We start from the raw sequence: 215,073 nt of genomic DNA, 5'->3' as shown, positions 1-215,073 counted from the left end.
CTAAAAGCTCAATGCCAGAGATAAAGCTTTGTTACCTTTCTACCTCTTACCAATAGCAACAAGTCTAGATATCACACAGTTAGATGCAGGTGTTATTTTTTCCACTGACGAGAGATATTTTCCATGTTCATCAGTATTTCCCATCTCACTCCCTCAAAATATGCTTTTTTAGGAACACTTGTATCTACCTAAAATACATAAGAGTTGCAGAATTTTTATATTTGATACCAATCACACAGTACTCAAAACTGCTTGCAAATCTCCAAATTTCCAAGACTTACTGTTTAACAGCTATTTACAAACATAGCTGTGATTCTGTCTGAGCAGAAATTACCTGTCAGCAAACATTCCTCAGGAGGGAGCTTCACAGTAAGTTTGCTCATTGTCCTAAAATCTTGACAGCAAATGAACTTCTTTAACTGAGATAATCCAATCTGCACAGCTCAGGAACCCTGAGATCTTAGAATATACTTAAATTTACAAAGATATACACAATATAGGAACAAGAAAGTGGCATTTGTTTGTTGGGTTTTTTTCCCCACATACCAGACTAACATAGTTAATTATTCAAACTTTCCATATTAGTGAAAACCTATGTTTTAACAACAAAGAAAAAAATTAATCTAAGAGAACTCTTATAGTACATGAAGAAATCTTAATATCCTTCTAAAAGGTGGAAGACTCAGTTACAAAATCTAGGAGGGAAAACATAAGTAGTTTTCTTTAGAGAATGTAATATGCAGATTGGCAACCCTCTGACCTGGAAGTAGAGTAGAACTGCAAACTGATCAGTTTACTGTTTTAATTGAGAGAAAACATCAGTCTTCTTTCTACAGATAACCCTCCAGTTCCCAACCTTCCCATTTATCCTCATCACATTGATGTTTAGCATGTTCCATGGTTGTTGCCAAGTCCCGACTTGACAGAGTGAAAATTACCACAATCAGCTGAACCATTCTCACTGCTCTATCAAAGGGAGTAACTGCAGCATAACTCAACAAATTCAATCCTCAAGATTATTTTCTTTTATTATTGTTTTGAAAGGGACGATGTCATATTCAGAGTACGAATTCTTTTACTGAAAATTAAACAGTGAGTAGTTCAGGACTGCATTCATAATAGGCTTTTTACATGGGTATCTTGGTGAATTTTTTGAACATTCCAACATTCATGGAAGCTTCCAAGAATATTAAGTGTTTCAGGATACAAATGTTTGTTCTTTTTACTCTGGGACTCAGACCACAAATAATAAACACAACTCAATCTGTTCCAATCTTTATCTTCAAAACCAAACAAGCAACCAAACTCAGGAAAATTTACATCATCAGCTCATTCAATTTACATTTACTCTCCCAACTTCCTTGCTAAGACTTCAGCTGAACATGTTACTCAAAATTCTTTAAATCAAATGACATCCAAGTCAGAGACATCCAAGACATGCATTTCCTATCCCGATTCTGCATGTAACTTTCTTTCCTTCTTCCTCCTTGAGTGCAAACCCAACCTTAAAGAATTACATTTCAGTATTCAAATGGTTGCAATGATCCATCTCTACAGAATATTAGGAGGAACATAAAGAAACCCTTTCTGAAACAACAGCAACTTATAATTGCCCTATTTTTTCCCAGATCTTTACGCTACTCCATTAGAGAAAACCCCTCCTGTAGGAACATAAGGCATGACTAATCATTGTTTGAATTCAACTGAGCTAGTGTCTATCTATAATATAGGAAATAAAGGCAAAAAGCAAGGCATTAAATCTGATAACTGGCTGCAGTGGAACTGATTTTGTTACAGATTCTTACACTCTGATGGCTCCGTGTAATATAAAGAGATTCTACCCACTATAGCAGCCCCATCTTTGTTGGAAACAGAACTATTCATATAATAAGTAAAATATTCATTTAAATATATTGCATTTAGATTTTTTTGATGCATGGGATATCCACACTCAGCACAACTTAAGGTGGCTTAGAAGCAAATGTGAGGGACAATCTTTGTGTAAATACCTGCCTGCTCCACAACCTGGAGCAAAAATTTTCAGTCATATAGGGGATAAAAACATCTTTCTTACCAACTTCTGTTTACACATAAAAAAATTAGGTTAATCCAGAATATATACTGTATGTTTCAATAAATAATTTTTTCAGTATGAAACAGCATCTTCAAAAAGATGGCAAACAGCAGTCATCTTGAAATCATACTCTGAAAATAAATACTACCTGTAGAAAAAGCACAAATAACATGGAACTATTAAGATTAATTTGTGCAATTTTTTTAAGTGACTTTTTGTATAATCAAAATGTAAACTACAAGACTGTAGACTGAAAAATATCTTTGAAATATTAAAAAATAAAATGCAATGTATAATGTACAAGTAAATTAAAGAGTGCTCAGGAAACCTGCCTAGATGGAAGCAACTGAGTGTCTATAAAGATTCTATTCAATTTCCAAAAAACATTTTTGTCTAGCATACCTATATTCACAGCATGTTCCCAAATGCCAAGTCAGATTTAGTAACAAGAGTATATAAAGAAACATCATGTGGACACACAAAACATTAAGATAATTTTTTTAAACCACTGTTGTATTAATCACATTTATAATTTTTCTTATAGCATGTGATCAAATAAAACAAAAAACCAGAATGTATACATTGCTAATTTTTAAAGTAATGTTATGTACATTTTATTGCCAGTATATGCACAATGGTAAGCATAGAACTATAAATACACAATGTAATTAAACAGTAGAAAACAACAGGGATGTTACACGTAACAAAGGAAAGAAACAGAAGATACTATTTTCTTGATGTAGCTGCTAAAAAGGGCTAGTGACAAGTTTTGACAGTCTTGGTTTTAAGTCTTTACATATATTTCTACAACTTTTCCTCCAAATAAATTTCTGTTTCTTTAACAACCACATCGTAATCTCCTGCTATTGCATTCACTTCAAACTAAAGTGAAAACAACTTTTAACTACAAGCATCTCACTTAACTTTTATTCAGTTTTGCTTTCAGGGTTCCTAACAAGTAAAGTGTTTAAGTAGTTTCTTATGATATTTGGCTGCAACGCTGAAGAACAGAGTTTTGCATACACATTAAGTGATAATTCAGGAAAAAAAAAGAAAAAAAAAAGAAAAAAAAAAAAAAAAGAAAAAAAAAAAAAAATTTTCTGTAGATACTTCTTCCACTGGGTGCTATATGCAGCAGCTCAGTCAAAAATTAGTCACCCAGAAGAGGTAGAGAGAAATTTAGACTAGCATAGATCATCATCCTTGGCACCGCTATTTTCTCTTGTATCAGGATACACTTTCTACAATTAGACAGCATCACAGTCAAAGGAAAAAAAGTCAAGAAAAATAAAGTTCAACCATTCCTGAGAAGGGCACTATTTCATCCCGGTTCCCAGTTAATTAGCTTGTTACTTATATCCAAGACAAAAAACAAAAAACAAAAAACAAAAAACAAAAAAAAAAAAAAAAAAAAAAAAAAAAAAAAAAAACACAACCAAAAAAGCCAAACACAAAAAAATACCCCAAACCAGACAAGAAAAAAAGAAAAAGACAACATTTAGGGACACATTTACTTGATCTTTGCTCTCTTTCCATCATCAAGTTCATAAATACAAAGAACCATTATTCACAATAAACTAACTCTTTTTCAAAAATGGAAAAACAAACCTTGGAAACATTTCCACACCTTAATCCAGATGGGTCTTGAGGATGCTATTCAAGAAAACCATGCAAATAATTTGGTGCAGCTTTCCCAACTCATCCAAAATATATATCTTTTTTTTTTCTTTTTTTTTTTTTTTAAATTAAAAGGTGGCAAGATCCATAGCATTTGTGACTATTCTCCCCCTCCCCCCTCCCCATTTAAATTCAATGCAGAAAATCTTGGTGCTTTTAGGAAGATAATGAATAAATAGTTTTCTGCAATGTTGTCATAAAATCCCATGTGAGTTACAATACAAGACTACTTGTTCCAGCAATTAGGTTGAGAGGAAACATTCTAGTGATAAATACATACTGAGCATGCTTGGGCAGAGCACTCCATTCTGAAGCATCCTGCTTGAAGAACGAAAGGTGACAAGGATGGTTCACCTCCATCAAGTGACCATTAACTCTGCTGCCAGAAAGCAGACTGACTGCCACACTATCACCAGGCTGGCAACACTACCCTGCAGAGGGGCTGCCTTCCACACCAAGAGGTACAGGGTGTACCAGCCCTCCACTGCGCACACGAAATTCTTATTTATGCAACAAACATACAACCAATGAACAATACCACTTTTACAGGACTGGATCGATCCAGCTTTTTTTTTTTTTTTTTTTTTCTTCTTCTTTATAGGCATATTTCTCAATCTCCAGAATATCCCAAACAAGCTGTAAGTAAGATGATGAACCACCAACAGAGTGTACGAGTCTCACTGCAGTTCAGACTAGTTCAGCCTTGTTTCACATCACTTCTTGTTTCTAGCGAAGGACATGGTACTCAAACAAAACAGCAATAAAAAAAAAAGTAACATTATTTGCAGCTGAATAAAAGCAACAGAATTTGTATCTTAACTTCTGAAGCTTAAAGCATACCTTTTTAATTAGCATTAAAAAATTTTTTTTTTTTAAAACAATAACACTGGCAAAAGTTAATGGGAAGACACAGAGGATTGCAAACAGGATAACTGATGGATTAGATTATTTTAAAATTTTATTCTGTTTTGATCAATTGATGTTAATACTGTTTTTCCTTGAATTTGGAATAATTCTATCGCAGCAGTCACATGCAGGCTGAGGACAGCCGTTGGTTAAAAGAGAAAAAAAAATAACAAAGAACAAAACCAAAACAACAAAAGAAAGGGAAAAATGAAAAAATTTCCAAAAGTTGTATGTAAGAATATTCCTTTCACTGAAGAGGGCCTTGCCCTTGCTTTAGGAGACCTGGTTAACTCTTGTCAGCTTCATTAGCTTTGTCCAGACAAATCTGCTGCTGTATCTCCTGGTCCAGAGCCTGTTTGTGCACGTTTGATGTAAAGGTTCAATAATTTCATCTGCAAACCAAGCCAAAAATTCACTTTGTTTAGTACTTCTAAACTGTACAGACTACACAGTCAGGGTACAAAGGAGACATTAATTTCCAAAAATTATTGCTTTCCCAAAAGCAAAAGTGTATTTTAAACAGATGTTTCAAAGGTAACAATATCCTTGTAATGAAGACATCAAACACAGCAAAATTTGTCACAAGGAAACTGCTCATACATCTTCAAGGGTGTAAAGAGGAGAATGATCTAAGGTAGCTAGTTTAAGACAGACAATTATTTTGTTTTAATTACGGTAAATAAGGTCATGGGTTTATTTTTTATTTTAAGCTAATGATCAGGTATTTAAATCTCTGGTTAGAAATTATGATGCTGGTACTTACTAAAGCTTCCAATATTGTCTAGAATCACATTCAATATAAGGACTACCCAAAGAGTGTCTTTAAGATAAAACTGTCTTGTTCAAAGATCTACAAACTTAATTGTCTTCCTGTCTTATTCCCAAGGACAAAGATTCACAATTAACATACTCTTTTTATATGCAAAAAAACTTATGCAAGAGATGTCAGTAAAATCATAAATATCCAGAACCAAAAAGAACCACAGATTGATTATTATTACTCTTTCAAATCAGAGGTAATGAAAAAATTGATGAAAACAAAATAACAAAGAAGGAGAATAAATAAAACTGCTGTATATAACACGTATATATTACTTCTACTGCTCTACAATCAGAACTTGAATGAAAAACAAGATTGGAAACACTGGGGAAAAGCCATGTTGAGTATAGCAATTACCATTATTAGCAGGGATACCTCCCCTAAATCAATTAAACAGGAGTAAGAAATATAATCCAGTTTTTGACCTAATTTTGTACCCCTGAATAAAGACCCATGGATTTTTAGTTTTCAGCACTTGATGACAAAGATATTAATTATTTGAGGGTTTCTGTAGTTCTGATACTCTCAGTATAGTATACACTTGTCTGAAACTTCCTGGCAATAGTAACCAAAATGCAAATTTATACATGCAATTATGAACCAAAATTTCTTTAAATCTTTTACTTACTTTACTGCCAGTGAGTTGACTGAGATGTGGTTTTAGTTCATCTCCAATTACTGCATGAATGGCTACAAGGCAGAAAACACATGCCTTACGAACACTGCTCTCTGAATTATCATAACCCTAGAAAGCAATAAAATTAACATTAATACCTTATCAGTTAATGATTAAAAACCTCAGAAATGTATTTACTTATTTATTATGATAAATAAATTCAAGTCTACTGTAAATGAATGCTAGAGTAACCTAATAAAGTGTTCCAACAAAAAAACCCTAAACTAACAAATACAGAACACACACTTAGAAGGCTGTTTACTCATCACCGTTGATAATAATTTTCCAGACTAAAATTAAAACCCACACAAACCTGTTCATAAATTACACTGGAAAGAAAGCTGGTGCCATGCAGCAGTGGAGTACATAAGAGGAACGATTCTAGATTAGAGAGATTTTTACTTAAAGCAGATGACCACTCAACTTAGAGCTTCCTTACTGTGAAAGAAATGTTCTCTTAGCAGCTTAAGATTCTTCCAGTAACTCCCATCTCATTTCTTAATGATTTTTGTTTCTTTTGCCACTTTGCTAATATCCCATGTCTGGGTGTTGTACTCACACCCCTTTCTGAGACGCCCCTTCTCTGCCTCTACCTTCCTGCTGATGCTTGATTGGATTAAAGACTCAAATCTGCAGAATGCAAATCTTGTTTTATTAATTTTTCTCCAAACAATGGCTTTTCACCTCTTGCCTTCCCCAAGCCCTGAGTGATAAAAGCCTACAATAATATCCAAATACAACATGGACAACATGACCACATGATTACAACTTGGAAAAAGATACAAACAACAACAAAAATAAGCTAATAAACTAGAAGTATCTACCAAGCTTAACTGTAACCAAGACTTTATATCCTACTGAAACTTCCTTTGAATTATAATTTAGTTACCTGACAATCATAGAGTTTGTTTCTGCTGAGTTATTTTGAGCCAAAGCAGCCACCACAGACAAAGAGATGTGATTTTTAAAAAGCCTTTGCAATTCTTACATGTAGTTTCCTTTTTGTTTGTTTCCTTTCTTTGTTTTTTAAATTCTCACCTTACCTGTATTAGACCTGGCACAATCTCTGGTAAAAGCTGAGTAAGGGTTTCTTTAGATACTCTTTCTATGACTTTTGTCTGCATTTTGATTGCTGCCAGATTAATTGGGTAATCTGCGGTTTGGATAATTGGACACAGAACTTTGATGCATTGATCTGGGCTAATGGAAGTGGCCAGCATGGAAGCAGCTTCTTCAGCAGATCTCACCACCTGTTGAAAGAATACGTAAAAGATAAGGAAAAATTATTTACAAGAGACTGTTACTATTGTCTGCTATTTGGCAGTAATCATCTTGAGCATAAAAATTTTCTACCAAGACCTCTGCAATGCTGTAAAAATATGTGAAGGAACAGCCCTTTGAAAATCTTTGTACAAGACTCCAGCTGTTGGACATACTTTGAAATATCATCACTTCGTAAAGCTGTAGTTTCTTGTGCTTTCATTTGTTATTGCTTGTTAGGCCATTGATCACTAACAAGAAACGTTTTCACATAACTGCCAAAAACATGTTTAATAATTTGCCTAAATTGATATTTCTAGGAGTCAATCTATCTGGTTTTCCTCCCCTCCAAGTCTGAAAGAAACTTTGACAAGAGAATACTTCAAACCTGAAGAATATGCAGAACAAGAAGAACAAGAGTAATAGGGCAAGAAGTCAACAGGTACAGAAGCTCAGGACACAAAATGGCCACAACAGAGAATTCACATCGTATTGGTGTCTGTTATCTAACAAGAGCAACTGCTGTACAAAATCAATGGCTTGTACAGCACTGATGTACAAAACCTCCATAAATGTTTCTTTCCATCCTTGTCTCGTTTACTCTCACTCAAGACTCTCAAACAAGAGAAAAAACACAGTAACATAGAAGGAAAGATGGGGACAAGACTCTGCAATAAATGCAGTACTTGAAACAAATCAAGTGGCTGCAAGGAAAAAGAAAACTGAGTACCAGATAAGTGACAGAAGTCATTGGAGGAACTGCAGTCAGACTTCAAAACCTAAGACTCTGCAGTATGTTCAATACAGATGAAGTGCCCTTGCCACAGGGAGGGCAGGGAGAGAATATACTCAGTCAATAGTAAACCTGGATTCTTTCCATAGAAAGGGTGACACTGATGTGATTTTTTCAATATTGAGGTTCATTACTGCACCTGTATTTCCTCTAGCTGCTGCATTATTCTTTATTGTGTATGCATGCATCAGAAATACTTCTGAGCAGGATTACAGTTATCCTTCTACTTCTGAAACCAAAACCAACTTCTCCCCCTCCCCTGAAAAATGTTCTCATGTGTTCTCCCCTAATAACATTTGAAGACATATTCTTGAATCGTGCTGAGCTGGCCAGAAATGGAAAGGGTTGACAACCCCTTAACATGTGAACCTTCATGAAATTCAAAAGCTTGTTTGTAGAGCTCCAGGATACCTGTGTCTGGCTTAAGATGTCACACAAGGAAAACGCTCTCTTCAGTTACTCTTTGAAGAGCTATGATAACACATAATTGGTCACTACATCCTTTTGGACAGCACTGAAGGCAACTGTAATTAGGAGTGATTTTAAGCATTTGCATTTTTTTTCTTTGCATACCCTTCCTAACCATTAACAGCTAAATGCTTGATTATTAAAGCAAATTATTTCTCAGGAAGATCTCAATTTTTCAAATGCTTTTTGGACATATGTTTCATTTCATAATAATTTGTCACAACCTCAAATAGAGGAGCTGATTACTTACCTCCTTATGAGGGTCTTTGTGAGCTTCTAATGTCTTCATGATTGTGAGCTCTGCGTAGTTCTTAAACCTTGCTGGCTGATTTCTTAGAATTTCTCTTAAAACTTTCAATGCCAAAGCTCTAATCGCATGCTAAAGATTTAGTATTAAAATAAATGAGTAATGTATCTTTTAAAGAGACATATGTTTTAACATCTTTTCAACAGTTGGGAGTCTTTCATAATGGAAAATTATCACATACTAGCTCATGAATATACGCCTAGTGTTAAAAAATAAAGCTAGGAAAAAATCTTCAGTTTCTCAGTCTTCTCTCTTTTTGCAGATAATTCAGGTGGCACATCACAAACACGTTGCCATCTCTATTAACTTATCTATGCTACCCAGAAGTTGGGTTTCAAACAATTTTACTTTTCAGAATTGCTGATAAAGTCTTCAGTACCACATCATGCAAATACATTTCTGAAACTTTTATTAATTTTTAAAAATCAAAAGCAAGTATTAGTGTCTTTTTGATCCTCAGTAATTTCAAAAACATGGTTCATGTAGAGAACATTTAGAAAGAACTCACACTTTTCACAATGAGCATTACTGTATTTTAAAAACATATTTTTAAATGTTTAACACACATGATGTTTTGCTATTCTAGATGCAACCAGACCAGGGGCTATTAACAGATAAGCTTTGAATCCCAGTGAGAAATGTTCTATTTTCTCTACACTGTGTGAGAATCAACAAATAATACTTCAGAAGGTAAGTATTACTGATGCCATTTTCACTTTGAGGGCATTCAGATTTCATGACATTTTTTGTATTACCATAGATTTTTTTTTTCCAAAAACAGGAATCTGTGCCCTTCCTACAACTGGTGCAAAGTTCAAAGATAGTGAAAGTAAACCATGTGCTCTGCTAACATTTGTAATGGGATTAATCTGAATTTACCTCTTTATCACCAAGTGTTTCAAGCAGCAAAAGCAGTATTGTTTTGAAGTGCTCATCCCAAACACCAAAAGATTCTTCTTGAGTTAACTTCATGAGCTCATACAAGGCAGCCTTTCTTTCCTCAACTCTCTCATTATGGTTTGATAACTCTTTCAGTAACTCTGCAACCAGATCAGAATGGTCCATAGGAGGCTCTGTCAAAAAATAATACAGAAACACAGTTCTCAGATCACTGCAAAGAAATTAGTACCTGCAGTACAACTGAAGGATACTTTCTAGGATGGCTATGACCCTTCTTCCATCCAAGATGATAAAGTTGTCTTTCCTCTGTTAGTATTACAGAACTGCTTAGACTTTTGTAAGCTGTGGTTCCCACAGCAAGAGCTGGGTTGTTAACACAAACAGGAACAAGAAATGCAGAAGAATGGTGTTTGGTACAAAAGAGCTGCAACAGAAGCAAACCAAGGCTGCTAATCCAACAGAAATTGCAGACGGCAGTCATTACGGGATGGGTGTGGAGTTTAGTTTTGGTTAGAGAAGACTGCAGCATGATGATGGAAAAACATAGTAGTAATACTGCAGAGAGTTTCACTGCACAAACAGTGGAGAAACTTAGAAAAGGACTTAATGAAAATTCAGTATCCGTCTGTTGCATTTATTCCATCATCAAGACCCATTTAGCTTTTAAGAAAGAAGACCTGATAGCTTCCATCTTTGTACAAAGGCTTTTGGCTAAATTAAGAGAAACTCACTTTTTTTTAAAAAAAAAAAGAAAAAAGTATAAGCATGAAATAAAATGCAAAAGTTCTTGCATTGCATCTTTCCTAAAACTATTCAATTTATTATCACAGGAAATTCTCCTTAACAAATTTATTAGGTCATATACTGAGAAACCTCAGCCTCTGAACATCTTATATCATGCTGTAAATTACCAGTACTGTACAAAGTACGTGTACAAAGGAACAAGCAAAAGCCAAATACCAAATTATCATGTATCTTAAAATCACATAGCAGTTACCTTAAAAATCGCACTGTTTTTCTATGATTCTTATTTGCATTCTATTTTTTACTATTAGGAATAATCAGGGTCCCCTGAGAGCAGACATTTTCTTCCGCAGGCATCCTACTGCCTCTGTATTAATCAAAGCTTTGCAGACTTTCTAAACTGATCACTAATGTCTGCCTAAAGGAGAGACTGAAACTGCACTTGGTGAAGTACAGATGAGCAGAACAGAATCGTTCTTACGGAAACAAGATCACAACTTTCATTACCAGAACTATTTCACTTTTTCTACCAAACTCTGAGGATTACAGCTCTAGTAAAAACCTGCTTTGGGGAATGCACATTAACACCTAATTAATAGAACTACCCATATCCGTTTTAATAAGGGTAAAGAGAGAGGTTAGCAGCCACATCCATGCAGAAACAGAGAGGAAAGATCTTTTAGTGGAGGAGAAGGCTGGAAATCCTGAAAAACATGAAGACAACTAAGAGGGACACTCCCTCACAGCCTGCATTTTCTGTTCCTCTGTATGACTTGGAAGGCAGTGTTTCACTTTCAAACATTCTCCAAATAAGATAAGTAACAAATGACAGAACACATATAACTAAAAACTAACAATGAGCAAAGGAATTAATGCAAGCACTTTGTTAAGATCAGTTAAAGAGTGGATATAAATAATGCATTGCACTACTCCTCCACACAAAGCAAAGACTGAATGACAATGTTTCCCTCCAGCCAGTCAGGAATTTTCACAAAACCAGAACATGCTGGCACAGCAAGAATTTCTTTTAGTTTAATGCACTATCCAGAAGGTACGAAGAGAAGGTATCCCATGTAACAACAGGATCCCTGTAATACACAATCTGAAGCATAAACTGGATCTCTGTGTTTAAATTATTGATACTTATATGACATGCTTTGTAATAACTTGCATCTCTTGTAATCAATGAGATGATAGTTTCCCATTAGCCTCTTGACTAAATAGAAAACAAAGAGAAATGTACCTTACTTGGCTTTGTTTCTGATTTAATGTAAACTTAGACCCAACTTATAAAATAGCTGAATAAAACCGGTCAGAAAACAGCTTTGTTTTTCAACAGCTTTTGTAACACATCTTTGCTTGATGACAACAGAAGAGGGAAAATTCATTTATCACTCACCATTAAGGAATTTGTTTACTTGAAACCTGATTTTTAATCTATAACTGAACATGAATTACCAACAATAATGAACACTGGATTATGAAAACCACCTACTACTTTAAAAATAATGACAGTAGCGATACTTCGGAACTTTGCCAACATTTAGATATTAAGAATTACCTGCAGATACACTGAGAATTATTAAAAAGAAGTTCCAGAAGCCTACAGAACAACAGCCCAAGCTCCTAGATTTACACAGGCTAAACGAACTACTACACCTTCCTGGTAAAAGCTGGTTTTGTGGGATTTTTGGTGCTTTTTTTTTTTTTAAAGGACTGTTTGATCAACAGAAAATGCCAATGTCATGTTTCGAACACAAACACATTACTAACAAAATACTTAATCTTCCACCTAATTCTCAAACTGGTTTGATCCTGTTTTACTTCCTTGCTGTAAACCTTTTTTTTTTCCTTTACATTTCAATCATAAAGGAATCTCTGATGAGTAGATGACAATACTGCCACAGGATATGCCACTAGAAGTATACAATACATTTCAGTATTTATCTCATTTTTACCCTTAATCTCTATAAACACCAAGTACAGCACCAATGTCACTCAAGAGGATTAATAAAGAAGAAACTAATTTGAAATACAGTATTTATCAACACCTCTCAAAGTGGCACTGGTGATTATAAATTCAGAAGCTGAGCTAAAAGATGGAAAACCTCACGTTTTTTCTTCTAGTACAGAATGCAGTCTGAAACTTACCATCAGGAAACTGCTCTGCATCATCATCAAACATGGCTTCTTTCAAAGCAGATTTATTAAATGCACTGATACCATCAGAATAATTATAGGGGTTATAATCTCGTGAACGTGGTGAAGAGTGGGGAGGCATTGTGTTGAGTAATGATGTTTTGTTATCAAGAGCTGTTCGGCCTGAGTCACTCACACCACTTCCTGCTCGTAAGTCTACAATCCCAGAAGCACTGCAGATCTGCAGGAGAAGAAATATCATATAAGAATGGGAAATACACACTTGCCCTTTTCAATTAACTACATTACTGATTGATCCATCTAGCAAAAAATTACACATTTCAAAAATGTCAAACTAGCCTTCAAGTAACAGCTTTTAGAAACAGTTCCCTAAACTTTGCTTTCTTTTAAAAAAAAGAGAAAGTGTACATAAAAAAAAACAAACTATGAACTAGAAACAGCTGCCAGTATATTATCTCAAAAGCTTGATGCTAACCAATTGAAAACATGCTGAAGGGCAAGCTCAACAAATCTGAAAGCCAAAGTTCTATAGAAACAGATGTTTCAAACACTCTGTGTACCACCAAAAGCCCACAGGTTCTGTACAGAATAAAATAAAACCTTTGGAAAAACATATTAAGGCACAGACCTCTCAAAATTGAACTCCAGATGTTTTGCAAGATAATTATTTTTAAATTGCTAGCATTAATACAAGCAAACAGCTAGTGCTACTTAGAATTAGTATTCACATTTCCAAAATATGGCTAAAGACTAGGAACATATTTCTGTAAAGCTTTAAAGTAATTTAGGAGAAAGGTCCCATTTCAGAAGTCCTCTACTCAGAAAGATACTTTTTCATCTCTAACAAATCAGTCACTGGCTTGGTTTGCTGATACTGAAGTGCACAGAGTTTAACCACTCACCGAATCGCCATCATCTTTTTTGGAATCTCTCTTTACAGGCTCATTCATATCTTCCTGACTACGAAAACTGAAATTCTGAATTGCTTCAGTCACTCCACGAAGAGAGCTATAAATATCTTCAGAATTCATATTTTCAGTGTCATAGTCAAATGCACTGTGGGCCATGAAGAAAGACATAGGAATTAAGATGGATTTGTTTTGTGACTACTTGGTTTTGAATCATAAAATCACAGAATTGTTTTGGTTAAAAACCAAACCTTTAAGACCATCAAGTCCGTCCATAAATCCAACTCTACCAATTTTGGTACTAAACCATCTTCCTCAACCACAGAGCCTCAAGAAATATTAATAAAATGATAACTTTTCTTGAGACACACCAAGGAAGAAAGCAGGCCTTCCATGTAACAAGAACTATGTTACAGTACATCTTATTAAGAGCACAGCCACAGCACTGGGAGAATCTAGCTAAGGGAAGAGCAGCATTTAGCAATAGCAACTGCCTGAAGAAACAAACTTCTTTTGCTCTGTTTTACTCTTACAAACATAAAACAACTGGGATTTTTATATTATTCTCTCTTTCTGAGAAAAGTCCCAAAGCAAGGAGGACTGATAAAACTCAACAGTTTTCACAGGAAGTTGACTGCTAAAAGCAGAATTAGGAAGTCCACTTCACTAGCAACAGTGGTACCACAAATTAAAGACCAGAGTACTAGGGAACTATTACTTTTATAGCCTCCCCACTATTAAGTCAGGTTTGACCTAGCTGACCTCTTTCTAGTACTTGCTAGAAATGAACAATTCCGTTCCTTCTCCTGCTAATCCATTTGCACTCCCCCCCCCCAAGACATACAGCCCTTCTTCCCACCTCAGGCCAGTCCAGGGAGTGTCAGACCCTTCAAGCAGTCAAGATGTACTGAAGCCTTAGAGGCAGAGCTGTAGCAACACCAGCCTACGTTACCTTGGTGACAGGGTGTTCTGTGATGTATTGGTTGGGGACGTGAGGGGACTTGACCAGCTTGCTGGGGAGCGTGGAGTAGGTCTTGTTAAAGGACTTCCCATTGTTCCCTAGAAGAGAAGAAGTGAGAGGATACACTCCAGCAGGACTTCAGCTTCCCTTTTAACTTATTATTATTGTATTTATTTTCTGGTGCTCAGAAACATATAAAAAATTTAATTTAAACCAACCAATTACTAGTAACTTCAATTGGGTATAAATTTGGAATAAGTTAAATATAAAGGATAACCACACATTTATATATAAAAAAAATAAACATTAAAACTTAAGTCACTTGAAAGCAACATGAATTTTGAAAGTATCATTCTCTGCAGGAAAAAGAAGAGGTATTCCATAGAGATACCTGCTACTAAGACAGATTTCCACATACAGCTTGTGTTGCTTATCCTCCTCTACCAACCATCTTGCTCTCACAAATAACTGCTGAAATGGACTTATATTCAAAACACCAGTAGCTTCAGAAAGAATAGTAAGACAGGTGTAGATACCTGACCACTGTTGCCTGCATTCCGGAGATGATTATGGAGAAGCTTGGTGGCTCCATCCTGAAATGTTTTTGGTAAAGCACCCAATAGCATTGTAAACTCTGGAGTGTTGAGTTCAAAAAGGGAAATCAGCACTGACTGTGCAGCCTAGAAAAAGAAAATTCAAATGGAAGACAGTGACTTGAGTTTCTGATGGGATTTTATCAGCAAGAGATGCTACAATGAACAGTAATCACAAAATATGACTTAAGTCTTGATCAAGCTTGAATGGTGAACAAAACCACTTCACATTTGCTGGTAAACTGGAAGTTCAGACATTGATAAGTACAGGCACTTCTTAAACCATTTTAATAAGCAGTCTTTCAAAAATGTGCTCCTCAACCTCCCTGGCCCCAGATCCCTACTAACTAAAGAAAGTGGTAAAGGAATTCACCAAATGGCTTTTAAGAAGTTTGGTAAGCTGAACAAACTTGGAGAGGAATGGAACACACCAGTCAGGAATAAGCCAGCAATTCCTTCTCCTGAATTCTTCAAGTGGTACAGATTGTTAGTAATCAACACATTAGCTTGAAAAGGAACATTTATCACTTTAGGAATTTTAAAAAAGAAAACAAAAACCCAACCAACAGACATTCTAAATTGGACTTAGTCAGTCTTGATTTTGAGTTGTGGTCACAGCATTTGACATTCTTTATAACTTAATCTACAATCAAGCTGTTTGGTTAATCTCCCCCCACCCCCTTCCTACCTTGCTTCCTTATAAAGACAGGCAAACACCATGAGGAATAATTTAGCTGACTACATTCTTAAGATGAAAACTGTTAATTACTGTTGGGTTTAGTCTACTAAATGTCACTTCCCACACCCTCTGTTTTACTAGTTCATCTTGAACAACATCCTCATTCTAAAGCATGTTTCAATATTTATTTATTTTAAAATAAATCAAACCCCAGAGCTCTCTTCTGACAAAGCTATACAGTAAGTGACACAATGCTTGGGTTCCCTCTGGAAGAGGGATGGCTGACTGCATGACTTTGTAATGTTTGTACAGTTTTATGAATATTCACTGGATAGTCTTAACAAAGCTGCCAACATAGCAACTAAACTAACACATACAATGAAGGGCTAGGGCTAGAGACTGAGTTCTCCAGAGGTGTTTATTAGTTTCTTTGTAATACAAAACTCTAATTCTACAATCAACTATGTCAAGTTTACAGAGCTCACCACCAAAGTCTGCCATGCACTGGAGAGAACCAGTGCCTTATGCTATACAGAATGATAGGCAGCTTTCTTAAGCAGCAATATACTTAAAGGAAATAGTTTAGAAAATTCTTTCAGGCATTTATTTCCCTCTTTTGCTTCCAGAGCAATGAACTGTAGCATTTTTTAATTAAAAGTGGAAAGCCAAGGCATGAGCCCACATACCAGCACACACTCAGTATTAGAAGCTTAGTGACAAAAATACTAGCATATTATTTTGCCACAAATTATCTTTGCACACCCACAACTGGCTGTTTTCTCTAACTTTATTCCCTTCTCCCTCTGACCCTTCAAGTCAACACCCTGAATTCCCTCTAGGATAAGTCTTATGTTTCTCTTTTCCTTGTTATTTCCTACGGTCTGTCTTTTAACAGAAATTAATACAAACCAAATAAAAAAGAAATCCAGCAACTGAGCAATGGCTTAGGAATGACCACTTTCCTTTTTCTGTCCTGTTATCCATGTGTTCACTCCATAATACTCTGTGTTTAAACTGTCAGTAAAATAACACAACAGACACTCCAGGATCAAATCAGGAAAGAAAATGATCCCATCATGTCTGCACAAAATGAAGCTCATATCAAAACTGATATTGCCTCACAGAAGGCTTTCAGCTCTGCAAGTATCTAGTTTCTCTTTTCCTTGACAAAAAAAAAAAAAGCATTTTAGAGTATTTGGAGGTTTTTCTCTCAGCATAAGTCTGAAGGAGAGCTTATTTAAGTCCATTCATTAAGATAACACCTTTAAAAGTTAGCACTTTTAAGATCTGAAATATTTTAGGTTTTTTTTTTTCTTCTTAGAAGAACTCTAAGATTTTAGTTCTTTCTAGAAGAGTTCTAATCTTAGAAGAAAGTTCTGAAGCACAGAATTTTACCTTTCAGAGAATTCCCATGTCACTGAACTGTACTAAGAGTTTTAAAGAGTATTAAAATAAAGGATTTTTAATAATACTTAGTACTCAAAATGTTTTCATTAAAAAACCCAAAATACAGCCATCAATTACACAAAAATACACTTGGCAGAAACTTTTATCCATCATACAAAATGCTGCAAGCTTATTAAAATAAAGAAAATTTTAAAAGCTTGTGACTGTAGGCTGTGATGCCTGGTAAGACACTTAAAACATAAAATCCAGAATAACCATAAAGTCCATCAGAATAACTTTTGACTACTTATTGCTGACATTTTATTTTCAAGAGCTATTAAAGGCTTTTGGCAGATAGTTGCCTCCAACAACTGTGTTATGGAATGAAAAAATTAAATGAGCAAACTCCATGTAATTAAGGTGTTCCAGATGATAAAACTCACTGGCAATTCCTTCCACTGTTCAGTTACTTATTGACATAAAAATGCTTATTAGAGATATGAACCATGAGATAAAGACAGCTTGCCACGTGTCTCAGCACTAAAACTTTACTGATTTAGAAGATAGTGCTACTTGAATTCTTCTGTTTGATGGTCTTATGTGTGTCACTAGAATATGGTACCAGGCAAGAAAAGTCCATAGGATATAATCTATTATTGCTTTCTTCTACTTATGAATTTATGTAAGAAGTGAACAACAGAAACATTATCTCCAGTATAAACTCTATGTTTTAAAATTACGTACTATATATATTGCACATATCAAGGAGTTGCACATTGCACACTTTGAGACACCTCCCACTATTTTCTCTAAATTCTTACACAAAACATCCCTCCTAAAGAGGGGAAGTTTTGGCACTCTTTCCAGAAATGAGGAAGTTGCCAGAACTCAAACCTAATTAAAAAAAAACAAAAGAAATTTAAAATAAATTAATTGTTGCAACTCTTCAAACTGCAGATATAAACAGAGAAAAAGAAACAGAGGAGTTTGTGCTGAAGATGCTTGCTCTTATGATTACCCATAAGGTAAGTAAGTTTATTTAGCATTCAGAAGCTTCTGATAATGGCAGCTAAGAGAGAATGGCTGGTGGCAATCAGAACAACTCCATTCCACCAAACTGCAAAAAAATTGCAAAATTTTTTCTCTAATAAGAAGGTCTATTTAGAAATCCTTTATAAAGAATGGTTATGCATGGTTATTCTGAATCCCCGATACCTCTGTGTAGCTCTCAAATAACCAGTATTAATTTTCATTTCACAACAGTTACATGGAAATTGGAGTTTTGCACTGGAACTGCAGCATTAAAAGAACAATAGTAAAGAACAAACCTTTTTGTCAACGGGTCAACTGTTATTTTCCTGCTTTTGTGTTAAATGTAAAGGATTCCTACCAAACTTAAAATTCCTGCAACAAATGTGCTATTCGTATAAGAGTTGCCCATGAAGAAATAGCAAAAATGCCAGAAAGTGCTTGAAACAAAGTTGTCTTTAGTATTATGAAAGACAATTTCAATTTATTAACACATACAGAAACAGTCCTAATGGTGACTTTCAAGATGTGTTAATTTGAAATTTTTACTTAAATACATAATTTTTGGCAAGGTTTTACTTTGTCTCTTCTAACACTTCATACAGCAAAATTAGATGTGCTGGCTCAGAAGGACATAAAAGTATTTTTCTCTAAGAGTAAGTTTGTTTTTAAATTGTTTAGTCAAGAAATATGTATCTAATTTTCCATGACGCTTGGAATATACTGCAGTTGTAAGCACACGTTAACCAACATACCTTCCTAACATCTGAGCTTTTAGGTTCTGTAGTCCAGGTGATGATTCGAGACACTGCTAATCTGGTTTCACTTGAATTCACAAAATCTCCTGGATCCATTTGTTGTGCCAGAGTCTCTATGTATTTAAGGATTGCAACTTTAACCTGCAAAGAGGAACAGAGTCAGGTGGCCAAAAAAAATGGTGGGCTGCAAGAACAAGTGTGCTCACAGAATACTCTCAATGCCCTAAAATAAAGATTTTTTTTCCCAATTAAACTAAGTATCTTTTCAGTATTGATGCAAACCTCAGTACAATAAGAACATTTACAAATAGATGTAATATTTCAAGAAGAGAGCTATTCCACAGAAATTAAAACATTAACAGAAATCTTAGATTTCACTGGTAGAAACTAAAAGATGCACAAATCACTGCATATGCAAGAGCTTGTATTTAACAAAAAGAAAACCAAAGCACTCAGAACAGTTAGGAATAATCAGGATTTAAAATAACTATTCAGAATTTTTAGGAACTTTTTTCAAGTATTAAAATTAAAAAATCAACCAATACTAAGTTCCTATTGGTTCCTACCATGTAGTTAACACTCAGCATTCTTTTATAAAAGACCACACACAGTTGAACAGTTCCTATCTCTGGGGATAAGCCACATCAATACTCCCATGAAACAGAAAAAATGTATGGAACATAATTTCTACAAAAGGCACACTTTTACTTTGAAGATATTTTAGAATACAGTGATGTGGATCTACCAGGAGATTAAAAAAGGTGCTTTACTCCATATAATTTATTTGGTGACCATTTTCCTACTCCACTAACTCCCTATACTCCTTATGCAGAATCTGCTCCGTACATCCCAGACTGCAGCCTCTCTCTAGCATCTCCAGAACTAAACCACTACACAGCTCTGGGCAAAGGGTTATTACACCTGTATATCCTTGAAACATTCATCTTCTGAACTCCTGCTGCCCCAGAGATTTGTCATGCCACCTATCAGTAAAAGCAGTGAACATTTATTTGGGCCAACTAGTTGATTTTGCAGCTTTTATTCATACTAGTGATTACAGTGAATCAGAAATATCTACCAGGAGGGAGACACCTATGTCCATCATAAGCAGAAAGAAAAAGACTTCTGGGTGTATTTTTAATTGTTCCTGGTTTGCAGTACAACTATTCTGAGCAAAGCTATTTATAAACTTCCCTCAGTCATGAAAACTTGTAAGCTATTGAATACAGTAAGTGATGCACACATGAGTGATAGCTGATACGTGTAGGCTAACAATTAATACGTCATTTTCACAGCAGCTCTTAAAGCTCAACTTCCCTGAAGTTGTACAAGCAACAGCTGGAAGCCTCCATCTTATGCAGATCAACTGATACAGTAAACCTCACATTATTTGCTATGCTCTTTCCAAGGAAAAAACTCCACTAACATCTCTGCAGTAAAAAAACTTAAGCTATTACTATGGACAAAAAAAACCCAACCTGAAGTAAATTCTGTAATAGCAGTACATCCACTTATGATTTTTTTTGGTCATTATTTCCAGTAAGTACGTACAAAGAAATAAGAAGTCTAACACAGTCCTCTTCAACATTTAACCTCTCCAAGAGAGGATATAAACAATTTATGACTGCAATGAAAGCAGCTCCAGGAATTCTTAAATTTACCATTAATATGAGGCCAAACTCTATGAAGTTGTATAATAATGTCTTGACTGTCTCTGCTCTTTTAGGCTGAATTTATTGTACTTTTGATGGACTATAAACAATGAAATATTTTTCCTGCATAGTATATAACACAGACATTTTGTTTAAAAAAAGCCCTGCTGTAAGGCTGAAATATAGCTCAGGCCACAATTAGCACTACTACTCACAAACAAGAAAGAAAGATTAGATGTAAATGGAACTAAGTGCTTCATAAACATCTTTCACAGATAATAAAATGACAAATTCTGGCACAAAATATGTGCAACTGCCTCCAGAGTCTCAGGAAATACTGCAAGGATGCTACACAGTCACTGCCAGAGGGCAAATCATTTTCCTGTCCTGTCAAAAACTTGAGATTTACAGAGTTTCATTTGCTTTATGAAGTAAGAAAAGAAACATTTCATGTAGCAAGAAAAAAAAAAAAAGCAAGGAATGTAGAGAAGCTGCCTTATTTTAACCACAAAAATTCCATCTCTTACCATGCTTTCTTGGGATGCAAGAGTCACTACTTTGTGTTACTCAGTTTGAACACAAGCAATCATGCCAACTGACTTTGAGATTGCCCCATCCCAGGTGTCTGTCCCTATGTTACTGGATTCATAGGAGACACTGCCTCTGCCATTATTTAACCAAAGGACTAAAATACACATGAAGCATGATTTTTTTAATGGCTCTCTAATCTCCGAATCTGTGTTATTGGTTGGTGGGTTTTTTGAATCAACAAATCAGTATTTCCCAAGGAAAGAAGGGTTCAGAATCTTGTAATGAACTTTGGTCACTGTGCTTAAACCAATTCCTCACTGAGTCTGAGCCATTTGATGTTCAACCTGAGAAAAATGAAAGTGATGACTTGAAGTGCACTTCAGGAAAACACCCATCCTGTGAAAAACCTATGTTCTGCACCTGTGAAAATAAGCTTAATAGATTATATCCTGTCTACAAAATCTGACTCCTGTGCCCTTCCATACATACATTTGACCAAAATAGATACGTGCATCTGCTACCTTTGCACTGAAACTCTGTTTCAGCAATACACCACACTGTGTGTAAAATGGTAACAAAAGAGAGGAAGAGAGGCATAGCATAACACACTGATGCACCCTCCATTGACTAGATCGCTAGAATTACTTTTTTTTTTTCCTTAATGGTCCTACAACTGACTAGCTATCCAAATCCACCTCTGTGGCCACTCCAAAATCTTGACTTTTATTGTCCAAGACTTAGTTGTGTTTATAAGTACAAGAATGACAATGACAGTTTACTCTAAAGCATCATGATTATTTACTACCACCACATGAAAAGAAAAACAGAGGGAAAGAAAAACAATGAAAAGAAAAACAGAAGGGAATCCACCCCCAGAGAAAATTTATCATCTTTCACCCCTTTTATATCTGACCATCTTTAAGGATGCTGAAAAATCTTCCTGTGATTTTTCCCATCACAGTAAATGCTGTTTCTCAGCATAACTACCCCAAAGGTACACTCTGCAACAAAATAGTAATTTCTCAGAGTAAGAACAGAAGATGAAGATTTAAAGAATGGAGTAGTGCTCAAGATCATCAATCGGTCTGAAATGTCTTAATTTAGTTTCAACTCAGCCTAGCAGAAGTCCACTCTTGTTTCAGATATACATTCCAAACTTTGTAACATGACCAATACCACTCTACTAGTTATACTACTGCATGGAAAAAAAGAACACTTAAAACCACCAAATTCACCTTCTTGGGGAGGAAACTGAAGTAAAACAAAACCAAGCCGAATTTGTTTGAAGGATCTGTATAAACAACAAACTGATTTTTACTACCTCATTTGCTGTCTTCAATAAATGACAGCAGTCCCTGTTAAGCAACAGTGGTCAATTTATCAACTGTCCTCAAAAGTGGAAAAAGAAGTTTATACATTTTTTTATACTGCAGATGAAAAAAGGCATATTTATCTGACTTCAGGGTCAACATAAAATAAATCCTACTCTTGTGCAGTATCAAATGATGTAAAATATTTCATAGAGAAGAAAATGACTGTTAGAAAATGCTTGCTATTTGCCCATTTACATCACTTGTAAATCTGCTTAGGATTTGATGCATTTATTCTAAAATCAACTCTCTTTGGGACCACAAATGTACTACAGAATATATTTTTACTTTACAGTTATACTGGCAGACCTGTGGACTATGTACTTTAGATTCTTAAGCAAAAAATGCATGCAATTGCAAAGCTACACACTGCTTACAGAAAAGTAAGTGTACCACAAAGGGAGAGAATTTTTAACGCAGTAACTCAAGTTCATATTAATATTAAAATAATTTAGATTAATTCAAGACCTATCAGATTGAACACAGAAAAAAATATATATGAACTAAGAAAATGCAACTGGGAAATCACAAACATAAAATTAGAAAAGACTTGATAGAGTGAGTTTGCATAACCAGCTTGATGTTAGGCGGCCACATTTTTGTTGCTCATTTTTACTGTACTGTGGTTTTATTAGATCTCTCTTGCAGCAAATATTTTCATACCAGTGTCATGTTTAAAACTGAACTTCTGCATGCTTAAAATTTCTCGCAAAGGTTAGTAGCAGCATACAAATGCATTCAAATAAAAATTATTGAAAACACTGTAAGAGGTTGACATAGGGTTAAGAATAAAGACAATAATTCAGACAAAAACCTTTGAGCTCCAAAAAGAGCGAAGCTGGTCCTGTAGTGCTGGCTTGACTGTCTGAAAGTTCACAAAAACAAAATCCACTAATTGAAAACCTTTTTTTTCTTTTTCTTTTTTTAACAAAACAACATTTCAAATTTTAAGACAAGCAAACATCTATCAATGAAGATGTTTCTTCGCAATGCAAGCCTCAAAATTCTTACCTTCAAGCTAGGTGTTTGGGTCTGGTCAACAGTAAATCTCATTAAAATACTGAACTGGAGGTCATTTGGAAAAGATTCCCTGTAAAAAAAACATATCAAATTGCAGTAAGTTACATGAAAATTTCTTTTATATACCTATACTTTTAAAATAAAAAGATTCTACTGTTTTATTGATTATGTATCTGACTTTCAGAAACATTCACCTAGCATGTAAAGAACAAGATTTAGATCACGTAAGACAGAAAATGGAAGATGAGAAGATCAAGTCTAACCATCAGCCCTCCACTGCTGTAACCACTACACCATCTCCCAAAGCACCACGTATGCCTCTTTTTTGAACACCCCCAGGGACAGAGACTCCACCACCTCCCCAGGCAGCCTGTTCCAATGCTTCACCACTCTTTCGGAGAAGGAATTTTTCCCATTATCCAATCTGAACCTCCCTTGGTGTAACTTGACCCTTTTTCCTCTTGTCCTATTGCTCATCACTAGGGATGAAGAGGCCAACACCTCACCTCACTACAACCTCCACTCAGGTAGCTGTATAGAGCAATAAGGTCTCTCCTCGGCTTCCTCTTCTCCAGGTTGAACAACCTGAGCTCCCTCAAGCCTCTCCTTTTACGACCTGTTCTCCAGACCCCTAAAATCAGCCTAGCTGCCCTTCTCTGTACCCTCTCCAAGACCTCTACATCCTTCCTATACTATGGAGCCCAAACCTGCACAAAGTACTTGAGGTGGGGCTTTAATGAGGCCCCTGAGCCCCTGCAACTCTACTTAAAAATCTAGCTCCCATTAGGAAATAAGTGGTGAGGGATGGGCACCTCTGAGGTACCTGACAATCACATAGGATGATTCTGGAATCAAACTATTACTGAAGTCTGGGGAGAATGGAAGGGAAAAAAAAAAAAAAAAAAAGCAAAACTACTATTGCCACAAGTCCTTGAAAGCCTGCTGACACCGAGAGATGAAAACTGCACAGTATTTTTATATCAAAATAAAGATTTTCAAACACAAGCACTGAATCACTGAATGCAAGGCAAGACTGCAAACATACATAGCCCAGGTGCACATTTTGGGATCAGGTAAGTAGTACCCTAGTAATTGTTCAGCATGAAGGACTCAAACCCTTTCAACCAGGAGTCACTTAGGAACCCAAAATGCTTAGGCAGCCAGGTTTAGTGAAGTTTCACAGTCTTGTTATTAGCTCTGTGTTTTTCCAAGGATTTCATAGCACAAAGCCCTCCCCAAACTCTTGAAAACACCATGAGGGTTGGGATTATTTCTTTTTAGTGTTGTCCTTTTAAAAGTGTTTTTAAGAACTCGTTACCTTGTGACATCAAGTGCCTTCTGAACTTTTGCTTGTACAGACCCAAGCAAATCAGCACCCATTTTTTTCAACAGCTGTGTTAGGAGTACAAACAGCCAGTCCTGCAGATCTTCTTTATGAACCTGGATGAAGTCTACCAGTGTCTCCAAAAACATACTGAACACCTAAAAGGCAGAAGAAGATGGAAAGAGGGTAGGATGGGGCAAAAGAGGAAACAGCACTGACGTATGCTGAACTTACAAACAAAGAAGAAAGCAGTAAGGGAATCAGAGGCAGAGAAAGGCAGTGTTTTTGCAGCCAAGCAGGAAAAAAACCAAAAACGAAAATAAAGAAATCTGTCTTGCTTTTTCATTGGATTTTGATACAAGAGAACACTGGAAATGTTAGCTCACTTCTGTAGAAGTTTGACAATTAGGTATTCCATGCAGTTTCATCAAGAAAGGAAATGCTTACTGTGATGGCTGGCGCAACCTCAATTTTTTCAGTAAAACTTAATTTTTTACCCTTTCAAGCTTTATCGTTAACTTGATTTGACATATTCCTTGTAGGCTACAAAACCCAGTTCCGCTCTAAAACAAAAAAAGCTCCTACAATTCTTTCACAAAATATTCATTGTAAATATCTGCATTACTAAATACTGCAAAAATAATGGAAACTGTCCAATTCCATTACATAAAATACTTGTGGACAGAACAATATTCTCCTGTTGTCACAGGTATTCAAATACAAAATTATTCACTAGAGTTGGGAAAATAGGCATGATTCATTACAGATTGGAAGTTGTTTAAGACACTAAAGTACTTTTCAAAAACATGCTATCCATTGTGTTCTTTTCAACAAATACTGTCAAATACAACAAATACAAATAATGTTGAAAAGACAGCATTAAAAAAAAAAGTGTATTTTTGTATTTACAGTAACTTCGGCACTCAGACCAGGAGGAAGGGCTTGCTGGAGGGAAAAGGTAAGGCAGGGCATGATGAATCAGTAACACTGTTTAAAAAGCCTTTTTAATATCTCATTAATTTTATGGTTTTTAAAAGCTAAAATCAGAAAGGCAAAAATAAAAAATTCAATTTAAGACTAAAATCAAATTTTTCAAGACTAAATTCAAGAGTAAAATCCGGATATAATTGTTCTATACTGGTGTGGCCCATGGGAGTTTTCCCGTTTCTCTGAAAAGAAAAATGGGTGTTTGGGCTGAAAATACTACCTTCACAACTGGTAAGAACTCTCCAGCTCCAGCACATAGCTGGGTAGAGAAGCAAAAGCATTGCTAAAATGCAAAGAGGGCTGGAAAGATACTGTCTCCTGAGTATTTCTGACATAGGTACAATGTTGTAAACAGCTGCTGCAGAGGAAGGGCTGGAACCGCACATCCTCCTGCAGCTGTCCTGGATAGTTGCAAGGCCAAATTCTGCTGATGTCTGTGAGGGTGAACGATCTCAAACTATCACCAGATCCCACATGGCTGCAGAAACCAGTCCACAGAAATGGATTTCCTGCCACTAGCACTCATCAGTATGGAGCATCTGGTGCGTGCTGTTGTATGCATTCGTCACTGAGGTAACAAGAGCTCTTTTCATGTTGATAATCATAGAATCATAGAATTGGCTGGGTTGGAAGGGACCTCAGAGATCATCAAGTCCAACCCTTGAACCACCGTTGCGGTTACCAGCCCATGGCACTGAGTGCCACATCCAGTCTCTTTTTAAATATCTCCAGACACGGAGAATCCACTACTTCCCTGGGCAGCCCATTCCAATGTCTGATCACCCTCTCGGTAAAGAAATTCTAATATCTAACCTAAACTTCCCCTGGCACAACTTAAGACCGTGCCCTCTTGTCTTGCTGAGAGTTGCCTGGGAAAAGAGACCAACCCCCCCCTGGCTACACCCTCCTTTCAGGGAGTTGTAGAGAGTGATGAGGTCTCCCCTGAGCCTCCTCTTCTCCAGGCTGAACACCCCCAGCTCCCTCAGCCTCTCCTCATAGGGTCTGTGCTCGAGTCCCTTCACCAGCCTGGTTGCCCTCCTTTGGACCTGCTCCAGGACCTCAATCTCCTTCCTAAACTGAGGGGCCCAGAACTGGACACAGTACTCAAGGTGTGGCCTCACTAGGGCTGAGTACAGGGGCAGAATCACTTCCTTGGACCTGCTGGCCCAATGAGGCAAAGGCAAACAAATACACATCATGAAGAGAAAAAATCCATACAGGTATCTTTAAAAGTGCCTCAAAATACAGATCAGAAATTCAATTCAGCTTCTTTCAGGATCTAACAAAGACCAGGCAGAATCTTCATAACAGATATCTCAAATACTGGAAAGCCAGCTTAGAAACAAAACAATACTAATCCTACTCAACATGAAGTCCAACAGGATGAGCTACTTTAATAAAGTTCCTTTTGGGGGCAAACTGCATAGAAAACTTTAAAAAAACCTAAAAAATCCCAAATTTATTTCTAACTCCTCTGCTATATGTCAAGATTTTTCTTCAAGCCTAAGGTTTAACCCTCCCAGTAGTGGAAAAATATCTTCATGGGATTAGAAATGCCTTCTGCATTGGGCTGAATTGAAACAAAATACCACTTTGTGCATGCACAAGTAGTGGGCTCAACTATAAGGCTTAAACAAAAGCTAACAAAAAAGTACTTTCTGTATTCTAATATAGCATTCTTTGCATTTCACAGCCCTAAAATAAGGGGAAGATATACTAGACTTAGACAAACAAAAAAAAAAATCCTGGAACTATGACAATTACACTGAGAGTCTTACAATGGTACCAAAACCCCTTCAAATTAAACTGCACAGCTCAGCAGAATTTAAAAACTGTACCTGTTCCTTTGAGTTTGGAGACACTGACAATCACATCTTTTTTGTTCATATGTGCAAGCTAAACAAGATGGTTTCAACTTCTTATTTAATGCAGAAATACAGCCTTGTTATGGTACTTGAAACACGTGAAGTGTTTTAAATTGAAAGCATTATGAAATTACCGTGGCAAAAGTATCCTGAAGACCCAGTGCCAATGTTTTACCTGTTAAAACCACACATACTGAGGACTCAATTTTGTTTTCAAGTTTGGTTTGAACATGTGGAGAAAACTCAAGAAAGCTGAGTCTTTTCGGTGTATTTGAAAAATTCTAAATCATAACATTTTGTTGTAGGCACGAAGAATTTAAGAAGTCTGTGAAAGCATTTAAGGTAAAGGATGAATTTGGAATGGAAAATGGAACTAAACTATGTTGAACTATGTATGTAGGTTCTGTAATTTTTGCAGTTCCCCTTTTTATGGTGTAAATTAAAATTCTGAAATCAAGCATCTAAAGTTTGAGTCTGTAATACTTTGGTAGTGGAAAAAATAAATAGATATGAAAATAATTGTATGTGATCCACCTGTAAAGTGAATTTGTTCAGATGTGCCAACCACCACAATATGAAGCAGGAATGCATAACCAAACAACGTCAGTTAATTAGTAGCTAAAGCACATCTTGAAACTTTACCACACAGTTTACATAATTGTATATAGCATTTTAAGATTGCAAGAGGCTTTACACTGCATGAACTCTTTGGGGAAGAAAAGTAGAGAAAAAGGATTAATTGCACATCCATGCAAGTAAGGTTAGGCTTCCAACGAATAGTGTACCAACTTACTCTCTAAAGAGAGTTCCAACACAGGGGACAGCATGCAAAATGAAACAAAAACAAAAACAAAAAAACAAAACAACAAAAAAAGGGAAAAAGATAAAAACACACAAATTAGTGGCCATCAATACAAAGTTCCTGTATGGAATATTAAAACAAAATAAAACAAAAAAGGTATTTCAAAACTTTTAGGATAAATTTAGTAATTCTATTGGGATATCCAATGTATTTTAAAACTAAGCACTTGGCATATCCTTCAAATCATTCTCCCATTTTCTCCTCCAAATGATATTACTCTATTTTAGTAAGCAATTCCCTGCATCCTGCTATCATGTTAAAGTAAACCTAAAAAAAAAAAAAGTGATGACAATAATTCATACACACACTTGAAAAGAGTCTACAGATGAATTTTGTGTAGCCATGTATGTGTGATAGAAATTTACAGTTCATGAACTCTTACAGGATCCTCATGATAATACATTGATGACTATTAATAATTTTGCAACACTAGAAAGCAGGCAAGGCTCCAGTGACTGCAACAGGTGAGCCCCGTGTGCTGTAACACAGGCCACATTTCTGGAATCAAAGCCACATTATTTTATGACAGAACGCCCAGTAAACAGAACAGAACAATCAACTAGCAGTATTCAATATAACATTTCTAATTAATGAAAAGATACAAAGCTTTTCTGACACCTACAACTAAATTTTGGAGTATTTTCATTATCCTTCCCTAACTCCCCTACTAGAAAAAGAAACATCCAGGGGAGTTCTGATCTATGCAATATTAATTAACACAGGAACAAGCAAAACCAAACCATTCAAAATGTTGTCATTACTCCATTTAGAAACTAGTAATATTTCAACATTTAATTTTCTTCCCTCTCCTCTGACTTAACTATTCTTTTTTTGTACTAGTTCTCTTTAATTGTTTTGTTTTAGTCTTCTGGATTTCTGCTATATATCAGCAACCTGAATACCATGCTGCTTTGTGCAATGCAAGTTTCTTGCTCCTACAAAAACTGTAAAAATACTCCCAAGCAGAGTAACTCAGTTAAAAAGATTTTAACAGACTTAGCAAACGGAAGGACTATTCTCCTTGTTATATCATCCATACTGGGTCACCACATAGAGAGAAGTGAATAAAACATCTCATTGTCTTTTATACCCAAACATAGCCTTGACCACACTCATTGAATACTAACAATGATGTAAAAAGTCTCAGCTGACAGCCCTTGCTATGAAATTTGACAAAGACATCATAGGACATGGTAACACAAAAAGTATAGTTCATAAAATGCATTGTGTACAATTTAGACCACTTTCTTAATAAATTTAAGATACTGCACCAGAGCCTTTAGTTTCTGAGAGAAAAACACTATTCATGTTAAGTGGCCTCTAGAAACAACACAGGTTCCTAAAAATTCTTAAAAATTTTGAGCACAAACTGTTAAATTACTTCCATGAGTGTTAAGAGCAAACTAACCTTTATTTCAATTATCCTGTCAAAAAGGTGAAAAATGATCTTGTTCAAAATTGCAAACCAAATCCATTGAAATCTGCTATTATCAAGAACTTGTAGAATACAGTCAGAGATATTTTTTTACATGCGTAAATACCACTGACATATTTTACAACAGCTGGCTAATGACATTTGTTTCAAATGTTTACTACAAGTAAGAAAAATCTAAGCATACCTTACTGTGAGGATCAGCAAACATTCTTGTGAAGATTTCACACAACCTTTTCAGTTCAACACGACTGTGAAAATAACAATACATTAGTCAACTCCTCTGCCAGTACTACTGGAACAGTAATTAATAGCAATCAGTGAAATCAACTGTTAATACTGAATCAAGTAATCTAGTAAACAAAGTAGAAAAAAAAAAGCATTTTAAGACTGAAATAAAAAATTTAATGGATTTTGTTTAAAACAACACTTTCAACCTAGAAATGTCTATTCAAACTAATGCATGCATTAAACCACTCCAAACTATACTGACAGATCAGATAATGAAAAAGGTATTCTTAGTAGCTACTACTAAACAGTTCCTTCTAAATAAATGCCCAATAAAGAATAACAACAATCAAAATAAGTAAAGGCCTTCCCTAAATACTAGATGCCAGCATTTTAGGAATATCCTATTGCAAAAATTCTCTTGATTTAAAATTCAGTTTGTTTCTTAAACTGTGTTTTTTTAACAGACGTATACATCAGCAGCCAGAAGTGACAACAGTTTCCTTGATTCCTTCTCCCATCTTGCTCTCACATGGCAACAGCTTCACTCGTTCCTTCTCCCACCTTACTCTCACAGACACACACCTTTCTTTTCCTTCTCCCTAAATTTCCACATTCTTTAAAACATAAGCTTCCTCTCCTACTTCCCTCGCCTCACTTCAACTCTGAAACAAAACATTTTTCTGTTAACAAGTCTTCTTACCTTAAAGTTCTCTGGTTCTTTAACAAATTTTGCAGGCCTAGAAGGCCTTCTTTTCTCTCCGACCAGTTGGTGCTGGCACAACGATTTAGGACTTCAGCCACGTCTTCTGTCTGTCTCATGTACGTGGGTATGCTCCCATTCCTAGAGCTATAGGACCTTTCTGAACAGGCACTTGATGCATCACTGTTGGCATCATCATCTGAGTACATCCCATAGGACTCGTATCTTCGTCGCACAGGCTTCTTCTAGGGTACAGAAACACCCTGCCTTACTACTGATTTTCCAAGATACTCTGTACCTACCCATCGTCAGTAGAAAGATCAACCTTTCAAATAATTAGTGTCACCCCTACTCCCTGTTGTGACAAATGTCTTCAACTGCTGAACAGGTCAAAACAAGTTCATAACAATAAAAAGAACAAATAAAAAGAACATAAATAAAAAGATATGGCTTGTATGGTATTCCAAATGTAAAGCAAAGCAAACAAGAGAAGACATCCGTTTGATGAAATGTTCAACTTAAAGTTTACTTGTAAAAATCCATAAAATTGTGTTATATGGTGACAGACTGTATTTAAATGAGTTATATCACGTAACTTTGTATGTTACAGAATACAAGAATCAGGTCTAAACCTACATACTCTCTCATTTTAACTTACTTTGTATCAGGCATGTTAATAGCAAAACATTAAACTATTGAAGAAGGAAAAATGATTTCTATACCTTAGTCCGTATGTCTCCTAAGAGCTGTTAGCAGTAAATTATTGAAAAGAAACAGAAATTGAGAACAGGAAGACAAGGCACACCAGCATTGTGACTATTAAACTACCTGCCACTGGAAAATATATAATCTTATTGTGAATTTTGTTCTTAGCTCTCTGTACCTGGCTAGAGTATTGTGGATTGCCAAGAAGTAGTTTGCTAAGCTTCTCTTTCCAGACAATTATTACTGATCATCTGCTGGCTGGTCACAAAGGATTTTCTGTCAAAATCTTTGTGTCTAGCACAGTGATATTTCAGCACAAAAACTTAACACATGCAGTCAGTTGCTGAGACCTTCATTTAAACTTTTTTTTCCCATTGGTTTCTGCATCTCTGTTAAACTTAATTTGAATACCTATATTCTGCAATAATTACTTTAACAAGTCAATGTACCACACAAAAATTCATTACATTATGCAAACCCCAAATCCCATAAAGGAAAATCAAGCCAACAAAACACTGCACATGCCACAGGAAAAAAAATCCCAACAAATACTTATCTTAAAGGAAAAGCTCACACCTCTGCAAAATGACTTCAATGAATTCAAACTTTGGAGTTAAAGATAATATTTAAAAAATTGGTTTTATTACACACTCAAAGCAGCAGTAGTGTGATTGCTTTCCCCTTAATTACCATTTGCAGAGGGTTCTCATTTTTGACTGTGCAATAACTTGAAGGATATCACAATACAACCTAACCAATACATCCTCAAGTAATCAAGCTTACTGTCAACAGAATGAGCATACAGATATATGAGACAACAGGAAGGGAACAATCATAGACATGAGGATTTTTAAAAAGAATCACATAAGTTAAAAACTTAACTGCCAAAGATCAACCTATTGTTTCATTTTGTTCATCTTATATTCAGACCAGATGTTAGAAAATAGCCCTTTGGTTTAAGCAATATTATTACTGGCTGAGCACTTTTCATGCTCTAACAACAACAATATAACCCAGAATATTTGCTATTTTTTATGTCTGTTAGGACTTTACATTCTGCCTTTCAAACCCACCATTCTGAGGAAGAGCTTCAGTCTAGGATAAAACAAAAGGGGTATTCATAACCAGATTTCCATTTAAATTGACACATTTGTCACCTGTACATCTGAAGCATGGCAGGCAACCACAACCACTATTACACTGCAATAATAAATCACAAATTCTAGCCAAAATATAGATTCAACTTCTAACATTTCTGGAAGAATGCTGCTATACCAGACTCGGGCAGTACAAAACAGTTTCTATGAACAAACTCTTACTTCCACAAAGCAGGACACACTCAGACCTCAAGAGCAGAAACACATGGAAGCATGAGTTTCTCCTCAATTTACATTCTTCACTACATACTTAGCCCAGATAAATTTGAACAAGCTATATAGCAGCTAAAAGTAATATGGTAATTTTCATGTAGCATCAGTGTGGATACATATATAGCACAGACTTTCAAATTATAGCCATAAATTTTCCTGTTTCACAGACTGCTATTCCACTGAACCCTATTCCTGGACTGACTTCCAGTTTACTAACCAGCATTTCCCATCAATGTTGAAAACTTTTTGTGAGTTTACAGTATCAGGAAGGGCAAAAAAACATTCAATCTCACCATAACCTCTCAGTCAAGATTTCACAGATACTTTGATTTTTGCGCCAGCAAAGGAACACTAATTCTAATACTGTCTTTTTGGCACATTAGATTAAGCAAGAAATCAATAAATTGCTACACTAAAACGTTACGGTTGTCATTTTTTCCCCTTTGAAATTTTGTTTCTATCCAGACATACGTGGCATTTGTAGTCTTCTACTAATGCTCTAAATAGTATTTTTGTTAAAACAAGTAGTAAAAAACCTCTTAATGCATTCTAAGAAACAAATAAAATTACCTATAAAGAATGATATGCAAATAGTATGCAACACCTATCTGACCCACAGTGCCAGTATTCTAAATTAATCAAAGATTCCAGCTTGCAGATGTAAATGTCAGAATAGACAGGTTTTTTTAAATGTATAGATACTAAACATTGTAAAAGTCTGTATCCAACACAAGATCAGCAAGAGGTTCTTACCAATGCATCTGCTACTGCTTCTTCCACATCAGAACCTGTGTTCAGAACCCGCATAGCACTAACTGATGATGATAATCTACTTGACTGACTAATTCCAAAGCCTGTCCCTGTTATAAAAACAAAAATCAATATGAAGAATTTAGTCAGAATAGAAACGTGGGACATTAATACCATACTCACTTAAAAAACCCAAGCAGAAGAAAAGTGTTTGCTTATTGTATCATTATGTAGTGGCTAAAATACTGTTATTTTCATTCTGAAGTCTTTAGTGGTGCAGCAAAAAGAAGCTAAGCAAAAAACTAGTTATACATGAACATTCTGTTCTGGTATCACAGAAAAAAAATCACTACAAAACAATGGTTTTAACTGAAAGAACCTTTCCTTATTTTTAAAATGAATGTCTTCTTCATTTTGGGTTTTTGTTTTCATTTAAAAAGAGAGCAAATACAATATGAAAGCTATTGACAATGCTGATGAGAAAACTACATGCATAAAGAATGTTCTACAAATACTAAAAAATGGAAACTAAAAAATGTTCTTCTTAAAGTAAAAATAAAATTATTATTGTTAAGGAGGAAATGGATTAACACTGGAGGGTGTGGGTGGAGACAATCTACCAACATAAACACATCTATCTGGACTATTAAAACCACAAAACCAAAATTAATATAAACAATGCTTTAAAAATTGAACTATGAGAATAACCAAGTGGGTGGGGAAAAAAAAAATCCAGGATGAATGCACAGATGACAGCAAAGTGTACTCATCCTTCACCTGTAGCTCCATAAACATCAGGAGCGTAGAGGGCACCAGTGGATCTGGAGTGATGTCTGGAAGCTGCAATAACAGGATTATATAAACCCTATCTATTACCATGGAATCAAAGTGCTGAAAAAGTTGCTTAGATGAACAAGAAATTATTTATTTAAAAGACTGAGCCTTAGCACAAGAAATTGAGTATTATACAGCAGGAAAAATTTCAGAGAAATTCTTTTGATTGCATAGAATATGATTACAGAATTATCTACACCAGACATTTCATGCATGATTTTTTTTTTTAATTTAAAAGATTAAGAGCAGATTAAATGCAAGTATGTTCAAGTTTAAGGGAGGAAAAAATGCGCAGACACACACACACACACACACACACACACAGAGCCATTAGAAATATCTAGCAAGTTCCATTTATGGTCTTCTGTTGTAGAGTTAACTCAATTCTACACATGGCAGCTAGAGTCAGAGCTTGTATACCAAACATTACCTGCAAAAAGTGATTACTGCACTAATTTAATGTTAGCAGATTGACAATTTCTATAATCTTCTTCCCTATGTGGAGACGATTCAACCTCAGTTAAACCTCACCACTATCCAGATGACAGTCAAAATTATTAAACTCCAAAACAAGTTAATGCAATTAATATACCAAATTTGTGTCTTTTCTTCAAATAAAATATGAAATTGAAACATTTATGTTAGTTACTATGACTTATCAAGATTCTTTAAAGTTACGGTAAGTGGGAACCAAAGATTCTCAAGGAATTTTGAAGAGAAGTGAGCACCCCTTTCCTTCTGGTACTTTTATAGAACTGATCTTTCATTGATTCCAAAGAAGCTGGATCACAATTGCCCTAATATTTTCTTCCTTAAACCAAGTAACTTTGAATGTGATGTGTTTTTCAACAATTCCTCTTCTTTCTTCAGTTCAAGATTGAATTTACCGGACAAGTAAGTGAAACTGGTTTTGACAATTTTAACTTGAATTCAAATGTCTACCCACAGTGATCTTAATGTTTCATAACACTGTAGATGCAAATATTTTACAACTTTTGGATACATGAGGTATTATAAACAAAAACCAAGATTTATCTTTTAGTCTGAGTAACGCAAACACTAAATGGTCTAATTTGAACCCTGAAGCACACCTCTTTTAACTCCAAAATGATCCTAAAACCTATAAAGAGCTCGGAAGCAACATAATGGATTTTTTCTGCATAAAGCTCTCTATTCCTTACATAAAGTACAGCAATGTATTTTCTTTCAAACTAGACCTGCATGAAGTTGTTTGGCTGGGGAATTTTATTTTGCAAATTATGCTTTGTAGATTACTTGTTCTTCAGAAACTGTATCTCAGCATGGAAAAGGTGACAGGACAGATGTCAAAATATAGGCATCAAGGCTAACAGGGCTTCAAGTACAAACAATAACAGGATAAATCTTTCTATTGCTTTCCATCAAAAAGCCCTGAAAATTAAAGGTACAATTAAAAATTAAAACTTCAAGTATATAATTCAAGACCAAGACAACCTTGTTCCCACGTAAGTTTGAAAACAAATGCAGAACTGAACCTTTGCCTTGTACCAGTGGAAAAAAAACCCAAAAAACTAGTTAATTGCATCCTACAAAATAAAACTGGTCTAACAAAACACTGACATTTGAAATCATTCAAATAAGTCATACTAGAAGACATGCTAGGAAACCTCATCTATTCCAGGTATAACTGTTGGCTTTTTTTAACAACACTGGATTCCTACTCGTGCTACTCTGCATGCTCTGGGCCATCAGACCATTCAACCTATTGTATTTGTATAGGCACTTGTTTTGACATCTGAATACAAAAAGAAAACTCTCCTAATAGAAATAAAACCTCAACAGCACCTGTCCCATTGACCCATCTTATAGTATCACTTCAATACAGACTTCCTAAGAAGCATTTGTCCAGCTAGATAAACTCAGTCTCAAATGCGCACGATCGAAGTCAAGTTGTAAGGCAGCAAAAGCAGCACAAAAAGATCTGGAAAATACACTTCTTTTTAAAAGAAAGGAAGTCTAAAGTGTGTATGACAACACAGTCTGCCAGATATGTTTTAGTAAAAGATAGAAGCTTACTAATGGATCCTGCATGATGTCTACTTTTAACTTGATTTCCCAATTAAATAGCATCTGGGCAAATTAACATTAGTTACAGAAGCAGTTTTCATTCAATTAATCTGTACTTTCCCAATAAAATGATGGCTGACAGGAAGCATACTGCCTTAACAGACCACAACAGATTTTCAGTGCTAATTAGGAGCACAGTTGGGTGCCTCAATTTGAGATGGAAACCAGAGGCTTACTATTTTCAGACTCTTTTTAACAGCTAGTATTACAAAGTTCTTAACTGTAATCTACGCTTGAACAAAAAGAGAGGGATATATCCTGAAGATGACCTCAAACAAAGATATGCCAAAAAACATCCATTTCAGATACAAGTGTAGAGACATTTTTCTATTACTGAACAATCAATAACATGCAAAAGACTTCTATCAAGATTTAATGCCAACTTCATAGTAAGCTTGACAAGGATACATGGAGACAAGAATCTTCCCTAGCCCTTAACCAACACTAAGTAATTACAAGCTAATCTGCCTATACCTTGTTGACATTTCAAAAACAGCTGGTTGACCATCTTGTGAAGTCTTTTAAGTATCAGGCCAATAAGCTGAAATACTAAGTGGAAACAAAACTTTTGCTTACAGCATCTCCAGGAATGAGGACTGAATGTGGCTATGCACGTGTGAATGCTCAAGTTTTTAATTCCACTCTTCTTCCTAAGGTAACAACAGCTGCTGCTACAGCTACTTATCAGTTGTTCTACACTGATTAAAAGCAACCCTACTTTTGTTCATCTATTTGGATAAGGACTTTGCTACTAGTTCATTTTTAGAACATGGAAAGGAGCCACAGAACACACTTGTGCTTTACCAGATCAGTCCCTTCTGTGCACCACACATTTTACTTGCTTTAGTAGCTAAAAGTTAAAATTTTCTTTTTTTTTTTTTTCACATATTACAGTATAGCTAAGGATGCACAGAATACACTGTATTTTCTTCTTACACACCAAAATGATTAATTGACTAGAGAGTAATTATGAATACTAGCAGACCCTAGTTGTTGAAGGAAAGAAAGGCAGAGGATGACAGCCACACTATATTCTTTGCTCTAGAGTTGGTCAGTGAGAAATGGATTATCTACCTGCACCCAGGCAACAAGTGCTGTAATAAAACCCAGAAACATGTAATTTCAAAAAAACTTTCTTAAAGCAGAACTGCCTTTTCAAAAAAAAAAAGGTATCTAGGTGCTGCATGTCACTCACCTTTCTAGACTTGGTATTTCAGATAAGGCTAAGACTAAGCAAAGCATTTATTTTTCAGCTGTGCAACCCATTCACACATTGGTCAATTCTCCATCGAGGTAAGTGGTGAGTGAGCCAAAGGGAAGGGAAACAAACGTGGCCAGCTACAAGCTAAATGGAGGCACGGATTCGTTAGGTGCAAATAATGAAGGGCAAAGGCAGCCATGCACAACAAGGGGCTCTGAGTACTTACCAAGGGGTGGAAAAGAGCGGACAGGGCTTGTGTCCCTGCTACTTTCACGGCTGGCTTCCCGACTGCAGCCCTGACTCACACTAGGCCGAGGAATGCGGCTGCCTCGCGCTAGTATGATTCAGGGTGCAGGCAAACAGCAGCACAGAAGGGAGAAGACATAAGAAAAGTTGCAGTTTTAATGCAATTCTGTTCTGCAGTAAGATCAAAAGACGTATTTCTAAGACAAGACACTGGTGATTATGTTGCACGAGAGGTCATAACTGTTTCCACGCGCTTCCCTGGTTGTGCTGGGTTACACTAAGTAAAGCCACTCCAATGAAACTATTTCTTCACGCAGCAAAAATGGGATTTACCAACTCTTTACAGAATGGATGAGAAACCTCTTGAAAAGAATGAAGAGGAAACAAGCAACAAAAATACGAACAGACTTCTGATTCATGATTCATTGTGCTCAAGTTAATCAACACTACCACAAATTAAAAAAAACTAAAACAAACCCACAGCTTTCTAAAGAAGGAAAGTACAAAGTTAATATAGCCATATCAAAACACAGAATAGCAGCAATGCCACTAGAATGACTGATGGTTTTCAATAATATTGCTTGTAACAAAGTGTAATTGGGTTACACCATGAGGTTTAAGAAATATGACAGTAACTTTAGCATCACAGAAGTATACACACGTACGCACACATACACAGAAGAGACACAAGTCGTGGAGAAAATGGCCTTTTCAAAAGCCTATCACACTTCCATTCAAAGGATATGGGTATTGTGGGGGCAGGGATAAAAAGTGAAGAAAACAGAGAATGAAGAAAGGAAGGTGAGGAAAATCACTGAGTCCTGACTGCAAAAAACCCTAAGGTTTCAGCCTAAATTTAAAACTCTCATGTATCAAAGACTAGCTCCAGAAAACAGGCAAGGTTTAGATTTTCACTGATATATATTCTAACTTTGCCATCCACCTATAACTAAATACAAGTCATAGATATCCAGCACTTACAGTAAAAGAAGGCTATGAAGAAAGGAACAGTAATGCAGTGATTCTTACCTACTGACAATCTGGAAGGACTGGCTTCTCTACTGCATCCCTGACTCCGTGGGATTTTGCTGCGTTTTTGTGCAGCTGCAGGATTCACCAACACTCTCTGAACACCCGTGTTCATCGTGGAAAGTGTGGTTGTTGTCAACACTCTTCCAGGAGAGCCAGATCTACTGCCAGCTGAAGGCAAAATGAATAAATATAAATACAGCATAGAACATGAACAACAATGGTTAAAAAGAATAAAATGCTTGAAGTTAGTAGGAAAGTGGTGACAGATTGAAATGGTCTGGAAAAACTTAAGAGGTATAAATGTGAAACAGAAAGCCCTGGTCCAAACTCTTTACAGCATTACATAAAAGGTACATAAAATTACCAATGCAAGGAAGCACTTGACATGGTATTTAGCACTAGATATGCTCAAGAAACCATAAATAATATCTCTAGTCTTCATCAGCAGTTCAAATATCCTTACCATTAACATTTTTTTAAGCTACATGGTCTTACTAATCACATTTTCTATTTAAAAAGGAAAAAAAAAACCTGCAAAAAGCTACAGAGAGCAACTTTAAACTAGCAAATTCATAATTAACCCAGCTCTTCCATGTATTTTATAATACCAGTATTATAAAATAACAATTTTCCTAAAATTTAAACTCTTCTCCCTTGCTTTCAGAAGACTGGTGTCTTAAAGCACTCTTCTCTCATAAGTTAAATGCCACTAAACAATTAAAATATTCATGTTCATGGCTGTGGAGGTTATCCCAAAAATTCAGAGATCAACTTAAATTACTCTTGGACTAACTAAAAATTCATCAAGACATATTTAAGCATCATTTTTAGTGATCAAAACTGTATATTACAAAGTACTGTAACTATTCATTTCAATACACTGTACCCACTACCAGAAAATGGTCACTGATCCCCAATTTTGACATTTGAGTCACAGAAAATTTAAGTTCTGAGCCCTAAGAAAGGATGCATTCTTCTCTAATTATAACCAGTCTTTATAGCACCAGCTGCTATACTGTTTCCAGCTGCAGAACTCAAGAAGTCTGACCAAATAAAAAGCAAAACATAATTTTAACCAGAGGTTAATTACATACAGATACAAACCTTTCAAAACTCTTTTCAAAATAAGAAAATAACTGTGTGACCACAGCTATGTTATCAGATCTATAGACTTAGCATGCAACATCTTAAGTGACTTTCATGGGTTACTTCTTACAAGGCATATTTAGAAAAAAATACAAGTTGATTAAAGCTTGACCATACAGGAAAAGAAAAAAATCCCAAACAAACTATATGCTGAGTGGAGGGGAGAAAATTAAAACCATGTACCATGCATATACTTTGACATTCATTGTTTGAATTCAAATGTCAAATGACTACTTATCAAAATTTATTTTCCAAACTATGGACCTATTCAGCAGAAACGATAAATAAATCATTAAACAGCCTGAAAAAAACAAGCATAACTACAGCAAACAAAAAATGGGCAAAGCTATAAAATTGGTGTGGTCAGCAAAAATTAAGGGTTTGGCAGTTTCTTCATATCAGACCATTTCAACTTAGATGTGATATTACTATGCCTTCTTCCTAGCCTCCAATATTTTGTATTTCTTTAAAACAGTAAAATTTTGTAGAAGTTTTCACCGTGGAGACTTTCAGAAGATTTTCTTCAATACATCAGAAACCTAAAAAAATTATTCTTCTTGGTATGCAGAGAAGAAATGCAATCTCTCATTCTAATACTTTACTTATTTTCCTATTGTCTGAACTGCAAGTGTACCACTATAGCAGCAAGAAACCAAATGAAGCTTAATATCCTGAAAATACAATGCTATTAACAGCCTTGGCATACTGTTGTAAATAGTACCACTAGTAGATCTAAGTGAACTGAATAATGAAAGGACTGCTAAAAAAGTATTCCAAAATGACAAGAGCCTCCCATATCCACTGCTTTGTAAATAAGAATTACATCCAATCAGGTAAATGCAGCATATGGAAAAAAGCAAGCCAGAATTTCTGCTGAATAGGGTCCTTAAATGAGATATGTCAAACAGGTGATCAAACAATGATGTATACACAAATTCTTTAGACTCTTACCACCAATGGGGTTAGCAGACTGTGATCCTGAACAAGTGTAAAGGCAGGATTAGGGTAGGGGTTTATAATCCATGAAGAGGGAGGGAGCAGAGCAGTTTAAAAAATGAATGGCAAATGGAAATAAGAAAGCTTTAGTCATTTCACACAGGAAAAAAAGCCACAAGGGGGTTATGCTAAAGCAGTGCTTTTAAGTAGCTTCCACAGTTGAAGAATTGAACTTGGATGCTATGTACAAAGCAGATGAAGCAAAGCTGCACAAGCAAATTACAATTCTTCAGCTTTCTAGTCAACAAGGGGATAATACTGAAGAATTACATTTCAATTAAACATGAAACTGTAAGCACACTACGTTGGCAAAATGTTCAAGTTCAAAAGCTAAACAAAATTAAACAGAAGGCCAGAACATTTTACTTTTTCTTTTTTTTCAGACAGACAGTAAAGGAACCGAGCTGCAGGTGCAGTGGATGACAAAAAAAAACCCAAAAACATAAAAACCCAAAATAAAACACACCAACCCAAAAAATTCACAATGGCAAAACTGAAAAGACTTGCATAGAATTTCAAGGTTTCCTCTTTAAAATCAATCTGTAGTATAAAGGTAAGAATTTGTTTTCATTCAGAATTTTAATTCTTTTCCTATGAGCTAAGATTGTAATGCAACTTTAAGTACATCTCACTGATTATTTTTTTCCATAGATAGGAACAGACTAATGTGCTGTAGATTGTATATGTTTATTTCATGTTTCAATTTAAAAGTAGAAGAGGAAAGGGGCTTCTAAAACCCTAAATGTATTTTTTGTAAAAGAATTCAAATTTGCAAGTCTTTCATAAAATGATCTTTGAACAAAAATGATAAATAGCTTTAAACCTCTAAACTTAGAAAAAACATCTGTGTTACAGTGTTTTTTTAAAAAATATTAGATCTAACATGAGGCTGTTCTCCCACTGGGGAACCCAAACAATCCCCTGGTATGGAAAGATCAAGCATCTTGCTCCTCACAATACTGTGAAGATTTTTTGTCACATGAAGAAGCATCACTCAAACAGCTGCAGTAAGTTACAATTCTCCTTTGCCTATCCATTGGTGATTTGCCCTGTTTATCTTCTTTAAAACATCTCAGAATTCTTGTTCTCCCCCACTGACAGGTTATAATGAGCTATCTGAAGCCACCAGTCCTGAGCAGAGGTGGTAATAAAAGGCTGTAAAGATGTATTCATGCCATTTAATTTTCACACAACGTCACGCAGACAAACCTCGTTATCTCAGTACCAATTCGACTTATTTCTTTAGAGATCAGTACTGTGCAAAAATTAATTCTCTTGGGGAAAAAGTTGACATTGGTAAAAAGAAACTGAAAAAGTTTGTTTGTTTCCCTGAGTATATGGTCAGTTCAATACTATATGTCAATGATGATCACAGAAGTCTTCTATTGTTACCTAAAACCCCTCCCCCCAAACAGCTTATCAAGAGCCTTAACTTTTTATTAGTGTACCAAATCTATTCACAATAGAAGGATGCTATTTCAGAACTTTCCTAATACTGAGTGCTACAGATACAGCTAAACTGTTCATAAAAGGACAAAGTGATTTGACAGAATTGCTACCTCCACTTCCCCTTAAATAATAAGTCCAAATATTCTTCCCTTATGCAGTGTAGTCATCTGAACACTGAAAATGTAAAATAAGTTTTGGAGAACCTCTGTCATAGCCAATAACTAGATTTTATTTTCAAGCTCTCCACTCCACAGTTGCTTGTGGAATCGATTAGAGCACTGTAAAAGCAAAAAACCAACCAAACAACAAAGCACTTAAAAGAACTTCTGTTATTCTATTTCATTATTCTTTATTTATCTCTTCAGATTTCATGAAAGTTTTATTTCACAAAATCTGAAACTATGGAATCAGGTTATCAAACTGCATTTGTTGGAAAATGAAGTAAAGCAAATCTGAACAGGAAGTACCTCAGGGAAAAATCCTCCAAAACTCTTCTGTCTTTTTTAAAAATAATAAATGCAGTCATTGCTATGAATAGAAATATTTCTGCCACTGAACACAGTATTAAATTATGTAAATTATTTTAAATTTAGCAATACTATTAAATTATTTTAATATTTTAAATCAATAAAACAAAGTTGATATGATTACTGATACAAAAATAATTGTGCTGGAAAACTCAAAACATGTATAATTTAATGGGTTTATAATACCAAACCTGACAAACTGACTGATTATTTTATTTTACTGTTAATTTCTCTTCCTTTCATTAATGTAATTGCATTTTATTTAATTAGACAAAGATCAGAACTGGAAATGCTGCAGAGCTGAGTCAGAAGATATCTGTTGGAGACATCAGATGTGTGAATAAACTGCTGTAGGTCAGCCAGTGCCAAATAATGTGAGGTAATCAGATCTTCTAAACTAATGATGTAGTGCTCATCTAGATTGGAAATTTTGCATTTGTCTTGGGTTTCTAAACACAGAGAAAATTACAGCAGATTAGCATGCAGTGAACTGCTGTTTTAACCCTTTCATTCAATATACACTAAGTACCTGATTATAAAGTTAGGGTTGTTTCTAAAGAACCACATAACCACAGAATTACTGAGGCTGGAAAAGATCCCTGAGATCAGCAAGTCCAGCCTATGACCTAACACTTCCACGTCAGCTAGACCAAGGCACTAAGAGCCACATCCAGCCTTTGCTTAAGCACCTCCAGGGATGGTGATGATTCCACCACTTCCCTGGGCAGTCCATTCCAATGCCTGATCCCCCTCTCCAAGAGGTGCCTTCTGATATCCAACCTAAAACTCTGAAGAAGAGTTAGGGTAACAGCTGTAATGAGAAAAGGACTATATGTACAAGAGGAAGAGTAATGCCTAGCTTAAAATGAAAAATAGGCATTTCTGGCTGAAAAATACAGACTTGTTAAAAAATGAAGAATTACGCTTTGCAGGTAACACTGAGGAAACCATTCAGCCTACCCACTCTTCCTTACTACTCCTCCATGTGTTACGTGTATCTGACACAAAAGTTTTCTGGTGTTTTGTGTTGGGGAGGTCAGAAAGGGGGGAAAAGAATGTTGAGAAGTTGTAATTGAAGACAGAATTTAAGGGTAGATTTCATTTCCTGTTATATTATTTAATTGGCAAACTAAGATCTAACCTAGTATTTTGTCCAGAGAGAAACAAGATGAATCAGAAAAGCATGCAAATACCACTGACCCAAAACACTGAAAAAAAATACCTTCATTTTGGTCTGGCGATGATGAACCTAAGGCACAGAACAACAACTCAGTATGTAGCTTTTTAAAAAAAAAATTAACTTTGACTGTAGCCATTGGTCAATGAATTTATGCTTAAGCATTTGGCCTCTTTATCAGGTGTAAAAAAAACCCTAACAAATAGAAAATACATACGCTGAGACTGTGACACCACTTTGGTTCTACTCCGTCCTCTGGAATCTGTTTTAGAACTTCCAAGACCAATAGAAGGCATTGAAAGCTTTGTTCGTACACGACCTATAAAAGAAAAATGGCATTAAAGCAGCTTGTCACAGTAATGTAGAAAGCAAAGAATCAGTAGCACTTACTAGTATTTCCTTAAGTTACTGTAGATAAAAAAGCAGCAAAGCACAACTCAACTGGTGAAAATTCGCTTGGGATAATTAGTAGAAATTTGAACACCTTGGATGACTTGAGGTACCAAAATACTTCTCTGATGCTACATGTCTCAGTAAACGATTTACACATTATCACTTAAAAACCCTGAACTAGCAAGCTAGTTCTTCCTACCTAACTAGGTTGACTAAATAAATAAAAAAGGAGGTTTATTAAATATAACAGGTAATGCATATGCCAATGTTGCTGTATCAGATGCACTCTTCTCATGATTACTTGAGGCTGTAATTCTGCTTTTGCTGTCATAAAACTAGAAAAAACAGCTTGGTTATTTTTTGAATAAGGTTCTGAGCTTTCTAACTTCAGTCCTCTTGTTAGAAGAGGAGAGTAGCCATGCTCCTACTGGAGGTACTCTTTATTTCCTAGCCACACTCACATAGACTTCTACAGGACTTGCCAAGCCCTTTGCAACATTTTGCCTTGACACCTCAGTACTTCTCAGTGAGAACATGATGTAAGGAAATACTACACTCTGCAACAGATAGAAGAACTGAAGAGGAGACAAATAATTGAGTATCTACAAGTAAAACAATACAGCCATTTCTCTCTAGAACACCAACTCATCTTAGCTTTGGGTTAAAACTTTCTACATTATTAGCCATGTGACATATAGCATCTGGAGTATACAATGCAACTACAAAAGAAAGGAAAGCCCCTGTTGGAAGAATCACAGGTAACAGAAAGAACATTTATAAAGAAGAAAATAGTAGTGATGGGGACTACACTTCCTAAGCTAACTCTCAAACAACAGGAAAATGAAACCAAAACCATGCTAACCATAATTTTTAAGTTGCAAGAACAAAAGACAAAAGTTTTGTACAGGGTGGATCTAGCTCAACAAGTAATCCACTTTTCAAACTAGCATAATTAAAATATTTTCTAGACATGTGGAGTCAGTATTTGACTCAGAAGAATTAGGCACGCAGACTGTTATTTAGTTCTAGCCACTACAGGCTTTCCAGAGCAGAATTTGGAGACCAACCAAGTTAATATTATTCATCCAAGTAGAGGGAATAGCCATAGATGAGAGTCTATAGGAAGAGAATCAGGATAAAGGAGGTTATTCACTGAAATATTAGAAAACATGCTTGCAAGAATGGTTAGATTAACTAGTCCAAACTCTACTAGTTATCCCTATGCAATGGCAATGTTTTCCCACTGAGTGGTGTGAGACTGCAAGGCATGTAACTGAGTTCAGATTTTGGCCAGAAAACCTAGGAATACAGAGTGCCACTATTTCACTACTATAATAAATTATTGCTAGAAACCTGGTTCAATTTTATCTAAGAAAAAAAGTTTTTATTTGTGAAGCAAATAAACCATCAACTCACTTGGGAGTCTCCACATCCGTTCACTAATGACAGGTTTAAATGTTAATAGTGTACTGAAAATTAATTCCCAAGTCTCAGAGAGATGAGTAATAGTAGCACCTGCTTCCCAGAGCATGAACACATTTGATGAAATATTCTGTGACAAGATCTTATTTAAAAAAAAAACAAAGCAAAATTAAAGCTCCTATATTTTCACACTAAAAATGTTAAGCAATGACACTGCAGATGAGTACTTGAGAATAAAAAGCAAATTTAAAAAACACTACATGATGACCAAGTAGTAGATGCATAAGCTATCTGAAGTGACAAATCTCCACACAAAGCCCCAGAAAGATCATATTCTACTTTTAAATAAATTCATTTGTATTAATGCTTGCTTAATTTGTATCAATGAAAATATGAAGCTGAAAATATTAGCTCTTCTAACAAAATATTTTCTTACCATCTTCAGAAGCTGTTCCTAAACAGAAAAGATAATAAAATACATGATATTTCAAACAACACTGTGTCTCTCCGTTTTCTTTTTGAGATTAATCTTATGAATGTTGACAAATTTTATCAAGTTAAGGGGTCTACAGCTTTTGTGTTGCAACTCCATTATTGAAATGAAGCAAAATCATCAAGAAACATCCATACTATAATGTTACCGACTTACAAGAACACAGTATGTAGCACTGTCTACCAAACTTGTTACAAAACAAATAAAAAATAAAAATTAAAAAACCCTGCAAGTCAACAAAGTGACATGTCCAGATCAAAACAGATATTAATATTTTAGAGTAAGCTCTTCTGAAAATATAAAACACACTATTATCATTTATCTCAGAGAGAAACACAAGGACAATGTTTTACACACTGGACAGTGATAATTTGACAGGAACTGCCAGCAAGCAGCATTTCTCTGAATTAAGTCCATGCTTATTCTGAAGATCTACACTTTTATGAAGATCCAAATGCACAAGATCAAGTTTTGCTCAGAGAACTGGAAGTAACATGAGCTTACTGAAATTAGATCAGACTTGAATTCAAGTGTGCCAAGCTTAACCAGGCTTGATTATGAGAGAATGAAAGTTGGACTAATCTCTTTACTAACATCAGTACTTCGAAACTGATGGAAAGCTGTCTAAAGAGCAGCCCCTCCTCTAAGTTCCTTTGAAGCAAATCTAATTGTGTAATAAAATACATATTAATAGTGATAGAAATGTTCAAGGCGTTAAAAAAAAAAATAATCCAGTTTTGTTTTCACTCTATGCTGCTTCTGCCTTTTAAGAGAACTATGATGATTGAAATGTGTCTTGAATAGTGTCTTTGGCTAGCCTGAACTTGTCTTATTCAGCAAATACAGCTATAGCTTCCTCATATTATACCATATTCATGGCACCATTAAAAAAAAAAGCCTCTATGAATTAATTCATTACAAATTTAAATGAAAAATCAGTTCTAACATGTATGTAGGAGTGCCTCAGAGTTTTCCTGATCAAATTTGCCACCCTGTATAAAAAAATCCCAAACCCTAAACTATCCCCCAAAATCCAACATTCTTCCTGAGCTGGGTCTTGGAAGGTAGGTTCTAAGCAACACCTAAGCCAGACTTACAGCTAACTGTTACTAAAAGGGGTTCTTCTGCTTCTCCTTCCTCCTTCCTAAAGGCTCACTGTCACTGTTGATAAGTTTTATCAAACTTCCGGTTTTTTTTTTTTTTGGTTCATCAAATCAGTTTTCAGTTTGGTTTATCAAATAAGTTGTTCACCTACAGTGATTGATAATGGAGTATTACAAGGTAATAGTGAAAGAAGTGGTAAACACATGTGTCCAAGATTAGTGGGAAAAGGAAAAATGATTAATTTCCTACTGGTGGTAGTTAGAACAGAGAAGCTGTACCATACAACCACAGCTGGAGAGCTAAGCTGTGGTCATCCTGTCTTACACATCATCCCTAGAGATATTCTGTAGAAAAAACCCAAATTGTTATGATCAGCTTGCCCTACTAGTTTTAAAGACATGTGGGACACCATTAGTTGTGACTAAAGGTCTGAACAAAAGCCTACACATGTGGCCTTAAGAACTTTTGTTGCTGGTAAAATTGTGCAATAGCTCAGGATTTCATGTTTAGGACTGACAGCTGTAAATAAGTCCTATTATATGCAACATAAGGAAATCTGATATCGAAACAAGCAAGAAACTATCTTGTACAAACCCCCCTCATTTTATTAGACTTATCACATGCAATACCAAAAAATGGCTCAAATTCTTCCAAGAAGTATCTTTGATTAAACTGATTTTCTGTGCTTTAATATGATGCAAGATTCTGTGTTTTAGAGATATACCTTCTCCCTGGTTTCATTTCTTTGAAAAACAATCTGCTTTGTTTCCAATAAACTAATCATTCATTGAAGCATGTGGCTGGAATTATCAAGTAATCAGCAAAACATAACTGACTTGTTACATGTTCCCCAGCAATAAATTAGAACCAAAACCATCAGGCATCAAGCTGGGACTCTGTCATTCCATTATATGAGAAGCATTGCTTATATATACAGACAATAGCTATGAGAAGCCTGATTCTTAACTGCTTTGCAGTTAGTATGACAATTCCATCCTTGTGCTTAATACAGTGAATTAAGAAAAAGTAAGCACTGAAACCTACCTGGAATACTTGCTAAGCTATTTTAATAGATAGGTCTTCTTAAAAATATGTTTTTTAATAGAATGACATTGTGTAACAGGATTTACAGGCATATACATTTATGTAGCTAGACTAGAGTTTGATAGAATACTTTTGAAAGAGAAGATTTTATTTTTTTTTAATCCTGAGTTATGTGGTCAATCATCTCTCTTCCATAGACAAGAAGTCAAAAATGACTTTATGGGTAAAACTATGAAACACAATTGAACTAGAGCTAGTTTTCAAAAAAAAAACATATATTGATTACAGAATTGCTCTGTAATTAACAGAATGAAGTAACATCCATTTCTGATGCTGACACAGACCAATCATCAAAAAGACTGACAAATACACCAACACCACATATATTAAGACAGATGACAGAAGTGAACGAAAACAGCACAGCATTTTGTTAATGAACAAATATATTAAACATCTATTATTTACATACAAGACACTTTATTAAATATTTAATAGAATTAGAGGACAGACTAAACAATTTCTTACCATCCATCTTGTCAGAAGTATCCTCTTTGTTGAAAAAGCAGGCAAAGAAACATGGAAAACTTAGTGTGTTAGAATAAAGGTGTTCACAGCAGAGTCATAAAACATTAATTAAGGAAAATACATTAATATTAAACACAGCAGACTTGTTTATCTAATTCATGCATGTATAAGCTACTTTAAGTAAAGCTGGTTTCTCTCATTGAGGTACAAAATTACAGAAAAGGGTATAAGTACCCTGCCCAGGGATGTTGGATCCCTCTGTTATTACCCACATTTTAACAAACCCTTATAGCAAAATATTTATAAATTGTTTCATGCTTCATGTCAACAGTTACTGCAGCATCAGTACATATTTTTATCTTTATAGAACCACAATACATTTCTTAAGAAACTTGTTACTGAGCGTAAGGCTCCACCTGGGCTACAGGACAGGAGAGAGAGACATCACAACACAGATAGAGGACAAACAAGTGAAAGTTCCACCCTGGTTTAATAACACTGAAGATTAACCAGCTGGAAGGCAGTGCATACATGTTCTGACAGCAACCATCAAAATTAATACTTAAGGATGTCAAAGATAGTCAACATTCAGACTAAAGTAGAGAACCTCCTTCTGTTTCTAGAACAGTCTTTACAAAAAAAAAAAAAAAACAAACAAAACAAACCCAACATAAATAAGTAACAAAGAGTTCTTCTACTAATAATAAAAGGGAAGAAAGGGCTGGAGACCATTATAGATTACTATACTTTGAACTTGTGGCCCTCAATTTAAGGCAGCTGTTTAAGGAAAAGGTGGATGCTTGAAAGTAAGGTGAAAATGAATTCAAGCTGCAGGGGAAAATGTTATTTACTTTGATACTGACTGTAACACCTGAGAAGATGTGGAGTGCATTATGGAAATAGTAGTATTTTCTAGGTGATTTAGTATCATGGTCAGCATTATCTTGAAAAATCTATCAATTAAGTTGCCACACTGGGATTGAGCAGAAACCCTTTTAAAAAAAACAATCTTAAAACCCCATAAAACCCCTTTGAAAAGGAACAGAGTGGAGAAGTTTACAAATTAGTCCAGTTTCTGAAACATGGCACTTGCCTGGATTCACACTCCATTCATTTTAAGGCTACCTTTTGCAAAGCAAGTAATATTTTGAGGTGGATTCCATGCTTAATCCCCAACACAAAACAGTCATACTCTTGACATAGGTAAGAGGGGGCTTAAATTACCTTACCACTATTTAAAAAACTGTTAGGAGGAGAAGCAAAGATCAGTCAAGCAACACTTCTTTTCTGTGACTGTAAAAAAACTTTTGGCTCCTCAGCTACCACCTTATACCTTCTGTAATAGGATTTGACTTTGCAAGACATTGCTTGTATCACATTATTTTGCCATTTCAAACTACCACTGTAATTCTTGTCCACAAGCGAATCCATCTGACAGCAAAACTAAACTTTGAAGCAACTCTATATAATCTTTCAAAACAACATGACCTGGAATTACTACCTATTCATTCCTCTCCCCTACACTTACTCACCAAAACCATTAAGAGAATAAGCTATTTCTTCATTCCTATTATTTTCCTGCATAAACCCAGCACTATTTACTTCCCTGAAAACCTCTGTGCCCTTCTCAAACCTTGCTTACAAAATTCTGAGTGTGAATCACATATTGCTTAAAATGTTCTGAAAGCAAACCAAGACTCCAATCAAAACCTAGTTTTTTGTGAAATTCTCAAGACCAGAGTAGTCCCTTCATTTCAGCAGTATGACTGCTCAGACTTCTCTTTTCAATTTCCATTTGACATTTTCTTTCTTCTTTCACCGTGCTCTGTGTCACTTGTATTTCTCGCAATAGCTGAGCTCCAGCTTTGTCTGAGGCTCAGAATATGTCCTGTTGCACACCAAAAGAGACCAGGCAATACTCTAATCTTGGAGAATAATCCCATCTCTCATGCTTTCAGGCACTGAGTTCGGAGGAACTGCAAATTCCTCAAGCAACAACCAAAAAGCAAACTTAGAAGCCTAACTTTGCTGTCCACCTGCTGCCCAGCAGGTTCTCTGATCTCCCCCTCTGTGAGCACTAGAGGGAGCCCACACCCGAAATTACTATTTCAAGTAGCAAGTATTCTTTCCAGCCTTGCTCATGCTCATAAAACTTAACCCTAAAATCAGGGTAGGCCTTGATAACAAAAGAATCAACTAATTTCTAATAGTTTAAAATTTAAATTTAAAAACAGCACAACCAAAACATTTGAAAACCATAGCAGAAATGTATCCTAACATCTCCCCAAATACGAGGTAATTAAATAAGAACTGTAACAGTTTCTCTGCCTCTCTTTTGTTCATCTTTGGCAATATTGACATTAGGACATGTCTCTTTGGTGATCTTGGTGTCACACAAGCTGAGAAGAAAACCCTGCCAGTTTTGTGAACACTGAACCTTACTTCCCACACTGCTACCCCTACAGGATGGTTAACCTAAAAAACCAAAAACACGAGCATATTTCTTTACCCTCCACACACAGCTGATTTCATTAAGACTCAGTGGAAGGTCTACTATCTACCACAATCAAATACATTCCTGCACTTATAACGTGCAGCACTGTCTGACAGCAAGACAGTGAAGACTGTCACCCTGATAAAAACATGCACATACTTCCACTTAGGAAGACATCTCAGAAATCAGTGTTGCATATTACTGTGTAAAACACTTCTGTATTGTGTGAAGAAACCTCCACTTACTGCCAGGATGTCTCTTTAGCAGTGTTGTAAAATGGTCAGAAAAAGAGCTGAGAAAGACAGAAAAGCAAGAGATCTAACTCTAGTCTAGAAACAAAAAGCTGCGACCACCACCTGCTGTTAAGCAAAGGTACCACTCCATCCAACACTCAATATTCATTCTAGACTATCCCAGAGGAGAGCATGGTACAGCATTATATTATATATATTATAGATTAACCCACTGAAGAGCATATATAGCAATTCTTTGCACTGACATTCTTCCAGAACAAGATAAACAAACCATCTAGCCAAGTTGGTAGCCTACATCAGAACACCCACTCTTTTGCAAGGCTGCCATGCTAATAAAAACAACCAACATTTTTTTCAAAGGTAGAAGTATTTTCCTTATAATGTTTTGATCCAAAACCTAAAAAAAAACATTTCATGGAGGTGTGGAGATGTCTGGCTTACCTAGTGAAGCATAAGATCCCGGAGGCAGCCCGGCTGCTGAGAGGCGCCCCGCAGCAGGTGTCTGTCCTGCGGCATGGCGCGCCTTGGCGCCCGCCGCAGCGTTAACATCGATGTCACTGCGAGACCTCTGCAGAGTTCCTGGGCCTGGAACACTCCTGCTGCTGCCTGAAGCTAGGATTAAAATAAAACAAAACAAATAAAATCAGAAATTAGAAATTCTGATTAAAATTAGAAATTCGGTTGGTAATTAATAATATTTAAATTAATAGAATATCGAAAAGGTCAACGTTTTCTATTATCGCAGCATACCAGCAGAAGTACAGAAAATGATGTAAAATAGTGGAAGTAAATATTAAACAAAATAGCATTGACATTAAGAAGCAAACTAGTCTTGGTGTTGCCATGAAATTCAAGTGAAGAACAGTTTACTTCACAGTAGAATTTATCTTCATTCGGCATGACATTTCAGCATAATTTAATACAAACTCTGTGTTCCCTTCCTAGAGCACATTATACAATTCTGAACATCTATGTGATTTATAACATTATTGAATGCTACATAAACATAAGGAAATTCATAGCAACCTTTATGAAACTGAGGGAAGACAATACCCCCACACTTGAGCTAAGTTAAAGCCACAGGCAAACCAAATGCACACTCTGAAATGTTTTAGGGTGTCATCTTCTGATAAGTATTTTCATGTTCACTTCCTATTATTTACTGATTATTATTTGCTTCAGTTCATTTTAACCTCTGGTTTATGTCTTCAACACTTGAATGCTCCTTAACAGTTTCTGTATCCAGAAAAAAAGCACTCCCAGTTACTGGCCATTTGTTATAAAGGGTTCAATTATTTACTCTGAAAGAGTTACAAACACAGTATGTGAAAAGAGAACAAAGATATTAAATTCTAAAAACTCAAGACAAATTCAGCTCCTTGAAGTACAAATCTGTGGATTTGGTTTTTTTTTTTTTTTGTTTCTTATAGAGCAGCAGTTACATGGGAATAGATCAAAGGCACAAGTCCTTCATTTTTAACTGTTATAAACGTAATTATAATGACCATACAAAAATATTTTGCTTTGCAAGTGACTGTTCCATGACAAAACTCCAAGACAGAGGATCAATTAACAGTACCAACACATAGCAAATTATGCCTTGTGCTTGCGACAGCTGAAAATACATAAAACATGAAGTATTTATGAGGCAATCTTAGCTCCAGGCACAGATTGTAGTGACACACACCATTATTCAACTTGGAAATAGGGCAAACGCTTAAGACATTCAGATTTTAAGCTCCACTTAAAACTTCCAATTCTTAGAAAATAAAGAACATTCCACTTTATAGCAACTACCTTACCTCTGCCTGCAAGGCTTGCTGGGCTGGCTGCAGACCATTTAGAAGACAGAGGCCGACTGGAAAAAAAAAAAAAAAGCCAGTAAACCCAGTAAGTCTCACCTATCAGATTCAAAAAGTAACAGTAATACAGAGAAAAAAAAATCTGCTCTTTTCTCCTCTTCAACTTTCTCAGCACAGTCTTTTTAAACACATTAAATACAAATTGATAAGGAAAACAAATCATCACCTCTTTCCTATTTTATAAAATTTTATCTTCATCACAAAGCATTAATCCGTGACCCAGCTGGCTAATGCAAAGTTCAGACTTTTCAGACTTGATCACAGAAACATTTAGGGTTGTCAGAACAAGGATTTAACCACTGGACTGGTCTAAATCAGCCATAAAATAAGAACAGCAGGAGCTACGCAAAAAGCTTGGTTTATGAAAGACATTCTGCAAAGTGCTATCTGCAGTAACAAGGAAAACAGGCATACAGTTCATAAGCCTCCTCCAGTCTTTTATCTCCCAAGAATTGAGTTAAAAATTACAAAGGAAAATGCTGGAACTCCCAAGCAGCTAGACTGAATTTTTCCTGTTTGAATGCTAGAGGAATCCACAACTTAAGATAGGAGAAAAATCCCATCTATTTTTCTCCATGTTTCTGCTCCATTTGCCACTACTCTTACTGCAAAAATGAGTAGCTGCTGAAGTAAAATGTGTCTTCTCAAATTTAACTGTGACACCTTCCTTCTGCCTGGTTCAGAAGGCTAAAATGCAGTTAAGAAAGACCAGAAAAAAGCAAAAGACTGGCAGAAGAAAGCATTATACTTTAATCATCCATCTGTATCTAGCCACTTAAATATATACCCATGTGGGAAGGTCTGTATTTGCTGAAATAGTCAACTATTCCATCAATACTCAAATTACAGCCCGAGTCTAGAGCATTGGCTTTAGTAAAAATAATCCCTAACTTTAAACCAAAAAGCAAACAGAAAAAGGATGTATAACCTTGTCTATTTATCTAAGTTATTAGCTGAGGAGCTCTATGATAATATAGAGCTCAGCACTGTTACCTCCTCACAGTTAGCATTAACTCCTCATAAAAGAGCATGTATTTCCACCTTTATGTGAATAATACCTACTTCCTGACATTACTAACTAGTGTTTTGGAGGCATTTTGCTGCAATGAAGTGGAGTAGGCCCAAGCAAATCTCCTCAGTGCATCCTAATCTTACAAGTTGCTCCAGTCAGAAGGCCCAGACAACTGTTACAACTTCAGCACTTGCACAACCTACTGCAAATGACATTTCTTTTGAACAGTTTCACATAGGAATATGGAAAACTAATTTTTATCAATAATTATAAGAGCTGTCAGTTTAAAAGGCTAAAAATCATGGCCTATCAGACTTTTAGGAAAGCCAGTCATATTTACTAAGCCTATAAACAGAGAGAAGTTAGCATCACAATTAGAAGCCAGAAATATAATTTTGGGTGACACAGGGAAAAACAACAGGTACCTAAATGAAAAAAAAAAAGAAAAATTAATTTAAAACTAATTTCCAATATAGTGAATCCTTTTGTACATCTCTTATTTTACTCCTCTTTCTGTACTGTAGTATTTTCATACTTTGCAAGACAGGAAGCAACACTTGAACATGTAAGGGTATTTTAAGATTCTAATTTATCTCTAATTTAGTTTATTATTACTAGAAATTCATTAAGAGCGCTCTGGCTTTCAGGCAGTAAATATAAATTGATTTAAACAAAACTGATTCATTTCTGAACATTTTTTTGTGGAAAATTACTGTAATAATCTCCATTATAATTATTTTTAAAATGTTTTCTATCATTTGGAAAGATACGATTTTACATAGAAAAGTGAAAGCCTCCAATATTTAAGACAGCAGCCAAAACCAGTAAAAACATTAATGTCCAATATGCTAGAAAGAATCTTTGCTTTCAAGCCAAGAATGAGCGTGTTACTGCTTCAGAAATGAAGCATCTTCAACTGAAGTCTTAACAGGTTTAAACACTTTGGGGGAGATTTCTAGAATTTAAAGGAAAAAAATAACCACCCTGCTATAATTTAGGTTTTTACTAAAAAGTCAGTAGATTTCTTCTGCTATTGGGAAATCTAAGCAAACTTTCATCTATCCAGCTCAAGACTGTTGGTACATTTTAATACACCACTGACTGCTGCACAGACCCCACTTCCAGTTATTAGCATAGCTGCAAAATACTGCTAATCCATCATCAGTACAGTCAAGACAGAAAAAAAATACTTCCCAGTGAAAAGGAATAAAAAAGGAGTAGTACCATTATGCCTTTGAGACTTAATCATCACTACAGAATCATCAAGATATGATCCTTGAAGGTATTTTAGTATACCAGGCTGCTAAGGAGTGAATACCTGAATAAGAACAGCCTGCTAAAATACAGTTAATAACTGCTGTTATTTTTCACCTTGATGTGCCAATACTGTCATACAGCAACACATAAAGACTTTATTTAAAAAAAAAAAAAAATTAGAAGTGACAAAACACCAATCACAGGTTTTTTGTAGACCAAAGAAGTCTGGCTCATTTGCTTTTGAGAAATAGTTTTTGTTTAGAGGCACAAAAAGAGTTGAACAACCCTTACTTAAGGCTCTCCTGTGAGCTGGAGGATGACCTGTCTGACTGAGGGAGAGAAGCTATGCTGCCGGAACTCTTCAAATATGTCTGGAGGCTTCTTTGATAGGGTGGCTCAAGAGAATTGTACAGAGTCTCAGCTTCACTAGGAAAGTGATTCCTAAGACCCAGATAAGCCCTGCAAAATAAAAGAATAACCACATATAATTGCTTTGTATTTTCTTCGAAGTGTGAAGTCAGGAAGTAAAGATTACAGAATGACCCAGCGACGGGAGGGAAAGGAATTCAGACTAAAAATAAGTAATGCATAAAATACTACTCATCACATCATAAGAAAGACACATCACATCAGACAGTGACTGAATTCTTTTCAAAAAAATTTAGTCTGTGTTCTGAAATTCTTACATTCACTCACCACTACTGTGGGGAAGCAAGAGGAATTATTTTCTGAACTACTCAACAGACAAAGTACTGCAATTGTTTAATGACTTAATTGAGGGACAAAAAAGAATAACTGTGCAGCAGTATCACCCTTTATTACTCATTTCAGTAGAATCCTCAAATGCTGCATGGCAGTATTAAGTGCCTCAAAATTCAAAACATCTTTTGCAAACAAAACTTATCACGACTTCAAGAACAAAACCAGTAATTTTCAGCCTAACTTGTGACCCCTTCTTAAACCATAGCTAATCATTCACCTCTGATCAGTGTACTAGCACTCAGGTAAAACATACAGGTAGTCAGACCAAAATGTAGTTAAAACTCACTTTCTTGCCTCCACTCTTGCTTCTGCATCAGCATCATGAATGCCCTTCTTGATGGTTTCAACCAGGACAACTGCATGCCTAGAAGGAAGACATTCTTTATGCTCTTTTGTAACTCCAAATTCTAAGTGATAAAGTTTTACACTTTAATTAAAATTCCTCTATGTAAAAACCAGTTGAGACAGAAGTCCTTTCAAAGGTATCAGGTAGATAAAGCACACCAATGATATTATTGCTCCTTCTGCAAAGGTTTAGGTAAGCTTCCATTTAAAAGACTTATAATTTACTTTTCAGATATTCATCCATCTACTACACTTAAAAAGTTATTTAGATATAACTTTAAAGACACCTTCCTCTCTGAAATTGAAAAACTATTTTTCCTACTATTTAAGAAGTAGTAAAAAGTTAAGGCCAGTAAGTTTACTTTCCTGGAAATTCACCTCTGAAAGGTTTTGGCCTTTGAGTTCTAAATCTGAACACCAAAGCACCCACTGGAACAACCAAAAGCATGGTATGTGATAAGCAGATTTTGATTCAAGAAGTGTTTGGTATTTTTGGGTTTTCTTGAGGGTGGTCAGGCTGGGCTGTTGTTTTGTTCAGTTTTTTTTAAATACATACATATACATAAGATATACACTCTGACATAAATGAAGCGTTCAAATCTATTGCTCCCTTTCTCAGGAGTATTTTGAGGGGTTAAAAAGTGGCTGTGGAGCTGGATGAGCTCTTCAGAGCATTCTCTGAAGGCCCTGTAGTCCCTTTGCTCTTACTCTGTGCTTACCATATCCATTCTCAGAGCTGATGCATGGCCTATTTTCCTGTCTACCTGGAGAAGCTACAGTCTGCTCTTTATCATTACCAGAAAACATCTTCTCACCTAATCCCACTTGACATCTTTCATGGTGAACACACAATTCCCCTTCTTTCAGGAGTAAAGGCAGATGCTTCTGTCCTTGCTGCACTGGATACACTATATAAGCATAACTCTGAGAAAGCATGGTATGCATTGCTCACATTGCAGCACAGGAGAAGAGACAGAGGGTAAGGAGAGGAGGCAACACGTAGCCAAGGCTGGAGCACTGAGTTCTCCTTCTTCCTGGCACTTGAATGAGGCACATGATCTGCAGTGCTAGAGAGACCTGACCACCACTGAACAACATAATCCAATTAAAGGAGCCAAAGGAAAAATTTCTGTCTTAAAATTCATTAGCAGTTTGTTCCTGGGAAAAAAGTATACTAGCTCATACCTTTCCAATGAATGTGTTTGCCACTCTTGTAACAACAGGTCTAAAAATTCAAATGAGCGCCTAAAAAGACAGAACAAAAAGTTTTAATTAAGACTCATTTCTCCAATGTGCTTATGAAATAAATAGTAACTTTATTCCTTCCACCTGAGGAAAACAAATACATAAAATAAAAGTATGTTTCCCTGTCAAATAAGGACACTGGTCACCTTATTTCAAAGTTAAAATATTCTGTACAGAAAGTAAACAGGCAGGCTGATCCTAAACTTCAAAAAAAACCCTGTGGTTCAATTAACTATCTGTCATGTTATTACATATATGCTATGTTGCTTTTAGTAGCCCAAAAATAACAACCAAAAAAAATCAATAAAGTTTAAAAATTGTACAAAATATGAAATCTTAATATTAAAAAAACCCTCACTACTACTAATAACTAATAACATGTTGCTATGGAAGTATGCTTCTGTCCCAAACACTATTCACATCTGTCATTACTGAGTGTGTAATATATAGGAAAACCCAAGACCATCAGTACGGGGCTTGGTGTATAGAAAACCCTCCTAAAGATCTGCTGGCACTGTACAAATTCCTGTACTTTCAAATATGTCTGAAGCCAGATCTTGCTAACAAATCAAAGCAACGTGGATTATGAAGGTATAGATAAGTCAACAAGCCATTTTAGTAGACTCTACTGTCTGGACCCATTACTTTTCCTAGTTATGTCACATCTTTGACCTGTTCTGGCAGGGCAAACTTCATTTTTTTCTGCCCAAATCCTTTGGACATGTCCACAACACAGCAAGAAATCCTGAAAGGCTTTTCACTATTACAACTGATCTAGTTTTCCCTTGTTTTTCCAAAGGAATGAGGTCAGTATGAAAATAATGCAATTTTGGCCACCTTCACTGATGCTCACTGGATTGTGAAGTGCAATACCAAAGCCACCTAGAGTTTTATGTTTCTCAACAAAGTCATGGTAAGAGAAGGTACTGAAACCCTATGAATTGTTTCAAAGTCAAACCAGAAGCTGTAAGCCAGTCAGTATAATTTGGGCTGAGATGACACATGCTTTGGATGCAACAGCAGCATAGATTCAGAGCAAGTATTTCAGATGCTCAAGCTGTTTCTTGCACATAGCTGTATTGCTTTCAGGGCTAGCCTAAGTCCAGAGATATCACTAAGTGCTCTGGTGAGATTCTGTGCAGAAAATGACACTGTCAGAAACCACTTAGTTTTATCAAGAGAAAATCCAAGTGGTCACATATGTTATTAAAAAAAACCCAAAACCTAACATGCTGAAGATGAGATGCCCAGAGAGGTGGTGGAAGCCCCATCCCTGGAAGTTTTCAAGGCCAGCCTGGACAGGGCTCTGCACAACCTGATCTAGTGGGAGGTGTCCCTGCCCAGGGCAGGGGGTTGGAACTAGATGACCTTAAAGGTCCCTTCCAACCCTGAAAATTCTATGATTCTACAAAGATGCACCTCAGCTGTTAAACATGACAACATACTGATCCACCATATCCTACATAAGGTAGCAGCCACTGTCTCAATCTCAGAGTCACCAGTGGTAGGTTTCTTGTTCTGGGTACAGCCTTGCTCCACGTGTTCACACTACATTGTGCAAAAGTTATGAAGTCCTTGCAGCAGGAGAGGACAATACTGTCCCAGGCTGCACACAGTACACTGTGGTGCCTTAACAAGAGCTAACCCCACTAGGCCTGTCAAGCCTGGCCAGAACAGTAACTGATAGGCTCAAGCAGGTTCTCTGCAAATCTGTTTCATGCTCTCCCAATGCCTCTCAATACCTGTGTTGTTCATTTGCATAAGACTGAGCAACACAGATACAACTACAGCTTTTTTTTCCCTTCTGGTTTTAAAATCAGAAGGTACTTTTTCCAACACATACATTCTGTAGAAGGATGCAACGCATATCCCCTGAAATGGCAGAAAGTACCATTCCTCAGCATTAACTGTAATAACTTTGCTGAAATTAATTTCTGGAGTTCACTGCAAAAGCTGGTTTTGTGTGTTCAGTGTTAACAGCCATAAAGCTTCAAATCTATTTTCAAAACACAATCGTATTTATAAAAGCAGCACCTTTAATAATTCACTATTTACAATGCACTCACCTTCTAACTGCAACTGATTTTGAGGTACAGTTGCTTGTTATTAAAGGTATCAGTCGTGGCACATGGGTATGCTGAAGAAAAAAAAAAGACAAAGACAAAAGCATTCTTGAAATTGTACTGTACTAATTATAACAAAAAAGAACTAGCAACGTAGTGCAAATTGCAATAATTTCAACTGCTTACTGGAACTAAATGTAGAATACAATTAAGTAAGAGACTGCTGCTAGCATATAAATTGATTAAACCTACTTTTTTCTAAAATGTCAAGAAAAAGCACTCCCAATACCATCAACCAATACACCGTGATTTGCCATATTTAGCTGTCAAAATCATGTATGAAGGGTCAAATACAACTGTCTCCTCAGAGGAGTTATAAGTTGATGATATTGAAGTTTTGCCAACGAAAAAAAGCAATACACATAGCAATCTTAAAAATCAAGAGTCGTGGGGGAAAAAAGCAAATCAATCCATCTGGAACTATGAGCATTCTTTCAGGGATCAATCAATACGATGAGTTGTACTAAGACCAAATTCCTTTTATTGCAAAAGATGTCAATAAATTAATAAAAGCATGACAAGTAATATAAGCAAGCTTTTGTATATAATCTATATGGAAACACTTATCATCCTCATGGAAAAAGACAACTCTTGAATTACCATTTAAACTGATTTATTGGGTTTGCACAGCAAAGTTTGGTAGCAGGGGGGGCTACAGAGGTGGCTTCTGTAAGAAGCTGCAAGAAGCTTCTTTGGTGTCCAACAAAGCCAATGCCAGCAGGCTCCAAGACAGATCAGATGCTGGCCAAGGCTGAGCTGCCAGTGATGATGGTAGCACCTCCGGGACAACTCATTTAAAGGGGGGAATATGTGACAGCAACAACTCTGCAGACACCAAGGTCAGCAAAGACAGGGAAGAGATGCTCCAGGTACCAGCGCAGAGATTCCCCTGCAGTCGGCAGTGAAAGACCACGGTGAGGCAGGTTGTTCCTGCCCTGCAGACTGTGGAGGAGCAGATAATTCACCTGCAGCCTGTGGAGGACCCCACACAAGAGTAGGTGGACATGCAAGGGAGGCTGTGACCCCATGGGAAATCTGTGCTGCAGCAGTCTTCTGGAAAGACTTGTGGAGCAAGTTTGCTAGCAGGACTTGTGACCCTGTGGGGGAACCAGGCTGGGTAAGTCTGTTCCTGATGGACTGCACCCACAAAGGGACTCAGGCTGGGGCAGACTGTGAAGAACTGCAGCCCGTGGGAAAGCCTCATGTTGGAGAAAATAATGGATAACTTTCTCTTGTGGGAGAGACCTCATGCTGGAACAAGAGAAGAGTGTGAGGAGCCCTCCCTCTGAGGAGGAGGAAGCGGCAGAGACAACATATGACAAGCTGACCACAACCCCTGTTCCCCATTTCTCTGTGCCACTGGGGTGGAGGAGGAAGTAGAGAAATCGGGAGTGAAGTTGAGCCTGGGAAGAAAGGAGGGGTAGGGGGGAAGGCATTTTAAGATCTAGATTTTCTTTCTCATTATCCTACTCTGATTAGATTGGTAATAAACTCGTTTTCCCCAAGGCGAGCCTGTTTGGCTTGTGACAGTAATTGGTGAGTGATCTCCCCCTGCCCTTAACTTGACCCACAAATTTTTCATCTTATTTTCTCCCCCTCCTGTCCAGTTGAGGGTGGGAGTGATAGAGCAACTTTGGTGGGCACCTGGCATTTAGCCAGTCAAGCCACCAGAAGTAGATAAGATGTTAAATACAAATGCAGTATTTAATTCAGAATTAGGGCAGCCTGACTTCAACCTTATCTTAACTAATTGTAGACACAAAGTATTAACATTTTGATTCTGAGTAACATGGTTCAATAAATCCATTTTCAGTTCTTTATTCTTCTCTTGATTAAACACATACCTTCTAAAACTGTTCCAAATAGAGTGTGAGACTGTAGCCTATTAAAAAAACTGCTTTACAAGTTCAGTACTGAACAATTCTTAGTATCCCATGCATCATACTTTCTTTGTAGGAGGATAAATATGCACCTATCACCAAGAAAGCAGAGAGATAATTATCTCAGAGTACTGCCAACTTCTGAATTAGGAGGGAATTAATCCAAAAATCTGACACAACCTTACAGCTGCATTTCTTCATACTGATATACTTTAAAACAGGATTTTAGGGTCTTTTTGTGCGTTTTGCATAGTTTTCCAATTGGAAAGCAGTACGTGACTGCCAGAAAGGGAACAGTAAGCAATCTTAGAGGAAAGAAGAAAACATTTTTACAGATGGAGAAACCTGTATGTTCCAAGTCTTTGGAGCTATCGACATTGTAATTTCTACAAAGTGTTTTGCAAAGGAACCAAAGCCTCAGGCTTGCTTTCATTCAATTTTAAAACTGCACATTTCATCTGTTACTCGCTTTGAAGCTTCCTCACAACACACCCTGCAGCTCAGCTGCCCAACCCGAATCCCACCTCTCTCTGAAAAATATTTTCTACCAGAATGCCATTGTGACTGCCCCCTTCCCTCCCAAGCCCTCTTTTATAAATTGGTTTTCTTATATACTAAGGGTCAAGAAAGAGGAATCAGACTACAGCATAAGAACTATGTGGAGAAGAAATATGAAATCAAATACAGGTACAATGACAAGATGGAGTTCTTCAAGACCACTGTTGCAATTCAGCCTCCCTCTTTTTACATAGATTCAATCTCACAGCAATTGGATGCTAAAGTACCAGGATCTGACCTGGATGTCACTGGATTTTGGTAGAGTTCTCCAGCAAAATGCTGACTCCAAAAACTGTATTGCTTTGGGTTCTAAATATTTCTCTGACCACGCTCTCCTTGGCCAACTCTCCATTAACCCAAAAGATGGAAGTCCAAAGGAGAGTGGGGCAGCATTTAGTTTGACTCATTTATTTTACCACTAAAATCCAAATTTTCTGTCCAAACACTTTTGCATAATCCATTTACTGAGTATTTGAACACTACGGATAGGATTTTCTTGCTCTTACGCTTCCAACCTAATACTAAAACACATCTGAGAATAAGAAAAATTTAAACAAAATCAGGGCAGTTATAGCTGATTAGTAGGCTTGCCCCCAGCTGAATTGAATCAATAAAGCCAATTCAATATAACTGGTGAAATTTTATTTCATTTTGATTTTTTGGTGCTTTATTTAGCTCCTGTGAAAAAAAAGAAAATGTTAGTTTCTTACAAGCTTGAACTCGCCTAATACTACTGCAAATGGTACTCTTCTCTTACAACTTTAATTATCCTGTGTAAGGTGTATTCCTTCTTGCTCTCTCAACTCTGTGCCATTAGCCATCTCACAGCACATTTTGAGAGCCTAGGGTAAAATGCCAATGGTTGGTAGCCTAAGTGCTGGAGCAAAGTTAATGCAGAAGTCTCAGAAGCACATTCTCAGAGGCATGGTTAGACAGAATAAGAGAAGATTCTAAACCATATTAAGGATGGCAGTAAAAGGTGTGATTAAACCACTAAGGTTTCCAACAACTTACAAAATTAAAACCATAGAGGAGATCAGTGAACAGCAGTAAGTGCTTTGCATTAAGATGACAGCTTTTTATGTAAAAACTACAGGCAACCTCCCACTTCTATTTGAAACTCAAAAAATCAGTATGAGCCCCAAAAAGCTAAGTTAAATATCTTGCCTCAGGTATGAGTCAGTAGCAGATGCTTAATGAAGGGGCAATAAAAAAAATACAGGTATTATATAGCATTTCCCTCTTCTTCATGATATAGCTTTACAGACTCACCTTAGGAAGTTTTTAAACCCAATCTCTGTTGAGCTTTTCTTACATGAACTTGTGCTTACTGAACTGATTCACATTTGCTCATCTTCTTCAACACCTGAACTTCACAGTTGTGTTAATGCATAGGGGTTTTTTGTTTGTGTTGGGTTTTATAGTTTGTGGTTTTTGTTTGTTTGTTTACTTTTGTGATTTTTAATTTTTAATAATATAGTCTGGGTCTTGAGATATTTTGGTGCGTGGTTGGGGTTTTTTGTCTTTTGTTATATATTTAAAAAAATATTCTTACTAGTTTCTTAACTACTAGTTTAAATTTGCTTTTCTTCAAAAAGACAGCTAATCACAGTCAACCTTTGAAATACACTTGCCTTCCTACAATAAACACATTGCAAAAACATCCTGAAAACATCCTTTCTTCTCATACCTATCCTTCCACCTTTACAATGGGAACACTTCCAATTCCTTTCAACAGTAAATACTCGTCCAACTGTGAGAAAGATTACTTCTCTGTAAAAGAATGTTTTCATAACCTTGTATTTCAGAGTTGTTATTATCTCTACTAAGAGCCATTACCTGAATATTCCAAGCAAGCAAAGAGAGAGAGGAACACCTACCCGAATAATGAATCTAATGGCTGCACACCCAGATGTTGCCATCACTTTGGCGCTGTTGGGAACCAAATTGAACAGAGTAGGCACAATAGCTTCAGCGCCATGATCAAACTTGTTTCCCAAAACAGTTGAAAGATGGCTGTTTAGAAAAAAAGGAATAAAACTTGTTAAGGAAAATTAATTTCTTAGTCTTAAAATAACAGTTATTTTACGGTGTTATTTAATTTACGTCAAAACGTTTTGACAATTTCTCTTTCCAAGCAAGAGAATTTTTTAATTTCATTACTTCCAAGTCCTTGCCACATCAAAAATGCAGGATTTGCAGAACACTTTCGTTACTTAGCAGACATATTAACAGGCTACACTAGTAGCTAGTGTAACACTAGTAACTTCATTTCATGATGAAAAAACAATACCACCATTTGAAAGGCTAAATTTTCATATCCACATAAAACACCGTCGTATTTCTGCTTTTTTAACACAATTTGAGAGCATACAATCTCCACAGAATTTTAAATTTATTGTTCAGTATTTCTTCCTTTTGAATGCAAGATGAGGATGTGTACAAAGTACTTTTAAGCTGCTCCTGACTTCATGTTAAGAAAGGCCAGCATTATTTATTTGAAGCCTAAATTTCCCTGGCAAGCACAGTTCTATGCTCCGATAGCTCCCCAGTTCTATGTTCCAATAGCTCCCATAGTCTGTTAAACCAAGAGACCAGAACAGCAAGGGTGAAGTGCAAAAGACTGCTCTGTTGTAAAAATAAGGCTCCCCTTCCTTGAATTTAATGAGGGTGCCAAAGATGATGAGGATGGAAATCTTTTTTCTGTTTAGTTAAAGCTTCTAAAATTATCATGGCCACTAAAGATATTACCTCGCCAAAATGTACAGTATTTTACTGTTTCACTTGGGTTTTATCTTTTTACATTGCATCTCAGACCATTCAACAGTAAAGCAGAAGGGCTCAGAACACTGTACGGCAGCTAGCTCACTTAGGTGCTACAAGAAGTCACAGTAAAGTTCTAAGCCAATCACTCAAGCATCAGTGCTCCTAAGACTAACCCCACAATATTACAGTAGTACTTAGAGCAGTTTGTAACTTGCACTAAGTGAAGTGATGGTAACTTCTCCTTCACTTACAATCTGTACAGTATTATCAGTTCCATATATCACACCTGAAAGAAGTTTCCTTCAGGTGTTTCTTTTTCTTTACAGTTTCAGGTACTAACTTCACTCATCACTCACAGCGTAGTCATCCATCAAAATATTCTTCCTTGCAACACCCAAACAGCATTTTTAAGTTAAATTCCTACTAAAATCCAGCAATGCATACAAAGGCACATCCATGATACTTACGCTACAGTAATGCATGCTTCCCTCACCACCTGGGATCTCAGATCCTTGGCTGACAGCTTGAAAGCACCATCCAAGAGCCGCAAATGCTGGAAAAATCCATCATACTGTGCAGCCCCAGCAACGAGCAATGATCGAACTTTCTTCAGCTAAAAAAAATTAAGGCATTTAATTTAGGACACTCCCACTACGCATTTCAAAATAAAACGACTACACTGCAAACACGGACGTAGGCACATCTGTAAAGCAAAACATCACCTTGAAGTATTTGGAAGTAATTTTAAAAACTTTAAAAAATAAATCATTCTATTAATTAAATTCTAGCACTAAAAAGTCTTGGATCCCAGTCTATACAAATACATAATTCTGTTCACATGCCTGTTCCCAAAGTCTAAGATGCTATAACTCTGATAAAAAACATACATGCAACACAAACATTTTAATCCTGCAGTGAAACGTAGCATAGCCACACATAAGAGGTACCAAATGCTAGCAGTTCACCTGCAGAATATGTAATTTTGCAAAATGCCAACTGAATTATACATGATGGCTTTTAGAAAAGCTTCCACTTAAATGTCAGCAAAAATATATTTTGGCCTTTTTAAAACACTTGCTCAAACTTCTTTGCTATGCAGAAATTCAAGCTTTAAAAATGAAAATGTAAATTTCTTCATTATGTAGAGTGCAACTGCTTTAAGAAAAAATATTTTGAACTAGCTAGTTGTTTGTGCTTTACAGAATGCACCAACCCAAACCTGAAACCAGATAAAACGTTTACCGCATTAGTTCGTTGATCCCAATCATGTTTGTCATCTGAGAGAATTTCCCTGATTTTGTTCAACGTTTCTTCAAGTTCTCGGCTAGAATAGATCTGAAGTGTTAAAAAAAAATTGTTAATATCCCCGGAAACCTTACAAAGCCAAGTAGCTTGAAGTGACTGAAAACAGGAAGAGAATAGTGTAAGAGCTATAAAAGGGCATTTGAAGGCTGATCTCTTAGGATATCACTAGGTAGTGAATAGTCACTCAAAGAAAAGATAAAGAATCCACATTTTCCTCAAGACATCATCTTTCACCTTTGTGATGAGCTAGTCATATCCACAATTTCACTTACTTCACCTTATCTTCCTGAGCAACTACCAAAGTTATTCCACCTACAGTCTAGTATTTTCTTTTCCAGAGAATATAAAATTAATTTAACTTAGACTAGATATCGGACCTTTACTCTATTGAAACTTAGTTTTGATTCAGTGCTTCAGCAGAGTAGAGTTATGGAGGCCTCTGCATTTCATGCTGGAATATTGAAGAGGTGGAAGACATCCATGCTCTGAAACACCTTCATATCCAATTTGTAGGATAAACAGGGTAAGAATCACTTCAGAAAACAGACGAATTAGTACACCCAGGACAGCTATGCTATCATGCAGAAAATTATTTCTGAATATGCTTTACCAACAAAATTGAAATTTTATTACCACAGCTCTGTGTAAGATTTTCCACAGTAGACTCTGGAAACAACTCTGCAGTTATATCCAGAGGACACAACTGTATCCATTAAAACAAAAAAGCTCATGATTTCTGTTTTCTTCTTCATTAAAAGTTAATAAACAACTGATGTGTAACTTTCTTTAAAATGAGTAAATTATATAATGAAAATACTTGGGTTCAAGCATAACAATCTTTCTACTTCACTGCCCACAAAATCAAACACGAGTTTTGTTTCACCATTTAATATATCTGTGTCTAGTGGAAGCTTGTAATTGTTACAATACACTAATTTACTCTAACCCTTATTCTGTAGGCACCACACTACAAAGAATCCATTTTAAGTGTCTCAGAGTAAGCATTTTTATAAAATTAAATTTCTGTTATCAAAGAAAATTCTTATTTTCATTTCAGAAGTGGGAGTAGTCACTGGTTAACTAAAGACACAATTTCACATTATGGTGACCATAATGCCATCGGAATTCATGATTTAATCCAACCTCCCCAGGCTCCCTGCTTTATTATCACCCACTTTGCCCTGTCTCCTTCCCAATTCAGACCTTTAATATACTAAAAAATATCCCTACTAGAGGGAAGCAAAAAACTTATCTGCCATCTCAGCTGCCTATGCTAACTTATCACAAAGAAGCAAAGTATGAGAAGGTAAGCAAGACCATTCCTTTTCTTTTGGTGGCAGCTAACTGAAATCTCTCTAACTGAACACTCAAAACTTAATCTGAGGTTCTGGTCAAGGTAAAAATACCTTTTGTAAGCTGTGCCATTAAGTAAATCCTGAAAAATAGGACATTTTCTGCTGTCAGCCTATGTGGTGCTCTAGTTACTGCCAAAGGATTAAAACATGCTACTGTCACGGCAATAAACAATGGGTTCATGTCCACCCTACTTGCATGTCTAGGCAAAGAATTTAATTGTTTCTTTAATTACTTAGCACAAACAGAATTGAATCTATGCAATTCCTGCTATTCAAATCGGCATTGGAATGAGTAATTTAATAAATGGTATAATTTTATCTTGTAATGAAATTGAAACTCTAGTTCCACTGAAAAATCCCGAATTGTCTAGGTTGTCCATACCTGTACGTTAGTTTCAGAGAAATAAAAGGTAATATTTTAATAATTTATTTTCTCCCTGTCCTTTACTAATTATGCTTTTAGAAAGCCAAGATGAAATACGGTTTTCAGTCACTGCCATAATACATTTTTTGTTCAGAAGTTCCTGTATCAGACTTTTATATAAACAACTAAATGGTTTTGAAACAAATTTTAGCTATTAAAAGTTACTAGCAAGAATCTGAACACATAATTTTCTTCAATTTAAGCAAAGACAAATAAACAGATTTTTAAAACAACATGGTAGTAATCTTAAATATGAAGGCACAATCCATTCACCACAATACTTCTCTTTTTTGCACACAGATCCATCAGACTGTATATCAAAATCAATCTTCTTCATGAATTGCTGTCATCCGTTAGAGGGCAACACACACATGTATCATTAAAGGTAAATGCATCAAAGACAGAAAAATTACAAGTTCAAACACAAGAGTAAACAACTAAACAGATGAAAATTACTTCCAATTTACAAACTAAGTATGAGTAAATATTAAGACATTTCAAAAAAAGAATTATGAGAAGTTACTGTAACAGGTTACTGGGAAGGTCTACATACCATTGGAGACTTTTAAAAAATGAGTTAATACTACACACAGCTAAGTAATCTCAATTTACTTGATTAATCTTGATGCATTTAATTGATTCAGAATTGCATCCCTTCTTCCATAATAGAGTTCCCTTCCGTATGGAAGCCACTACTGAAATCCATTCGTGGAATGTTTTTCAAATGGGCACAATAATGTACAAACAAGATGCTCTACCCATTCTAACAAGTTTTCTTTGCTTTTAGAGAAACTTGGCAAATTACAGGTAATAAAGATTCTTCCCTCGTGGCGGTTAGTAAAGAAACTTCTCTCTTCCTTAGTAATTAATACCATCTCAAGCAACAGGATCTTTTGAGAGTCTCAGTGACTGTCCACAACTAGAAGCATGGATTTAGACAGCAGGAATTCATTATTCTTGTGGGTGGTCAGGGGTGTTTTTGTTTGTTTGTTTATTAAGGCGAGGTTTTTCTGTGTTCCCATGCATCACCAGGTGTTAATTTGCATTCTCATCCATGAAAAAAATGGGCTGTACTGGGTCCGTTACATATTCTCTCATCTCCTCACCTAAATTCAGGTGGCATTAGTGAAGACAACTGTCTTTCTCCTCCAGCTCTTGCAGTTTAGGAATGACCTTCCTAGGTCATCCAGCAGTCGGACAGAAAATCTCATTCCCTGGGCAATGACATTAAGTTACCTCACTTTTGTTTTTGCAATATTATTAACCAAGTCGAGTGATTAGAGAACTCTGCTTGGGACTGAAAACACTAAGGGACTGAACTACAAGCAGAACATTTTCTGTGCTGTGGAATGTGGCTCTACCCAACACTAATGGGGATAAACAATATTAAGAGCTCCATGGGTTTGCCCTCTAAAGCATTCTTAACACAGCTTGGAGAGTCAAAGAAACAAAGTTCTTACAAGACAAGACAAGATTTCCTCAGTGTGACAGGGATGGTGGACATAAAGTGTTCCTTCAGAAAGCAGACAGTATTTCTGCCTAAAGACAAAGATCTAACAAATCACTATGCTATCATTTTGGGAAATAAAACCAGAACAAAACTACGTATCAAGAAAAGGGAATCATACAAAATCCTTCTGGTGATTGGCAACTGTGGATAACTGAGCTTTTGGTTGTCTTCCACAACTCAGCTGCTCAAGGAAAACTTATTCAAACATGTCTAGGAAGATACAAGCATGTTAAATGACTCAACAGTGTGAAAGTACTGAATATGTGCAATTCCCACACTTAAACAGCAGCAATTAAAATCTCATCTTTCAACTAAGAACCCAGAATCCAACAGCTTCATTAATATTCTAATTATGCAGCAGATTTCTTTTTTTGAAGTACTGCTAGAGATGAGGACATGTATACCAGAGACACATTACAGTTCAGGCACATTTGAAAATACAGCTCTTGCTTTTAAAATTCTTTGCCTGTATTATTATTACTTGACTATCCCTTCAAATTGCATCCCTTAAGTTTCCAAACATTACAGAAATTCTTCTTTAATTTAAAATTAAAACAAAATTATTTTCACTAGCTTCCTGGGAAAGATAAGGAAAATCAATAATAGATTTTAGCTGAAACACAATGGGATCATTAGTAGGACAGGAAAGAAAAGGCAGTGGTTTTGGTAACTAATTGGAAAACATGAAGCTTTCTGTGGAGACTGTAAATTCTGAGAGAAGGAAATGTAATGACACCTGCTTAAAAACCACAAGTTTTAAAAGCAGGCTAATACATAGTATTGAAAATAGCACATTTCTGAAAACAAACATGAGTACACACAGCATCTTACCTGTACAGTAGGAACATCTGTAAATGCCTTAATAAAATCATCCTCATCCACAGCTCCAGCTCCTCCTTCTTTAGAAGAACCTAAATAAATGTAAATCACTGTTAAACAGCATGTAATAGACAAAATTCTCAAACTGACATAAGCACCTTTCACAATACCTATTTTCAAACATTTAACAGAACTTACAAAAATCCTGAAAATTCATCATGTGTGCAATTTCAAGTCCCTGAGTTCTTATTCACCATGAATACAAAAAAAGAGTTAAACTGATTTCCTTTTGAAAAGTTCATGTTGAACAGTTTCGAACGTGACAAAGCTAATGGTTTCATTTTAATTCTGTGTGTTTAACTGGAAGTCTGTTTAGTATAACAAATCTGTAGTAGTTGTTTGCCTAGAATTCTTAGACCTGCCGACTGAGAATACAAATGTTCCCAAATAAAGCACAGAATTATGAATTACTTACCAAGAGTTGTCATTAAATGGAAATCTTCAGGATAAATTTTCATCCTAAAACATGTGCCAGGAGCAATCAGTCCTGGAAGTCTGGGGGTTTTTTTATGTTTTTTTTAAACATAGCACAGTAGCCCTACATGATTCGTTTACCTTGTGCCTCCCAGTATTCTCATGAGGAGCTAAGGAGTGTGAGACCCAATTCTCAGTCTCAAAGCTACAAGAACTTTGAAATGAAAAAAAAAAACGCAATGACATTTGGGGAGGGGAATTTTCATTAGAGCAAAATCTGAAATCCACTGATTGACAGCCTCCTTCTCAGAGTACTCATCCCTATAGCTGTTCCACAGTGGTGGTTCAGGATTGAAACACCCAGAGGAAGCTCCCAAGAACCTTCCAGATATGTGAGTAAAAAACTATCATATCAAAAATCTATTTTTCTCCCAAAGTTCCCCTGACAGCAATGCAAGTAGTAGGGCAGTTACTTCTGTGCAAGGTAAATAATGGAACTATTCTCATACCCAAAATCCCAAACTAAAGGACAACGTACTACTAAAAGGTAACCTGCTGCTTCATGCTGGCATATGGTTGCCAAATTTCATTCAAGTCAGAGGAGAAACTAAGGCAACTCTAAAAAAGAAAACAATTTGAAAACCATGTCTAAATTTCACTTCACACACTAAAGTTACCCAGGAATACTTTTTTTTAAGGAATGACCAAGTTTGGTATCAAATCAAAGAACAAAGTCATCAGATGCAGCCTATGCTACATGCCTAAAACTCCAAGCACAAGGTGAAGTTTGGCAGAATCCTTAAGTATCTTCAATAAGCAAATCAGGCAGATAATACAAGTTAACTGCATGGAGAAAACCAGCACTGTAGAACATTTCTTTCTTGAGAGGAAAAAAATCTCTCACAGCAGGTGAGCACTCAGGAACAAGGGTCTTGTCTCAACTCTTTCAGTGTGAGGCCAGCAAGACAGATGACAGAATGTCTTCCCCAACTTGCAGGGCTCAGCTGAAATGGAGGCATCAGGTAGAGAAGGTATGTATTTTACTAACTACAGAATGCATGAAAAACCATAAGGAAAAAGTAGTGGAATAGTCAACTAAAACAAAAAGCTAGGACTTCTTGACAAATCAAACTCCTGGTGCCTGTGCTCTTAAAGAAGGCTTGATGGCTTAAACTCCCTGATCTCGTATTTATAATGCAGGGAAATATGTCTGCTGTGTTTATGTATTTGTGCAGTCTGGAAACATGATGGTCCACTACTGCGACAAACTTGATGACAAACTCATTAGATCTCAACAGCTCTGTGCAGAACAAAATCTCTTGTCTGTCTTTGGGGCTGCTTAGCATTAAAACACTGAAGTGGTATAGAGCAAAATTTGGAGATAGTGGCTGCAATATGATTTAGGAATATTTAACATATTTTGACAGTCTAAGCTCAAGGATGTTGTAAAGAGACTTCTACATATGTATCTCCAACACCATCTGTGATAATTGTCAATGGCAGCCAGAAGGGAGAGAAGAAATGATAAACGCCTATTTCTTACCCCTCCAGACAGTAGACAGAACAAGTTCCACAAAGAGAATGACTGTGTGAGTGGCTAAGAAAAGGAAAAGATCCCATTTTACAACCAGAATACACCCTTCTGTCACACAAACTTGTACAGCTCCTATAATGGTCTTGGTCAGAACAGAATTTTGCAAAGAGAAACACTGACAATAATTAATTTAGCACAAGGGCACCATGCTAAACTACATGGCACAAACAGCACCCAGAATGCTCAACTCATAACCTCACTTTTCCCCCCTCCAAATACCCTGATATTCAAGAAAGCTCAGTAGTACCAAAAATCATCAACATTTAAAATACACTACATACTCAGGGAAAATAAATGGAAAAGTCAAGGAGCTAAAAGATTACCAGAAAAATTAATTTTTAAAGGTTAAAACACAGTTTCCAAAAGTCAAAATGTTTAAGATTCTACAAACAAGTACATTCTACAAACAGTACATAAGAGGTTTCTGTTATCAAAATTGTTGATATTGAACTAGTATTTTTGTTTTCAAACAGAAAATACAAGCTCTGGCCTAAAAATATTAAAAATGGCTCAATTTATACTGGTAGCACATCTTTACTCATTCTATTCAGTTTGTTCTATATCTGTTTCCCCATGGAAACGGGGAATTTTAAAACCAGTACAAAAACTCAAGAGTAACACAGTCTAAAACTTGGTTTCACTTTTTTCCTTGAACACTTCCCTCAAAACACTGCCTGAATAATTCATAACTATCTTCTGACACATTATGCATCACAAATTAAACATCAGTAAAAGGGCATCATTATGAAAATGTCATGTATTTTATCCCTCAGAAATCCCTAATTGCATGCAATGGCAGTATCTTTCTGAGCAACAAATCTAGAGTAAAATGACCTGGATCACAATTTTTTTCTGAAAAACAAACAAAAAAACAAAACAAAAAACCCCAAAAGAACATAAAACACCTACACCTACACCTCAACTAATTGAAGTTTAATTTCTTATCTACTACAGATTGAAGTAGAAGGTGCAGATCATTCTAGATTTAAAAAAAAGTTAAGAGTACTGTTAGGCTTTTCGGTTTGTAGGATCATAAATGATCAGCTGCAAATGAGGAACTGACAGCAGCTTGAGCTCAGTGTAGGGTAAGTGGAGAGGATAAGCTCAAGTACTTACTCAGCTTTTCATATAATAGGTTAACTGGCAACTCCCACTCACCTCTCTCATTTTAGTACCAGGTAGAGCTGAATAGCAGGGCTAAACTGAGAATAAAAGAAATTAGCCAATAATAATTGTTTCAATGAGCAAGTTCCCTGGTTGTATCCACTGAGAACACCACTTTAGCACAATCCAATTAATTACTTGGGATAAGAATAAGTTAGTGGAGATAGGGAAGGAGACCCCAGCCAGCTAAAACGGTACAGCTGCAGAAAGCCTAAGCATAGGCTGGAGGGAGTAGAGTGATACTCAAACAAAATGGAAGGACAAGGTTAAAGGCAACCTTGTGGAATGGACAGCCTACCTCACTAAACAGAGGGTGGAAAAAATTCTAAAGGAAGTGCTGACAGAAAAAAAAACCCCAGCAAATACGCCCATGAAAGCTACAAATAAAATAAATTACAGCGACAAATTTTGGGAATCCTACAAATCTAATTGTGAAGAAAGTTCTTTACCATAATATTTGCAATAGACACTGCTCAGTAACCAAATTCTGTTCCCACTCCAACTGGACAGATCTTGCCAGTCATATTTTATTTTTTCTTTGAATATACATTCTGCTGTTTAATTGTCTCTGAAACTGGATTCTTCCTGAATCTTCTGTAGCTCTGAGATAGTCTTCATAAAATCCACTTATTTATCCTTGGGTCAGTTCTTACTACTATTTGGTAAAACTGACAGCTTCCTTTTAAAATGCTTTCTGTTTGGGGGGGTGGATGGCAAGGCTGAATTTTGAGATGATGATTTTGATAAAGCCCTCTGTATGAACCCAATCACACTACCTCACTAAGGAATCTCTATCTTTTCAGATTATCATAAGATTATTGCTACAGTTAATAAAACAATCCAGAACAGAATTTTTTCATACGCGCTTTTCACAATTCTGCTTCTGTGAAGCATAAACCAAATGTTTGGAAAAGTAGCTGAAGAATGAGAATCTCTGAAAATTCCTTTCCTTTTTTATATTACGGAGTCAACTAAAGTAATTTGGTGTACTGTATACACACACCTTCACATTTAAACAGAGTATAGAAACACTGGTGGTCTTCCCTTAATTCTGTCAGCATTCTACCCTGTTTGAAAGAGTAATTTTGGGGTTTTGACTGAAGAACTTGAATAAAGTTTTTGGCAGAAATTTAACTGCCAAAGACATAATTTTAAACCAGCTTAGAAGACAATTCAAATTATAACCAAGTGACTTAGCAGAGTAGAAAGGCCTTTGCTAGAAAGCCCTCTTTAAGGAAACTGACAGATGAATTCTGTCGTGTTCAGCCTAAGTGACTGACATCCATTCTGAACTGACTTGTCTACCTCAGCTCCCCTAATGCCAAAAGTGATTGTCCCCGAGGTACCCAGAAAGTCCTCCAAGCTTAAACAGCTGCAAAAACAGAACAAAATAGCAGAATACCTTCAAATATCTTCTCCTCCATATTTTATCTGCCTGCGTTAGAAACTTGGCAGACATAGTTAGAGAACCTCCCCAGAGATCCCACTTACATTTCTCCTGCTTCATTAAAACATTCCTCCTCCTACATGCCAGAGATACTGCACAGGAACAGAAGTTTCAACCCAGCAAGCAAGTATGCTGTCTCTGAGGACTGAGATGCTCAGCAGATCTCTCCATTCACCTCAGGAAAGAAGAGGAGCAGGGGGAACAAGAAAGAATAAGGAGTGATCTGTGCCTCCAAGGAAGAAAGTGGTGCACCCTGAAGTGTGGCACATGAGCCAAGAGCAAATGCAGGACTTGTGTGCTAAGGAGAAGCAGAGAGTAACTCTCACATGGACTGAAATCACCAGTATGCATATATTAAAATCTGGAGATGCTCTTGAGCATGAAAATTCCTTTGGAATGGTGTACTGAACGTTACATTCTCTGAGAAACTTAAGTTTCTAGTATTTGAAGCTGATTCCTAATACGAATGCAGTTTCAAAAAAATTAGTCTCAATTAGTATGTAGCACAATTTCACAGGTGTAAAAGAATATAACAGTAATTCGTATTTTCACAGAGATGCTATGGAGGTCAATTCACAAGAATTCATGAAGCATGCAGAACACATGCCAACTACACAATAAAGAAATTAAGAGTGTTTTACTTATCTAATGTGTGCTGTCCAAACCTCATGCTAAGACCAAAGTCTGGATGTGGAGAAAAGCAAGCAGTTCCATGAGCAACAGAATAAGGACACCTCATTTCTCTTAGGCTTATCTCAACATTGATTAATGTTTCTACTCAAGTGGAAGGCTCATAAAGTCATCTTTCAACTCACACACAATTTTCAGGCTTGTAAAATAATCTTCCAAAGCACTCATGTATTTCCTGTCTCTAGTGGCACTCAATTTTCAGAAATACTTAAAAGAACATGTCTCTAAGACTGTGGCTCATGCTTCCAGTTTCAACAGGTAAACTTTAAAGTTATGCTAATTTTATGAAAATGAAAGCATTAGTTTTACTTTCATTTTTTAATATAGATTTCCAACAATCTAATATCTACATTCTAACTTGCTCCAAGATTTATAACTGAATAGAAAAAAAAATGCTTTATTTTACATTACAAAATTACCAAGAACAATCAGGAACACTCAGAGTTCATTTTTATAATCTGTAATTTATGTGGCAAAGCAGACCGGTGTGAGATAATGTGACTTTTTTGGAGTAGTTGTGGCAAAATAGTTTCAGAAAAATAGCATATTCATTACTGTTGTCAGTTCTTTTCAACTGTGCATTCTTTTCTGTAAGGATTTAAACAGATACCATATTAAGAACAATTAGACCACTTCCTGTCATCACAAGCTATATAAACTGTTTACGTTTTACTTCTAAAAGCTCAGAAGCACAAGACAGAAGGAAAGTCAAAGTGATTTTGATTTTAATGTTTTGTTTTTCTCATATTTTTAAGAACATTTACTTTATTTTTTGCAAGCAGTATTTTCAGCTTTGGTCAAAACTCTCTACTCAAATTATAAAAATATTTTGCATCTTAGGCTTCCACATACCCTGCTTCTCTATTTGAGAGCATATACAGTTGTCCAAAGAAACAAGTTTGATTATTTTTTTTTTTTAAGATGACTTCTTCCCCCCTCACCATACAAAGAGGAATCACACCATCTGCTTTAAAAAACAACACTGCAGCAATATTTTTCAATGGTTCTCTTTGCTTACTGGTTAACAGAGCCACAGCCCATAAGGAGTCAAAGTGGCAGGGTCAGATGATTTCAGCCCTCCTTCCTCCTCTCTCCTTCCTCTTTTTTTCTTCTGGATTCACCCATTTCAAAGTATAAACAAACTGCTTCCCTTTCTGACTGCTTGGAAAAAAGAAAGAAACAACCACTATTCAGTGTTAGCAAGCTGGACAAAGGGGTGGGTTGTCTTCCTTATTTGCCTCACTGCCTGGTACTACCAAGATTGCTGGTAAGATGTTTGGGACTAGAACACAGGATAGAAAAGTCCTAAGAAGGTTATGTGGAGTGGTGAGCCCTTATTTTAAGGGGGCCTCTTAATTTCTGCTCCACTGTTACTCTCTTCCTTTTATCCAGTGTAAGCTGCCTTTTAGGCAATGAATCTTTTGAGAGAAGACTATCATAAACAGTATTGTGCTTATACCAACATAATAAACCCTTCAATCTAATAAAGCTTTTGGAAATAAGTGCAAAATAAACTAAACTAGCATGCACTGTCTGCCACTTGTCCTTGGGGGATACGCAGAAAACAGGGAGACTGATGGTGATATAAATGTGAATATATTTATCTTCTCTGCAGATTTATGTATAGGTGTGTGTGTGTGTACATATATATATTTATAATTTATCATGTTTATTTATTTCCACTGACTGTTCATTAAGGTTGGTTTTCCAAACTACCTGCTGAGGCCTGATGCAAAGGAAATGAACTGCTAGAGGAACACAGACCCCAGTGACTGAAGCAGCACTTGTAACAGCCAAGGAGAGCAAACCACTGGGTATGTTCAAAGAAGCCCTCTCCTGAAAGGGCATTCAGGGGAGTAAACAACAACTATAAAAATCCTACAGCTCTCAGAGAAGCTGGACAGTTGGAGCCCCCTTACTTCCCTGAATCCTGGGTAAGGTAAAAATAGCAGCAGTTCATCACTGCAGAAATGCAACCCACCAATTCCATGGGCAAGTATCTCTCAGGAAGGAAGTTAAATTGATATTCACTTCAGGGACAAGGAAGCAAAAAGGCATTCTGTAACATATCCTCTGATTCAGACTGAGCCCCAAGGCTGATCTCAAAGTCTTCTCAGAAAGACAAAAAGACTGACATCAGCAGGAATCTTGCCCGGTATAAAACAAAGGGGGGAAAAATACTAGTTTATTTTACATGACGAAGAACAGCACTTTGGAAATCACCTAATGATGGCTAGGCAAATACTAGAGGAAAGACTCCTGAACTTATTTTCTGCAGAACAAAAAAGTTTAAAAAACCAACTACACAGAAAACCAACAAACAACAAAACAAACAACTCCTTGGGCATTGATTACTACAAAGCTTTTTTTTTTTTCTTTTGCAAGTAAACACAGATCTGTCTTCATGAGTCTGAAGACAATCAATACAGCAAGCACGAGTTTACTCTGTTTCAAGTCCATTCACTAACAATTTCTATTTACAGTTGCACAATTACTGTAAACTTTTTAAACCGAAATATATCTTAAATACAATATCTAGCTTTAATGAGGTTAACTTCACCTGTATAAGATTTAAGAAGGCAAGGATCCATTTCTCAAAACCACATGTTTTTAATGCAGTCTTTCCATTCAAACTGTTTCCTACTAAAGCCTCTAAACACTTCAAAATGTCTTCTGCTAGGGAATAGAACCAGAAGCAACAAATCAGTACCATTTCAATATTTCTTAACAAAAAGTTGTATTGTTATTATTGAGAAGGAAAAAAAAAAGAGCCTTATGATGCTGATGGAACATACTATAGACAGATACAAACTAGATTTTAGTTTCTATATGTCTATAGTGTGCTTCATCAGCTTCTCAAAGTAGTGAATGTGTTCCTTTAGGTAAGAAAAACATATATGGTGTCATTAGTTTTCACAAGGTTCTTTTGCTCAAACTGTACAACTGGTTCACCGAAGTTTCCCAAATACTTGATTTCTACCTAAAAGGAGATATTTTTAATGTTTTTTTTTAGCAATTATCAAACTTTTTAACACCAAGAATTAAGACCTTCTAGAACTGACAGTTAATTCAAATAATGCCAGCACCAAACCTCAGACTGGCACACTTGCAGTCTTCATTGAGGATCAGATCCTTTAACCAGTTTAAGAAAAGTAAACACACAGTTCAATTTTTATGTTGGGAAAAAGTGTTTTTTGCATGCATGCTTTTTTTTTTTAAGAGAAAAAAATAAAACTATGTCCTTGGGGCTTCACTTGATATTCTTCACACTTGGCATCAACAACCTTCTTACTCCAAAATACCTTTTATCACTGGATGATTCATCTTAAAGCAACAGAGGTTGTACTACATTACCATTATTATCCAGTAAGCAAAGTCTAATAACACTGTTAGGCTGATACACTACACATTCAAACAAACTAATGAAACATAGATAAAAACATGATGCAGTCTCTTCCCATTGAAGAGAACTGCAAGAGGTAGAAAAATCCACCTTGCTTCAAATCACAACATTAAGAATGGTGTTCTAGCACTGCACAACTTCCCATAAAACATGCCACAGAAAGTTAATACAAACTTTTGTCATCATTGGGTTTTATCAGCCAACTTTTCTTCCAGCTGCCAAGTGGTTCTGTTGAAGTATCATTATCCCTACATTTCATCCATTTTAAAGACTATCAACCTAAAGTGACACCTTGGGAAAAAAAAAAAGGCCAGTTTTCACTTTGAGTTTCCTACTAAGCATCTAGAGTACTTAAAGCTTCTCAATAGCATACCAACAAACAGTTCCCTAGAAGACTTGGAACAGGAAGCTCACACTTGCAAGAGAACCTGCCAACACCCTGTAAAGAACCTTGAACTGCTCAGGGACAAGAATGAAGTGTATTTGGCTAAAATACTCCGAGTCTTTTTCAACTGTAAATTATGGTGTCCTTTAAAATCAAAAAGCTGCTTCCCATACTGCCAAGAAAGAGCCTTTAAATAGCTATTTCTGGAAGGGCAGAACATATGCAGTGTACATTTTCAGTAAGAAAGTCTTGGAGCAAAAGGGTATTTCCAGAGGCTCTGCCACTTGAATCAAGAGCTGAAAGCAAGTATGTCAGAAGTAGGTAGATCAGTTGTGCATTTCCTGGCAAAGGACTAACTCTGGAAAGTGTATTGACCATGGAATAAGAGCTATGCCAAACAAAGCACTGTCCCATTAAGTTGAAGACCCATCACTTCTCATTCATCACAAGCCAGGAGGTCAGTGTCTGAACACCTCCCAGCAGTAAAGTCAAATGAGGAACAGACTGCTGGATTTCTTACTCTCAAGGCAATACCCCAATAAGGCTGCCTGCTCTGAAACTTTTCTGACAAGATGTCTTCTACAGACCTAATCCCACCTGTCAGCAAATGCTCAAGTTCTAAAAGCTCTACCATTTCTACAGCTGATTGGAAAAGATCTTTCGTGGTCATTCCCAGCACAAGGAGATAGAAATTCCAGCCCAAGTAGGACACTGCTACTGCTAATGCACATAACCTGTTTCACCTGTCTTCCTCAACAACGAGTTTACATTTCCAGTGCCACTAAAGTGCTTTTCCTACATTTAGAGGTAAGGGCCTAACACGGTGAAAAAATATATTTTGGCATACTGGATGAGTCCTTTCACTTGAACAGAGTCTCAGGTCAGCGGTGGAATTATGTAGTGAAATGAGGCAACCAGGTGCCACTAATTGCCAGGTAGTGGGCGTGAGCTTGTGTCAAGCCCACCTGTGCCTGATTAGGGCAGGCCCCCACTGCGCATGAGCAGGACCAGGGGGCCAATAAAAGTTGAGTCCTGAAGCACAGGCTCAGCTCAGTCCTGAGCATGCCTGCAGAGAGGTCGGTTGCTTCTCTCAGCACCGCACTACCTTCATTGCGCCACTAGCGCTCATCGACCTCAGGGTGAGGCTTGAGTGGCGCAGCTGGCTAAGCCGCAGTACTGCAATGCTGAGGCCGCGGATTCTAGACTCCTCAGAGCCTCACCCTGAGAGAAGCAACCGACCTCTCTGCAGGCATGCTCAGGACTGAGCTGAGCCTGTGCTTCAGGACTCAACTTTTATTGGCCCCCTGGTCCTGCTCATGCGCAGTTGCGGCCCGCCCTAATCAGGCACAGGTGGGCTTGACACAAGCTCACGCCCACTACCTGGCAATTAGTGGCACCTGGTTGCCTCATATCACTACAGAATTATCCATATCTTCAAGAAGAAACATCTGCATGGAGTATATAATGAAAAGCCAAGCACATATGCATCTGAGGTATAATTCAGTACACATCAGCATAAAAGACTGAGTAGCATGGCTAAGAGGTTTAGTTTCTTAGCCCCAAGAGAGGATAGCTTTCACTCTCTTCAGGAAAAAGCTGCACTTTGTCACCTACAGCTGATAATGAATATATATAAAAAATGTCTTTCTAATGCAGTGTCCTAGGAAAAGGACCTCTGGAATGTAAAAGGCAGTTTAAATGAATGGAACTTACAGTAATCTCAGCCTACACCCATCACAATTTCTGCCTGCACTAGCAGTCCTCCCAGGTCACAGAAGCCTGAAGAGAGAAACTTGCAGTGAAGGACTGCTTCAGCTGTGGGTCACTGACATAGCTTTGGAGATTTTTGTAAAAAGAAAAAGAGAGAGTGAAATGGAGCTGTTCTTCCTACTTCCTCCAAGGCAGAACTGCAACTTCATAATGTGTACACATGTAGTTATGAAAAAGTCAGAGAAGACTTTGGAAAGCAGAACCAACAGGTGGCAAAACTGGGAGGTGAGGAGTTTGGAGTCTAAAATAGTCTAAAATACCTGTAGTTAGCCAGTGCTTATGAGGGAAAGATGAGAAATTGCATTCCCAGTGATTACAGCCTTGGAATGCAGTCATGAGCAGAAGGATATTAATAATTAGCAAGCACAGACAACTTCCAGAACCATTTATTTTCTCCATAAAGATGGCAAAATTGAGGCTGGAGAAAAATCTCAGATGTCTTTTAGGCACCTGCAAAGCAAACTCTACAGAAAGCAGATGCAAAAGAGCATCAAATGTTCTTCGTTTCCATAAGGATCCATGAAGTCCCAAGCAGAGTAGGATGCCCTAACTGGATGCTTCAAGACCCCAGTTCTCTGTGGAATAAAGATCTCTAAACCCAGCATTTTGTCCTGTAATGACCATGTGCTTTTAGGCATGTGTCCTGTTCACATACACTTCTCTAGCAGCCATTTCTGACTAATGTCAGCTGGCACAGTGAACTGTACAGACTTTTTATCTAATACCATTGTTAGTATGAAAAATGTTATGAGAAACTCCTCACATCTGGAAGACAGTATTACTTGACTGACTTAAGAAATACATTTGGTGTCTACATTAATGTTCTTCAATAGGCTAGGAGATGTAGGATCTGGAAATGCTATGCACTTATAAGGCTCCCCCAGATAGCACTGACATTTAACACTTCTATCTGCTAACAAGCTTGTTATTGGGCAAGACCAGTTTAAACACTGGCAACCTCAAAAGAAATATGGAGATTGAGGAAAACACTAAAAAATACAAATGATGAGCAGCAGGAGTAAAGCAAAGACAAAAACTAGCTGCTAGAAATGGTAACAGTGACAGCAGCCTTGTTGAACAATGGTGATATACAGAAAATGCTAAAAATAAAATATTGAGGGTCGATTCAAGGAAAACTTTTAAGGAGGAAAACACCAAAGAAGGGTTAAACTAGGAAGCATACAGTTATATGTAACAAAATAAATCTGTAAAGGTTTCTCCCTGATAGACAGCAGAAATGTGTAGAGGTAGTCAACAAATGGAAGGCAAATTTCCACCTTCTAGCCATTTTGTGAATAATACAAGGCAAAACATACTTAATATAAAATACTGAGGCAAAAATTCCCCACGGTCAAGCACCTGAGCAGTCTGCACAACCACACCCTACATGCACATAGAGGCAAGCATTCAAGGAACAATTTAATCAACACTACAAAGACCAACCAAACGTTTAATCCTAAATTTTGAAAATCGACTGCAGACATGATTACAGAATAAATAAAGAGGAAAAAGAGATGTACATGTGAACATGAATCAGTATTTCCCATGTATGAAAGGAGACTATACAGCAAGGAATGACCAAAGTTCTCCGGGTTTGGCATGCATACATTTTGTCCTTGTTCCATGTGTTTTTTCATTTTAAATTTTGGCAATATAGGAAAAAGGTAAAACCAATATAATAATTTGTTTTTCTAATCTCCTTTATGCCTGATTTTTAAAATAAATTGAAAGAATCAGCAGAGTGATTCTTCTGTTCTTATTTCCATTCCCCTGTTCTCCTATTTCCACATTTTTACTGCAGAGTATGCAAAGTGAAAGACATAAAACAATTTTACATTAAACCATTTATATTTAATAAATTGTTATTAAAAGAAGCACATGCTGAAGGAAACAGGAATCCTGAGTATTCAGTTCTGGTACTATATATGCTAGTCTTGCATGCCAAAACCCCCCCACACTTCAGATTGAAGAAGATACTATTATAATTTATTTGTGTAGTAATACTAAGAGTCAATTTCAAGAGATAACTTCCTTTAGGAAGTCTTTTAGATGGTACTTTGATTCATTTTGATATCAGTTTTAAATTAATACTATGACACTGTTGATCCCACCCTACAGAAATCTTAGCATTCATTAGGAATTCCAAAGATCACATCAGCAGAACAATAAACTGACAAATCATTAGCTGTATCTTATTAATATCAGAACACTTAAGGCAGCTTGTTTGGCATGTGTATATTCTTTGCTTTGCAGTTTACATATGGGAATGTTACATCAATAGGAACATGAAAAAAAAAAAAGGCTTTTACAAAAATCCCTTACTGAAATAATCTATTATTCATAAAAAAGCAATACCTGAAGCATGGGATATTACCACTTAATTAAATATTTTTTCTGAATGTGCACATGAACCATCAAAAAAGCTGTCAATTCCTTAGCAGCAAACAGTTGCTTTTCTCAGATTACCCCCACCCTAAAAAACTGCGGATTTCCATGTTCAAACATTATAATTAGCAAGCATCATCATCATACTGCTTTGAAGTCTACCACGCAAAAAAAATCCTGGCAAGGGTTTTGGCCCTTGTCTTTTATCTTTCACAACCAATTTAACTACACTTTTGACAGTTTAAGGAGTAATAATAAAAGTCACTCAGGTGTAATATGCACCTCTGTTGTGGTATATCCTTGATCCTAACCACGTGAAACAGTGCAGACCTACAGTAAAAATTTCATCTGCACAGGCCTACTACAGAATTTCACAGTGCATTTATATATAAAATAAGTGCTGTGTGGATTCCAAAGAGGCACCCATATATTCATTTTACTAACACAACCACTATCTCCAGACCTTAATTTTATTTATAACATGAGAGGTCTTTATAAGCTAAATGCATATTCACAAAAGCAGACATGCACACACACCTTTACACATGAATAATTACATAAAACAGGGTCTCTTACTGTTTTTAGCTCTGCAAAAATACTGCAGTCATGAATTAAACATCACACTTCAAAGTTCTCCCTTTTGTGCCTGCTCTGGCAAGGTTTCTGGGAACAGTGATTAGAATCTGAATAGCTTTACATTACCTCCAACCTTGGGCCCACCAGCTGATCCTGGCTTTCTTGCACTGTTTGAAGGATTTCCTGGCTTTTTAGGTGCTGGAACCTTAAAGGCTGAAGCAGCTGATGATGGCCTATTTCCATCCACGGACTCTTCATCATCAAAGCTTTTGTCTAGAAAAGGAGACATTAAATAAAAATGCAATTATTAGAAAGGATGTAGATTTATTTCCTAATCAACTATTCTGCTTCACATTTCACAGAAATCCACAAAATGTAGACATAAAACCAAATATCACTTAGTCCCCTCTCTCTGATCTAGGAATAAAATGACAGTGAGAACTGAACAGAATTTTCTACATGCTAAGTTCTTACAAAATATTATTTTGACTTCATTGTTAACCAGTGTAAAACTGAACATAAAAAAATGACTCCTACACATTCATTCCCACAAAGGGAAAACATCTTTTCAGAGGTTGAACAATTTTGCCCATTTCTGCATATTTTTCTCAAAGGAAAGCCCTTAATATAAATTTTATCGTTCCAGTCTATCAAAGACAAACGTTTCTCCCTTTTCTTCCCTTACTCATGCATGCATTTTCTGCTACACATCCTCCCACAGTGTGTCTAACCAGCACTCCCTGTCTCCTTCCTTCCACCCAGATTTTTCAACTTACAATCACAGATCCTCTTGCAGATCAGCCGCCTCATTCCTCTGATAGCTCTTCAATCCCCTCACCCTAGGACCGACCCAGCACCTCACATGGCCACATGCAGTAAATCCTCAGTACTAATCAAAGATTCTACCAAAAACTGCTCGCAAACACCCCAGATCCACCACTGAGATTTGTGCCGGCATCTTTCTCTCCCTTCCCTGCACTGGGTGCCGCACAACCAATGAGCTGCAAGGTGACATCATCTTCTGGGAGCCACCGACAGAGGAAAAGGTGAAAATTCTCCATGCAAATAAATTCGTTCCCACACACCGGATCTGCCACTATTCCGATTCTTGATTAAAGCAAAAGCCAAAACCAAAACAAAAACAGGCAGGCAGACAATACTCTGGGGTTTGCGCTCCTCTTCCCCAGCATTTCAGGTTTGTGTATTTTTGACCAAGCAAGAAATTAAACCTCCAGTGACTCCATTGGAAGCCTCAATAGAGAATACACAGCCTTCAAAATAAGCCCCCAGCATATTCCAACAGGAGAAGGTAAAGGTTTCCCAGTCCACTCAGGGAGGGATGACTTATCTGTATGCTTGAGCATGAGCAACCTATCAGCCTATGGTTCCTATAGTAAATAAAATGGGTGAGGCCGAGACGCAGCTGCATGACAGTAATGTAAAACCAATTTCGCATATCACCTGCTCTAAAACCTGCCGTTCCTTAAAAAAAAAAAATTAATTGCCAAGCTCAAATCTCTGGAATGGTGACTGCTTACCCTTTGCTTATTCAGAACTCACTCCCACAGAAAAGGTCAACTGTGCTTAATATTACAGCCTCCCAGAGGAAGGCAGCTTTCATTTAAATGATAACGTTTTGTTCAACAGCATTTGCAGCACCACCAAATATTAGAAACACCCTGCATTTAACATGCCCGAGAGCATTGCTGCTACAGCTAGTACGTTTTTTTCTAGCGTTAGCAAAAAGCTGTAGGCTGCACTAATGAATCTACATGATTGCAGAATCAAAAAAAAAAACTAAAACCAAAAAAACCCAACCACAAGAAACATCTGGATTTATATCAACAACTTATACTAATATTATTTCCTTCTTTCCTAAGAACATTGATTTTTAAGAGAATTTTGCTAAGAATAAATGTGTTTGGATATGTAAACTCTCAGAAAGGGGGAAAAGGCATCAGGCTCCCCCCCACTAGCCGGTGTGTTGCCATGGAAACAGCACTCCCGCTCAGCGTAAGGTCTGAGGCAGAATACATTTTGATTCCTGCTGCTTTTACTCTCTGTATCTTAAACAGAACCAGACATCAAGATTTTTGAACAAGGAAAACCACAAATCCATATGCCAGATTAATGGCAACGAACTGAAGTGTAAATAGTAAAGGTTAATATCTAGGGTACCTGCAACATCTCAGTAATTTCAAAATAGCATTAAGCAGTATTTTACAGATTTTTTAACAGCTTGGAACGGATCATAGAATCATAGAATTGGCTGGGTTGGAAGGGACCTCAGAGATCATCAAGTCCAACCCTCGATCCACTACTGCTGCAGTTACCAGACCATGGCACTGAGTGCCACATCCAGTCTCTTTTTAAATATCTCCAGGGATGGAGAATCCACTACTTCCCTGGGCAGCCCATTCCAATGCCTGATCAACACTAACACATGATTGTGTTAATGTAAAAACTGGTTATCAGTTAAAACATGCTTTTCAAATAAATATCACACAGCACAATGCAACACTGGTTTCTAAAAATTGCATTAGAAGCCTTTGGAAAAGCAAACTCATTTGCAATACAATCTTAAAAATAGTAACTGAGCATTTGCTCCTGCATGAAAACCATTCTAATCAAGACAAACCTAAACAATCCCAAAACAACAGTGTACTTTGGGAACCAAAGGCTCAGAGAAATTAATTTTTTTGTTACTAAACTATTCATTAGAAAGGAACATTGAATATGGAGAATTGCAGAAGTTACTGCTCAACCTCAAAACACACAAACAGAATTTCAGACAAATGCAAAGACAAACATTCCCAGCAACTGACATCTGTGAATTTTCGGATAGCACATTAAACAACAGTCTTGATAACACCATCAAATTATTTTGCCTAGTTAAAGAACATTTTTATCATATATTTAAAAGTTAACACTGGATTAAAAACCTCCACTGTGAAGTAAGTTTCATATGGTTCCTTATTCCACATAAAACCTAGCTTTTAATTATTATTTTTTTAATGCATAATTATTTCTGAGAGACAGAACTGATTTTAACAACTGGTGGGAACTCTTAACTGGAATTCTCATGATTTAACTTAAGGTACAGTCACTAGAAGTGTCCCAAAATTATAGTTCAGCACCATACCCTTATAAAATAATGCGTGAAAATGATATATTTTAATTCTATTAAGGCTAAAATGATAATGTGGTTCAGTTTGGTTTGTTGTGGGGTTTTGTCTTTTTAAACGCTATCATGAAAAATTTGCACTATTTTTCACAGAAACCAGAGGCCTTCTCTACTTTCTTTGGCCTTTACGATTTTATACCCCTAGGCTTTAACAACATAACATCAAGTGATTTTTAGAGGAATTCCATCTTCGGAAAGATGTTTCAACAGTATTTGTGAAGATCTGAAATGCGAAGCCTGAATTTATAGCCATTAATGAAAGAAAAGCTCTATATTTGCTTCCAAGATGAAGTGCTTTCCATGTGCTCTCACTCATGCACAGCAATACACTTGTTTATATCTCTTACAGAAACTATTTCCATATACTTCAGCACACAGAGGCCCAGCTCCAGGTATACCCATTACTCCACAGGGTACAATCAAGGTGCAGTTCTGCTCTAGCCAGCTGAGGCAAATTTGATTACTACATGCCTTCATTTATCCAATGGACCAGGGCTGGAGAGAAGTCATAAAAACAGAAATGTAACTGATGCAACACTTTCTCATTCTAAAACAGCTAGGGAATTACAACTCTAGGTAATTTTAAAGGCCAAACATTTTCTTCATACGAAATCTTAGCTATGAAAATACACTGGATAGCAGAGAAAGCACTATCCAAACTATTTTGAAACAAAGATTTAGGCTACTAATAACAAGAATAAAAAGCTGTATGAACCGCTAGCAATGTACAGAACATTTTAAATGGAAAACTATTAAATAAAGACACTGAACCCGAGTTACATCTCAGAGGACTGTTCTTGTAGTTAGTATCTTAATTTTAAATCACAATGGATAAGAAGAGTTTTGGAGGTAAGCACACCCCACAGAGAAGAGCTGGCAATGTAGCATTACCAAAAGCTCCTGAAGAAACCTATAAGCAGTCAACGTTCTCACTCTGGTACATGTTTTCTTCCAGACATTCAACTTCAAAGCAGGGGGGAAAAATAAAAATAAAAATTAAGAGAATTTTTTTTTTATATTGAGAAATCTAGAAACACAAGATTCAACTTGCAAGCATTAGAAGTTTTGTCTTCAATAAAGGGAAGAGACCTGTACTGCAGAGGAGTGTTCCGCAGGTACTATGCAGCAAGTCAACCTGTATGAATTAATCTGCTATGAATTTCTACAAAACACAGTAAATCACAGAAGATAAAGTATCTACAATATCTATTAGGGCTGTAAATACCGAATTGCAGTGTTTCTCAGGAGGCTGACAATAATTTATAAGGGCATGTAGTGACAGGACATGGGGCAATGGCTTTAATTTGGTAGAGGGTAGATTTAGGTGAGACACAGGGAAGAAATTCTTCAGTGTGAGGGGTGCTGAGACACTGGAACAGGTCAACCATAGGAGCTGTGGATGCCCCTTCCCTGGAAGTGTTCAAGGCCCAGCTGGATGGGACTTGGAGCAACCAGGTCTAGGGGGAGGTGTCCCTATCCACACTGTGATGATCTTTAAGGTCCCTTCCAACCTGAACCGTTCCATGATTCTACAATATGAAAATCGAACCAGAGAACATAGTGCCTTTAATCAAACTGTTTTTAAACTGTAACTTTTGTTAAAAACATGCCCTTCCTATATCCATTTTCCTTTCAAGTACTGGCAGCAGATACTACATGTTTTTAAACTACTGCTAACAGTTCCTCTTTCACACCATTTATAATGACATGATTGCAAAATCAAGCCCAAGCACAACAATGACAAGGAGATGAACTCCTTGCATTTCCCAAGTCACTCCCACATCCTGCACCTACCAAGACTGCCACCCTCCCTTCTGTGACTTAGAAACAGAGACTGCATCAGTAACTTGGAACATCTGGGAAAGGGTCCTTAGCTCAGTTACTGATGAACTGGTGCAGCCTACAACAGTTTCTGTCAAGCATGATAATGAAGCTGCAAGCAGTACAGATGCATCAGGTTACTTGATCCTTCTTATCCATACTTCAAGCAAACGCCCCTCATCATTTAGCGAGCACTTCACCCCTTACCCATCAGGCATTCCATACAGCCCGAATTTGTTTGTCCTGACACAAAGGACCGGAATCATTTGCCTAAGCACAGTTACCTAAAACCAGTTTAGACAGTCTGGGGTACCCTGCCTGGCTGCCAGCTGACATTCCAGAAGGGCACAGATCTCTTTGGGTGTCCTGTCACAGTTCTTTGCTCTGTGTGACTGGTGTGGATACTGCAAGGCACCTCCAGTGGCATTATACACCTGTGTCTGGACAACTGGATCCCAGGTAGGATGCTTCAGTTCTACCATAAAGGCATAACTTCTGGGTGTCCTCCCTGTGTCACAGCAGGCAGAGGCATCTTGAGCAACTGGGACACAACTTCTCATTCAAAACCAGAACTCTGCTCTCCACAGTGATGAAGTGTGGTACTCCAGACATTGAGACTGTAGCAACAGAAGTAATATGAAGACACTTGCTGATGGATTTAACTTTACTTAAAGGTGCCTCTTCCCTTTCTCTTTGACGTGCTGAAGGAAGCAACTGTACCTACGATTCAGTGTCAGCAAATGGTTCTTATGTTCTGTGCAACACATTCTGATGCTCATCAGCAAAATCACAAATTACCAAAACAGCTTCCTTTTTCCACTGTAATTTCATGAGGTGGAGGGACAGGGAATAAAAAACACTAATGGCAAAAGTAGCTACAACTTGATTCAAATAGACCCCAATGTACTAAATCCAAACAAGAAGCCAAAAATACTCCTTCACATGCTCATTTCTCAGGCAGTTCCAGTGGAGTAGCGTCTTTAAAAAAGAAGAAAAAGGGCATGTTTTAAAACATGAATCTAAATGAACAGGGCAAAAAAGAAGGAAAAACTTGAAAGAAGAGAGTAGATCTCACAGAGACATTTAAAAAAAAAAAAGTATTTGGGAATGGCAAAGGCACTTACTACATTAATTACTCACATTTCTTACAGGCCTATTCTAATAATACTAAGCATTTATCTGTTTCCCTCACTAGTTTCACAAAGGAATATGTTCAGAAAATAATCTACTCAGAAAAAACATAAAATATTCCACTATTATTTTTCTGACCCCAAAGAGAAGCTAGTCTTAAAGTTCATCTTACTATTGTCTGGCTGAAAGAAAAGATTAAATACAGGTTTCAAAGCCAAACCAAGCCAAAACAAGCAACGGAGCTAATTTTGCTCCCAAGCAAAGCTTTATCCAGATTTTACTTTACAGCTTTCCTCAGACATCAGTTCAGCAGCCTTCTGAATCAAAACCTAGTCTAGAACCTAGTAGTAACAGGAGAACAATTTTATCAGAAAAGAGGAAAGAAAAAGCCCAAAATAGGTCTCCAAAATTTACAAGTGACAAGATAAAAAAATACATTCCTACTGTTACCATTCTTCAACATTTGTACTGTTACTGCTTTAGGCCCTGTTGTTTGGGCCACACTGCACAATGCTTGGTGCTGAAATGGTAACAAGTAATGTGACCTCTGGGCAAGGGGAAGGAAAAAGGTGTAGAAAGCACATGAACAAGCTTTGCAGATGGAATTAAAGACTGATAATTTCTGACAATTTAAACACATTCTAAGTTGACTTGGTAGCAGTAACACAGCAACTGATGGGAATCATTCCTCTGCTTTAGCACAAAGTAAAATACCTCTGCCTCAGCAGAGGTGTTCTGTTCTCCTATAAAATGTTAGAAGCTGAAAAGGGTAGTTAACTTCTGGAGCACTCAAGACCTCTGGTGAAGGAAGACAAGTTTTCTGTAGAAAGTATCCAAATATATAACAAATATATTTAATATGGAAATAGATTGTATTCAGAATCCACCATCCACAAATTACAATTACTAGCACTATTGATGTATTAAAGTTCAGAAATGTAAGAAAAAAGGATCATTGTTTTAATATCTGTAGCTAAGTTAATCAAATTAATCAGGAGACCTCATCACTCTCTACAACTCTCTGAAAGGAGGTTGGAGCCAGGTGGGGGTTGGTCTTTTTTGCCAGACGGCTTTCAACAAGACAAGAGGGCACGGTCTTAAGGTGTGCCAGGGGAAGTTTAGGTTGGACATCAGAAAGAATTTCTTTATGGAGAGGGTGATCAGGCATTGGAATGGGCTGCCCTGGGAAGTAGTGGATTCTCCATCCCTGGAGATATTTAAAAAGAGACTGGATGTGGCACTCAGTGCCATGGTCTAGCAACCACAACGGTGGTTCAAGGGTTGGACTCGATGATCTCTGAGGTCCCTTCCAACCCAGCCTATTCTATGATTCTATGAAATGACTGCTATACACTGAGAAGAAACTATTTGTGGCATGTCCAACACTTAATTCACACAGAAACACTTGAAGAGGTTAACGATTTGATTTTTCAAAATTATCAGTTCCATCACAGTGAAAGTAAGAGGCAGATGCAGGACTATGTTCATTCGCCTTTAACACATATCACATGAGCAGAGGGCCATGTGACACACATCATGTAATATCAATGAAAAGGTTTATACACTGAGCTTGAATTTACTGCTGGAGACTGACAGAGACAAATTTACTCCCATCATTAGAGACATTATTTTAGTAGCTAACACATTATTTTTTAGTGTGGTCAGTTTACATATAATAAACTCAATTTGTACACTGAAGTTATAAAACAGCATGGCAGATTCACAAATAAAATACATGTCCTAGAGGCAGAAAGTAAAACTCTGTTATGAACACAAAGCAGGTAAGCTGTAGAGAGATTTCTTTTTCTAAATTTACTTTAAATCCCTGTGGTTCCAGAACTAGAGAATAATATTAATCTCTGAACACAAAAACATGCATACTACAACACAGAATGAAAAGAGGAGTTAATGCTCCTTGAACTCGCTAACCAACCAATTCTCTACCTCACACATTCAGAAGTGGAGATTTAAGAAATTACATTAAATATGTCTGGTACATAGGTAGGCATTTTTGGTAGCTGCCACTTCTTTTGTGAGAACATCATTCAGTGCCAAAATAATACATACTTTCTGCTTCTCTCATTGCATATGTTGATAGACCAAAGGATTTTTACCAGGTCAACAGACAAAACAATTTGTCATGATAAAAGAATACTTCAGCAAATATAAACCTACCTAGGTACACGTGACCAAGGAACATCGTGGAGCACTTGACATTTGACCAAAGTAAAAATACCTAATTTGAAGAAACTAAGATTCTTCTCCAGGCTGTTAAGAGCTTTATTCTACAAATTCATCCCTTCTCCTGACCTTTCCTTAGGCTCCATATTTCCATAGTTTTGAGTGCTTAAAAGCGTTTCCCAGTTGAAGAGAACTTCACATCAATTTAATGCATATGAATGTGTACCATAGAAATTTTAAACCTGTAACCATGAAAATCTTGTTGCCTATACTCCACATAGCTGTGAAAGTCCTTTGAGTTTTAAATTGGAGTTACTTCTTGTAAGAATCTACAGACATGGTTGGTTTTTGAAAGGCTATTTCAAGGTGAACATACCTCCTTCCTGCTGTGCATTTGATAAAGGAGCTGGGAAAGGAAAGAATGCACAAAACCCAAAACAAAATTCTTTAAAACTAAGGTACTTTGATAAATTAAATACACAAAATGGAATTTCTGATTCATGTGAATACTACAGCAGAACCTTCCCTTCTAAGGGTATCACAGACACCTGAAATGATTCAATTATAGCTTACTTGCTTATCAGTATGTACTACAGTAAGCCTTTTTAAAAAAACAACATATAACAATAAGGAAAATCTCCTCATATTTAATAGGTAACAAAGATGGAAATTAACCCAGCAAGCCAAGTATTCAATTTGTCATGTGAGAAAGTCTTGCAACATCTGCAAGACTCTGCAAGGATCTTGCAAAAAACCCCAAAACAAAAACAAAAACAGCCAAACAAAAAACCCTGTAAAATCAGAAGTAGTCCAGAATAATCAAGGTTGATTCAAACAAATACTGATAACAAGTGAAAGACTAAAGGATTTTTTTTCTTGTATAACTTGTTCTTAAAACCAAATGAAAACAGGCTCCAAAAGCAAACAACACCATTGTATGCCAAATTAAGTGTATCAATAAATCTTCTTACTGGATTGATATTTCACCTTAAAGGGAAACAACCACCACCACATACAAGTTTGCCAGAACAGATCAAAAATTCACTGGCACTTTAAAAATGTCATTTAGAAACAGGAAGACTAAACTTACTTGGAACTACTATACCAGACTATAAAAAAATCAAGTGCAGCTATCCCTCCAAAATCCGTGCTGGTTTAAATAAAACCAAAACTGCTTTTGTCAGATGTTTGCAGCTTTCTTTTCTAAGATATGCCCCAAGTTGCATATTTCTTCCTTGAATTATTTTTAATCCACATCAGTATTGAACCTCACTGTATTCACCCATTCTCTGAGTAGAAACTGTTTTTTCATATAGCCCTCAGCTTATTTACACATTCCCTCTCTCTCCCACTCAGCTGTTTCACTGTCCCACTGTTTACTGCTGTTAGCAATGGTATGTGCACTTTATAGACAAAACGCCACTCAGAATCTTTGTTAATCACTGGGAGTAGCATATGACCTTACTGTGAAAAGAATCATAGAATCACAGAATCATATAGAATCAATGCTTGATCACTCTCTCCGTAAAGAAATTCTTTCTAATATCCAACCTAAATCTCCCCTGGCACAACTTGAGATCGTGCCCTCTTGTCTTGTTGAAAGTTGCCTGGGAAAAGAGACCAACCCCCCCCTGGCTCCAACCTCCTTTCAGGGAGTTGTAGAGAGTGATGAGGTCTCCCCTGAGCCTCCTCTTCTCCAGGCTGAACAGCCCCAGCTCTCTCAGCCTCTCCTCATAGGATATGTGCTTAAGTCCCTTCACTAGCCTGGTTGCCCTCCTTTGGACCTGCTCCAGGACCTTGATATCCTTCCTGAACTGAGGGGCCCAGAAGCTTTGCACTGGTTTGGTTCAGACCAGCAACCGAACTCCAGCTCACAGTCTCTGTCCTTCCTTTCTCAGGCACCAGGAGCAAAGCCATTTCCCAACCCAACCTGCCCCACAGCTGGTAAGGAGGGAAGAGGATAGGGGTGCGCAGCAACCATGGGGAAAGGAGCCCGGGTAGGCACAGAGTGCTCAACAAATCAGAAACCCGCAGAAGAACAGAAAAGGGAACAAGTGATGCATTTCTGTTTCCTAGAACAAGCTTCTGATACTATGGGTTTTTTTGTTGTTATTATTTCCCTCCACCCCCCCAGGAAATGGCTCTGGATGGTACAAAGCACCCGTTACATCCTGCCCAGTTTCTGGGCCAGTGTATCAATTACTTCATTACCATCATTCACACCACTCTGTTGGTCTAAAAAAAGCCTCCTACCACACAAAAGCAAAACCAGAAATACACATCAGAAATATATGTATTACCATGATCTATGTCTTTAAAAACAAAACAAGTTAAACAAATGTCACTATAGGCTCCATGCCTTTAACACATCCCATTTATTTTTTTTCCAGTCAAAAGTAAAATATTAAAGCTCTACAGAACCCCCAGTTTACAGAAACTACTAATCAGATTACAGACTTAAGAAGACAGCCTTCTCACAGAAAAACATCAGGGAATGAAAGATAATTGTTCTTGTGCTCAAGGACCACTAACATTAACTAAGTATTTTGAAAGAAAAAAAACCCCATAATTTGATATGCATTTCTAGTTACACATAAGAATAATTCTTACTCATAAACCAGTTATATATGCTTTATCATCTGAAATCTGACACGTTCTTGGGAGTCATAAAGCATCATTCCATTGTATGCCACTTCAATAAAAATCCACTAATAAATAAAGCTGTAGATTTACTCATTCATTATATAATTCAAAATAGCATACTTAGTATGTACTAGTACAAAAAATGCGTGTGCCAGATACGTCCTCATACATCCTACAAAGCTGATTATATCCTTTTATGAAGACCACAAATACCTGATGTCTAGTACTGCAGCATATCCAGAACATCTCAAGAAAACCTACGTTTATTCTTCCCTTCATGGCCCCTCACAGTTCTATACAGGAGATTTCACCACTCTTCCGATTTAATTACCTTGTTCAACTGGGAGCAACATAGTCCCTTCCCATGAAACAACAAAGTATCATGGCACTGACTGGCAGCAAGGTGAGAAAACACTGATGGAGGTAACTGAATCACAAACCAGGAGAAGAACCTACTCAGGGATGTGCTTCTCTGCAACTCCGTTGGCGACCTCCTAAACACCCTAAGCTGGTTAGCATCGGATAAGGGCAGAAAGGCATTATCCTCTCCAAGGAACAAGAAAAGCAGAGCTAGGAAAGATGGTTCCTGACTGATATTCCTCAGCAGCCTTGGAACACAACTTGTGGGTCAAACAGAAGCCTACATCCACACAAGTATGTGAAGTGCCTTTAAGACTGAGATGCTGCCTGCTTTCCCTCTGGCAGGCATTCAGAACAGCAGAAGTAACAGTCCAACTGGTGGCTGAGCCACAAACTCAGTACTATATTTTTTCCTCCCCCTCTACATTCTGCCCAGAAAAGACTAGAGAGCTTGAGACAGTTAACATGGGGGCAAACAGAAAATCTGGCTCTTCCCTTTAATCTTTACTTGAGAAACCAGATTAAGATTCAACAGTTAAGCACCATGTTTTATTTACATCTCTGCCTGTGCTCAAGAAAACTGAAGGGAAAAAAAAAAAAAGGCCAGAAGGTTACAATAACCCAGTACCTTGCGTTCAAGTTAAAATTTTGAAATTACCACCTCTGTATAGGGCTTCCAAACATCCTCTGTGCATTTGTAAGGCATCTGTGAGCAAATGAAGTAAAATACATTAAAAATTCTGTCTCTGAGGTATCTGCACAACGCTTTACAGAAAATCAGCATGGTCTCACAAACAGTAAGTCAAACAGACATACATATTAGCCCCAACAAAGTGATATTTTGTCAAGGGAAAACATTTCTCAAAGGCTACAGAATCACTAACCTTAAACCAATATTCGGGGAATACACAAGATATTTGCAAAACTAATCACAACGGCAAAACCCACATTTAAATTCAGGAAAAAGATCAAAAAGGTTTCTAAGGTTTTGTTTTCCCTAGCAGCTTCATAACATGACATCAGAAAACTGAATTCCTTGTAAATGTGGTAAGCAGTAGTTTTAAGAGACCAACAGCTACATAATCATCCTACATACTGTTAATTGTATCTGGCATTACTGCTCAAAGCTCCTACACAGAATGTCAGCTGACTGCCTCAACAGTACTTTGTTCTCAGTGCCTTTATTAATGACGAATTAAATGATACAGAAGAGAGCTCCACAACCTCCCTCACTTTATAAGCCTCAACCCTTACCGAACCACAAAAATCCTATGGCTTTGCCTAGGGAATACAGTTATTTCTTAACATCCTACAGCTTGCATCCTTTATCTCCAAGTTACCACAGTCCATGTTTTACACCATGGAGAACTGCCTTGCTTCACAGGAGGGAAACAAAAGATGAAGGAAAACATTCCTAGAAAAACATCTCAACAAAAAAGAGCTAACTACATGTTCAGTTCAAAGACCTCAACTTCCCTTCTATCTTGCAGATGACAAACAAAACCACAAGCATCAGAGAAGAAGCTCAGTTTTTTTTAACTATACAGTCCATGCTTAACTTCAGTGTTTTGGTCACATTGATTGCCTGTTTCAGACTGAAACGTATAAAAAAAAAAAATAGGTAAAAAACCATACATTTCAGGACACCTTAAGAAAAGGTCACTCTCAGGGCTCTTACTACAGATGTTTAAGAAAATTCACTTGAAAGACTCATTTTAATCTAAGTACATGGCTTAAGACCATCTTTCTTACTGTTACTTAAAACTACACAGAACCACTGTAAAAGCACAGACCTCCTACGACATTCCTAAACTTACTGCAAGGTAAATGAACGCTTCTCAACTTTCTCTGAAAATAATAATGCATGTAAAGCTATCAAATTATTAAGCTCAAAGAACCTGGCTGTCGCACGAAACCAAGAGATGTCATGAAGATAAAACATATGTCCAGTATTTACCCAGAACACCACGATATCGTCTGTATGGCTTTACTGACCTACTTTCCACGGGTTTGTGTAACAATACACTATGCAGTGAAGGAAACACAGTAACATCCTATGTCTTTATTCAATATATGTGCAACGCAAGGCACTTCTTCTGTGGCTACACTTAACCGCTACAGATACAGTCATTTGTTTATACACTTTGTTTATAGAGAGCGGTATAGTGAATTCAGTCACATCTTTTACAGAGCTGGATAACGCAACCAACAACGAGACAAGAGGGCAAACAGAGCGCCAAGGGAAAAACGCAGCGTGGAAACCGCCTGCGATGTAAATAATAAAGATTGGGGAGCATCCCAGAACCCCAGGCGTGATTAACGTCTGAAAAAAACCCAGGACTGGGGCCGCAGGGCTCGGTGACCCCGGCACCCTCCAGACGCACGAACCGCCCGAGAGCGCCGGACCCCGGCGGCGGCGGCTAAGGACATCAGGATAAGATGTCAGCCTGACACACAGGAGACTTAACACGCTTAATACCGTCAAACCTTGCTTTGCCGGGCGGGAGAAGAGAAGCGGAGCCCGGCACCCCGCCTTTCCCCTCACGGGCGCCGGGCATCGCTCTGCCCCGGCGGGCCGCCCCATCCCTCAGCGCCCCCTGACCCACCTGCGCGCATCCATAAATCCCCGCTCCCCGGGCGACCCCACGGGGCTGCACCCCCCTTTCCCAAGGGCTCCCACCCCGCACACGCCGCCGAGGAGGGGTTGGGGTGGGGGGGCAGCGCCGGTGCCCGTAGGATCGCACTCACCGTCCCCTACAGCCATCATACCGCGGCGGTGCCGCCGGAGGGCAGGCGCAGCGGCTCCCGGCTCCCTGCCGCAACACCCGGCACCGCCGCCCCGCTTCAAAATAGCAGTCCCGCCTCGCGCGGGAAACACCAACTCCCGCCACGGCGCCCGACACCGCCCCCGGACCCACGGGGACTTTTACGCTGCGCTCCTCCCCCCCACGCCCGCCCACGCCGCGGTCACGTGCCCCGCGGCGTTTCCCGCCCCCTCCTCCCCCCCCTCGGTTCCGTTCCCTCCCGATCCCCCGCGGCCCTTCCGCCCCCGCGGACCCTGCCGGACCGCCCGGGGATGGAGGGGATGGGAGGGGACGGGACACACCGCACCCCTCCGGGGATGTTTCCCCCAGCTCTACCCCGCGGAAAACTGTAGCAAGGCCCTGCTGGTTTCTTTATTTATTTGTTTGCAAATAAATAAAGTAAAAATAGAAATTAAAAAAAAACCAACAATAAAATTCTAAAAATTTAAAATAAAAATCAAAATTAATAAAATAATTAAAATTATTTAAATTTAAAAATTAGATATGAAAACATAAATTAAAATAATAAAATAAGACTTGAAATTTAAACTAAACTAAATAAAAATAGAAAATAAAACTAAATAAAAATAATAAATAAAAGTTAAATAAAAATAAATAAAAATAAATAAAAATAAAATAAAATCAAGAACACTGGAAGCAGAAGATACGAAGTCTCTGACAAGACTTTCTGGAAATCCCCTTCAAACTTTAAGAGAATCAGCTTCTTAAAGCACGCCTGCAACAGGTGATGGAGAGCAATTTTGTGGTGATGTGGACATTAATAATGAAAACCTACCCCAGAGCTGAGCTGCTGTTTGAGGTTTATCCTTAAGTCAAAGCTCTGAGTGACACACTGAGGAACGAACCCAGTCCCATCGCCTGACACACAAAGAACCCAACATCAAACTCCCCATCGATTTCCTCCCGCGTAAGGAGGAGTTTAAAACACTGAGGGACACAAATCCAACAGAGGGAGCTGGGCAGCCCTTGCCAACCGAGCTCTGCAGGAGCCAGATCCTCAGAGGAACGATCCAAAAACTCATGGAAGTTCCTCAGAAACACCGTGGAACCATCAGCCTGCTCGAGACCTTCTAAAGAGGTTTAACCTGAACATCCCGCTTCCCTCATCAGAGTTTTCCTACTTGAAACTGTAAACCAGCAATAATAGCAGGTGAAATTTAAAGGAAGGTGGCTCCATTCCAACCGTTTGCATTGAGTAAGTAGAAGAAAGAGGAATAAGAAAAGAAAAAAACCTATAAAACCCTATAAAATAATCACAGAAGCTACCACCAGTTTCTGGATTTCCCCAGCTATCCACATTCATCCTGTGCCACCCTGGTGAGCTCTGTCAGGGTCTGTCGTCACTGTCTCCATAGTAACTATTCCCAAAAAGAAAAAACAGCGAAGGGAAATAAATAAAAAACAAAAAAAAAAAACCCAAAAGCATAATGTGGAAAAACAGATACAAGCCTGTGCTGTGGCTTTTCATTTGCCTGTTGGGTTTTTTCGGAACACATGTACCCAAACTGCATCTTTAATCACCCATGACACAGTCTGTCCCCCCCCCCAGAACCATGGTACTAACATCACTGTATCCTGTCACATTTTATGATTGTAAATCTAATGCTACGAGGCATACCACTAAAATGGGAAAACTGCATGAGTTCAATAGAGACGTGCAATTTATATTCAGCCCAATTAATTGTCTCATGGATGATGCAGAGAGCTCAAAATTATTATTATTATTATCCCTACTTTTAAATTCCCCGTCTCAAAATTTACACTAATACCCAATATAGGAGTCTGTTTAAATTCCCTCAGAGAAAACAGTATTTTACAAATCTTGGGCAGCAGAAACCACTGCTTTTGAAGCACTGAGATTGGCTCCCAGTTCTGTTTCCATAGAAATAAGCATTCATTTGCTGAAAAATGAGGAGGTGCTTTAAAGAACCTTCTCCAGTTTGCAGGGATGCATACACTCTGGTTCAGTGACAGGGAAGAACTACCAGCATGTGTAAGATTTTGCTTAACAGGCAAATATCCCAACATGATTCTCTTCATATGCAATATCATTAGGAACGTAAAACAAACCCCAAGGTCTTCATAGCAGCTAATTTGTTCACATCATTCCCATTAAAGAAATTATGCCTGTTTTAACTGTGCACTGAGGACAAGACGGGGGGGGAGGAGGGGAAATAATTTTTAAAGATTAAAAAACAAATACCAGAGGTCAGTTGGAAAGGTAAGTTACCAGTGTGGTATTACTGAAGCTTTTAAGTCTTCATCAAGCAAAAGCACTAAAACTCTTGCCCAGTCCCCTTGTTAGACACAGACAATTCTCATCTGTTGGCTTCTGAAACTTCCCTACATCCTGCCCCAATTATTCCAGCCATGCTCGTTTCAATACACGTTTCACCTCATCTGCCCTCCAAGAGGACCTGTCAGTCTCTAAGGTAACTGGCTGCCCTCCTTCTCATTTTTACAGTTTCACCAGGGCTTAGAGTCAATGAAGGAAGACTGTAACACAGGAATAAAGGGACTGTTCCCTCCAGTTCCACTCTTAACAAAGCCCCAGGGATAACAAGATATTAAATCTGCTACTGTGCTTAAGACTGCACGTACAGTATCTCCTCCTCTCCTCCCTGTATTTTTCCCACATAACCTGGCACACCAATACAATGCTTCTAAAACTTGCCATGTGTTTAATCATCTTAGTGCAAACACTATTTCTTTTTTTATATATGTTTTCTCTGTTAAAGTACTATGGGGAAAAAAAAGTATTCAGATTGCTTAAAGTTGCAAGTTTTGAGGGTTTTTTCTGTTTTTTTTTCCCATCCTCCTAAGTACCTGCTGAACAAAGAAATGGAACAACTGGCATCAGTAATATTTGATAAAGGAATCCCAAGTCACATCCCTCTATTTTCAGAAACTAGACCAGCACAATAAAAATTTACTATCACAGCAGTGTCACCCGGGACTACGAAGCAGTTGAGATTTTCCACATCTGTATTAGCAAGCCCTTCCTTATCCATTGCACACTGAAGAGAACCCTCATCAGAACAGCTTATTTGGGAAAGTTTGTTTCAAGACAGAAAAAAAGCCATTGCTTTTGCTGGCAAGAAGGTCCACTGCAGAGCTGCACCAGTTTAAAAGCCTGTTGAACAGTTTTTTGTCCCTTTCTCTTTAAAACCATAACCCTCCTCCTCCTCCCCTCTCCCTACAACCTCCATCAACACAACTCCAAAATACCCAAAGCTCTAGAAAAATCCCTAACACTATAACAGAGTCATTTAGACATTCTAATTTGGCATTTATCCTAAAATGCTTGGTTAAACTCCTAGAAGAAAAGTTGGCAACAAGGCCATACAAGAATTCAACAGTAACTTCAATCTACACATGCAAGCAGTAAACACAAATTGTCCTTCAGAGAATAATGAAGGACAAAAACCAGATAAGGCACTAACAATGGAAAAGTATCTTTTCAACAACACAAAAAAATTGTCTAAATGGATTCAACAGATAAAACTAGGGTCAAGTTAAAAAAAAATGAAACTAGTGTATTACAGTGATTCTGTCCCAAAGGAACAAAACCAGAACCATACCAACTTTTGCATAGAACTGGCCACCTACAAGACAAAATTAATGGTTTATACTGCTGCGGATCAGCATTCACATATGCAGTTTACAGATGAGAGATTAAAATGGCTTTAAGAAAAATAAGCTTGACCAACTCTCTTAAAAGAGATACAAAAAGCTCAGAAAGGCTATGTAAACTAGTCCAGCAATGTTGTATTTATCTTTTCATGTATTTTTAAATTATTTCGATGCACTTACATTGCCCTCATGCAGAGTTATCCATTCTTCTGAGAACTACAGAGAAATACATGTAAAATCCATCTCTGAACCTCTCAAACCTATGCAGCAGCATTAACATCAAATGCAAAGGATAAATGACTCACCCTTCCACAATGAGAAAATTGACTTAATCAGAACATTTAATAAGACATTCTCCCTCAAAATTACTGTTTTCCTTTTGTTTTGTATTTTTTAAGTGTTCAAGAATAACGTTTTATTTCAAAGCAGAATGCAGCTTATAAGCTTTTACTACCTCAAAGGTTGTGAAAACACATTCCTTTCAACCTATACCCTCTTCTGTTTTCACACTAGTAGGAGAAGGGTAAGAATATTTAAAATTAATGGAATATTTGAGTACATTAACAATGCTATTCAGTCCTCAAGAGATTTCTACTCTTGCATGGTTAGTTGCACTTCTCAGATTTTAGAAGAGCCTTCTTTTTAGTCAGCATAGTTGCTTGAGCAGGAATACGAACATCAGAAATTACATATTTACCTCGTATTAATCTAAAACTGATTATAAATATATGCTTTTTCATACTTACCATTCATGCTACTTAAAATCATATTTCCAGAGTTTCTTACTTCATCAAATTTCGCAAATATTGTTTGCAACCTGTAAAGAACAACAGCAGAATATTTCTACATCCCTAAAACACCCCAGTTTAATGATAAAAACAAAAATCAGTTTATTATCATATATAAAGCTCTAATATAGAACATACAAGGAATTGAGTATATAAAAACAACTGCTAACAGGCTCCCCTTAAGTTAGTTGAGCATCTTTACACAAATGCACAGAAACTGAAGTGAACTTAGCAAAGCACAAAACTCAGCACTGTTATTAGAGTGGCTAAAAATACCTTCATTTCTAAAGTTCAGGTTCAGTAATAGTGTATACTGGGTTCAAATGACTGTGGTATTACTCTATTTATACCCAATACTAAAAAGCAACTAGAGCATGTTCATGTAGGAAAAATTAGGGATTATTTAATTTCTTCTGAAATAATTACTAATTTTCCTCAAAATTTTTGTTCCTCAAACTTGTCTCGGTTTTTTTAATAAAAATATTTTTGTGGTAGTCAGCACTTCAACAGCAAAAAAAGAGTAAATTCTTTAAAGTCTTTTTTTCTAAACTTAATGTACACTAAACATTTTAGTCATATTCAACAGGCACACCACTGATACAAATTCTCACAGCAGAAAACACATTGCAAGTCCTTAGCTACATGTAAAGGATATAAAGGGCCAAAGTCAAGGGTACATAATGACTTGAATTCAGCATTTCCTTATGCACACACCACTTTTACACCATGGTCTGTGTAGAGAGGCTGTGCATTCTCACTGTGCACACTCTGCCTTCTCTAAACTGCCTGCTCCCTTCATTCACACATACCCCATTTATCTAACAATGAGTAATGTGATGGACAAAAGTATGAAAAGCTTGAGCTTTTCCCCACATGTTCAAATAGTTCAGTACTCTCAAAATGTGTTATTTTCACTTTCCAAACACTTACAAGCAATGTGCTAGAAAGAAACTGCCCTATACTTAACAGGCCCACAATGAGTACTCCCTAAATTCAGCTGAGATGTTCACAAAAAGGCCTATTCCACTGCAAGCATCTAACAGAAAAAAACCCAAAAGCCCTCTTAATTTGGTCAATATCCCATCAAACAAACTAGCAGTTAACTCTACCATCACAACTTACCTCAAGACTATATGTAACTCTGTAATATTCTCCATAATCTTCCCCTACTGTAGTTTTCAGCCTTGTCTTTGGAGCCTACTACCCTCTCCCTTTTGAGCACTGCATTTAAACCACTACAGCCACAGCAAAATGCTGGAAATGGCAGTGACTCGCAAGTGTCAGACTCCAGGGGTTAATGTTGAATCTCAGTCTTTTAATGAAAAAGTCCATTTGTAAACCAAAGTGAATTTAAGCTGAAAGGGATTTTTTTTCATTTAGACTTGAAAAAGTAGAACTATAGTTATTACATTGAATGCTTCAGTTACTAGCATTTACTAATGACACAAAAATCCTCTAACATGCAATGTGTGAAGTTAAAAGTTCACACAAGAATCAATACATATAGTAATGTGTTATGCCATCTTGCTTTCATAAATGGAAGATAATGCATTTGCTTTTTATGTACCACAGAAAGCACTTTTACAGTTTACTACTACGTTTACCGGTGACTGTGAGTCCCCTTCAACACTGCTGGACCCTAATACTAAACCCAAAGACTAGAAATGTTGCCCTGAGAGAAACTGAACATGAAGACCAGAAAAATGAACAGGTCACCTTTAAAATTCCACCTGATTTTTTATATTCTGTTAGGCTGATGTTATGTATTTAGCACGTGTTGTTTTAGAGAATTCAAAAGAAAAAAAATATTTCCTGCTCTTTTGAACTTTGTTTTCAAAAAGGCTTTCCTGAGCATTTTAAACAAAGGAGAAAAACTAAATGCTTCCTTGTAAATACATTATAACAATAAACATGTTGTGTCTCACTCTGGGCAAAATATCTGATAAAGTACTGTAAACATTAAAAAATGCACTGGTCAGCACTGGGTGCTGTGGGTAGTCAGAGGTGGGAGGCTAGAGAACAACAAAGTACTGCCACTCCTAAAGCTTCCAAAGCATGTCTGTATGACAAGATGCACACACTATAATATATTGTCATAATTACAAAAAACAAAAAAAAAAAATCCAGTAAAACACAGCTGACAAAATGGTCAAGCACTACTGTAGATCCAACCCTCTCTTAAGTACAGCTTACTGGAACTGTAACTACTACTTTGCCAAGACTCTCACAACAGATTTCTTCCTCCCTCTCCTCCCACCCAGCTCTTCATGCCACTGTCTTCTCATAATACTTCACACAGCCACAGGCTGCAAAGCAGTATGGGCTAAAGCCTCTAAAACTATTGCAAGCATCATCAATTTAACAGTGTTTACAGGAGTTCAGCTCCTGGCAAAGGAGAGCCTGGACAAGGAGAATACAAGAAATTGTTCTGGGTGAAGACTGCTTTCCTCAACATCAGCAATGAGGAATGTTCTTTGAGAAGAGCAGCATTATTACTCCTTTATCTCATACCTGCAAGAGCCCAAGTCTGAGTATGACGTGCATAATCAATCAGGAAAGCCATCAGGCAATAGAAATACTATGTCACTGGGGAAGAGAAATATTATCTTCTTTCTCCAAAAAGGCAGAGAAAGGTCTTCTGCAATTTCACATATGCATGGGCTAGATGACTGTTGCTTTCATAGTGAATGAAAGAATGAATGTACGAGATTGTAGCTCCTGGTAACCAGATAAACCCTCTCCTACAGAAAGTGATAGGTCTCTACCAAAGGATTATCATATTGTATGATGATTACATTCAATCAGAGGAACATGCAACCTTTTCTAAGATACAGCTGGAGCTGACACACACATACATGGAAAGGCAGCTCCTAGCAAAGAACAGGCACTGCACTTCTAGACTGTAAAGCTGTCACTTAGGATCATGCTTGGTGGAGTTCAACTGTTTGCACGACAGGCAGAGGAGGACAGCTAAAAGTTTGGACCTTGTGATAAAAAAGCAAAAAAAGTACCTCTGTCAATAGGAGGAGGATAAAGAATAAGAAAGGCTATTAAATGGTCTTTCTTCGTGTCCAAAGTGAGTCTGAAGTAGAAAATGGCCCACATGAAACCCTGCTCTTACTTTCCCTTCATTCTCCCTTCCAAAACAAACAAAAAAACCCCCAACCAAACAAAGGATGTTGCACAGACATGTGTCTACACCAGGACACACAGATGGATCTCATCTATAATGTGAACTGGTCAGAGAAGTAGAATGTACATAACCACATAAAATGTGAAATTCAGAAATGCACACTACAAAATGCTGTATGTAACATGTCAGGACATGAAACTGTGGCCCTAGACATGAGAATAAAGAAGTAACTGGCTTTATATATTTATGTTTGTCAAATAGCAGTGACAAAAGTTGTCAGATGACTTCCTGAAAGACCTTAAAAAGCTTTTGGAACTCAGATTAAGCAATTGCTACCCAGAGCCACGTATACTATTTCTATTCAGGGAAGATCAGCCACACATATTCCATACTGTAACAAATTCAATTTGGCCCACACAGAACAAAACTTGTTCACCATTTTTGGCTCATGGAACAAGAAATGTAACATCCAGTTTCAGTATTCACTAATGTATTAATGCGAATACTTACTGGCCTGACACCAAAGACTGTCAAACCTCTTTGGCAGCAGCTTTAACAAAAGGGAAAACAACATCCAAATTTCCAGCTGCTGACTTGATACTGATTTTTCTGAAAAAGGAATTTGCTCCAGGCAAAAATAACATTGTTTTTACTAAAGCACGGTATTATTCTGAGATTTCTAAGTTGAAAACTAACAAACAGAAAGAGGAACTCACTGATTTATAAACAATTTCACAAATTAATCTCTGTGAAGAATAAAAACACACTGAAGAAAAATACAGTAGCAAGAAAAGTTGAACTACAGGAAATACCATCTCCTTTATTGACTACCCAGACTCCAACTGGCCCAAAAAGCCTTCTCTAGAAAACCCAGTGTTTTCCACACAGGCAATCCTATCAGGTGCAGATTACAAAATGTTTTAAGTTTACTACTATTAAATTACTACCTACATTTGGTTTTATATAGACATAACATATATATACTATCTGCCTGTTTAAGGAAGATGAGTAATTTCTCAAAACAGTGACTGATTAACTTTCCTGCCTTCCTTTCAGCAGACAAGACTTATTTTCAGTACTTTAGAGCAGAGTGCATTTAAGCAGCAACAGACAGATCTTTAATGTGTAATTTGTTGAACTAAACAAGCCTACATTCTATTAAATCACATGTGCACCAAATACTCACATTTTCTGCTAGTATTTATGTTTACACACAATCTTTAATTCACGGCCAAACAGAGGAGATGCAATGAAGCTCTTTAAGGCTGAACTCAACAAAAGAAAGCAGCTGTGTCTGAACTACAGATTATCTGTAATACTTAAAACCCTTAAAACCTACCCAGACAGACAAATATGAACTCAGATTCCTCTCAAAACAATGATGATACTCTACATCAAAGGCTTTTTTTCCCACATATCATAGTTCCTGCATAACCACGTGAACATTATAATACATCTAAGCAAGGGGAAAACTTCTGACAGGCCCTGAGGAAGGAACATCTTTAATTAGGTCTTCCTCTGAAGGAACAGCAGTCTGAGCTACCATAGAGCTAATCTCTCTTTTCTTGTTGTCTGCCTTGTTATTTGTGTGAAGGACTAAGAAGAGACTAAAAAACTTTGTTTTCTCTCAGCAATGGATGGGACAAGTAAATCATAACTCCCTGCTTCACCCCAACCTGAAAACCAGAGCAGAAGACACAGCACTGAGACTCAGCTCATGTATCATTTTACACTAGTTTTGACTGTCAGCTGCAAAACTGTTGAGTTTCAGTGGCAACAACTCATTTAACATGCACCAAGCAGAGCTTTGGCTCTTTATCTATATGCAAATAGTACAACTATGCTTGCTTTCAGATGAGGGGGAATTCTGTATTCAAGTGATTCAGAGAGTAGAAATAACAATTGGGCACCTACTGCAACTAAATTAGAAGCTGCTGATCGCCCTGAGGATACAAAGCTCCTATAGTGTTTAATCCTATTTGGATCCCAACATTTATTCAGTTTGTATGACATGGAAATGGGAACAGGGTGAATGCTGAACCTAAACTTATGGTCAGACCCAACATTCACAGTACAAACAAAGGCTGTTGTTATCTGCACTCTTTGCTCTTATTCTCCGTTTCAAAAGATGCCCAAGACCCCAGTTTAATGTAAGAAGATTATTATCTAGTATGTTCAAATTATTTGCCATGAAACTCAACATTTGGGACTGCAGTAATAATATGGTTGAAGCTTCTGTGGCAACTATGCAGTCTCTTCACAGTCTAAAATTGTGACATATACTGTACATGTGAAAATGTCACCACACTCACTATCTATTTGCTTTACTTTGAAGTATCTTTCTACTACCACTGAGCTCTCAGCTTCCCCTAAAGTCAGGGGATTTTTAACTGGTAAATGTAAGGCTCCTTTTCATCATACACTTGGTATGCCCTATCCAAGCAAAAAAAAGCAAAACAAAGTCAAGAACCCTAATGACATCCTGATGGAAGCAAAATTAACAAATAAAATAAAACTAATAATAAAATTATTATTTTATTATTAATAAAACTAATAATTTTTATAATAAAATAAAAACTAATAATTTTAAAACAAAGCTTTTAGCAAGTTTAGAGTTCTAAGGAAGAACAGTAACATAGAATGGCTCAGGATCACAAAATCAAAGCAGCTAACTTTACCTTCCAGGAGGAATTCCTCTCTTCGTAAGATCTAGTCGTACTTTCTCTCCCACATGTCTATAAACCTCTACAATGGCTAATATGGCAGCATCTCTCACCTGTGAATAGAGAGTTGGAATTTTTAATTCCAGAGTTACAGAAACCAAAACAATATTTGCTGACAACCCACTAATCTTCCAGCTTCTACTGACCTTAATGCCAACTCCTTTCACAATACAGCTGAAATAGTGAGTATGGAAAGGGAAATACAACTGTTATTTCAAGATGGTATCTCTTCCAAGCTACAGCATCTCCAGATGGTAAATGAAAAATCCTAGAAATAACAGCTCTAGAGGGAATTTCTGGGACTGACATATAAATATTTGTGGAAAAAATGTGCTGTATTTAGGACTCTGTCACAGTAGACACTACTTCCAAAAGTTAGTCCCTGCACTCAGTTTTGACACTTTGTCTTGCTGTCATCTATTTCTACATGCAGTGAGGCCCTTCTGGAAAACTAAGGACCTGACTGCCCAAAGAGGGATCCAAAGAGAACAGTGTTTTTCTTCAACAGAATTTTTTGGCATCACATCAGCACACGAAAGGGAGTAAAACAGGATAGAGGAAAGGAAAAGAACAATTAACACAATGAGGTGGAGTGCCTCTTCCAAAAAATTTAAAGCACAGCCATCACTACAAAAACTCCCAAAAATGCACACTACCAAATGCCATTATACTCTATAAAAGAATTACTGGAATGACTTAAGTATTGTTCTCTGCACTAGCTTGAACTAAACCCACAATTGAACTGTGAAGGTATGAACTACACACAACTACAGGTCTCACAGAGGAGCTTCTGGAGGCAATTCTTCCCATCAGTATTTTTGTTCCTCTTACTTCAAAGTGCTCTACAAGAAACAGCTATTTTCCATAATGACTAGTTTCAGCCTCTGAAGACAAAACTAAAAGGGTCAGTGTATCACCACATGACTGCCTTAGCAACTCTCATCTTCCAATGGATGGACTGATTCGGAAGAAAATGGTTTATTGTTTCTCATGTTAGAAAATAATGATCTATTGTCTACAAACAAGCCTATCAGTTTACATGCTCACATTTGTTTTGCTTTCATTCCTCTGCTAAGTAGGGCTGTAGAAGTTCCAGTAAGTTATTAAATCCTTACCTGACTATTTGAGTCACCAAATGCTATACAGAGGTGTGGTACCAACTTGCTGAGGGTTAACAGCTGTGCACCATAACTGAAAACAAACAAAACACACAACAAAAATCAAACCCAAAATAAGTAATTTTTTTTTCTTTAACAGAAAACTAGAAAATGCCTTATGGAGAAATGAACATTCAGTTTAGCACTAATAAAATACTAACTTACATCAGGCTTTGTCTCACTTAAAAGAGGCAAAGGACTAATAAGAAAGACATAATACTACACCTTCAGTCTTTCAGAAAGCTCAAGTTGTTTAGTTTTCCCCATTTATTAATTTAATTGAATGAGACTTCCTAAAGTATTAATTTCAGAGAAAATGACATTCAGAAGACAGACAGAACTGTTACATCTCCATTGAAACAAACAGCTTACATGTTTAAGGTAGCAACAAGACACAAACACACTCCTTCTCGGGATCGGTAATTCTTGTGTTTAAAACCAACAGCAAGGCGTTCCCAAATGTACTATAAAAAAAAGAAATAATTCTCTTTGATTACCAGGAGTGCAATACAATGTAATTCTATCCATATTTTATAATTACATTCATTAACAGTTGCAAAAAAAACCTAAGGTCCACTGGAAAAGTAGAGGTACTTCTCAGATAAAATTAAATTATAAAATGCACAGAATGGAACACAACACATACTACCCTATGTCGAAAACAATTTCTAAAAACATCCTTCAGAAATCTGAGTATTTTAATTGCTTGGGAAACAGCCCTTAAAAACACAAGGAATTGTTACAGTTAACACATACGAAACAAACATTAACATTATGAACCACTGACTCAAGCAGAAGTTACTATATTCTTTTTGCTCCATATTCTGTTTCCCTGCCAAAATTTCCTCTCACCCATTTTAACTCACCCTCATCCATCCCTTGCTGTCCACTCCTCCCCTAGTTTTGTTTTAAATTTATTTCTTGGCATTTTCCATCATTTCTTGCCGGTGCATTCTAATTCCTTTGCTTCCATTTTCATTCTGCTTTCACAGCTCCTTTTATGCGGGTCCCCCTTCCTGTAGTACAATTCTCTGGTTCACTAGACCCTCATTTACCTTCTTGTGCACTCTTTTTTTTTTTTTTTAATCGCCTGCCTTTTAGTCTTTCCCTCCTCAGTTTTATGTTTTTTCACCTTTCCATCTCCTCGCCCTTCTTTAGCCGCACCTTTCGGCGTTTTAAAAATAAAACCCAAAGAAACGAACACAACAAAGAAAACAGGCAAGCAAAAACCAACCAGAAAAACCCCCAAACAAAACGTAAACATGAAGCTTACGAGACTCGGGATTCTCCGTGGTGCCTGGGAGCAGATGCAGGGACTCCACCGGCGGCTCCCCCGGCTGCAGCGCTGCCATGACAGCCTCGGCAGCATCCGCGGGGAGCGTTGCCCTAGCGATGGCTGCGCACCGGCAAGGGCGCAATTCCCAGCCTGGGCACCACCCTCATTCCTAACTCAGTACCCTAACAAATCCGCTCCAATGGATGCGAGTCAAGTGATCGCAATCGTCTGCAGCCTGACAAACACCCACGCCAAGAAAACCACCCTCACAAACAGCCACTGCAGGAGGAGAGGAGCAGGGAATACCGCATCCTCCTTATTAATGAGGGAGCACACGTAAAATTTTCCAATTAAGAGCCCTGCTTGATCATTTTGTCCCATCTGTGGTTTCGTGTTTGTTTGCTCGTTTCATACCTCATTACACTCAGAGAAAACAAAGCTTAGACAAGCAGGATATGGCTTGCCAAAACTGCACGGCTTAAAAACAAAGAACAGGATTTTACGGAAGAAAACATCCTTCCAGTTAACCCACTGTCCTGAACAAGCATGGGAAAAAGGAAATCTTCTTGCTAGGTGTACAAAAATACAGGTAGAAAACTAGCTGTAGAGTGCTGAAAAGAAATGCAATCTTTCACTAAATTTAACCCTACTTTAAGAACTGAATTCTTCAAAACAGATAAATTCAAATGGCTGCTTAGATATTTCAACTCTCAAGACTTTCTAGCAAAAGCTGGTGTCAACCTCCCTTTGTCCTATTCATACATTTATACAACTTATATTCTTATTTTTGTAATTTCCTACTCATAGTCAATCAAAAAACTATTAATAAATGTAAAAAAAACCAAACCAAAAACAACCAAAACCAAACACATTTAAAACAAGAGGGAATTGACAACAGGACAAATTAAATCTTACTCAACAACACACTAGAACAGACCAGGTAAGCTGGACTGGAAATAGACTTACAGGATTTAGCCCCCCAAAATTATTCCACCCAGCTCTTCCAAAGGGATGCTTCTCTTCAGCAAAGGAAGCCTGAAATTCTGCATTTCAGTGTTGGAGGCACAGGAAAGACTTCTCTCTTTTGGTCCCTACTGTGAGGATGATTCATGGTGTTCATCCAAATTTTTAATGATACATAAACTGTCCTGGGAGCAGACACCTGAAAGCCAGGCTTCTCCTACTCTAGGGGAGTTATAAGAGCCACACCTTCTCTTACTTACACACACTGCTCCTTGGACCCCACGAACCTTGCATTCTGTCTGAGACTGTGAGTAACCTTCAAAAGGGATGGAAGCTTCTTTCCATCACCTCAGTGTACAGACTAACAACTCTTCAGAAACTGAAAGATGGACCAGTAAGCTAAAATTCTTCCACAATGAGAGGCTAGCATGAAGCAACAATCACCACGTTCTTTATTAGCAGTTGTTCAGCTGAAGGTGCCTCCAAGATGCTCTGCTGTCTACTTAACCAAATGCTATTACAGCAGAGGTAGTTGTACTTTCAGATCTGCATGCCAGCTACTTGGGATCATCTCGGGCACAGGAACGTGTCACTCATGAACTACTTGAACTTAGGCATGACAAAATGCTGCAGTATTTTTTTATCAGTGAATAAAACCAAAACTCGATCTCATTAAAAGGTAAAGGTGTGCCTTTGTGGGTGACACTGCATGACTTCGATGCCTAAATCTCAGTCAGATCTGTGAGCAAATCACCTGAGAAAATGCCTTGTGTAGGAAGGAAGATAAATGTATTTCCAAGTGTCACAGAGCATGTTTGTCATACATTTAGAAAGCCAGATTTTCGAAGTTAGAATGCACCATCTCAAGCGCAGAACTATTACTATGTGTTCAAATACAAATAATTTTAAAGTGAGTTTGGAGCTACAGAACTTGTTTAGTCCCATTCTGCAAATTCAAACCCAGGAGGGTTCTTCAAACATGCTCTAACTTAAAAAGTCCTGCCACAATAGGAAAAAAAAATGTAATTGCACTGTGCTGGACCTTTATCCTTAGCTGAACAACACATTAATGTCAATCCTTTAAGAATATCTTTACATTTACACCATCAACAGTCGCCATAACATTGTGACATATATAAAGTCAAGCTCATGCATAAGTCATAACCTCATTGGAGGCCTACATTGGGATCATTAAGTAGTCATACCATGGGTGGTGCTACTTCATCCATCAATTTCAGTATGAGATTCTGTGCTTGCTCTCGAACTTGGTCTTTGGCATCTCCCATACGATCTATCAAAGGCATAAGAACTATAGGAGAGGAAAAAAAAACATGATTAAACACCCAATTAAGATTTGTTAACACTTAAAGAATATTTCCTGAAATAGATTTAAGATACCACTTAATAAAAAATAAAAGCTGATTTTAAGTTGGTCAAGATACATTGAAGTTTCAATTGTATTTCTGAGTATGTTAGAAGACTAACAACAAATCCACTGGACTGAAGCTGAAGAGAACAGTATCTTCCAAAAGGCTAAAAAGGAACTATGCTTCCTATCTTGGAAACTGGAGGACTGACATCAATTTCATCTGCAAAAAGTATGCTAATAGCTGCTGAATGTCTGGATTTTCTGAACAGTAATGCTGAGTTGAGTCACGAAGAACTGAGATAAGAGAAAGGACTACTTTCAGATCTATGACATCTTGCTGTAAAATTAAAAAAAAAATTACAGGTTTTAAATCTGTCTGTTCACACAGCGTGTCTTCTGGAAACCCAGCTTTACTTCAGTAACAGTATGAGTAAAAGTTACTATTTCAAAACAAGTGTCCTCAAATAATATTTAACTAAAATCGCATGACAGCTGATGGTTTCACATTCTAAAAGAAAAATCAATACAAACTCAAAACGAAAGGCCTTGCCAAGTCCTTTTGCTAGCTTATCCAGAGAAGAGTTTATAATTACATCTGATAAACAAGTAAATGTAATGATATTTAGGAAATTAACAATGCATGAATGCTGAGATCCACATGGCGCAAGCCATCCTGCTATACTGGTTCCAAGTCCTCTGTGTGATCCCTACACACACACACTTTGTGAGACTCTTCCCCAGAATGCTTTCAGTACCAGTTCTTCAAAAAGAAGGGTGATAACACTGAGCATACTGCCTTCCATCAGCATGTACAGCTGGCACAGAGCTGGTGGAGATGTCACCTCCCTCAGGACAGTGCTTTTAAAGTTAGTACTAGCAGGCAATACAGCACCTCGGAGAACCAGTGTCTCATGCTAACAATTACCTGTCGACAGCTCTTCCTTCTGCATTAACTTTCGTCTCTGATGTGATCCACGGAACTTGCTCAACCAGCCCAAAATACCCACCCAGCCCATCCTTCTGCTCCCTCAGTCTAATTAAGCTGAGGCCAAGCTGAGTACTGTACTCAGGTCTAAGACTCTCAACAAAAGAAGGATGCAGACCTGCTGGTGTGAGTGCAGAAGAGGGTATGAAGGTAATCAAGAGGGCTGGAGTTCTTTTCTCTCTGTACAAAGACAGGCTGAAAGAGTTGGGGCTGTTCAGCTCCAAAAAGAGAAGGCTCCAGGGAAACCTTATAGATGCCTTCCAGAGGCCCTACAGGAAAGCTGGGGAGGGACTTTTCACAAACAGCATTTAGTGATAGGAGGAACTGCGACATTTTCAAACTGGAAGAGGGCAGATTTAGACCAGATATTAAGTAGAAATTCTTTAGTGTGAATGTGGTGGGACGTTGTAACAGGTTACCCAGGGAGGTTGTGGCTGCCCCCTCCCTGGAAGTGTTCAAGGCCAGGCTGGATGGGGCTTTGAGCAGCCTGGTCAGGTGGGAGGTTGTTCCTGCCCATGCAGGGAGGTTGGAATTAGATGATCTTTAAGGTCCCTTCCAACCCAAACCATCCTGTGAATAGTCTTGCCAGCAAAAGTATTGGAACAGAATCAGTAACATGGGAGGTCACCTCAGTTCTTTCTACATTGAAAACAGTAGCCATTTATGTAGCAGGATGATTACTGGACTAATACACTGCTGACATTTTAATTTCTCCTCCTGCTGTATCTGAACACCTTCTTAATCATCCTAATCCAAATATTTAATTCTACAGCTCTGGATATTCCACTAATATCTTCAACTACCATCATCAAGTACCATTTTTCATCTATCTTCCCTTCCTCCTCTGAATACATTATTACAGCTACTTTCATTTTCAAGTTTGAACAGAAGTGTTTCGGGGTTTTCTGTTTGGGTTTTTTTTGTTGCTATTTTGCTGGGCTGGAGAGGGCTTTTTTGTGTTTGCTTTGGGTTTGGGTTTTGTTTTTTTTCCCCCCACATTGTAAACACAGAAAAAGCATCCAGAACTTGAGAAGTTAATTTTTGGAGCCCACAGCTGACCTCTCCCCTAAATTTCCAATCAATCTCATACTTACCGATTACATTTTTCTTCCCCAAAATATTTTTTATTACTCTTCTCAGCACTTCTAAGCTGACCTTTTGCCTGTACCATTCGCTAACTAGTATGAGCTGCTGCACTAACCCGACTGCCGGGCAGCTGAAGGCAACTCTTGCTTTGAAGAGAGGGAAACAAAACAGCGACTCAGAGGCTGTTCCAGCAGGAGGGAACACAGCAAGGGGCAGTCCTGCAGGAACACGGCTCCTTTGTGAGCCAGATGACAGAGCTGGAGATACCAGGGCTCAGCTGGAATCACTAAGGGGAGCACAGAGGGCAGCTACTGGGAGCCACTGCCAGAGGTGAGGTCATGGAGCTAAAACTGAGCTATGACACAGGCTGCAGGTTTCAGTCTCTGTAGACACTGAACACCCCGGCCTCTGTCACTCAGGGAATGCTGACAACCTGCTTGCAGGAGCAGCACTTCTGTAGAGCTGACTTCTTCCCCCCTCCTAAATCTCAGGTTTCTGTACGACCCCTCCTAAGGCATGAAATACTCTGTTTGTGTGAGACAAACAAAAATAGGCTGCTGAATGCTGGCATCCACCAGCTGGTTTTCAGGTTGGTAGTTCCTCTTTTCTGTCAGAATAAGCTCCTAAAAGAAATCATTTCAAGCTGATTGCCTCCTGATTGCCTACTTCTTCTCAACCAGAAGGGGATCTCCACCAAACATATTTTGATTTGAATTCCTAATGCCCTCATCACTTTTTCTACAAATTTTAGACATGTCTAAGGAGAGCCATAGTGAAAACCAGCTGAATTGCATTAGCTGCCCTTTATATGAATGAGTGGGGAAACACATCTCCCTATCTAAAAATTCTGACACTTGATATGCTTGGGTCCAACCCAGCATCTTGATTTGCTAGTGACCCATCTCTTTTCCCCATTTCAAGCCTCCTGACCTCCCCTTCTGCCTCTCTAGTCCTGCCCAGCCAAAAATCACAGTGCAGAAGAAACTTTTGAGTTCTTACATGAGACCTCACCTAAGCCCAAAGCAGCAATTACAGCTGAGCCTAAGAGATGACAGTAAACCACAGGCTTTTGTTCTACATGAGGATAAACCAGTGCTGTCACTGGTAAGCAATAGCTTCACCTACTCACTATACCAACCACTGTTTCCCCCTCACAACCCATACCACACCTTGCAGTATTTGTCTGTTTACAAGGTGAACAAAGGACATACTCAGAATTCAAGATGATGCACATGTCAATCAAAGGCACAAGCCTGGAGTTATGTTGGAACTGAGGCAACAGAAACAGCCTGTGAGGGTTTCAGCACCTTAGAAAGTATCTACTGGATGTTTGTGCACTAAGATTTTTATAAAAATATTTTTACCTTGGTCAGCTTTAGGGAGACTTCTATCCCTCCTAGGAGCAGCTTAAGTAATACTTGCAAAACAAGGGCACCTGTACTAAAATACAGGTCTCTACTTTAGAAGATTATAGCACTACTACCTCCCAAAGAATGGGTGCACAGATAACACATCACTAAGAACAATTCTCTTTTTTCCCCCCTTAACTTCATTCCAAATACAACTAAACCATCACTTTGGAGGATCCTTTTCTTTAAGTTTTACATGCTTTCTCTTTAGCATTATCAAATCAGCATCCTTCTTTATATCGCAGTTCAAATACATGCACTGGGTCATTTCTGGCATCAAACTGCAAACTAAACAAAACTGAAGAGGTGCTGAAGTTAAAAGAAAGGTGAGGAAGGAGAAGTAGGACCATGCATGATAGCAGTATACAAAGCAGAAGTCTCCTGATGTGTTACCCACGGAAGTACATAATTTGTCACATTCAATATGGATTCATGCATTCCTACCGTTTTATATTAACCTTATTCATCTTGCTCCTTCTGTTGCCTGCTTTAACCATTTCAAAGGGATTTTGGAAAAGCTAATAACATACAATAACTTTCTTCCTTTTATTTATTTCTGCAGACATGCAGAGAACTGTTACATTAAATTTAAAAGACAGTGATTCTCCTTGCAGCTGATGGTGGTTTATTGTTTGGTTGTTTTTTTTTTGTTTTTTGCAGACCCAACAAGCACTACATCCCATTAAATTTGCCTTTTCACCACATTTTAGGGTACTGTCAAAGTCTCCTACCACTCCTCAGTTTTTCATATAAAGATTTCTATATTGTTATACCATGATTTTACAGGTTTTGATTACTGTAGAAAACGTAGAAGTGCCAGGAAAAATATTCTATAGCATACATTAATTCTACCAGATCTACTTCAAACTAACCTGCTATTTACAACTAAGCTGCTATTTACACTGTTTCCTTCCTAATTCTACTTACCTTTCTATTATACCCCTAACAAAGCTTATTATCCCTTCAGTTTCTTTTCTATTGTTTTTCCTCCTTCACTCAGTAAATCTTAATAGATTTTCATTTATACAAATTCACATAATGATTTTATCACCAACTAGATGCAACAGTTAATGCCAAAACCAGCTGGGGGAGTCAGAATACAGCCTCGAGAGATTAATAATTTATTTCCCTTACCGGGACCAAAGATGATAAACAAGTAAATCACAGAAGTCAATGCCTAGAATGGAACCCAATGAATTTTTTAAAAACCTGAGCAGCACAAATGTATTACACCCTGCAGCAAAGAATGCCATAGGTAGCACAAACAACTGCCTTTTGTTAAACTTTAACAAGACTTCCTCCTGCTAAGGCAGAAATATGAAGCTTTTGAGTTTGGATTCTCACTCACAGTTCCCTCTCTATTCCTTCTCTCTTGACCAATTATCCCTGCTCTTTCTAAGTGTGCCCATTTTGTGTACACCCTCTTACACCTACCCATTTCTGTGAACCAATTTTAGATAGTCCATGTCTGCTCTACTGCAGATTTAAAAAAAAACCAAAACACACAAAACATTAAGCAAATAAGAATCTTTACCAAGGAAACACCAATGCTGGCAAAAAAACTGTTACTAACAACTCTTACTGTCTTACACATTAAGAGAAAAGGCTTTGAGGAGAGAAACAGCTTAAAACCTAGGCAGCAATATCTTCCTAAGTGTTCTCAGAAACCTTGCCAGCTCAGGCAAGGACATTAAACAGCTGCCTCTGCAATTAGAGCAGTGTCTGTTCTTCTGAGCAAGATGCATTGGATAAAAAGGAATCCCACACAGGCTCCATACAGGGTCAGCAATAGGGCCAGTGGGACAGAACCACAAGGCCAAGGATTACTTCTAAGCAAAGAATCATTACCAGGCTCTCCAAGAGGGCTTCACTGCTCCTCTCCCAATACTCCTCTCTTCCCCTGAGGATACCAAAATAAGTTTAATCAAAAGTCATCCCAGGCAGTAAAGTGCCTCCTTGGGTTTCCCCAGAAGGCAACTAAGAAAAGGTTTAATGGGATTAATGAGATACACTCTTCACCACCAGGAGTAGAGGGGAAAAAGAAATTTCTTTTTTAATATGATACATTCATGAATCTACCAACATCTCTGTCTCAAGAACATGATAAGAGAGCCTTCAAGTGTGACAACCTTTTAAAGGTATATTAGACTAGCAAGAAACCTAGACAGTACATGTCTAGACTGTTCATGTAATCTTCTGATTTTTTTTTAGCTCTAGGATATGTTTTCACAGAACTAGTATTAATCAAAATCAAACACTAACCAAGGCAGGTGAGGATTTCTCTAGTCCTGTTTAATGGCACTGGATTTCAAGGCATCGCACAGTGAAGTGCCCACAGACAGCAAGCAGATGGTACTCTAAATCACAGCCTATCATTCCAGCATGGATCACTTCAGGTAAAATTCATTCCCACTACTACTAAATTACAGTGCTAGCCAGCCAGGACACAAAGAGATTTAAAAGGCTGCACAGATTATTTTTTTTCTAAAGCTTTAGGGATTCTGTCACCAAGATGAAAAGAACTCACAGCTTAAACCAGCTATGCAACTTGCTTTGATCATTAACTATAGATGGAACCCAAGAAAACTTAAAAGTTTTCTGAGATGTTGTAAGAAGTTCATGGTTTTCTAAAATTCAAGAATACACAAGCAAATAAAAACATCTAATCTGGAGAAAAACATGAGTAATGGACTCTCATCTAAAAGCCTTTACTAAGAAAGTCTGAAATAGTCAACATTGTACTGTTTAAGAAAATCCTACAGCACATAACCAAAATAGCTTTTCCTGAGGTCAGTAAGCAGTAAAATGCAAAGGCAGTATCAGACAGAACATCTGACTTGCATTAAGATGCAACAAGGTATCAGTGAGACGACATCTCTGGCATAAATAGAAGAGCATGCTTTATATTATCAGAGCAATTCAATGTCTTGAATTATTTGATTTCAAAATTTTTACAAACATCTGAGATTGGTCAATGTAGTGAAATGAGGCAACCAGGTGCCACTAATTGCCAGGGACTGAGCATGAGCTTGTGTCAAGCCCACCTGTGCCTAGTTAGGGTGGGCCCCCACTGCATATGAGCAGGACGAGGGGGGCAATCCTAATCAGGCACAGGTGGGCTTGACACAAGCTCATGCTCACTCCCTGGCAATTAGTGGCACCTGGTTGCCTCAATTCACTACAGGTCATACTCAGAGCAAAGACATGGGCCAGATGATCCTGAAGGTCCCTTACAGCCTAAATTATTCCAGGTTTTAGCTTTAGAGTTCTGCAAGCATTGCTCATCTGGAATCCTACAGTGAATCATGCTATTAGTCTCATAATTTAATTAATAAAAATTTAAAAACAAAAAAAAAAAAAAAAAGGAAAAAATACTACAAAAACATCGATCCGTTCATAAAACCTTAAGATTCAATATTTTTCTACATTTTATATATCCATGGTAGCTCATGCTAAAACAGTTCTTGGTTCTCACAGTGTTGAGGAAAGCATTTCTCCATCTTGTGTTAGAGCCACTTACTGAAGAGTCACGTTGGGATTAACTACATGACTACGTCTTTTCCATCCAAAAAAAATCCAGTCATTAAACAGAATAAAAAGCAAAAACTAAGAACTAGGGTGTCACTTATCTAAATGTAGTCTTACTCAAACAAGTACTTCAGAATTCTTGCACCAAATGCTTTTAATCCAAATTCACTCAAAAAATTAATGCACATTGCAAGTCCTTAAAACTGCTTTAAAATGATTCAGGCAATACACTTGCAAGCCTAATTATGACACCAGATTTGAAAGAGCACTTAAATTATTCTGAAGAGTCTAACTTAAAGGTTCTTCCAACAGTTCTAGAAGGCACCTGGCAAAGAATTTAAAACACTTCAAATTGGTTTCATGTGTTCGTATATGGCACTACAAATATCTTCCAGAATTATTTTTGCCCATTGGTTTCTTTTTACAGTAAGAATTTCAAACTGCTATTACACATATGAAGACATTTACATATGGGGGCTTGGGGTGTAAAATCTGTATATTCAAACTTGTACATAGAGAAATATGTGTATCTGGCCTTTCTTAAGTGTCAAGTATCTCTAGTTTTTTGCAGATAACTAGTATATTTTTCAATATCTTGCAAGGTTGTACGTGAAAATTAATGACAATTGTGTCATAGACTAACACATTAAAAATTAAACATATTCCATATACCTTTACTGTACCTTTTCTTTTCCCATTCTTTTGATAGTAAATAGAGGGAAAAATAACATTCACTTCTTACAGAAAAAAAAAACTGCAAGCATGAGTAGAGATTTTCCCAGAAACTCCTATCTAGGCATATGTGCCCCAGAACTCTAATATACTTTTATTTCTGATATATAGTATTTTAGCAATTAATGCCATAATTGCATGGGAAAAGAGGGTAATTATGTGCTCTCGTGTAATCACTTTTAATTACAGAACAAGCTGTAGTTTTAAATACTGAAAGATATAACACTCAAACACTCCTTTATCTCCTGTATTCTTCCCAGAATATAGCCACATGGTCCTATGTACTAACACATACCCTGACATTCACTGTATATTTATATTATTTTCAAGCAGCTTCACTAGAAGTATTAAAAAAGATATTCCAAATTTGCATGTCCAAGTTCCTAGCACACTAATGACAGCTGCAGAGAGCATGCAATGTGGTTAATCATTAAAGGATAACACCTGGGAAGAAAGTTACTGCAACATTAGATTGTTGCCTAGGAAACTGAATTAAGTTGCTTACCAGACATTATATTTCAATACAAATGTCAGTACCATTCTCTTCAGAATACTGGATAGCATCTGTCCTACAACTATTGTATTGGTTTTGCCCAAATCTGATTTATGGCATAAGTGTAAGCTATAAAGATGGAAATAATGAAGTATTAATGGTTTTAAATTCTTTGCAAAAAGCCTGCAATGCTTGTAGAGGTGAATATACTGTCACAATAGTTATTTTTCTCTGCACTTAAAGATATCTATCTCCATCATTAATGAACAGGAAATTAAAAAGGGGGAATAATATTTTGCCGTGCTACAATTGGGTAATACAGTATTATACTTAGTTTGCTTATGAAGTTTTGAATCATGAATAAAAACATCCTAGGATCACCAAATCTAACATTCTTTATTGAGAGAAAATACATATAAGATTCCAGGTATCTTATGACAAAATACCATTGTAAAAATTAAAGTTCTCCTAGAATTTAGGATTTCTTCTATTTTAAAAAACAGAAAAAAACCTACTTATTTTACATATACATCTTCCTTTACTATATTCATGGTGCAATCCTCATCTTCAGTGAGAATGCAAGTACCTACAATAATTTAGTGCAATGAGAAGTTAATTGTATTTTTAATATTTTGAAGCAATAAACTGTCTGAAAAAGTTACATTATGCTTGTCTTCAAAAAAACCCATACATTTATTTGACCAAAACAAAGTGAACACTCACTATATAAAATACTAAGACTTCCTATGAAGCTATAAGAATGTTACTTAGTTGAAGTATTTTTGCTTCCAAATTATCCAACTTTTTCAGGCTTAAATCCATGGTCTTTATTTTCTCCTGCCATTACCTGTATTAACTGTGAATTTGCAATGCATTATTAACTAATTCATTGACTGTAGTCACATCAAAGAGTGGCCTAACTGGATGTAAATAAGATTAACAAGATTAAAAAGAAAAATGTTAACATGGCAACTTGCTCAGATTAGTTGATTCTTCTCAAAATGCTTAACTATGGAAACTTTGTAGAAGTTTTAGGGGAAGGGAGAATGCTCATTTTTTCCTACTTCTAAGCAATTTTCATCATTCGGATGTAATGAAGAAGTTATATCTAAAACCTGAACAGCACTCCTCACAGCATTCTCCTGGAAAATGTGGCTGCTCACAGCTTGGATGGGTATGTGCTTCTTTGGGTAAAAAAATGGGCTGGATGGCCATACCCAAAGAGATAAATCCAGCTGGCAGCCAGTCACACATGGTGCCCCTGAGGGCTCAGTACTGTTCATTATCTTTATCAGTGCACCCTCAGGAAGTTTGCAGATGACACTAAGCTGGGAGGGAGTGCAGAAAGGTTCAGCAGAGGGATCTGGACACACTGGATTGATGGGCTGAGGCCAACTAAGATTCAGCAAGGCTGGGTCCTGCACTTGAGCCACAACCACACCATGCAATGCTACAGAGTTGGGGAAGAGTGGCTGGAAAGCTGCCTGGGGTAAAGAACCAGCTGGCTGAATTTGAGCCAGCAATGTGCCCACATGGCCAAGGACAACAGCATCCTGGCTTCTACCAGAAACAACACGGACAGCAGGGCTAAGGAAGTGACTGTCCATCCTTCTTCAGCACCGGTGAGACCACACCTTGCAAACTGTGTTCAGGTTTCAGCCCCCCACTGCAAGAAGGACATTTCCATGATGGATGGTGTCCAAAGAAGGGCAACGAAGCTGGTGAAGGGTCTGGAGAACAAGGCTAATGAGGAGCAGGCAAAGAAACCGGGGCTGTTTAGTGGGGGGAAATGAGGAGAGACATTATTGGTCTCTACAACATCTACTTGAAAGGAGGTTGTAACAAGGTGTCAGTCTCTTCTCTCAAGTGACTGGACAAGAGGAAATGACCTCAAGTTGGAACAGGAGGTTTAGACTGGCTATTAGGCAAACTTTCTTCACTGGAAGAGTTAGCAAGCACTGGAACTGGCTATCCATATGATTGGTGGAGTCACTAGTCTGAGAGGTTTTAAAAGACATGCAGATGGGCTACTTGGTGACAGAGTTTAGAGGTGGACTCAGCAACGTTCAGTTTATAGTTGGACCCTACAATCTCAAGGGTCTTGTCCAACCTAAGTGATTCTACAATTCTACTTTCTTCTGGCATCCGTAAAGAGCTCACTATGGCTAGAGTTAGTACACGTGGTCAGCTAGGGCACAGAAAAGACAACACAACACAAGCTCCTATATGAAGAAGTGGTACTTCATAAACTTGTAAGAGGTCTCTGCAGAAGAGTCGTGCAGCATGCACCTCACGTAAGAAGAGTGCAGCTGGATTTTCTCCTAGTGCTCAAGAAGGAGTCTCACAGGAAGGAAGGCTACACAATAATAAAGGCACAAAGAGATACCACCCTGGACAGTGGACCCTAAATCCATCATCACTGCACAGAAGACAGACTGCTGCAGTGGACATGAATATATTGGGTCAGTTTTCAAGAAGCAGCTATGTAACAAAGATGAAGATTATCAATAATTACAAAAGAATAGATGACATAAAAAAACTAAATGTAATTAGGCCACCGTAAACCGCATATGCTCTATCTGTGATGTTATGGCTTCCTCAGCTCAGAAGTACTACAACAGAAAGACACTTAAAGGGGAAACAAGAACAAGCAAAACTCCAGAACCATGTGTATACAAGAAACAATTAGACCAGGACCCTTACCCTAGGTAAGGATGGAGCAAGGACAGCAAAGGAGAGGCACAGCAGAGATTCATAATGTGAAGACTGACAGTCAAGAAGAAATGCCAGCTCACCTCTCTAACACAGGACCTAGCAAGCATCATTTATCAGCCAGCCAGTCCTAAACAAGAGTTTTGCATAATTAGGCATTACTACAGAATACTGTAGAAGCCAAAGATCTATGTGGGTTCAAAAACTAAACAGATAAACTGCAATAGAACAGGGAAACAGAGGAGACACTGAAGATACCATCTGCCTCAGCTGGCCCTAACCTGAGAGACTACTGACAGATAAGGGACTGTAATGAAGGAATTACCAGTGTGTGTCCATCCTGTCCTCATAAAGAGTCTGTCCTTATAAACGGATCATTGTCAGACACAAGACTTTGGCCTGACTTACTGAAGGCACTCTCTGATTACATTAGCAGCCAAATCTCTAGAATCAACAGAACATGATTTGGGAAGCTGCTGGTTCTTTAAGTTTTGTTGAAGGAAGCAATTCTCTAGCTCACCAGTGTCGTTTTAAATCTTTTCATAAACTCTGGGCTATCCATACTCCCAAAGATTTGCAGTAAAGTTTTTGTATTACTGCTTCACTGACAAAAACTGAAAATCATCCAAATTTTGTTTTAGGATGTGTTGTTTATAAGACTTACATTAAGACTTATTTATACTGTAAATCACTCTTTCAAAAAGTCATCTAAAATAAAGATAGCTATCTGTCTTGACCGAAACTAACATTTCAGTGTCTGCTAAGCTGATAAAAGGCAGCACAACAGTGTCTTACATATTCAGCATAATGCACTTTACATGTTTTGATCCTAGAGATGCTAAGAAAAACAATTTTGGTTGAAGTCACATCTACTCAGGTTTTCTAAGAAGTACTTGTGGAATACACAGGTTCAGACATCTATTAATGTTACACAATTGTTGGTCACCCAGTGCACTACTCTTTGGGGGTTTTTAAATATAAATACAACTAACTACCAACATTTAAATCTTTAATTTGCTCATAATCCCAAACTACTCAAATACTGGGGCAAAAAAATAATGCTTTCAAGATATTTTCAAATATTTCAGACTTAAAACACCAAAAAGATAAGAAATTAAAACGCTTGCCAACACTTAATAAAGTTGCTGGAATTTTAAGATCTACACACCACTAAACCAGAAGAGAGTAGAACTCTGAAGTCAAGCACTGTTTGTAGCTACAACTGGAGACTATTCAGAAATTAATATTCTGCACAGCACCATTCACCACTAGTTCCCTTACACCACTCTAATACAAAATTAACCAGCCAAAGAAGAATCCTCTTCAACAGATTCCAACTCTCCAGCACTCTGCTGCAGTAGTTCTGCAGCATTCTGGAACATGCTTCCAATTAATTTAGTTATCAACTTGTCACAAACCATACTTTGTATATCTAAGCTTCCAAATTTTGCTCATTTCTTACTCTTAAATACAATCTAGACATATAAAGATGAGGAAGCTCAACATTTTGGCAATTTGAGATAGCTGGGGATGTAGGAACAAAATGCAAGATAGTTCACATAAATTTCATTAACAGACATTAAGCTAGGAACTTCTGTTAAAAATAGCCAGTGATATAAAACCAATGTTAATGTCCCAGTACCACTCTTTTCGAGGACAGCAGTGAAATAAGCTGAACAGCATCATTTGCTCACACCTCCCAGAACAACTGTTTGATACTCAGGCATACATAGAACCACTACTCTGCATTCAAGTAAATATGTCACACAAGAATAACAGCTAACACATTTTTTTCATCCCATAAACAGACTACATAAATAAGACTACTAAATGCAACAGCCCAGTTCTCTAACATGAGGTGGACTGCACAGACCTGAGACCACAGACTTCAGCAGACATAAGGCTCTAATTAATCTGCAAATAAAGCCTTCTACACAAGGCTCTAATTAAAGTCACTTGCAAATAAAACTTTCTATCTTTAGCACAAGTTAAAGGTAACACTTCTGTTCCAATGTCATTTTTAGATAAGTGTCTTGGGAAGCAGTAAACAAGTGCATAGCATGGAAATGGTAAGCAACTATATAGCATGAAACTAATTCCTGTAAAGATATTCCAAGAACCTTTAAAAAATCCCAACCACCACCAAGAAATCAATGATTGCATTACAAATAAGTACTTATAAATTAATACAAAATTATTTTAATTACAACACCAATAAGATGCTTACCAATATATTATCATTAGCTCAGAAAGCTTTAGGTGTTGGACTTCAACTCCTAAGCATGGGTTTTTTACATTTTGGTCTTAAGAAAAAAAGTTGCATTTCACTTACCAGTTCCTATATAGGATTTAAAGCGTCCTGATAGTCTGCTGACAAAGGCACCTAAAACATCTAATCCCAGTAATGCTACCTGTTGAAACAAAAGCATTAGATTAAGAAAAGTAAATCACTCATGTATTCTTTAGAATTTGTTTTTAGAAAATTGGACATACATATAAAGCCTGCTGCAGGACTGTCTCCTAATGTACATATAAATTAAGTCTCCAGTTAGACAGCTGATAATTGCTTGAAAGCTTTCATTAAGACTAAAGTTGTCAGAGTATGTTTGGAATGGGTCAAGCATATTTACATCTACCTGAGCAGTTTAGATTTTTCAGTACTTTTCTTAAAACAGAAAGTAAATATTTAAAAACAAATGGTTTAGTATTTTCAACTTGAAATTATGAAAATTAAAATTAATAATTATGAAGATTAAAGAGTTGGAAGAAGGTCTTTCACACACCCCTCTCTGGGTCACATATTAGGACTGCAGTTTTGTTCCTCACTTTCTTTGAAAGATTACTTTATATGTCTAATTCAGTATTAACTGAAAATCAACTTTCTTTTGAATCAAGTACCAGTAAGGCTTTAGGCCTTACCTCCTCCTCTACCAGGTTTTTAAACAGCTGAAAGAAACATAACAATATATCTTTACAACAAGAGTAGGTCTACAGAGTTATCAGGCTCAGAAAAAGCAAACAACTTATAATGCAAAACTAACTAAGCCCCCAAATGTAAGTACTAATACAGACTGGAAAAAAGAAAAAAAAGCAACATGGTTTAAACAGTTTCCCAGATGCTAAGAGTTTACTTCAATCTGGCAATTTAGCTCATCCACTAAGGTCATTACATCATTTTCCAAACTCTCAAAAGAAAACAAGGGAGAAGCTAACACTGTCTTTTTCCTGGCAGTTCAGATATTTGTCCACTTGCTCGTTAAGCCAGGGAAATTTTATTTCTCTTCATTTTCTCTTGTTTAAAAAAAAAATAAATATATCAGACAACAAAAGCAAGTTCAAAATATTACTGAAATTGTATGGAATTTCCCATCTATGAACAGAAATTAGATGAGGGGACAGTATCTGCTAATGTAGAAACAAAAACATCAGAACTGACTAGGTAAGCTACAGGATTTTAAGAATTCAATACATTTTTTTTCACCTTTAACTATCCTAAATACTGTTCAAAGACTCCGCTCTTAGTTTCCAGCCTTAATTTCCTTAGGAACGCCAGAATCTGCATTTTCACACCTTGTAGTTAGGGCAATGTGCTGCCCATGAAGGTGCAAATGCCAAAGGAAGCTTGGACATTCCAACAGTTTTTCCTCCTCTTTATTTTCTAGAAAGACACAGACTGCACATTTTTTCCCACAAAGAAGTGAGCAGAATTATACTCCTCTGCTAGCAATTTATTTTCAAAAAACTTGGAATCACATTTTTTTTGATGACTGTTTCCTTAAGATGCTTTTCTGTCACAACTGTCCATACTAGACAACAGGCCAAAAAAAAAAAAGGACTGGTGATGAATATGAACACACATGGCCCATGCCCACAGAATGACATGAGCCTTGTTTCCAAAGGAAAATAAATAAGGCCTCAGTAGCATCTAGGATCTGGAGCAACTGCATAAGTAATCAAATGTTAATAAAATCAGTGTTAGTGCAATAGATCTCCTTCTAAACAGGCAGTACAAAACTTACCTGGAAATTTACACAATTTTATTATGTAATAAAACAAAGAATAGCAAACACAGGTGCATGGCATCACTGGTTCAAATTCATATATTGCCACCAAGTGACTGCATCTATGGCTTAAGATCAGTAAACAGAATACTTCAACTGATAACTTAGAGGGAAAAAATATGACTCAGCTTGGATGGTAATGAAAAGGCCCACCAAAAGTTCTCTCCTTTAATGTTCTTTTCCAAACAGTCAAGCTATACAAGAGAAAAATCTTAATCTAAAAGGTCCTGTGTGAAAGAAATAAGAAATTAATTCTAGATATACATTGTTTCCCTATGCTTCTGCTTCCTGATTACAAGCCCCACTTTATACTGGCCTTCCAGTGACAACTTTCAAAATAACCTTTCCTGTGCCAGTGTTTTGTACAAACAGCAGTCCTTCCTTCTGTAAAGGTACCTACAGAGACTCACTTCTCCACATTTGATTATCGTTCAAAATTACCTCTTCAAGACCCATTACATTCTTAACAACAGCAGTTCAGATATTTAAACAACCAAGGCACTTAGAGCTGCTTTGTATTTTTACTACAGATCTACTTTTTAGTAAACCTACAGAAAAGTTCAGAGTAAGATGAGGAATATTTCTTGATTAATTCCTCCAGTGCTTTGCATCTAGAGTTTGGAGGGATTTTGTGTAGGATTTTTTGGTTTATGGTTTGTTGGGTTTTTTTGTTTGACGTTTTGTTTGGTTTTTTGTTTGGGTTGGTTTGGTTTTTTGTTGGGTTTTTTGGGTTTGTTTTTGTTGTTGTTGGGTTTTGTTTGTTTCTTTATTGTTACTGGGTTGCTTTGTTTATTTTGCGTTCCCCATCCTTTTTTTAGCTCTTCTCCCCCCCCCCCCTCCACCCCAACCCTCCCCCTTGGTTGGGGATTGTTTGTTTTAAAATATCACCTTGGTAAAACATTTGTAGATCTATATGCCTAAGGGTCAGAATCTTAATAACTATTAGAGAAATGGCTATTCATCCTACCATGACTGTAATTGTCCACAAATCCGATCACTTGTATTTCATTTGTCTATGAGTATTTTATTTTGATCCAGAGCACCCACTGAGATAATGCCTGCACATTCCATATTTTTTGTCCCTCCCTGTGACTGGCTTATGTTTTAATCACCTCTTGTAAGATCAAGTCACATCCATCTTAACCATACAAGCAGTTGTCAAAACGCTGTTGGCACTTTTTATCAAAGATTTACTTAATGAATGGCAGCAGGGATTCTACTTCAGTAATTAGTGTACAAAAGCTACTGTAGTAAATACAATCTATTTAAATAGCCTGATGAGTAGGCTTGTCTTGTGATGTCCTTACTGTATGAAAACACAGTTCCAGCTGCTGGGGATGAAACAGAGCTTTTAAAAGTTACCTTTCTAGGTCAGAGTAACATAGACTAACCTTGGCTTTAAGAAATGTGAAAGTAGCAAAACCGTGTGAAATTCTCACCTCTTTAACAGTTATTAATCCAGAATCTTTACATGTAAGAGGCAAGGGAACAGGTTACTACTCTCATACTGCTCTTGGACAACATGATGGTAATTCTTTAGTTCAAAGTTCCTCTACAGTCTGGAATTTTGGAAAGATAACAGCTATGAAACATAAAGCTAACTTAAGAGTTTGAAATTATGTGACCTCAGACTAGAGGTAATGGGAAACTGCTCGAGCTACAAAATTGGCTTTCTTTCTACATTTTAAAACAAGTTAAGTTGAAGCATACCACTGCAAAGTATACGAAATAAACTGTTTGTAAATGAGTCTTAATATTTCTCTGCTTTGATACACAATGTTCTGAGTTTCAGCACCTTCTGGTAAGTTCATGTGATATTCAAGCAGCCCTTTGGAAGGAATCTTTACCAACTGAAAACGGGGTCACATAACCCTTAAAGAAAAAAAAAAAAAATCACAAGTCCAGAGAGAACAGATCTACAAGAAAGAAGTTCCAAGCTCTCAGACACTGTGTGGGACCATGTACCAACACAGGTTCTCCACTATCAACAGAAAAACATCTCGACAGCATCATGGCTCTTTCCCCATCAGCTTCAATGAGGGATGTGCTTTTTCTGGGATTCAAATCACTGGATCTGTTTCTCACTCTGCATTCATTAAGCCTTTTGTCTGCTGCTTAGAAAGAGCCTTTATATGTTGAGACTGATTCATCAGCTCACTATTGTTTGACACATTTAAACACTGCTTTTGAAGTTTACAGTGAAAAAGAAATTTAGGCTTATTTGAGCTGGAGTTGGTTAGCTGTTGAGCTACTCTTTAACAAGCCAATTTAAGAATGTTCTTGACTTCTCAGATGACAACAAAATTGCCAACCCAACTGTGAAATACTTCATCTGTCCTGCAAAGGACCAGAATCTTTAGTGAAATCAAGATGTTACAATAAAAATGTGATTACAAATTGAGCCAGTCATAGAAATTAAGCCTGTTTCTTGCTCTGCAGCTTGTTCCTTTCCCAGATCTCCTACAGACTCTTTCCAGCACTGCCACTACTCTTCTGCAACTTGCAGGTGTCTAAGCCTTTCCTAGGAGAATAAATCTTGTCCTTCAAACCATACGTGGTTATTCAAGCAATGTTACTATTATTGTCACTGTGATTTCCCATCTCTGTGGAGGACCATCTGGGGGCAGGAGACGGCCAGGAAACCATCTCTAGTTACATAAGTTGCCAAACGACCTTTACATGAATGCCCTTGGATGTGGTCACAGTATCTCTGAACTGTATGCGGAAATACAGATGCTGCAGATCACAATCTCCAAGCTCCATCATGAGAATCTAAGGGGGGAATTATGGAGGCCACAATCTGGAAGTCTGAAAGAATGAAGTTAAGGCACTGAACTTCCTCTCACCACAGGGACAGCTGTGGTATCACTAACAATCTACTGACAAACACAAAAGAGCATGCCAAGATACTACGCCCTACACAAACAAGCATTGTTCCAGCAAGACATAGGCAAGAAACACCATGAGTTTATTTATATTTTTTCTTAAGTATTGTCAGACAAGCTCAAAGGTGTACTTTCTCAGTTCTCAAAGAGTGTCAAGCACCTTGCAAGCTGCTCAATATTAAACAAAAATGTTTATGTCCGTGCAGTCTCTTCGGCTTCATTTCTTCAAATTTTTACTCCTAATTCTCTTTATTCATCTCCTTGAATGCACTTTTCCCCTGTTTCACAAGATATCCATTCATGTTCTGGTCCCTTTACTGTTTCCAAGTCCAATGCTATCCACATCATGCACTTCTGAGGTCGATCCATATCCCACCTCCTCCCTTACCACCAAAGCTTGCACAGAGAGCAAAAACTGTCCCTGGCTCTATGGGCAGAAAGAAGCTTCGATTTCCTAGATCGTTTCTTCAACCCACGTGGTTTTTCAGTCCTTGCAAGGGTATCTTCAGACTCCATTCTCCTTAGTACAAAAATATTCACTCTTGTTACCCTTCTCCCACCCAGCACCAGCCGGGCAGCTGCCTCTGCTGACAGGAGCCAAAACTGCAGCCCCAGCTGATGAAGCTGCCACACACATCTTCTGTACTTTAGATATGTCAGGTGACAAAAAAGCAGTATTTACATTCTCCAACTTCCTTCATCTTCAAGGATACAAATGACACACTTCCAAAGATGTGTACAAGCTTTTTTCTTTTTTTATAAATATGTATCACATCACATTGCAAGAAGAAAGGAAAGTTGCTAGTAATCAAACAAGGCCTTCAAGCTCATCAACTTCAGTCACAGGTTCTTTCACACATGCAGAACCTCCTCTATGTAAAAATGCAAGTTTACTGACTCCAAAGGTTTAAACTGTAATTTGGACTACAAACTAAGATGCTCCTGAGATCATTAAACCATTTCCATCAGCTGCAACCCTCACTTTCTCAAAAGGGGTACAGACTACCAAACTTTTTATTATCATCTTCCTTTCATAATCCTTCTGTAATGACCAACCACAAACCATTTCAGCATCATTTCAGTGCCAGTAACCACTCTATCAGAGGATTACTGAATGAATCATCCATATTTATCCAGGTACTGATGAATGTAGTAGCTCAGCAATGAAAAGGCTTGGTTTCCTCAGATGTCCTTCTTGATAAGCACACAGAACTATCTGGGAGGTCCTCATTATTTTCATCTCCCCTGTACAGCAGCCAAAACAAGCAAGCATAATGCTGCCATAAAAAAAGTTTAATGCTTATAAAAATATATATAACTGGTTTATTGTCTTTTCCCCATGACAGGAACTGGAACATTCCTACCCCACAGATTAGGAAACTATTTACCCAATTTTTAAGTACACATTAGTGCAATTTTCAAAATGGTTACTGGAAAAACGTTTACAACCTTCTGTTACTTCAAAATCTCTCATCATATTCAAACTGACAAGGTCAGACTGCAAATATGATCTTCAAATTGTTCTGTGTTCTGGGGACAACACAGTGGTCAGTATTCTAAGATGTGCTACATACTGCTTCCAACTTGATCCAGTGCAGGACTATCTACAGTTTGCTTCATTTGTGCATTACATGTTCCTTCCTTGACCACTTTTCATAGACACTAATCCATAGACAGTGAGCATAGTCTAAAAGTGTATAATACAACAAGACCTGACATTTTAAGGCCTTTTTTTTTGACGCTGTCTGGCTCAAGCTTTATGTGTTGTGGTGGAACAAGTTTGAAAACAGAGGCTCTTTAGAAGGAAGACTCAGTGGGAAGGCAATGATATGTATGGTATTTCTCTTTGGAATATATAATATTAAAAGAAAAAAGGAAAAAAAAAAAAAAAAAACAAAGGCAAGCTTTTTTCTCCCCAGAGAAAACTGTACTTGAGAGCCTTTCTAAGCATGTTGATGGAATGAAAGAAAGCAACACTTTATTTCAGGAATATCATTCTTTTCATGCCCAAGGTCTCTTATTCTCTTTCCCATTTCCTCTTACTTAAATTGTATTAAAAATACAGTGACTCCCATTCCCTGCTACTTACTCCCCCATCTGCAGCAGCTCCTCCACTGTGAGGAGACAAATATTTATGAAGTTGAAAAGTAAGCCACTTTGGAGAATTCATTTTCTCAGCTAGATCTCTTTCTTGAGCCTCTTTACTGGCCAGCCTCACAAGCACTCCCATCAGAGCCAGGAAGGAACACTGCACCATTGCAATGCAGCAGCCAGGGAAAGGAACTGCTTACATTTGCAATGCCACTTAAAAATGCATGCTGAACTACTTATGGCTCACCAACACTGATTGCTGTGAACCCTGTTCTGAAGGATGAATGCCTCCTCTTGCACAGAGCTTGGAAAGGGTCTCTACTCACACCCAAAGTAATCAAACTGTAGACTAAAAGGTACAGTCTCTTCACTTGTAGGCATATTTGATCCGATGCTCTTAAATTTCCCATAGCATCAGTGTAATCAGCTTGCTGAAACACTGGAAAATTAACTGAACATGAACAGAAAGTTAACTGCCTCAAAAATGAGAGTGAGAACACCTGGCCACAGGAGAAGCAGAACTCCTGTTCAACAGGAGCTACTGTTAGGCTGGATTACACAAACTGAAGCTGCAAAATGTTTAAGAACTGTTCATTCCATCTCTGGAGGAGATTCATGAGCGTTTGAGACTCTAGTGCATGTTCCTAATTAAAGGCTGGACAAAACTAGTTTCAATTAATCCTAAAATAATTAAAACTTCTGGCAAGTTTTCCTTGTCTTCTGGAGATCTGCTCTATTATTTGGTTAACATTCAATAGTTTATTTAACATTCTGTGAACAGAACATAAATAATATATGAAAAAATAACCATTACTCAAGAAAAAACTGAATCACCGAGCTTGAAAAGCAAAACTGGATTCACACATGGACAGGTTGAACCACATTCTCATTACAAAGAAATAAGGGAAGCAGCTTCCACATAGTCAAGATGAAACAAACAATAAAGGATCAATTAATATCAGCAAAGAGCTCAATAATCAAACATTTCTTCTCAAAAAAAAAAAAAAAAAAAAAAAAAAAAAAAATTAGATTACCACTATTTGGAACTAACAAAGACTAAGGAAATAGCAGAGATTACACAGTACCTAAAATATAAAGGTTGAGGTGGTTGGCCCCTCTTATACCATCTTACATCCTGCACATTACAGTCCTGAAATTCATTTCAGCATGTGTCTTTTGTGTAGCGTATGTTTGCCTCTGTTCAATTTTAGATCCAAAATAACCCACACATTTTCTTACTAGGGACTGCTACTCAATCCTATACCCCACTTGTGCACTTAGTTATCTTTACTGACATGTAGGATTTCACATTCTCTACTTCTAAATTTCCTTTTTTCATATCTCTATATCTCCATTTTGTTAAAATAATTAAAAATCTTGGCTTCTACCTCACACACTTGCATGCAGTCAGTGAAGTTACAACTGCTGCTGTCTCTTTGCAAGGCTTTCAGACAAAACATGCTAACCACTTGTCTTACCTATTTGCAAAATTACAGTTCAACCATTCCCCTCTTTCCTCAAAACTGAAAGCTCCTCCTGCTGGCCTTCCCTTGAAGTAATCAAACCAAAATAAACACTTGCCAATCCAAGTATATACAAAAACACCACAATAACATTACTGGCACTTCACTCTTTCACTAGTGACTATGTCACTATCTGCCGTTGACATAAACAAAGCAAAGAAAAATCTCACTGTACAGGAAGCATAGAATAAAAGATAATCCAAGGATTTGTCTAAAAGATACTGATTATCCACACTACCAAAAACAGTGGGGAAACTTTCTTTTTTCTTCGAATACCAAACAATCTGCTGCTCCACGTAAAACCATGTAAGTTATTATTTTCCTACTGCTGTTGAGGAATAAGCCAAACTAAATTATTGACTACAAAGATAATAAATGCAAAGATGACTCAGTCACCTCTTCTCACATAAAATTACTTTCAAAAACTACCAGAATTCAGTCATGGATTTTTACTACTTCTGATTGGGTTTGCATAAGGAAAAAATACGTGGCTTTATTGCCCAAAAAATACATCTTAAGAGGGTAATGATTCCATTTTAATGGGCTTTAACAAAACACAACATGCTAGCAGCCAAGAGCAAATTGGCAAATCTCTGCTTGAAAAGTAGTACTTCTCTATCCCACATCTCTCTAGCAGAAGTTCAGTGCAGATTTCCAGATGAAGTGTTTGAGTCTGACACAGAACAGTCTGAGCCACCAGATTGTACAAAGTTACATAATCTTGTAATTATTTCAAGTGACTATCAAGTACGAGACATAAGAGATGTTTTAATTAAAACTCATGTATACACAGATGGAAATCCAGGCTAACCCAGTAAAGCCAGCTAATATCTATCAGTAGTGATACCCTCAGAATGAAGAATTAATTCACCGCTTGAAGTTCATCTGAGTCTGAACTGAAACACTATCACTCTGCCAGTTTTCTGAAATCAACAAATATTTCAAAGTTTGAGAACAAATACTAGCAGAATCACACCACCACCCAATTTTTAATACTTTGCATCCAACTTGGGTGCTCCTTACGTTTCAGAATTCACAGCCCCCTCTTTTTTATTTCCTCCACTATTCGTCAGAGCCTTGGGAAAACGATCCTTTTGGGAAACATATCACACCCTCCACGCCCCCCCAAAAATCCCCGAAAAACCCAACACCATCACAGAAAACAAAAACCAATACAAATCACAAACCCCAAACACCCTCAAGGCTCTGTAGAGTAGGAAGAGAAAGGTGAGTCTCAACCAATGCAATATAAAGCAGAACTTGGTACGAGGACAGCAAGCTACCAAATTTCTGTTCAGTGAGCAACTGCTCCATTCTAATGAGATCTAAAATAAAAGCTTAAACCACTTGCACATCTTCTGTGCACTCTCTGGTGCTGCAAAGCTTTCAGTGTTCTTTGGAAGCTACTTTATCATTAGCTGCATACACATGGTAACTAATTCCCAGTCATACACCAACAAGATCAGTCTCTAAAGGTGACACATCTCTCTCTAGGTGACTCCTGGTGTTCTGCAATTAACTTTCACTAGCACTCTGTACCGTTTACAGATGAGTCAACACACACTTAATCCCACCTTTTAGATTTATCAGTAACTAACACTGGTAATTGCATTTTCCACTTCAATGAGCTGGACGAAGTCAGAAATTTTAATATCTGCTTTGTTCTGAACAGCCAGATTGTTTATTAAACCACTATAAATAGCTTCGAAGTTCAGAAAAGCAAAACCACAATTTAAATGGCCAAAATCTTCAAGATAAGTTCATTAATTCATCCTTGCTGATACCAAGTCTGTCCTTGTTCGCTGTACTGTTCTCTTTTTTCCAAAGTTTGCCAAACAAACCCTCCTATTCCCTCTAGATCCTTTCCTTTCTGGTTATGTGAGGTAGAAACTGTCTAGGGTGGCACTTCATAGAAAGCTCCCTCTTCTCATGCACAGCACAGAGTTAGCCTGGAGCAGACAGAACATGTATCTTTCTCTTTCAGTATGGTCACTGTAGTGCACTGAATGCAAGAATAGAGTTTACACGGGGAAGGAAAGACTGCAGATCCGGGGCAAGTTACATCAGTCATTTCCTTATCATCCATACCAGTCACCTTCACCTGCACTGAAAATAATGCTCCCTCTCAAAACCTCAATATTCCCCACTTGTCACATCTAGCTCAGCAGTTCTGATAAATACACCATCCAGTCACCAGTCATTATCATGGCTCAATTAAACAGCTGTGTCAAGAGGGAGGGATTAATTACTTCGGGGCTTTCAAGACCTGCAAGATCTTTATCAAGATACATGAAGAAAGAGATGAAAGCAGAACTAAGTGCTCTACATATCCTTTTTTTAGAAGAGGAAAGGCTAACCAACAAATTAAGTATAGACTAGTCAAAAATAAAGATAACTTTAATATTTTTCTTGAGAACATATGTAAGCCTGTAGTACTTATTACTTTATGATATGATCCAGGCCACAAGTTTAATAACAAACTCAGATCTAATATTCATATGTATGCTATACTTGCACAACATAAAACGCACAAGATGCAAACCACACTTTTCCAAAATATTTTCAGTTTTCATTTTGAAGCAGCAGATGCTGGTATTCACCACCACAGCCAGGAACTCTGCGACTGATAATGAGCAAAAAATCCAAGATCTGCTGTCACAGATAATAAAATGTATATAACATGCTCTAAAATACAATGTTGTCCTTATATAGAGCCACCAGTAAGTGAACATAGAGGTTACAAGAAATAAATTATTATGCAAGGTATTTTTAAAACTCTTGGATTTGTAGTACTTGACCTCATCTTGTATGACTGAGGCTTCTGATGGGGAGCACCTCATTTGTCCTACGGCCCTAGCAGCCAAGGAGCTCTATCACCTAACATCAACAGCAAGCTGAATGTCTTGCATTATGAAAAATGCACCTTGAAAAGCAAGCTTCAAGTATTAACTGTCAATTTTGTCAATTTAAAAGTGAAGGAAAAAACAACTTTGACGTTACTGAGATAATAAATATCCAGTCCTCATCTCACAAAACATGCATTTAAAGACCTGTCTAGGTTTCTCAGCAGTTATCCCCAACTGCCCTCAGATTAAGAATCTAAACACAAATCAACTATACTTGTCAATTATCCAGCTATTTCCTCAAGCTAACCTGACCTTTATGACAACTATGCTTTAAAAAAAACCAAAAAAACAAAATCATACACAAAATCATACACAAAATCATAGAGTTCAGCCTTATTATTCTGAAATCTCAAACTTACAAGCACTGTGTGCAACCACCGACAGGACTGCAAAATCAGTGGAGGGGAAAAAAAAAAAATACTCATTTAATAAACATACTGCCCTTACAAGTTACTCCTACGCCTGCCTCCTGAGCCTAAGCAACTACAAAAAATTAGAATAACCTCACTACACTAAGTTCAAAGGCCCAAAGTACAAATCAATCATCTCAGAAGGCCAGACAGCGTGCTGAGGGACGAAGTGCAGAGGAAGGGGCGGATCTCTCCAGGAAAACAGAGCCGAGCTCAGCATCGCAAAGCAACATCGCCACCCGACGACGGCAGCGCAGACCTGCCCCAGACACACACCCCACACACAACACAAAAAATAACGTGGAAAAAAAAATAAAAATCGCTCATGAGAAGACGGTTGTCCTTGGTAGTAAAATTACGCTTCTCAATCGTGTTATCGGCTAACCAACGCCAGAACAATTTGCTAATATTACAGCACTGCTGGAAGAATCATGCTTTCCTGTAGCTCAGGCTAAAACGCATTAAAAAAAAACAGAAAAAAAAAATCAAAACATGAGTCATCATTGGGTTGCTATAAACCTAGTATACAACTTCCCACGTACATAAAAGTCACCTAAAGACGATATAAACAACTTTAAACTTCCCATAGGAACACCGAGAAGCAAGTTATTCATTATATCATACGAAACTCACACAGTGTAATACATACCCAGTGAAATAGCGCTCTTTACGGCCTACAGAAAATAATGGCAATCCCATGAAATCCCAACTGCAGAGCCCCATGGAATAGGAGTGGTAGTAAAAATTCAACACCTATCTTATTCTGTAATAAGAAACACAACCTGAATATGCAGAATAGCTGCAAAGGGGTAATATCTGCAAAATACGATTCACCTACGATAAAAGCAAAAGAACCCATTACTGCTTCTTTCGGGACAGAGGAATAGAGACAAAACAAAATGTTAAGCAGCCCCTCCCAAAATTTCTGAATTTCCCTTTGTGCAGGGAGGGATAAAAACTAGTATAAACGTTGTTTTATTTATACTCGTATCTGATCAAAAAGTCATCCGGAGCGCTGTACCTCCCTACCATGATGAATCATGGTCTTCCTGTACCCAGCCTCACCTTAAAATTACTAGAGTTGACCCATCCTGTTAATTCGTCGATCACTTTGTCAAGGCGTTGCTGGTCTTGTTCCACATCGGGGGACTTCGCCGGGTCGTTCAGGTACTCCAGCAGCTCCTGGCCGACCTGCATCCTGCGGCCCACGTCCTTCTGCTGCACCTGGTCGCAGAAATAATCCATACCGGCAGACTCCATCCTCGGCCGCTGTGGAAAAGTTTTTTCGGAGACGAGCCGACCGCCTTCAGGGTCGGAAGCGTGGCCAGGGCAGGGCGGGCGGCAAGGGGAGGGAAACGCCCGGCGAGGTGGCGGCGGTCCCCGGCAGGGCCGCGACGCTCATCAAGCTTCTTCTCCTCGCCCTCTCCGCCCCGGCTCCGCGCCCGCCACCTCCATGCGCACACGCACCGCAGGCCGCCGCAGGGGCTTCCCCCAGCCTCCTCCCCGAACCGGACCAGACCGGACCGCAAGGTGAAGCCTGAGGTAAGGATTGGAAGACGGGGGCGCAGGCAAGGCTTGGCAGGCTGCGGCGGGCGGAGGGGTCCGGCGGGAGACGCCTCCACGGGCTCGGGGCTTTCCAGCCGCCTCCGCGTCGTCCTAAGGGATCCCGGGAGGGCTCCTTGCCCCTCCTCTTTCCCCGCCGGGGGAAGGGAAACGGAGAGTGAGAAAAAGCACTAAAGCTCTCCCTACGGGGCGGAGGGGGCTCGCAGGCACCTCAGTGGAGGGCGTGCAGCCGGGGGTCAGAGGGTCCCCGCGGGAACTGCCGCAGTCGCCTCTCGCTCTCTCCTCCCGCCCGCAGGCGCCGAGGAGCGATCCCCGGGCTGCCTCTCACCGCCGCGGGCACCGGCCCGTCCTCCCAGGGGCGCAGCAGCGGTGAGGCCAGGGCGCACCTCTCATGCTCCCCGACGCCGTGGCCCCCAGCTCCTCCTCTTTGCCCGCGGGGCAGCTTCGAAACTTCGCTCCGGCGGGACGGGATTCAACGCCACTACGTTCCCCTTCCTCGTCGGGCCCTCACGGTGGGAAGGGGGGGGGGGGGAAGGCAGCTCGGCTCGGGAAAGTCTTTACGGAGCCTCTCGTACTCCGCCGCGCCCTTCTTCCTCTCGTTCACCGCCGCCGAGCTGCAGCGGCGCCGCCTCCGTCCCGTGGAAGTTGCGTCCCCGTCCCTCCCCACCCCCCACTTCGCCGCCAGCCAGAGCCGGCGCCACAGAGGTGGGGCGTGGGGTGTGGGGCGGGGCGAGCGACGGTTCCGCCTCTCCCTCCCTCTTTTTCTCCCTCCCTCCTTCCTTCTTTCCTTCTCTCCCTCCTCCTTCTCCTCCTCCTCCCGCCTCCACCAGCGCCGTGCGCACGCACCTGGTCCCGCCCCACGCTGCGGCTTTCGCCCCAACCCCCCCATCCCCTCTGCCGGCGGTGTCCGGCGGAGGAAGGTGGCGCATGCGTCCTCCTCTCCGCTGCCCGCAGAGGAAGAAGGGGTTCAGTGTGTCCCCCCCAGTTGCTGAAGTGCCGGCCCGTGGCCTGGGTATCCCTAGGAGGCACCGGAGGAGAAGGAGAAGGAGGGGGAAAGGGTGCAGAGGGTGCTGGGACTCCCTCGTGTCCTTTGGGCGCTCCGGGGCGGCGCTGAGGTGTATTGGGCGAGGAGGGGCTCGCTGAGGGGCATCCCGGGGTGGCTCCTGCGCTTCTCCCGTTTTTTTCTCTTCCTCCCCCAGCTAGGGTGTGGGTAGCCGGCGGCCTCAGCCTGCCTGCTGCTCCTTGGAGCGGCAGAGGGAAGGGGAAGGGAGGCTGCGTGGGAACGGGCGGTGCGGGAAGCGAGGCTGTGCGGGACTGGAGAAGGCGGAGAGCCCCACTGCGGAGGTGGCGGTGTAGTTGCTGCCTCTCCAGAGCTGTCCAGACTTTGTCAAGCGGTGCCCTGCAGCCTCTGCGGCCCTTCCCTCTGCCCTAATGGAAGATGCAGCTCGGTAGGCAGGGTGCGGTGAGTGAGCCCCGCAGTGTGGCCAACCGCATGCCGGGAATTGGCTGTATTTAACACACGGACACTTCAGTGCAGGGGCTGTGACTGGAGGTGGTGTCTCAGTGTCCCCTTACATCAGTCCTGTCCTGCTCCTTCCACATTGTCCTCACAGCATGTTTGTGCGGCCTTTCAGGCCTCTGAGAGCACGGCTGGGGTTTTCGCATCCAGGGAAAGGCCAGAAGAGGTCGATTTCCCCTTCCTTATACCCAAATTGCTTGGCTTGGACCCGGTCTCGTCCCTTGTGCCAGGCCCTGCACTCACCGACCCCTTCATGTTGATTTAATGGGTTAAATGGCAGTGCTGGTATCTGTGAGCTGGGCTGGCTCACAGGTCTAGGGGCAGAAGCATGGGGCTCAGGAGATGGAAGTGTAAAATCCCCAGTTAAGAGATGTCTCTGATGCTGGGAGGATTAATGTTATGCTGAACTGCAAGCTGCTCTTGATACAAGCTGTCCTTTTCTTCCCCTGCTGTTATTTATGCAGTCCTTACAGTTCTTAACGCTAGAGCTGGTGCTTATTTGGCTTCACCTAAAAAATTCAAGAGTTTTTCCTTCCCCATAGAATTACCTTTTTGCTGATGCAGGTTCCTGCATTACTTCACTCTGGAGTTAAGCAAGTGCCAGAACTGGTGCAGGGAAAGTAAAAATAGCCAGAAGCTAGATGAGGGCTGGTGGTACCTCTTCCATGACAGCTGTTGTGTGGAAACGGAAAAATAAATATCAGAAAAATAAAATTGCATTGTTACATTTTTTTTCAGTGCACTGGAATCCAATTCATTGGTGTTTTAAGTTTAAAAAGTAAATTTATTGCTATGAAAGTTGTAAAAGTGATTGTTGATTGAATAGATGATACTGAACTCTTTCAGGATCAATAACTATAAACAGTTTCAGTCCACCAAACCTTCTGAAAAAAACAAGAAATGTAAAATTCACCTTTCACTATAGTCCAGGTTAATGTCACTCTTAAGATACAAAATCCTGAGCAAAAAGAGAGGGGAAAGCTCGAGGCTCTGTCTTTTCTGAATTTGTCTTGATTCCAAGCACATGCACTGATTATGTAATCTAATTGCTGTGAACAGCATTGAACCTGAGAACAGTAAAGTGTAATAATGTACACACTTGAAATGCTGAAACTATTTTCTCAACTCAAAGACAGCACCACAAAGTTATGTTAAGAGCAAAAAGCCATGCTGGGATATGTCACTCTGCCCCGCACCCCCCATTCATGTAATAAGTGGTTTCTTAGAAAACACAGGAGAAAATAATTGCCTTGCTCTAAAATCAGAGGATTAGGTTACTGTATTTCATCCTGTTACTACCTGACAGCACTAGTACCTTCATACTGTATAAACATCAACATAACATTAGAAAATTGGTAGCCTTTTTATCACTAATAAGATCTGATAAGTTCTGATAAGATCAAGGCAATTGCCTTTGACATCCTAGCACTGAACATAATTACCTTTTTTTGTGGGATCAGTAAGTGCTGGTTCATTTCTTCCTCTGCAAACACATAGCATTTTAATTCGGTGGACAGATCTCCAGGAAACTCATTTCTCTTTGTGGCAAGGCAGGAGTAGGACTCTAACATCAAATCTCGAGCAGTTTTCCACCTTGGACAAAGGATACTATTTCGTTGCTAGATATTCTCAAAAAGTCTTGGTGGACTTTAAACCTAGGGATGTGGGCTAGGGTCCAAAAAGAAGGCATTTTTATTCAAGCCAAAGATATTTTAAAGCCTCTTATTCTCGGCTAAGGAGATTGCTTCCTTTGGAATGCAGTCCTTTTTGATATGCAAGCATGTGAGCATAAATCCACTACTCTTGTGTATTTGTACAACGCATAATATTTTGTAGAGCAATTAAGTGCCATCATTGAAGACAGAACCAAAATTTCCTTCACTCTTCTGCGTATCGCTTGCTTGCAGCCAGAGGAATTACGGGAGGAGCTGAGGTGAGGTGAATGACGCTAATCCAGTGAGGCACATTTCCAACCTGAATTGCACACCAAACCTGTTTCTATGCTACCATCCCATACAAGTGTGCTGCACAATTACTGCGTGTAACATCCTGTTCTGGAAAAGGTGAGAGCTGTACAAAGAAACAGGCTGGGGAGGGAGAATGCTGGGCTCTTCATTTCTTGAGCTGAAAAGAAAGCACGTTCTGTGTTTCAGGCTCTGTTTCTGCCCTCTCTCCTCTCCTAACAGGCTGAGACCTTGTGCAACCCAGTTATTGATCTTCCGTAGTGCTCCTGTCAGTCATTCCAGGGGAAAAGTTCATTCCACAGACTGACTTCCCCTTTTGAAAAATCCTATGTAATTGATGTAATCCTATCACTGAAAGAACTATAAAAATCCCTTAAAAATCCTCCAATTGAAAAGTCTATCATAAATAGCAAGCACAGGCCATAATAATGAAAATAGATCTAATTTAAGCATGAGTCACTCAGGAAATTCTCTTAAATTACACTTGACGTAGCCTAAGTTGACAGTGAAGAAATCTATGAGAAAGTTGTCCTTACATTCTTGTCTGTTTCCTCATCATCCAGGATAGTACTTCTACATCATGTTCCACGCTGGCTTGAAGTAGACGTAGCTTGGCTTGAAGTAGCTTGAAGTAAATGCTTAGGTTGTCTTGGGTGTTCCTCACTCATATACCACCTCCTTTGAATGTATTCTGGAATAACCATATGCTTTAATTGCTTATAGGTTGAAGATCAGTACATCAAGGTTTTTCTTAATACTATCAGGAAGTAAAATACTGTCGTATTGTGCTATTGTAATCAGAAATGCTGCATTTCTTTATTATCCGTGCTGTATCTGTACTTATTTTACGTATTTTTTTACATTATTGCAAAAAGATGATGTGTATCTTTTCAAGCTGAACTTATCACTTTATGAGTCATTTTAATTCACTGAATGATGAAGTAATGAATACCTTCTGAATAGAAATCAATTTATAAAGGCAAGTTATTCTGATAGTGTTGCAATATATATACCAGGTCAGTTGAAATGTTACCCATTTTTCTTACAAAACCTTAAAGATGAAGTTAGATGTAACTGTATTAAAAATGTTCTCAGTGAACTTTGCTACATTTTGGATTGTGCCATGGTTGTTGTTGAAATTACATTTAATATAGATTGCTTTTGTGTGCTTATTTAGAAAACAGAAGTTGAAAGTAGTAGTCTGAAACTAGTAGAGCCTAGCAGGTATTTTTCTTGTACATACTAAGTCAATTTGATTACAGAAATTAGGTGTGAGGGCAGTCAGACTGATGCCTGATTAGTGGATCACTCAAAGGCACTAATTTGTTCCTTATTGTCAAATATGTTTTAACATGTAGCTACTGCAATTAAATACTTCATCCTGATAAATCTTTTATGATTCATTTGCTAATTTTCTTGATGCATGTAATACAGAGAAGAAAGAACAAGTGAAAAACAGTGGGTAATGAGAAACAGTAATAACAGCTCAATAAGTGTCAGAATTAACATGTAAGTGGTCACTTCTCTTTTATCATGTTGTTCTATCGTGTCTTCTATAACTACTCAAGGCACTGTTACTTAATTTAGTATCCTTTAGATAATTTTTGTGCAGTGGCATAAATGTTTGTCTCTTGTAGTAGAAGTAGTATTTAGCTGTAGTTTGTCAAAAGAATAATTGAGGCTGTTTTGTGCAGGAGGTTAATTTGCTAGACCTTGATCAATTATGCTTTTCTCTCTTTAAATTTCTGTGATGGAGTATGATACGCCGGAGTTCTGTGTCAAACTTTTGTATAGCGTTGCTGTATAATAACTTTTTGTCATGCTGGAAAAATTTGGGATGCAATAGATCAACATAACAGTCCATCAATACAAAGTTTTCTAAACTTTAAACCTTAAGAAACGGATCAAACTTTTAGTCTACATGCTTAAGAGAATTTTTTCAATATACATGCAATTACCTTGTCTTGTTATCATAGAATCATAGAATTGGCTTGGTTGGAAGGGACCTCAGAGATCATCAAGTCCAACCCTTGATCCACTACTGCTGCGGTTACCAGACCATGGCACTGAGTGCCACATCCAGTCTCTTTTTAAATATCTCCAGGGATGGAGAATCCACTACTTCCCTGGGCAGCCCATTCCAATGCCTGATCACTCTCTCTGTAAAGAAATTCTTTCTAATATCTAACCTAAACTTCCCCTGGCGCAACTTGAGACCGTGCCCTCTTGTCTTGTTGAAAGTCGTCTGGGAAAAGAGACCAAACCCCCCACCTGGCTACACCCTCCTTTCAGGGAGTTGTAGAGAGCGATGAGGTCTCCCCTGAGCCTCCTCTTCTCCAGGCTGAACACCCCCAGCTCCCTCAGCCTCTCCTCATAGGATCTGTGCTCGAGTCCCTTTACCAGCCTGGTTGCCCTCTTTTGGACCTGCTCCAGGACCTCGATATCCTTCCTAATTATTTATGCTACTAATTAGTTATGCTACTGTTTGTAACAGCAGTAAAAAAAGCAATAGAAAAGGATCCAAGATACTTGATTCATCTGACCTGAAAAGTCAAGACTGGAGAGCACACAGTGTGCTGCACAGCAGTATCAAGGGACGTGCAGCTGGGTGTATTTTGGCCTTGGAATGGCAAAATCTCTGCTCTTGCAAAACAAGTCACGGCATTTTTTATTATCTGCAGGAAGCTTGCAAGGCAATGAATGCACTGAAGAATGTGAAAGGCCATGCAGGGTGGTATCCTCCTCATTGCACAGAAACCTGGCAGTATATTGATACTCAATCTAGTAACTGCAGTGCAGTAGTAGACCCTGTCCACATTTAGACAAAGCCACCCACTTCTCACTGCATGGGAATAAACATGTATGATCTGATTTAGAGGTCTCTTGTTTGGCTACTTTTTTTTTTTTTTTCCCCTGTAATGCAAACCCTTCTATAAATAGACCAGATTTAGCAGTCACTTGTTACTGGAGTAACTCCTACAGTACCAGTATTGATCACAAAAGGTTTTCTCACATAAGAAGCTGCAGGGTTGTTCCTCAAAAGCAAAGAAAGTTTTCCTTACATACAGATATTTTCATGCATACATAAAGTTATAGACATATATTTTTAAATACTTCTTTTGTTGTTGTTGCTAATGAAGAATTTCAGACATATACATTTTGGGAATCAGCTGGCTGAAGTTTTGGCTCTTGGCTAATTTTGACATGCTTTTCTTCTGTAGGCTGAAAAAAAATTGTATGGCTGCTTGAGAGCTCCCTCTCGTGGCAAACTTTCCTGGATCTCCGCAAGCGTTCCCTTCCGAAGATACGTCGTTCCAATTTTACCTGCCGTGTGCAGCTAAGAAAAAGAGAAGCCAAACTAGCAGTTGTTGCAGATCATATTGTTTGGTTTCCTTTCCACCCTTCTCACATAGAAACCCACTGGTAATACATGGATGTGAGTATCAGATGGTGTCATTTCTGTAAATGAGTATGGATATGGAAAAAAAAAAATATTAATCTATGTTCTAAAAAAAACCAAACAAACAAACCAACAAACCAGAACAACAAGTCATGGGAGGTTTTTTTAGGTTTTGGTGTTTTTTTTTAATTTTGGGAATGGGGGGTTCATTGTTTCTTTGTTTGTTAGCTTGCTTCCTTAAAAAGAAAAAAAATACTGACCTTGTCTAGAATAGCTCCCAATCTCTTGTGCCTGGGTTGGTGCCACTGTACTTCCTACAGCCTGCATCAGCTTTCACCAAAGACCCAGTGTTATGGTTCTGTGCTGTGCATGGCTGTGTTTTTACCCAATTGCTTTGCAGTTCAGAACTGTTTCCCACTCTGTGCAGGGGGAGGACCAAGGGTTTGCAAGAAGAGGTTCAGAAATTCTGCCCCCCTTCCCCCTCCCTGTCACACGTCTTGACCTCCTCTGCCTCACGTGGGAAAAGATGCGGATCTGCAGCATCAGGGACTAAAGCAGCAGCCACAGACTCTGCAAACCTCTTGTGCAGTGTAGTGGAATCACTGACTGGTTTTCTGTGTCTCTTCTGAGAAAAGCTGAGTCACGCTTTTTTTGGTACCTCTGCACCAGCCAATACAAGGAGATGTGAGGGTTGCTTTTAAGAGTAAAGATTTGAAAATACTGATTCTCCCTCTTTTCCTGTGGTTAAAGTGGTGGCCTGTCCAGATCTTCCAAGCTAGCCTGAACTATGCCATTTTTAGAATTAAAATGAGATAGCAGCTATACATACAGCTCTGAAAAGAACAGTGCTGTAAATCAAGTAAAAGACTGGGAAAAGTCAGGTAGATTATGGGGGAAGACAGTAGGGTTGGTTTTGTGCATGTATAACATCTGAATTCTGAAGTAGGCTGTTGAAATTAAATGTAGCTCAATTCCTAGTGTTTTAGTGATCAACAAATAGTGCACTGTCAAGAAAATAAAATATTTAATCAATAGGGAACAAGTAACATGAATCCAAGGTACTCCAATTCAGGCAATTTTTGAAAACCAAGGCTGATTCAGATTCTATGGCTCTGAGCAGTATCAGGGATTTTAACATTTTTTTTATTTACAGGAAGAGGTTGAGATACTCACGTGAGTACTCATGATGGACCATTTAAAGAAAGGATGTGGAAATAATTAATTGAAGTAATAAAGATCAGTAAAAGTTTCTTGAGATTAACATGTAATGTGATTGTCAGAACTTAAATGCTGAATTGTTATATAAACATATATGCGCAAATTTAATTTAAAAAACAACCTGTTTCAAAGATATTTTCAGAAAAAACTTCTAACTTTTCTTTGGCATTTACTGAACCCATGTAGATCTTCAGTTTAATTCCCAACAAAATCTATAGCCTCTGATCTATCTTATGTTTGCAGGTGTCTTTTGACATATGTATATATAAGGAATTTGATATTCATTTACCATAATACATAAAGTTACAGTTAGGAGTTCATAAAACAACATTTAGGTCCCAATTTAGCAGTATTTCGATAAAAAATTTATGTGCTTCACCATTTCTACATTCTAGAATGGAAATGGTTAGAGAAGTGAATGTGCAGATTTGACACACAGACACATGGAACAGACACCATTTCTTAGAGTCAAATTATGAATAGGGGTTTTGTTCTCATTTTGGATCTTCTATCTTTCCACCAAGAGAACTGACTTATCCCCACTGCAGGTCTGGGGGGTTATTTTACTATAGACAAATCAATAAAAATATGTTGTAATATAGGCAACAAAATAATTTTTCTTTCCTATAAAATCCCAAGTAATGTAATGAAAATTCACGGCAGGATAAGTGGACTCTTTAATCTGCTTTTAACACAGTAACCATCGTGTCTGTGATTGCTCAATTATGAATTCCCTTTTCTTTTAAATATTGTGTGACTCATAGCAGAAACATTCTTGTATTCATTACCAGTGTTTAAAGACAATAATCAGCCTATTTAGAAGTAAATTCCTATTGAAATAAAAATTTCTGTATATGGGTATTTCTGCATACAAACATATCCTGTGCTGTGGATTTTCCAGAGCACATGCCCAGTGTGTAACTGAGCAAGTGTGCCAGTGCTCCAAGTGAGAACAGACACAAAGCCCTGCACCCCAACATGATGAGGAGCTGTTTTTGCACTGGGTATCTGAGCCCTTCCCTGCAGTCATTCTATGGGCGTCACAACAGAAAGTCATGGGAAACTGAGAAAGCATAAAAGTGAGTGACTACCTAAACACAGAATCATAGAATTTTTGGGGGTTGGAAGTAAAGATCACCTAGTTCCAAACCCCCTGCATGGGCAGGGATGCCTCCCACTAGACCAGGTTGCTCCAAGCTCCGTCCAACCTGGCCTTCATCTCCAGGGATGGGGCATCCACAGCTTCCCTGGGCAACCTGTGTCACTGTCTCACCGCCATCAGACTAAAGAATTTCATCTTAATATCTGATCTAAATCTACCCTCTCCCAGTTTAAAGTCATTACCCCTTGTCCTGTCACTACATGCCCTTGCAAAGGGTCTCTTCCCAGCTTCCCTGCAGGCCCCTTAAAGTACTGGAAGAAAGCTACAAGGTCTCCCTGGAGCCTTCTCTTCTCCAGGCTGAACAACCCAAACTCTCTCAGCCTGTCTTCACAGGAGAGGTGCTCTAGACTTCTGATCATCCTTGTAGCCCTCCCCTACACTCACTCTAATCCCTTCACATCCTTCCTGTGCTGAGGACTTCAGACATGGATGCAATTTCCACGGTGGATTCTTAGGAGAGAAGAGTAGAGGGGGAGAATCACCTCCCTTGACCTGCTGTCTGTGCTTCTTTTGATGCAGCCAAGGATATGGTTGGCTTTCTGGGCTGAAAGTGCAGACTGCTGGCACACCTTGAACTCATCGACCAAAACTCACAAGTCCTTCTTCTCAGGGTTGCCCTCAATCCAGCCTCATCTATAAACCAGACTTTTAGTTCATTCAGTTTAGATACCTGCTTATGTTAAACATGTGGGCTGATTTTAGGACGGTTTAAATGGCAACTCATAACCCTATCCTTTGGGAAAGGGGAGACTGTATAACTTCAGCTAAAATAATATCAATTCTGTGACCAGTAGCTTGTGTTGTTTAATAAAACAACAACATCCATTCATAAGCCTCAACAATGTAACTTTTATTCAAGGATGCTGGTATCAAGCAGATGTTCTAGTTTCAAGTCAGATCCTGTGGACGCCATGGGGGGAACCAGGCAAGCTTGGGAGGGCCCTCACTGGTGCTGGTGCCAAAAAAAAAAAAAAAAAGCAAAGAGAGCAGTCCCTCAGCAGCACTTGGGGATCATCAGCATCCTGGTGGCTGCCAGACAGGTCTGACTCAGTGGGGTACATGACTTGGGCTCAGGCACAGCCCTGATGTACCTCAGGCAGGGGCTCAGGGCAAGTGCTGGAGCTTTAATGAAGCTCCCAAGTGGAGCAGGGAGGGCTCCAGGGGGGCTGCTTCTCACAGCTCTTTGCCACACACCAGCTTCTCAAGCAAGGCTATCGGACCCAAGGTTACACAGCTGGGCCACATCAGTGCTGTCCTCCAGCACAGGCAGTCAGACCTCTGGGGAACCGTACCCAGGGCCCTCATACTGTCCATTTAATGGTGTATGTCTGGTCTCTGAACTGTCAGCTCTGATTAAAAAATTAATTAGTTTCTTACCTCTGTATATACTCTCTCATTTTCTGAAGTGTAAAAATACACTCTTCTTCATGGGTAGGAGAATGACAGTGTTCTTTTGTCTTAAATGCTTTAAACAGCTGGTAGTGAATGTAGAACTTGAATCCCACTTCTGTCACAAAGCTGCATGGTAAAGGAGAAGTAAGAGCAGTAGAACCAGTCCATCTGAACTACAGGTTTAAATTTGAGATGGACCTGAATGACAACATCTAAACTTTCAACACAGAGTTTGATTTTCCACCCACAGTTCACTTCTGTTTATTTCTGTGGTTTTGCTGTGGACCAACCTAAGTCTAAGAATTGGTTTCAAAACTTTAGCTGTAGGCTTGGGCTGAGATTCAGAAATACAGAAAATCCTTTTATGACGAGGCTTAGTGTCAGTCCTTACCTAAGCACAACTTCCCCTGAGAGCACTGAGAGTTGCTTAAGTATAAACTTCCAAAGTATGCCCAAAAATAGGAATGAAGCACATCTTGGCAATGGCTACAATGCCTCATATTTATGAGAGCAATCCTGGGGCATGATGACATTTTCAAAACTAGCATCTAGTTATTTGTAGTTTTGGAAAAAAAATTTTGATATATACTTCAGCAGAGGGTAAGAATATGATTCACCCAATCTCATTTTTCTGAAGTATGTATGATGAAAGGAGAGTACTTCCCAGTCATTTTATTTCCTCAAGAAAACACTCAGTAAGACTTTGCTAACTGAAAAAGACTTTCAGAGAAGATATGATATTCTCAGTACTTTGTAGCACTACTTTTCTCTGGGATCTTGGAAGTTTCACAATGACTGTGCTCTCTGGGTTTTATTGGGAGAGATGTGACCAGCAACATTTTCCCTCCTCACAGCAGTGTAATCAATATCTTGATATTGCTTCAAGAAATGCTAACTTGAGCCAAGAGAATGAAGCAGATATGCTGGCTATGTCTATGCTGCATCTGAAGTTATTCTATCCATGTTCACACTGCAGGCTGCATGATGCTGTTACAGGGATGTCCATAAAAAGGGATATGCTTTAGCTCTGTCAGAAAAAGAAATCAGACCTTTGGGCTTCAAAAGTGTTTTTGAGTGCATACTTGTGCAACCTTATGTGTTTAAAGATGTGGATTGACAGGAAGCTGAACATGAGCCAGCAGTGTGCCCAGGTGGCCAAGAAGACCAATGGCATCCTGGCCTGTATCAGGAACAGCGTGGCCAGCAGGTCCAGGGAAGGGATTCTGCCCCTGTACTCAGCGCTGGTGAGGCCACACCTCAAGTACTGTGTCCAGTTCTGGGTCCCTCGATTCAGGAAGGATATTGAGGTCCTGGAGCAGCTCCAGAGAAGAGCAAGGAGGCTGTGAAGGGATCCAGCACAAGTCCTGTGAGGAAGGGCTGAGGGAGCTGGGGGTGTTCAGTCTGGAGAAGAGGAGGCTCAGGGGAGACCTCATCACTTTCTACAACTCCCTGAAAGGAGGGTGTAGCCAGGGGGGGGTTGGTTTCTTTTCCCAGGCAACTCTCAGCAAGACAAGAGAGCATGGATGTAAGCTCTGCCAGGGCAGGTTTAGGCTGGATATTAGGAAGAAACTTGCTACAGAGAGGGTAGCCAGGCATTGGAATGGGCTGCCCAGGGAGGTGGTGGATTCTGTGTGCCTGGAGGTTTCTAAGAAGAGACTGGATGTGGCACTCAGTGTCATGGTCTGGTAACCACAGTGGCAGTGGATTAAGGGTTGGACTTGATGACCTCAGAGGTCTTTTCTGACCCGGATGATTCTGTGGGTTTGTGCAAACCAAAATCTGCCTCCAAGGCACCATTTCAGGATGCAGGTTATTCATGTAGCTATGTGACCAGATTCCTGGCAAGGCCAGGAATTTTATTCAAGAAGTGATATTCAATGCAAAATACTTTTGCTGTATTGCTTACTAGCTTAAGCTGTAGCCAGAGGCTGTCACAGTAAGCTCCAGAGAGTCTTGCTAGGCAGTGCTTGGTGTCCCAGGGTTTGGTGTTCACCTGGTAATTGCTGCAGGAAGGTCTGAAGCTGCAGGTGAAAGCTCAAGTGAAAACAGGTATAGCTGCTGTGACTTTGCTTGTCTACTACCAACACTGCTTTATGCTTGTTGGTGCAAGGCAGAGTCTGGCTTAGTCACCACTACTTAGCCCTTCTCGAGCTAGAATGTGGTGGGATGTCTTCTGTGATGGTGTAGTAAACCTAGCAAATAAGACAGCTGAATATCCCCCTGAGCTGCAGAATATCTATAGCAGCATGGCATAGGTGAGGGTGAGCTCTGGTGATGCAGGCTATGGGGTGGCCCTGTAGGGTGTTTGCTGTCCTAGCAGATCAGCCCAGACCTCCTCATTGCATGTACTGGTGGATATGTCAGGAGAATTCTCTGCTAGCTCAACTAGGTTACCCTCTCCGTGCCTTGGAGTGGGCATAAATAATTGACAGAGGGCAGTCAGGGTTTCTGGTCTCAGAAGGTAATAAGGTAATGCAGCTGAGAGCACAGAACCTGTACCCCAAACAGTTTCAAGTACAATCTGACCCTTCTGTGTGACCCCTCAGACTCCCATGCTGAGTCATGAACATTACATGTCAATCCAAGAACACAGTTAGCACAAGAAGTTTTCCTGAGCCATAATTTTATCCAGTAGTCTGTGTAAATGAATATTTAATCCAAACCTTTTTTTTCCCCCCCCCCCAAAGAGGCATACCCCATCAAAACATAATGCAAACTGAACCTCACAGAACTGGGAAATGGGTATGTAATCAGTTTGAATCCAGACAGCCTTTATCAGCTTTAAAATGTGTCTGTAATCTCTCTTTATAAGTATATAGGTCTCAGCGGGTGTTTTGCCTGAAGGGTGGTATAGCAGCAGGCCTTCTGAGAATAACCAATTCAAAACTCATCACATGGTTTCAGTAAAAAACTGTTACTGATATTTTAAGTATTTACAGGTTTAGTAAAGTTTAGCTACCATTACTCCCTTCTATTTAATGGACCACCATTACAGTTTTATTGCAGGTTGACTTTCTTTCCATAACCACCAATTAGCAGTTGGTTTTATGAACCCTTTTTTTCCCCACACTCTGATAAAAGTCCATTATACAATTAAATCTGACTGAGTTGCAAAATTCATTCTGGTCACTGTATTTTATTTCATGTGTCAGTAGTCATAAGGCAGCATAAAGCAGAGAGATGATCTTGCAACAAGAAAAAAAAATCCAATATTAAATTAATGTATAATACCTTTGTACCATGTAATCTTTTGCCACTGAGATATTAATTTTGTCAGCATAACGTTTGGAGTTGGTAGTAGATCCAAGAGATAAACTACTCTCAGGAAATAAGTCAAAAGCATGGCATGAATATTATTTCTTTTAGATTTATCTTGTGGCTAGAAAAAAAATGAGCTTCATATTGCTTCTATTGGTATCCTCTATTTATTTCAGCAGTGAAAGGGTGGAAATGTGATTTACATGGTAATTGTTCTTAAAAGTTTTTTCATTCCCTTCTGTAAGTGATTTTTTTAAATAGAAGGGGGAAAGTGTGTTTTATTCCTTGATGATGCCTATGCTGTAATACAAAGACAACTGGCTTGGGGCAGAGCTTCTAGAGGCTTCTGCTTTGAGGAGTAGTTCTGGTGAGACTACATCAGGAATCTGTCCTCTGTGCTAGATAAGTAACCTTGTATATTTCCAACCGTCTTCATCTATTGGCTCTTTACAATTGTATGTTGCCTTACATAGCATTTTTTTTTATTTGCTTGGACAGTAATTCATGCAGTTGTGTTCTTCCTCTGCAGCAATATTGAAAACACTAGAAAACTGAGACAAGGTCAGACAGCTTAGTTCCTTTTGGGTGTAGTACAGAGCAGAAAGCAAATGCAAGAAATACGTATTTATCTCCAATCTGAAGTTGCCACAGGCCAGTTTGGTCCCTGGAAAAGTTCCAGCTACTCTAAGAGTTGCCCTAACTTGCACCATAATTGCTGTTTCCCATAGGGCTTTTCAGCACTATGCATGACAAGCACTAAAGAACACCTCAGCCACACCTCAGCCTGCTTTCATGCTGCCCTGCATGCAGGAAGATCTTTAGCAAACACTACAAGCCTAGTAAGGTCTTCAGTTTTGGGATGATTCTTTTCTGGTATAGGTATTCTTGGGAATAGTAGTAGTAAAGTAAAGTAGAAGTAAAGTAAAAGTGAAGTGAAGAGAAGTAAAAGGGGAGAGGCAGGGATAGTTAGTGACCTCTATATGTTAATTAATTCGACTAAAACTCAATATATTTCTGGGCAATAAAAGAGTACATTTAAATAATATGCATATAAACACTCAGTATGTTGAATGCAAAGTCTCACTGAATCATCTAGATAGCAAAGAAAAAATTCTTTAGCCACTTCATCCATGAAAATAGGTACCTCATTAGTCACTGATAAACTTTTGTGCCAAGCAGGTAATTCAGGTAAGATCAAAATGGAAAAAATGACAGTCACGGGGTGGGACAAAAAATGCCATGGGAAAAAGAATTGGCCTGATATGATGACTCTCATCTAGCTAACCAATCTGAAACATATTCTATGAACCCTGTGAGAAGTGGAGGGAGCAGATGCTAGAAACAAATGTAGACATAGGGGCGTAGAAAAGATACACAAAAACACTAGTCCAAAAGTGGATAGGCAGCATGCATGTCTGGTGTTATCAGAGCTAGAGAGGCATGAAGGATTCTATCAGTAAAGAAGCTGTCAGTCTTGGCTTCTTTGTGAAATTCACTTGCTGTCCTAGAATGATTCCAAGGACAATTTAATGTCAGTTGTGCCCAGTCATTGTCAAACTCCTGGCTCAGTAGTTTGTAGGTAGTGCCAGGTGATTGCAAAAGTGAAGGCTGATAAGACTGTCAGTGCTTGCACGGAGAATGAATAGTAATTAAACATTCATTTAAATGCAATATTTGAAGTCAGAATATACTGTCTCCTGTTCCTTGAAACATCTGATTTGTGTATGACAACATCTCTGTATCTGAAAGGAGAGGAAGCAGTGTTGAGTTGCCATACCAGTAGCCATACTAGTTTGAAAGGAACGTGATATAACATTTTATTCTCAGTCAGTGTGAATGGAAAAAATATTGCACACACAAATCAGCTGAATGTCTAATTCCACATGAGGAAATACAAGTTTAGAAAATGGATTTTTTTTTTCCCCTGTAAGTGACTTGTTAAAAAAATTATTGTCTGTGTATGCAGCAGTAAGAACATCCTGGAAGTTCCAAGGGAACATGAGGCAAAGCAAAGCAAGAATTCATGAAATAAGTATTAGCAATGATCTCCTGAGCTTGCAAGACATAATTTGCATGCTGAATTCCTTACAGTAACATTTTAGGTACTGGCACTAGTCAATCCATGTCCAGATACTTCATGCCAAGATGACTCATATATGCCTAATAGAGCATTGAAATCTGACCCAATTTATGTAACTTTTGCAAAGGTATCGACTGCAGTCTCATAACACAAACTGGCTCATCCAGTGTCTCCCAAACTCTCCAAAGCCTGAGTCAGTCTGTGATGTCCTATGGACAGCCTACCACAATTAGAAGCAACTTGAACCACAGTTATCTACTTTGATGAAAAAAATAATTATAGAAAAAAGGAATGTATTGTAAAAATGCCTTTGATCAAATCATTCTCCCCTCCCCTTTTCTGTGTAAAATTGCACTGCTAAGGCTGGATATTGTTGCCTGCTTGCACCACATACAGTGATATAATATGATGAAACAGAGGATTGAACTACATTTTTTGCATCTTACTTTTTGTAGGCTGTGCCAGCTCATGTTTGTCTATAATGTTTTATTTGAAGACTGCAAAGCAAGTATTTTTAGGAGGAATCCTCTGGCAGTGTTGTAGGCAAATCCTGTCACCATTTCTTTTTCTCCAGATTTTTGTGGTCAGACCAAACTCTGAGAAAAAGCTGCCTGTACTGGGCCTAGTTATATTATGTAACAGAGGAACTTTGTTCCCATTCATTATGTTTGGAATGTGCAAGATTAAAAGTTCGTATTATGGACATTTTTAACAGCAGGACACGAGGATCTTCACTGATATTCACAGTTCAGAAACTGATTCTCTATATTGTTCTTAAAAGTGGCTCCTCGTAAACCATCAGTGTGTGCGTTCAGGAGATGTTTTGAACTGAGAAAAGTCATGAAGCTCTCCTTGCATGAGCCATGGAACAACCCTGACCTCAGGGTCTTCTGTCTTTTGTTTGATCTTTTCATTTTTTTGGTAAGGTCATAGACTGTCATTCACTGGAGTGGATTTTTTTCCAGAGAATGAGGACCACAGCTGTTGTTCCTGAACTGTGTTCCTGGGGAACAATTAATTCAATTCCCACATTAGAAGAAGAAACCTTGACAGCTTTTAAATAAGGTCCTTGTTTTCTTTCTTACGTGCTTGTCATCCCTCTTGGACATAAAATTAGGCCTTGGCCCCTGATATTGTCTCTTAATAGTGCTCCAGCAGGGTGATTCTGCTCTTTCCATCACATAATGGAAACTTCTTCCCCCTGACTCTAAGATGCTTTTAAATAATAGATTCACGTACAAAGGGACAATGGCAATACACACAGATGGGGATACGGAGAGCATACAAGCATGCTCAGAAGTATGTCTCGCTTTTGATTCACCTTGGTACCAAACCCCTCCGTGTCCCTGTACTGAGCAGGCAGAGCTCAGTGTCTCATTGTTTATCTGAATTAGTGAGGAGGTGGCAAATAACCCAGCAATGAGCAAAGAGCTGTGTTGCACACACATTTCATAGAATCATAGAATCATAGAATCATAGAATCATAGAATCATAGAATCATAGAATTGGCTGGGTTGGAAGGGACCTCAGAGATCATCAAGTCCAACCCTTGACCCACTACTGCTGCGGTTACCAGACCATGGCACTGAGTGCCACATCCAGTCTCTTTTTAAATATCTCCAGGGATGGAGAATCCACTACTTCCCTGGGCAGCCCATTCCAATGTCTGATCACCCTCTCCGTAAAGAAATTCTTTCTAATATCCAACCTAAATCTCCCCTGGCACAACTTGAGACCCTGCCCTCTTGTCTTGCTGAGAGTTGCCTGGGAAAAGAGACCAACCCCCACCCGGCTACAACTCTCAGTTGTGGAGAGTGATGAGGTCTCCCCTGAGCCTCCTCTTCTCCAGGCTGAACACCCCCAGCTCCCTCAGCCTCTCCTCATAGGGCCTGTGCTCGAGTCCCTTCACCAGCCTGGTTGGCCTCCTTTGGACCTGCTCCAGGACCTCGATATCCTTCCTGAACTGAGGGGCCCAGAACTGGACACAGTACTCAAGGTGTGTCTTCACCAGAGCAGCCACTGCTCCAGACAGACACTTCCCACATCTGATGGATGCTTCCCACCTCACATATGAGCAAGAAGCTTGTTTCTCTTGGGGCACATACACACAGTCCAAAAGAGAGGCAAAGTTTATTACTGTCTTCTCTAAAAACAAGGTTGCTTTGTGTGGTGAAGGCTCTTCTCCACCTGAAAAGCTGAAAATAAAATACTGTCAATAGAGAGGGTTGCTTGGTGGTGTAAACCACTCATTTACCATAAGAAGGGTCTGTAGAATGACAGAACTGAATTTCAGCAATGTTTTTGAGTGAATTTTACCAAGTGAAAGAATCTCTGTTGGGATCTTATCTACCATCCTGCTTGTTCCATGGAGCAAGAAGTGATCTCTCTGTACTAGCAAGAATTGTGATATAAAATGACTGACAACCTAATTGCCTACTGCCACACAGATCTATTTCAAGTGATGTAAAATTATTTCTATTTGAATATTTTATATTTTGGGACATGCAATACTACAAATAGAAAATTCTTTTGAAACAAATGCTAAGTCAATGGTGACTTACAAAGCCTCTTCCTCAATTAACCAGATTTAATTTCTTTCATATCTTCAATGTAACAAGCCTAGCAGTCTACAAATTATACATGAAGTTTTCTAGTCAAGCCTTGTATTGTCATGTCATGAACAGGAAAAAGTATTTTTCTTGCATTGAATATAAGGGTCAAACCAATATAAAATTTAATTAGATCTTGAAAGAAACACCAACAAAGGAAATATATTATTTTCTGCTTCTTTGAAGGCTACTCTGTCCTTCAGTACAAAAACCATTGGGATTGAATTCATGACATAATGGGAAAAAATTCTTTATAAAATTTTAAATAAGGAAAGCAATGATGTTTACAGTTAATTAAAAAAATGCCATTACTTTTGGTATATCTCATTTTGCAGTAATGAAGAGATTTAAAGTTACCTAGTTATTTTCCATCTATTTTGTTACTTTGCATTATTGGTGTATATGCATGATTTAGTAATACAGAATTTAAGTGCAAACTTTCTGACTTTCATGTCTTAAGGAGTAACTTAATTACCCAAGCCTGTAAGAGCCATTTGTCTCTTCTGGAACAAATAAAGAGACACATACTTAATTTTCAGTTGTTTATATTTTAAAATTAGAAGCAATAAAAACACAGCACAGTTAGGGGAAGGATAGATTGTAAAACACTTGTGTTTCAAGGTCATTAATCCTTTCTTCTTTCAACATCTAATTAAAAGTGTGATAATATTAGAATCCTACCTATCTCCTACTGGGGCTTCTGAAATCCTATGACAGTTGAAGGAAATGTTTGTAGCAAGAATATGTGCAGTGTAAGGCAAATTTAGTCCATTATCCCAAAAAGCAGATGTTTGATTTTTCATCTGCTTTTAATGCAATATGGCAAGTACTTTGTTTTCTATTCCTAAGGGTAAAAATTATTTTAAACTCCATAATTCATACATGTTAAGTAGAATTAATGATTTACTAAGAAACATCAATGGGTCAACACTGAACAGAGGTAGAATAAGCTTTTCCTTCACAGAATCACAGAATCACAGAACTGGCTGGGTTGGAAGGGACCTCAGAGATCATCAAGTCCAACCCTTGATCCACTCCCCCCGTGGTTCCCAGCCCATGGCACTGAGTGCCACATCCAGTCTCTTTTTTAAATATCTCCAGGGACGGAGAATCCACTACTTCCCTGGGCAGCCCATTCCAATGCCTGATCACCCTCTCTGTAAAGAAATTCTTTCTAATATCCAACCTAAACCTCCCCTGGCACAACTTGAGACCCTGCCCTCTTGTCTTGCTGAGAGTTGCCTGGGAAAAGAGCTTCCTTCAACAAACTTTTAGAAGAAGGCTCTGAAACTGCACACCCTAGACATAGCACCAAAATGTGTTGATTACAGAGTCTTCCTGTCAAAATCTAGAGTCAAATAATCACGTGTGACTTTGGGTTTTTCAGAAACTTATGTGCAAGGTTGTGCACTAAAATACACTAAATAGCTGTGTAATGTGCCTGGGATCAAATGTCCATGATGTTACATCCACCTCTATTACATCCACCTCTTCTTCTGCATAGTTATCCCATAAACAATAGCTGGGAAACAGGGAGTAGAATTACATCCTCACAAACACTCCCACCCAGAGCCCCCATTTTGGGGGCTACCAGCCACTTGACTTTTATCAGTGTATCTACAGCACTGCACATTTATGCTTTGCTTTGTATAAAGAAAATTACCTATGTAAAATTTTGCCTCTTTTTCACTGGAGTGGGTATACCTGTAGGCAAAATGTGACTGTACCTGAATATATGGTGTACGTGACTACAGTAATAGAGCTGAGTAGCAAGTAGTTTTATTCAAGGCATTGTAGAAAAGCATTTTATATATTTTTTATTCAGCAATTTATATTTATACATCCTGCACTAATTCTGACCTTCAGCTTTTAGGAAACATGTTTTAATAGCCTCACAACTATTTCTTACTGAACTGAAAGTTGCTGCTATGTAAAGCTTCTAAATAATAATACTACAGTAAATAGTAAATACTATACTACACTATACTATACTATAGTACTGTAGTATACAGTAAATACTATACAGTAAATACTATACTACAGTAAATAATACTTCTAATAATAATACTACAGTAAAAATAATACCATTTAAAAAAGCTCATAGATCCTTTTGAATGGGGCATAACTTTACTACAGATTGTCAACAGTATATGTGAAAAAAAACTTTAGCAATGCCTTTGGTGCTTATTATGAAGACCCACTACTACCAACCATTATATTGGACAGGAAAGAGCTGTTTCTTCCTTTCTGTGGTGCATCTGAGTAACAAGAACAGGCATTATCATTATGAGATCAGTAGTATGGAATATTGCTGAAGCCTGCTGAGATCTAAGGAAAATTCTAGGCCACACTTCAATTTGCCTAATAGCTAATATTCTTGTAACCATTTGTGGAAAATATTGCAGCAATGCTGGTTAGATTGCCTGTTTGTTCTGCTCTCATCTATCTACAGTGCAGCAGGAAAAAATTATTACCTAGGTCAACAGTTTTTAGGGCTTGCATAATCTCTATTATGTCATCTAAGTCCATATTGCTGCACCTCTATCTTCTCTCCAGTCTCCTCTGATACCCACTTCCACTTCTGCTTGCCATTTATTTTATCTACAAGGCTCTTTTCCATGCCACAAGCTGTGCATGTGATGCCCTACTTAGTGTAGACAATTCTGCTAGCACACTCTGTAGAGAAGACAAACCAGGTGCCTTGAGTTGCCAGTGAGTGGGTGTGAGTCCACCTGTGCCTGATTAGGACAGGCCCCTATTGGGCATGAGCAAGGCCGGGGGGCCAATAAAGGTGGGACACACACCCACAGAGAAAAAAGCTCAGCTCACTCTGGTGCGAGGCATAGAGAGGCTAGCAGCTCGTCGAGCCTCTGGAAAAAGAAAGGCTCTTCCCACTACACTTCTACCCTGGAAGCGCTGTGTGGTGGCTGGAGTCCTGGAAGAGACCAGCAGCTCGTCGAGCATCAGGAGCAAGAATGGCTCCTCCCGCTACAACACTCTCCTCAAACAAAAGTCAGAGGTAGTCACTACCCTTATTTAGCTTGTGGTTGAAAAGCAATTTTTTTGTAATTATCACTATACACAGGTGCCTGCCCTAAGGAAATGTACCAACAGTATTGAAATAGACCTGTTTTCCCCCTTCTCCAGCCTCTCATTTCTTCATCCTGGTCTGTATCATACCTGGAATTTAGACTAAAGGTGTGTTTTTCTTATTTAGCACAGTGGGAGGATGTTATATTGAGCATTCCCATGAAAGCAGCTCTACAAGCATTAAGATAAGCATGACGACTGCCCAGCTTACTTGCTATCAATGTATCTTTTGGCTCCACACCAATGAGAAAATAAAATTCAGGTAAATAGAAATTAAAACTGAGGAAAATAGGATTAAGAATTCCTATAAATTTTGAAACAAAAGAAGTGCCAAATTTCAAGGAAGTGGTAGGAATTCTTCCTCGTACTTTTGATTATGAGCTGTTAAGGAGAAATTTTATGCACAGGTCATGAGAATTTTATGATTTTTTTCTAAATTGGCAATAGGAAAGGAGAGTTTATTTGGATCTGATCAGAGCTTTCTCTGTCTTATTTTCCGTATTCCCTCATTTTGGTAACTAATGATCACCACTCTTAAGACGAATGCTCAAAAGATAATTGTGATAAACAATTTGGTCACCGAAAGACTATGTTAAGAGTTTCACAATGAGTGGCTAAATAAAGCTTTAGGTAAGAGGACAATCAGATTTAATGAAACGAACAATCACACTTAATTTAGCTGATTTTTAATTTGTTTAATATATCATCTGTTTGCCAATTAGTGCTATTGCTACAGGGCAACTCTCAGGCTATGGATAAAGCAGAATGATAAAAATCTACAGAATGCACCAAGTGCAGGAAAAAAAAATCCTGCATCAATGAATATCTGTAAACAGAACTCGTGAACAGAAAGCAAGCATAAAATCAGGGTTCAGTGAAAAGTTTTCTAAAAATTGTAGACAAAACCCATGAAGCATGCAGAAAAGCCAGTCTGCATACTGAAAGCAAATCTGACTTTCAGAAATGCTTTAGGCAAAACCACAGTGCTCTACATATACATAATGGTTGTTCAAGAAAAAGAGGAAAACTGTGGACATCTAATGTCCTGTCTATACTAAAATACATGAGTGACCTTGGTAATGCTTAAATACGGTTATACCTTGTTTATGCTCCATTAACTTCAAGCATTTTAGGGGAAGCTTGTTTTGAAGTGGTTCCCATAGATACTATCATAAACTTGTTGAAGACGGAAGCATGGTCTGTTGTTTAAAGCACAGGACTCTGAGTCAGAAGATGCAGATTATGCCCCCTGCACTGATAACTACTTTGTGGCTTCCTCATCTTGAAACTGGGAAATAGTACCTAACCAGTCAGAGGTATCAAGGAGACAAGTCATTACTGCTTATTATATTATAATTGTAATAATCAGAACAAAGCCTCCAGAGGAGTACTACTTCATTAAGAAGTCTGTGGGAAAGAAGCAAATCACCTGCATATTTGAAGTTCTGGTAACTTGTTCTAAGACAAAGTGAAATTTCTGTGCCGTGTTGGTGGGTGGTTTAGGGATGCAAAGTATCAGTCACAGCATTAGTTAAACAACAGCCACCTAAAGGTCGCCATGGCTCCAAAGTAGAACTATGATCTCATAGCTGCAGTTTTTGCCCTTCCCTGTTCACACCCTTTCCGTGTTTATGACTGTTATGCTGGAAGGTATTGATGGCTTCCCTCTCCCATATATAGACAGCCCTGTATCTTGTAATGATGTGTAGGCTAACTATACCTGATGTAAACACTTTGAAAATACAAAATATGTCTCTCGAATCAGTATTTTTTCTCCTCTTTTTAAAATATACCAAACATTCTCAATTAACAGATTTTTTCCCCAAACTTAACTAGCTTCTGTTTTGTATCATGCTTGACAGGCACCTAAAGATAAGACTGCTTATCAAGTCGCCTCCTGGTACATGGTCCAGACAAAGATAATAAATATAGCAAGGTAACAAGGACTGAAAAATAGTAATAAATAAAAAAGAAGTTCTTGGGATGGCAAAATCTGTGTTATCTTTAGCAAGTCTGTGTGCCAGTGATTTATGAAAAGACAGAACCCCTTCTGATGTATAAAAACTCCAAGAGAAAAAGGAGAAGGGCGGCTCTTCTACCCCCCGCCCCCACCCTTCTCTCACCACTTCGGCTTCGGCTACGGGACAGCAGCAGCGGAGGAAAGGAAAAGCGGAGAACATCAACCCCCCAACTCCAGCCAGAGACAAGGATCGGGGACGGGATGGTGATAAAATCTTAATTGCTCACTCGTTTTCTTTTCTTTTCTTAAGGACTCTTCTCCCCAAAGTAACAAATCGTGTTTACCCTTTATTAACAGTGATATTTTGTTTCCCCTTTCCTAAAATAAATCCTTGTAACTTGCTTGAGTTTCAAAACGCGTTAGTGTGTGTGCAATTTCCATGCGTTTTCTCTGAGTAGCGGCTGCATTTTCCTCATAATCAAAATATTAACATAATAACTCGGATCACGACAATGCCCCACACCGTCTTGATGGTGGAAACAACAGGAGGCGGCTGCCTGGCTGACTGTATCTTAAGACTGGATCAGAATCTAAGCTGGCGAGGGTGGAGATTTTCCCTGGGACAGGGAAGTGCAGTCAGGGCGAGGTTGGCTCAGGCTGAGAGGCCAAACACTTGCAAGTATATGAGGGCAGTAAAACCTGACGGGGATAAAAAAAAGTGGTGAGGAACTCACATTCCCAGCCATGAAAAAGGCAGGACAGCTTTGTGTATTCGTTGCATAATAGAAACACATTAAAAAAAAAAAAAAAAAGTTAAATTACATCAAATTCTATTGGGTTTTGATTGAGCTCTGAGAAATTGAGCTGTTTACTCAGAGTAGGGATGCACAAGGGAACTCTTCCAATGGATATAAACTTTTTGTGAATATAGCAAAGCTTTGTAACAGAAGCAACCCTGGCTCTGTAGGATAACCACTTGGGCCCCACCGAAGGTGACTGGAAGCAACAGCAAAACGAGGACAACTCCATCACCCCTTTTCCTATGGCTGTGCTCGGGAGGGCCAGGCTTCTTCTTGGCAGAGCATCTCTGGATTGCACGCAAGGGACGCTTAATCCTGGAGGTGCTGCCCCTCCCAGCGGCGACAGGAGCACTTCAGACTTCTTTCCCAGGCTCTGTCCTCTTCTCTTTTTGCCTCCGCTTCAGACGTTCACCAGATGCCAAAGAAGGCGGCTCCGCTTACTATAGCACACGTTCAGTAGGAAGGGATCATCGGCTTTATTTTTACGCCCAAACTCGTGCTCTGCTACAACACGAGGCCAACCCTTGTACATAACTTTAAAAGCACTTTTGCCACTCCCTTCTATGGTATCATCACCACTGTGATTAGGTAATAGAAAATAGCAGGCTTATAGCCTTTAGCTGACCGAAACAAACGGCATAAGAAAAGGAGAAGAGAGAACTCGGGTTACCCATACCCTTTCGGTCTTCAGACAGGGCAGCTCCGCAGTCTCTGCCTCGCCGAGCTCTGCCGGGCTGAGCCAGCAGGACCCAAGCGCGATGTGGATGATAGGTCGGTAATGACAGGGAGCCGTGAAGGTCTGTCTTTTACTGCCGACAGACACTGCAACATTTGCTGGGGAGAAGTAACGTTTTGCTTTATTTAAAATACGGATTCCTACCTTTATCGATCGGGTGGGTCCAGTCACGGACCCTTTGCTCCCCATGTAACGCGCTGCACGCCTGACAGCTCACAGCCTTCCCACAGACACTACTTGCACCGCCGTCTCACCGCTCACGGTGCCGCCTCCGAAGCTTCCCCATAACACAGCCCAGCACCGCAGTCTTACCTTTCACTGGACGAAACCGAGCTCCAGCCCCTGCCCCCCCCCCCTCGCCCCTCCATCACCCACCCGCGTCGCCACCGGGCCACTCCCCTCAGAGAAAACCCGCGATTGCCGCCGGCTCTGCCGACCCTCCTGACGCCCGGGTGCCAGCGCGGTGCCCACCCCCGGCGGGGTTAGCCGGCCCCAAGGCCGCTGAGGCGGATCCCAGCGGCTCCTTCCAGGCGGCCGTCAGGCAGTGCCACACCGCGGCTGCGCCAAGGGGCGGGGAGGCGGCGGCGTTGTGGGGAGCGCGACGATCCCGGAAGCGCAAGGTCTGGCAAGGCGGCAGTCAGCGCTCGGCGGCCCGGCCCGGTGCCGCTCGGAGAGGGACGGGGAACACGAAGCTGCGCGGTGTCGGCGGTAGCTGCCCGGACCCTTCCCCATCCCCACCACCCGCGCAGCGGCGGCCATGACGAACTTCATCTCGGTGCAGCTGAAGAAGGCCTCGGAGGTGGACTTGGCCAAACCGCTGTGCAAGTTCATTCAGCAGAGCTACCCCAACAGCGACGCCCAGGCCGAGCACTGCCGCGCCGCAGAGGAGCTCAGCAAGCTCCGCAAGACCGCGCTCGGCCGCCCGCTCGATAAACACGAGAGCGCTCTGGAAACCCTCCTCAGGTATGGGCGGGAGGGACGGGCCCCTCAGGGGCCTTCCGAGCTCCGCTGGGCCCCCGTTCCTCCCTCCGCCATCCCTCTCCGTTCCCGCAGCCGGGAGTGCACCTTGCCCTCTCCCCAGGTGCTCCGGGGCGGCTGAGGGGCCCCAGCGGCAGCTTCGGGCCTAGGCCCGGGGCGCGGCGGAGCCGGAACCAGGTGCTGACGGGCTCAGGTGTGGGCGGCTGGCGGAGGGCGGGGCGGAGCGGAGGGTTTGCCGCGGGGAAGCGGCCGGGGCTGCCGGGCAGGCTCCGGCGGCCTGTGGGGCTGCGTGCCCGCCTCCCCGCCGTGGGCCTGCGCCTGGAACAGGCGTCCCGGCGGCCACCCGGGTGTCTTGCGGCATCCCGGGGATCCCCATCCTCACCGCACTGCTGGGGTGCTGGGCACCCCGGGGTGTCACAGGATGACAGCTATGGGCCGGCGTTGCGATAGGCTGCGGGGAGGCGAGAGGATGACTTGTCCCATCAACTTCCCAGTGGTTCTGCAGTGACAGTCACGGTTGGGTGTAGATAGAAATCACTTTGCTTCTCAGCTAAAACGAAGTACGTTTTCTGTTTCAGTGTAAGGTTTTGCTATTATAGCCGACAGCTTTCTTTTCAGTTTTGAGTTGTGGGTTGTTTTTTATTTTTATTTTTCTATTTTTTTCTCCTGTTTTCTGTGATTAGCGTCTTTTTAATATGCAAAGACACATCCTGAATTTTTACCTAAGACACTTACTAGTTTGCTGCCAGAAAGTTTCCTAGTGCCTCTGTTGTGTTGTGATTAGCATAGGTTAGATGAGCAGAATATTAACTGCCCTGTAAAGTGCATAAGGCCTGCTTTAAGACTAACTGTTCCATCATCTATGAAAGCACTCTTTCCAGTCTCTAGAAAACTTATGGCTTGCAGTATTGACTTACTGTGCTAATCCTGTTGTTCTGTTTCTCTGTGGGAAAAACTAATCTACTCACTTAGGTCACGGTGATTTATTCACTAGGTTAATCCCAGGTACACACTTCTATTTGCAAAATTGGGATCAAAGATTTGCCGCACCATCATACCAGTTTTTACATAGTAGCAGCAAATTTGTTTTTAAAGATGTGGAAAAAAAAAGAGGGATTTTTCTGGTATAGGGAGAAATACTTCTAGATATGACATATTTCTCCAATATGATGAACCAGTAGAAATAAATTTGATGTTTGCTAAAACTACTTACTCATAAACCTAAAAAGAAATGGAGCATAAACAAGTGGCAGTAAAAAAAAAAAAAGGCAAGATTTGTAAAATGAGCTACTGATGTTTTTTGAGCTTATCAAACCTTCACTGGGTGTTTGGGCTATAAAAGCTATGGCTATACTTATCATGTTTTACAGTATCTTTGTGGTTTCCTGTTCTATTCTTGTTTATTGTTAAGTGTGCTTTTGAAGGTACAATTGTGTATGCCTTTTGAAGGTCAGGGAAATAAGGAGCATCTCTGAACTGAAAGAGGGGCTCTGCTAGCCAAATGGAATGGCATATTGTTGTTTTCTGTTGAATGCTGGAATCCTTTTCTGATGACGCCGATCAAATTTGTGATTGCTTTTTATCTGAAATCCCTGTTTGGCCCAGCCACATCGTGTGACTGCAGTCCAACAGCTTTTAACAACAAAAGGAGAAATCCCCCTCTCTTCACTTCCCGTGCTTCTCTTATACCATTTCTGGAAGGTGAGAGGTGTGTGTGGCCTTCTGATAGGTAAACAACTTCAGTGAGTTCAGTGGAAGGTCAGATGAACATCAGAGCTGGAGCAGAGAGGATAGAAGTAGTGTTGCTGAAAGGGGCTGAGCAGGACCTCCCTTTTTTAGTGCCAGTAGGTTATTATAGTAGATCAATACATACTGTGTAACTGCACCTTAGGTTTTCTCTCTGAATAATGAAGGAAAGCCACTTGCAACAATAAGCAGTTTTCCTCTAGAGTCAATTCTACAGTCCTAAATAAGTGGTTTTTAAATTGCATTTTTAAGAGTATTTGTCCCCTTTTCAGTGGAAATGAGATGCTGAAGGTCTGAATTGACAGTAAATTGGAGAACACAAGTGTATTTCCCTTATCTCTAACAAGTTACCAGTGGTTTGTCCCTGTCAGACCATTTATATTCATTACAGTTAATAGAAAAGAAGTTAATTCTTGTTCTGTTAGACTATTCTGACATGGTATGCTGTAAGGCACAGTTGTTTTTAAAAGTCAGCGTGTTCAGCACACCTGGAAGTCTGAAGTGGGCACTTGACCTTATGATTGAAAGAGTACAAGCGTCTGAGTGCCTTGCATTTCCTCTGAAAATTCCCTTTCCTCTCCAACTTCCAGTATTTTCCTGTTGCTGCTTACGAGTTGAAATGAACCTTAATAATTTGTGCAGGATTTTCGTGAAAGTTGGAGTTAAAAACTGTTTTATTAGTGAAGTAAGGTTGGAAGGGATAATTACAATGTGGATAGCCTCTGCATGCATGTACTTCTTTGTGGCTTTTTTTAGACCATGACACCTAGTACAGCACTGCGGAGCGTTTAATTGTTAATGAGGGCTTAATCTTCTGCTAATTAAGCTAGGATTTGCCCACGTATTTTAATCTTTAGAAGCCTAGTTTTGCTGAGTGGTTACTGCAGAATTTTTGCTTTTCATGAAAGAAATTAAGTTGTAGCCCTGGTTGCTAGGTATGCACCGAGTAGTAAAGCTGCAGGCGTGTGGTGTGCTGTTGTTTGGCTGCTGAACAGAAGTGCTTCTCGTGGAGAAGTGTTTGAGGTACCCAGTGAAAAACGGGCACCATACAATGGGAAATATCTTAGCCTGCTTCCAGGCTTTCCTTGTTTTTTGAGAATCTGAGTGCTCTGAAGGTGACCTGGGTGAGCTTGGTACAGATGTTTCCCCTTACATTCTGTCATAGCAGGTTTGATTTAGTGTGGTTTTTTTTTCCCTCCTGTTGAGTATAATTACAGCTTCAGGGGGTTCCTTGCTTCCTGTCAAATATTAAAGATAGCCTGGACCTCATTTCTGTTTTCTGGAGGGATGAGGTTGGTAGTGTGTGTTTACTTAGTTTAATTTTTAGTAAAAACTTTTGCAGTTGTTTTAAATTGAAGAAAAAAAAAAGTGTTTGTGTGTGTGTGTGGAGTGGCGGGAAGGAGTTATGTTTCCATTGGTCAAAGTCTCTGGGTTTCCAGAACTGCAGTTCTGGTTTTCAGCTGTAAGCTCAGGACTCCACTGCTTATCTAGAAGAGTGAAGGTGGATCTTGGTCTCCTATGTACTTTTGAAGGAGATTTTTCTTTGTGATTCTTTGAAGGAGAAACAGGATTTGAGGTTCTTAATGCAATACTACTTTTAATCACATTCTAATTTAAACCTAGACTTCAACTCATTTGCCTGCTGTAACTCATTTTACTAGCATTTAGGAGTGTGTAATGCCTATTTTGGTGATACTTCTGTTCTTTGAGAACTGGATCTGTGCTGCTGACATCTTCAATCCCCCCCTTTCACCATTCAGCTGGAACTCAGGCAGTTGGTATCTTTGCATGTTTTTCTGTAGTTCCTCACTCTGGCATGGCCAAACACAAAATGCTCTTCTGTGTTGCGTGGAAACTTCTGTTCTTTGTGTCCTCATAGTTAGAGTGCAGTAAGTATTGTTTTAAATAACACCTGTATGTTTACCTTTGCCCTTCACTCTAACCCATTTGTGTATGGGATGTGGCCATTCCTTTGTTTTATCTTTTTATTGGGATTTTTTGTATGCATTTAGTTCACATATACCATTACATTTATATATATTTAGCTACTGCAAAGCAAAACTAAATTATTTTACCAATGTTTTTTTTTTGTCTTCAGAGTTCTAAAGAGCTCTTAAACCTTAAGTAGAATTTTGAATTCCTGTAATAGAAACAAATGACACCACATGCTTAAAATAGTTAAGAAAATAGCAGCAGAATTCTGAACTTGCTTAAAACCAACCAGCCAAAAAGCCCTGTGTTCTTGGTGTTCACTGATGTTAAATACAGCAATGTGCATACTTGAGAGGAACATACACCTCCTTGGCTTATTTTCTTTTCCTTTGTGGTTCTACTGACATACAAAGAGCAGTCTGTTAGCAAACAGCGACCAGGCAGCTTCACAGGGCCGTTCAGCAAGCTTTGCTTTTGACTGGCCCCATGGCAGATGAGGACATGGTAATCGTGGAATGCAGCAAGAAAACTCGGCTTTACTGATGGCTCTGGGTTAGCAAATTAAATTGAGGCAAGAGGAGACAAAGTTGAAGGTCTTGTTTGCTCTGTGATACTGCGGGAAAGTGAGAGCAGCCGACAAGGAAATACATTTAAGTACATCAGCTGAAGTGATCTTTAGTGGTGATGTTGGGCTGATTTTTGTGCTCTCATGTTGATATGTGGCAGTGAAATGGATGAGGAAAAAAGAAAAAAGGTGTGGTGTCATAAATGAACCAAATTTAAACCAGTGATAGAGCATCAAAATCCAAAGCTTAGTTTCTTTAACTACAAAATGCATGCTGTGTGACTTTTATAGATCAAACTTTGGGTGTAAGGTCACTTTGGAAAAAAAAGAGTAACTAAATTATATTTAATTACTACTTTTTTCCAAGTGATGGATGCTTTAAAATATTAAAAATTAACAAAAATGGCAAATTAAAATTTTTTACAGAAAATAAATACACATTCACTTAAAGCCAGTCCCTTTTGTGTGCTGGCTTCCTAAATGTTGGAATTTTAAACATATATTGCCTGCAGAAGATAGGCCTTTTACATCTGCTTCATGTTTAGAGCAATAGTAATTAATATTTAATAGTGTAATGTAAGGAAATGGAAGCAGCTTTAAACCTTACTCACAGCCTGTGAAACTCATTGCTACAAGGTATTTTGTCTATTGGGAATATAAATTGATAAAAAAAGAATTCAGCCAATGTAATGTTGGGTGTATGTATGTTCACATAGCAAGTGTATGGGAAGAGTGTAGAAACAGGTTTCACATGTGTTCTTGGAAGCTGACAATTTAAAGGTTTTTATGTTCTGCATCCAGCCAGTGATGTCTAACAAGTGGTGCAGGTATAGCGTACAGCTCAGTAAAAATTTGAATTGCTAACATTTGCCTGGGTATATTGTGTGAGGGAGAATAGCTATGCTTGGCTTATTATCTTTCTGGTATTCTGTTCTAAACATCTTACATCAGGAGTAGACAAAATACTGGCACAGAGAAACTTTTGCTTTTATTTAACTATGACTGCTTCAGTATACTCTAATGAGAAATAAGTTTACAACTAAAAAACAAGGTTTAGGCTCTCCAGTTGACACTGCAAGGCAAAAGGCATCTATTTCAAAGACACTAAATTTTAAACAGAGTCATCTGAAATTGTAGGAGAGTGGGGTATGATGTTCAGCTCTAGGGAGAGCAGTATAGTTTGTTAGTATTATATTAAATGCAATACTTAATTTCCTTTTGCAGGATGACTTAATGTCTGATGTACTCTTTGTCTACATGTGTGTGCCAGGCCTTTGCATGGCATTCTTTTCTAATCAACCTCCATCAGAGTGGAGATGGCAAAGATCAGCTTTGCCTGAAACTTTTCTGCTTCTGACTGAGACAGGGTTTCCGCATTATCCATGGAAGACTAACAGAACTCCTCCCTCTACTGAAAAAAACCCTGTAGCAAGAATTGTCTGTCCTGCAGACCCTCCCTAGTTACAAAAGAACTTCACGAATTATTTGTGTGGGGTTTTTTTTTTGTGTCCTTTTCCTTATGTGCTGGTGTAAGAAACAAAATTCCTAATTTTTTTTATCTAGTAACTGTTTCTTTTTTTTTTTTTTTTTTAATTCTAGATACTATGATCAGCTGTGTTCAATTGAACCAAAGTTTCCATTCTCTGAAAACCAGGTAAGAAGATTTATCATACCATTGAAATGAATCGTGGCATCTACAATGTATGACTTCTAAGTCTGTACCTGATCCATTGAATGGTAGTTGTCTTGGAAGACTTTAATCTCTTTGAGCCTGATATTCCTAATATCAATTTTTAGTCTGTGTTCATGTATAGTCTGTACTGAAAAACCTCCTTTCTAGTGGCCATAGCTGCTGCCTTTTACACATTTAGAAACATTTTGACTTTGGTTAGTGGTCACTGCAGTCTAGGTCAGAAAGAGTTGTGCTGTGCTGATTCTACATCCATTCTCCTTTTTCTAAGTCTAGTTCATACTGTGTTACAAAGGCTTTTTAAAACACATCTATGAGAAACCTTAAGCAATATGTGGACTGGGATTTTTTTTTTTTAAAGTATAACAGATATTTCAGCCAGAGCTTGTTGCTTTATTCCCACATCTACAGCTACAAATTGCATTTTTTTACACAGTTATGGTGTTCATTAATTTTTTTTTTGTCCTACCATATTTCTTTAGAATCCTGTCTATAGAGACAAATTCATCTGAACTCCTGTTTATTGAAGTCTGAAATAGATCTTCAGGGTTCTGTATTTTGGTTGGAAAAAATGTAGGTTTTCTTTGAATGTTTTACAAATAGGACAATTTCAGTTTCTTTGTGATCAAATCAAATGATCATGTGATTATAAAAGAAAAGATTTCATTCAGGCTTGCAGGTTACAAGTAAGGGAATAATGTTAATGCAGTTCAAATTGATCTGAGTTTTGCATGTAGCTGTGTTCCCTTATAGCCAGTAACTACAATTTGGTTTGTAGTGTGCAAATGTTTTGATACAGTGATCTGCAGTTCCTGAGACATGGAAAATTGAAAAACTTAAAGGGCAAGTTCTCCAACTCTGTAAACTCTTTCATCAAAGGGAAGCAGTTGTCAGTGAAGCAATGAACATCTAGGGATCCAAACTTTCTGAACTAGCACTGATGCTAAAGAAAAGTGCATTTCTAACAGTACTGTGCTCTTCTTGAAGTTAATCTCCCCAGTCATTTTAAAACAAGGAATTAGCAATTTTTTCTGGTGTAATACCAGTTGCCTTCATCTAGTTTGATCAGCTGAGTGAAGCATCAACTTCTGGAACTTCAAAGCAGTGAATTACTTGCGTTGTCTGTGAAATGTAAACTGCAAGTGTAATGTCAAACACACTGCTGTTACCTGCTTTTTTTTTTCTTTATTGCATTTCCTGATAATGCTGCTATTGAGTTCTCAAAAATGAATAAAGTTTGGTATTACAAAACAGTTCCAAATATGCTACTAACTCAGATCGGTGCAAAATCCCTGTGTGGGTGCTTTCCTTTAATTGTGACTATAGCGGCCTCAGACTGCTTGGGAGAGGTGTACCTGGTCTTGGTTTGGGAAGAAATTTGTTTGTCAATCATAATTAAAGCAAAACAGGAAGGTTATTTTGAGAATTTGTGTTTGAAATTTGCTTGAAATGTTTTGAGCAAACTAACAGGAAGGAAAAAAGGTAGAATAAGTTTTTAAAATAACTCTTGATCATTTGCTGAAGCTTGCAGTGGGTTTGTAGTGTTCCATTTGGATTAAATTTGTATACCATTAGAATATAAAAGGATAAAATGTAATTTTGTGCTATTTCCTGAAGATTTAATATGCATTTTTTAGAGAGAAATATCTTTTTCACAACTTGCAGGTCTGTGTAACATTTACGTGGAAAGATGCATTTGACAAAGGATCACTTTTTGGAGGATCTGCCAAATTGGGTATGTGAATGTACTGAAAATGGAAGTATTATTGATGTTAAATTTCGAGAATATTTTTATATAGCTAAATTGTTAATAGTCTTTCTAGTGTTCTTAACATATATGTCAGATGAGTTCAACTGTATTGGTAATAGATATCACTTCAACATTGCTAATAACTAACTGGGCGCCATGGAACGAATTTCCATAATTGAGATTTAGCATTAGTTTTCCAGAGACGCAAATAGATGTGGAGTTTGATAATAGTTGTGTTCTTTGCTCCTCAGACCTTTTCTGTGAGGAACCCCAACTGACTTGAACAGCATTATTAAAGTTAACATTAAGTTTCAGTAGTGTTTTTGGGGTTTTTTTTGTTTAGAACAGCTCTGAGTAAGATACTCTTGAGATATGCTTGTGAGTGACTCCTCTCCAGAGACAGGGGAATGATGGTGCCTGGCTTCAGAAACTTAGTCTGATGCCACGTTTTGTTCAAGAGAAAGAAGGATCTGCCCATCCCATGAAATTATTTTCTTTTCACTTACTTCGAAGATATTTTCATACTTGTGTGAACACTTGAAAAGAAAGAATAAAAATCATGTTTTTTCCCCTCAAACAAGGAGTTTGGACTTATGATTTTAGTCTTACAAGGACAATTCTGGACTGCAAATTCAGAATTATTATCAATTTGGAATACTTGCCAGTAGAGAAATTGAGACTAAATCCTTTTGAGTTACATGAGTTACAATCCTTTTGAGTTCAGTCATACATCATCATTCTTTGGTGTTTCTATTTATACTTAGTGTTCATCATGACCAGCATTGCAAGACCATTGCAATTTTGAAGCTCCAGACAAACTTTGAAAAAACTTAGGAGGACTTATTCTCATTTTAGGTTTTTATTTTAAAATTTTTATGTCCTTTATATAGTTTTCTGTTTGCAACTACTGAAAGTCTTTGCTGTTTTCCATGTTCTGAATTCACCTACTGAAGCTGTGCTTATATGAACTGTACATGTAGTAATGCATAGGCAGGTGGTGCACACCTTTTCTTGCCTTACTTTGTAACTGACCCACAGAATCATCCGGGTTGGAAAGGACCTCAGAGATCATTAAGTCCAGCCCTTGATCCACTGTCACTGTGGTTACCAGACCATGGCACTGAGTGCCATATCCAGTCTCTTCTTAAAAACCTCCAGAGATGGAGAATCTACCACCTCCCTGGCCAGCCCATTCCGATGCCTGATCACCCTCTCTATAAATAATTTTTTCCTAATATCTAAGCTAAACCACTCCTGGCAGAGCTCAGGTCCGTTCTCTGAGTCCTTCTGGATAATTGGAGACCTTCCTGAAGGTGCTGTGTTTTTTCTTAGAATTTGGTTCTTCTTTGGGACTATCATTTCATGATTATTGAACCTGTTTCATGGTGAAATTCGGAATATTTAATTATGACTTAAACATGGTCTGTAATTTTCCAGATGTTTATAACAATTGTGAGGAAAAGAGAATCAGTGATTATAATGTTGATGCTTACCCTAATACTCTAAATAAATGTGATGTTTCACAAGCTTGAAAAAACTTGCTTGTCTGCAGGTTAATTATATGCTAGTCTAAGTAATCTGCAAGGCAGATGGCCAGAAATTTATGCAGCAATCCGTGTGAAATATCAAAGAAATTCTTAACTGAGGTATGAGTAATGCTCAGTTAACAAGCAATGGCATAAATTTTATTTTGAAACTTTAAAGCAAATCTTAGTGGAAATAAAGCAACAAAAGGAATGGTTTAGCATATATTTTCACAGTGCTGTATTGCAGATTATTCAGATGCTGCTTTCCAGGTTAACTATTGTATGTGTATCTCTATTTCAAATTAGAATTAGCAGTGGGGTTTCTCAGTGTAAAGCAAAGCTTTTAGTTAGTGAGGGAGCAAAATTTCTGTTGACTTGTGAAGTGTAAATGATCCAGTCTCTGGATAGAAATTCCCTGTAAAACTCCTTTGACTTCCATGAAGCCAAGGTGCAGGGGTATGACTGTAGAGTTTTGGCTCTTGATGTGGTGTCAAACTTTGTTCTTCCTGTCTTCTACTGAATCCAGGTCTTTATCATGGGTGTAGCTGACAGATACTGTGTCTGCTTGAAAAGTGACTCAGTTCACAGCATGGCATGTAATCTGGAATATTTTGGCCTAACTTGATAGGTAGAGCTATAAACAGATGAGTCTGAGGAAAAGCTATATTGCTAAACAGCTGCTGTCACTGTAGTCACGCTTGAGGTGCAGTTCAGAGTATAAAGAATTCTGCATGTAAACTGATTTTGCACTTCAGAAATAACTTCATGTTAGTGAAGTGAAGCAAATGTACCTCTTTAGTACCTGCTAGTTTTAAGGATAACTTGGAAGTTTTATCTAGGCTTCTGAAATTGAGATTTCACTAGTTCCCATGTCTTTTCCACGGGAAATGTCAATACACATTTTAACAGTAGTAGGAAACTAGTATCTGCTGTCTTTAGATTTTTTGTAGTCAATGGGGCAGAATCTGGTTGGAGGTGTGTGACTAGTGGAGTCCCTCAGGGGTCGGTACTGGGACCGGTGTTGTTCAATATCTTCATCAACGACTTGGATGAGGGTATAGAATGTACCCTCAGCAAGTTTGCTGATGACACTAAGCTGGGAGGAGTGGCTGACACACCAGAAGGCTGTGCTGCCATTCAGAGGGACTTAGACAGGCTGGAGAGTTAGGCAGGGAGAAACATGATGAAATTCAACAAGGGGAAGTGTAGAGTTTTGCATTTGGGGAAGAACAACATGATGTCCCAGTATAGGTTGGGGACTGACCTGCTGGAGAGCAGTGTAGGTGAAAGAGACCTGGGGGTCCTGGTTGACAAGAAGATGACCATGAGCCAGCAATGTGCCCTTGTGGCCAAGAAGGCCAATGGCATCCTGGGGTGCATTAGAAAGGGTGTGGTTAGTAGGTCAAGAGAGGTTCTCCTCCCCCTCTATTCTGCATTGGTGAGGCCGCACCTGGAGTATTGTGTCCAGTTCTGGGCCCCTCAGTTCAAGAAGGACAGGGAAGTGCTTGAAAGAGTCCAGCGCAGAGCTACTAAGATGATTAAGGGAGTGGAACATCTCCCTTATGAGGAAAGGCTGAGGGAGCTGGGTCTCTTTAGTTTGGAGAAAAGGAGACTGAGGGGTGACCTCATCAATGTTTTCAAATATGTAAGGAGTGAGTGTCAAGGAGATGGAGTTAGGCTCTTCTCAGTGATGACCAGTGATAGGACAAGGGGTAATGGGTGTAAATTGGAGCATAGGAGGTTCAAGTTGAATATTCGAAAAAATTTTTTTACTGTAAGGGTGACAGAGCCCTGGAACAGGCTGCCCAGGGGGGTCGTGGAGTCTCCTTCACTGGAGACATTCAAAACCCACCTGGACACGTTCCTATGCGAGGTACTCTAGGTGGCCCTGCTCTGGCAGGGGGGGTTGGACTAGATGATCTTTCGAGGTCCCTTCCAACCCCTAGGATTCTATGATTCTATGATGCAATGACCTTCTAAAAGTAATTAATAAATTTCAGAATGGTTCCTGTTTGGATATCACTGTTTCTAGAAATGTGGGCTCTATCTTTTGGGGCTAGAATGTACCTCACACTGCTGCCTAGTGAGCTGAAGTTTTAATAAGTAAATCCATAACTGTTGTCATACTTGGCTAACAAAGATACATGTCAGTATTTTGAGTCTAGAACAACAGCTTTGAGAGTTCAAAAATTCACTTAATTTCAGTAGATACTAAGGCAGAGAGTGTAAAAAAATATTTGGCCTCAATGAGAGAAGGATAGTTATTTAATTCAAGACACGAAGCGTGTAACTGAGCTATTGCAAAGTGATCAATGCATGGAAGTTCGTATTTCAGCTTGTTTGGTAATTCATGTGTTTCTGTATCCTCAGGAGCCAAAAAGCTGTACTCTAGTTAGACTTTCAAATTATTTTCTGTATTGTGTAGATTTTCATTCTATGGCTTTTATGCTGCATGCCACTCTGTAGCTCCCTATGTAAAAAGTTTTGTGGAAGTACTGAACTAGACCATATAAGGCCTTCAGAATCAAGTTTACTTTGATTTTAAAAGTTTGTCATGGTTGTTGGGTTTTGGTTTTTTTTGTTTTGTTTGAATCTGTTGATGTCTTTTAATGCCGATCCTAATAGTTTTCACCTCATCTGTAGGATGCTTGAGTACTCAAATTTCTTTTCTTAACAGTATGGGTAACTGTTTTTACTGCAGCTTTGGCAAGTTTGGGGTATGAGAAAACCTGTGTTTTGTTCAACTGTGGAGCATTGGCAAGCCAGATTGCAGCAGAACAGAATTTAGAGAATGATGAAGGACTGAAAGCTGCAGCTAAGCACTATCAGGTACAGAGACTCCCTGCTTATGCTTATGAATTCAGAACTGATAATCTTAGAATTTCAAATAAATATTTCACAATTTTAAAGCTATATATGCACATACTTAATATATGTACATATTTTCCCTCTCTTGAAAATATGAATTGTCTAATTACTTGGTCTTTTCTGAAATTTATTTACCAGTTTTGAAATATTTCATTCCATAGTTTCCTATACCTCTTCCCTCAAGTGTGTTGCTAACTAATAACCTCCACTGTAAGAATTATAGCTAGTATGAATTTTAGTTTAAACAAGTAATAATCTTTCTTTTTAATGGAATGCATTAAAATTTCCCTGTTCTTATGCTGCTAAGTGTAACCAATATACCTTTGTTTATAGTCTATCTTGATAAATGTCTCCGTGTAAGTGGCTTCAAGAACAAGTAATTACAAGGAATTATATTAAGTGGCTAAACAAGGAGGAAGAGACTATATGAAAAACTATTTTTTTTTAAAGTTGTATGTACTGTAAGAGAATGTTTCATTGGCAACATGAATGATTATTTACTATTTTGTTTTGTTTAGTTTGCGAGTGGTGCTTTCCAACACATAAAAGACACTGTTCTGTCAGCCTTGAATCGAGAACCTACAGTGGACATCTCTCCAGACACAGTTGGAACTCTCAGTCTTATTATGTTGGCTCAAGCCCAAGAAGTCTTTTTTTTGAAAGCTGCAAGAGGTATGTGTTAATTTTTGGTTTGTCTATTTATTTGCTCATTACAACTTCCACAAAAACTTAAGTGTTTTAAGTTATTAAGAGCTTGAAAAGGGCCCTTCAGAAGCTTCTATTTTGGGCTTTACTGATTCTTCCTTCCCCTCCTGTGCAGGTCATTAATACAAAGAACAGATGCCACATAGGAATTTGATCAAGGTTTACCTGTCAATGGAGTTGTCCCATTTGTCTTTTTTTATTTTCAAGACTGTTATTCTTCATGTTCAAAAGGATTTTGTTGGTTTATATGTTTTCCTTTCCTCCCCTTGAGAACAAAATACATATTCTCTAAAAGAACAGAGTACTAGAAATAGTGCATAGGGGCTTTACCTCTATTCCTGTCTTCCTCTGTCTATGGAATGCCTTAGTGAGAATTTAGAAAGAAATGACTGTCCTAGGAAACAAAGGAAATTTCCTGTGACTTTAAGGGAAACAAATCCTGTTTGATTTCTCCTAATTTTAACAGATGAAATCTTAGCCCAGGCCTAACTTTGAGAATGCCCAGTTTGTCTTGGAAAGTGAAATCCTGCACATAGAACAAAAAATTATTTCCCTAACTCTTAAGGGCTGATTGTGAAATACTGATTCAGAGGCTGCATATTTTAAGACAAAATTTTCCTGTGGAATAGCTCTGCTTGGTACAAGAGCTCTTACCGTTTGTTTCTCTAGGTATTTACTAGAAGTTGTGCATCTAGAAATTAGGTATCTGAAAGCAGAACTAAGGACATAGAGGTAACACTCCCCCCCAGATTGTTTGGAATACAGCAGAGGAGGACAGGCACTATCTTAACTGGGATGTTTCTTCTGAAAGATCCCTGGAAAGTCTTGCAGCCTTACTGACTTCAGAAGAATTACAACAAGAAGCTGTTGTCCTTCAGCTAACTGATAAATTGTGTTTATGTTCTGTGTTATTCTTGTAGCAGTATTTTAGTCCCAGGCTATTTGGACATGGCTTTGAAAATAAGTTGTATAGCAAATGCATGAAACTTTTCTGCATAGTAGGAGCAGACACGCCATTTTGCATGGGAAATACATCTGATACATCAGATACATCTTTGATTGATTTCCTCTTATCTAAAATGTGAAAAAGACAAAGCAAGGCTGATCAAAAAACCCCATGTGCCCAGAGAAATTAAGATTTAAACATGGGTTTGTAGTGAGAGGACAAGGGGAAATGGTTTCAAACTTGAAGAGGGGAGATTTAGGGTAGACATTAGGAAGAAAGTCTTGAGTTTGAGGGTGGTGAGACACTGGAAGAGGTTGCCCAAGGAAGCTGTGCCTGTCTCCTCCCTGGAAGTGTTGAAGGCAACTCACTACAATTCCATGTCAAAAAAAGCCCTGCCCCAGCTTTCTTGTTGGCCTCATAAGCTCCTTTCTCTGTTTGCCATCTAAATCCTGTTCCATAGTGATAAGGTATTTCTGGAATAACTTAAGTGCATTTACCTCATGGAAGGTAAACACATTGTATCATAGCTCATGCCTCAAGTGTAGTTGATAGATGGGTGAACATGCCTGGATGAACAGCCCACTTGGAAACTGTATTCATTTAATTTTGGCAATCAGGCATTCCCTGTAGACTTCCTCATCTCCCCATACCTCCCACTCAGTTACCAATCTGAGAGTACATAAAAATCACCCAAATCAGAGGATACCTTTTTGCAAGGGCAGCTATTTGGAGTGGAGAGCCAATTTTCTGCATTGATAGCTTCTTTTCTTGGAAGGATGACTTGCTAGCTGAGGCCAGAAGGAATTACAAAAGGAGATAAAGATAGATGGATGTTTCTATTTTAACAGTTTTATATTTGAGAACAGGGTGAGTATGCGAGGCAGGGAACACTGCTGCCACTATGCTGTTGCAGCTCTGATATGAAGTAGTGGATACCACTTGGATGAACTGTAGTTATTTATGTGCAGGAATGGTGTTTCTATGCTCACTGTAAGCTAGCAGTGAGTGTGAACTGCTTTAGGAAGGACCAGTCTCTTCTTATCTGTTGTACTTTTGCAAATTTCTGAGAGTCCTGATGTGGAGTTGGGTTAGAGGACTGATAACTGCTGTAAATTAATTGTTATTTACTGACGAGATTGAAGCAAAGTTCTTTGACTGCGGCTGCACAAATGCTTGTGCTGGCACAAGGGAAGGGCTGGGAACAAGCTACCAGAGTGGGACTGCAGCTTTCATTGGCAGCTTGCCACTTGTCTCAGCTACAGCATCACTCTTAATCCTGCATCAATGCCAACAGCTGCCAGATTTCTTGTACAACTGACTGAACCTTCAGTGTCATGATACAAGTAGAAGATCTGGAAACTGCAGCTTGGTGTCAAGAGAAGAATAGGATAACACCTTGGAGCTATCATGCAAAACTGTAGCCTTGGGATGCAGTTGTTGCTGCTTGAAGATTAAGTAATTTATCTGCCCACTTGTAAAAATTGATGATAATAATAATTGTTTTTTTTTTTTTCTCCCCCTTTCTCCAGATAAAATGAAAGATGGTATCATAGCTAAACTAGCTAATCAAGCTGCAGATTACTATGGTGATGCTTACAAACAATGTCAATATAAAGATACTTTGCCCAAGGTTAGTAACTTTCATGGGAATAATCTCGAATCCACTTACTGTGAATAGCTGTTATTGCTTAGAGTATACATGATGAAATACACTTAAAATGTATTCTCAAGAAAAACTGACATATTTCTATTTCAGGGAAACTAATCAGTAACAGTTAAGAATCTAGGAGGAAAATTCAGTGTTTTTTTGGCTTTTTTTTAAGTCAAATCTTACTACATGAATTGTGTTCACTTGCAATACATTTCATTTAAAGTGAACTTGAAATGTTTATGGTCGTGTTTAGGGATGCCTTCTTAGTACCTAATGCCTTACTAAATCTGGTTTTCAAACTAACACTTTCTAATGGGGCTTAAATGGCTTCTAGTCTCAAATCTGTTCTTGTCAAATTTGCTCTCATGTTGCCAGCATGAATCTAGTGGAAATGTTCACTTATTTGTTAATGAAAAATATGGCAGGAAGTCAGTGTGTGTCCTCTGTCCTTCAGCCTCCCTTCTACTCATCCTCTACGCCCCAAAAAACCCTTGATACCTGTAAATTATCTCACCTTAATCTTCTCTGAGTTGAGTGCCATTGGACAGAAGCAACTTTTTTCATACTTTCTGAATAAATAACAAATAAAACCAAGCAAGTTTTCAGTGTATCAAATGTATCAATTGTATCCAAATAGTAAGATAGTAGAAAACTTTTTGTGCAGTGCTACAAATATAAAAGTTGTGTAAGATATACCTACTTTTGATACTGTTTGGCTCTTGAAATTTACCTAGCCAAGTAGGAGTTTATCTTCCATAGTGCATTAATTTAGTGTGTGAATGTCCCTGGGGAGCATGCTTTGTTGTTAATTTCCAGGGGTTTTTTTTAATTAAGTTTCAGAACTCTAAAATTACTGTGCCACTTTGCAGTGGACTTTCATTTTACAAATGTGAAATATACCAGATTTTCTAAAACATGTAGAAAATCTACTTTAAAATATCTTTACTATTATAAATTTAAGTGGTTGATGTCTAGTCCTTTAACTTAGTATCATAGAATCACACCATGCCAGGTTGGAAGGGACCTCAAGGATCATCTCTTCCAACTTTTGCAGGTAGCAATACGACTTAGATGAGATGATCCAGCATCTTGTCAAGCTCAGACTTAAAAATGTCCAGTGTTGGTGAATCCACTCATTCTTTAAGGATATTATTCCAATGTCTAACTGTTTTGATAGTGAAAAATTTTCTTCTCATGTCTAATTGGGATCTACCCAGGAGTTATGTGCACCCATCACCCCTTGTATTTTCCCTGTGATTCCTTGTAAAAAGGGAGTCTCTGTCTTCTTGTAGCCACCCTTTAAGTACTGTGATGTGGCAATACTGGTCTCCCTTTAAAAAGTTTAATATGCAATCTTAGACAAATAATTGCTAAAGTATTTGCCGAAGACACTTGTATTCCCTTTGAGAAAAAAAAAATCAGGTAATTGTTAATTCTACCCCACCTTCTGGTTTCTAATGCAGAATAGAATCTTAATCATGGTAGGAACTGTATGGGTAAGGTCTACTTGTGCTTAAGTGAAAGTATGCCTTTTTATTCTTAGGCAGTCAACTATACAAATGCCTTTGTAGGCCAGTCAGTGAGTTTAGGTAAAAAAAATAAAAGTTCTAGAAGTTAGATTGGTATCTTGCTTCCCTGCAGTTTGATAGATTCTTTAATGTATGTACATATTTCCTCTTCTGCGTTCTATGGCATATTACAGGTTGGGCTTATTTCTCACTTATTATGAGAGAGGCTTGGTTCTCACTTATTATGTGAGAAATTATGTAGGTATTATGTACTTATTATGTAGGTATTATGTTTATGATTGATTTCTGAGAGGCAATGAAATACAATAAAGCCATTGCTTGGTCTTTGATCTTGTGGACCTTTCTAAGCTGCTGTTCCAGCTGCACAATGTGCTTGTCGATTATTTGGAAAAAGCAGAGTAAGGCTTGCTGGTTCCATGAGGTAAAACCAGGCCTGAGAGCAGATAGATGTTCAGGAGTATGAAGGAGAGGTTGCCTTTAGACTCTAGTTGCAAGGCCTCCCAGATTTTTTTTTATTCCAATTTAGTCTCCTTTTTTTTTTTTTTTTTTTTGTAATTACCCCTTTCCCCATCTCTGTGGGAGCAGCAAGTCTGCACCAATGTGAAGGAGCAGGTCTTCACATATATACACATATATACTGTGGTCTTTGCAGTCTTGTAGTGCTCCTTGATCTAAGAAACAAAACAGTAAGGCCAAATTCTTCATCAAAAACCTTGCCTATGCTGTGGGCTGCTGCATAATGTTGTATTCATGTCTTGGTTGGTACTCCTGCAAAGCAAAGTGCATTTATAAAGAAGTCTAAAAATGACTTTTAAGTTTATTCTGTATCAGTGGTTATTGTCCCTGTTTATTTGTTCTTTGCTTTCATAAATTCAGTGCTCCTTTCTTGATAGGCCTGCTGCTATTTTAAGTGTAATTGCTTTGTTAAAGAAAAAACCAAACCTGTCTTCCCCTCTTCTTTTATGAATTCTTTGTCTTGGCTTAGTCTTGGGGGCATTTGGTGGTGTTCTTGAAACTGTCTTTTCTAATATATGCATGCATTTCTAATCTTCAGAGTAAACGTTGCGACTTCATGGCTTGAATTTCAATTGAAGTTTATCTAAAATAATGGACACTAAGAATTTTGCAAGGACAGATTTTAAAAAAAACAAAACTGGATTCAATCCATGTGAAGTCACGTGGTCTCTGACATTTACCTTTTATGTTTTAACCTATCTAAACCATTAATTGGGTGATTCTAATTTCCTTCTCTTCTTCCTTTTTCTTCCTGCATCCCATGTTGTCTGTGGTGGTTAATGTGGTTGGACTTTGCCCTGGTCAGTATTTTTATTTCCAGGAGGTGTTTCCTGTTCTGGCTGCAAAGCACTGCATTATGCAGGCCAATGCAGAATACCATCAATCTATCCTGGCAAAACAGCAGAAAAAATTTGGTGAAGAAATCGGGAGGTTACAGGTGGGTAGCTTTTTTCTTCTCTGAAAACCTAGCTCAGAGTTCTAAAATTCCAACAACTAAGTATTAAACGTACTAAAACATTACTGAGCATGTTTATCATGTTCATTGAATTATTAGCAGCTGCAAATGTGAGAGATTGCCGTAGGTTTTATAAAGGTCTATGTCAGTGATTTTTGGGGCAGTTTGTTACTGCTCGACATGTTAAGCCTGGATCTTTATGTTTGCATAGGCTTTTTACCTCAATGTTGCTAATATAACAGATTTGTTAGTAAGTTTTCTCTTGTAATGTTATTTAAAAATCCCTAAAACATTACAGTTCTACCTACCTTTTTTTCTGCAATCCTGATTTAAATCTGAGTAATTTTTGAAAACCCTGTTTTTAGGCTTTATAGCTTTTTTTTAATCTGGTTTCTAGAGGGACATTGCTATAGATGTTGTAGTGGGTAAGGTCTTCTCATGTGCTAAGCACAGTAGATTTAAAAAAAAAAAAAAAAAAGGTTAAAAATAACTGCTTTTTTCAAGTCTCCTGCTCCTTGGGAAAAACAAAATTAAAAAAATGAAGTGCGGCTTCAACTGACGTTGTAGAAGATGGGTTCAATATCTATTTATTGATATGCAGGAGGGTGTGGAGATATTTTTAAAGTTATTATTGTGTATTTATTGAGTACAGGATAGAGGTTGAAGCTTTTGGATACTTGCATGACAATGAAGTGCCCACTTGAACTTCTACTAGAAAGCTGTTATATTTATGTTGCTAAGTGGTAGATGGAGGTGTATCTGTTGCTCATGCTTGAGTGTCAAATCTGAATTGTCAAATCTGAATTTTAGTGCTTACCCTTGATAGGTTGGCTATCAAATTTATTATTATTGTTAAATAATAAATTGACTTATGTCTGCGATTTTAATTCATGTAATGTTAATTTCCTATTACAGGAAGTATCCTTTCATTCTTTCCTACTTAAATGAAAAAATCTTTTAAAGTTGGAAATCACTACTTGCAATGTGCCCTTCTCAAAGATTTTCTCATACTTTAGTGGTTAAAGTTTTGGTGGATTTTTTTTGTCACGAGTGTCTTATTTGTTTGTTTGGGCTTTTTAAGCTTGACATCTGAGGGGAGATATTCCATTATTACTTATTTAACACTGCTTCATGAACAGCATGTTGTTGGAAGTAAAAGCCCTATATTGTCGTATTTAATACGTGTAGTAAAATGAGTCTTAAATCCTAGTCCCCATAGTTATTAAAAGACCTCCATAATTAATGTAAATTAGAAATTTAGCATCCTTTTTGATAATTTTAAAAAAAATACCGTTGCTATGAAGTAGAATTGGCTGGGTTGGAAGGGACCTCAGAGATCATTAAGTCCAACCCTTGATCCACTACTGCTGCAGTTACCAGCCCATGGCACTGAGTGCCACATCCAGTCTCTTTTTAAATATCTCCAGGGATGGAGAATCCACTACTTCCCTGGGCAGCCCATTCCAATGTCTGATCACCCTCTCTGTAAAGAAATTCTTTCTAATATCCAACCTAAACCTCCCCTGGCACAACTTGAGACCGTGCCCTCTTGTCTTGCTGAGATTTGCCTGGGAAAAGAGACCAACCCCCACCTGGCTACACCCTCCTTTCAGGGAGTTGTAGAGAGTGATGAGGCTCTTCTTCAGGCTGAACAGCCCCAGCTACTTCAGCCTCTCCTCACAGGATCTGTGCTCGAGTCCTTTCACCAGCCCAGTTGCCCTCCTTTGGACCCTCTCCAGCACCTCAATCTCCTTCCTAAACTGAGGGTCCCAGAACTGGACACAGGACTCGAGGTGTGGCCTCACCAGCGCTGAGTACAGGGGCAGAATCACTTCCCTGGACCTGCTGGCCATGCAGTTCCTGATACAGGCCAGGATGCCATTGGCCTTCTTGGCTACCTGGGCACACTGCTGGCTCATGTTCAGCTTCCTGTCAATCCAGACTCCCAGGTCCCTTTCTGCCTGGCTGCTCTCAGCCACTCTGTGCCCAGCCTGTAGCGCTGCATGGGGTTGTTGTGGCCAAAGTGCAGGACCCGGCACTTGGCCTTGTTGAACCTCATCCCGTTGGAATCAGCCCAACTCTCCAGGTCCAGGTCCCTCTGCAGAGCCCTCCTGCCTTCCAGCTGATCCACACTCCCCCCCATCTTAGTGTCATCTGCAAATTTGCTGATGATGGACTCAATCCCTTCATATAAATCATCAATGAAGATATTGAACAGAACTGGGCCCAACACTGATCCCAAAGTAGCAACTTTATATTTCCCTTTTTAAAATTAGAACTAAGATTAAAATGGGGGGGGGGAAATTAATGTAAATTCTTATGAAATTTTAAATATATACAAATTAAAGTTTGTATACACCTTTATTTCTCCTCTAATTCTGTTTCCAACAAATGCTTTTTAGACTGTAGCACTGCATCAAACCCATAGCAGTGATATATGATTGGCACAATTGATATGATTGGTAAATTTCAAACACATTTCACTTTTAAGGTCGCTCAGGTTCTCCACAATCCAAAGAAGTTTCAGTTTTTTAATTCTTGTGAGTTTATGTAAACCTCAGCTTACATTGGTGCTCAGTATTATGATGTTAGGCTTTCACAAGAGAAGTGTGATCAGGACTGAGCAAATAGTATCAAAGGGCAATGTTTTGTGGTAAAGTGGATGTAGAAGAAGCAGGTACTTCAGGGTTGCATCTTGGCTGAGCAGACAGAAGAGAGAGCAGACCTTATTGTAGTGAAATGAGGCAACCAGGTGCCACTAATTCCCAGGTAGTGGGCATGACCTTGTGTTAAGCCTACCTGTGCCTAATTAGGATTGGCCCCCTGGTCCTGCTCATGCGCAGGGGGGGCCACCCTAATCAGGCACAGGTGGGTTTAACACAAGCTCATGCCCACTACCTGGGAATTAATGGCACCTGGTTGCCTCATTTCACTACACCTTATGTTCTGTTTTAATTTGCAGTAGGATTCCAGCATAATTTCTATAGCTTCTGAGCCCAAGGTTAGATGGGTGTTAGCACCAGATACAAAAAGCAGGACTGTGGCCTCTACATGAGTGTGAACAAAGTTTGTGAAACAATTTGCAGTACCTGCAAAAACAAGCTTTGGGTTTCAAGGAACAACATGACAATGGCATGGTGGTGGTGTTTTTTTCCCTTTTCTTTCCTTTTTTTTTCCCCCTTTTTTTTTTGTGTTTGGGTGTTTTAAGTATTACTGCCTGTAATTCATGATTGCTTTTGGATTTTCAGGAGTCATAGTGAAACCTCTTATGAGATACTAACTTGGTTATTGGTTGGTAGGGTTTTTTTTCCACCCAATGAATTATTTTAATGAGTAAAATATCCTTTTTTTCTTTTTGATATATGAATGGGGAATATTTTCTTAAGGGAAAAAATATCAATAATATGCATTGGTAGAAGTTGCTTGGCTATGTGGAAGAGAAGGAAAGGCTATTATTTTAACTTAATTTTTAACTTAAATTTATAACAATGTATTTTAATTTAACAATATTTTAAACTTTTTTAGCATGCAGCAGATTTGGTGAAAACAGTGGCATCTCGTTATGATGAGTATATAAATGTTAAAGATCTGGTTGACAAAATCAACCGTGCACTTACAGCTGCCAAAAAAGACAATGATTTCATCTACCATGACCGTGTTCCTGACCTGAAAGATTTGGAGTCCATTGGAAAAGCCAGTCTTGTGAAGTCTACTCCAGTTGTTGTTCCCCTCAGTCAGAAATTCACTGGTAAGCCAAGTGTGTGGTGTCCACAGGGAAATGGTTACCTGGTGAAACACATGGCCACCAAAGTTCATTTGTACCATGAAAAAGTAAACATTTGATTTTCAGTTGTATTAAGTGTATAGCACTGTGTTTGAAAGTGACATTCCTCCACTTTGTTGTTCTACTACTTGATGAAATACTGGAAGAGTAAACCATAGGTTGAAAATCACTATCTGCAATGTGCCCTTCTCTTAAAGGTTTTCTCAGCATATCCTATATTAAACCAACCCTTCTAATTTCAGAAGGAAACTAATGCAAGGGAAGAGTATTGAATTTTACATTCCAAATAATGTAGTTGATAGCCTTCTGTAAAGCTGAAAAATCTTGGGTTTGTTGACTGTACCAGGGGAGTTCTGAAAAATGATCCTCTCTTTCCCATTTTCTTCAGTTAAAAAAGCAGAATTAGCAATTAAGCCATGTGGGAAACCTCATTTGTATTCCTACAACTGTTTTAAATATAATGCCTTGAGATTATTTCTAAATCAATTTTGGTCTCAAAACCTGAAATTCGTTGAAATATCTGAAGAAATAGAGTTTTTTTTAAGACATCTTGAAGAGTGGGGAAGAGTATCTTAAACTATTTAGATCACTCTTTGTAGTTTCAACCTGTACAAAAGAGCTGTGAAGGTGTTTGTGTCCTTTTAACTTCTCAGGGCATCTTGAGTAATTTAAACTACTTCAATTGCAGACTTGTTTGAGAAGATGGTTCCACTGCAAGTTCAGCAGTCTGTGAATGCTTATAACCAGAGAAAGGCAGAGCTAGTAAACAGGTCAATAGCCCAGATGAGAGAAGCCACAAATCTGGCAAATGGGTGAGTATGGCAGCTTCTTGAATCTATCGAGAGGAGTTGTGGAACAGGCTGTAAACACTGATTGCTTTGCAGCCTGCAGACATCCAAGTTAGAGCAGTGGATTTTTGTGGTGTTTTTGTTTGTTTGTTTGTTTGTTTTTTGGTTGGTTTTTTTTACTGTATGGCAGGCTGTCAAACTTAAGCTATAGCAGGGGTATTTAGAACCACTTTTCTGCAGATGTTAAGACTGAAGGTATATTAAGAACAAATAATTAGTTTTCTTTAGTCTTTCCTCGTTTTTTGCTTTTGCTCAGAAAAAATTACAGTTCTAAAAGTCTAGAAGGATTTTCACATTCCAGTGGTCAGCTAAATTTTACCAGTGACTCAGTACATTATATTTTTTCCCTTAAAATTTGGTTTGTTATAGGAAATAATAAATTATTTTTTAAAAAAATCAACTGAAAAATAGGAGTGTAGTCAAAATGGTTTATTTTTTTTTTAAATTTAATAAAGATTACAGATAGTTACTACTGACAATATTTCCTATATATTTAAGTGTGAAAAGCCTAGGTTGTATCTAGGTTTCTAAGGGCTTTGAAACTTATTTTGATGAGGTGTACAGGGTAGGAATAAGTTTATAGCTTTCACATGGAAATTTTTGTCCAGGAGTATGTTATACTCTGTTTCTGTTATAATTGACTGTGTGATTGTTTGGATAGCAGTATTATTCACAGGATAAACCCATCTAATACTGCAAGTAAGTTATTTTACATGTTGACTTTTTCAGTGTGTTGGCTTCCCTCAATCTTCCTGCTGCTATTGAAGATGTGTCTGGTGATACTGTCCCTCAGTCTATTTTGAACAAGTCAAAGTCCGTGATTGAACAGGGAGGAATTCAGACTGTTGATCAGCTGATCAAAGATCTGCCTGAACTGCTACAAAGGAACAAAGAAATTTTAGATGAAGTAAGCTCAGCAACTGCTAACACTAAAACATTTTTGGAAGACCATCACTGAACATTTTCAATGGCAATAGAAAATGTGCACAATTATGAAAAATGCTTGTAGCTTTAGTAGCACTTTAAAAATATATCATTTAAGTGGTTAGTCCATATAAGAACTGTACTGTCATATAGGTATATTCCCTTACAAGTATTTTGTTTTTAAAATGGTGCTGAGAGGGTAAGCACTCTAAAGAAATTAGAGTGTTTTGTCCTTTTTATGCCTATTTTTCTTTGCCAAATTAAATTGATAAAGAATACTTGAGCATTATTTATACTTTCTACACTAGCTGTGTGTTTTGTAGCTGTTTCATGTTTAGAATGGCTTATAATGCATGTAATATTTTACTGTTGTAGTCACTAAGATTGCTAGATGAAGAAGAAACTACAGATAATGACTTGAGAACAAAATTCAAAGAGCGTTGGCAGAGAACACCATCCAGTGATCTCTATAAGCCTTTAAGATCAGGTAAAGTTCATGTTTCATGCTTTTGATGTTGTGGTGCTCTAAAAATGTGCATTCTCATAGTGTAAAATAAAGTAGCTTTCAGTGCTCTGATACTGTCTTTAAAGATAAAAATTTCAGCTGAGGGGAGGTTATGCTGAAATACCCTTACTGCACTCTGCATCAGGATTTGAAGTTGAGAGGTGATGTGAAAGCAAAGAATTTGCTGCTGCTTTTGGCATCCCTGGAGTTGCTCATTGCAAGCTGAAGTTTCAGAAAGTATCTGTAATGAAAAACAGCTGCCCTTCTAAGAATGTGGTTGCAATTACCTCTTAATGCTTTAGTGTGTTTTCATAGAATCATAGAATTGGCTGGGATGGAAGGGACCTCAGAGATTATGAAGCTCAATCCTTGAAACACCGTTGCGATTGCTAGACTATGGCACTGAGTGCCACATCCAGTCTCTTTTCAAATATCTCCAGGGATGGAGAATCCACTACTTCCCTGGGCAGCCCATTCCAATGTCTGATCACCCTCTCCATAAAGAAATTCTTTGTAATATCTAACCTAAACTTCCCCTGGCACAACTTGAGACCGTGTCCTCTTGTCTTGCTGAGAGCTGCCTGGGAAAAGAGACCAACCCCCACCCAGCTACACCCTCCTTTCAGGGAGTTGTAGAGAGTGATGAGGTCTCCCCTGAGCCTCCTCTTCTCCAGGCTGAACACCCCCAGCTCCCTCAGCCTCTCCTCATAGGATTTGTGCTCGAGTTCCTTCACCAGCCTGGTTTCCCTCCTTTGGACCTGCTCCAGGACCTCAGTCTCCTTCCTGAACTGAGGGGCCCAGAACTGGACACAGTACTCAAGGTGTTTTTCCCTTGTCAAGATGTTATTCTCTGGGGTTTTGTTTGATTTGTTTTTTCTTCAGCAGTTAGCTGAGCTACTTGAGGCCAGCACTGTGGCATGTTTTCTGTGCATTTAATATGTGATTTTGGAAGCTATCAAGAGACTGAGGCCCTTGCCTTAGTTTGGAAAACTTACAGGGGTTTAAGTGTTGGGAGTAGCTCAAACCAGTGTTCGTTCATACACTTTTGTGTACTTCTCTGGAGCATTAATATAGGTGCTCAGTTTATGTGCTTCTTAAAACGTAACTTAGAAACTTAAATTTCATTTATGAGTCAGCAACTTGATAATATGCAGGCTCACAAAAAATGTTGGAAGGCTTACTGAAAGCCATGAAAGCTGCGCTGGTGCAAGACTGGGATTAAAAAAGTTTTGAAATTATATAAACACCTTTTTTTTTTTTTTTTTTTTTTTTTTTTTTTCCGCCACCAGAGGGAGCCAATTACCACAACATTTTGAATAAAGCCGTGCAAGCAGATGGCCAAGTTAAAGAGCGCTATCAGGCTCACCGGGATACAATTGCACTTCTGTGTAAGCCAGAGTCAGAACTCAACGCAGCTATTCCCTCTGCCAACCCAGCAAAAACATTACAAGGAAGTGAGGTAAAGCATTGTCTCGATTTTAAATTATTTTAAAATAATATCTCTAAATAGAGGTTTTATTCATTTAACAAAAATACATGAATTGGCATGAAAGCTGACCCTTATCCCCCTTTTTTTCTGGAATGTTACATCAGGTAACTAACTTAGGGAAAAGAAGTATATTTTGTTACACATAGTGTGAGCAGTTTCAATCGCCAAGGACAGCAGAATTGTTCACTGTTTTTCATCAAGGATTGAACGTTTTATGTTTCTGTAATGTTGGGTGGTGTGGTGTAGTGCTCAGGTTGTTGGGGTAGTTAGGGAATGTAAAAGACATAGCCCAGTATTCTAAAATATTTTGTCATTTCACCAACTTGCTTTTCAAGAAAGTTGTTGCTCATCTTCAGCAGTATAATTATTTTTCTCATATGAGTGAGCTGCAGTAAGTGTTTTTGGCTGTTTTTTTTTAGAAAATATCCTATTGGAAGCTTATCTGATCATGTTAAAGAAAAATACATTAAAAAAACTTGGTGTAGTTCAGTGTTGTTTGTGGAAGTAGATCTTTAGAGAAGCATATAGTTTGAGAAATACTTGAAGATCTTTGTTTTGTTTCATTTTGTCCTAGTTTGTTATCTGAAGCACATGTATAAACAAATGCTTATACAGTAGCATTGCCAGCATCAGAGAGGAGTGCAAGATAGACTATACTTCTGTAATAATTTTCTGACAATTTTTATTGTCCAGGTTGTAAATGTTTTAAGAACTTTGCTGGCCCGTCTGGATGAAATTAAGAAGGAGAGGGAGCAACTGGAAAATGATCTGAAATCTGTAAATTTTGACATGACAAGCAAATTCCTGACTGCACTTGTGCAGGATGGTGCTATAAATGAGGAGGCTATCTCTGTGACTGAGTTGGACAGAATTTATGGAAGTTACACACAGAAAGTGCAGGAGTCCCTAAAAAAACAGGAAGAACTTCTCAAAGACATTCAGGTACAATATCATATATGTATTCCTTCCTCTTAAACTAAGGAACAACACTTCCTCTACTTCTCCAGTACTTTAGAGCACTACTTTCTACTGTTTTTTCTTGTTACTCTGTCCAAGGCCAGTTCATACTCCTTTACTCTTCTTATCACTGAAAAATAAATGAGTGTGTTTTGTTTAGCAGAAAGAAGTGGGAATTTTTAGCAGACTCTCACAGAGCTCTGATACAAGTTCTCTTTGCCTTTTTCTTGGTCCAGTTCTGCAGATAGCTTTGCCCTTGCAAGGAGCCTAACTGGTGTGTTAAGAAATTTCTAGTTTTGTTTATTTTCCTTTTATCCTATCTTAATATTTGTTTTTGAGACATCAGGACACCTGCCCTTAATCTTTACTAGAAGACATGAGTGTCTGTGAAATATGTTTTGGTTTGTTCCAAATTGATACTTTCAATGTGTTTGACTTCCAGCATGTGCAAAGCTCGTTAAAGTAAAAATGAATGAGAATTTCCCAAAGCTGGTACATAAATTCAACCTTATTTTGCCAGTAACTCTAGAGGCTGGTTCTTGAGACATACGGCAAAATTTTTGTGGATATTACTTTGATATTAGAAAGTCCTGGAGTTCAAGTTTGGTTGCTCCTGACAGCTGAAGTAGTCTTATTAAGTTTGCTTTTTTATTTTCCCCTCAAAAATACAATGTAGGTGATCCTTCTGTAAGTTTTCCACTTCCCTGTCCTTTTAATAGCTTGCTCTTGTCAACCAAACTTGAGGTAACACTTCTTAAAAATACAGACTTTCATTATGTGCTAATCAATATTAATAGAGGGTAGTACTGGAGAGGGCCTAATTAGTATATTAGTATAGCTCCTGAAAGAGAGGGTGTAGTGTGAACTTGAGAAATAGCTGAAGGCAGCCCACAACAGAACAGATAATTATCTGCTATCTGCTGTACCTACTGCCAGTGACTTCATGTATAGTTCTGAAATAGCCACTGCACTTGCCAGACAAGCATTGGGAAGTACAGTGTTTGGATGGAAGGTGAGGAAAAGTAGGTATTGGGAAAATGAGGTAGAAACAATGAGCAAGAGGATAAAAACCCAAAGGTACTGAATCTTACATGGAACTGGCTTGCACTATTCTCACTACTTATTTTTTTCCCTTCTTTTAAGAATGCACATCAGGAATTTTCAAAGATGAAACAATCGAACAATGAATCTAATTTAAGAGAAGAAGTTTTGAAGAACTTAGCTGTAGCAAATGACAACTTTGTGGAACTTGTAGCCAATTTAAAAGAAGGCACAAAGGTATGGTAATGCTTAAGAGATTGGAAGAACTTTTATTTACATAGTGAAATGTGAACCAAAAAATCATAATAAACTTTACAGACATGCTATATGAGCTGCATTTTTAAGGATTTTACTACTGAAGTGAGGACAGTGAGTTGCTAGAATGTTGATTGCTTTTGACAGCTGTGAAAGGCTTCTTTGTTCTTCTCTAAAAAGTATGCTTTTTGGAGCATTGCTTTGTATTAAAATGGGGAAAAACGTGTTAATTACATCTGAACGGATGCTGAAATACCCAGATGAGCCATTTTATGTGAGGAAATCTTTCATCTGTTCTCCCATGGTATTTAATCACCTTATCAAATTTGTATTTTATATACTGCTACTGCATACATGAGGAGAGATGAGGAGGGCTTTATTTAGCTTGCTTTTTTATTGATCTGTGATTCTAGAAGGTGTATTACTGCCTCTGCATTAAGTACTTTTTTCCTGGTGTATTGATAGCTCACTAATGGAAAGCAGGAAATAAAACTCTGCAATGTCTATATGAATGAAATGCATGTAACTGACCAAAAGCAGTAAGATGAAAAATATAAATTATCCTTCAAAAAAATACTTAGAGAATCATAGAAGTGATCTTGTTTTGTTATGGCTGTAATACATTTTTTAGTTGTATTAAACTATTTTTATATTTTTACACATACACATACATATAACTCAACTTTGTTTTGGTTTATATATATATATTACAGGGATTAACAACAGCAGACTAGTATTTGTTTTTGAGAAACAGAATAAAATGCAGTAGCAGACTTCACTGGTGTGGCAGGTTCTGGGCACTGTAATAACACAGTGCCTGTATCTGGATCAGTATGTAGAAATATGCTGTTGTGGAGTCTGAAAGAATTGATTGAGCATGTTTTCTGCTTTTCTTCACTAGTTTTACAATGAGTTGACAGAAATTCTGCTGAAATTCCAAAATAAATGCAGTGACATTGTCTTTGCTCGCAAGACTGAAAGAGATGAACTGCTCAAGTAAGGCTGCAATATTTTGTTTAAGCTTTGTAGAAACAGTTAAGTATTTATCTGAAATTAATCTTTGGGGCTGTGTTTTTTTTTTCCTTTAATGGTGTTTGATGAAACGAGAGAGGAAGAAGAGATGTATTAAGACTACTACTTCTTCTTTGCCTCATTGCTAACCTTACTTCTTCGTTCCTCTGAAAAAGTAGAAAAGTTGACAGGAGAAATAAATGGGGAAAATCTACTTTGAACTCTGCTCTGCTATACCCATGTAGAGTTCAACATGAATCAGTTTCTTCTTACATGATTTCACTCTCAGTTCTTCTTGGCATGCATCTCTTCATAATTTTATTCTTTCCTGTGAGGAACTTCTGACTTCTGCTCCTTATTCCTGTTGTCATTTGGGTTTGAAGAATTAGATAAATTCTTGAAAACATGATTGCCTACCATCTGCCCAGTGTTGTAGGGGGGAAAACACTGGTATTGCTCTTCTGCTCTGTAGTCTGATCTGGTTTGATATTTTATCATTGCTTAGATACCTGGGTTGCCTGTACTGCTGGGGAGAGAAGTAGATCTTGTCCTTCATGTGAAGGAAGGTTGTTTGATGTTGTCATTGTCCTGCAGCTGTGCTCAGGCTAATACAGAATGCTTCAGCCATGATTTTTAGGTTCTTGAGGGAAGTGTCACTGAAAGGTCTTGCTTTTTAATCGGTATTACTTAGCAAAGCATGTAGCCTTTTATAAGAAGGGCCAGTTGTTACTAAAGTTTGTTGGTTAAACTTCACTGGTTCTGCATGTCAGGTACCACGTTGCAAATGGTATCCTCAGCCCTCAAATTATACCTTTCCTAACTTCATCCTTGCACCACTGTGCTTTTTCAGTTGGGCATTGTGCCTGTAAAACAATTTTTAGTAAATGTGTGCAACCCCTTCCACCTCTGTTCTACCTCTTTGATTCAGGCAATTTGGAAGCTGTAGGCTTGTCTAACCAAGGCTTAGATCTGAGTATCTTGCATCTCTCACATGCTAAGGTTCAGCGTTAAAGATATAGATTTACTATTGATAAAACATTCAGCTGAATTTTGCTATCTCATGAATCAGTGAGAACCAGAGATTTTTTTTTTTCCCCATGTAGTGCTTGCCTGTTAGAGGGCCAGTTTTAATAGTGTTTTAGGTTTCATATTTATTGTGTCTGGTCAAAATATACTTTGCTCTGAATGGTGCTGCTGTTCAGTAAGCCATCAATCTGAAGCATAATTTTAATTCAAAAATTGTTTTTTCCATCCCTTTTTCTTAGCTTCTGTAAAATATAGTGTTTAGTAGTTACTCCACTTCTCTGCAACAAGTAGTTTGAAGTATGTGTATGTAGCAGAGCATTGGGACATTATTTTCAGCTTTTTTTCCATTTTTCTTTTTTTACTAAAGGGGTAACTGCAAGGAGAATTTTCTTGGAGTATTAGTTTGAATTGTTTTTTCTACCAAGTTTATACAAAACTTGGCAATTTGCTTTTTTATCTTTGGGGCTCACCTTTGCATGCTATATAATTGGAGCCTGTAGTTTGCTACTGACTGGACTGTACACCTTTGTCAGTTCTGCCTGTCTTCTGTTCCAGAAGAAAAATATCAATAGTATGAAATTTTAAATGCTTCCTAAAAAGGTTCTCTGAATCTGCCCATTCTCAAATATTGAATCTTTGTATTGAGAAATGCACTATGTTACTCTGAACATGTGACTTAAAACTGCTTCCTCGAAGTTCTCATGACAAGCAGAGTGTAAAATTATGCTGTTTGGTGGCAGCTTGTGATACAACATGACACCAAAACCTCTTTATATACCGAAGTATCTTACCAGGAGTAATTCCAGCAGTAGAAATAACAGAATAGAGAGCTTGTAAGCTCATGTTTAGAGCCATTCAGATTCTTGCCAGGGATTTTTTTGATAGTAATGCTTACCCTGATATGATATTGGGCTATCCAGTGGACTTTTTTTTTCATTTTTTCTTTTTTTAACAATTCTGGTAGATGCATGGAATTTGCATACAATATTAGTTAATTTGGGGCAAACTGTAAGCAATGCAACATTGTTTTTCTTATGCATTTGAACATCTCTTTATAGGTAAAAGCTGCTGAAATGTATTTTTATCCATTTCCATAGCCTTGAGGTTTCCTTAGATTTTCAGTGAAGCTTACAAGTTCTGACTGTTCTATAATTTCTGATCCAAAAGCTTTTGGCTTATTCAGTGATTGATACCCAATATTGACTTGGAATGTAAAGACATCATTAGAAAACAAATGTAACAGTAAATCAGAGGACTTGCTAGAGGATTGTTTTGGTGGAAATGATTTGGACTCCAAATGTAGTTTGAACTAGCTCAGTGATCATGTTTTAAAGACTGGATTTTAGTCTGTTGCATCGATTTAGTTTAGCTTGCTGAACTGTATAACAAACAACTCTTAAACTAAGCTGTGTTTCCTTGTTTGTTTTTAATAGAGATTTGCAGCAAAGCATTGCTAGGGAGCCCAGTGCTCCTTCTATTCCTCTGCCTACATACCAGACCACATCAGGTGGAGGAACTAAGCCTGCAGCGTCACCAGCTCCTACTCCAGCACCCAGAACCATGGTGGTAAATACATGCTATGGAATTAGTGGGTTGAAAGTGGAAGGTCCATATTTAGCAGTAGCAAACTGATCCATAATTTCTGCGTATCACTCCTTAATGTTTTGGTGTATTTGGAATAGTGTTGAAATGAAATTATGAAGAAAGCCTAAAAACTTTTCAGACTATGTACTATTAGTGTTTGTAATTTTTATAGACTTGAAATGGAAGGTTTATTGCTTTATAGATGCTTCATGTTGTTACCTGTATAGAGTAAAATGAAAATAAAAAAAAAATGAAAATAAAAATCAGCCAATCTTACAGCCACAGCTTTTGAATCCCAGGTTTCCAGAAAGAAGCTCCAGATTAATTCACTTTCTCTTGCTAGGGGACTAAGCCACAGCCACCAGCACGGCCACCACCACCAGTGATTTCTGCAGCAAGCAGTTCCTCTTCGGTATCAGCACCTTCTGGAACAGCTGCTCCTCCTCCTGCTGCTCCTCCTGCTGCTGCTCCTTCTCCTATTCCAGGAGCCAGTGCACCTGCACCAGGCACTGCACCTGTACAGGCACAGGGACCTCCTTACCCAACTTACCCAGGTTACCCAGGGTAAGCTGTGGGAATATTTATGCAGTTCTTTGTTATCCCTTTATCTAAAAGCACTTGTTTGTTACATGAGAGATTTTACATTCAGTTACTGTTCTAATTGAAGACATGTTTAGTGCCTGAAGCAAGAATTTTTTTTAACATTTTAATAATGTAATTTTTATTGGAGAAATTTGCTGGTACCATTTGTGGGAGAGTTAATTTTAAGTTTTTGTAATTTGGTTTTTTTAAAGAAAAAGAGAGATAGGATTCCAGTTTCTTAACTATGGGTTTGTGACGATTTCCAGCTCTTGCATAATCAGTTGGTGCTGTTTATCTCAAAAGTGTAGGCATATCTCTTTTTTCAAATTTTAGTGTCTTGCTAAAGATGATGAAAAATACAGGGAAAAAATGGTTAAGTAGGATACTGTGTTGTGATGCTTTTTTCCATCTTTTTGGAATGATTATGAAGAATTGAAGGCAGCTGCTCTCTCCTTCAGTTGCAGGCTCAGAAAGTGTTAGAATATGTATCATGATATCAAACATAGGAGAATCAATTTAGATCAGTTCTAGTTTCAGCAAGTTGCTTTTACTCTGCCTTCTGTCTGCGTTTCCGTTCCACGCATCATCCTTTTTTCGAGTTTGGTTCTTGAAAGTTGCCACGTTTTCTGCTGCACAGAAAGGAAGTAATTTGCAGTCAGTGTGTTGTTACTTGCAAAGAACATAATCAGTTTTTCACAACTAAAGTGTCCTTCTTTTTCCCCTCCCACATAGGTATTTTCAGATGCCGATGCCAATGGGCTATAATCCATACATGCATGGTCAGTATAATTTGCCGTACGCACCCTCTCCTGTGTATCAAACTCCTGGACAAGCACCATATCCACCAGCTCAACAACCTGGATTCCCTTTTCCTCAACAGCCTTATTACCCTCAGCAATAATGTACCTGCAAAGAAGTTCTGCTTATTAAAATTTGGGGAAAATTGGCAATACGCATACTAAACCTTTTAGCTTCGGTTAATGTACCAGACTGAACTGTACGCAGTCTAAAACTGTTTGTTGTTAACTTCTCAAAAATATCTAGATCAGTGTTTGATTACACTAAACACTAAATATTTTGAAAGACCCTTTGCAGTGGTTTAGACTGTAGACTAATGCCAGAGTTAGAGCCTAATTCATTGAAACTGTACACTCCCTGTTGACTAGACAAAAACATTTATTTGCAAAAATCCTGTAAGTTACAAATGGGTTCAGATGAGAAAAATGAAGCAGTGTGTGCACTGGGTATGATATATCTATGGAACCATACAGCATTTCCTTCTATGCTCTATTGGTTTGTATTTTTTTGAGTTTAGTAAAAATACGCTATTTTGTCTAATAATCAAGGCCTTGTAAATCATCAGTAAAATAATAAATTACTGAAGAATGGTTTAAACACTTGGCGTTCTTATTGCTGTAAAAATGTGGTTTGTGTGTCTGTAGATTCTTTTCGTTTGTCCCTTGTCTTGCATAACGTAGATAACTTCTCAAATGTTTAGCCTTACAACTGATTTTCCACCTCTTCTTGATTCTGTATTTTTGTGACAGAATCTATAAATAACCATTTAAATGTTGATAGATTTAAGTCTTTCAGTAGAGCTTTTCTGTAACTCTAAAGTGTATTAAATGACAATATGTTCATTACTGTTTTAGTAGTTGCTCTCGTGTCCAGAATACTACTTAAAATAAGGTTCATCAGGGTCACTTTTACAGGACTATGTAACCTAGGAGTTGATCTAATTCCTGTTTTCCAAAGAAACGTTGATTAGATACGTCTTACGGCTCAAAATAGGGCAACTGTTGATTGTTGGAGCTTTACAGATTCTAATTTTAAATTATTTCCTTTTTCCCTTGAAAAAAACCCATGTATTCCCTCAGGGAGCTTTTTATCAGTGGAGAAACTTTTTTTCTTTCTTTCTTTCTTTTGGGAGGGGGAATCTTATTAATTAAAACACATCAAACGTTACTCTTGGATCCATCTTCTCAAGGGATTAATAACCTTGCACTACATTTTGCATCAGAGAGTGAATATAGATTTGTGGTTAATGGCTTCTACCAAATATTTGCTAAGGATCTTTCAGTCTTTTTTTCCAAGCATACTTGTCTGGTGAGGGACTTTGCATTCTTTTAGCCCTTGGCACATGTTACTTGGTTCTGTGGGACAGTTATTTTCCTGAGTGCTTACGTACATGATGTTCTGGCCTTACGGAATAGCTGTTACAATACCTATGTTAAATGTTACTGCTTTGTTTTTCTATTGAAGTGCCTGATTAAAATACTGGGTATATTTTAATGTAGGGGTTTAGAAGGCACCAGTTATTGTAGCATCTGGGTGGAAACCTCACTGGAAATTGAATTCTCTTCCTCCTAAAGAAAGCAGTGGGACATAATCCACGAGCTTCTTTCTTTCTGTCTCAAGTTCTTGCTATGTGGTCACTCTGATTACTTTGTGAAGACTACTTGTCTTTAATAGACCCTGACCCCTGTAGAATATGCAGATCAAAAGGTAGAAGTAAGCATCCCTCGTAGGACGTGAGTATCTTAATTCTAAACAAATTTATTAATCCTGTAGAAGCTCAGTGATGTGGGGGAAAAGGTTGAAGTGAGGGGATACAGCACTGGAGATACAATCTTGCTCAAGGACAGATGTTTTGCATGTCTTTATCAACATTGGTAAGTGGGGTACCACAGGAACCTCTCCAGTTTTTTCCTTCATGAGAATACATACAAAGCAAGCAAGGACAATGAGAAAATACTAGGAAGATAATTGGAACCAACAATCAGAACCTGATTTTACTCTAACTGGAAAAATAATAGTTTTCCACTAATTTCACTGTGTCAATGTGAGCAAGTGCAAGTCTAATGCAACCTTTTAAGTTCTGAATTTCTATTACACTGTGGCTGGTAGATTTTTTTCAGTTCACACATTAGATGCATTTGAGCTATTGTGTAAGTTGTTTCTAGTGCCTCAACTTCTAAAACTTATTTTAATGATGTATAGAAGTGTAACTTGTTCAGCATAAAGGTTCTCAGAACTGAAATTTCCTTTTTAAAATTTCCTAGATCTGGAATTGCTCTTAAAACATTTTTTTTTCAGTTGTGTTACTGCTTGCTGTAGTATGCTATTATTTGAATATGTATAGAAGTCTATGTGTTAAGTTCATCTTTCACATGCTGTTTTTTCTCCTTTTTATTTTTATTTTTTCTAAAGAGAACAGAAAAATCCAGAGACATGTATGTATCTGCTTTTAAGCATGCAGCTGTCATGACTTTGGTTGAAATGTTATCTTGTCCTTCTATAGTTTATTAAAGAAAATCGGTTAGAAAACGTGTTTTCATGGCTTTTCTCTTCAGTCCTTTGACTTCAAACAAGTGTTATTTTGGATAGGTTGGAAGTAACTTTTGGGCCCCCAAGTAAGTTTCTGCTGTGGAGAAGGCACTTGCTGTACCATTGAAATTACAGGCTGTGTGTATGCAGGTGCTTTTTGGTCCAGCTGCTGCTCTGTAATAATATCTGTGTTTATATCTGCTAGTTGTGTTTATTTCTGAAGGTAATGGAGTGTATTGCCCTTGGATTGTATCAGGAAGAAATGGTAAGGTCCTTCTGCCTTCAGAAACTGCAGTTCAAACTTTGCTTTCATGAACTTGTGTTAGGGTGGGTTTCATTCAGCTCCCAGCACCATGGGTGTTATGCTGGGCAAAATGGTTTTAAAGGGCACATAACTTTTCCCAGTAGATAAATGGCCCCCACCAGCAAGTCAACAAGTTGTTTTGGTTATTTTAAAAATTATTTTTAAAGTGTAATTAATACCTTGCTTATGACAATCGCTGTGTAGAGGCAATATTTTACAATTACATCCTCTTGGAGACTTTGGAATCAAGCATTTATTTGATTGTGCATAAACACTTTCAATGCAATTAATGAGAAAAGAAGTTTTAAGAAGCAGATTAATTATGGTTCATCAGTGAAATACCCAAATGATTGTGAAGGCTAGTAGGTCTTTTTTTTTTGTTGGTTTTTTTTTTCCCTTTCAGTCCATATGAAAAGTGTCTTCAAGTATCTTCTTTTTTTCCTGGCTGTTAGCTTGACATTTGCAGGTATTTATGGTTCTTTCACTGTTGTCCCAAACACAATGTAGGATTATTTTTAGTGCTTTTAGGGCTGATCTGTAGGATCCAGATGTTGGAACTAGTTCTTTGCTATTTTGAAGTACCTTGAGGCAATATTTGGACCTTGACTTACTGAAACCACATTACCCATTACTAGGTAGTGGAAAACAGCAAGAAAATTCTTTGGAAAGTAAATTTTTCTTTGTGTTAGTTGAGAGGTGTACTTGTTTCTTACTAAAATGTGATTGCTTTTGAAGTGATTTGCATCTCAAAACTTATTTTTTGATACTTACCCTGGCAAAACATTAAAGCAGACTAAGCTGAGTGACTGTGTTTTTAAGTGCTGAATGTAGGATAAAGCTACAAAGCTCAAGTTTAGAAGTAACGATTTTGAAAGTTCTAGCTCTTGAAAAGATAAGCATTTACAGCAGAGCAACACTCAAAATTGCTTTTTTGTATTGTTTGTGGGGAGGATTTGGGACTTTTTGTCGTAATAGTTAATACTGCTAGATTGTTGTTTGGTTTTTTTTTAATGTATTTTGGTGGTGGGGGGGGAAGGAGGGGATATATTTTTTTTCTTTTTTCTTCTTCAGGTTTGTTTTAAGTACTCTGCCTTAGGCTTTTCTGTTCTGACAAATAGCCAAACTCTTTATACTCAGGCTGAGATTTTTCTGGTTTGCACTCAAATTTGGAACTATAGTAGCATTTACTGACAAGCATACACTTTACTGTTAATCCCAAATGATGACTTTAGTATTGCATCTAATTCAGCTAATTGAAAGCAATAGTCCCTGATCACAACTGTATCTCTGTAGTAGCTCCTCTAATTTTTTTTGTTTCTTTGGCATCAAAGGGAGTGTTTCTAAATCCTTGGGAGAAGCTGGCCGCTGATTTTATTAACCAAATTGTAAAGAGAAACTTGTGTGTTGTGTGGGTACAGGCCCTCCAAGCCAGCTGGCCTCAAGCCATGCTCGAGGGCTTGTGTTGATGTGCATTGACAGCATCTAGCATGTCAAAAATGCCTCAGAGACTGGGTTCTGCTTTTTGGTGTAGGTGCTGGGGAGATGCTACCTCAATTAACCTTTCACCTAGAGTAACTTCTGGTCTGTGACTTGAAGTAACCTTTATCCTGGAGTAACTTCTGACCTTGGGGAACTTTTGACTTTGAGCAACCTCAATTACTTTTGACCTTGAGGAACCTCTGACCTCAGTAAACATTTCATCTGGTGGAGGAACTTCAAGTAAGCTTTGATCTCGAGTAACCTCTCTCCCACTGACTTTCAGCAATCTCTGACATAGATTTACCTTAGTCCTTCGACCTCAGGTAACCTCTGTCCTTTGATCTCAAGTGAAGGACATCTCAAGCGAAGGACATCTTCAGTATCTGTTGTCTTTTGACTCCACATAACCTCTGACCTTAGGTAACATATGTCCCATGACCTCTAAGCAAAGTCAGACCTCAAATAACTCCTGTCCTGCGATCAAAATTAACCTCTGTCCTGTGACAAGTGCTGGGCTGGTCTCACACTGGGAAGATGCCTTATAAAGTAGCTTTTGACCTCAAGTAATTTCTTACCTTTGACCTCAAATAACATCACGTAACCTTTGTCCCATGGCAGCCTGGACTGGGATCACTCTGGAAAAAGGCTCTAGAAGTTGCTGGGGAGAAACAATGTCCCAACATCCTGGCAGAAAGGGCTGGGGGGCAAAGGGCTCCCTCCCTGTGCAGGTTGCCGGGGGTGGGTTCCTCTGTGGAGACCAACCCTCAGGCTCTCCCTGGAGGCGGGAGTTACCTTGTCCAAGCTGTACTCGTCCTGACTTCCACGTGCACAGGAATAGGATGCTGCCCTGTGTTTCAGCCCATGCAGTGCTGGCAGGTTGTTGTGTTTTAACTCAGGGTCTGCTGGCATCTTTCCCCCCTGTGACAGATTTTGGGAGGGGGGGGAGGACATGACAAATGCCTCCGTCCCGGGGCGATACCCACAGCGCTGTGGGTCTGCAGGTGCCTGCACCGCTACCCTTTCTCCGCTTCCTATTTCCCTACGTGGGCCTTGGAAGGCGGGCCCAGCCCCTGCGGTTCGGATCGGAACAAAAGGCTCGCGGGATGGGTGCTGTGTGCCGAGCCTGCAGCAGAGGGCAGGCTGAAATCGCCTAACGGAGGGAGGAACGCTCCTGGTGCCGACACATCCTTTTTGGTGTGACTATATACAGAGATTCCGAGTTCCCCTTGCTGGGAGGACAAACAAATCACTTTTAATCAAGCACCGCTAATTTTAAGTCCGTGTAGGTATAGGGAAAACTCCCAGTGCCTCGACTGTAGAACGAGCCAAGTGCAGGGACAGCTGCATCAGCTGCCCGTATCCACATCCTGACCAGCTGCAAACTGGACTCTGAACCCTCTTATGTGAAAGTGAAAGCATAGCTGAGGTTCCATGGTCATCCTAAACTGCTCTAGTGCTCTGCTGTAATTGTTTAGCTCCTGGGTGTTTCCTACCTTTAGTCTGCAGTCCTATCCGATGTGATTTAAACTCATCCCCTTCATCTGGCATCAGAAGAGGGCTCCTTACCAGGTGCAGTGCAAAGTTACCTCATTAGGCTTGAACTGCTGTGGGGATGAAGTGCCACTGGAGCAGTGGATAGTGGGCATTATCAAGACCCATTCTGAGACTTTCAGCAGAAAAAAGGAGAATGTGTTCATAGAATCATAGAATCATAGAATTGGCTGGGTTAGAAGGGACCTCAGAGATTATCAAGCTCAATCCTTGAACCACCGTTGCGGTTGCTAGACTATGGCACTGAGTGCCACATCCAGTCTCTTTTTAGATATCTCCAGGGACGGAGAATCCACTACTTCCCTGGGCAGCCCATTCCAATGCCTGATCATTCTCTCCGTAAAGAAATTCTTTCTAATATCCAACCTAAACTTCCCCTGGCACAACTTGAGACCATGCCCTCTTGTCTTGCTGAGAGTTGCCTCGGAAAAGAGACCAACCCCCCCCCCGGCTACACCCTCCTTTCAGGTAGCTGTAGAGAGTGATGAGGTCTCCCCTGAGCTGCCTCTTCTTTAGGCTGAACAGCCCCATCTCCCTCAGCCTCTCCTCATGGGATCTGTGCTCGAGTCCCTTCACCAGCCTGGTTGCCCTCCTTTGGACCCACTCCAGGACCTCGATATCCTTCCTGAACTGAGGGTCCCAGAACTGGACACAGGACTCGAGGTGTGGCCTCACCAGGGCTGAGTACAGGGGCAGAACCACTTCCTTGGACCTGCTGGCCACGCTGTTCCTGATACAGGCTAGGATGCCCTTGGCCTTCTTGGCCACCTGGGCACACTGCTGGCTCATGTTCAGCTTCCTGTCAATCCAGACTCCCAGGTCCCTTTCTGCCTGGCTGCTCTCCAACCACTCTGTGCCCAGCCTGGAGCTCCCCATGGGGTTGTTGTGGCCAAAGTGCAGGACCCAGTGCTTGGCCGTGTTAAACCTCATCCCATTGGAATCAGCCCAACTCTCCAGTCTGTCCAGGTCCCTCTGCAGAGCCCTCCTGCCTTCCAGCTGATCAACACTCCCCCCCAGCTTAGTGTCGTCTGCGAATTTGCTGATGATGGACTCAATCTCCTCATCTAAATCATCAATGAAGATATTAAGCAGAACTGGGCCCAACACTGGTCCCTGGGGGACACCACTAGTGACCGGCCGCCAACTGGATGCAGCCCCGTTCAGCACCACTCTCTGGGCCCGGCCCTCCAGCCAGTTCCTAACCCAGCACAGGGTGCCCCTGTCCAAGCTTTGGGCTGACAGCTTTTTCAGGAGAATGCTGTGGGAGGTGGTGTCAAAGGCCTTGCTGAAGTCCAGATAGACCACATCCACAGCCTTCCCCTCATCCACCAGGTGGGTCACCTGATCATAAAAGGAGATCAGGTTGGTCAGACAGGACCTGCCCTTCCTAAACCTGTGCTGGCTGGGTCTAATCCCTTGCCCATCCTGCAGGTGCTGTGTGATTGCACTGAGGATGATCTGTTCCATGACCCTGCCAGGCACTGAGGTCAGGCTGACGGGCCTGTAGTTTCCTGGGTCCTCTTTCCGGCCCTTTTTGTGGATTGGCGTGACATTCGCCAACTTCCAGTCATCTGGGATGTCCCCAGTGAGCCAGGACTGTTGGTAGATGATAGAGAGAGGCTTGGCGAGCTCTTCTGCCAGCTCTCTCATCACCCTTGGGTGGATCCCATCTGGTCCCATAGCCTTGTGGGGATCCAAGCATCTCTGTAGGTCACTGACTGTGTCCTTCAGGATTACAGCGGGGCTGTTTAGATTCTTGTCACCTTCTATAAGCTCCAGAAGCCATCTGTCCTCAGGGTAACCTGTCTTTCTGTTGAAAACTGAGGTAAAGAAGGTGTTAAATACCTCAGCCTTTTCTTCATCTTTGACAACTATATTCCCACCTGTGTCCAGTGGTGCTGGCAGAAGTGTGTCAGCAGTAACATCTCTGCCCCTGTGGGGCAGCTTACAATGATACCAGCAGATCTTGCACCAGGGGCTGAAGAACAGTCTAGAGAGGGAAGGTGTCAGACTGGACCAAGAGGAGAAAACCCAGGAGCCAGTGGAAGGCAAGCTGAGGGACAGCTGATGGTTGAGGAAACAGGGTCAAATGAGTTTAGGAGAGTAGGAATCATGGGAGAAAGGATTTTGACAGTATGGAGTAATAAATTATAATATTTTGTGTGGTGCAAGGAAAACATAATTCAAGTTGAGAGGCTTAAGAATTAACTGAAACAGAAGAAGGAACAATAGCAGTCAAAAGAAGTTAAAAAGAGATGGAGCTTTAGCTGTGCAGGCACAGGGAAGAGAGTTCAGCGAAGGAATTTAAAGGCAAAGGAAACATTTTTCTTTTCCCCATCCTCCTTGCATGAGGGAAAAGTGTAACATTAAGAAAAGGTGTTAATCAAGAAGGTGATTTCCAGTGGGTCTGGAGAGCTGAGTGAAAGCTAGGAATTTGTGACAGTAAGAGAGGGTCTTTAAAAGGAAAGAGGGATGACACAGCAGATCAGGTGGGTTTGACAGTGTTGGCACGGGCTGGCTGTAATGGGGAGTTAGGATCATCCATGGAGTGACCAATCTGAATAGAGAAGCCAAGGCAGGTGCTTACATTCCTGATTCCAGTACTGGAGACAAAAAGGGCCAAGGTGAACCCCACAGTCTATGAAGGAGTCAGCAGGTTGAGATGTGAGAGCCCAAGAACTGGTGGCATAGGTAAGAAACTCCATTTGCTTTAAGATACTCTTATTTAAAATAAGAAAGTTCACTTTCTTCTCTATTCAGCCTATTGCTGCCGCTAATTATAATTCATTAGTGAAGGAGCATTCCATATTCTATTAGTAAATTTTTCATTAGTCAGTATTTTCCAGCAAGTATTAATTTCTATTATCAGGAAAGGGGTATGTGAACTAGGACAGAAACGGATGTAGATCCAGCAAAAAAAAAAAAAATCACCGCTGCCTAGTGTGTTGCTGCTTTTTCCCGTGTTGTCGCAGAGCCAATCTGAAACACTTTCTTGTTGCTTTGAAGTCAGCAAAACTTTGCAGCGACCTTCCAATATCCTCAAATGTAAAGAACTCGCTAGCAGAGAGTGCCTGGCAGTTCCTTTACGCTAGGTGGCATTCTATGGAAAGACATAAACCCAGCTCGCCCAACGCTGCTGCCGGGGCCCTGCATCCTGGTGTCATCAGCAGCTTTGCGTGGAAAATTCTGAACAGGGCTTTTAAGGATCGAGATGAAATGAATCAAGATGATGGGAGAAAAAGTTTTGCTGTGCTGAAAGGGGAGGCTGTTGTCAAGATATTGGAGAAATCAAAATGCTACCTAAAAGACAGTATTTATCTTCCCTCTTCCACAACATCCCCTCATCTTTGGCTGTGTTTAACCACATGGTATTTCACCACTGGGTTGTCAGTGGTGCCCCCCTCCATCTCCATGCCAATTTTCCTTGAAATAACACCTCATGCCCATTCTTTTTTAATTTAAGGACAGAAGGGCAGTAAGATGTGTGAAATACTAATGGCAGTGGTTTACATCATGTGTTAATAACAAATATTTCTCTTAATCTTTGAAGAGGAGGTAATAATGGACATAGGTGTCAGCAGTCTTCTCCTTCCTCTGTTCCTCTCTTCTGGACATGGGCCATAATTTTGGATAACTGTTTATGGTGTTGGTTAGCAGCAGCCCAGTGTCCTGAAGATGACCATGCTATTGGACACTTGGTGGTTTCTGCCATGCTGTAGAGCTGACAGGAGGACCCTGAATATTGCACATGCTGTAGCAGACTGGTTATGGCAGAGGAAGAACCCATGCTCAGGGTTAATTTCCCAAGGCTATTTTTTTAATCTCCTGTTGCTCCTTGGTGGCTGCATTTCACGTGGCTTCTCATCCACTGTGGAGAGGAGTGTGAGTACGTGAGCTGGAAACTCAGAGTAATTTAAGTAGAAACTTCTTGAGGCATGGTGTACTATTCCCTAGAGCTTCTCTCTCTGTCTTTTGGGGTGGTGTGAGGAGATCTGTTCTTTACACAGCTGCAATAGTATTCTTATGGCACTGCACAGAAAGCATGCTGGCATTTGGAGCACACTCGGTAGATTTTACTGCATGTTACCTACACGCAGGTTATTAAAACTGTCTGTGTATGTAGCAGGAGGTACAAAGCCCCTGTTGCGAAGAGGATAATCCTGAAATACTGCTCAGCAGTCATGCAGGTCACTTTGAGAACGACCATAGGTGTAAATAGAGTTTCCTTCTTCTAGAGCATTAATTAGTACAGATCACAGTGGTTTTATGCAGCTAACTTGAAGCATGGATGATTTCTTAAAGCTTATGTGAGATGAGGCTGACAGGGCTTTGTCACAAATATTCTACCTGATAAACCAGCTCCAAAAGCTTTTGATTAAATGCAAATACTCCGACTAGCAGGTGCCATGTTCAGCCAGATCCTTCTGCCTCCGTATGTGCTCTGAGGGATACCTGTTGGGGAAGCATTCCTTTGCATACTGTGCATTGATGCTGTGCATGGATAGGACCAAATACAAACAGAAATTTGTGAGCAGAATGACCTTGAATCCTGATTGAGATCCACAGAGTAAAGGCAAGAGCAAAACCGGGCTCTGTGGGAAAGCATCTGGTGTGTGTCTCTGCTGACAGCCTCTACTGCAGCGAGCAGAGAAATGGCTGCCAGCTCTTGCAGAGAGGGGATTAGAGATTAGAAAGCGTAGTGAAGGAAGACAAAGGTACAGGTTATACGTTTGCCTTCTAGAGTGCAGTCTTGTGCAACTTAGTTCTCGTAATTGGATTAGCAGCAGTGACAGAGGGGTGGAAAACCTGTGAACAGAAAAGTCCGACAAAGGATTTCACATCTTCCTGAAACGAGGGATGCTCGGCATTTCTAATTTAGCTTGATGGTTTGAGCTGTCCTTTTTCTTGTGTACGTGTGTATCATGCTGTGTGAGGCAGCATGGTATTTCATTCTGAAGGAATGAAGACATGGGTCAAACTTGGTTGTCTACTTCCTTTCCTTTTTTCTAAAGGGTGCAGGTGGCAGGGCAAGACCCCCCAAAAGAGGGACAAATGGGCAAGATGGTTGGTAGTTATTCTGTTGGCATCCCAAATCTTGCATTTTAGCAGTTTCTAAACAGAAGCTTTGACTTCCAAACCCAAGAATAGATTTCATACGGATCTGTGCCTTCTGGCAGGATCGGTGTCACAGTGTTTGATGTCCAAGCAAGCATGAGCTTTCCTACTGAATCACCTTCTGGACATGCAGCAGTTAGAAGGGTGAACTCTTGTTTTTCTCTCATGCAGGTTCTCTACTATTTTTTGAGATTTCTTTGGCTGGAGAACTTACATAATCACTTCTCTTATCCAGATGCTTTCACAAAATTGTTTGCTTCTTATTATCCTTGGAACCTAAACTTTTCTGGCAAATTTGTTCAAAGTTGCTGGAGGCCAGGAGAAGAATACACAGATATACACACACGTGTGCATCCGCACACTCTCTTGCAGGACAGCATCATTGTACAAGTGCTGTTTCCATGGAAACAAGGCTAAAAATACTGAATGATAGAAATTAGAGACTCATCTAATAAGTATTTTCTATCTTGGACAAGGTTATTCTCATCTGCATGCTCTGGCTGCATGTGTCTTCATGGGAAAAACTACGGATTTTATTTTGTTTTCTTGGAACTCTTTTCCTCTTGTGTGTGAAGAAGGACCCTCAGCAGTAGCCCCTGTTGTTATTCCTTTTGAAGAAAAATGCTGCATTGCATCACTATGTGCTGCTGAAATAACTCCATGAGGTCAGAAATCCATGTTAAGGATTCTTCCCCCACGTTGGTTGCTCTGTGACCCCTTCCCACCAAGAAACCAACTGTGGGGGCACTGAAATAGCCTGAAGCAGGCTGTGTGCTGGTGGTTCTTCATTTTAAAACAGGGGGGGCAAGCACCCGCTTCACACCAGCACTGGGAGTATTAAAAAGGCACAGATAGACACAGATACATCCTTGCCCTGCAGCTCTCCCAAACAGGAGTACAGGACAGCTGGGCTCAGAGCCCATGGTCTAAAGCACCCCAGCAACTGGCTGTGTCTGCCCTGTGCCCTGCCCTGAGCAAGATGCCACAGGCAAAGCCTTTAGAAGCCTATGAAAGTGTTCTTTCAATTTGCATATAAGCAAGACTCCACTTCAGAAACTCTTACATTTTATTTCATAAACATAGGCATCTGCTGCTAATTAAAGGAGCAGAACATAATTATACCCTTTCTTATTAGTAGATATAGTGTCTGACAGTTGCTTAGATACAAAATAAGCAACTACAGATTGTCTTTTGCACTTTAACAAGAACAGGAAGCTGAAACAATAGAATTGTAAACTTCTTCTTCTATATTATCTTTGGTAAATGTGGCGGGGAAAAACATTTTTAATCTCATTGGTAGCTTGTAATTCTAGCTGTAAGGTTCTCCAGCTACTCTCTGCTTCCTTCCATGAAGTACCAACCAAGAACTTTCCATGTAGAGGGCAGGATACTTCCATGGGGAAAATGTTAGACAGAAGGAACAGCATTGCAGATAACAGCCACCATCTTGCTGAGACCATATTTGCTAGCTTTTTATTTCCCATTAAAGTATATTTCTACTTATTAAAAAAAAAAATCCAGGAGCTAGTGCAGTTATCACTGTAGACACTGGCACATAAATAGGAACATAAAACATGCACACATTGTAGCAACTATTTTTACAAGGCGGATACTGCAAAAAAGAGTTGTCTTATTTTTTATGGGCTAAGTTCACAGCCAAAGTACTCTAGCTATGACAAGATGGATCTGCAGCTTTCCTAACAAAGTCCCTGTTGCTTCATATCAGAAAACTCATGATGTTGTATTGAGAAATCACTTCTCTTGCCCCACAGAATATGTCAGCTGTATCCTAAGAGGCACATTTGAGTGTGTGACCTTTCTTTTCTCACATTCTGCTAATAACTGCCAACTTTCTTTGCTCAGAAATCCAAGCCTCTGTTGATACACCTACAGTCTCAGTGCTCTTGTTATTAAACTGTAGGGAATGTAATCAGAGTAGTTAATGCCACCATAATCCTCCTGATCTGTGCAGTTATCTCTGAAGATATCAGGAATGATGCTTCCTGGAAAAGAAATGATGTATGCTCTGGTTAATTCTGCACCAGAAAACCTGGATGAATACACCGAGCTAACCTTGCAGATTCTAAAACACTTGAAGCTGCAATGAGATTTCAAATGCCTTTGTTATTTACTATCAAAAACGTTCAATATTTCTCGATAGAAGTGTTATCGGTTGTCCCAACTGGCTTATTTCCCCCCCCCCCCCAAAAAAAAAAAAGGTCATTTTAGACAAGTTCTCTCTTTGTTACAGCACTGTTGTAAGAGACCTGAAGGAAAGGGCTGAGGCTTGCAGGGATGCTGATGGGGCTTGGGCTGCAGGGGGTGCCCAGTGAACGTCACAGCCAGCCTCTGGGGAACAATCTGCAGAAGTTCTTTTGTGGCCTGTTTGGAGAATTAGGGACTGAGCAAAAATCTGAAGCTTCTTCTTCACTCAGTTAGAGAAGCTTTAGCAGAATTTAGGGCACCATTTTTGGGGGGTTGAAGCTGAAGGCAAAGTTAATACACAGACAAGAAGCTGAAGTTTGCTGTTCAGCAGAGCAGGTCCAGGCACTGCTCTGCCTGCTGCAGTTAGGTCTCTGATCCCTGGCACAGCACCTTCCTTGCACAGGGAGGCAAAGGGTTTTTTTTTCCAGTCACCTACATATTTCCTGAGTTTCTGAAGTCCTGCTGACTGGGACTGCTTACCACTCTGGGTCAGAGGTGAAATGACCTTCTTGTACCTTAATTTCTGATTTTCCTCATCCTTCCCAAATGTGTGACTAGGGTTGCCATCTCTGTTAAGTAGTACCAAATATTCTAGCCAGCAGGGTGTCAGGCTGGAATCTGGGTTCAAGGAAGAGGTACTTGTGTGGTTTCCTTGTTGTAACTCACAAGCAATTAACCTCTGAGGAGACCCTCCTGGTACACCTGAGTTCAGGAAACATGTTGCTGGTGGGAAGTGGAGAATAGTGGTTTGCTTACCACTGCCTGTGCAGCCTGATGATGCTGTCAGCTTGACAAAGGCTAGGCAGGAGGGGTTGGCTGTGCAGGATACTTGGAAATAACTTTCATAAGCTTGTTACTGTCCAGATTAAAAAAAAAAAAAAAAAAAAAGGAGGGAGAAAAAAGAGGGGAGGGGGGACTAGGGAAGAGGGAAGGAAAAAAGTTAAAGAAAAAGAGAAAAAAAGGAAGATGAAAGAAAGGAAAAAAAGAAAATAGGAAAAAATGCAACAGGAAGAAAGTGTTTCTGAGCCTGGGGTAGTCATTGGGTGAAAGTAGCTTGTGACAGCTGAGGTTTGGTGGGTTCAGAGCACCTTGTCCTTTCTTCAGATGGCCTTTTAGTGTCAGGGAGTTGATGCTGTTTTCTCTCTTCTGAAGCCTTGCCAGTTTTAGATTCTGCCTTACTGTTTTGGCAAGTGTGCCTTTCAGCATCTGGCATGAATACCTGATCAAGCTACTTGGCACTTTCTGTGCTGGGCAGATCAATAGCACAGGCATTCCTGAAATGCAGATAAGAATGCTTTTTGCTTCCAAGTTTTCATGCTATGGACAGCATCAGGATACCAGCAGATGAAGGCCAGGGCACTTTTTTACTCTTACTGTGTTGGTTTCTGGAGTGTGAGTCCCTGTCTCCTTCCAGCCTGTATATCAGTGAGTTGGTTTGTGCTGTGCATCTCCTTGCAGCCCACTGTGGGTGGACACAAAGCAGGACACACAGATAAAAAACAGGAGTACACAGAGTTG

The 215,073-nt window shown here is 38.6% G+C and overlaps 2 protein-coding genes across 27 annotated transcripts; one reads left to right on the top strand and one right to left on the bottom strand.

Annotated features, from left to right (window-relative positions):
* Nucleotides 1-4,339: 4,339 nt before the first annotated feature.
* CLASP2 (cytoplasmic linker associated protein 2) lies at nucleotides 4,340-141,676 on the bottom strand. Of its 25 annotated transcripts, none has more exons than XM_030444450.1 (42): nucleotides 140,526-141,676; nucleotides 127,917-127,995; nucleotides 114,476-114,579; nucleotides 111,404-111,495; nucleotides 110,990-111,065; nucleotides 109,830-109,927; nucleotides 103,977-104,047; nucleotides 85,579-85,725; nucleotides 71,577-71,656; nucleotides 67,394-67,486; nucleotides 66,619-66,764; nucleotides 65,266-65,401; nucleotides 60,891-60,961; nucleotides 58,765-58,824; nucleotides 57,521-57,598; nucleotides 56,764-56,931; nucleotides 54,144-54,199; nucleotides 52,783-52,953; nucleotides 49,594-49,617; nucleotides 46,864-46,881; nucleotides 44,830-44,931; nucleotides 44,658-44,684; nucleotides 39,315-39,485; nucleotides 38,266-38,373; nucleotides 34,676-34,738; nucleotides 33,902-34,008; nucleotides 31,074-31,318; nucleotides 30,330-30,393; nucleotides 28,642-28,644; nucleotides 24,991-25,154; nucleotides 23,664-23,742; nucleotides 23,467-23,517; nucleotides 19,097-19,240; nucleotides 15,191-15,334; nucleotides 14,646-14,752; nucleotides 13,688-13,841; nucleotides 12,777-13,005; nucleotides 9,861-10,054; nucleotides 8,925-9,053; nucleotides 7,197-7,403; nucleotides 6,106-6,222; nucleotides 4,340-5,049 (listed from the first exon to the last, which is right to left on the bottom strand). In XM_030444450.1, the coding sequence occupies exons 1-42, from the start codon at nucleotides 140,718-140,720 to the stop codon at nucleotides 4,963-4,965; spliced, it is 4,659 nt and encodes a 1,552-aa protein (XP_030300310.1). In that variant the 5' UTR covers nucleotides 140,721-141,676; the 3' UTR covers nucleotides 4,340-4,962. The 25 variants fall into 25 exon arrangements, with proteins under 25 accessions (XP_030300310.1, XP_030300313.1, XP_030300318.1 ...); XM_030444453.1 differs by having other exon boundaries at nucleotides 52,783-52,947; XM_030444458.1 differs by lacking the exon at nucleotides 23,467-23,517.
* A 24,479-nt stretch (nucleotides 141,677-166,155) lies between these two features.
* PDCD6IP (programmed cell death 6 interacting protein) lies at nucleotides 166,156-200,969 on the top strand. 2 transcript variants are annotated; one of them, XM_030445080.1, is made up of 18 exons: nucleotides 166,156-167,174; nucleotides 173,032-173,086; nucleotides 174,788-174,857; nucleotides 179,100-179,227; nucleotides 179,785-179,938; nucleotides 182,447-182,547; nucleotides 185,434-185,550; nucleotides 189,094-189,316; nucleotides 190,041-190,164; nucleotides 190,930-191,107; nucleotides 191,500-191,611; nucleotides 192,919-193,088; nucleotides 193,812-194,060; nucleotides 195,219-195,353; nucleotides 196,273-196,367; nucleotides 198,842-198,974; nucleotides 199,336-199,556; nucleotides 200,307-200,969. In XM_030445080.1, the coding sequence occupies exons 1-18, from the start codon at nucleotides 166,969-166,971 to the stop codon at nucleotides 200,473-200,475; spliced, it is 2,640 nt and encodes an 879-aa protein (XP_030300940.1). In that variant the 5' UTR covers nucleotides 166,156-166,968; the 3' UTR covers nucleotides 200,476-200,969. The 2 variants fall into 2 exon arrangements, with proteins under 2 accessions (XP_030300940.1, XP_030300939.1); XM_030445079.1 differs by having other exon boundaries at nucleotides 185,419-185,550.
* Nucleotides 200,970-215,073: the final 14,104 nt, after the last annotated feature.

The sequence above is a fragment of the Calypte anna genome, chromosome 2 (assembly GCF_003957555.1).
Source record: "Calypte anna isolate BGI_N300 chromosome 2, bCalAnn1_v1.p, whole genome shotgun sequence".
Lineage (NCBI taxonomy): Eukaryota > Metazoa > Chordata > Aves > Apodiformes > Trochilidae > Calypte > Calypte anna.
This window is presented reverse-complemented; position numbering and strand designations above follow the sequence as displayed.

What these genes read in the sequence shown, in the direction of transcription:
- CLASP2 (XM_030444450.1), bottom strand. Translation starts at nt 140,720, where the DNA reads ATGGAGTCTGCCGGTATGGATTATTTCTGCGACCAGGTGCAGCAGAAG. An exon ending in TCCTTCCAGATTGTCAGTAG is followed by an intron (nt 38,374 to 39,314) that starts GTAAGAATCACT and finishes GAATCATACTAG; the next exon opens with CGCGAGGCAGCCGCATTCCT. An exon ending in ACAAAGACCCTCATAAGGAG is followed by an intron (nt 7,404 to 8,924) that starts GTAAGTAATCAG and finishes TTCTTTCAACAG; the next exon opens with GTGGTGAGATCTGCTGAAGA.
- PDCD6IP (XM_030445079.1), top strand. Translation starts at nt 166,969, where the DNA reads ATGACGAACTTCATCTCGGTGCAGCTGAAGAAGGCCTCGGAGGTGGAC. An exon ending in TGGAGGATCTGCCAAATTGG is followed by an intron (nt 174,858 to 179,099) that starts GTATGTGAATGT and finishes TTTTTACTGCAG; the next exon opens with CTTTGGCAAGTTTGGGGTAT. An exon ending in CTATAAGCCTTTAAGATCAG is followed by an intron (nt 191,612 to 192,918) that starts GTAAAGTTCATG and finishes TTCCGCCACCAG; the next exon opens with AGGGAGCCAATTACCACAAC.